We start from the raw sequence: 237,500 nt of genomic DNA, 5'->3' as shown, positions 1-237,500 counted from the left end.
GACAAAACAAACTCACACATCAACGTACCAAAACAGCAACAACACAAAAAACAACAATTGACCCAATGTGTTCCCTACCTCCTACCTATCCTTCATTTTTCCCTTCCTTCTGTCCTCCCATCTTTCCCTTTGTCCTTCCTTCTGTCCTTCTTTCCCTTCGGCCTTCTTGCCTTCCTTCCTTTCTTTCGTCCTTTCTTCCTTGACCCAGAAGGACAACAGGAGGGTTAAAGCAGGAGACACTCATCGGTTCAGGGTTCAATCAGGAGTTCATAGCAAGTTAATATACATTTTTAACGTCTAGCTTTACTGTGCGTTCACACCAAAAGCTTCCAAAGCGTCAAAACGCCGGAAGTCCATTCATTTTCAATGAGCGCCCGGCGACACTGAGCGTCCAAAGCGTCAACAGGCGTCACCGCGCTTCCAAAGCGTCACCAGACGAGAAGTTGAGCCCTGGTTAACTTTAGGGTAATTAGCTATGACGCGGTTCAGATGTCCGTCGGCTGCCTTTTTTTTGTATTTCAGCTCCCCGATGACCAGTGCGATCGAACTTTGACGTCAGTCACGTGACGAGTGACCAAAGTGGCTGAAAATATTTTGCCGTTTTGGGAGCTGTCTTGTCTGATGCGCACCCTCGAGCGTTTTTGACGCTTTGGAAGCTTTTGGTGTGAACGCACAGTAAGACGTTTCATATTAAAGGTTTGGTTTTGTTCTCTGGAGATGAAACAACTCTGAGTTTGAAGATGTGAGAGACGCAGCTTTTATTCTGAAGGGCCAGGTGAGCAGCATCACCTGACGAGCCTGAACCTGAACCTGGACTTTGACCAGCTCTCCTCCCTCCTCAGCCAATCAGGAGTCATTTCTTTAGCTTTGTGTTGAAGGAGCTCAGTCTGAATGAGCTCATTACTTCCTGCTGCTGTCGACCAATCACAGACCTCCTGCTGTCGACCAATCACAGACCTCCTGCTGCCTCTTCTCAGACTCATCATCACTTCTTCTTCCTCTCTTTTTTTTATTTCTTTCCCTCAGTGATAAAATGTTCCCGGCGTTCGGCTTCGGCGCACAGATCCCTCCAGACTACAAGGTAACGGAGCAGCTCTGCTCCCAGCATGCTCTCTGTCTGGGGGGGGAGGATGGATGGATGGATGGATGGATGGATGGATGGATGGGTGGATGGATAGATGGAGGATGGATCATGGATGGATGGATAAATGGATGGATGGATGATGGATGATGTAGGGATGGATAGATGATAGATGGATGATACATGATGGATGGATGGATGGATGGATGGATGGATGGATGGATAATGGATGGATGGATGGAATGGTGGATGAATGGATGGATGGATGGATGGATGGATGGATAATGGATGGATGGATGGATGGATGGATGGATGGATGGATGGATGGATGGATGGATGGATGGATGGATGGATGGATGGATGGATGGATAATGGATGGATGGATGGAATGGTGGATGAATGGATGGATGGATGGATGGATGGATGGATAATGGATGGATGGATGGATGGATGGATACATGATGGATGGATGGAGGGATGGAGGGATGGATGGATGGATGGATGGATGTATGGATGGATGGATAGAAGAAGAAGAAGTTCAGCTTGTGTTAAATATCTACTGCTGCTCTCTGGGGGGCGGGGCTTTGGGGGGGCTGCTTCGTTGTGACATCACAAAGTGACAGGAAGTCCGACCGCCTGGTAGAAGGTTTAGAGTAGAGCACTGTAAAAGAGTGAGTAAGGACACCTCCATTGACTCCCGTGGTAAGGGTTTAAGGGTTTAAGGGTTTAAGGGTTTAAGGGTTTAAGGGTTTAAGGGTTTTGCGCCCCTAGTGGCAGGATATGGGTGTTGCAAAAGTGCCCAGAAAACCCATTCACTCCAATGTATGTGTGTTGCCCACTTGCTTGTAAATTGATGAAAACGGCCGTGTTTTTGTTTTTAGGTGTCTTGGTCATATCAGATTATACTTAGAATTAGTTTATTACAAAATGTAGATTGAAACATTTATGTAGACAACTATTTTTTTTGTTTTGCTTTTTACTGGCCTATGTGTTAATGTTTATCTGTAAAGGATCCTCAATGATGCTATTAACGTGGGTGATCTTTAAATGTCCTTAAATTATTGAAAATACCACACTGCTCATTCACCAACAATGCAGAGATGTCAGTTCTTGGGCGCTTTTGCAAAACCCATATTCCTCCACCAGGAGGCGCTTCCATTGGACCAATGCTGTCCTTACTCTCTTTTCCAGTGCTCTAGTTTAGAGTTCCTCACTGCAGACTGAACAGATTCAACAACTTGTTTGTTTCTGTTATAAGGTCTGATAAAACCAGAGCTCAGGTGACTTGCGTTTGCTCGTTCTGTATAGGTCAGTACTTTTCCTACTACAATTTTAGCACTTTTTGTTTTACCTTTATTAGGTGTTATCTACTAATTTTTTAATGCACCATGTTTCCTGCACTCTCCGGCACTTTGTATGATGTGGATGCGCATATCTATTGTATGTTTGTGGCTGTATTTTCTGTGTTGCGGCTGCAGCTATAAGGGCGAATGGCCCGGAACAAATTCCTTTACTTTGTGGGACAATGAAGTTAATCTTGATCTTGACTCTTGAACGGCCTCTGTGAGTTCAGTCGTTTAATAAAGGCACAGGTGGAAGGAGGGGGATGGGGAGGGGGGTGGGGGAGGGAGGGAGGGAGGGGGGTCAGCTGCTCAGATTAGATGTCAGGAAGAGGAAAGTGAAACAGAAGATGAAGAGGGATGAAGGTGAGCAGAGCTAGTACTAATCTCTTTGTTGAACCTCTTTTTGTAGTTTTCTTTTTTTAATGTAGATCAAACAGAATTCCTCTGTCTCCCCCTTCCCTCCCCCCTCTCCCCTCCACCTCCTCCCCCTCTAGGTCTCCCACGACTTTGCAGTGAATTTTAACGAGGACAACCCAGAGTGTGCAGGTACGTCTGAGCAGGGCTGGACTGGGACAAAAATTCAGCCCGGGCATTTTCTGCCCAGACCGGCCCATTAGGCTACTGATCAGCGGACACAGCGTAGAAGTCCAAAAATCTTGCGGCGTCTTCTCTAACGTATACTACAAAGGAGTTCAGTTTTATTCATATCCCGAGGGAAATTGGATTTGCAGCAAGCATTACAGACACAAGACAAAGGAGAGTCATATTCCTTGATAGCAGTTAACAAATAAAACATATGAACTCAAGGACTAAAATTGATCAATCAATAAATCTTTATTCATAAGTGTCAAATCACAACAGAAATTATGTCATGACTAGAGGTGGGCGCTACCTCAATTGGGTGAAGGGGAGGGGGGGGGGGGGGGGGGGGGGGGGGGGGCAAAGAGAGACGGGGAGATAAGGACAAACAGGGACAATAATAACAAAATATCCTGACAAATAATCTAAATAGAAACATATTACAGACAGTAGCAGCATTAGAGCTGGAACTCATTTGTATTAAAGGTGACTCAGTCATTATGAAACCATAGAGAATTGAAAACAAAGTCTAAGAATTACAGGTCTGAATATATGCATTCTCTTATGTGTATGTGCACAAGTATGTATTGCCCTACTTCCTCGTCCGCAGCCAGCCAGCTCCACTCCTCACCAAATTTGTGACCTGCAAGAAACAGCAAACAGAACTTCAGCATTTGTGTACTGACAAGTATATGTAGCCAAGTATACTTTTTGTGCAAACTGCAAAACCTTTTAACCTGCAAAAGCATGTCACATGCTCAAAACCAAGTATTCGTATCAATGAAAGTGTGTGTATCATAAACAAAAAGTCCTGTCACCATCATTTATGAACAAGATGGTCAAATGGCTTTGTCGTGTTTTCATTAGGACACTTTAGTGCTTTCCAATGCAAAAAAGTCAGATCTTTGTAACCTGAACATGCTCAAGACAGCACAGCCATTAGAGAAGTAGCCTACAGTAAAAGTAACACATTTACACACAAATTATACCTATTACTCAGTAAACTATAAATGAATTGAAAGATTACGATAAACTTAATGGTAAATATTGTTAAACTATTATTTCCTATAGGTTTACTTGTATTTTGTGCTAAAATTAGTTATCCCAGCTTTCACGTGAATGTTTACTGTTGCTACGGCAACAAGAGACTGCTGACGTTAGCAGCTGTTAGCTAGCTTAGCTAAATCATCTGAACAATAATAACCCATAATATCACAATTCGGCATATTTAAACAAAACCAACCACAACTACCAACAGTCACAGCCCTTCCACTCTGGGCTAATATGTTATCACATGTTAATTTATCAAAGTTAGAAAAATAACGGCTTTAATCCCTGAGGAGCTACGTTAGCTGCAGCTGCAGCTGCAGCTGCATTCACCAGCAGCCTATGCAGTTATCACATTCAATGTAAAAACGTTTTTTACTTTGTTTTGGACATGTCTCAGAAGTGTAGCCAGCCCCAGGCTAATGTTACTTACCATGTCTGCCTCCACTCGCTCATCATCGTCGGGTCCTCCTCGCTCGTCTCCCGGCGCAGCAGCACCTGTGGCTGCTGGGGGGTGGGGGGGGGGGGTGGCGGTGGTGATCCCCAGCACTAAAGATCCGTCAATTTAGCAGCCTCCACCTCCAGAGACTCCGGCTTTTTAATCGCTGTTTCTCAGCGCCACCCGGGCGTTTCTTACACTAAATACATAGTTAGGGAACAGCTTTGAAGACGTTCACTACACTGGCTCAGCAGCAGCAGCAGCAGCCCGTCCACCGGCCCATTGAGGTCCCGCCCCACCCTGGTTCGTGTAGTGATTGACAGCACTGTCAGGGCTCTCTGAGCCTGTCAGCCCATGATTGATTGACAATGACAAACAATAGACCAATAATATGTGTCGATGCTGGCACACACGGCTAGCCCTCTGTAGCCTGGCCCAATTGGAAAGAATTTAGAAAAAAAAAAAAAAAAAACACAGCGGACCGGCCAGGCCGGCCCACATTGGGTCAACGGCCCACCGGGCATTGCCCGGTATGCCCGATGGCCAGTCCAGCCCTGCGTCTGAGGGAAAAGAGACAAGTTTGATTCAAAGACCTGATCCGAGTCCACCTGGAGGACTCAGGATTTTAAAAACAAACCACCTTTGTTTCTTTCATCAAAGTGCTGATTGATCTCTAGTTGATCAGAGCAGCGCTGCTCCGTTTGTTTCTGCTGCGCAACGTTTAAGATCTGAACTGAAAGTGAGAGAAATAAAAACAAGACCACAACATAGGACCAAGGACTCACAGAGACACAAACGAGCTACAAAACCAGTACAAAAAGCAACAGACCAGGCTAAAGGCTAATGCTAAGCTATGATCAATGTGATCAATACCACGTGAATCATGTGATATTGACTTTCTAATAAACCAAACAAACTCAGCTTATTGTCAAATCCACTAACAGGAAGCGGTCTGCCCAACTTCTAGAGTCAATAAGAAGAACAACTTAAGGCCCCAGACCGGTCCTTCACTTTATTGTGACCGGTCCCTCGCTTTATTGTGGCCGGTCCCTCGTTATATTGTCCCCTACTTTATTGTGACTGGTCCCTCGCTTTATTATGTCCCCTAGAAACGCTGCTGTTGTGTTGGGAGATGAAGTTGTTTTCTGAGTTTGCAGCTCCTCTGTGTCTTGTGTGTGTTTTGTGAAGCTGCAGCGCGTTGCGTTGAGCCCTCGGGGCCACCATACATCACAGAACGCCTCAGATCTTTATCTCAAGCTTTGATATTTTTACTCTCATGAATAAAAATGAAGCAAAACAAACTTCAGTTTCACTCCGGCTCTTCTGATGGGACGAAGAGCAACAGTTAGACAGTTCGATCCTCAGCAGCCTCATGGTCAATCGATTCTGATCAATAACCGATCAGGTCACAGAGGGAGAGAGGAACTGAACTTTAATCTTTTTACATTAAAGAGATAGTTCACCCAAAATTGAAATTGCACTCATTATCTCCTCCCCCTCATGTGGACTAAGGGCTGGGAGAAGTTTCAGAGTCCTCCGTGGCTTCTCTGAGTTACAGGGGGTCTCGGCGTAGCAGTGCATGTCCATATAACGGTTGCAAATGGATACCAACTGTCTTTGTAACAAAAAGACACACAAATTTCAATTTTGGGTGAACTATCCCTTTAAGAGTTTAGGTGACATAGGGAACCGATCGCTGCCTCTGTATTGATCGGTATTGATCTATTCTGAGCTCTGATCAGCTGATGGCTCCTCAGTGCAGACAGAGAGAGTAAGAGAGAGGCTCTGTTTAGCTGAAGGTCTCTCGTCCTCTCGCTGCTAAAAGTCCTTCAGAGACTCAGGGACACTTCAGCACGACACCTTTAATTAAGACTGTGTGTGTGTGTGTGTGTGTGTGTGTCAGGTATCCAGCTGCCTCAGGGCATCCACACACACACACACACACACACACACACACACACACACACACACACACACACACACACACACACACACACACACACACACACACACACACACACACACAGATTTAACTTGTCTCTATGTATCAGCACTAGGGATGTCACATTTAGGGGAGACTGGGGACAGTTGCAACACTTTTTACATTTTTCTCAGTTAGTCGGAGACTATTTGGACTAGGCTCACCAAACTTTTATAGATTAAACATACATTTGTCAGCTAATTAGTCATACCATTTAAAGATGGTTACATATGACACATCAATCACAATATTCATTTGAATGGAAGAATCCAGACGTTGCAACTGGCCCCAAACGTGGGGACAGTTGCAACACGGATCAGGGACGGTTGCAACATATTAAACATACATTAAATTTCACTAATTAACTTTTGATTTTTGTCTCAATAAGCAAAGTATTCCCAAAATATGCATTGTCTTACAATAATACTGTAGTATTATTTAGTTATTTAGTAATATTTATCAGAGAACAGTTGGAGCTTTGTTTTGCGTAGAACATAGGCCTTGAGTCAATGTGCAGAGGTTAACAGTGGTAATAAAACTCAAAAGCTCAGTGTGAGACAAGAAGAATGGAACTATTTGCAATACAATAAACTTTTATAAACATGTACTCTACTTTTGGATGATTTATTTACTGTATGACATCAAATAAATGTACATTTCTCTAATTTTCAAAGGAAAATATATGTGGCTACGTCTGTCCCATAGAATAAGATACAACTACAAATTGCATGTTTCATTATAGGAAGTTATCTGGAGAATTATTTTGAAATCTTAGTCTCTCATGGTTTAATATAATTGGCTGTTCTGTTCATCATGAGGGAATAAAATAGATATATTGTGCCTATTTTAAGCTAAAATGTTTCATTTTGTACATTTGCATTTGCATAGTGCTTCCATATTCAAATGGCAGTTGTTGCAACCGTCCCCACCCTGTCAGCCATGACAAAACATCATGTACTAGCTAGACACAATGACACTGACACATGCTAACCATGTCATTTGATAGTCAACAAAACAGTGATTCAAACTAGGTAGGTTTGGATTAATTCATACAAAAGGTCTGGACAGTATGACAAAAATACAGCTCATGAAAAAAGCTACTTTCATACCCTTAAAACAACTTTGTCTCAGTACAAGCAGGAGCATATGCTGAATATGTCTTCTCTATTATTGGTGGGTAGAGGGTCTAACTGTGAATGTGCAGTGTGAGTGTCATCACTCTAGCATGTTTCTGATTGGAGAAATAAGGCTTGTTGCAACCGTCCCTTGTTGCAACTGTCCCCAGTCTCCCCTACTTGTTTTCACAGTTAATTGTGGTATTAAACGCCACAAAGGTTCCTAAATATTGTTACTTTCAAAAAAAAGATTATGTTGGAACCATATCGGCAGATGTGGCGCCAAAATAAAAGTAAATGCTCAGATACCGGTCCATTCAATATACGTAACATTGAATTGGTAGGAATTTACATGTTAGTGTGTATTTTGTAATTCAAACAAAACAAAAAAACGATTAAAATAAACATAAACATTTGTATAGATAACAATTTATGACCTGAATATTTCAAACACTTCCCCTGGGGGATTAAAAATTGGTCCTATATTAATAGATACTTGAGATATTTTGTGTAAACAATGAGTAATTTGATTATATTTTGACTATATTTGATTTTACACATTCATAGTTGCATAATAATTGTGATAATCGTAATACCGTGATTATTTCTCTGACAATAATTGTACCAAGAAAGTTTATAATCGTGACATCCCTAATCAGGACTTTAAAGAAACTGAATATGTTGCCATGGAGACCTCCACTGAGGGACGGTTGACAGGGTTCAAGACTCTCGGTTCTTGGCGTCTCACTTTGTTCGTCTCCCAGATGGAGCTCAGACTGGAGACCATCTGTCCTGCGATGCGTTCACTGACCCAGTGTGTGTGTGTGTGTGTGTGTGTCAGGTATCCAGGGGGTGGTGGAGGCCTACCAGGCCTGCCTCCCCAAGCTGCAGCTCTACGGCCCCACCAACATCGCCCCCATCATCCAGAAGGTGGCCAGCTCCGCCTCGCAGGAGGTCCACACCAAAGAGGCCATGGTGAGAGCAGATGGAGTCAGGCTGGCTGGCTGCATGGGGGGAATCAAACCTGCCACGCCACCACCACGGGGCTGTACATGACCCTCTTGAAAGTTGGTGCAGCTGAAGATCAGGGAACCAGAGAGAGAAAAGAGAAAGAACCAACAGTTTTTACCCAGCATGCACCAGTAAGGTCAGACAGACGGACGCTACCGAGGCTAAAAGTGGAGACGGAAATCGGTTTGATATCAAGATTCAAAGTTGGCTAAATGAGACGCGAGGAGACGTTAGTAGATGTTATCAAATGTTGGCAACCACGCTCACAAATTAGCCGATTTTAGCCAACATTGTTTTGTCATACCATTAGCAAACGGAATCAGATGATGGATAGATGGATGGTTTGATTATCATTATTATTATATTGATGGTATGATTATCAGAAATTAGCATCTATGTTCGTAGAGTTTTTACAAGACACTTAGCAGATGTTAGCAGACATTTCTGAATATGGCTAATGTCTGATAAACATGTGCGTCGCCATCTTTCTTAACGTCAGGAAACTTGCTCCACTGTCAGATTTTTCTACTTATTTTAAGTGGAAAATTTGCTTGAAAAAAGTAAAAAGTGTCTAAAAACAAGCTACTTTTTAAATGTGATGAGTCTTATTTTAAGTAAAATTAGATTTGTTTTGACTAGAAATGACATTTCAACTAGAAATAAGACAAATATTCTTGGTAAGATTTAGAATTTTTGCAGTGTGTCCTTTGGCTCCCTTTTTTTTTCTTCCTTTTTTTTGTATTTCGGCTCCCCAATGACCAGCGCGATCGAACTTTGACGTCAGTCACGTGACGAGCGACCAAAGCAGCTGAAAATATTTGGGAGCTATCTTGTCTGAAACGCACCCTCGAGCGTTTTTGATGCTTTGGAAGCTTTTGGTGTGAATGCACAGTAAGATGTTAGCAAAATTCGTAGAGTAATGCTGCGTTCAATTGTACTCGAAATTCCAATTTTCAATATGCGTTTCATTGCGCCAGCTCGGAAACATGCCCGCCCACAGTAAGTTGGTGTTTATTTGACTGCTTTCCGAGCATCAAAACTACTGGGGAAGTATATCAACTACTTGAGGGCCAGGAAGAGAAATAAAACGTCAAGTATGACACAAAGTAAATACCATTACAAAAATTGACATCAAGATTCAACATTGGCTGAATGAGATGCTAGCAGCCGTTAACAGATGTTTATCAGACATTAGTAGACGCTCAGTAGATGTTATCAAATGTTAGCACATATTAGCAGACATTCACAGTTCTGAGTTCTGAGATTTAGCAGATTAGCCAACATTTTTCTTGTCCTGCCATTAGCGGACATTAGCAGGCGGTATGTTTATCAGACATTAGCCGATATTAGCAGATGTTAGCAGCACATTCATAGAGTTTAATGGGTCTGACTCAGCAGTGAGGAGATAAGAGATGTTTGAAAATGAGTGATTACGATAGCGAAAAATTTAAACTGCAAACACAGAGTTGTTTTAGTGATACAGGCATTGTGTTTATGTCCATACGCAATGCAACTAGCCAGAGCTGCCGAAGGTTGATATCGTGAAGAGGAATAATACGGAAAAAGCTGTCATGGGACCGTAATACATTTCTGTGCATGCATCCTGGAAAACAACACACGGACCGTCTTCTAAATATTTAGAAAAGTTGAACGACCCTGTGTGGAGGAATACTGAGTGAGTTGGTTAGTTCCAGATAAACAAACTTTGTTCCAACCAGCTGATGCATTGTATTTTTTTCTTTCTACACTGCAAAAATTCAAAATCTTACCAAGAATATTTGTCTTATTTCTAGTCAAAACAAATCTAATTTTACTTAAAATAAGACTCATCACATTTAAAAAGTAGCTTGTTTTTAGACACTTTTTACTTTTTTCAAGCAAATTTTCCACTTAAAATAAGTAGAAAAATCTGACAGTGGAGCAAGTTTTTCATTCTTATTACAAGCACAAAAAACTTGCTTTCACTGGCAGATTTTTCTACTTATATTAAAGCAGAAGTGAGTGATATATTTGTGTTAATATAAGTCTTAAATAGTTATATCTTCCGACAGCAATCACTTACATAGAGTGTTTGGACTGAAACACGGGTCTCTCAGTCCCTCTGCTCTGCTCTGAGCCGAAGAGAAAACATTTATCGTATCCTACAGTTTTTATCCAATGAGGAGAGAGAACGGCATGCAGGGCTGTGTGTGCAGCCAAGGAACGCCGTGAATGTGGTGACGTAGGGACGAGGACTGTTATGGTGCGTTCAAGGAAACTCGTATTTCTCCGACCGTGAAGTGGTACCAGTTCGATCTGGTACGAGTTCACCGGTCAGAAGTTACGAGTGGCCGTTATAGTGACTTTCACCGGTAAAACAGGTCGGAAAAACACGAGTGCGTTGCCTGGAACGCTACAAAGTCGTAAGTTGTGACTTGAAGCTGTAATTTACGATTTCAAAAGCCTGCCTGGAACGCAGCATTAGCGAAAACGACCGGATCACTCACTTTAAGTGGAAAATTTGCTTGAAAAAAGTGAAAATGATCCAAAAACAAGTACATTTTTAGGTGTGGAGTCTTATTTTAAGTGGAAAGAGATTAGTTTTGACTAGAAATGAGACATTTTGACAAGAAATAAGACAAATATTCTTGGAACGATTTTGAGTTTTTGCAGTGTATCGTACTCTTGAACTGGTGTATTATTTTGAGACGGGACTTCTTGTAGGCAGTGAAAATACGTAATTTCTTACCTCATACAACTCCACTTCACAAAAAAGGCTGAACTATCCCTTTATTAGGTCTTGAGCAGAGGTGGGGACAGGTGTGTTGAGAGAGAGAGAGAACTTTATTGATCCCAATGGGCAATTCAGTTTGCAGTTGCACCTAGCCATGGTGAATAAATACATAAATAAACAAAGGACAATACAATACCACAACCAGCATGACGTGAAAAGAGTCTCAGCAACACATTCAAATTGACATTCAACATTTAAAAGCCAGGGGAAATAAGCCAAAGATATGGTGTGCCCCTACACGCACACACACATACACTTAAGCAAGTAAAAATAGAAAGGAGAAAAGAACCAAACTAACCTCAGGACAATCTTATTCAGAAGCCTGATAGAGGATGGGATAAAAGAGTCAGAGTAGCGATTAGTTTTGGTCCTGGCTGCACAATAGCGCTGCCCTGAGGGCATCAGCATGAATTCACTCCTCAGGGCGTGGCCAGGCTGACTGATAATGCATTTGGCTTTTTGCACTACCTGCCTCTTCCATAGTGAGCTCAGGTCATCGAGTTGCACTACGATGACCTTGGAGCAGACCTTTATGATGTTGGCAAGACTGTTTTTGTCTTTCACTGATAGCCCATTAAACCAGCACACAAATGAAAAGGTTAAAAGACTTTCTATGAAACAATGATAAAAGTTACTTAAAATAACTTTAGAAACACAGAAAGAGTTCAGCGTCCTTAGCAGATAAATTCTTTGTTGTCCTCTCTTGACAATAGACTCTGTGTTTGCATGAAATTTTAGTTGATTGTCAAACACTGTATCATGGTATTTATAAGTATCCACAATTTGGACTTCCTCCCCATGAATTATGGTAGCTTTAGGGTCTTCGCTGTTTATTCTGAAGTCTATTATTAATTCCTTGGTTTTGATTACATTTAGGTTGTAGTGTATTATACTCCTTAACTTTTTTACTTTAATATCTTAAAGTATTGTATGTTCTTCTTTGTATGTATGTAGGCCTTTTTTGGACAGATGCTCTACTTCATGGGTTCCATAATTAGCTTAGAAGTCATCCGACCTAATGGGATATGCATGGTTCAATATGACTGAATGATCCTGTTGTCTTCTCTAATGGGTAAGACACATGGGATACAGGATATGAGTTTTTTGCTAGCCTAAAAGTTAAAATGTCAAGTCAAAGGTCATTGGCCATCTGGGCAGGAGGTTTCTCTCTGTCTGGAGAAGGTGGAGTGTTGGAGATAAGCCAACATATAAAAAGGAAGGTTTTAGAGTTGAGAGAGGGAGATCTCATTTTAGACCAGAGATGCTCCAGGATTCGGCATTTTTGTACACTGACCTTCTTCTTGTTAAAGCAGAAGTAAGCGATCCGGTCGTTTTGGCTAATGCTGCGTTCCAGGCAGGCTTTTGAAACCGTAAATTACAGCTTCATGTCACAACTTACGATTTTGTAGCGTTCCAGGCAACCCACTTGTGTTTTTCCGACCTGTTTTACCTGTAAGTCACTATAACGGCCACTCGTAACTTCTGACCCGTGAACTCGTACCAGATCGAACTGGTACCACTTCACAGGTCGGAAAAACTTGAGTTACGAGTTGCCTTGAACGCACCATAACAGTCCTCGTCCCTACGTCGCCACATTCAGGCGCATCCCTTGGCTGCACACACAGATAGGACTGCCCCTTTATGCCGTTCTCTCTCCTCATTGGATAAAGGTTGTAGGATACGAGAAAAGTTTTCTCCTGGGCTCAGAGCAGAGCAGAGTGACTGACAGACCCGTGTTTCAGACCAAACACTCTATAGAAGTGATTGTTGTCGGAAGATACAACTATTTAAGACTTATATTAACACAAATATATCACTTACTTCTGCTTTAATAAACTTCTTTTTTGAATACAAGCGAAGACGTGTCAGCGGTCATCCCTTCTTTTCATCAACACATCAATATACCACAAGGTCCAAGTGATTATCCTCGCACCATTCAGTAAAAGATGTGAGAGCACTGCCATGGTCAGACTGTGGACCTTGGAGTAAAGACAGCAAAGCAGTGTTGTCTGAAAATTCATCCCTGTCTCTGTCTCTGCAGCAATACTTCATCCTGCTGATCCTGACAGACGGCGTCATCACGGACATGGCGGACACGCGGGAAGCCATCGTCCAGGCCTCGCACCTCCCCATGTCCGTCATCATCGTCGGAGTCGGGAACGCCGACTTCAGCGACATGCAGATGCTGGACGGAGACGACGGCATCCTGCGCTCGCCCAAAGGAGAGCCCGTCCTGAGGGACATCGTCCAGTTCGTCCCCTTCCGCAACTTCAAACACGTGAGCCACGCTCTTGTTGCCATAGTAACAGTCAGTTTGTAGATTTTCCTGGTACGAGTATTGTCAGAGAAATAAACTGAACTTACTTATAATTAAATCACTAATACACAAAATATTATAAGTAATTATAAATATAGGACCAATTATTAATGCCCCAGAGGAAGTATTTGAAATATTCAAGTTATTAATTGTTTAACCCTCCAGTCGTCCTTCTGGGTCAAATTGACCCAATCTGTTCCCTTCCTCCATCCTTCCTTCCTTCCTTCGTTCCTTCATTCCTTCGTTCCTTCCTTCCTTCCTTCCTTCCTTCCTCTTTTGATCCAATTGACCTGATCGGCCCCCTCCCTCCATCTTTCTTTCCTTCCAATAACCCTTCCTTCTTTCCTCCCTTCTTTCCCTTCTTCCTTCCTTCTTCTTCCTTCCTTGAACAAATCTGTTCCCTTTCTTCCTTCCTTCCTTCCTTTTTGACCCAATTGACCCAATCTGTTCCCTCCCTCCTCCAATCTTTCCTTCCTTTTTCCCTTCTTTCTTTCCTACCATCTTGCCCTTTATCCTTCCTTCCTTCTTTCTTTCTTTCCTTCCTTCCTTCCTTCGTCCTTACTTCTTCCTTCCTTTTTGACCCAATTGACCCAATCTGTTCCCTCCCTCCTTCTATCATTGCTTCGTTTTTCCCTTCCTTCCTTCCTTCCTTCCTTTCTTCTTTGCCTTCATCCTTCCTTCCTTCCTTTCTTGACCCAGGAGGACAACAGGAGGGTTAAGTAACATTTAAATTGTTACTAATATAATGTTACGTTACATAAATCGACTAGTTTCTTGAACGCACACACTAAAAAATGTTGGGTTGTCTCTGTAACCCAATTTCTGAGTTATTGGTGTTGGGTTAAGTTTTTGGGTTATTTTTCCAGAGTGTAACCCATTTTCAGGGTTATAGGCTATGAATTGAACCCAATTCCTGGGTTGTTTAAGTAATTTGATTTTTTTTTTTTTTTTTTTTTTTTTTTTTTACAAGAGTTTACTTTTACTAGGTTTATATTAAAACATAAGATAATCAATCAAGAATGTTTTCTTTCTCTTTTGAAGAGGTATTAATGATAAGTAATTGTACTTGAAGGACCACTTAACCACTTTTCAATCTAGGTCTGCAGGGAGCGCTCCAAACTTGTTAACCAGTGACACCACTGCCATTCATTTCTGTGACAGTGGTGTCACTTGGTAGAAAAGTTTGGAGCACTCTCTGTAGTTTTTAAGAATCAAACTGTTGGGTAAAAAAAAAAAAAAAAAAAAAACTAAAATTGGGTTGTTTTTCCAAACTGCTGGTTTGAAGAAGGACAAACCCCTTTTTTGGGTCATTTTAACCCAATGGGTTAAGAGAAAAAGAGAAAAAAAAGAATAACCCAACCCGTTGGATTAAAATTAACCCAAAAAAGGGGTTTGTCCTTATTTGAACCAGCAGTTGGGTTATTTTTTAACCCAACTGTTTTTAGTGTGCAGATCTGCCGATATGATTCCGACATAATCTGTTCTGGAAAGTGACGGTATTTAGGAACTTTTAAGATTAATAAATTGTGGCGATTAATTGTAAAGAACAAAGTAATGGTGACATCTCTAGTCAGTCAGTCAGTTTGTTTCTACCAACCGTTTGATGTAGTTAAAGATCAGACGTCTCGGTTGTAAAACGATGGAGCGAAACATTTCATCAGCTTTTGATCACAACTTTGATGTTTGTGTGTGTGTGCGAGTGTGTGTGTGTTTGTGTGTGTGTTGTAAATCAGTGTGATATTAATATCAACACGTTTGTTTATCTGACGCCCAAACAAACACTGGGAGCAAAGCAAAGTGAAAACAAAGCAAAGTAACTCTGCAGCAGCAGATGGTGCGTTCAAGTGCAAACAGTGAGTGTAAATATAAAGTCTAAAGTGACCCCGTGTAACTGTGAATGACTGGAGGAGGAGGAAGAGGAGGGAGGAGGAGGAGGAGGAGGAGGAGGGGGAGGGAGAGAGAGTGGGGAGGAAGAGGAGGAAGAGGAGGAAGAGGATAAGGGGAGGAGTGGGGGTTGAACTGACTGAGGAAACTCTCAGACACGATGATGATGATGATGATATTATTATCTGATAAGAAAAGATGTGCACAAACTGATGCCACTCTCCCTCTCTCCTCCTCCTCCTCCTTTCCTCCTTCTCTCTCTTCCTCCTCCTCCTCTCTCTCTCCTCCTCTTTCCCCATCATCCCCCTCTCTCCTCCACTTCCTTTCTCTGTCTCCTTCTCTCTCTCTTCCTCTCTCCTCCTCCCCCTCTCTCCCCCTCCTCTCCTCTCTCTCTCCTCCCCCTCCCTCCTCCCCCTCTCTACTCCTCTCTCCCCCCCTCCTCTCTCTCTCCTCCTCCTCCTCCCCCCCTTCTCCTCCTCTCTCTCTCCTCCTCTCCCCCCCTCCTCTCTCTCTCTCCTCCTCTCTCTCCCCTCCTCTCCCTCCCCCTCTCTCCTCTTCCTTTCTCTTTCTCCTGCTCTCTCCTCCTCATCCTCCCTCCCTCTCTTCTCCTTTCTCTCTCCTCTGCCTCCTCTCTCCTCCTCCTCCTCTTCTCTTCTCCTCCTCATCTCTCTTTTGTCCTACTCTTTCTCTTCCTTCCTCCACCTCTCTCCTCTCTCTCTCCTCCTCCTCCTCCTCCTCCCCCTCTCTCCTCTTCCTTTCTCTCTCCTCCTCTTCCTCCTCTCTCTCTCCTCCTCTTTCCCCCTCATCCCCCCCTCTCCCCCTCTCTCCTCCTCTCTCCCCCCCCTCTAGGCATCTCCTGCTGCCCTGGCTAAGAGTGTCCTAGCTGAAGTGCCCAACCAGGTGGTGGACTACTACAACAGTCGGGGCATTAAGCCCAAAGTGCCCAGCGGTTTCCAGTCTTCCAGGCCGTTCGGCCCCTGAGGGGGGGTTGTTGCCACGGCTACAGCCCTGCTCCCCCCTCCCCCCGTCCCCCCCCCCCCCCCCCCCCCCTCCTCCAACAGCACAACCTCTCTTGGACTGAAACATGTTTACTGTTATTTGTTCTTCGTTAACGTGGAGGTTAAAGGTGCTACACAGCAGGTGGGGGCGGAGCCTTGATCAGATCAGAGTATTATTATTATTATTATTATTATGATCAGTGTTTCCCCTACAGGCCTGGCTGGTCGCCATGCCAACCAGAGCCCCTGTCAGGCCAAAAGAAAAAAAAAGTAATAGAAGAGAAACACTCATTTCAGAATCGCTGACTTGTATCATCAGAACAGACATGGTGGCGTGATATGAGGCAAGGCAATTTTATTTTCTATGGCCCATTTTTACAAACAGTTTGTCTCAAGGGGCTTTACATGGCAGCATCATAACAACATCCTCTGACCTTAGACCCTCACATCTACTGAGGAAAAACTCCAGGGAAAACCCTTCGTACAGGGAAAAATTGGAGAAACCTCAGGGTGAGGTAATATAAAAGTAATATTTTCAGCTGTCATTCACACTGTGACATGTCTGTTTATACAACTCAGTACGCCGTGTAAAGCTCAAGCATGTGGGAGTCTCCTTTTATATTGAACACACCAAAACTTCAAATGCAAATATAAATTGCTGTGCCACCTGACCGAATCCGACTGCGCCAGTATGCCGTCCCACTCGCCTCGTCTGCTTAGGTTTTTTGTGATGGTCTGAAACAAATTCTAGGGGAAACACTGCATTAGCTATTATTAGCCTTAAAGAGTCATAGCGTTTGAAAGTTTGACAGCTACGACCTCTTCAACAAACTGTGGTACGAACCTTTCTGTCCAACAGCAAACTAAACGAGCTCGTTTTCTTGCTAAGCCAGTAGAGTAGTTAGCTAACTGGTAGCAGGTCCGCTACTGTGGTGATGCATGTTTGTTGTTAGCAGCAGCTTAGCGAGCGCTCTAATTAATTAGCCTCCAGTTCTCACATGGATAAATTAAACTCAATGAACCCACAGCCGCCATCTTGAAATGTTGTAAACATGGGGATGTAGGAAGCAGAGAGGTTCATGGGAAATAAAGAGCAGCAGTAAACAGTAAATGCACTAGCCTTGTGGTTGCCCAATTTCCGCCATCTTGGACAGCTACGTACGGCAACGCCATTTGGACAAACCTCATTAGAGATGCATTCTGTCACGCTCCGATTTCCATTGCACATGAAATGCCGCTGTCATTGAGTTTATGCAACCGGAGCAACTAACAGTACACAGTGAAAGAAAAAGAAAATATATAGATATATAGATGAGTATATATAATGTTACAGTATATTTTACAAAGATGCATTATTCATATTATCATATATATTCATTTTAACATCATATATTCAAAGCACAGAAAACAATATAAACAATTGAAATCTGTCTGAGGGATGTAAACTAACACATATTATGCAAATTATTTATTATAAAGTAGTTTCCTGATTATGTGAGAGGTTTTAATAGCTTTGGTGTGATTCTTTTAAAGACATTTAATGATTTTTTATTGAAATATGATGTCATAAATTATTGGGCAGTGCCCCTAACTCAACTCTAATGAAGTTTGTCCAAGTGGAGTTGCCATACGTAGACGGAAATTGGACAACAGCTAGGCTACGTCTCATGTTGTAAAGATGCTAGCTGTAGCACCTTTAACCTCCGCGGTGCATGCAGGGCCGACAGCGGCTGAGTAGATCGTAACGTTCAGGGTGTTTTCAGTCGACACAAAAAGCACACGAACAAACAAACACAACACTGACCAATCCAAACGCTGCTTCCCTGCCGACAGCATGAGGCGGGAAAAACCAGTGGATGAAGGAATGTACGACTCCCCCTCCCCTCCCGCCGTTTGTTTTTATAAGAGTTTATCGAGGTTTTGCTAAATTTCGTAAAGTTCGTACTACGTTGTAAAGCATTTTGGATCTCTGCGAGGTGAAGGAGAAAGCCGCCTTCAGACGTCTGCATCCTCTCCTGTGTTTTCTAAAGGCGACGCAGATGCATGAACTGTTGTTTTGCATGCAAATCTCCATGCAGGACTCCTCCCTCGGTCCTCGCGTGTTTCCTGGTAGTGAATAATACGTATGAGTAATAATAATGACGTTTACAATGTGCCCGACCACCGGGCCGTTCTACTCTGAAGCATGTTCACGTGTAAACCGAAAATGTGTGAGTAGATTTAAAAAGCACAATCTTAGTGTCTTTGGAGAGATTTTTCTAGAACATGGTGGTAGATGATGCTGGTCGTTTTGTTGCCACAACACCTGCCCGTTCCGTCCGACTCTGGACCGGGTCGCCACCGCCCTTCGGTTGGTTTCACCCTCAGTTTGTCCACTTGATCCATCTCCAGAGAACTACAAGCTATGGTGATATTTTAAATGAGATTAAAATGTAAACACTTTGTCTTTCTGAGGTTGATTTTCTCTTTGGCTACCTACTCTCTGGTATTTTTTTTACATTCAGTTTCTGTTCTTGTAGAGCGGATGTGTTGTATCATAAAATATTGCTGGTTTTCTACTTCCATGATTAATATTTTTTAATCCATGACGTCCTGTTTAGCTTCTGGTTCCTCTGATTGATTGTTGCTTGTTCCGGCAGGTGAAACAAATGTTCACAAAGTGATGATTCACAATTGGAAAGTTTTTCTGTTGTGTTTTATTTTTAAATTTAACCGAATGCTAAAATCTTACCAAGAATATTTGTCTCATTTCCAGTCAAAAATGTCATTTCTAGTCAAAACAAGTCTCATTATACTTAAAATAAGACTCATCACATTAAAAAGTAGCTTGTTTTCAGACACTTTTTACTTATTTCAAGCATATTTTCACTTGAAATAAGTTGAAAAATCTAATAGAGGGGCAAGTTTTTCTTTCTTATTAGAGGCACAAAAACTTGCTTTCACTGGCAGATTTTTTAACTTATTTCAAGTGAAAATTTGTTTGAAACAAGTGAAAATGATCTAAAAACAAGTTAATTTTTAGGTGATTGGTCTTATTTTAAGCGAAAAGAGATTTGTTTTGACTAGAAATTAGACATTTTGACAAGAAATAAGACAAATATTCTTGGAATTTTTTTTTGTTTGCAGTGCATCTACTGATCTAATCCAAGGTGTTCCCAGACTTTTCCATGGCTAGTTCCCCCGAATAGCATTAGCTTCTGGCTGGGGAGTTTTGAAACAGTTAGCAGTTAATGGTCACGAGGTCATGAATGATAATTTTTCTGGCAGGCAATAAGAAAGATGCACATGGCAAATAAGGTTTCAATATGTTATCATATCATAAATTAGATTTTATAATAATGTCCACAATACAATTATTTTATTTTATTTTGTTATTTGCATTTGTTCTCATCTTCCCGCCAATTTGCTGATGGCGGCCCCCAGCTTTGAAAACCATTGATCTAATCCACGTTGACTGATCCATCATTGCCTGTGTCTGCCTTACGCCGGAACTGTGACGGACCAGAAACGTATCGGAGACGCACGCCGTTCAAATGCTCTGATTGACTTGAATGGTTGCGAATTGCTGCTGTATTCTGAGATGGAGTCGGTGGAAATTGGGGGTTGTTTCAATGATTTACTTCACAAAGTTTCTAAAACGTTTCGCTCAAACCCAGGATCAGGCTTCAGAGCCTCTCCAGTCTCCACCTATTGGTCCATTTTCCAGCACCTGTTTAGGTCCAGTCAGGTGAGCTGAGGCCGTCCAGAAATCTTGAAGGTCCTCAGTGATCCAGATGAATCTCTAAAGTCTGTTAGAAGAACCTGAAGGTCTGGTGTTGGTGCTGGAAAACAGAGAAATTCATTGATTATTGGTTCAGCTGTTTTGTTTTTTTGTGTGTTGAGCAGAGACAAAGGAAAAAGGTGGAGGACAGGTGTTGAGTCACATGACTTCTCGTTGTGTTCACATGCAGTATTGTGTGCAAAACAATGACAATGACTCATGATAATAAAGGTTTTATCAGTAAACTCAGCCTCAGTGTGTTAGTGTGACCAGAAACAAACAAACAAACAAACAAACAATAACTGTGCATCTTTACACACACACACACACACACACACAATCTGAAGATGGGAAGACAAATTAATCCAAATATGGTCAAAGAGGAGGAGCCTGTATGTTACAAATTCACCTACACTTTATTGCCAGAAGTATTCACTCCTCTGCCTTCACACACACACGAACTTGAGTGACATCCCATTCTTAATCCATAGGGTTTAATATGATGTCAGCTCACGCTTTGCAGCTATAACAGTTATAACTCCTCTGGGAAGGCTGTCCACAAGGTTTAGGAGTGTGTTTATGGGAATATTTGACCATTCTTCCAGAATTGCATTTAGGAGGTTTAGTTGGACGAGAAGGCCTGACTCGCAGTCTCCGCTCTAATTCATCCCGAAGGTGTCCTATCAGGTTGAGGTCAGGACTCTGTGCAGGCCAGTCAGGTTCTTCCACACCAGACTGGCTCATCCGTGTCTTGATGGACGTTGCTTTGTTCACTGGTGCAGAATCATGTTGAGAACAGGAAGGACCATCCTCAAACTGTTCCTACAAAGTTGGAAGCATGAAATTGTCCAGAATCTCTTGGTCTACTGAAGCATTAACGGTTCCTTTCACTGGAACTAACTCCTGAAAGAACAACCTCACACCACAACCCCCCCCCCCCCTCCACCTTTACACTGCACACTTGGCACAGTGCAGTCAGACAAGTACCGTTCTGCTGGCAACCAACCAAGACAGACAAACGTGATTCGTCACTACTAGAGGCTGACATTTTATCGGGATTCCCGCGGGACACGGGATTCCCGCAGGATTCCCGTGATTCAGGAGTCAATTTATTTTGAATCACGTGATCGGGACGTGACGGGAAAAAATGTAAACGGGAGTGAACGGGACCGGGAGTCAAAGCGCGACATTCAAAGAAGCACAAGCCAGGCAGTGCTACGGATGGTGCGCTCAAAACGGTCCAAAAGTTTTAAGTGTGTGGACTGATGCACACTGCACTGTCCTGGCTCCGTAGCGGTGTGTAACATGTGTAAATCAACATACCGATAGGCAATTAAACGTTTTCCGCCAGTCAGACTGACTCAGAGGAGTCAGCTGATGCGGCGGCGGCGTAATCTCCACCTCGCATTAAACAGGTGATGCAGACAAGCAAAAAAGAAAGAAAGAAAAAGAGAGAGAGGGAGAGAGAAAGGACGAGGAGGGCGTTCATTATCACTAATTGAAATAACAAAACAAGACGGTAGATGTGGCGTCAATCTACCGTCTTGTTGTCTGTCAGCCTGCAGTGTGCTGAGAGAGAGGGGGGGGGGGGTCTGTGTCTGTCAACACAATCGTTTACATGATGACTGTGTTCATAGAAAAAATCGGGAACAGGACGGGTTCGGGAGTGATTTATTCGGGATTTGAACGGGACAGGATTTTTTTTTGACTTTGTCACGGGACCGGGACGGGACAGGATTTTTTTTGCGGGAGCGGGACGGGACGGGATTGAAAAAACACTCCCGTGTCAGCCTCTAGTCACTACAGAGAACACGTCTCCACTGCTCTGGAGTCTAGTGGCGGCTGCCAGGGAACGGGAGACACAGTTTTATTTCATGATCCCATTGAATTGTGCCATGAGAAAAGAAATCTGACCTCTCCCTGTTTAAAACACCATGTTTCATTAATTGCTCTTGTTTTGCGGTAGGCCTAGTTGTGTCTTGTCCCCGCATCGCCACGGCAGCGATGAATGGGAGCGGATTGAAGTTCTGCTGCTTAGGCTGTTTCCATCCCTCAAAGCCACAGACAGCGTCAGATGGAGACTCAAACATGAAGCCAGAAGTTTATTTACTTCAAGCAAGTCGACATGTTTGTAAAACTAGATCTAATTCAAAGTGTGGCGGAGTCGAGACCCAAGTTGACGCTCGTGTGTTCAGGTGCAGTGGGAAGCTCCCGTTTGTGTCATAAACACAGGAATATCAACTCTTGACTTGCTTGAAGTAAATAAACTTCTGGCTGCATGTTTGAGTCTCCATCTGACGCTGTCTGTGGCTTTGAGGGATGGAAACAGCCTAAGCAGCAGAACTTCAATCCGCTCCCATTCATCGCTGCCGTGGCGACGCGGGGACAGACACAACTACCGCAAAACAGGAGCAATTAAACAGAAAATCTTCAGATTCCTTCTCTTAGACCTAAAATGTTAGGAAAATACAGCCCCAAGTTGAATTTGCCCGGAATTGTCCTTTAAGGTCAGATATTTTCCTCATGACACAATTCAATTGGATCTCGAAATAAAATTGTGTCTCCTATTCCCTAACATGGAGATTTTTTCCAAATTGAGCTTCACTTCCACTCCCGCTTCGCTTCTCTATACTATGGGCAATATAGTGCATCTGTCAGTCAAAGATGCCCCGCCCCCCCGAGGCCTCCACACCTTCAGTGGTTATAAGGTGTTTAACAGGTGAGTTGTACAAACAGGAAGTGATTAGAGCTGCAGCCTCTCACACATTCAACACACAAGCCGTTGTCATGACAACAGTAAGGCTGTAGCTCCTCACGGTTTATGGTCTGTTACAGTGTGTTTGAGTTTTCTAACACTCCACATCCTCATCATCATCGTCGTCCGTTAGCAGATGGAGCCGCTCTGCTGCGTTGCCATGGAATCGTGTCAAATCTCCAGTTTTTTTTTTTTTTTCCCCCACGACAGAAACATTTGAAGCGGATTTTCATCTGAACCGTTTCCAAAACAGTGTGTGTGTGAGTATGTGTGAGTGTGAGTGTGTGAGTGTGAGTGAGTGTAAAAGAGAAGATGAAGGAGAATCTCCCATCATCCCCCTGTGATTCCAGCAGCAGCAGCAGTAATTACAGCAGAGGAGGAGGAGGAGGAGGAGGAGGAGGAGCGGGATGAAAGGAGGTCGTTAACCCGTCAACCGGACAAAGAGCCGGGGAGGAGTCGGCACCTCCACACACACACACATACACAACTACAACACACAAGCTATATATCCAATGTGTATAATGTGATTGTGTCTTGTGTACTTTTTTTTTTTCTTTCTGCTGGTGTTGCTGCTTAATGTTGCTTCAGTTTTGTTTGTAGCGGCTGTTTGAGTTGAGTTTTATGTCAGTTTGTGTGTGTATGCATGGACCTTCGCTGAGCTCTCTGTCTTTTGTTCACTATTCAGCTTTTTAATCATTGAATGTATTATTTGTATGTTGATAATCCAACATTTTCAATTTTTCTTTTAGGGTGACTTAAACATCAGTCCAGGGACAACAGATGTAAAATAGCCTTCTGGCTAATTCTGGCATGTTTACATTTGTTTAAATGTTTTTATTAATGTGCAATGTCCCTGATCCTTAAACCTTTAAATAAATAAATAAATAAGTGGGGAGGGGGGGAGAAGAGGAGGAGGAGGAGGGAGGAGAGGAGAGGAGGAGGAGGGAGGAGTTAAACCCCTGATGAAGCCGTGAGGTTTGAAAGTGACAGTTAATAAAACTGTGAGTGTTTCAGCCAATTAACTCTGAGCAGAGTCGACGTCCTGTCAGCTGATCAGACACTGATAAGGCTCCATCAGCTCTTCTCCCCCCACCTCCTCCTCTTTCTCCTCCTCCTCCTCCTTCCTCCTTCAGTCTGAAACAGATTCAGACTGAACAACAAGTCCACAAGCTCCTCTGTCACTACGTTTACATGCAGAGCTTAATCGAGCTATGCTCAAAATTCGATTTTGGTGTCAAGTCAGACTTCTGTCCTTGTCTCAATATACATGCAACTTAAAAAATCTTTATCTATACTTTTCCGGGTTCGGGCGGCTTTTCCGCTCCACTTTGTGCTGTCTCTACGGTTGTGGAGCATGCGCACACATGCATTGTCCAGTTATACTCCGACTAAGGCGAATACATGACGGAGAAAATCGAATTCCAATCGCATTATCTGGGTGTCTTAATCGTTGTTCTCCAACTCCGATTTCAGTCGGACTAAGGTGTTTACATGCACTTCAGTTGTCCAGTTATAGTCGGATTAAGGCAATAATTTGTTTTTTTCAAGTGTCATGTAAACGTAGTGTGTGTCTCTAACCCTCCTCTCCTCCATGTGCATTTGTTTCCAACAACGAAGCCGGTGAGAAACCAATCCATGGAGCGGTGGATAAGGTTGCATACGGGTATGCATATGGATATGGACGAAAGGCTCCGTCCGTATCCATATGCATATTAAACGTTGAGCATAAATGGGCCTTAAGAGGTAAATACATGCAAAACCACTGATGCGTGCTGCCTTCAGGGACAGTTTTTCATCAAGCAGTCTCTGTATTTCCCTCTAAAACAACTCTGTCTGGTAACGTTGTGTTATTATCTCATAGTGTGGTGAATGTGCAGCTCACAACTTGTCCACCAGAGCGTTGTGGAGTTGTTGGATTGTGTATTTGATGAGTTTGATGAGGGAAACCAAGAAATCCCATAATGAGCCTCCGTAGTGTAGCTCTGAGCAGCTCACGGCTCTGCTCCGTCGTTCTAAAAATAGCTTGCACCGACAATTACGGCCGACGATCGTAAATGTTAAAAATGTGTTCAATATTTATGATCGTCGGTCCCAATCGTTTAAATCAAAAATCCTCTTGTGTGTTTCCACTGAGTGAAACTTTCCTGCTGTGCTTTGTACTTTTCTTTGTTGGTGCTGAGGCAACGCTTCGCTCTGATTGGCTCTGAGTCCCAATCAGCTGAGATAACTGTGTGAAACTTCACACGTCTGACCCGTGGGGGGGGGTCGTCTTTAAAAGCTCTTTAATTAGCGCAGGTTCAGCAGGTCTTTAATTACCTCGGCTGACGAGAGCAGGAGCCTCTTCAGCTAACGAGGAGGTTAATGAGGAGCAGCCAATCAGAGGCTGCGACGGACTCAGAGGGAGGTCACTTCATCAGCTCCGCTCAGAGTTAAGGAGTTCCTTAAATGCCTCGTCTCCTTCTGTTCCTAAAGGTCCTGTTCGTCCTGTTTGTAAACCTCAATGTCTCTGTCGAAGTTTGTTTTCATCACTTGTGCAATGAATCTTGGGAAATGTCCATCCTCCATCTCCATCTTCCATCTTCATCCTCATCTACATCCTCCATCTTCCATCTTCCATCTCCATCTTCATCCTCATCTTCATCCTCATCTACATCCTCCATCTCCATCTTCATCTACATCCTCCATCTTCCATCTCCATCTTCATCCTCCATCTTCCATCTCCATCTTCATCTTCATCCTCATCTTCCATCTTCCATCTCCATCTTCCATCTTCATCCTCATCTTCCATCTCCATCTTCATCTTTATCCTCATCTACATCCTCCATCTCCATCTTCATCCTCATCTACATCCTCCATCTCCATCTTCATCCTCATCTACATCCTCCATCTCCATCTTCATCTACATCCTCCATCTTCCATCTCCATCTTCATCCTCCATCTTCCATCTCCATCTTCATCTTCATCCTCATCTTCCATCTTCCATCTCCATCTTCCATCTTCATCCTCATCTTCCATCTCCATCTTCATCTTTATCCTCATCTACATCCTCCATCTCCATCTTCATCCTCATCTACATCCTCCATCTCCATCTTCATCCTCATCTACATCCTCCATCTCCATCTTCATCCTCATCTACATCCTCCATCTCCATCTTCCATCTCCATCTTCATCCTCATCTACATCCTCCATCTCCATCTTCCATCTCCATCCTCATACATCCTCCATCTTCATTGCATCTTCCATTTCCATCTTCATCTTCCATCTCCATCCTCCATCTCATCTCCATCTTCCTTGCACCTTCCGTCTCCCTCCTCATCTTCATCTCCCTCTACCATTGCATCTTCCATCTCCATCTTCCATCTACATCCTCCATCTTCATTGCATCTACCATCTCCATCTTCCATCTCCATCTTCATCTTCCATCTTCATCGCATCTTCCATCTCCATCTTCCATCTCCATCTTCCATCTCAATCTTCCATCCTCCATCATTCATCTTCATCTTCATCGTCCATCTTCCATCTCAGTCTTCCATCTCCATCTTCCATCTTCCATCTCCATCTTCCATCTCCATCCTCATCTCAGTCTTCCATCTCCATCTTCCATCTCCATCCTCATCTCCATCTTCCATCTCCATCTTCCTTGCATCTTCCATCTCCATCCTCATCTCCATCTTCCATATCCATCCTCATCTCCATCCCCCCACTCCATATTCATTGCATCTTCCATCTCCATCTTCCATTGCCATCTCCATTTCCATCTCAAACTTCATCTTCCATCTTCCATCTTCCACTTCCACTTCCATCTCCCATCTTCCACTTCCACTTCCACTTCCACCTCCATCTCCATCCCCATCTCCATCTTCCACTTCCACTTCCACTTCCATCTCCATCTCCATCTTCCACTTCCACTTCCATCTCCATCTTCCATCTCCATCACTACATTTAAAGAGACTTTCAGGAAGTTTAAGAGTGAAACTGTGTAATGAGCATTTTGCTCTCAGGAGACAGAGACGAGTGTTTTCATTCCTTATGAGAGGATCTGTGTGTGTGTGTGTGTGTGTGTGTGTGTGTGTGTGTGTGTGTGTGTGTGTGTGTGTGTGTGTGTGTGTGTGTGTGTGTGTGTGTGTGTGTGTGTGTGTGTGCTGGCAGCTGCTGATACTGGAACAGGATGAGAGCGGAGCTGAGTGACAGCTCCCTGCTCCACAGAGGAAACTCATTATCATATTCAACTAAAGGCTGCTGCCAAAACACACACATACACACTCACCACACACATGCACACACACACGCACGCACACTCTGTGTTCGCTATAGATTCCTCCTTCCAGATGTGGCTTCATTATCATTAATTCACAGAAATATGTGAATAATTAAGCCTGTTGTAATGCTGCAGCCACAGAGAACGAATGAGACAGTTTTAATGTTGTTTTATTAGACAGAGGAAACTGAATATCTTATAATGTTATGTAATAACGTGACAGCAGCTAATAATAATAACGAGAAGCTCAGAGAGATCGTTTTATTTAAATTCATAGAAGTCGACCCAGAAACAGCTGAGGAAACTCTTTTCTCTTCTCACATGATCAGAAAAACGATGTCTGCAAAATTTATTCGAAAGAAAAACACTTTGTTTGTCTGTTTGTTTGTTGTCACAGACTAAGGAAAATGATCCTGGCAGAAAAAGCTTCAGTAGATCAGGAGACAGTGAGTTCATCCTCCAGATGTTTGCTCCTGGTCCCAGACACTCCACATCTGTTTCATGAGTCTGCAGGACGCTCCAGTTGGACCAGTTTGGTCTGTTTGGTCTTCTGATGGATGAGATCAAGACTCCTCACCTGCAGCTTCACATCATCATCCACAAACACTGGTTATCAGACGTTATGTTAGTAGGTTTGTAGGCCACTATCCATGTTTGACTGTTACGCCAGGAATACACTCGGAACGGCCGCGACACGATACGTAAGCGTGGCGGAGCGGAGTTTTTTACCTGCTACACCAGGCACGGACGCGACGCGACACGGCTTCACTGTGTTTGTTGTTGCAGCTGTCAGCTTCACCTTGTCAAGCTGCAGTAAATGACTTTATGTATCTCAACACATTTTTACATCCTTCCTGTTAAAATGGATTGACAATAGCCTACCTTTTTCACAGGTAATTTGCTGACTATGTAGGGTTTGCAAGTGCAGACAATATTAAATGGTATCAATTAACTGTTTAACTATACGATCATGGATCCACAATGTAAAAAAAACAAACCCCATAATGTTGCACTGCTACTGGCTTTGCCGCTGGTACATGAGACATTTATTTTAATCACTTTTAAATGTAATGTATTCGTTTTATACACAGTTCTCGGTAGTTTTCTACCTGTTGGAGGGCGAACGCCGCCTCATGTCGGAGCTCCCACTCGGGGAAAGTCAGAGAGAAAAGAGAGAGAAAAGAGAATCAGTTGTCTGACGTTACACAACAATCTGCACCAATGCAGAACCAGAATACAATTTTTATTTTTAGTTATTTGTTTATTTGAATGGGACAGTGCACATTAATGGACATGGTTCCAGTGTGCCATTCAGAAGGGACGCCATTCCAAACATTTACTTTCATGTTAATTTCTTAATTATTTTTGAAAAAGGGGCGCCATTCCAAACCTGAAAAAAGGTCTACAATTTCGAAAGGTCGGTACTTGCTGGGTATTGCAAATAAAGTGCTTGTTGCGGTAGTACAGTGGGTAGAGCAGTTTCCTTAATCATGGACAGGCTTGGGGAGTAACGGACTACATGTAACGGCTTTACGTAATCAGGATACAAAAAAAGGGTAACTGTAGTCCGTTACAAGTACAGAAAAAAAACCTGTAATCAGATTACCGGTACATTTGATAAAAACGGAGATTACTTAGCTGATTACTTCACATTTTAAAAATCAACCACAGGCTATAGAGCGGCCGTAGAAGCCACTCGCCGTCTCGTTGTAGTTTCAGAGGTGAGGCACACAGACAGAGCACCTCTGCCTCTTCTGCCCGTACGGTGTGTGTGTGGCAGAGGCTACGCTGCCTCTTAACGTAACTCTACTAGTGTGTGAGCGGCACGTACGTTCACGTTGCCTTCGTGAATTGCAAACACAGACGCCCCCTCGCTTTTAGCGTCCAGCAGTTGAGTGGCTAATTCAACAGCAGTGATGGATAACTGTACCGGAGAGGCTCAACAACTTTATGAGCTTCATTTGAGGAATAAACGGCAGCTTTTACCTGACGGAGACCGACGCCTGAGCTACGGTAGCTAACAGCTAGCAGGTTACAGACTTTCTCTCTCTCTCTCCCTGTCTTTCTTACACACACACACACACACACACACACACACACACACACACACACACACACACACACACACACACACACACACACACAGCCCAGGTTGTCTGTCATATCTGTTGTAAACCTTGTAATACTAGCTTGTTGAGTACAGTTAACATTGTTGCTTCGGTTTGAGTGTGGATTAACTCGTGGTTTGTGCCGGCGGCTGTCACTAATGTTGATAAAGTGATGATTTACAATCGAGAGTTTATCCATTGTGTTTTATTTTGAAATTTAGCGGATGCTCGGTGCATTTCATTTCCTGTTTCCTCTGCGTGGATGATGCGTGATGGCTGCGTGACTGAATTTGCATGTTTGGTATTAAAGTCATCCAAAAGTAACTAAATGTAATCCGTTACATTACTTTAATTTTGTAGTACTTAGAGTAAGTTACTAATTACATTTTCTAACAGGTAACTTGTAATTGTACTGGAATACATTTTTAAAGTAACCCTCCCAACCCTGATCATGGATGACCAAGGATCGAAGCGCTTCTTCGGAATGGGGATCGCCCCCCAATGGACATAAGAACTTGTAGCTAAATATGCCGGCTTATAGCAGGATGCTTGTTTCCATCCGTAAAAATCCATTTTAATGCCAAAATACATTAAAACATTGTAAAATATACAATATTTACTTATGCTTAACAGATTGCCTTCTGATGTTGTGGAACACAGTAAATTCATGTTGTTGTTACTTCAATTTAAATAACCTGTTTCATTATTTTAAAATGCTTCTTTTTTTAATTGTTTTTGTGCCCTTTGTAATGTTTTGTCTTAGTTACATGAAGCACTTAGATGCAAAGTTTGTCCCGTTGCACGTTGTCTCAAGCGCAGCATTAGTCTCTTAGCCTGTTAGCTTGGTGGTGTGTTACTCTGTTAGTTTGTTAGTTTGATAGATGGTCGCCTGCTGGTAGACGCTTAGTTAGTTGATCTGTTAGTTTGTTAGCAGGTTAGCCTGTTAGTGTTACTCTAGTTAATACAATATGATATATATATTTTCAAAACTTTACCCTCATTAAAAGTGTTTTCATTCTCAACTCCAGAAATGATCTCATAATAACAAAAGCTCAGCTCTTTACAGTCGTTATAATCAGGAAATGAGCTGAAGAAAAAGCCGCAGAGACACAACCATCTGTCTCAGCTTTAACTAAACAGCTGATTAATAAAGTCTGTGTGCAGCTATCCGTGTTAATATTAATGCATGCTCGTGAAAAAATCCAGCAAACAAAATCCCTCTTTCAGATTCATGGTAAATCAGTTATCTGGATTAGATAAATGTTCCTTAATTGATGTTGAATTAACACAATAATTAGTTCTGATTAATTCAGCCTCGTCTGTTCGGTTTAATGATGATCCAGTGGCTACAGCTTTAAAACTCATCAGCAGTTTGTCGCCGTTCGCAGCTGATTCCTCCTCCGAGGCCTCCATGTTCCTAGAAAACACCGGAACATTTTCATTATCACAGACCGCCGCGCTCACGGCTCCTGTTACCACGGTAATCAGGGTCAGGACCTGATTTAGCAAAAAGCTGTAACAGGTGAATAGTTCCTGAAAGTCCATGTTTCTGTGCCTCACACAAACTTCTGAACTTCCCAGAGTTAAATCAACTTCAGGAAACTGTCCAGACGTTCACCGTGTCTCCTGCCATAATCCCTATAGTCATAGCAGTCGGTTCGTCACCTTTAATTGTCGGCGCAAGCTATTTTTAGAACGGTGGAGCAGAGCCGTGAGCTGCTCAGAGCTACGCTACGGAGGCTCATTATGGGATTTCTTGGTTTCCCTCATCAAACTCATTAAATACACAATCCAACAACTCCACAACGCTCTGGTGGACAAGTTGTGAGCTGCACATTCACCACGCTATGAGATAATAACACAACGTTACCAGACAGAGTTGTTTTAGAGGGAAATTCAATGCAAAACCGCTGATGCACGTTGCCTTCAGGGACAGTTTTTCATCAACAGTCTCTGTATTTCCCTCTAAAACAACACTGTGTGGTAACGTTGTGTTATTATCTCATAGCGTGGTGAATGTGCAGCTCACAACTTGTCCACCAGAGCGTTGTGGAGTTGTCTGATTGTGTATTTGATGAGTTTGATGAGGGAAACCAAGAAATCCCATGAGCCTGAGCAGCTCGCCGCTCTGCTCCGCCGTTCTAAAAATAGCTTGCACCGACAATTAAAGGTAACGAACCTACTGCTATGACTATAGGGATTATGACAATGGGCCAATTTGCCAGAATGTTGAACTATCCCTTTAAGGCAGCGATATAGGCCTACTTTCTCGGAATAATGAGAACGCAAGTGCATCATGGCTGCCACGCGGTACCTGCGTTCGTTTGACACGTGGGCCGCAGTCAGCTGCACATCTCAACTGTGACGCGTGTGGTTGATCTCTATGGGGGGGGGGGTCTTACTTTCATAGGTTAAACTTACACCGGAATATCCCTTTACTGTAAGTTAGCTTGCTCGTTCTTTACTGATAAACACACTTTGGTTAAGGAGATATTCAGTGTGTCTTATTTTATTATTTCAGTGATAAACCTAAAGGGGTCTACTACAGAAACGCCTCAGTGGGATGAGATTCTGACACAAGCGCTGGTTGCTAGGTAACAGATGTTATAAAGTTGATAACTGATGGAGGATTTCCTAACATTAAGACAGGAAACCCGTGGTGGTCAGTGTGGTCCTGGTCCTGGTTGTCTCAGGACGTCGACTCGTCATACAGGAAGTGTCTGTAACCGGACCTCAGGAACTGCAGCATGAATAAAAGATTATAATGAAATCAATACACTGTGTTAGTGAAACCTTCAGGGACGTGGAGATGGAGAATTACTCCGAACCATGAACTGGATCCAAGTTCATCTCCGCATTAAAAACCACAACAACATCTGCAACTCCTTAAAAACACATTCATCTGAGCAGAGAAACAACTCATCATCACCGAGCAGCTGATGGTTTAACTTCACCTCATGAAGAGTCGTCATGTTTCTATCAGTGTTATTATATAAAATCATAATTAACTTCCAAACCATCAGTGTGAGGAAGCCGGAGAAGTTTAAACTCAATAAGAAGTTAAAGTCGCTCTCTAACTTTCTCCTCTTCCTGCGAAAATAGACGAGTTAGAGACGTATTACTGCTGACTGCACTCTGATAGCCTCACACACACACACACACACACACACTGATGCACAGTGATAAGAGCACACTGAATCATCCAGTTGTCCAGTAATCCATTTAGCTGCACATACTCAGAGATTATCACACACACACACACACACACACACACACACACACACTGGCTGATCGATGTCAGCTACAGTGGTTAAACCTCCTCCTACTGGACGCAGCTCAGTGTTCAGAGTCACACAGTAATACCGCCTTAAACTCCCCTTAATACCACCTTAAATTCACCACAATAAAACCTTAATTCAAAACAACAGTGTCACTTTAATATCATCAAAGCACCGAGGCCTGTTGGTCTGTTGGCGTTGTAGTGTTAGCAGACTGATAACCATGACAACAAGGAGCCATAAACATAGGCTGTATTCGAAACCGCATACTATACTGCTAGTACGTACAGATTTGTATCTTTGCCGTGTACCGTAACCATATTATATAGTTTAATAAAATAAAACTTAATGCAGACTGATCGGTTCATTGTTAAACATTAATTATTAATGTAAATGTGGTGGTTTGTGTCCGTAGGCTCCAGAGCCCCGAGGCAGCGCTGGTCTTCTGTCCAATACACACAGGAAGCTTCACTTTACATTCAGACTAACTAATGCGACTGCCACAACTGTTAGATTTCATCAATGAGACCAACATTTATCTCCTAAAAATAATTTAACCAGCCGGTGGTAAACCTCTAAAAACCTGCGGGTAAGTTAATTAGCGATGGTTTTCTCCCCCGGGATGACGACGGAGGTTGGCCGGCCGAGCAGCTCTGCAGACCGGCTACTGCTGCTGTGATGTTGCGGTCGTTGCGGAGCTTCACTTCTCCGAAAAACATCGGAGCAAACGTCTAAACAGTCAATATAAAATAAAATTTGTTTGGTTTCCGTAGCCTTATAATTCTTCTTTTATATCTACATATAACAAGGGTCTTTGCTTTAGAGAGCGTCGCCATCTTGCGCCGCCATGTTTGTACGGCAGCCTGAAGGGAAAATCCAGCCAATCAGAGAGCACGTTTCAAGAGTTTCAGGTTCATAAATAAACCAACGACGAAGAAGAAGGAGGAGGAGGAAACAGCAGACATGTGGTAAAATGATTCAGATCTACACCTCATCGCTCCATGCTGCTGAAATACTCCCAGTCGTCACAGTCCTGGTAAACTAGTTGTTTTGTCCTCGGCGGCCACCGTACCTTTGCCAATGGGAGGGGAAAGTGCTGCAAACTAGAATCTGAACGCTGGACGGTTTTACCAACATTTTACAGACTGGACCTTTAATTAGTTTATCTGTTAGCCTGTTAGTTAGTTATCCGTCCGTTTGACAGTAAGTCAGTTAGTTCATTATTTTATTAGTTCTCTAGTTCGTTATTAGTTAGTAGGCCTAAGTTTGTTACCCTGTTTGTTAGTCTGTTAGCTTCTGGTCTTTCCCTCTTCCTGCTGCTTCACAGTAAAAGCCTTTCAGAAGCTTTAATTGATCAGATTATTGATCCTCTCATTAATCCTCCTGCTGTTGGAGCAAATAAAACAGGTGTGAACATGAGTCATGAACCTCCACACAGAGCTGAAGTCTGACTCTTCCTCCTCCTCCTCCTCCTCAGGCTGGTCTCACTGGAGTCGGTGCTGGGAGTATTATGGTCTGTCCTGTAATCTCCCCTGTGTCGGCGCTCTGCAGAGGTGGACTGTAATCTCCATTTTATTATTGACTGGGCATCTCTGAGGGCAGATTACAGCCGCTGTGTCTGCACCAGGCTTTGTTCAGGGTGGAGGAAGCAGCTGCTGCTCCCTGATAAAGACAGAGGACCGTTCTCCATCCCTCCATCCCTCTATCCCTCCGTCCCTCCATCCCTCTATCCCTCCGTCCCTCCATCCCTCTATCCCTCCGTCCTCAGCTGCAGCAGAGATTTCCTCACACACCTGAGCAGATCCTTCACTCTGTCTCTGTTTTTTATTTGTGCATTATATATTTGTATCTGTGTTTTTGTACAGACGTGGTGATAAATAAGAATTTCCCTACTGTTAAATATTCAATAACTATCTAACTACTAACTAACTATAAGTATAAGTAGTGCAAGGAGCAGGGAACTGTCGAGGTGTGTATGCAAATTTTCCACTATACTTTCTTTCTTTCTTAGAGCAGCTTTGTACAGTGTACAGTTTTGTTTTGAGTTAAGCAGAAGACTCAAGATTTGCATTTGTGATTGATAGAGCTGTCTTTGGAAGTATTCTGCTGTGGGCCATGTTTGTCCTAATGGCACCTTAGTAACACACCTTCTTTTGTACTTACAGTAAATGAGAGGTTAATAATAGAAATATTTACTCTTTTCCATCACTGGTGGAAATTCACAGGCACAGTAACAAACAGAAAAGACATCACCTGATCATGCACCCTGAGTGAGTCAGGACAGAGAGATGTGGTGGGTGAGGTTAACACATGTAGAACCAGTGGAGCCGGTGAATCCTTCTCTGGCTGCTGTAGTAATCAGAGCTGTTCCCTTGTCATGGGATGTAACTCTGACATATTCCCCTCTCGTTGTTCATCAAGAAGAAGATTCTCTCAAAGGATATGTGTTGATTCCTAAGTTCAGGGAGCAGCTTGATTTGTTATTAAGAGTAATTGTGATATTAGGGGAGACCGGGGATTTCTCCAATCAGGAACAAGTTATGAATAATCTGATTGACTCTGTTTATGCTCATCTTAGTTCCTACATATGAAGAAGTAGCAGCCAGTGGCAGACACAGAGGGAGGGAAAAAACTAATTATGAGGCATGAACGTATTTTTTCCTCTCCATTTATTGTTGTGATTCTCCTGCTTCGTAGTTAAACTCATCAACTTACATCACGGTTGTTGTGTGTCTGTGTAGATATCTTTGACACAAGTTGAAAGTGGTAATGTTTTAGTTGTTAGCCATAAGGTGAGTTAGGTCATGGCTACAAGAGTCTGGTTAGTTGTACAGAGATTTAGTATGTTAAAGGACAATTCCGGGCAAATTCAACTGGGGGCTGTATGTTCCTAACATTTTAGGTCTAACAGAAGGAATCTGAAGGTTTGCAGTTTAATGTCTCCTGTTTTGCGGTAGTTGTTTCTGTTCCCGCATCGCCAAGGCAACGATGAATGGGAGCGGATTGAAGTTCTGCTGCTTAGGCTGTTTCCATCCCTCAAAGCCACAGATGGCGACTCAAACATGCACCCAGAAGTTTATTTACTCCCCAGTCTCCTCTATTCACTATATCTATCCCAGATGATGTTTCAGTTCTCTAATCCACCTGCCCATAGAGAACAACTACAACAGAACAAGACATATGAACTGTCAGGTGTAGTGGGCCCGGCCACAGACAACAGGTGTCTACACTGACTCTTCGTATGTGGGCTCACTGGGGTCTGGAAAGCTGAATAAAGAATGAACAAAAACATGACAAATATACAGTATATTGCACAAGGACAAGGCGCAAGGTATCGATTTAAGGAGACATTAATTAAAAAATATATATAATTATTTCATTTTTTCTTGATACAGCAAGAGAACCAGTTCAACAGGAAACTACCTGGTCATTCACCCTGTGTGACTCAGGACAGTGAGGTGTGGTGGGTGAGGTTAAAGAGCTTAAAGAGAAGACAGAGAAATGTTCTGGTAAACACCTGTAGAACCAGTGGAGCCTGTAAATGCAGCATAAGGGTAACTAAGAGACATGGACAGTGAAGAGTAAACATACAGACAGATAACACATTAAAATACATGGATACCTAAAGATAAGAGAATTGATTTCAGACTGGGGATTGAAACATAAATCTAAATGCCAGTATAAAGAGAGCAAAGAATAAAATAAAAAGAGTTTGGGGATAAATAAATAAATAAATATTATATACACATGATGATGATGGGGGCGGAGTGTCATCATATGGTCGGTGAGATCAGAGACCAGTTCTTACACAAAAAAAAGTAACATCTCATAAGCAACGCAGTTTACATGAGCGAAAAGGAGTAGGAAGAAGTATAAACTTATCTAATCCTACCCCCATAATTTTAACTACATGTTCTAATTAAACATTTTACACATTACACATTTTAATCCAAATAGTAAGTAAGCAAACACCTTGTGTGAATTATTCAACGTACCTCTGGAGAATCATTTCTTTATGTCTCTTTTTAAACATGATTACACTCGAAATGATTTTTAATTTCAGTACTCATATTAAGAATCAGCTGGTGGATGAGGACACATAGGCAGTAGCTGTACCTGCATGAATACTACAGTAGGTGACATCATGTGGTGGGTGGGGTTTATATTTACCTTCTATAAATCTGCTGTTGTCAGAGATGACAAACCAGTTCTTGCAAAAGCAGAGAACAGTGAAGACAATACTTTTATTCATAGACTTCTCTTTGTAAGATAGATTTTTTAATCTTCTTTTGACCATCTGATCATGGCGGGGCAACCAAGGAACATTACAGAAACTTTTTGTAGCAGCGAGAAACACTTGAAGCTGGGCGCTTTAATAGCTGGAGCTACAGCTGAAAGAATTTCTAGCCAATACCTCCACAACACAAACATCCCAGACTTCCCTCAACCAGAGTTCCATGTGTCTCATCTGCAACATGACACTGATGAGGATGGGTTAAGAGGGATAGAGGCAGACGGAGGCTTCAAGGACCCGGGCTACGAGCAGGAGGACAAAGACCTGCTGTGGTGGAGTCTGGCTGTGAAGCCTGAGGACCTAGAATCAGCTGAGAGGAGGCCCATGAAGATTATCTCCCTAAAACGCGCTAAGGCCCAGGTCCAGGCCCAGATCCAGGTCCTGACCCAGGCCCAGGACCAGGTCCAGGTCCTGGCCGAGGCCCTGGACCTGGCCGAGGCCCTGGACCTGTTCCAGGTCCTGGTCCAGGGCCTAGGGCAGGTTAAGATGCAGGACCAGGACCAGATCCAGGTCCTGGTCCTAGAGCAGGTCCAGCTCCTGGCCCAGGCCCTAGACCACGACCAGGCCCCAGAGCAGCAGCAGCAGCAGCCTGGCTTCCTGAGGAACTTTGCCAGCTCCCCAGTCTTCACAAAGACCTCCGTGTTTGGTTCGTACCGCTTCACCTTCCCTGTGGAGGAGGTTCTGGAGGCCTACAGCCAGCAGGTAGGCTACCACCTCAGTCCAACTGTTGACAGGTCTGGATTTAATCTTTATGTAAAAGGTGTGATCAAAACATGTTTTCATGGGGTGGTGTTCAGCTCAGTTGGTAGAGCACCCGCCCCATGTGTTGAGGCTATAGTCCTCACTGCAGGCGGCCCCGGTTCGAGTCCCGCGTCGGACGGCCCTATCCTGCATGTCACCCCCCCCCTCTCTGCCTCCCATTTCCTGTCACACTCTGAACTAATAAAGGCATGAAAAGCCAAAAAATATACTTAACAAACAATCATGTTTTCATCCAATAACACAGTTTAGAGTCCTTTTCAGCCTATCCGGATATTTATTTCACAGTCTAACTGGTTTAATTTTTGGCTAAAAATGGTAAATGGTAAATGGTCTGTATTTATATAGGCTTTACTATACCTAAAGTGCTTTACATCATACATTGCATTCACACACACATTCACACACTGATGGTGGTAGCTGCCATGCACGGCGCTACCACGACCCATCAGGAGCAAGGTGGGTAAGGTGTCTTGCCCAAGGACACTACGGCAGCAACCAGGACATAGTGGGATTCAAACTGCCAACCCTCTGATCATGAATGATCGGCAACCACGAATCCTGATTCGAATTGAATCGTTAAAATAATTCGCTACAACCCTATATAATTGTATTTTTTATTTTTGTAAAATTCCTTTCTGATGAAGGACTTAAGTTTGAACAAAAAAAAAAAACTCTGTGCATGCAGTTGAATTCAAATAAATATTCACATAGGTGACCATCACCATAGTGCATGCGTGCAGTGGTGGTGGTGGTGGTGGTGGGGAGGGGGGGGCTCTCTGGTTGGGGGCCTGTGCACCCGTAAACCTGCAACGCCCCTGGGATGAGCACCCAGTAAAAGCAACTAGAACATTTTTTTGCTGAAATTTTGAGAGGTCCAGGGGGGCATCTCTGTCAAAGAAAGCCTTAGAGAAATTTCACATCACTATCGATAGTAAAGACATTGAAGAGGTAAATGAGTTTAAATATTTAGGTGTAACTCTAGATCCTCTACTTAAGTTTGAAGCACATTTAAAGAAGCTGTCTAAAACTGTAAAAACTAGTCTCAATTGTTTCAGACTCATCAGGTCCTGTCTCTCTTTCAGGGCAGCTCATTTATGCTATGGTCCTTTCACATTTGTCCTACTGCATCACTGCCTGGGGCCAGGCCACTGACACAGCAACTAGACCTTTATTCTCACCCCACAAACAAGCTTTAAAACATTTAGATCAGAAGCCACAAAAGTGGCACCATTGTAAAATCATTGAGAAGTATAATTTGTTATCTTTTTCTAATTTTATAAAATTCTCTTTTCTGAAAGTTGTTTTTAAGTGTGTCAGTGGACTAGCCCCACAAGCGATGTCACAGATTTTTACTAAGTCAGACAACTGTGGGACAACGACAAGGAGCATGAGCAAGCAAAACTGTAAAATTTGAAGATGCAGAACAACATTCGGTCAATCATCCCTCTCAGTGCTGTGTAGATACACACCTATGGAGTTCTTCACCACCAGAAATCAAATCCCAAACAGAATTAAAGATGTTTAGTGCTAAAGCTAAACATTGGCTTAAGCAGCAGCAGAAATGTGAACATTAACTTCTCTCAAGTCACCGTCAATACATCATTTTACTAATGTTTAATGTATTTAATTTGTGCAACTTCTTAATCTAAATTTTGTAGCTGTGTTTATTTATTCATAATATCTATTCACTGTATATGTATTATTGCACTTATTGTAACGGTATTCACTATCTTTTATCCTTCTTTAGCCTGACCAGGGACAAAGACTGCAAATTGGCTGAAGCTAGACGTCTTGTATGCATCACATTTTTCATTCTTTGTGGCAATGTTGTATAAACATGGGAATCAAACCCACGATCTTAAGGTCAAGACAGAGCTGATCAGACACATGATCATCTTTCTATAAGCACTGATATGGAGGAGCTGTAACCACATTAGGTTAACTGTGTGTGTGTGTGTGTGTGTGTGTGTGTGTGTGTGTGTGTGTGTGTGTGTGTGTGTGTGTGTGTGTGTGTGTGTGTGTGTGTGTGTGTGTGTGTGTGTGTGTGTGTGTGTGTGTGTGTGTGCTTGTGTTTGACAGAGACTTGATATAAATTAAATTAGAGATAGGGGTCAGAAGTAGATTAACTGCAGGTTGTTGCCACGACGATAGAGACATCCCAGGCTGAGGCAGACAGAAACGTTGAGAGAGTGATTTTCAGCCTCGGCGCTGGTCTCACATTTGAACTGATTCTGATAAAACAGTAGCTCCTATCAGAAGAAGAACCAGACCGTGGTCGTTGAAAGGACTTCCTGAACTAAAACTCTGTTGTTGTCTCCAGTTCTGCTCCGGAGCTCCACCTGTCATGAGGGTGTACAAGACCGTCCTGTACAAACAAAAAGTGATGTATGTGGTGCTGGTCCACAGTCCAGATGTTGAGGAATACGACGACTATCCTGAGCTGAATAGACACAACCGAAAGGCCGTCTGCTGTTACAAAGATGGACAATTCATCTGGAGGTCTCAGGCCATGTGTGAGACACACAGGTAAGACACAGTGACGCTCTCTCTCTCATGTGTTGATGTTGAACCTTGAACAGAAACATCTTTGTCTGCTCTCTGTCAGGTATGAGTTGGTCAAGAACCCGGAGATAAACCTGATGGAGGCTGTGCCAGTGTCTGGGCATATGCAGTTTTACGTCTGGGATTGTGTCGCCATCGCCCTCCACATTAAGGGAGGAAAGGTAATTACTCCGCTTATTTTAACTGTTGGTCCAGCCCCAGAAATCCTTCTGGTGTCCTGGTAACCATCTTCTTCTTGTCACAATATGATCCTTACACTTCCCCTTGGTTGTTTTTCCATTTTATTGCTTTTATGAATAAAATCATGATCAATAAAATTTGGCTTTTTTGACAAAAAAAAAGTCCCCCCAAAACGTGTCAAAGTGAAAATTGATTTTTACAAAGTAATGTTGATTAATTAAAACTAGCTATATGATATAAATTTAAAGGGACAACGAGGAGTTTCTATTCGGTTATAAAAAAGTCTCACGTTAATGTGGATGAATCTCCGCTACCCACACTTGTTAATGGGCCCATTTTCGATAAATATATCGCTCTGTCTCTATCGTTATTTTGTTATTATTAGTGGTGGCGGAAATGCTGGTCGAGCCGACCAGCGTTTCCTTCGTTGCGAATCATGAGAATAACGCCGCCGCATCGCCGTTTATGGTCGGAACTACGGTGGTATGTGAACCTCTTTGAACCTCTGACTTTAATTATTGATGAATGAAAACATGAGTCCGTCTTGCGCCCGGTCAAAGAAATGTACGGTGCGCGCGGAGGCTCATAAATGTAGGGTGAAAACGCTTCGCTTTTCCAAAACTCCTCGTTGTCCCTTTAATGATTACATAAATATTCACCCCCTTTAAGTTAGCATTTAAAGACCGGGAGAAACCAAATTTAGAAATTGTCTAATTAACATATTAAATGGTTCTTAAATGTGTCCCTCAAAACATGTAAAAAGTATTTTTGCCATATAATGTCCTTGTGGAGTTAGGCCTCAGAGACTAGCATAAGCATAAACCCGCCCCCTGCTCCGCTCTTAGTGTAAATACATTCAGCGAACAAGCATCTGTGGTCTTCCGGCTCACTTGCTTTTTCTTTTGCTCATGGCATTCTTGAGCGCATTGCCACTCTCATCTTGTGTGTCACTGGTCAGGGATATTTTGATGAGGGCTTTTATAATGTCTCCATACCTGTACCTTAACGCAAAAAGCGCATCATGTTGAGATGACCAGCGAGTGGGACATAGGCATTTTAATGTGACAGTTCTGCTCTCTGGCGTCATTAACTCATTTAGGAGCGCCCATTGTTTGATAACAAGACACAGGTGTTACACAGCAGACACAACAGTGAACACACAAGGCACTTGTCCAGTTATAAGTGGTACTTCTGCTCTGGTTTTATGTTCAGGTGCTGACATTTGATCGTGACAGACTGAGACAAACCCTCACGTTCTGCAAGAAAGGAGCTCGTGATATCAGTCGAAGGGCTCCTCTGGGCTTTCAGACTTTTAAGAGAGCCACAGAGATTGTCCAGGAACTGTGGCCACTGAAGAAGGAGCGCTCCCTGCAGGAGACTCCAGAAGGTATTAAACTATAACATATTAACGAGATATTAAAAGATATTTAAACCTGAGCTCACTAACTTCTCACTCAGCTGTTGTTGAACCATGTTCATGGTTCTCCATCCACATGTGCGACAGAGGAGCTGACTGGACCTTTACATGCTCCTTCATATAAAGACCTGTGATGTTGTCTCTTTGTTGCAGCTCCAGCTGATACTCCGACTCCGACTGAACCCAACCCCAGTGACTGACTGGTGACTCAGCATCTTCATCACCATGTGACTCAACAGAAGCTCAATACTTGATTTGAGTTATTTTCACGCACACACATCATCTGGAGAAATCCTTCAAACATATTACATGTGTGACCCCAAGGAAACTAAAGCTCATTGTAGGGGGGGCACAGACACACTAACACAACAGACATTAAGTACAATAATACATTATAAGACAAACACACAACAGACATTAAATACAACAAGACACTAGGACAAACATATAACAGACGTTTCCAGCTTTCAGATGCAACTTCTGGAAACACTTTACTTAACGGTCTAGTGCATAACTCATTCATAAAGCCATTTATAAGGTGTTCGTAATACATCCATAACAACTTCATAAGACACTCAGACATCGGGTTACATTGATATGTCATTTGGGTTTGTAGGGTTAGGGGTAGGGTAAACTGAATGACACTGAATAACAACGTTATGACATTGACATAATTTTTATGACACATTCATAACTGTAACATGTCACTCTTATGACAGTGTCATGTCACTCTTATGATGAGACCTTTAAGTCAAGTGTTACCCAACTTTGTGTATGAAGGAGAAAAAAAAGAAACAAAAAACGAAAAGTACAAAAAAAGGAAGAGGACACAACAGTTTTTTTATGATCAATTTTTTACTGTTCTTTTCCAACAGTTAAAGGTGTACAGAAAATTGTATTTGGGTCTTAACATTAGTGAAATAACTCATCTATCAGACGATGTAGCCCAAACTTTGTGCAAAATTCTATTTTTGATTAAATTCGGGGTGAAAGTGTTTTTTTTTTCTCATTGGATAATGCAGGTGCACAAATTATGCGTCAGCCTGCTCACGATTCATCAGCCACTGATATTGGATCCATCAAACGTAGACGAGACACACACACACACACCAAGCTTGGTCTCGCCCCAAACATTGAATATCCTGCCCCCTTGATAACAACCAATCAAATTTGTTTTCCTTACTCGGGTAAACTCGTGCGGCAACTTGTGACAACTCGGCGTGACAAACAGGACAAACTGCCATTTCTGTACAGTTTTAAGGGGCAGGATAACACGATTAAGTTGTTTTTTTTAAGGTTTTTCTCTAAGATTGAAATACAGCCTGACATTTTTAGAGTGTCGTCAAGCTCATTCCAAATCTGTGGTCCCCTGCACACGACACTGAGACTGGTGCATTTTAGCTTTTGCCTTTTTCCTGTGATGAGGTTTTTGTTTCTAGTGTTGTAGGTGTGCAGAGGTCGACAGACTGGAACGAGGTCACATAGCTTATGATTAAGTTTGTGCACAACAAGATGACAAAGCTTCAGCTCTGCTTGTAGTTTATTTAATCTGAATAAGGTTCATTCTCTTCTATTCTATTCTATTCTATTCTATTCTATTCTAGGTGGAGGCAGAAATGAAATAAAAAAAATAATGTGGTGGTATTGACTGGGTCAGACAGATGTTGGTAACGTTTCCAGAGGACAGAGGGATGTTAACGGGTGTAGGTTGGTAATATATAGTAGTTTGATGTGTTTGTAAAAGTATAGATCTAATGCCCTCTACACACTGTGATTTTAGCAGTCTTATAAGACTGTTGCATGACACACTGTGCAACATGCATTTAATAATCTTTGGTACGACGTCAAGTTTGACGTGTGCAGACTGTACGATGATCGTTCTACTGAATCGCAGGTCGCCCGCTTCCCCTCCTCCCTCCCTCTCTCTCTCCCTCCCTCTCTCCCTCCCTCCTTCCCTCCCTCTCTCCCTCCCTCCCTCCTTCCCTCCCTCCCTCCCTCTCTCCCTTCCTCCCTCTCTCCCTCCCTCCTTCCCTCCCTCCCTCCCTCCCTCTCTCCCTCCCTCCTTCCCTCTCTCCCTCTCTCCCTCTTCACACACAGACACAAGTCACCGGCACCAGTGGAGCAGTACCGCCAGTTGTCCGTTATTTAAAAATGAAATCACGGCCTGTATTGGTACCAGAGAACATCACAGCAGTACCGTCACGTAATGAGAGCACATCTCTAATCTAAACGAGGACTACCTCTCCCGGCGTAAACACGTCAATATTCTCCGGTAGGCGACCGCTTCTCATCATAGTCCGCACATGGGTTTTTTGTTTTTTTTGGACAGAGTTTCACACACAACTTTTCTGATGGCTGTATGAGTCTGTCCATGTTCCTCCTCTTTCTGCGACAGTAAAAAGGAATATACACCTCTCCAGACATGACAAGATAAACTATTCGTTTTTTAATTTAATGACTATTTACTGGAAAATCAGTGCTCGTCCCTGTCACCTGCGCCACTGAAGACGTCCATCAGCTGATTAGTAGACGTAGGTCGTAGCAGTTTTCTGACACTGTCAGAATTTAATCGCAGGTCGTCTTTGGTCGCAAGACGCTGACAACGGCCGTCGTAGAGCCTGTCTCACTGTGCGACGTAAGACGGCCGATTTAGAGCCACGACCAAAGATTTCGCCACGATTCTCCTACGATGATCGTCTTTCGTCTGCGACGGCCAAAATCGCACAGTGTGTACAGGGCATAACAAAGGAGGACGAATGAGTTCTTACTGATGATTTAAGATGAAAGGTTAATATGAGCGTAAACATAAACTGTGTTTGGCAGAGGAATCAACTTTTGTGATTGGTTGGTTTGTGGGTATATTATATATATATATGTGTGTTTTTATTGCAGTAGTACCACAACATGATCTTCGGATAATGTTCCATATTTGGCATGAAAACTTGTGTGCAAATGCAAGATTAAAGAAACTAGTAATAAAAAAATTGTGTGGTGGTTCCAACATGACTGGTCCTGTGTTTACTCACTGCACTTTGAACACAAGCTGTTTATTATAATTGTTTTATTGCACATTGATAACTTTTTATTACATTGTAAAACTGATATCATTAGCAGCAGAACGTCTCTGCTCTGGGTTGGACAACAGTCGACACATCACTGTGACACTAAACACTTGTGAGCCGTGCTAACAAACTAAACCTGCATTCAACCATCAACAGCTTAATGTAGACCTGCTGCATTTAAACCTCTTTATACTCATGTGTCCCTCCACAGTTTGGGTTCTAATCATCATTTAGGTGTTGGGAATATTAAACTGAAGATGAACTTTATGGAGAAGGTTGAAGGTGTGAACCAATTCAGCCAAAGAATATCTGTTGCAAATAGAAGAAACTTCATTGTGACCTCCTCTTATTGTGGTGAAGGTTGGATTAAACACTGGCTCACGTTATTGGAGGATCAGTGAGTGCTCTCCAATCTTTCTCTACACTGAGTACCTTAGATGTTATTAACCATCTTGTTTTCATGGGATCAACAGGACTAATAGACTGTAGGAACATATGTAAGATTGTGTTTATTTGTTTAAGATCCCCATTAACCATTACTTCAGGAGCAATGGTTATTCTTCAGCACATACAATTACAAATACAGCAATAAAACCAGACAGAGTAAAAACAACAAGAAAAAACCAAACTAAAACCACACCACAGTTATCCAGATAATGAAATAAATATTGAACAGTTTAAATATTGAAAAATACACAACAGAATACTTGAGCTGATTGAAAAACAAAGCAAATCAACAAAAAACTAACAAACAACAAAACAAAAGATCCATCCATCCATCTTCATTCTATTTTCTGAGGTTGGGTCATAGGCAGCAGATCCACCAATGAGCCCCAGACTTCCCTTTCCCCAGCTACATTGTCCAGCTCTGACTGGGGGATCCGGAGGCATTCCCAGGCCAGGTTGGAGATGTTATCTCTCCACTTAGTCCTTAGTCTGCCTTGTGGCCATGTCAGGAACACCTCCCTATGGAGTCATCTTTACCAGACTCCTGAACCACCTCAACTGGCTCCTTTCCACACAAAGGACCAGTGGGTCTACTCTGAGCCTCTCATGGATGAACTTCTCCCCTTATCTCTAAGGGAACAAATACCGACTGGTAGATCGAGAGCTTTGCCTTTTAGCTATAAGCTCTCTTTTTGTGCAGTATAGCGATTGCAATACCGCTCCAATTCTCTGGCCAATCTCACACTCCAGTGTCTGATATAGTTAAGTTGAACTCCTTCACTTGGGGCAAAGACTCGTTCCTTACCCGGAGTAGGCAGTCCACTGGCTTCCTGCTGAGAACCACGGGAGATCCTCATCCCAGCCGCTTCACATTCAGCTGCCAACTGGTCCAGCGAGTGCTGTAAAGCCTGAACCATGAAATAATTGCCAGAAAATTCTAATTCTTTGAAAATGGAGTCTTTATTGGACCTTCTGACAAAAAAAAAAAAAATCAATTTTCATATATGATTTTTAATTTGTATCATATTTGATACACCAGGTCTTAATGGTCCGTTTTTTCTTTTTTGAACAAATAAAAACATATACAACTAATTTGTTGTAATTCATTAAACTTCAAAACATTAAACATAGAAAATAACTTTTTCTTCAGGCAGCAATAAAAAATCCACCAGTGAAACCTTGGAAGCGTTAAGTAAATGTACAAAATTAATTTTCATCACGCTTTTACTTATTTATTTATTTATAACATTAACCCAATATTCAATCATGATACAGCAGACTGAAAATACAATATAGGTTAGTTTTTTTTAATTACAGTTTTTATATATTGTACTTATTTATTTTTATTTATCTTAGTGGGCTGACACGGGACCAGGGCATCGCAATTTCGTTCATCCCATGTTTTTAACATGTGTTGTATGACAATAAAGAGACTTTTGACCTTTGAGGTTATACATTTCTACTCTAAATATACCTAATCATGTCATTTAAACCTTAAATTAGTTTAAAGTTACCATCCAAGGCTGCATTTATTCATTGATTGACTGATTTTCCTGAATTGGACACCTGATAAACACCCACCCCTCTGTCCAAGACCGTTGCTAAATAATTTTATAATAATAATAATAGCTTGGGACTAATTGTGATGTAAGATAAGTGACTTGTAACTTGTTACAGGGAGAGTGGAGGCTGTCTGCCTTGCACACTGCTGCTGAAAACCAAGCCTGCATGATCAGAGTCCCGGACCCACTGGCTCTGAGGCTCTGATCATGCAGGTTTGGTTTTCAGCAGTAGTGTGCAAGGCAAGTTACAATTAGTCCCAAGCTGTTTAATGAAGGTAAAAATGAAACATAAGGTAAATATCATGCATAGCTGTGTGCTACTCTTATCAGAGCGGCTAGCAACGGTTTGTTTTACTTAGCAATGGTCTTGGACAGAGGGGGGTGGGTGTTTAGTTGTGCAATTTGATGAAAAAATCTTAAATAGGCTATAGCCACCTGGGACAGTAACTTTAAATAATAAGAAGACTGTATGTTGCTTTATGGAATGCATAATGTATGAAATGCAATAAAATGACTATTGACAGATTTGCAAAAAAAATTACCTTTTATTAAATATTAAATGATTTTACATTACATCAATGCAGTAACTGTTCATATTCAAGTTTCAGTGAAAAAAAAAAAGTTTTTCTTTCCATAATGTTTTCAAAATAGCCCAAAATATCCACGATAAAACACATGTGGGTCACTGATTGACGGTAGCCATTTTGGATGTCCCAAGTGAAGACCCCCTGGTGTATTAATTACTTCACCCTGGTGGATTATCTGACCATTACATGTATCTGATTGTATACATTAGGTTTTTCAAGGGAAAAAATATCACAGTGAGGATATAGAGGTCTCAAAAACCCATGTATCAAATTTGATACAAAAGGTCATACAGGGCTAACAGGTAACTTGTAATTGTACTGGAATACATTTTTAAAGTAACCCTCCCAACCCTGGTTGTAGGATACAAGGAAGTATACAAGAAGTTTTCTCCTCGGCTTACAGCAGAGCAGAGTGACTGACAGACCCATGTTTCAGACCAAACACTAGAAGTGATTGCTGTCGGAAGATATAACTATTTAAGACTTATATTAACACAAACTTTCCACTTACTTCTGCTTTAATATACCCACCCATATAATAATAATAATAATAATACATTATATTTGTAACGCACTTTATATTTACCAAAAATCTCAAAGTGCTACAACAGCAACCAAAAAAGAAAAATAGGTTAAAAACAAGAGTTAAAAACAGTTATCTTGAGCGAGCAATTACAGATTAAAATATTTTTTTAAAAGGTACGTTTTGAGAGGTGAAACGTCTTCCCAGACAAATACAAGTCCAGTTGCCTATGATTCAATTTGCCCAGAAAAGAACAATGACCTGGATGAATGAGAACATCCATAGACATTTTCCACTATTCTTTCTTTCTTTCTTTCTTTCTTTCTTTCTTTCTTTCTTTCTTTCTTTCTTTCTTTCTTTCTTTCTTTCTTTCTTTCTTTCTTTCTTTCTTTCTTTCTTTCTTTCTTTCTGTCAGTTGGCTTTGTGTAGAATTAAACAGAAGGCTCTAGATTTGTAATTGACATACAGTAGGCCTAGTTGTATCTTTGGAAGTTTCCTGCTCTGGGCCATGTTTGTCCCAAAAAGACTGAAACCTCAGTTCCTGGTCTGCTATTCAAATCTTTAGCTCTGTGCCATAGGCACATAATCTGAAAATGCATGTTGCATTCAAGCTGCATGTTGAAGTAAACATTCAAATTTACCTGTGGCCAAAAGGTTTATTTATACCCCTCAGTTTCAAGGAAAAAATATAGCCGCCCCTGTTTATTCTGATTGAGGTGTTTATTCAGTTTGAACATCTAAACGGATTCTAATTGGGTTATTTGGCTCCATGTAAACCCAGCTAGTGGTTGATCAAACTATAGTAACTGTCGAAAACATGGAATAATACAGCAACACGTTTAAATGTCTCTGGGTGAAAGTATGCTGGAGCAGTTATGTAGTATAGTATAGTATAGTATAGTATAGTATAGTATAGTATAGTATACGTAGTCTAGTCCAGCCAATAAAATACATCTCTGATCAAACTGACATTCTGTTCCTATCCATTTTCCCATAGAGGTGTAACTGTCTGGCTCAAGGCAGACAACAAGAAAGGGAGGAAACACACTATAGTGTTCAACATAAATATGTATTTAACTGAAATGGACCTTAATGCGTACAATACTGTAGGACAATCAGTAGTGTCTACAAAGTATGGATGTGTGGACGTGTGTGTGGTGGATGTCGGATGATCAGCATCAAACCAAACAAAAGGAAGTAGCTGTGGTGGCAAATGCACGCCAGCCTTGTGTGCCTGCTGGAGGCCACACCCTGTTGGCCAGGTAACGCTCCCAGCTCCACCCTCCATCTCTCCCAGAGACTGTAACCAAGAGCAGAGTGAGGCACAGGAGGAGGGAGGGGGGGTCACAGAGGACACTTCTGTATCAAACACAGAGTCCTGTTTTGACTGTAAACAGATGAGACAGCTGTTTACTGAGAATCAGCTGGTGGATGAGGACACATAGGCGGTGGCTGTACCTGCAGGATTATTACAGTAATGACATCATGTGGTGGGTGTGGTTTATATTTACCTTCTATAAATCTGCAGTTGTCAGAGATGAGAGACCATAGAACAGTTAGAACTTAATACTACTCTTTTTAATATTTATTTTTTTATATTCATAATCTGACCTGACCTGATCTGAACATGGAGCGTCAAAACAAGACAAGACTCATTCGTGAGATTTTTTGGAGTGGTAAACACTTGAAGCTGGACGCTTTAAAAGATAGTGCTAGAGCTGGAGAGATTTCTAACAAATACCTCTCCAAACTAAAGATCCCAGACTTCCCTCAACCAGAGTTTCATGTGTCTCATCTGCAACATGACACTGATGCTGTTGGGTTAAGAGGAATAAAGAAAGATGGAGGCTTCCATGACCAGGGCAGACACCAGGACGAAGACTACCTACAGTGGTGGGGGCTGGCAGTGAAGCCTGAAGATGTAACATCAGCTGAGAGGAGGCTCCTGGAGAAGACCTACCCAGACCGGACCCAGGACCAGGACCAGGATATGGACTGGGATCAGGCCCCGGAGCAGGCTCAGACCCAGCAGCAGCAGCAGGGCATCCTGGGGAATTTTGCCAGCTCCCCGGCCTTCCTGAAGACCTCCATATATGGCTCATACCGCTTCACCTTCCCTGTGGAGGAGGTGCTGAAGGCCTACAGCCAGCAGGTAGGCTACCACCTCGGTCCAACTGTTGACAGGTCTGGACTTAAACTTCATGCCTGTTTAAAAGGTATGATCAAATCGTTTTTTCTTTTTTTTGAGTATATTTTTTGCCTTTAATAAGGGGACCTATTATGCTCCTTTTTGCACCAACTAAAATAGTTCCTGGGTGTCTTAAAGACATGTCTGTGACGTGCTTCGGTCAAAATACCCCAAAGATCAAACATCACAGCATTCTCAAAAACAGGGCTCTGCAAAACGGTCTGTTTCAGTGGCCCCTCCCTTTAAATGCAAATGAACCACTCCCTCAGCATTGCGTTACCATGACGATGTCTACTACTAGTACCTATACTGATTTGGCCAAAATGTAGTATGCAAACAAAAGCTAAATCTGCAGTAGGCAAATTGCCAGATCTCCAGTCTGCATCTGACCAGTCTACATTGTGTAATGAAATGCGCCCGTGACCGTCTCACCCTAACCAAAGATGGTATAGAGTAGTCTTTGCCATGTAGGCTACTGTAACCATGTAACATGTAATATAAAAATGCAAAAATAAACATATAAAATAAATTAAAAATATATGCAGACTGGTCAGTTCATAATAAAACAGTTATTTATTGATGTAAATGTGGTGATTTGTGCACATAGACTACAGCAGCACTGCTCCTCTCCTCCTCCTTCTCACAGCTTCACTTTTCATTCAAACTAATTCAACTGCCACAAGATTTCATCAATGAGACCAACATTCTGCTAAATAGACTAACCACACGGCGGTAAACGTCTAAAAAACCCGCGGGTATGTTTATTAGCGCTGGTTTTCTCTACCGCGATGAGCACGGACGCCCGCCCGGCCAAGGAGGCCTGCAGACGGGCTCTGCCTGTGTGAGGAGCCGCTGCAGCTCCGGAGCTCCGGTGCTCCGTCGGTCCAGCGTTACGTCGGTCCGGCGAACAACGTCGCCCCGGCGGTACGTCGCTCCTCACACAGGTACAGCTTCACTTACATGAAACGTCGGCGTAAACTTCTAAATAAAACTTAGTAAAGTGACGCTACAGCGCTACAACATGCAGGGAAGAAGCAGGAAGTAGTCCGCTCCGCTCTCCGCTGTGACACCAGGCACAACACAGCAGCATGGGAGGAGGCGGGGCCGGCTGGAGCAGAGACCTCGGCATGACCATGTAGGGGAGTCCGTCACGCCATGACGTAGACGCGAGCTCATGTCAAAAAAAACTCAGCGCAACCGAGTGTAACAGGTGTGCAGAGAAATCCCAATCATCTAGCAGGGTTTACCTCCAAATGCATTAACCTCAGGATATGACACTTCCACGGCCTCTAGAACCATTATCCAACATTTTAAACATATATAAAAGTCTGAAAAGCTGGAAAAGCATAATAGGTCCCCTTTAATAAATAGTTAAAGGGTCTTAATAGACAAGACAGTTGAGAGAGACAGGAAATGGGAGGCAGAGAGGAAGGGAATGACAGCAGGATAGGGCTGGTCGATGCGGGATTTGAACCGGGGCCACCTGCAGTGAGGACTTCAGCCTCAACACATGGGGCGGCTGCTCTACCAACTGAGCTAAACACCACCCGTCAAATCATGTTTTCATACAATAACAAAGTTAGTTTGAAGTTTTATTATTTATTTGTAGGCTGTTGACAATATTTAAAGCAGGCAGGGTGTGGCCGAATCAAGGCAAGGATGATGCATTGTTGCAAACGTCCTCACAATTACATCCTGGAGCATTGTTGGCGATCTAGACTGTATATCAGCAGACTTTAACGCAGTGCGCATATGAGCAGCTGGTAAGACTGCAGCCAGGTATTGACACAAGCATTTAGCATAAGACGCTGCAATCAGACAGTCATATCACAGAAGACGACAGGCAGTAATGAGCCTAACACAACTATTGTTCTTTTGCCATACAAGCACAACCAGTGAGGTCAGTTCACAATAATAAGTTCACAATCACAAACATGTCAAAATCATGAAGTTGTCTCAGAGTCCTTGCATCTCCTTAAGTGAATGACTTAAATGATGGGTATAAAACGCTGCGCTTCCTGTGATTGGTACTGGATGGGGTTCACACCAGAAATAAACTGCTCTAGAGTTCACCTGATAGCGGACCGAGACCAGAGAGCGGTTGTTTGGTCCACACCAGAGCATGATGCCAGCAGATGAACTGCACCAAGGGGGAAAACACTGCAGGGTTCAGTTCAACCGAACTAAACAGGGCTGGTATGAACGCAACTTAAAACTCTGTTGTTGTCTCCAGTTCTGCTCCGGAGCTCCACCTGTCATGAGGGTGTATGAGACCGTCCTGTTCAAACAGAAAGTGATGTATGTGGTGGTGGTCCACAGTCCAGATGTTCAGAAGTACGGCAACTATCCTAAGCTGAGTGAAGACGACCCAGAGGCCGTCTGCTGTTACAAAGATGGACAATTCATCTGGAGGTCTCAGGCCATGTGTGAGACACACAGGTAAGACACAGTGACACTCTCTATCTCTCTCTGTTATGTGTTGATGTTGAACCTTGAACAAATATATCCTTGTCCGTTCTCTATCAGCTATAGGTTGGTCCAGAGACCTGAGATCAACCAGATGGAGGCTGTGAAGCTGATTGAGAAAGAAACAGAGTTTTACGTTTGGGATTGTGTCGCCATCGCCCTGCAGATGAAGAGAGGACAGGTAATTAGCCTACTGCTTATTTTAAATGTTGGCCCAGTCCCAGAAATCCTTCAGTTGTCCTGGTAACCATCTTCTTCTGTATATGACAACATTTAGGCTTTTGACAATAAACAAAGAAAATGTGATGGTTTTACAAGTTTCCTGGACCTGAGATGAGCCAGAAGGCCACACCCACATCAATACAGAGATATTACAAGGGAGGAAAAAAACACAGAAAGACTGAACTGTGACACAACAACCAATGCAAAAACTCAGAGGACACAGCACAAAGACAAAACAAAGGCCAAGATTTAAATAGACACATGAGAGGGGGAACACAGGTGTTACACAGCAGACACAACAGTGAACACATAAGGCACTTATAAACCTGGGACCCCTAAAAAAATATAAATAATATAAAATAATATAAAAAAGAGGAAATACAAGTCCAAACAGTTATGAGGGGTACTTCTGCTCTGGTTTTATTTTTAGGTTCTGACATTTGATCGTGACAGACTGAGACAAACCCTCACGTTCTCCAAGGGAGGAGCTTTTTCACTCAGTCGAAATGGTTTTCAGTATTTTGATCAAGCTACAGCGATCGTCAAGGAATTGTGGCCTGCCTATCCTGCACCACTGGAAGAGGAGCGCGCACTGCCCAAGGCTCCATGAGGTATTAAACTAAAACATACTATAAGATACTAAAACCTGAGCTCACTAACTTGTTGTTGAACAATGCTCTTGGTTCTGTCCACATGTCTCATTGTTGCAGCTCCAGTTAAGACTGAACCCAACCCCAGTGACTGACTGGTGTTTCATCATCCTCATCAAACCATGTGACTCACCAGAAGCTCAAGATTCATCTTCATCTATCATGTGTGTGTGTGTGTGTTTTTTAAAATCGGAATACGGTTCATTCTATTCTATTCTATTCCATTCTATTCTATTATCTAAACAGTCTTGTGTGTGAACAGAATCTGAAATAAATTGGTCAGCGGATCATGTTGGTGGAGGCAGAAATAAATGAATATGGTGGTGGTTCAGACTGGGTCAGACAGATGTTGGTGTAGGTGAGTAATATAGCTATTGTTTGATGTGTTTGTAAGACTATAGATCTAACAAAAGACGAGGGATGAGTTCTTTATGATTTATTTTAACTTTACAAGACTAATATTAGCTTAAACATAAACTGTGTTTGGCAGAGGAATCAACTTTTGTGATTGGTTGGTTTCTGGGTTTGTTGGTTTGTTTGTGTGTTTTTAATTGTAGTAGTACCACAACATGATCTTCGGATAATGTTCCATATTCAACATGAAAACATGTCTGTGTGCAAATGTATGATTATGGAAACTAGCAATAAAAAAATTGTGTGGTGGTTCCAACATGACTGGTCCTGTGTTTAATCACTGCACTTTGAACACTGTTTGAAAGCTGTTTATTAAAATAGTTTTATTGCACATTGATAACTTTTTATTACATTGTAAAACTGATATCATTAGCAGCAGAACCTCTCTGCTCTGGGTTGGACAACAGTCGAAACATCACTGTGACACTAAACACTTGTGAACGGCGCTAACAACCTAAACTTGCATTTACAACAAATTTTTACCAATCAACAGCTTAATGTAGATCTGCTGCATTTAAACCTCTTTATACTCATGTGTCCCTTCACAGTTTGGGTTCTAATCATGATTTAGGTGTTGGGAATATTAAACTGAAGATGAACTTCATGGAGAAGGTTGAAGGTGTGAACCAGAGGGTCGTCAGCCAAAGAATATCTGCTGCAAGTAGAAGAAACTTCATTGTGACCTCCTCTTATTGTGGTGAAGGTTGGATTAAACACTGGCTCACGTTATTGGAGGATCAGTTAGTGCTCTCCAATCCTTCTCTACACTGAGTACCTTAGATGTCACTAACCATTTTGTTTTCATGGGCTCAACAGGACTAATAGACTGTAAAGGAACATATGTAAGATTTTGTTTATTTGTTTAAGATCCCCTTTAACCATTACTTCAGGAGCAATGTTTATTCTTCCTGGGGTCCAGCACATACAATTATAAATATAGCAATAAAACCAGACAGAGTAGAAACAACAAGAAAAACCAAACTAAAACCACACTACAGTTATCCAGATAATGAAATAAATAGTTGAACAGTTTAAATATTGAAAAATACACAACAGAATACTTGAGCTGATTGAAAAACAAAGCAAATCAACAAAAAACTAACAAACAACAAAACAAAAGATCCATCGAGGTTGGGTCACAGGCAGCAGATCCACCAATGAGCCCCAGACTTCCCTTTCCCCAGCTACATTGTCCAGCTCTGACTGGGGGATCCGTAGGCATTCCCAGGCCAGGTTGGAGATGTTATCTCTCCACCTAGTCCTTAGTCTGCCTTGTGGCCATGTCAGGAACACCTCCCTAAGGAGTCATCTTTACCAGACTCCTGAACCACCTCAACTGGCTCCTTTCCACACAAAGGAGCAGTGGGTCTACTCTGAGCCTCTCATGGATGACTGAACCTCTCACCTTACTTCTAAGGGAGACCCCAGCCTATCCTCCTGAGAAAACCCATTTCAATACACAACCTCGTTCTTTTGGTCATGACCACAGGTGAGGGTAGGAACGAGTCAGAGTCAGAGTCAGAGTCTGAGTCATTTATTTGCCATTTGCAGAAAATCTGCATTGGAAAGCACTTGCGAGAGAACAGGACTATAAAAACAGACATAGGTGATAAAACAGTAAGTTACATAAAACATAAAATAAGGTAAGTTAAGATAGAAGGACACTGCCCCCAGATATAGGCACCACAGACATCTCAGTAGAAATACAATGTGGGAAACATTCATCCTAACAACAATAAAAGAGCTTCTTAAAAGTGCAAAGTGGAGTTATCCACGTTGCAGCACCTCTTTCAATAGAATAATAATAATAATCATAGTCAATAACTTCTGTTTGATCCTGAGTTTTCATACATAAAATTAAGTGCACCACTGAGGCTAGAGGTTGTTCAGGCACAGCACAGGGAAGAAACTATCTGTGAACCGGGAGGTAGAGCATTTAATCGAGCGGTACCGTCTATCGGAAGGGAGAAGAACAAAAAGGCTAGAGGCAGGGTGACTGGTTTCACTCATTATTTTTGAAGCCCGAGCCAGGAGCCTTGAGTTGTAAAGTGCATCAAGTTTAGGCAGGTCAGTACCAATAATAATAAGACCGACTGGTAGATCGAGAGCTTTGCCTTTTAGCTATAAGCTCTCTTTTTGTCCAGTATAGCGATTGCAATATCAATCCAATTCTCTGGCCAATCTCACACTCCAGTGTCTGATATAGTTCAATTGAACTCCTTCACTTGGGGCAAAGACTCGTTCCTTACGTAGGCAGTCCACTGGCTTTCTGCTGAGAACCACAGCCTTAGATTTGGAGTTGCTGATCCTCATCCCAGCTGCATCACATTCAGCTGCCAACTGGTCCAGGGAGTGCTTAAGGGCACAGGTCAATGGTGCCATCAGGACCACATCATCCGCAAACAAATGCAACTTCCCCACCCAGTGACTAGGCCTCGATATCCTGTCCATGAAGATCACAAACAGGATTGGTGATAAGGAGCAGCACTGGTGGACACAAACACCCGCCTCTTCATCAGAAGGTGGATTTGATGGACTATTTGGGTTGAGGAGTTCCTCAAAGCTCCTTCCACCTTGGTGCCATCCAAAAGTCCTTCTCCCCCTGGCCTCTCCAAACTTCTCCCACACTCACTACTTTGCCTTCCGCAACGCTGAGGCTGCCGACCTTCTGGCCCCGTAGGTGCCTTGCAACTGCCTCCGAAGTCTCCCAAGAACACATCTCCCTGAAAGTCTCCTTCTTCAGTCAGATGGCTTCCCTGACCACCATCATGATGTTCGAGGGTTGCCCATTGAGGAACCCATGACCCTAATACCACAGCTCAGTGCCGCGGCTTCGAAAATAAGAAATCTTGAGTTCTCTCTGGAGTGAGCGCTCCTTTTGCAGTGATGCACCAGGCCAGAAATATTCCACAACACTCCTAGCTTCCTCAAAACCTTCAAACTTAATGTTTGGGAATGAAGCCATGTCTTTATGGCAGTATGTCAAGTTATTTTCCAATTTGTCATCATCAAACATGAGAACCTGAAAAATAAAACAGAACAGAAGCAGATGGAGATCAGAACATCTTAGCAGACAGGCTAACCAGCAGCGTACATCACTAAAACTCATCTCTATACTGGAATGTGTATGTGTGTGTGTGATTACCTGTCCTTCCTCCACATGCAGGGCAATGGCAACTTTATCCCAAACATAAGACTTCCATTTACCATACAAGTTCCAAAACCCCATCTGGTTTTCATCTGGTTTCTGAACCAACTCATAGCTGAGAGAAACCAAACAGAGACAACAAACATCTGAAGAAAAGGTTGTTAACATAGTCACAACAGGATGTTTTAGGATGTATACTATTTTCTGCATTTTAGCATTTTAACATGTTAGCGTGGTGGAGGAGGGTTAAAGAAAAGCTGCATCATCCAACAACTGGTCAGTGTCCTCAAAATGTTTGTCTCGTAGTCTAGTTACTGTCAATGAGGCTAAATCAACGTCAAGAGGCTTTGATGGTGGGTCTAAGAAACGTTCAGTGTAGGGTTGTATATCTCCACCACTGAGGCCGATTCGATACGCATCTCGATACGCTGCCACCGATACGATACATTAACGATACACTCAAGCTCCTGTCGATACGATGCGATACGATTCACTCCTGTTCACGATGCGATGCGATTCAAATGCGATTTGATAACGATATGACTTAATTACAAAGAGATTCGGTTCGATATGATGTTTGATACAGTTGTGATATGAGAGTTTCTTCCCACATCAAGTTTATTACCTCAATACCATTCTGCTTTACTCTCTGTATCAATTTAAGGCATGTAGCCTATATTTGGTTAATTTTTACAGGGAAAACCTGTCAAATCATATTTGAAAGGTACAGTCTAGAGGAAATAAATGGTGGAAATGAAATCCAGCTTAATCATATGGGCTAGTCTTGTGTGGTGGCACCTCTGCAGTTTGGTCTTATATTATAATAATAATAACTTTATTTATATAGCACCTTTAAAAACACAAGTTTACAAAGTGCTTCACAAAACAACTTAAAAGAGACAAGTCACAGATGTTTTGTTGTGCACAGGACATTTCTGGGTGGAGAGTCTGTGTTTTCTCTCCAGCCAGTGACAAATCTCAGGTGTAGCTCCATGCAGCAGAGTAGGAGAGCTACTGTACTAGCCCTGCTAGCTGTCCCAGATGCTAACCGCTACCGCTAACTAGCGGTTAACATCCGCGGCTACCACCACTCCCAGCTCACTACAACCAGAGCCACAACCACCTACCACCTGGCCCTCCTAGTTACAGCCGGTGACGGCCGAGTATGACCCACCGCCTCACTCGGACTGTTTACTTCTCTTGGCGGCTCTTACTACAGCTGCTGCTACTGCTGCTGCCTGTCAGGGGCAGGAGGCTGCGCACGGCTAACGCGGTGGTGCATTCAGGTTGCCTCGGAAAATGAAATGATCGATTTAACCATGGAATTTACCGATGTAGAAGGCTAGAAGAGATGCATCGCAAATTCAACCATAAATTATGTCCGATGTAGCCTGAATCTACCGGTGCAGTCGCATCGCATACGTTTATATCGGACCACCGATATGAATCGGTGAATCTCCACATCCCTAGTTCAGTGAGGTGTGGATGGAAGCTGCTATGTTGGAGATGTTCTGGTTGTAAATCTGTGTGGTTCTTGGTGGAGAACCACTGGCTGACAAAGTCCAGGGGCCTCATTTATCAAAGAGGGTGTAAAACTGCTACTAAATATTTGCGTACGGCGAAAAGACGAAAATGGCGTACACCCTAAATATTTACACCTTTTTCAGATCAATCAAACTGTGCGTACGCACAACTCTCCGCAATAAATCACACAGGACTCAAGAATGGTGCACACGTGAACACACCTCTTACTCCGCCCCCGGAACGCCTATATTCAACTATATATGGTCAGCACGTGCATATTTAATTAGCCATGTGCTCTCTGTGGTGCAGCAACTTTTGTGACAACAAAGTGACAACGGAGACAACGGGCGGAGGACGGGGGAAAGAACCGGAACTTCTCCGCTTCTCCGAAAGCAGATACACGGGCAATAAATCAGTCAGAAAAATGATCTTGCATTTTAATAAGCTACAATAAAAACAAAAACCTCCCAAATCTCAACAAAAGGGAGCAGAAAGAAGAAGAATCTTATGTAATCTGCCCGTTTATCCCAGAAAATCTTTTTTTTTTTTTTTTACCTAGATGTTAAAACAATGTAGGAAGCAGGACGATAGTTACCATTACTTTGCACGCCTTCCCACTACACAGTTACAGCTCTACTGGACTCGGTTTAGGTCATTTTCCATTACAGCTGAGTCCTTCACAGTTCCTCCTCAGAGCCGCGTTGTCTCACTCTTTATTCTCTCCTCTCATCAGCTCCAAACACACGTGCACCTCGTTAACCCAGGTGACAGAATAATAACAGTCTCAGTAGCTGCAGATCAGTGTGCGCTGCTGCCGGTGTGTTTTTAAACTTGGATGGTTTGATCCAGTGACGGCTGGTATCAATGGGCTAGTGGGGCTAAGCCCTCCCTGCATTACACAACAAAAGATGAGGAAAAAATATTATATATAGCCTATATTATATTCTCTAAATAACATACAAAAGATTATTCTAAGTCTTAGTAAAATCGGAACTGGCAACAATATTAAATAGTTTCGAGAAAAACACAGGATATCTCTAAATGGGCTAATTTTAATCAGCCCCAGCTCACCGAGTCTGCTCTCATTCATTTTCCGACTGTGGATGATTGACAGGTGCCATGTCCCGCCCTCGCCATTGACCGACTGTTGGGGCTAATTTCATTCAGCCCACAGGCCGATCGGTTCTGACCAATCAGCAGCGGGCTGACGCAGGGTCAATGATTGACAGGCGTCATGTCCCGCCCCCTTGGTTTACTTGTCATTGGGGCTAATTTCATTTAGCCCAACACCGCTGTTTTCAGACCAATGACAGGAACCGGAGGAAAAGTTGTGTTGTTGTGGGAGGGAGAAGACAGAAACAGCGGCGCTAGGCGCTAGCATCACAGGTAGCAGCATACTTTACTGCTCTAAACTGTCTTTGCTAACACGAACGAAGTGGATAATCTAGTTGGAGCACCATGACATGGCGATAATAGACCAGAAAGGCCGTCGATATGAGCTGCATATATCGTCTTTTTAATTGAGCAATATCGTCGGGTGTGTGTGCGTGCGTACGTGTGTGGGTGTGTGTGTGTGTGTAGGTGTTTGTGTGTGTGTGCGTGCGTGCGTGCGTGCGTACGTGTGTGTGTGTGTGTGTGTGTGTGCGTGTAGGTGTTTGTGTGTGTGTGCGTGTATGTGTTTGTGTGTGTGTGTGCGTGCGTGCGTGCGTGAGAGAGAGATAGAGAGAGAGAGAGACTGTGTGTGTACTGTGAGATAACCAGGTGAAGCTTTTTTTTTTTTTTTTTTGGGCTAGACCCTTCTACTTAATGCAGTGTGTAGGCCTAGTTAGTTGCTATACTTTTGTGAGATGGGATAACCCTAACTTGTAGCTGTGTTAACCATTTAATGGGTATAATTTATTTATTAGCCCACCCAACTAATTTGACCACCAGCCGCCACTGGTTTGATCCTTGTCGGACGTCACACATAGCCTAATCAAAAAAGCAAAATCCACAATCCGCTCTGTTTATCAATTAACATAGAGCCTAGTGTTATTATAGAGCGGGTTGGATTGCCAGCATCAACGGTCCACCACTACCACAATTACTTCAAAAAATCCTACTGTGCTCTTCTAAATGTACTCCGCTCCTCTCTCCCTCTCACACTGCAGTTCTCTGACTCAGCAACGGTGTCGCCAATTCCTCCTGTTCCTCAAAAAAGGCGTACGCCAGGGTCAAAATGGGTGTAAATGTCCGCACTTTTCCCCGTCAGGTTTTGGCTTGATAGATCCCAAATTTGGCGGAGAAAAGTGCGTACGCACAAAACGAGGGGAAAATGGCGTAAAAAAAGGTGTATCCACAATGATAAATGAGGCCCCAGGTTGTTCTCAACAGAACAGAACAGAACAGTTCACTGTGTCTTACCTGTGTTTTCCACACATGGCCTGAGACCTCCAGATGAAGTGTCCACCTCTGTAACAGCAGACAGCCTCTGGGTCATCTTCACTCAGCAGAGGATAGCTGTCAAACGTCTGAACTTCTGGACTGTGGACCAGCACCACATACATCACTTCCTGTTTGTACAGGACGGTCTTGTAAACCCTCATGACAGGTGGAGCTCTGGAGCAGAACTGGAGACAACAACAGAGTTTTAGTGGACGACTCACAGCTCAGTCCATCAACAAGTTAGACTTGAAGCAGGAGCTTCAGTGCCTCAGTTCCTGTTTCAGATCATGGTCAAATAAATGATGAGCTGATGGAATCAGCTTTCCTCAATTCCCACATCCTCAATGAGGGAATCTAATGTGGAAGTCCCTGAAATCAGTTTTTGAAGTAATATAAGGTCATAACACACTGATGGAGATCGGTGAGTCTTAATAGGTTCCAGGAAGCGCAAGCTGGAAATTCAACTTCCCATACATGAAAAATCACCAAACTTTGCACAATGCTCTAGCCTGACAAGCCAGACTATATCATTAAAGCCTCTGGAAACCCAAATCCACCAAAGCCTCCTAACCATGTATTTTAGGGTCTTATGTACATATTATTAAACATGTAAAAATAATTAGAAAAAAGTTTCCATCCAAATTGTCTTTTAAGGTTTTGTACAGTGGGTTTGAATTGGACGGAGTTATCTCTGGGATTTATCACGCAATAAATCCTACCACTCATAAATCGCCACGTCAGTTCTCTCACCCAGCCCCCCAGTGGCAGCGAACAAAACCGTTCTGCTAACGGTTGTAACAGTTCGTGAGTGAGAGTCGGTCGTGTGAGCAGGAAAAACAGTAATGTCCACAAAAATAGTTCACTTGGGACTTCACTCTTGCCCTTTTATTGAGCCGAACACTTCATACTATCATACATGACAAAGAAGCGGTCTCACTTTACTCACTGTTAGCTGAGTTAAGAAGAGGAAAAAGGAGAAACCATAGGGAGAAACCAGCTCAGTAAGCTAATGGCGTCCACTCATCGGGTAGCCTTCTTCTCAACTGAAAACAAAACAACGCGGCGCGACGCTCGATGACGTCCCGGCGCCTTCACGCTTACGTTCTTAAAGGAACATTTACAACTGTTACACGGTCGCTCTACCACTCCTCTCAAGTCACAACCAGAGCCATGTCAACAGGGGTTGTGTGTGTGGCGATTAGCTTTTAGCATTTATTAGCTTTCCAGCGCGACCTGCCCTGTCTGTGCCCACAACTCCTCTCTACATGCAGCCGATACAGCCGTTTTTTGTGTGTGTGTGTGTGGGGGGGGGGGAGTGGGGGGAGGGTGTGTGTAAATTGGCGATTAGCTTTTAGCATTTATTAGCTTTCCAGTGCGACCTGCCTTGTCTCTGTGTGTGTGTCTGTCAGCCCCTCCTGGCGCTCACACTGACATGAGTGACGGTTAAAAGCTTATTTTTTTCTATGAGACTACGTCCAAAGACGGTTATGACGCTCCAAAACGAAGCTGGTAGTCTAGTTAGCTGCTAAATAGCATCAATCAATCGATGCACGTCCTCCGGTGAGGACTTTTTTTTTTTTTTTTTAACGGTCACCATTGACGTGTTGCTATGACAATGGAGCTGTCAATCATAGCGTTATCTGCCACGCCCACACTGTCCTGACCAGTGGCCTCAATAGTGCCTCAATAGCAAAATGAGCTGTTTTTAAACAAGGTTTTCTAATAGTTATGAATAGTTATTGTCACTCAGACTTTTGTGGATGCTTAATGAGGCACTTGACTTTGATATAATATAAGCATTTTTACTATATATAGTCAGGTTTCCAAAGGCTTTAACATGTCTAGTCTGGCAATGACCGGTAGACCTCGGCTCAATCCAGGGGGCGGGATGAAGGCTGTCTTTCAAACTGCCTCTGCACCAATAGGGTAGCGCTACGACCAATCAGAGCAAAGAGCAGGATGACGTTAGCGTTAGCCTGACAAGCCAATTAAAATGTATGTCGTCATGGCGTTAAGCCCGCCCAGCGACTCTCTAAACAGATAGAGCGCTGTGATTGGTGAACACAAACGGTGTTCGAGACTCAAAAAGTTCCTATGGCTCATTTCTAGACCCACCTACGGAGCAAATATATTTGCTGCCGCTAGGGTGCAGCTAGATTTCTAGGCTAACAATGCTCCAGTCCCATGCCAGATTTACTCAGTGAGTTAGACGATGGTTCTTGGTATCAGAGGTTGTGAGTTCAAGCCTCAGCTTAGGCAGAATGCACACTGTAATGCTGTTGTTCTAGTTGTTTTCCTATTTGGTTGCTTGTTATACAGAATTGCCTAAATTTGTCCCGAATTGCCCGGCCCCAACCACTGTTGCGAAGCAGCTTTAATTTAAAAAAAAAAGTGTTGCTTAGAAACCTCTGACTTCCCTGAAAATAAAAACCAGAACTTTAATAAGTTTCTGTCCAGATCTGTTAACAGTTGGACTGAGGTGTTACCTGTTGGCTGTAGGCCTTCAGCACCTCCTCCACAGGGAAGGTGAAGCGGTATGAGCCCAGTCTGGAGATATTCTGGAAGGCAGGGGAGCTGGCGAAACTCCCCAGGAAGCTGCGTTGGTTCTGGGCCTGGGCCTGGGTCCGGTCTGGGTAGGTCTTCTCCAGGAGCCTCCGCTCAGCTGATGTTACGTCCTCAGGCTTCACAGCCAGACTCCACCACTGTAGGAAGGGTGTAGAAGGGTCTGTACCCTTGTGGTGGCCTGGGTCCCTGAAGCCTCCATCTTTCTTTATTCCTGTTAACCCAACTGCATTAGTGTTGTGTTGCAGATGAGAAACATGAAACTCTGGTCGAGGATACTCTGGGATGTCCTCGAGGAAGATGTAGTCTTTCATATCCAAAGTTGAATCTCTCTCTCTTAAATCTTTAGCTGCTGCCTTCAGATCCTCCAGTCTCAGGTGTTTGTTCTTTACAAAATATGCATCAGCTTTTCTCCAGTTCTTTCTGCGCTCCATGTTCTGATGATGTTGATTAAACACTTGAGTGTGTCTTCACTGTTCTCTGGTCCTGGGTTAACTGGTGTTGAACAGCTGAGTTATGATAAACCACACCCATCACTGGGGCAACACTGCTGCGTCACAAACACTGAACAAACTCTGGACAACATAACTGCACTCTACACTTTGTCACCACCACACACTCAACCTTTGGACTCTACATGTGAGATAAAGTGTGGCTCAGTGTTTACAGCACAGACATCCAGAGTGTTTTCCTGTAAATGCAGCCTCGAGCAGCTCAGCACCGCACGTCTTAAATTAACATACCCAAACGTTTGGACATGCGCACTTTGCATTACCGTATACGCAATGGTTTGCCCAATCGGAAAAGTTCTAATGGTTTCTGAAAGCTGAGAGGTTGCGCTTTACAGACAACATGTTGTTATTACGGTAATATCATTCGCGCTGTTGCAGGAAGGAAACAGCGGTCCTTTTGTTCCCCCACCCCCACCCCCGTCTGAGTGTTGAGTTCAGTTCACAGAGAACAGGAAGAAGAAGCAGGCTGTGGTCGTAATAAGAATCACTGAGAGTTTTAGATCACTTTGGTTTTATTCATACTCTACCTCCTCGATCCTCTACCGTTTCTTCTGTGATCCATGTTCAGATGATGTTGATTAAATACTTGAGTGTGTCTGCACTGCTCTCTGGTCCTGGGTTAACAGGTGTTGAACAACTGCTGCATCACCAACACTGAACAAACTCTGTACAACATACAGTAACTGCACTCTACACACACTGTGTTACTCTACACATACACTCAATTAACCTTTGGACTCTACATGTGAGATAAACTGTGGCTGAGTGTTTTCCTGTAAGTGCAGCCTCGTGCAGCTGATCACCACGCGTGTTTAACCCTTCTACACCGAAAACGTGTCATTGTCCTCGTCGACACTTTGCACTACCATTAATACGTGACCACCCCCCCGGCACACACACACACACACACACACACACACAGAGTAGTGAACAGAGCAGAGGAAGTGAAACTCTTGAGTTGTCAGTTCCAGTATAGCCAATCTGAGTTCAGTCCACAGAAAACAGGAAGTAATAACTAGAAACAGCATTTCCTAACGGAAAATGCGTGTGAATGCTGAAAGCCATTGCGGAACCATGCTGAATTAGTAGAATAAATTGACAAAGACATGCGGAATGACATGCAAGAAACATGTCTAATTTTTTGAACCCACAACGTCATGAGTGGTAACCTGACACACTAACCATATGGCCACAGAGGACCTGAGTTACAATGAGCTTTATACTGTGAGGAATCAAAGACTGTCCAATGACAGCTGAATAGTTGGAATCAAAAGTCAAGCGGTGATGTGACATGATTGAGGCAGGAATCGAACCCATGACCCCATGATCACTAAACCTCTATTCTGCCGCTAGGCCACAGAGAGGACACCACTCTCAAGGCTGTTGTCATTCATTGTAATGTGATGATGTGCTGCAAACTGTGGTACGGGTAATCAATGAGATAACAAACACCCGTAACCAATTGAAGGCGGGGAAGGGGAGGTTAATTTTGCCTGTCACATCCATCAGTGGGCAGCGCAGGACAAGAAATGATGAATACAAATCATTCAAGAGCTTTGCTTTTCTCTGCTGCGTTCTTGGTTTTCAAAGTTCCAGTGCAAATCAATCTTAGTGCAGTGGTATAAACAAGAAACATGTTAACACAAACCAAGATTGAAAGAGGTAAAGAGAATAGGTGGGGGGGCATATGCTTTATCAAGTTTGCTCATGCAACTAGACTATGTGGTATTGGTTAATGTTCAAAGTGGCTGACACACTAACAAGACTGCGCAGCTGGGACTCGAACCACTGACCTTAGGGTTGGCATTGCAGCCACATTAACCACTGGACTACAGAAAAAATTGAGCACTTTTTTGTGAGATGTGACTATTTTTTGGTAAATTCAAACAAAGTATAATGCCCATTCCAGTGAATTACAAACAAACCAAAGTTTGTTTCCACTGCGAACTGATCAGTATCTCCTCGTTCATGGTGTCAACGGGGTGAAATGGTGTCTGAAATCCTCTGACCTGTTGACTTCAGGCCGGCCTCGGCCCATTACAACGTTTTCAAGGTGTAATGAAATATGATCTGTCGTAAACACGGTGTATTTTATTTTGAAAATTAACTGGGTGTTTTGTTTTGTATTGTATTGTGTACACATTTCCCTGTCCTGCACAATCTGCTATATGCTGCGGAGGTCTGCTGGATGCCAGAGCCATGACTGGCTCAGAGCTGGGGGAAGCACACACATTGACTAGAATTTAAAGCCTCTGGAAACATGACTTTAAATAGTAAAAATGCTTATATTATATCAAAGTCAAGTGTCTCATTAATCATCCACAGAAGTCTGAGTGAAAATAACTATTCATAACTATTCGAAAACCTGGTTTAAAAACAGCAACATTTTGATGTTTAGGCCACTTATCAGAACAGAGTGGGCGTGGCAGAACGCTCTGATTGACAGCTCCCTGGCTCCGCCCAGAGGTGTTGAAAAAGTAACCTCAACAGGGAAAAATATACAAGGAGAAAAGGTTCAACAAGTGAAAAGAAACTTTAATTTGCTGCACAATTGAATACAAGCCCATAAATACAAACCTCTCTCTAATACTAACCCCATTTAAACAACCGCTTCAGGAATATTGTAAGACACATAATGGCTGTGTGAACTGGGAATGCTGTGGCTCTGAATAACTACTCTCAACTCTTCCTCAAAGACAATCCCTTACATGTTTACTTTAAGCCATGATTGCTTGTTTAGAGACAGTCGTCTCATGGCTGGAGCAAGGCTCAGGAGAAAATAATAAATATCAAAGTTAACTTCATCCACTTCTGTCTGACTGGGCTGATATTTATTGGACATTATTGTTCATTGTTGGAGAGTGGGATGAAACACCAGCTGAGTTACTGACGTTAGATTCAGCACCTGCTAACGGCTCCAGTGAGCGCTGCTTCTGCAGTGGAGCATCAGGCCACAACTCCTCAACAACTGCCTGAGCTTCCTCGAAATTATCAAAGGTGCCACGGTATTGAACTGCTTCTTGATGGCAGTACGTCAGGTTCTTTCTCAGTTTGTCATCATCAAACTTCAGCACCTGAAAAATACAACAGACCAGAACAAGATGAAGAGAAGATGTTAACCAGCAGTATACATTACTCAAACTCAGTTCTATACGGTAATTCAGTGTCATTACCTGTTCTACCTCCATATGCAGGGCAATGGCAACGTTATCCCAAACGTAATACTGAGGAAACCAATACCAGTTCTGATACTCCATCTGGTTTTTATCTGGTCTCTGGACCAACTCATATCTAAGTGAAACCAAACAGAGAAGAAAAGGTTATTAAACAGGTGTGTTGAGGTTCGAACACACTCTCAACTGGATGTTTCAGGAAGTGTTTTCAGCATTTTAACATGTTGTGGGAGCGTTAAAGTAAAGCTGTGGCAGCTGTTATCCGAGTGGTCAGACTGATTTATTTCTATAAATTAATATATTGATCTCCTGACATCCAATGCCGCTTCAGAGTCCCTGATTGTCATTGTGTTGTCAATGAAGCTAAAACAACATAAACAGGCTTTGACGGTGGGTCTAAGAAATGTTCAGTGAGGTGTGGATAGAAGCTGCTACGTTGGAGATGTTTTGTCTGGTTGTAAATCTGTGTGGTTCTTGGTGAAAAACCACTGGCTGACAAAGTCTCAGGTTGTTCTCAACAGAAACAGAAGTTGAGTTCACTGTGTCTTACCTGTGTGTCCCACACATGGCCTGAGACCTCCAGATGAAGTGTCCATCTTTGTAACAGCAGACGGCCTCTGGGTCGTCTTCACTCAGCAGAGGATAGTCGTCGTACTTCTGAACATCTGGACTGTGGACCAGCACCACATACATCACTTCTTGTCTGTACAGGACGGTCTCGTACACCCTCATGACAGGTGGAGCTCCGGAGCAGAACTGGAGACAACAACAGAGTTTTAGTGGACGACTCACAGCTCAGTCCATCAACAAGTTATAGGCAATTTCCACTGGATGCGGAATGGTGGTGGCCTCAGTCCAGCACGGCGGCGGAGCCATTATGTTTCAGGAAATTGTGTATAAGAAAAGGTCGAACAACGTTTCGGCCCGAGAAACACAGAGAAAACCTGGTATGGGCAGAGGCCGGCCTGAAATGTCAGAGCTTTTCAGACACCATTTCACCCCGTTGACACCATGAACGAGGAGATACTGATTGTAAAATCACAAAACAGGCAGATCAACAAATCAGCACTGAGAGTTGTTTTCCTACTACTCCTCTGGATTAAATAAACCGCTGTCCGGCGAAGCTGCAACAGTGCGCATCACAGACAGGGTGTTGACGAACATGGGACCCTTTTTCAAAAAAGGGTCCCATGCTCCCTGCTTTTCCCCAAAAAGGGAACATGCAATTTGTCCGTCTGCAGCTGTGCTGCTGGCAAACCAAACACAGATACAGTATGTCAGAATGCTCTCCCTCTCACAGCACCATGATAGAAGGTCACCAGCAAGTCCATAGAAAGTTGTTGTTTCTTGAGGAGTCTGAGGAAATACAGTCTCTGCTGGGCCTTCTTCACAAGCGCTGTGGTGTTAGCAGTCCAGGTGAGGTCCTCCTTGATGGTGACGCCCAGGAACTTGAAGTCAGCCACCCTCTCCACACTATCCCTGCCGATGAACAGGGGCTGGATTCTGTTTTGTTCCTTCTGTAGTCCAATACAACCTCTTTGGTCTTTGCTGTATTGACAGGGTTGGGAGGGTTACTTTAAAAATGTATTGCAGTACAATTACAAGTTACCTGTTAGAAAATGTAATTAGTAACTTACTCTAAGTACCACAAAATTAAAGTAATGTAACAGATTACATTTAGTTACTTTTGGATTACTTTAATACCAAACATGCAAATTCAGTCACGCAGCCATCACGCATCAATCCACGCAGAGGAAACAGGAAATGAAACGCAAATGTTTATCAAATGTACTGGTAATCTGATTACAGGTTTTTTTTCTGTACTTGTAACGGACTACAGTTACCCTTTTTTTGTATCCTGATTACGTGTAGTCCGTTACTCCCCAAGCCTGTGTATTGAGGACCAGTTTGTTATCCCTGCACCACCAGCCAACAGCCTCTCCACCTCGTCCCGGTAGGCAGACTCATCTCCCCCGGAGATAAGCCCAATTATGGTGGTATCGTCTGGCATCGTGGTATCGTCTGTCTAAAAGGCTATTGGGGAAAACCCTCCATTACGAAACCCCACGACGGAGGCTGCGCATTGATCCTTTTTTCCTTTTTGGGGTCAAAAAGATTATATGCATAATTAACCGCAAAACAAGCAAATAACTAATACTAATACTTAATATTAAAGCTTCAATTTGTAACAATTATTCAGTCATATTTGCTGGAACTGGCTCAGCTCCTTCTTCACCACGACGGACCGATACAACGGCCGCATTACTGCAGCTGCTGCCGCCTGTCAATCTCACGCTCCATCCTTCTCTCACTCATGAACAAGACCCCAAGATACTTAAACTCCTCCACCTAAGGCAGGAACTCTCCACCGACCTGGAGGATGCAAACCACCATTTTTCCGGTCGAGAACCTTGGCCTCGGACTTAGAGGTGCTGATCCTCATCCCAGCTGATTCAAACTCAGCTGCAAACCGCCCCAGTACATGCTGAAGGTCCTGGCTCGAGTCAATAAAAATAATGAACAGAACTGCTGACAAACACAGTCGAAAGCCTTCTCCAAGTCCACAAAACACATGTGGGACTGGTTCGGCAAACTCCCATGAGCCCTCGAGCACCCTGTGGAGGGTGTAGAGCTGGTCCAGTGTTCCATGGCCAGGACGAAAACCGCATTGTTCCTCCTGAATCCGAGGTTCGACTATCAGCCGAATTCTCCTCTCCAGTACCCTGGAATAGACTTTCTCCGGGAGGCTGAGGAGTGTGATCCCCCGATAGTTGGAACTCACCCTCCGGTCCCCCTTTTTGAAGAGAGGGACCACCACCCCGGTCTGCCAGTCCAGAGACACTGTCCCCGACTGCCACACGATGCTGCAGAGGCGTGTCAGCCACGACAGCCTCACAACATCCAGAGACTTGAGGTACTCAGGGCGGATCTCATCCACCCCCGCTGCCTTACCACTTTCGGACTACCTCAGTGACCTCAGCTTGGGTGATGAATGAATCGACCTCTGGCCTCTGCTTCCTCGACGGAAGGCATGTCAGTGGGATTGAGGAGGTCCTCGAAGTATTCCTTCCACCGCACGACTATCCTCGACTATCCCCAGTCGAGGTCAACAGCTCCTCTCCTCCACTGTAAACAGTGCTGGCGGAGCACTGCTTCCCCCTCCTGAGGCGTCGGATGTTTTGTCAAAATTTCCTCGAGGCCGATCGGTAGTCCTCCTCCATGGCCTCCCCAAACTTCTCCCAGACCTTACGGCTTGCCGGAGACCTTACGGCCACAGCTCCGGACGGCCGTGTGAACAATGGAAGTGGAGAACATGGTCCATTCGGACTCAATGTCTCCAGCCTCCCTCGGAATCCGGTCAAAGCTCTCCCGGAGGTGGGAGTTGAAGACCTCCCTGACCGGGGATTCTGCCAGATATTCCCAGCAGACCCTCACGATACGCTTGGCAAGGCAAGGCAAGGCAATTTTATTTGTATAGCCCGTTTTTACAAACAGTTTGTCTCAAAGGGCTTTACATGGCATCATAACAACATCCTCTGTCCTTAGACCCTCACAGCGACTGAGGAAAAACTCCATGGAAAACCCTTTTAACAGGGAAAAATCAGAGAAACCTCAGGTTGGGTCTTCCAGGTCTGACCAGCTTCCTCCCCTGCCTGCGGATCCAACTCACCACCAGGTGGTGATCAGTTGACAGCTCAGCCCCTCTCTTCACCCGAGTGTCCAAGACGTATGGCCGGAGATCAGATGACACGACTACAAAGTCGATCATTGACCTCCGGCCTAGGGTGTCCTGGTGCCACGTGCACTGATGGACACCCTTATGCCTGAACATGGTGTTCGTTATGGACAGACTGTGGCTAGCACAGAAGTCCAATAACAAAACACCGCTCGGGTTCAGATCTGGGAGTCCGTTCCTCCCAATCACACCTCTTCAGGTGACACTGTCGCTGCCCACCTGAGCGTTGAAGTCCCCCAGCAGAACGATGGAGTCCCCGGTTGGAGCACTTTCCAGCACCCCTCCCAGGGCCTCCAGGAAGGCCGGGTACTCTGCACTGCCGTTCGGCCCATAGGCCGAGACAACAGTGAGAGAAGTATCCCCGACCCGAAGGCGCAGGGAAACGACCCTCTCGTTAAGTGGGGAGAACTCCAACACATGGCGGCTGAGCTGGGGAGCTCTGAGCAAGCCCACACCAGCTCGCCGCCTCTCACCGTGAGCAACTCCAGAGTGGAAGAGAGTCCAGCCTCTCTCAAGGAGTTGGTTCCAGAGCCCAGGCTGTGCGTGGAGGTGAGCCCGACTATCTCTAGCCGGTACCTCTCAGCCTCCCGCACGAGCTCAGGCTCTTTCCCCCCCAGCGAGGTGACATTCCATGTCCCTAAAGCCAGAGTCGTTGTCCGGGCATTGGGTCGCCGGAGCCCCCACCCACGGCTGCCACCCAAAATGCAACGGGTGGTGGGCCTACTGGAAGGCCGGCCCACGTCGCTCCTTCGGGCTGAGCCCAGCCGGGTCTCATGGGCAGAAACCCGGCCACCAGACGCTCGCCTGCGAGCCCCATCCCCAGGCCTGGCTCCAGGGTGGGGCCCCGCTGACGCCGATCCGGGCGCCATGAACTTCCTTGGTATTGATTTCTTCATAGGGGTTTTGGAACCGCTTTTAGTCTGACCCGTCACCTATGACCTGTTTGCCTTGGGAGACCCTACCAGGGGCATTAAGCCCCTGACAACATAGCTCCTAGGATCATTCGGGTGCTCAAACCCCTCCACCACGATGAGGTGGTGGTTCAAGGAGTAATGAATGTAATGAAACAATAGCAACACATGAGACTCTGAAATTGCACAACTCAGAGTTAGCTTTTTATTTAATTAAAAAACAACAATAAGTCCTTTTGATTATAATAAAAAATAAAATAATGGAAAAAAACAAGCTGGGAGGCATTGCTGCTGTATTGAATATTTTCCTGGGTATTGGTACAGTATCTAGTTTGAAATTTTAGTATTTTCTGACAATCCTACAACTCACACGACAAACACCAACACAGCCAGAAACAACAAAAATGCAGGAGAATATGTATTTTTGTTTAATTGAAAATGATTTCACATCCATGTCAGTGACCTTTTTATTTTCCACATGTTAGATAACAGTAAAAGCTCTGAACCATTTTATAGCTACGCTGCTATAGGCTTAGACTGCTGGGGACACATCTGGTTACACAGAGCCCTCTCCTCCTCTTCTCTTCTCTTCTCTCCTCTCCTCTCCTCTCCTCTCCTCTCCTCTCCTCAGTATATTTTTGAACTGTCATTTTCTGCTGTACTTTGTAGTTTGGCCTTGGTGTCTCGCAGATCCACCGGAGCTCCATCTCTCTGCACCAGCCGCCGCCTGCATCGCCCCCCTCCCACCCCTTCCCCTGCTGTTAGACCGGCCTCCCCTTCCTTCCCATGGTCCAGTCTACCACCCAGTCCTCCCATCGAGCTGACCGGCTCTCCCTGCCCCCCCCCCCCCCCCTCCCCTCACCAGAGACTGCCTTCATCAACTCCTGCTAACATTTCCATATTTCGCACATTCTGTGACAAACTGTAAACTGTTTTCTTGTCTGTAACAACATCTATTGCACGTCTGTCCGTCCTGGGTGAGGGATCCCTCCTCTGTTGCTCACCCTGAGGTTTCTCCGACTTTTCCCTGTTAAAAGGGTTTTCCATGGAGTTTTTCCTCAGTCGATGTGAGGGTCTAAGGACAGAGGATGTTGTTACGATGCCATGTAAAGCCCTTTGAGACAAACTGTTTGTAAAAACGGGCTATACAAATAAAATTGCCTTGCCTTGCCTTGCCTAAATAGATCATGGATCTGATTTGAAAGTTCCTGAATATCAATATCTGATGTGATATCAGGTCACAACACACTGATGGAGATCATTGAGACTTATTCAGAAAAAGTGGTGCTTAGAAACCTCTGACCTCCCTGAAAATAAAAACCAGAACTTTAATACATTTCTGTCCAGACCTGTCAACAGCTGGACTGAGGTGTTACCTGCTGGCTGTAGGCCTTCAGCACCTCCTCCACAGGGAAGGTGAAGCGGTATGAGCCCAGTCTGGAGGTCTCCATGAAGGCTGGAGAGCTGGCAAACTCCCCCAGGAAGCTGCACTGGTCCTGGGCCTCAGCCTCGGTCCGGTCTGGGTAGGTCTTCTCCAGGAGCCTCCTCTCAGCTGATGTAACGTCCTCAGGCTTCACAGCCAGACTCCACCACTGTAGGAAGTCTGTAAACCAGTATCTGCCCAGGCCCCCGAAGCCTCCATCTGTCTTTATTCCTCTTAACCCAGCTGCATCAGTGTTGTGTTGCAGATGAGACACATGAAACTCTGGTCGGGGATACTCTGGGATGTCCTCAAGGAAGATGTAGTCTTTTATATCCAAAGTTGGAACTCTCTTTCTTAAATCTTCAGCTGCTGCCTTCAGATCCTCCATCTTCAGGTGTCCGTTCTTTACAAAATGTTCTTTAGATCCTCTACCGTTTCTTCTGAAGTCCATGTTCTGATGATGTTGATTGAAGACTCGAGTGTGTCTTCACTGTTCTCTGATTCTGGGCGAACTGTCGAACAGTTGAGTTATGATAAACCACACCCATCACTGAGGCAACACTGCTGAGTCACAAACTCTATACAACACAACTGCACTCTACACACACTGTGTTACTCTACACACACACACTCAACCTTTGGACTCTACATGATCAATAAAGTGTGGCTCAGTGTTTACAGCACAGACATCCAGAGTGTTTCCCTGTAAATGCAGCCTCGTGCAGCTCAGCACCGCACATTTTAAAATGCCCAAACGTTTGGCCACGGGCACTTTGCATTAAAAATTAAATACACAACGGTTTGCCCAATCGGAAAAGTTCTAATGGTTTCTGAAAGCTGAGAGGTTGCACTTTACAGACAACATGTTGTTATTACGGTAATATCATTTGCGCTGTTGCAGGAAGGAAACAGCGGTCCTTTTGTTCCCCCACCCCCACCCCCATCTGAGTGTTGAGTTCAGTTCACAGAGAACAGGAAGAAGAAGCAGGCTGCGGTCGTAATAAGAATCACTGACAGTTTTAGATGCCGTCATCTTTTCATTTTTAATTGAACATCACTTTCTTTTCATATTAGCCTTTGATAAAGTGGTTGAATGTTGTGGTTTTTTTGTTTTTTTAATGCAGTCAGCTGAAAATGAAATACAAAAACAGTCCTGTGCAGGGCCGGCTCTAGGCATAGGCGATATAGGCAGTCGCCTAGAGCGCCAACTGCTGGAGGGGCGCCGCCAGTCAAGGGAAAAAAAAAGAAAAAGATAATAATAATGATTTATGTCCGCTGGTGCCCCCTCACTTAGTGTTTTCTGTGTAGAAAAAAAACCCCAAAACAAATAAATAAACAATGACAAACATGTTCCTAAATTGTGTATAGTCAATCACACAGCAGATACCTGTCTGCAGCTGCTCTCAAGCCGTTTTCCTGTTAGAAACGCCACATTTTTTATTAGATGTGTGGCACAAATGCCGGCGCGTTTGCGCGACCGTCTCAATATGTTTTTTTTTTTTTTGTCATATTTCGGTCATTTACGCAGTAGAAATGCGGTTCAACTACTGTGATTGGGAGGCTCTCCTCTTTCAAATACGCATGGCCGCACGCCCTTGACGACCTGTCAATCAAAACAACAACTGTGAAGCGCTTCGAAACATCAGAGTCGTTCAGAGGGATAGAGAGAGAGAGAGAGTGAGAGAGAGAGAGAGGCAGTGAGGATGATGAGGTTTAAAGTTCTGACTAATTTGATGAGGAAGATCATGAAAAAAGAAGAGAGAGTTGAGATTTCAGCCTGCTCAGACAGCAGGGCCAGTGGGCCTCAGCTCCAGATCAGCTCCAGCTCTGTATTCACACCTGCTGAGCTATCAAACTAGTTTTGTTTTGTTTTTTTACCTCTCAAACAGTACCACAGTGACATATATAGGGTACATTATATAGGCTAAATATTGTAAATTTTGTGTATTTTTTTGTCTATTTAGTTGATATTTGGAGACAATTTCTCATTTAGGGCTACACACATGTCATGAAGTTTGAAATGTAATGTGAAGTCAATATTTAGCTTCTGTTATCCCACATTTGAGACATTTGGTGAGAATGACAGTTAGGCCTAACATTTATGCTCAAAAAGCAATTTCACAATTTTTTTTCTACACTTATGGCCTTATATCATACAGTATATTATTCCACTGCTTTTGTGAAGCCCAGACTTTCGTATACCCATTTCAAGCACCACAACAGTTTGTTCTCATGATTGTGAAGAAACTAATTTTTTCATGTCTTCACCCAGGATTTACTCAATGCAATTTTACTGATTGTTGTGCAAGTTGTGTATCTCAGGGTCAGAGGGGACATAGAGATACACTGCTATGTTATCGTTATGATCATTATGATCATTGTTGGGGGGGCGTCTGAGAGTAATCTCGCCTAGGGCACCAAAATGGCTAGAGCCGGCCCTGGTCCTATGGTTGCCACTCACTCTGGTTTGATTCATACACCACATACTAAACAAAATAAAAGTTTATTCAGTGGATATTTCATCTTGCTAATCTTGTGTGGTCAAACGTGACTTCAGTGTAAACAAACATAGAAACAAAAAATAGCTTGCACCAACAATTAAAGGTAACGAACCTACTGCTATGACTATAGGGATTATGGCAATGGGCCAATTTGGCAAAAAATGTTGAAGTATCCCTTTAAATGTTAAATGTCACTCAGTAAAATTATATTTTATCGTTTTAAGTACCCCTTGTAATCACACCAAGTACCACTAGGGGTCTGAGTGACATAAGGTCTGTTTCGATTTCCCCTGGAAATGCACAAAACCTAAATATTGCAATAAAAACCTGGTAACGTAAACGTCTACATTTCGAAAAACCTCTCAAATATCGCTAAAACATTTTCACGCTCTCATGAGGTGGTTTTTCAGACGTAAGTGTGATGGAAACACTTATTTCAGTTGGAGAACGTCACACAGCTGATTGAACGTATCCCGGCTCATCCTGACGTTTTGTTTCCATAGTTTGTTTGTCCTAGAAATCCTTCATTTGTGGCCGCTGCCATTAGTAAGTAAGTAAGGACTACAGATGGAAATTAGCGGCTCCGCTAAATCTGGTGCAGCCATCTTTTTATTGTCTCAATAACTAATGTCACTGCACACTGTCCTTTTTTAAATAAATAAATAAAATAAATAAGTAAGTAAAACTTTATTTAGCTATATAGCACCCTTCATAGTACGTATACACAGAGTGCTTCACATTAAAAAAGACATTCAATCACAGAAACAGTATAAAACACAAATGGAGTGTAAAGAATATAGATATGTACAATGCACAGTGGTAAATCGGTAGTGGCTCAACACTTAGAGGCTTGTCTGTATAGGTGTGTGTTTTAGCCTACCACACATAGTAACATATGATATATAATATATATACATAGGAGCTTTTCCTTTGAGCAATCGAGCGCTGGCTTTGTCTTCTGTTAAGAACTATCATTTTTGCTTATTTCTTTCTTATTCATACATGATGGAGTGTGTATGTCACTCCATGCTAACTAAGTGGGAACTTGTGTCATTATGCACCAACTAACAGTGGACCCCTGTCATTCCATATAAACCAAGTGTGCACCTTTTTCTGCAATGTAAATAAACTAATAATTCCTATAAATACAGATTGAGAACACATGTATATTGTAAAATTGAAACCCTGTGTTTAAAAGATGCTTACGTCCAATCTTTTTTCAAAGTGAAGTCTCAAAAACACCTTTCAGTTGGAAACACCTGCAAACACAGACTGTATTATTTTCGAAATTTCAGAAATATGGCTTTTATTTTGCGAAACACTTGTGATGGAAACGCAGCTGTAGAGGCCATGATCCTGGTCCTGGTTCTGAAACAAATCCAGATCCAGGTGTTTGAGGGAAGTCGCCCTCTGCAGCTCTGTGTGTGTCCTTGTGTTAAAGAGAAGGTGAGAGACGGCCAACAGGAGGCAGGGGGGAGTGGGGGGGTATTAGGGCGACACCCCATTACTTCCTGCCCCTGACGGACAGCTCCTTGGGGGCGTGGCCTAATTTTAAACAAAGGAAGAAAAATATGATTTTTCCTTTTCTCCGATTCGTCCTCGAGCTCCGGGTGCAGGTTCGGGGAGCGGGAGGGTGTATAAAAATAACCTCCACCTGGCAGCTCCTGTCTCATATTAAACACACACACACACACACACACCTGCTGTGTTTATTGTTTAATCAATTCGTTCAGTTCATTGTCAATGTGTCACTCTTAAAGGGATACTTCAACATTTTAGCAAATTGGCCCATTGCCATAATCCCTATAGTCATAGCAGTAGGTTCGTTACCTTTAATTGTCGGTGCAAGCTATTTTTAGAACGGCGGAGCAGAGCCGTGAGCTGCTCAGAGCTACGCTACGGAGGCTCATTATACCATACCATACCAACTTTATTTATAAAGCACTTTAAAAACCCAGTGGACCAAAGTGAATTGGCATAAGACACAAAAAGTACATAAAACACAACAGAAAATAATAAAGAATAAAATAAAGTGCATTTAAAATAACACTATACAAAAACAAATAAACAATTAAAACATAGCGCATAGGTAAGTCAAACAATAAATAACCGACAGCAGAATAAAAGACATCAGTTAAAAACGGGGTCAAAGGCTATGGAGAACAGGTGAGTTTTGAGGCGCTTTTTAAAAACATGCAGCGATGGAGCTTGTCTGGTATCAAGAGGCAGGTCGTTCCATAACTTTGGTGCCACAACTGAAAAAGCGCGGTCCCCTTTAAGTTTGGTGGTCATTTTCGGGACTTCCAGGAGCAGCTGGTCAGCTGACCTGAGGGGGCGTGTAGGGGCGTAAGGTTCTAACAGCTCAGAAAGGTATGGTGGGGAAAGGCCATTAAGAGACTTAAAAACAAATAAAAGAATTTTAAAATGAATCCTAAAACGAATGGGCAGCCAGTGTAGTGCAGTTAAAATGGGGGTAATATGCTCACGTTTATTTATGCCGCTTAAAAGGCGTGCAGCAGCATTTTGTACCATCTGAAGACGGGTGATGGCGGATGCGCTAACCCCTACATATAAGGCATTACAATAGTCAAGCCGACTAGTTATAAAAGCGTGGATCGTCATCTCTAGGTGCTGCCTTGAGAGAATATGTTTTATTTTAGCCAACTGCCTCAGTTGGAAGAAACTTGACTTCACAACTGCCGTGATCTGACTGTCGAGGTTTAGCCCAGGATCCATTTTTATCCCAAGGTTTTTGATAGTAGGTTTTGAGTATTGGGCCAGTGAACCTAGATCAATGGATGGAGTCCCAGCAGTGCCATTAAAAACCATCACCTCAGTTTTATTTTCGTTAAAATTTAAAAAGTTGAGTGCCATCCAGGCCTTTAGGTCATTAAGACATTTAAAAAGTGGTTTCAGAGAAGATGCATTATTCTTTTTGAGGGGCAGGTAAATCTGGCAATCATCTGCATAGCAGTGGAAGGATATGCCATGTTTGCGTAGGATGGACCCCAGTGGGAGCAGGTATAGTGAAAACAGAAGAGGGCCTAGGACCGAACCTTGTGGTACCCCACATGGGAGGGGCGCACAGGAAGACATAAAATCACCAATGTTGACACAGAAAATTCGGTCTGCTAAGTATGATCGGAACCACTCTAATGCTGAGCCCCTAATACCCACCCAGTGTTCTAAACGAGAAATTAAAATTTTGTGGTCCACTGTATCAAATGCTGCCGTTAAATCTAAAAGTAAAAGAATCACACTGTCCCCAGAGTCGGTAGCTAAAAATATATCGTTAAAAACTCTCAGTAGGGCTGATTCTGTACTGTGGAGATTTTTAAAACCAGATTGGAATGTTTCGAGAATATTGTGTTCTTCCAGAAAGGCCATTAATTGACTATACACTATCTTCTCAAGGATTTTTGAAAGAAATGGCAGCTTAGAAATAGGCCTGAAGTTTGCAGGGATTGTGGGGTCCAAGGCTGGTTTCTTAATCAGAGGCTGGACCACTGCATGTTTAAACTGTTTCGGGAAAACTGCAGAGTACAGGCTACTGTTTATAAGCGTGAGGACAGATGGACCTACAGAGGGAAAGACCTCTTTAAAGAGTCTAGGAGGTACCGCATCATTTGGAGACCCGGAGGGTTTCAGGTGGCCAACAATCTCCTGTGGGAGGGACATAGTAACAGGTTCGAACTCATTAAAAATAGCAGAGCAGGGGACCAAGATGGAGGGATCATGGGCAGGAGGAGTAATTGACGCTCTGGATGAGGAGACTTTTCCAGTGAAGAAGTCTAAAAAGGTTTCACAAGTGGCAGGAGATGGTTCCATACCTGCGGTCTGCGGGGGGTTAAGGACTGAGTCAATGATTTTAAATAATACTTGGGGCTTGTTATAATTTGAAAGAATGATATTTGAGAAATGATTTCTTTTGGCATCTCTCACTATTTTCTGGTAATGTCGCCAGCGGTCTTTTAGAATTTGAAGGGACACTTGCATTTTATCTCTTTTCCATTTTCGTTCCGCTTTTCGACACTCGCGTCTGGCGGCACGAGTGACTTCATTTAACCAAGGCTCACGTTTGGCCTTAGGCTGCTTGGTTTTTAACGGTGCTACGGAATCTAGAATTGATTGGCAAGTTGAGTGAAACCAAGCATTGAGGCCATCAGTAGAATTACACATAGACTCTGGAAAAACACAGTTATTGAAAGCAGTGGAGAAATTAGCAGCAGTGGAAGGGTTTAAGATACGACAGCGCTGAGCTGCAGCATGGGGTTTCATTGAATTGTTAGGGAGAGTGATGTCAAACAGAACAGGCATATGGTCTGAGAACGTTGTATCACAGATCTCTAAATTCTGAACAGGCAGGCCATATGAAAGGACAAGGTCGAGTGTGTGGGATTTCTTGGTTTCCCTCATCAAACTCATCAAATACACAATCCAACAACTCCACAACACTCTGGTGGACAAGTTGTTACCTGCACATTCACCACACTATGAGATAATAACACAATGTAAGTTAGTTAGTTAGTTATAGTTTATTTCGGACATATTAAAATAAATAAAACATAATACAGTATTGGACAGACATAACAAATAAAAAACTTTGCAAAAACAACACATGAACAAAACAATAAAATAAAATAATTGAAAATAAAGATAATTTGATTTGAACATTACCAGACATCACCAGTCCCAGCCTGGTCAGATGCTACATGAACTGATGAAGCCTCTTGGATGAGAGGGGAAATGTCTTCCTAGACAAATAACTAAGTCCAGTTGCATTCGGTCTAACCTCCTCTGAGATAGACAGAAAGAGTTGTTTTATTTGCTCGAAAAATACGTCCCCGGTGTAAAAGGACCTGTATGCTGCACCTTCAGAATAAAAGCATTTAGACAGAATCATCAGTGACGTCATCACCACAGAATAAAAATACGGATCAGTCGGACTTTTTCTGTAGTGAAATGAGGCTGGAGCTTCCCAGCATGCATCAGGCAGGCAGCAGAGGTCAGAGGTCAGCTGAGGCCTCAGGGAGGAGGAGCTGGAGTGGAGGTGACCCCCCCCCCCCTCCCCCCAACACCTGCTGCAGCGCCTCATTAATCACGGCTGCTCCTCAGAGAAGCTTCATAAATCACAGCTCTCCTCTTTAACGAAGCTGACGAGCGGCGGCGGCGGCTTTGGCAGCGTGGTTTGTCGGCTCCGGGAATCGAACCAGAGGACACGGCCGTACGGTGCCGTATCGCTCTGCTCTGCTCTGCCAGACTGATTAACACAGACACACTGCGCCATCCGTCTCACTTTACAGCGGCGAGGTGAGCGGGGTGAGGACGGAGAACGGGCTCAGTAACGAGCAGGTGGAGTTTGAACCTGTTTATCTGGGTCTGTAGGGAAACGGCAGGGACTCAGTTAGTAACACACTATACACACACGTATACACATATATACACACATACACACACACACACATAAAAAGAAAATGTTAAAAACATTTGAATATAATTTGAATATGTAACATTTAACAACAAAAGAAGCATTAGAAATATGAATCTGATTTGGGGGGAAGATTGACAGCCCTACATTCATATAAATATACACAACACACAATATACATCTTGTTATGTGATGTCATAGTAGGTGATGTTGACATGTTGAAATTTTCTTTTTCATGTGTGCTTATGGGTTATGTTGTATATTGTTTGGGCCCAAATATAATGATTTTAATTATCTGATTTGATTTGATTTTTTTTTTAAAGTCCCTAAAGGGTTAATTGGTTTGAAGTTCAGACACAGTAAAATCTTACATAGCAGATACAAATAATTTGTTTCCATAAAATTAACTAACTCAGTGGTTCTCAAACTTCTTTACATCAAGCACCCCGAAATTGATACAAATTATACCACGGCCCCCCAGTGGACAAAATGTTGAAGCAAACACCAGAAATACAGAAAATATTTGAGACTTAAAGCAGAAGTGAGTGGTCCGGTCGTTTTCGCTAATGCTGCGTTCCAGGCAGGCTTTTGAAATCGTAAATTACAGCTTCAAGTCACAACTTACGACTTTGTAGCGTTCCAGGCAACCCACTCGTGTTTTTCCGACCTGTTTTACCGGTGAAAGTCACTATAACGGCCACTCGTAACTTCTGACCCGTGAACTCGTACCAGATCGAACTGGTACCACTTCACGGTCGGAAAAATACGAGTTTCCTTGAACGCACCATAACAGTCCTCGTCCCTACGTCACCACATTCACGGCGTTCCTTGGCTGCACACACAGCCCTGCATGCCGTTCTCTCTCCTCATTGGATAAAAACTGTAGGATACGATAAATGTTTTCTCTTCGGCTCAGAGCAGAGCAGAGGGACTGACAGACCCGTGTTTCAGTCCAAACACTCTATGTAAGTGATTGCTGTCGGAAGATATAACTATTTACGACTTATATTAACACAAATATATCACTCACTTCTGCTTTAATAACATCACTTTTTAGGGGTTAAAAAATCTAAAAAAAAAAAAAAAAAAAAGTTAAGAAGAGAAAGATATGGTAAGATTTCTAAAAAAAAAAATTTAAGTAAAAAACAAAAATCAAATTGGTAAAATTTCTAAAAACTGGTGACACTTCTCGATTTCAAATTCTTTTTAAATTCTACCACTGTCTAGAAAAAAAAATCTAGAAAAAGTGGTAACATTTCTAAAAAAAAAGAGGTAAAATAATAATGGAAAAAGTGGTAAAAATGTATCTTAAAATTTAAAAAAAAGAAAAAGATGTGGTAAGAGAAAAAAAATAAGTGAAAAAAAATCCCAAAGAAAGTGGTAACATTTTCTCAAAACTGGTGAAATTAAAAAAAACAAAAAACAATCAATTCTAAAACTGGTGAAATGTCGACTTTTTATTTTCCTTTTTAAATTCTAGAACTAATTTCTAAAAAAAAATCTAGAAAAAGTGGTAACATTTCTAAAAAAAAAAAAAAAAAAAAAAAAAGAGGTAAACATTTCTCAAAAACACACTTTGAGAACCACTGAACTAACTAACTAACTGACTAACAGAGGTCGATGGGTCGACGCCTCATCAGTCCCGTACCTGTACACGCTGCTGAGAGAGGTGCATTATGGGTAAACAGCTCAGACACAACACAGCACAATGATTATTATAAAGAGCTAAAGAGGCTGTTAGAGCGAAGAGGAACAGCTCTGATCCAATCCTCTCTGCTCATTAGTGTGCTGAGGAGAGGAGGAGGAGGTGGAAGAGGAGGAGAGAGGAAGAGGAGGAGGAGGAGGAGGAGGGAGGAAGAGGAAGAGGAGTAGGAGGAGGAGGAAGAGGAGCGGGTCGTCTCAGCTGGAGATGATCAGCTCGTTAGAGTCGTCTGATAAACCGTCGTCTCTCATTAAACACCGTTAACACACTCAGACTCTGCTGCTACTGCTGCAGGCGGCGTTCACCAGCTGCAGCTCCAGCACCGTTACAGGCTGCTCAACACTCAGCAACCAACCACTACATCCCATAATATAACTAGATAATACTAGATATACATAACATATATACTGTATGTCTCTTTCGAGATATGAACATAAATGTGTGTGTGTGTGTGTGTGTGTGTGTGTGTGTGTGTGTGTGTGTGTGTGTGTGTGTGTGTGTGTGTGTGTGTGTGTGTGTGTGTGTGTGTGTCAGATCAGTATTAAATATTAAATCCAGTTTATTCTGCTCTGTTAATATTGATGTGAACCAGAGAATTCAATTAACACGACAACAGGCTTTTATTGTGAAGGTCCTTCTCCTTCATCATCATCATCATCAACTGTTCAGGGATCCAATTAAAAACTCGTTAATATTAATGATGGAGGACAGACATCACCAGCTCCTCTTCTCCTTCTCTTTCTCCTCCTTCTCTCCTTCTTCTTGTTATCCTTTATCTTGTTCTCCTCCTCCTTCTCTTTCTCCTACCTATTCTTTCCTCCTTCTCCTTCTTTGTCTCCTTCTTCTCTCCTCCTCCTTCTTCTTTCCTCCTTCTCCTTCTCCTCCTTCTTTCCTCCTCCTTCTTCTTCCCTCCTTCTCCTTCATTGTCTCCTCCTTCTTCTTTCCTCCTTCTTCTCTCCTTCTTCTTTGTCTCCTCCTCCTCCTCCTCCTCCTTCTTTCCTCCTTCTCCTTCACATTCTTTGTCTCCTCCTCTTCCTTCTTCTCCTCCTTCTCCTCCACCTCCTCCTCCTCCTCCTTCTCTTTCTCCTCTTCCTCCTTCTTCTTCTTTCCTCCTTCTCCTCCTCCTTCTTCTTCTTTCCTCCTCCTCCTCCTTCTCCTCCTTCTTCTTTCCTCCTTCTCCTCCTCCTTCTCCTTCTTCTCCTTCTTCTTTCCTCCTTCTCCTCCTTCATCTTTCCTCCTTCTCCTCCTCCTTCTTCTTTCCTCCTTCTCCTCCTCCTCCTTCTTCTTCCCTCCTTCTCCTTCTTTGTCTCCTCCTTCTTCTTTCCTCCTTCTTCTCTCCTTCTTCTTCTCCTCCTTCTTCCTTCCTCCTTCTCCTTCTTTCCTCCTTCTCCTTCTTTCCTCCTCCTCCTCCTTCTTCTTTCCTCCTTCTCCTCCTCCTCCTTCTTCTTTCCTCCTTCTTTCCTCCTTCTCCTTTTTTGTCTCCTTCTCCTCCTCCTTCTTCTTTCCTCCTCCTCCTCCTTCTCTCCTCCTCCTCCTCCACCTTCTTCTTCTTTCCTCCTTCTTTCCTACTTCTCCTCCTTCTTCTTCCCTCCTTCTCCTTCTTTGTCTCCTCCTTCTTCTTTCCTCCTTCTTCTCTCCTTCTTCTTCTCCTCCTTCTTCCTTCCTCCTTCTTTGTCTCCTTCTCCTCCTCCTCCTCCTTCTTCTTTCCTCCTTCTCCTCCTCCTCCTCCTCCTTCTTTCCTCCTTCTCCTTCTTTCCTCCTTCTCCTTCTTTGTCTCCTTCTCCTCCTCCTTCTTCTTTCCTCCTCCTCCTTCTTCTCTCCTCCTCCTCCTTCTCCTTCTTTCCTCCTCCTCCTCCTCCTCCACCTTCTTCTTCTTTCCTCCTTCTTTCCTACTTCTCCTCCTTCTCCTCCTCCTTCTTCTTTCCTCCTTCTCCTTCTTCTTTCTCCTCCATCTACTTTCCTCCTTCTCCTCCTCCACCTTCTTCTTCTTTCCTCCTTCTCCTCCTTCTTCTCCTCCTCCTTCTTCTTTCCTCCTTCTCCTTCTTCTTTCTCCTCCATCTACTTTCCTCCTTCTTCTCCCTTCTTCGTCGTCCTGTGACCAGTGAACTCATGATCTCACATCGTTCTTCACTTTTTCTTTTATTCCTCACATATATTAAAATATAAAGACACAGTTTTATGTTTTGTTTTTTGTTTTTCTATCTATAATATTCTGGTCTTTTATTTTGAAAGTTTCAATCAAAACAGATAAAACTGAAGCCTTTTATTTTGAAGACTTTATCAATAACCTGTCAAACTAACAAACTAAAAGCTATCAAACATATTGATCAGTAGATTGGCAACTGATTGATCATCGCTGTCATTCATCATCCAAGGGGGCGGAGCTTAGACAGGTTACAGACTGTGTGTGTGTGTGTGTGTGTTGAATGACGAGCTGTTAGTGTGTGTGTTTGTCACAGTTTGTGTCGCTGCTGTTTGACCTTTCAGAGACATTTCACACACAGAATAAACTCTGCTGACCTTTAACGCTCACACACACACACAAAAAAGTTGTCTCTCCGTCCATCCTGAATGTCAGAGCGATATTAATAATCTGCACCATGAAACCAGCTCCTCCAGGAGAAGAAAAAAAAGACTTCACTTCACTATTATTATTATTATCATTATTATTATTGATCACAGATGTGTTTCTCTGCCCGGCGACACCGCGTCTCATCGACTCCTCTGTCCAATCAGATCCACCCGCTGACATTGATTGAGAGGTGGTAATTGTTCTGACATGATCTATCAATTGGATCAATTACAGGAGGGGAGTAACGGGTCGGAGCTGCTGATTAACTTCATGCCTCCCAGCTACAGTGTGTGTGTGAGTGAGTGAATGAGAGTGAATTTACTGTTCAAACATAATAAAGAACTTTATTGCTGCTCAATAGAAGCGACCCGAGGTGACCTCTGTCAACCAGAGGAGACGTGTTGTTCAATACAGACGCAGCCAGTTTGGACAGACAGTCTCCTCAACTAGAGCCACTCACTAACACAAATGTTTATTTAATTTATATATGTACGTTTATTCAAATAAAGATTATTTGTCTGTTTATAAATTATATCTCATTAATAAGACCCACTGTTGCAGAATCTCCAAAAGAAAAAAAACAACTAATGTTTTGTTGTTAATTGACAATTTATTGGACAGAATCTATCAGCCTTAAATATTATTATTTTCGTCCTCATTACAGTGTCTCGAACATGTATGTAATTATTGTGGAAGACAGTCCCTACATTTCTTATAGAGCTTGTTTTATAATTGTTGCAATATTAGATTATTTGAGAGGAACTTCAATCGAAATGTTCCCAATAACTTTAAACTACACATGTTCTACACATTCTAGCCCTTAGTCTTATTTTGAGTTACAAATATTATAAATATTATACAACATATATTGTATTATATTATTTATATGGCAATTAAATACATTGCCATAGCCTGTTCAGGCAATATGTTCAAATACAGGAGATTAGGTAACCCTTTCATTTACAGGCCGTTAATTAAGAAATAACAATTAGTTGCATCATAATGCCTTTATGAAAAACATGACAATACTATGAAATTGACCTTAATTTCTAAGCAATTACTTGTTTTTTCTTGGCTTTATCATGTAATTAACAACCTGTAAATTAAAGGTATACCGGAGATTCTGCTCCCCCTTCAGCCCAACGTTACAATTACAACATGTCCCTAAAATCTGACAAAAAAACATAACATTCTTTCACAGCACTTCATTTTTAGCCCCAAAGGCCTCCTACACCAACATCTGAGTGGTTTTCAATTGGTTTTTATTATGTCTGGGTTTTACAGGGTTAATTCAAACACAGACTCTTTCTACTGTGAACGACTGAGGCCTCATAACCCTGTAAACACACATGATGTATATACAGTAGATAAGATAAGTGATAATATATGAAATGTCTCCAGTCTCTAAAGGTGTGTGGTGGGGGGAGTGGATTCTTGGGGAGAAGGAGAAGTGGATCAGGTCTGGCAGAGCTGGGGGCTAAATGATAAATGAGGTTTTTGTGTTGCAGCAAATTAAAAATCATTAATGAGGACGTTTGTTACTTTAATTAGAGCTGTCGTCACATCGATCATCGTACAAACATCTGAGGAGACGAGGACGAGTTCAGCTTCACCTCAGGTCAGGGGTCGTGTGCTACACAACCATTGGCTCGCACGCGGCTCTGTCTCAGCCAATCAGATCGATTCAGACACTACTGTCGCCCACAGTGAGGAGGCGTTCAATTCCCTTGTAGTTTCTACGATAAGACAGTGTGTTGTTGCTGTTAATTGTACCACAACAGCATCCACTGTCTGATGTTTAAATCTAAACCTGACCAAGTCACAGCTCCTGTTACTGTAACCATGGTAACATAGGAAGGTACAACACACAGCACTGCTGTGACGGTTTAGAAACCAAGACACTTCACTCTGAATCAGTTTCCTGTCTCTGTGTTCTGTGGGTTTCTCCTTGACTCCGCCCCCTTTAGGAGAACAACAGACCGTGACTCCGCCCCCTTTAGGAGAACAACAGACCGTGACTCCGCCCCCTTTAGGAGACCAGCAGACCGTGACTCCGCCCCCTTTAGGAGACCAGCAGACCATGACTCCGCCCCCTTTAGGAGACCAGCAGACCCTGACTCCGCCCCCTTTAGGAGAACAACAGACCGCGACTCCGCCCCCTTTAGGAGACCAGTAGATCTTGACTCCGCCCCCTTTAGGAGACCAGCAGACCGTGACTCCGCCCCCTTTAGGAGACCAGCAGATCTTGACCCCGCCCCCTTTAGGAGACCAGCAGACCGTGACTCCGCCCCCTTTAGGAGAACAACAGACCATGACTCTGCCCCCTTTAGGAGAACAGCAGACCGTGACTCCGCCCCCTTTAGGAGACCAGCAGACCGTGACTCCGCCCCCTTTAGGAGACCAGCGGACCATGACTCCGCCCCCTTTAGGAGACTAGCAGGCCGTGACTCCGCCCCCTTTAGGATACCAGCGGACCATGACTCCGCCCCCTTTAGGAGACCAGCAGACCGTGACTCCGCCCCCTTTAGGAGACCAGCAGACCGTGACTCCGCCCCCTTTAGGAGACCGGCAGACCGTGACTCCGCCCCCTTTAGGAGACCAGCAGACCGTGACTCCGCCCCCTTTAGGAGACCAGCAGCAGCAGCAGGTCTTGAGTCTATTGACTCCAACGGGAGAAGTGAACGTGAGCTCAGATTATGGTCGATTCTTTCGCTCCAAAGTCACTGAAGTAAATATTGGACATATTTTTCACCAGACACATCTCTTCTGATAATTTTGACATGAAAACGTCAAATCAGGAGAAAATGAACTTCACGGTTTGTAAAGTCTATAAAACCAATAGCTGAACAAACATTACTATTTCTGTGTGCATGTTTTTGTTAGTCATGCCGATCGTAGATCAGCTGGGCTAACGGTTAGCTGTCAAAATTAGCTACACAGTAGTGATAGTAGCTTCGCCAAGCAGCCTCTAGCCAGCAACATAACAACTGGTGTGTTGATGTTGACATCTGCCTTAATAAAACTAAATGTTGGAAATGGCGATTGTTGAGCAGTTTTTCATTCACCAAGAAAAAGTATTGAACCAGGATAACACAGACAGAGAGGGGGGATATAAGAATAAGCTTGAGTAAAGAAGAGGTAGGAGTAAGAAGAGGAGAAGAGGAAGGGATAAATAAGAACAAAATGTTTCCCACTAATTCTGTCCTGAGGTTTCGGTTCCCACAGTTTGGCAAGCCCTCCGACAGTTAAACCTCCTTCTCTTCGGTGTAGACGTTTTTCTCTGCCATCCCACAGCCCTCGTTGAGCACCTTTGTTCTTTTTCGGTGGAAATCTAAGAAAAAATGGTTCTTCCATATACAAATGACGTGCGTTTTCTACCGGGAAGTAATTGTAAACAACAAGACAATTCCCTCTACTGTATAGTCTGATGCTGTGTTCAGAACAACTCGGAGGTCGGAATTCCCAACTCGGAAATTTACGACTTCCGACATCATTGCGTTCACGCTGCAGGAACTCTGAAGAGAAAAAACATGGATACCTGAAGGAAGTTTGGCGTATTGTGGCTCATCACTGAATAGGAAAAATCAATGTAGCAGTAAATGATTTGGTTTTTTGATTTGGTTTTTTTTTGTTTTGGAGGAGAAGAGACGCTGCAGATGAGTGCACATATAATGTTACAGCCTTGATAACAGTTAAACCTTATTCCCGTCACATACGAGGAAACACAATTTCACACCAATACAACAATACAACAATCACAGCTTAATATAAACATATTTCATATAGGCTACTGCAATAATACACAAAAATATGCATTAAAACCTCAACAAATAGAATTCTAACCGTTTAAGACGAGGGCTGCCATGTTTTGATGTTGTTGTGACGTCAAGTCGGAAAAACGGAGCTCTGAAATGATACCCCAGTTTCCGACCTGTAATTTCCGAGTTCGACACCGTTCAATTCATTTTAGACAAGTCGGAGCTTGTTTTTTTCCGACTTCCAAGTTGTCTTGAACGCAGTATTAGATGAGCCTTTCTGACCCGGTCTCCCGTGTGAGGACCTGGACCAGCAGGAGTTCTGTGAGGTGTGAACATGTCGAGCTGCTTCCTCAGATCAGTTTGTGTCTCGTCTCTTAAAGTGATGAGTCGCTGTGATTCAAACAGAGCGGAGGCAGCAGGTGTTGACAGGTGTTGACAGGTGTTGACAGGTGAGGCAGAGTAACAACAGCAGAGTAATGATGGGAGCTGCAGCCGCTCCACCTGGACACAGCAGGCGTCCGTCCGCTCAGACAGGAAGCTGTTTGATGTTGTCGTCTCACATGGAGCAGATTTGTAGAAACGCAGCTCTCTCTCTGTCTCTGTCTCTCTGCCCGGTTTCATGAGAGCAGGTTGTTTCAGACGGACTGAGGCAACGCTGACGCAACGGCAGAGCAACGAGAGCCGAGCAACGGAGAGACGGAAGGTTTCTATCAGGTTAACGAGGAGGACGGAGCCGCGGGGTTCACACACTGATGTTCACACTCAGAGGAAACACACTGAGCTGCTGCTGCTGCTGTCAGGACACACACACACACACACACACACACGGAGGTGAAGGCTGCTGTCCCACTCTGCTGAGGTAAAGTGACATCACACATTGCTGACACAGCTAATTAACAGACAGGCTCATCAAGAGTAAGATACACACACACAACATATAATTAAATGTAAATATTTAGAAGCCCCCTTTGGTCAGACAGAGGAAGTGATATTCTGGTTTCTGGTTTAAATCTTACATTGACACTAGAACTGCAAGCTGTCCAATCCCCCTGAGGTGCATCCCAATAAATCTGAATATCATGGAAAAGTCCATTTCCAGTATTTCAAGTGATCCACAGGTGTTGTTGCTTGTTGGATTGATGTCTATTGTTGTCCTGTGTCGTTGTGTCACCCATGTTGCTGGTATCTATTGTCACTCTTTTAAATTATTATATTGTGTATTGTTGTTTTTGCTGCTGGCTGCAACGTAAATTGCCCTCTGGGGACAATAAAGATATCATGAACTTGAACTTGGAGCCTGGACCCGATGCAGCCGGACTCACCAGCATTAAACCTTGGCCAGACAGCAGCAAACAAAAATTAACTAAAAAAGCCTGTGGTCCGACCCAACCTGGGGCCTCATTTATCATCGTGAATACACCTTTTTTTACGCCATTTTCCCCTCGTTTTGTGCGTACGCACTTTTCTCCGCCAAATTTGGGATCTATCAAGCCAAAACCTGACGGGGAAAAGTGCGGACATTTACACCCATTTTGACCCTGGCGTACGCCTTTTTTGAGGAACAGGAGGAATTGGCGACACCGTTGCTGAGTCAGAGAACTGCAGTGTGAGAGGGAGAGAGGAGCGGAGTACATTTAGAAGAGCACAGAGGATTTTTTAAAGTAATTGTGGTAGTGGTGGACCGTTGATGCTGGCAATCCAACCCGCTCTATAATAACACTAGGCTTTATGTTAATTGATAAACAGAGCGGATTGTGGATTTTGCTTTTTTGATTAGGCTATGTGTGACGTCCGACAAGGATCAAACCCGCCAAGTTTAAAAACACACCGGCAGCAGCACACTGATCTGCAGCTACTGAGACTGTTATTATTCTGTCACCTGAGTTAACGAGGTGCACGTGTGTTTGGAGCTGACGAGAGAATAAAGAGTGAGACAACGCGGCTCTGAGGAGGAACTGTGAAGGACTCTGCTGTAGCCTAATGGAAAATGACCTAAACCGAGTCCAGTAGAGCTGTAACTGTGTAGTGGGAAGGCCTGCAAAGTAATGGTAACTATCGTCCTGCTTCCTACATTGTTTTAACATAGGTAAAAAGAAAAAAAAAAAGATTTTTGGGATGAACGGGCAGATTACATAAGATTCTTCTTCTTTCTGCTCCCTTTTGTTGAGATTTGGGAGGTTTTTGTTTTTATTGTAGCTTATTAAAATGCAAGATAATTTTTCTGACTGATTTATTGCCCGTGTATCTGCTTTCGGAGAAGCGGAGAAGTTCCGCTTCTTTCCCCCGTCCTCCGCCGGTTGTCTCCGTTGTCACTTTGTTGTCACAAAAGTTGCTGCGCCACAGAGAGCACATGGCTAATTAAATATGCACGTGCTGACCATATATAGTTGTATATAGGCGTTCCGGGGGCGGAGTAAGAGGTGTGTTCACGTGTGCACCATTCTTGAGTCCTGTGTGATTTATTGCGGAGAGTTGTGCGTACGCACAGTTTGATTGATCTGAAAAAGGTGTAAATATTTAGGGTGTACGCCATTTCCGTCTTTTCGCCGTACGCAAATATTTAGTAGCAGTTTTACACCCTCTTTGATAAATGAGGCCCCTGGGATATTAAATGTTTTCCAGCATCCATGCGCATTCATAGGACGCGTGCTGGCAGTGCTGTGGAAACCCAGACTTTACCCGGAAACAAGACATAGGCTACTATTTTCCGATTGGCTGATAAGTCTCAGATATCCTCAGTGTGGGAAATGTGATTGAAATGCGTGTGTGAGACTTGAGAGCCTTGACTTTTCTATCAATATGCTATAGGTTAATACTGTTTTCAGAATGACAGTGTTAAGGTGGGAAAATACAAAGTCTAATCTAATTACTGTAATCAGATATGCATTACAAAGAGCGTGACATTTTATTAAAGCCTAGCTAACATTTGATTCAAAATCAACGTTTTGTTTTAGACAACAAGACAATTAAAGACTACATAGTTAAATACGGTGACTTACACAAGCAGCTCAGTAATCAAAAGACAAGTAGCCTACCTATGACAAAGGAATTCACTTATGGTGACTGAAAACACTCTTCATCGTTTAACTTTGTTGAATTGTGTCCAACACTGATGAATGTTAGAAGCATTTATAACCTCTTGAAATGTCTGTGTCAGGCCTACAACTAACCACATGTTAGGGCAAACCCGTTCTTCTCTACGTTAAAACAGTTTAGCTAGCATAAGTCAGTTTCTTATAACATAGCTAAATGATGTTAGCTACTTCTAGCAGTTTAACTGTTGTTAGTTTCCTAAGCATATTAGTTAGCTGATGATAGCTAGGCTGTAGTTTGTCAAGCTAACTGTTTTTAGCTAACTGTTAGCTAACGGACGTGTGCAGCCTTGTGGGACGGACGTGTGTCAATCTTCTGTGGACAGCAGCAGTTTAATGAGCTCAGGTCAAACTGACTCTTCATTCAAACTCTGAGAACTGTGGAAGTTTCACTCATTAACGCACAAACAGCAACAACATAAAACGTTAACGAGGCGGAGAGGCAGAGAGAGGAGAGAGGAGGACTGAGACCACTCATCAGGTTCAACACAACAACACAACACCAGCAGTGAACACACTGAGGCACAGCTACATGATTTAAATACAAACTGCAGAGAAATTAATCTTTAAAAAGTGAAAAATTAAAGTTTAAATAGAAGAATCAGGAGAAAAACATTAATTTAAAGAGAAAACACAACGTCACTTCAGTTTGTTTTCATTCTGTCACTGCAACAATACAGGCGATCAACACACACACACACAGCAGAGTTTCTTTTCTCACTGTGTTTTGAGTGAGAGGCTTTTATTTTGACAGTCTGTAGCCTACACAGTCAATTACACATCTTCATTCCAGAGGCTGCGGCAAAAACCTGCTGTTTGTTTACAGAGAGAAACACACACACATATGGACACACACACATGCACATGCACACAAATACACACACGCACACATGCTGACCGGTGTTAATTACACTCATTATAACCCACCAGAGGACGAGCTGGAACTGCTCTGATATGAGCTGGAGTTTAATTATAGATTGTGTGTGTGTGTGTGTGTGTGTGTTCCTTTATTTTCATCTCGACGCTGCCGTGAATCAAACAATAAAAACTACAAAGTGAAACGCAGCTAATGGGAAACATGAGCAGCGGCGCCACAAAGCATGATGGGAAACATCCTGCCGTGTACAGAGTGACGTCCTGGTCCTGGTGAAATCACGTCCGTCCATCTTCTTCATTAGGTTACATGTGTGGAAACAGGAAGTGTGTGATGTAAACTTCCTGTTTCTACGGTGACCCTGAGGTGCAAAACACAACAACAAATCAGAAAACACAACGGCACAAGAGAAAACACAATGACAAAAGAGAAAACACAACACAAAAATGTAGCCCGGGAATTAGAAGCACACAGGACACACTTACTGGGGTTCTTGTAGCCTTCTTATTTATTTCACATCAGTTGCAAAAAGGCTTATTTGACTGAATTTCTAAACTCACAGTCATACTACGTTCTCATCTGAGACTTAGAGAGAACCGAAACCAAAAGCATAAAAAGAAACAAAATAGCATAGGGGACAAAATACGGCAGTGGGCTATGAAGGTCTACAGAAACAACAAAATACACACATCATTAAAATCATGACACAGTCACATTAAGGCAAGGCAAGGCTTCTTTATTTATAGCCTATAGCGCATTTCATACCAAGGAAACTCAATGTGCTTTACATAAAGACAAAACTCGAAAATGTGCATTTAAAATATTACCACAGTCACTAACATGCCACGCTTCCTGAAGCTAGTCGTTAGCCCCGGTCAACGGCTGGCATGCTAACCTCTGAAATAAACCACCAATATCTCTAAATGAGACTATATTGTCACATTCTGTTACGGCGTCTCTTACAATGTGTGCATATTTTACCTACCAATTGAACAGAACAACAGTCTCCTCTGTTCGCCGAGACATTTCAGGCACTTGTGGCTCACATTCAGCAGAAAAGACAAACAATAACCCACAATGCACCTGGCGGCTAAACCAAAATGCGCCCAACTGAACCCAAAACCGCTCAATGCTGCCACCTTGTGATCACTTATTTAACTCATTTACATTTGGTTTAGATTCACATTTGAAATATGCCATTTAAAAGAAAGAACAAAAGAAAACAAAAACACATTATAGTACATTGGAATACATTCACCCTTAAGTGGAAAATTACACTTATGATTAATTTACCACCCGGCTACAAAAAGAGAAAACACAACAATTTGGTGTGTTTTCTCTTTTGCTGTTGTGTTTTCTCTTTTGTTGTTCTCAGACAGAGGAATCTGAGCTTCATTCGCCCTCAGCAAACAGTCAAACAGTAAAATGTAAAAAAAAAAAAAAAAAAAAAACCCTCACAGATGTCGATGATGACCACGTTGCCATGGCAACACCGGTCTTCGACCCGCGGTGTTGTGGTTATTTTTTTCTGTGTGAGCAAAACAACAGTCGGACTCGGACTCGGAGCAGTGAGTCTGACTGAGGCCGTTGGCTCCGCCCCCTTCCGGTGACCTCATCAGTGACATCACAGATATGAGCAGCAGGTTTATTGATCCCAGAGAAACATGTTAACACACAGTCGTCGCTGAGCTGAGCCAGCGGCCGAACAATGGAACAATAAGGACACACACTGTCACACACACACACATACACACACACACTCAGCTGGCAGCATCAGCTATGCGTGTGTGTGTTTGTTCTTGTACTTACTACGTTGTGGGGACCGGAAAGCGTTTTTTCACCAACAGAGTGAGGACGTGTTTAGCAGGTGAGGACATTTTGGTCCTCACTCCTCCCCACACCTCTCCGGTCCTCACTTTTTCCAAGTTGCTGTTTGAGGGTTCAACTTCAACTTCAACTTCAACTTCAACTTCAACTTCAATGTCAACTTCAGCTTTATTGTCTCCTAGGGGAAATTAATGTTGCAGAAAGGTAAAAAAAAACAAAAAAAAACACAGAACATATAGAGCACATCCACACAACATTGAAATGACAAGTATCCCAGAGGGCAAACTGGGGGCTGCTCCATACAATCGAAAATAAATAAGTAAGTAAATAAATAAATAGATAAATAAGCGGGGTGTATCATGACTGTTTAGAATTTGAATTAAGTTGGGTAATGGCTTGTGTTATGAATGAGTTTTTCAGTCTGTTTGATTTGGCTTTTGGCAATCTGAATCTCCTGCCAGAGGGAAGGAGCTCAACTTTAGGTTATAATTAGGTTTAAATTAGGTTAAGGGTGATGGTTAAGGTTAGGCATTTGTTTTGGATGGTTAAGGCTAGGGTGCGGGGCTAGGGAATACATTATGTCAATGAGTGTCCTTACAAAGATAGCATTACGTGGATGAGTGTGTGTGTGAGCCTCGTCTCTGTGTGTTTATATTTCCCTCTCTGTTTCAGTCTCTACGGTTCAGGCTAAACGAGCATGAAGGAAAAGGATAATGAGTTGTTATTAAAACCGTGATCTGATCCACAGTCTGCAGGCTAACCGCTGCTAGCATGCTAACACACACACAGCAGAGTTAATCAGTTTAAACCAGCGAAGCTAAAGCCGCTAAACTCTGGTTGGGAGCCGTTTCTGTGCTGCCTTCACTGAACCGGCTCCCCGTGGGACTGAAACCCTCCCACCTCTCCCACCTCTCCCCCCTGTACCCGCTGAGCTGCACAGAGCCATGACAGAGCACTACCTCCCCTCTCCCCCTCCTCTACCACCACCAGCATCAACCCCCCCAGACTGAGAGAGAAAGTTTGACTCTGCTTAATCCCCGCTGGGCTCCGACACAGGAACTTAGACACTTTAATTGTTTCTGAGATGAAACAGAAAAACTCAGCAGAGCAACAGAGAAACTGCTCTGTCTCTGGGCTTAGCAATGTGATAGCTTTAGTTAGCATATGATATACTGTATATTTTTACAAGCAGATGCACACTTTTTTCCTTTCCATCTGCAGTCACAGCCCTCAACAGTAGAAGAACTCCAACCTAAACAACCCAAAATGACTTGCTGCTATTATGCTTTTTATTTTTGTAAATGTTTTTATTGCCTTACTGTGTTTTTATTGAGTGTATGTAAAGTGATGAGCCCTGTCAAAGACAAATTTCTGCTACCCTTGGGGCAGACAATAAATTATCTATCTATCCATCTATCTATCTACTACTATTTTTGACAAAGAAAGACCTGATCTTGGAGAGACTATCATGTTTACATTTTTTTTCATGCAAATGTGCACGTTTTCCTTCCACTTTTTCAGCAAATTGATTTCATAGAGGCTGTTTGTTTTTCAAATGCACATCTTTAATGATTTAAACCAGTATTTGTAAATCCACTGTAGGCTATGGCATGTTTTAAAATGTTATATAAATATATCAAACTTCTCAACATTCTGTCTTGTGATTTTATATTTATACATACTATAGTATATTTCAAGTATAGTCTGCTACAAGTAGGATATGCTAAGCAAACCTACAAGTATACTTACAGTATAACAAAAAGTAAGTACAGGTGAGCTGACGTCAGATCAGATTACCTGTCAGTCAGCACTCTCTGTTCTACAGAAGCGTATTGCATTTACTTGAATGTATAACAACAAGTTAACTAGTGTTAAACTTAAAATGACCTTATAAAGTATACTTAAATAAACTTAAAATGTTCAAATTTAGTCAGAAGAAGTATTAACTTAGTACTTTCTACTACAAGTACATGGTCCGAGGTATATTTACTCTACTTATACATAAGAGTACTTAATAAAATGAATGTGAAGATACTATTATACTTCTTGCTAATGGTTAGCACACACGCTAAGGTTATTTTATCAGATAAACCACCGTGTTTCTGCTAAACTTGAAATGAAGTAGAAGCGATTAGACGATTGAGTTGTCTGGTGTTCTTCAAGAACAACAGACCAGATGGGTTGGACACACACATTTACCACTCACAATGATTGAAAATGAGGACTTTGTGCTAATGATGGAGATAGTAGATGGGTGACTTCCAAAAAAAGACTAAATTAAGTAATTTGATTGAAACTCAGTTTGAACATGAATTTCATTCATCATTTGAACAACCTCCCCCAACAGCCCTGTAGGACCCAGTTCTCCTGAGTGTGTCACAAGTGTTTGGTTGTCTGCTGTGTGTGTATGTTGCTTAGTGTCTGGTGGCATTTTTGGTTTTACATGTTGCTCAGTGTTGGTGATGTTCCTGTTTTTGGTTATGTATTCATGTGGCTTAGTGTTGTATGTTGATCAGTGACAGAGTGTGAAGATGAATTTCCCTATGGGACAATAAAAGCATTCTATCTATCTATCTATCTATCTATCTATCTATCTATCTATCTATCTATCTATCTATCTATCTATCTATCTATGAAAGATACAAGAACATGAATAAAACAAAATGCATGTACTACCACATTAGCCTACAACTGACTAAATCCACCAGCTGACTGAGGCCCCGTTTATACGTACCCGGGTATTTTTAAAAACGGAGATTTCCCCCTCTCCGTTTATAAAAAACACTGCGTGTGTAACGGATGTGCACTCACTCCACCCATAAAAGACGTGCTAACCAACTTGCCAAGCGGTTGTCAACCTCTTGGCGAAGAGGTTAGCATCGTCGCCTCCGGTGCGGGAAATGTTGGTCTTATTGATGAAATCTAACAATTGTGGCAGTAGCAGTTTGTTTGAATGAAAAGTGAAGCTTCATGTGTGTTAACTATTACTGGACAGAAGAGCAGCTCAGCCTCGGGACTCTGTACAGAAATCACCCCATTTAACGTTACATCAATAAATACATGTTTTACAATGAACACATCAGTCTGCATTCAATGTTATCATTATTATTATTTATTTATTATATTAAGTTATGTAATATGGTTACGGTTAGACGTCAGGGTCTGACGTCGGCTACCCAAATCTCCGTTTTTCTCAGTTTTTCTCCGTTTACATGCAAACGTGAAAACAGAGTTTTCCAAAATCTCCACCCTGGCCGGAGTTTTTAAAAAGCATCGTTTTCAGTGGCGTTTTCTCCGTTTGCGTGTAAACGATGGTTAATGTCTCCGTTTTTAAAAATACCCGGGTACGTATAAACGGGGCCTAAAACTCTTACAATATTTAGTCAACTAAAACTAGCGCTGCATCATCAGGTTCATCAGGGTCAGACTTGACTCCGCCTCCTTCCTTCTTCATTCCCTCCTTTATTCTTCCCTCGTTGATCCTTTTACATGTAAACGACCTCGTTACAACTCTGACGTCCAATTAGTCTTAACGGTTGTTTACGGCTGAATATTCACAGGAACATGAATGAATGAATAAATGATGCTGTGGCTGCTCTCTCACACACACACGAGGAGGGAGTGAACATGTTTGTGTGTCAGCGATGATGAGCGTTGAGATGATTGACAGCTGAATCAGCCGCGATGCGTTCACATCCTGCGGGAATAAAGATCGCTCGTGTTTCAGTTTGTCGTCTTTCATCTCCAACACCTGAACACATCACAGCCGCTGTTTGACACGTCGCATCACATCACACAGATGTCACACACACACACACACACACACACACACACACACACACACACACACACACACACAAACACACACACACACACACACACACACTGCCTAACGGTTAGATCTTATCACCATGACGACAGCAGAACACCAAAATCACTTTAAATCCATTGAACTCTTTTATTTCAGGCTCAGACAAACAGGTGAGCTGACTTCAGATCAGATTACCTGTCAGTCAGCGCTCTCTGTTCTACGGAAGCGCGTTGCATTCACTTGAAGAAAAAAAAACAAACCTTTTTCAGTAATTTACTTTCCTGTTTTTAATATTTTCTGAATATATATATAGCCTATATATAAAATAAAAATATAGCTATATATAGGTCCTATATTCTGTTTTTTTCAGTTTGTTTTTAGGAGTAATCTTTTTTTTTAAAGATTTCAAAATCCCGTGAGAAGCTCCCCAGTAAGAGCAGTTAAAGCATGTAAGGTCTGATTTCAAAATAAAGGTGACGTCCCAAAACAGATTAATTTGCATAATTGGCAATTTGAAGGAAAAGCCTGCTAACGTTTCTTATTTTCACTTTGTTCCCTGTAAATTCAGATTGAGTGACCTGTTATTACAGAACACCTCAGAAAATATCAGAGCAGTCTGATGTAGCGCCTTTATTTTGAAATCAGCCCCTACGTTACTTGCAGGTGGGAGCTTCTTGCAGGATTTTGAAATCTCGTTAAGTCAGAAAGAAATTACTCTGAAAAACAGAAAAATAAATAACTGTGAAAAACAGGGGAAAAAATGTATTACAAACAGAAAAACAGAGCTTTTCTTTTTTTTCCAAGTGAATGTAATATGTTCTCTGATCAGCTGTTTAAATAAAGTTTTGTTGAACGTTCAGACCGGCGGTTTATCATCGTCCTGCGGTGGTTTCTTCAGTTTCTTCAGCTCGTCCTCGTAGAACAGCAGCTGATCCACCTGCAGACAGAGGTCATCTTCATCTCCCAGACGCCTCAGAGCCTCCTCTTCCTCCTCTTCCTTCTCCTCCTTCTCTCCGTCCTGACGCCGTCGCTGTAGCCCGTCCTCCTTCAGGTTCTCATACAGCTGCTGGAAAGCGTCGGAGCCGAGGCGCCGCCTGAGAGACCTGCAGGGACCAGACTCAGGTTTAAAGAGGAACTAAGCAGGATTTCTCCTGTGTCTCTGCTACATTTTTACCTTAAAGGGGAATTACCGTTTTTTACAACCTGGACCTTATTTCTATCATAAACTCCGATCATTTCCTCCCCCAGATAACTTTGGTGTCATTCCAAGTGGTTGTGATGAAATGAGCTCCAGCCGAGAGGCGCGTATATCCGTATAATGGAGTCTACAGGGCAGCAGAATGCAGCCTCTAAATAACACATTATCTGCAGAGAAACTCGTTCATTTCACCAAGATTTAGTTCTGATAGGCTAGTGCTATTCCCCTCTGAGTCCGGGGTTAGCTGTTATCAACATCCGGGGTCTGTAGGTTGACCTACTGACCTCTGACCTGGATGATGTCATCTCTGTAGGTTGACCTACTGACCTCTAGCTGCGCTAAAAATGGACCCGAATGCCGAAGCAGAATGATTATTATCAGAATGAGCCGCGCGGCGCTCAGAGATGACATCATCCAGGTCAGAGGTCAGTAGGTCAACCTACAGACCCCGGATGTTGATAACAGCTAACCCCGGACTCAGAGGGGAATAGCACTAGCCTATCACAACTAAATATTGGTGAAATGAAGGAGTTTCTCTGCAGATAATGTGTTATTTAGAGGCTGCATTCTGCTGCCCTGTAGACTCCATTATACGGATATACGCGCCTCTCGGCTGGAGCTATACTTCATCAGAATGACTTGTAATGACACCAAAGTTATCTGGGGGAGGAAATGATCGGATTTTATGCTAGAAATAAGGTCCAGATTGTAAAAAACGGAAATGATCCTTTAATTAAAAAGCTCCGGAGTAATTGTGATAGTTAACTACATGACTTGTGACTTGTTACTAGTGACAACAGAGGCTCTCTGTCTTAACCTGGCAACATCAGTGTAGTTACTCGGCCGCCGCCCCGGTGTCCCAGCTCTCCTCTCTGCACCGCCACACAAACGTAACGCGCTCCGTAATCTCTTGTTCATGACGGTTCAGACGACACAAACACAAGCACCGTAACATCGTATATGTTATGTAACGTTATCCACTGCTCCATTTATTGATTTCTCGTCGGCTTCGTTGTAAACAAATGCACATGGAGGAGAGGAGCGTAACCAAAAGAGCGGAAAAGCGAGCGGACTTGCATAGTTCCCCTTTTAACTGTCATTGATCCACAGAGACTCTGTCACTTTAAATCAACCATTCATTATCTCTGTTTATTATCTGCATCTGTCCTGAAGAGAGGAAGACACAAACAGACAGAGAGAGACATGTAAATGTTTAGACCGACGTCTCTCTGTGTCTCTGTGTCTTCAGCTTCTAAATGAACTCCCATCGACTCTCAGCAGCAGCTCGACTGTTTGATCATGTGACCTGCTGAGATTCACAGGGGACGTGAGTGACAGCTCAGCAGGAAGGACGACAGTGTGTGTGTGTGTGTGTGTGTGTGTGTGTGTGTGTGTGTGTGTGTGTGTGTTGCATACATGTTCACAGCTCAGTGACATGACAAAGCCCAGTCTGAAACAGACCTTTAACACTCGGAGCAGCAGCGTCCCAGCGTCCCCTGAAGGCACCGTGATGTCGACTGTCACATGGACTCACAGTGTTACAGGTTCACAGGCAGGTAATTAGTGATGTCACCATTATAGATTTTCAATTATTTTACAACACTATGAATGTGTAAAACCAAATATAGTCCAAATATAATTGCATTACTAATTATATGAACAAAATATCAAAGGGACAACCAGGAGTTTCTCCGTCGGCAGAACGAAAAATTCCGCGACAATAAAAAAGTCTGATATTAATGTGGATGAATCTACGTTACCACTTGTTAATGGTCCATTTTAGATAAATCTATGGTTTTGTCTCTATGGTTATTTTGTTATTATTAGTGGTGGTGGAAATGCTGGGCGAGCCGACCAGCGTTTCTTTACTTTAGGTTTCGTGGCGAGTCATGAGAATAACGCAGCTGAATCTCCGTTTATGGTGGGAACTACGACGGTATGTGATCGTCTTCCAACCTCTGACTTTAATTCTTGATGAATGAAAACATGAGTCAGTCTTGCACCGGTCAAAGAATTTCACGGTGCGGAGGCTCATAAATGTAGTGTGGAAACACTTCACTTTTCCAAAACTCCTCGTTGTCCCTTTAATATAGGACCGATTATTAATCCTTGATAGGAAATGTTTGACATATTCAAATTTTTTTGTTTTTTTCTGGGTTTTTTTTTCGTTTTTTTTATCTTACAAATGAAGTGCTAACTTCTAAATTCCTACCATTCAATGTTATATTACACAGGTGTAATAAACGTGCCTACATCCACTTGGTAGAATTGGTCAGAATAGACGCAGAACAGACTAACGCTATACTCGCGTCCCTAAATGTAGCATGTCCAGTCCACTGCTCAAACACTGTGACCTCACATCGATAGGAAAACATGAGTCTGTGTGTGTGTGTGTGTGTGTGTGTGTGTGTGTGTGTGTGTGTGTGTGTGTGTGTGTGTGTGTGTGTGTGTGTGTGTGTGTGTGTGGAGGTAAACATGACAGTTTGAGATATTCAGCAGCAGCTTTGAGCTTTGACCTGCTGAATTTCTGAAGATGTTTTTTTCACTGTTTGACTCCATGTCACCTCCCCCCTCCTCCTCCTCCTCCCCCCCCCTCCTTCTCCTCCTCCTCCTCCCTCCCCCCCCCCCCCCCCCCCCCCCCCCCCCCCCCCCACCTCAGGGAGGCTGTGATTGACAGGTCGGAGCTCAGAGCTCAGGTCGCTCCACTTCCTGTCTGCTGCTCCGTCACAGCAGGTGAACACTCGACTCTGTTTTCTCTCCTCTCGTTCCGTCTGATTCACTTTGTTTATGTTTCAGTGAAGGTGATTGATTGATTGATTGATTGATTGATTGATTGATTGATTGATTGATTGATTGATTGATTGATTGATTGATTGATAATAATAATACATTTTATTTGTAACGCACTTTATATTTACCAGTTGTCTTGAGCGAGCAGTTATAGATTGGTTGGTTGACAGGAAGTGGCTCAAGTCTTCATCACCTCTCTGAACTCTTCCTCCCTCGTCATCATCATCATCATTTCGGCCCTAATCTCCTCAGAGGGAAACACTTGTTTGTTTCTTCCTCCTCTTCTTCCTCTTTCTTTCTCCTCCTTTCTCTTCCTCCTCTTCTCTCTTCCTCCTCCTCCTTTTCTTCCTACTACTCTCTCCTCTTTCTCCTCCTCCTCTCCCTCTTATTCCTCCTCCTCTTTCCTCTTCTTCTTCCTCCTCCTCCTTTTCTTCCTACTACTCTCTCCTCTTTCTCCTCCTCCTCCCTCCTCCTTCTCTCTCTTCCTCCTCCTCCTCCTCTTTCTCCTCCACCACCTCTTCTTCTTCTTCCTCCTCCTCTTCTCCTCTTTCTCCTCCTCCTCTTCTCCTCCTCCTCCTGTTTTTCCTCTTCTTCCTCCTCCTTCTCCTCCTCCACCTCGTCTTCTTTTTCCTCCTCCTCCTCTTCCTCCTCCTCTTCTACCTCCCCCTCTTCCTCCTTCTCCATCCTCTCTCTTCTTCCTCCTCTTTCTCCTCCTCCTCCTCCTCCTGTTTTTCTTCTTCTTCCTCCTCTTCCTCCTCTTCTTCTCTTTTCCTCCCTCTTCCTTCTCTCTCTTCCTCCTCCTCCTCTCTCCTCTTCCTCCTTTTATTCTTCTTCTTCCTCCTCCTCTCTCTTCCTCCACCTTTTATTCTTCCTCCTCCTCTCTCTTCCTCCTCTCGCCTCCTCTTCCTCCTCTACTTTGATAGCTGACAGACTTTAGTTCTCACACAGAGAAACTTTAGGTGTGTGTCGGTGTGTGATGCTGTTGCCGCGGTGACGAGCTGACCCCAATCAGAGGGGTGATCCCCCCCCCCCCCCCCCCCCCCCGCCATCTGTCCAATCAGACGAGCCCCACCCGGCCCGTCGCCCGTCGTCCAATCAGCAGCCGCTCTGAGGCGTCGCGCGGCGTTCCCCACAGATCGGCTGTCGGACCTCTGTGATTCAAACATCCAGCTGCTGAATTATTCATGAGGACGCCGTCGTTATGCCGACGACGACACATCGTTGTGTCTTCACAGGAAAACTTCACACACACACACACACACACACACACGGAGTTCATTCACTATTCAGAGTCGGTGCTGAAGTCAGTGATTCAGCGGAGACGAACCTCTGCTGCCACGGCGACATCAAATCAGCCGCAGCTCATTTGCATATCTGCAAACTGTGAATGTGAAATGTTTCTGAGACTCAGCTGCTGTTTCTGAACGCAGCTTCCTCCTTTAGAAACATCTGGGGTCTCATTTATAACCGTTGCGTACGCACAAAACGGGCCTGAAAGTGGCGTACGTGACTTTTTACGCCAAGGTTGTGATCTATAAAAAACAAACTTGACGGGAGAATGTGCGCAGCTCTAAGCAAACTCTGAGCCAGGCGTACGCTGGTTTGGAGGAAAAGGGGAATTGGCGACACACACGGTGTGGTGGTGAACTGAAGTCAGACTCAGGAAATGATGATTGAGAAGAACGATTATGTTTTTATTATCGGCCGTCACACATTTAATTTCAACCCGTATGCGTTAGATCCATGTTGCCAAGGTGATTTAATTCAACAGCGCCCTTATTTTGCATCGGACTGATGTTTCAGAAACATCTTCTTAGAATCTAACTTAAAATTCAAAATCAAAATTCCTTCTCTATATTTAATCACCACCGTCTCTCCGTCATATTGTCCACTCCCAGAGCGCAGGAGGAGGAGAGGACGGCGCGGCTGCATGGGATAAATACATGGTGTAAATAACTACATGTTCCTATGATACTGTGAACATATGATCGAGAGTCAATTAAATCTCAAACCCTGGAGAAAAAAATCCAGTAATCGTTCCCATAATTGTTACATTCTGTTTTCTTGTTATCAAGAGAAGTGTCATGTTTGATCATTCCTCAGAATGTAACTGATTCTGCTAATTATTCAAAGTTTTATCGATCAGTCTAATCACTGTAAATATATAAATACAGCGGTGCGCCCCGTGCGTAATTCTGCACCACGGCACCGCGGGAGGAGAAAGGAGGGAGAGGGAGACGAATGGTTAATAACTCGTTTCAGATTAGAACTGTTGTCATTGTTGTAAACGTGCCGAACCGGGTCCAGCATGTGAGAGGGCAGCGCACTGAAACAACACAGCGTGCGCTCTGAGCCGCTGACGCCGTTAACAGCTGCAGCAACACGTCACGTCGCCACTTTCACACCTGCAGCTAATTCACAACAGCGACAGAACAACAGCACGTCAGGCTCATTGACATGCAGATCACATTCATGTGGTGGTTTGCATTGACCATCTACGGTTAAAACAGGGCGTGTACAGGGCGGAACGTGAAGCGGATTCAGCTGCGCACACTTGTAGGAACTCTGTGATTTATAAAGGGAAGTTTGCTTGCAAGTGTGCGTACGCAGGGTTTTATAAGTCTGAATATTTACTGGCGCACGCAAAACTTGGCTTTTTGGCGTACGTACACTTTTAGTAACGATCCCATGCACAGTTTTATAAATGAGACCCCTGGACTGTTGGAATGTAACTGTAAAACGAAGGTGGACGAGTGAGCTGTTACACCACAAACAGCCATGTTGGCAGCGTTTGACTCCGCCCCCTTTGTCCCAGATAATACAGTAATGGGAAAAAGAGGTGGAGCCTGTGAAGAAAGGTAAATGTATGAGTCAGAGCTCCGTCGTCCTATTGGTCGACATGTAACCGACAAGTCAGAGCTCCATCGTCCTATAGGACGAATCTCCTTGTTGTTTACAACTACTTCCGGGTAGAAAACCAGCATTCGAACAATAGTGATGGACGAGAGTTTCGCTATATATATCTACTTTTTCACGTCACTATATCACCGTTTAGACTAATCTGATGTTTGTAAAGTTTATAAAACCAATGATTGGACAAACATTACTATTTACGTGTGCATATTTTTGTAATTAGTCATGGTTATCAGAGATTAGCCGGGCTAACAGTTAGCTACCTCTTTAACTTTAATAACTCAGTGACTCAATAAACGGTCCATGAAAAAATATTTTCTTCAGCGAATATCTTAGTTACAACATGACTGAGCTAACTGGAGTAGTTTCATGTCGTGTCCGACAACGGGAGGGTTTTAACAGCTGACGTCCTGGTGTTAGCTTAGCTACCGCCGTTAGCTTAGCTACCGTTAGCTTAGCTACCGCCGTTAGCTGTCCCTGTCAGCTGAGCCACTGATGCTTTCTAGACACTGCGATTCCCCCCAACTGAATAAATCCAACACATAGCAACACAAAACACACACACAGAAATAGTAATGTTTCTTCAATCATTTCAGATTTGTCTAAACGGTGATAGGGCGTGAAAAACATGATATATAGCTAAACTCTCGTTCGTTACTATTGATCTCATTCAAATTACAGCTGGTTTTCTACCCGGAAGTAGAATGTAAACAACAAGGCGATTCGGTCTATTGGTCGACAATAACGAGTCAGAGCTCTGTCGTCCTATTGGTCGACATGGAAAAACCACAAACGGCCATGTTGGCAGCGTTTGACTCCGCCCCCTTTCTCCCAGATAATACAGTAATAGGAAAAAGAGGCGGAGCCTGTGAAGAAAGGAAAATGTGAGGAAACAATGAGTCAGAGCTCTGTCGTCCTATTGGTCGACGTCATGGTTCACGTCGTAGGAGATTCAGACTCGGAGAAGAAATTAAAAACGATCATCCTATAGACACAAAATCTCTGTTCATCAGTTTCGTTACGCTACACGTCCGTTCGTCGTTCCCGACGTTCACGATCCGGCCCGACGCTGGAAATGTGTCGACCACGACAACATCGTGTAAAAATCGAGCTGAAATCGCGTGGTATGATAGGCCTTTAGTGTAGTTTCCTGAGCTCCAGCAGCACCTGAACGCCTCATATCAGCTCTACAGACTCAGACTCACTCTCTCAGGTTGTGGACTCTGGTCTCCAGGTTGGGGGTCGGGGGGGTCTGGGGGGTGGGGGGCCCCTGGAGGCCCTGAGGGGCCCCGGTTTCCTCCGGCCCTGCTGGGGGAAACACACAAACACATGATGACATTAGGCGGCTACACACGATGCGTTCAGGGACACGTAACAGTTACTGGTCTGAGAATCTTAATGAGACATAATCATAATCATCCTCCTCTTCCACCTACTCCTCCTCATCCCCCCTTCAGCTCTTCTTCTTTCTTCTTCCTCCTTCTCCTACTCCTCCTCCTCTTCTCCCCACCCCTTTCTCCTCCTCTTCTTCCTTTTCCTCCTCCTCATCATCACTCCTCCTCTTCCTCTTCCTCCACCCATTCTAATCTTCTTCCTCCTTCTCCCCATCCTCCTCCTCCTCCTCTTCCTCCTCCTCCTCCTCTTTTCCCTTTCCCTCCTCCTCCTCCGCCTCCTCCTCCTCCTCCTCCCACCAGGTCAAACAACTGAAGCTGAGTAATAAACACTGTGTTGAGTTCAAGGACCTCAGATTAACGGTGTAACTTAGTGAGGTCGCCGTCGGCGGCGGCTTCTAAATCCTGTGTAAAGTTCAGATGGTAATGAGTCGGTTTCCAGATGAGTTCAGTTCGACATAAATACAGTATGTGTGTGTACAGGTGTGAATATGTGTGTGTGTGTACATGTGTGTGTGTGTGTGTGTACAGGTGTGTGAAGCTCCTGTTGTGTTTAAAACAAGTGGGGAAATCTGGGTTTAATTGGATTCGTTTTCATTCACACTCGAGTCGCTCGTTCATCTGACGTCCACTTCACTCTAATGAGCTCATGTCACAACAACCTGTAAGTGTGTGTGTGTGTGTGTGTGTGTGTGTGTGTGTGTATGCTGAGTGGAGGCGACAGTGAACACACCGCACCACCACCATCACCATCACAGCCTGGGCCGAACGAAGCCTCGCTGTTAAAAAAAAAGAAGAAAAAAAAAAAACGGTCCAGGCCGTAACCATGACAACCAGCAATAAGTGTGAACATACATGTAAAAATATGAGCATACATAGAACATGAGCGCATTCATGAATAAATACACTCTCACACACACACACACGCTGGTCCCTAACCGGGGATTTAACCGACAGGAAGCAGCTTCAGAGTTTCTATGAATTTAAATGTCGTCGTCTCCTCGGCAGTGGCAGCTTTCACTCTCAGGTGCATTTACATCCAGATGACACACGGATTAATCACCTGCACAGAGTCGACAGTCAGGTGTTTATCCCTCCTCCACCATGTCGCCTCTGTTGTCTTCGTCTGTTAGTATAATGCTGCGTTCGATTGCACTTGGAACTCTAAAAGATCAGGTTCAGAAGTTCCGACTTCCGAAATAAATGTGTTTCATTGCGCAACCTCGGAAAACATGGCTGGGGAAGTACATCAGCTACATAAAGGAGAGAGAGAAAGCGTGTTTTTTCGTCCCTACTACAAACCCACACAGACCTTTTAAAATCTCAAATTAGCAGAGTGGGAATGGAAACACCACTGCAGAGTAATTCTACACTTTTAGAAAAATAAATGCTAAATTAGACGACACGTACCAGTAAGAGTTGAGGAGAAAGTGCAACGCCATGTTGCTTTGATGTAATTCCAACCAACTGCATCCTAAATAAAGGTAAATACAGAGACTGCTTGATGAAAAACTGTCCCTGAAGGCAACATGCATCAGTGGTTTTGCATGAATTTCCCTCTAAAACAACTCTGTGTGGTAACGTTGTGTTATTATCTCATAGCGTGGTGAATGTGCAGCTCACAACTTGTCCACCAGAGCGTTGTGGAGTTGTTGGATTGTGTATTTGATGAGTTTGATGAGGGAAACCAAGAAATCCCATAATGAGCCTCCGTAGCGTAGCTCTGAGCAGCTCACGGCTCTGCTCCGCCGTTCTAAAAACAGCTTGCACCGACAATTAAAGGTAACGAACCTACTGCTATGACTGTAGGGATTATGGCAATGGGCCAATTTGACAAAATGCTGAACTATCCCTTTATGTCACCTCTGTTGTCTTCATCTATTAATATAATGCTGCGTTCAATTGCACTCAGAACTCGGAAAGATCCAGGTCGGAAATTCCGACTTCCGAGGTAAATGCGTTTCGTTGCGAAACCTCGGAAAACATGGCCGAGCACAGTAAGGTGATGTGTGTTTGGATGTCTCTCGAGCATCAAAAAGTACTTAAAGCTACATAAGGGAGAGAGAGAAACGTGCACAGACCTTTGGAAACCACATAATAAAGGGATAGTTCAACCAAAATTAAATTTTCACAGTCTCAAATTTCTCATGTCTTGAACTTGAACTTGAACTATCACTTATCACCACTAACAGAGTGGGAATGGAAATGCCACTGCAGAGTAATGCTACACTTTTTGTAACACAAATGCTGAATTAGACAACACATAACAGTAAAAGTTGAGGAGAAAGTGTGACGCCATTTTGCTTTGATGGAATTCAGACCGACTGCTTGGATCCGACCTGAATTCCTGAGTCAGAGTCCCGAGTTCAACGGCCGGTCTATTGCAATTTTTCTGATCCTGCAAGGTCGGCTCTTTCCAAGTTCCCAGTGCAGTTAAACGCAGCATTTGTACCTCCAACCAGGACACCAACCAGAGGTGGGGACTTGGACTCGGGACTTGAGACTTGAGACTCTACTTGGACTTGAGACCAAAGACTTGAGACTCTACTTGGACTTGAGACCAAAGACTTGAGACTCTACTTGGACTTGAGACCAAAGACTTGAGACTCTACTGGGACTTGATGCCAAAGACTTGAGACTCTACTTGGACTTGAGACCAAAGACTTGAGACTCTACTTGGACTTGAGACCAAAGACTTGAGACTCTACTTGGACTTGAGACCAAAGACTTGAGGCTCAACTTGGACTTTACCCTCTTGACTTGAATTCAAGTCGACTTGAATTCAAGTCAAGTCACAAGCAGCAAGCACAAATATTAAAATATTTTAAAAAGTGTCACATCGATGTTATACTGTAGCAGCCAGCCAGAGGCATTCCTATAGAACCCACTCCTGTTATCAGTCTTGGCTGTATAATTAATGCCAACACACTAATGCCTACCACACATAAAGGTAATCTGGCTGATTTTGCCCCGATTTTCCCCCTTCTGACCAAAGACAAAAATCACCCGATTATCTTAGGCTCTTGAGATTATGTTTTAAGATGTTTTGTTTTTTAAGATTTAAATTCTCCCGACAATCGGCTCGTAAAACGATTGGCGCCGACAATCGTAAATATTAAAATAAACAGATGAATAAGTGGCAGAACATTAACAATAAAATATAAACAACTCAACAATTGAGGCGTGGTCATGATTTTTATGTATCATTAATTATAATCCATTTGTTTGGGGCTCGAAACAAAAATCTTAGGACTTGGACTTGACTTGGGACTTGAGAGCAAAGAGACTTGAGACTCTACTTGGACTTGCAACACAGGGACTTTCTCCCACCTCTGAGACCAACCCATAATATCTTGTTTACGACAGATAAGAGGAGTAGTGAGAGTGTTGGCAGGATGATGACATATTTTTTTTTATCTCATCCTTTTATTTATCTGCTGTAAAAATGAATCAGATTCCAAACCCGGACGCTGATCTGATCTGATCTGTAATAAATCCTGTGTGGCTGTGGATGATGATGAGAATATAAACATGAATAAATCAATATGAACCGTTGTTCTGTGGTTCAGACGTCTCGTGTCTTCACAGTGAAGGCGTCTGAGTGGAGCTGCTTCACAAGTCTGAGTTTTTCTGAGGTCAGTGAAGTGAAACGAACACGTTTCACTGTGACTGAACCAGGCCGAGGGAGACGAGGAGGAAGAGGAGGAAGAGGAGGAGGAGGAGGGGGGAGGAGGGGAGGAGGAAGAGGAGGGGGAGGAAGAGGGGGGGGGGGAGAGGGGGAGGAAGAGGGAGAGGAGTAAAACTGAAGAAGAGGCAGAGGAAGGACTGCAGGGATAAACGGTCTGTAACATTTGTTTGGGTGTTTTGCAAGGACAGAGTCATTAACACTAAAGCATTGTGGGAATTTTTATGTTGTAGAGTCTGGATTTTTATTCTACGGCGGCCCTGAGGGCTCAACTTGTACTGCAGCTTCACAAAACACACAAAGATAAAAAAAAAATAAAAACATGCTACAAACTCAGAAAACAACTTGTGATTCTGGGGACACGATAAAGCGAGGGACCAGTCTGGGGACACATTAAGGGGATAGTTTCAGTCCAAATTTCACTCATTATCTCCTCCCCCTCATGTGGACTAAGGGCTGGGAGAAGTTTCAGAGTCCTCCGTGGCTTCTCTGAGTTACAGGGGGTCTCGGCGTAGCAGTGCATGTCCATATAACAGTTGCAAATGGATACCAACTGTCTTCGTAACAAAAAGACACACCAAAAAACATCCAAATACCTCCATGCTGCTCGTTTTGTAGCAGAAGCTCCTTGAAGCTCCTATGGTTCGTCAAGAGGAGCTTTGAGGAGCTTCCGCTACAAAACAAGCTTGAATTATAGACTTATTTAATTTTTTCTGGACAATTTCACATTTCGGGGCTTCAATACAAGAGGGACATTACATACGAGCAGCATGGAGGTATTTGGATGTTTTTTTGGTGTGTCTTTTTTTGGGGGGAAACCTCCCCACTCCGAACGGACAGACGGACGTAATCAGAAAGGAACCGGAGGCTGTGCAGTGTGCAGTGCGCATTGATCCTTTTTTCCTTTTGGGGGTCAAACGGATCATGTGCATAATTAACTGCAAAACAAGCAAATACTTCATATTAATGACATATAACGTTCATTATGCTTCTGGCCTGTCTAGCCTCTACCTGGTCTTTTTACTAAACTTAACCAACTCCTTTCTTCATTGCCTAAGCCCAACCAAAGCATCTCCCTCAGTCAGCTGTCAGCACGAGCGGCGGCTGCAGCAGCCTCGCGCCCGTGTGGGCTCAAGCCGGGTTCAGCCGCGCTCGAGTGGAGCGGGGGGAGAGAAAAAAAGTGTATTTATTTTACTGTGTGGAGATCTCCAACAACGGAGTCGGGGAGAAAGCAAGTGGGACAGATCTACCCAGTCTCTGAGCAGCGCACGTTTCACAGACCAGCCACAAAGCAGAGTGTAAACAACGTCACACGGTTCAGCACCACGGACATTGGACAGCTGCGGGGGGGGGGGGGGGGGGGGGGGGGGGGGGGGGGGGGGGCGTCCCCGAAAGTAGTGTACATCGCTTGTTCACTCAATTTTGCGGTGCATTGTGGGTGTTTTCTCGTCCACCACATAGTGGATGAAATTAATTGCGGAGAATTCGAACAACAGTACAAAGTGGCGAACACACTATATAGGCTAGTTAGTGCACTACATCCGTGATGGGGGGAGATTTACAACACTCTGTTGTTCTTCTTGACTCTAGAAGTTGTGCAGACAGCTTCCTGTTAGTGGGTTTGACAATAAGCTGAGTTTGTTTGGTTTGTTAGAACGTCAATATCACAGGTTATTGATCACATGGGCTGTTAGCTTAGCATTAGCCTGTTAGCTTAGCATTAGCCTCTAGCCTTTAGCCCGTCACTTTATTGTGTCCTCCAGAAACACTTCCTGTTGTGTTTCTGGAGTCTCTAACGCTGCAGCTTCTCCACAGAGGGAAGTGGAAGTCACGATGTCGACAAAGGAGTAAACTCAACCAGCTGGGTTCACCGTGTGAGTGTGAGAGAGATCGATGTTACAGCCTGAGTTTTAGTTTCATTTATTGACTGAGTGTAAACACATTGAACTCACTGCTGCCAACCTGCTGGGTGTGTGTGTGTGTGTGTGTGTGTGTGTGTGTGTGTGTGTGTGTGTGTGTGTGTGTGTGTGTGTTCAGACTTACCACTCAGTTCCTCTTCCAGAACTTTCTGCATGTGCTTCATCATGGCCTCCAGCTCACTGACCTGAGGACGACAGGACAGGGGGGTGACATGCAGCAAACGGCCGTGAGTCGGACTCATGGATGCTACAACCACAGGAGGTCGGTTAGTGGAATGTGTGGAATCCTACAAACACCTCGGGACTATCAATGGGCCTCATTCACGAACCGTTCTTAGGAACAAATTTGTTCTTAAGTCCTACTTACGAAGTTTTTACGAAGATTGTGGCATTCATGAATGTTTTCTTATCCAGAATTTGTTCTTAACTAAGAACAAAATCTAAGAACAGTCAGGAGTATACTTACGCACTTTTAGGTGCTGAGACTTCTGCAAAAATAACCGATTATAGCGTTTTCTTTTGTTCTGCAGTTGTATGATATTATATGATTTGAATAAGAATTATTTTCTTATCTTTTATGATGTTTTTAATAATCATATAATAATAATTGACAAATCATTGCAGTCTCTTAAAAAACATTATAGACACTTAATTCATATCAGTTGTTTTTTTTCTCTTTTTTTGGGGGGGGGGGGCATACAGCTGCCGATATGATTTTTTTTTCCCTAATTGTGGGCTGCAACAGTGCACACTACACACAACTGTTTTTTTTTCATAGGTGATAATATGATGATATTTATGATGGCACACATGAGAGTGTGGTCTCTCTGATAACAACCCGAAGAGCTGCATCTACTGCTGACGCTACTAAATATAGCCTAAATATAAATACAAAAATATAAACTAAATTTAAGCCTTTTGTTTGTTTCTTTGTTTCATTCCTGCCGCAGTAGCGCCACTTCACTACTTAAGTTCTTTTTACGTTTGGAGTCTGGTGCTCCCTCCCAGATTTTCATTTGAGCATTTCAACTTTCCTTCTCACTCCACCTTCTCTGCTCAGTGCCTGTGGGTTCTGTGTGCACACGGCCCTGCAGTCTCATGCCCTTTTACGGGCATTGATGGGGCCGTTACCTATGCTAATCCTATGTTAATTAGACTCACCTGGCACACGCCCTCAACTTACGAGGAGATGGCATAAGAACACAGCTACGAACAATTCTGAGGCTTACGAACGCGTTGATGAATCTGATGTAGGGTTTTCTTAAGGAACTTCTTAAGAACAACTTAAGAAAGAATCTAAGAAGGTTCTTAAGAAGATATTGGTGAATGAGGCCCATTGATTTTAAACTGAACTTTCAAGAAAACTGTGAAACTGTGTGTAAAAAAGGACAACAGCGTTTTCACTGTCTGAGAAAACCAGAACCATGATGATTCTATTTTATCGTGCTTTTATCGAGTCCATTTTATCCTTTTCCTTGGTGTCATGGTTTGGAAGCCTTTCTACCAGGGCCGGCCCTAGGATTTTGGTGGCCCCCTAAACAAGATTTTTGTTTGTGGCCCTGCACTCTAAGCGCAAACACCAAATCACTGGTTAAAACTGAATACAGACGTGTTTATCCCTCTGAGGTTTGAGGCCATTTTCTCCACTTTTACATATTTTCTTAAATTTATCTTTTTAAGATACTTGCAGATGTAACAATACTCAAGTGTTTTATCTCTAAATATTAGAACCTCCGCTGTAAGCACACTGAGACCAGTTTGTCCTAGAACACTGTAGAAAGAAATCATTTAGATAGAATGCCTTTATTGTCCCATAGGGAAATTCATCTTCACACTCTGTCTTAGGCCAAATGCTGGAAATTTGAGGTCTGCTTTTTGAAGAAAATTCAAATCCCTCGTGAAAAACTCCTTCAGTCATGAGAATGAACTGTTTTGGTGCTTGAAATAGGATAAATACAGTAAGTGTAGGAAACAAGTCTAAAATGAAATTTTGTAAGATTGTTTTTTGAGCACAAATGTTGTCATTCTGCCGTTCTATTTTCACCAAATGTCTCAAATGTGAGATAAAAGAAGCTGAATATTGACTTCACATTACATATAAAGCTCATAGCTGCACGTGCAGACCTCAGGATGTTTAAATGACTTGATGAACCCCGGTACCTTTCTGATCATGTGGCCCCCCACCTAACGGCTGTGGCCCTAAACAACCGCATAGAGTGTTTATGCCAGCGGCCGTCCCTGCTTTCTACTAAAAACAAGAACGCATTGAATCAAATAGTGAAATGGTGAAGTAAGCTGATAGGTGAGCCACAGCTGAACCCTTCTTCCCTGTACACCAGACAGTTACAGCGGATAGCCACGGCCATTTTAAATGATAGTTTTCACCCTTTGCACAGTGAATTCCAGTTTCTTCCCTCTGGACGGAGGTTGTCAGTCCCAAACTGCAGAACACAACGTTATAAAAACAGCTTTGTTCCAGCTGCAGTAACACTGGTAAACAAGCTGCAGTTTGCACAAAAGCTGCACAAGTCACTTTTCGGAGCACGATGGATCCCTTTTTTATCTCATTGCTTTTATTTATTTACATATTTACTCTTAACTTGCTGGAAATTTTGCTCTTGGTGTTTTTAATTCTTATTTTTTTAAACTATTTTAATTATGTGTTTTTAGTTTCATGTTTTTTTTTACTGTTTATATTTATTTCATGAACTGCAGCACTTTCTGTCGAGCCCAAGCTGTCTCGTTTTCTTTTTAAATGTCGTTTTCTGTTGCTTGTTTAACTCTCGACTGCAAAACTAGTTTACCCTTGGGTATCAATAAAGTAACCTGAACCTGAGCCAATCATAAGAGAGGAGGAAGATCTGAGCCTCTCTTCTGATTGGCTGACTGTTTTCTAAAGTGATCCAATACAAAACAGAGCAGATTTCAGAATAAAACAACTCAGAGAAACCAAATGCTGCAAAGTTCTTGTTGTTGGATGGTGTTGTCCAGGTGGTAAGGTGGTAAGGTACCCCAGGTGGTAAGGTACCCTCGAGCCTTAATAATTACAGGCCTATCTCAAATTTGTCACCCTTAGCCAAGATTTTAGAAAACCTGGTAAGTGATCAGTTGAAGGATTTTTTGTGTAGTAATGAAATTGTATCATGCTATCAATCTGGTTTTAGAAAATCACATAGTACAGTCACTGCTGCTACGAAAGTAGTTAATGATATTTTCATGGCCCTGGATAGCAAACAACATTGTGCTTCCCTTTTTATTGATTTCTCTAAGGCCTTTGATACTGTGGACCATAATGTTTTGCTGCATAGATTAGCTAAAAAGGACTCTCTGATTCTGCTGTTAGTTGGTTTTCTAACTATCTATCAGACAGGGCTCAATGTGTTAAAGTTGATGGCTACTCCTCTGATAACCTGGCTGTCCATAAGGGGGTGCCACAAGGCTCTGTGCTCGGTCCCCTGCTTTTGACAATCTATATAAATGATTTGGGGAAAAATGTTGACAATGCAAATTTCCATTTTTATGCCGATGATACTGTGATTTATTGTTTTGGAAGCACTGTGTTGATGGCTGTAGATTACTTGCAAGCTGCTTTTAAGGAAATAGAAGCCCAACTCCGGTTCTTGAAATTGGTGCTTAATGCAGATAAAACTAAAATGATGATTTTTACTAAATCTAGAGACAAAACTAATTATCGTCAAGGTATCCTTATTGAGACTGTTTCTACTTTTAAATACCTAGGCATCATCCTTGATGACAATCTGTCTTTTAAACCTCATATTGAAAACCTGGTAAAGAAGCTAAAAGTGAGATTGGTCTTTTATTTCAGAAATAAATCTTGTTTTTCTTTTGTTTCTAAAAAAAGGCTTGTTGCAGCTACTTTTATTCCTTTGTTGGATTATGGTGACGTACTGTACATGAATGCCTGCTCTACTTCTTTGCATATGCTGGATGCCATTTATCATTGTGCTTTAAGATACATTACCGGCTGTAAGTCACTCACTCATCATTGTACTCTGTATGCTAAAGTAGGCTGGCTGTCTTTGTCTGCACGTAGGCTTCTGCACTGGTACATCTTCATCTATAAAGCAATTATTGGACTACTTCCCTCATACCTCTGCACCTACCTCACTCTCACATCAAACTCATCATACAGACTGCGCTCTCTGGACTTTCTATCTGCCTCTGTCCCCAGAACTCGTACTGAGTTTGGGAAGAGGGCATTCATGTACTCTGCTCCCTCTGGCTGGAACAATCTCCAAAAAACACTAAAACTACAGGCATTCATCAGCCTTTCCGATTTTAAAACCAGACTTAACTGTTTTTTAATGGCAAATCATGGAGTGTGTAAATGTTTTACTGTTTAGTATTTTAGCATCACTGGATTACCGTTCTTTTAGTGTGTATTGTTGTGCATTGTTCTGTTCTGCCCTGGTTGATTTAACATAATCTCTCTTCCTTCAGGATCCCCTGGTACAGCCTCCCCTCGTACCACACAGCCCTCCCGTCCTCCTTCTCTTCCCCCCATATCCCTGCCGGACTGTAGAACTCTGGACGTCGTTCATCTTTTCTTTCTCTTTCTCTTTCTCTCTCCCTCTCTCTCTCTCTCTCTCTCTCTCTCTCTCTTTTCTCTCTCTCTCTCTCTCATATTCGTCCTCACTTCTTTGTGTGTATATTATCTTGTTGCTGCTTTCTTGGCCAGGCCATGCTCGTAAAAGAGATTTTTGTATCTCAAGCAATTTGCCTGGTAAAATAAAGGTTAAAAAAAAGGGGGGGCGGGGCTTAGTTGTGACATCACAGAGTGACAGGAAGTCCTGACGGCTGGTTTTAAGGCCCAGTTTCTGAATACAGGCTGTGTGCATTTCTCTGTGGACTGAGGCTTTGATACTTTCACAGTATTAATATAGAACCTAGAGCTGCTTTATAATCACACTACACATGGACATCTACCTTTATACTGTATGGAGCTTTAACAAACATCTACCTTTATACTGTATGGAGCTTTAATACAAACATCTACCTTTATACTGTATGGAGCTTTAATACAAACATCTACCTTTATACTGTATGGAGCTTTAACACAAACATCTACCTTTATTTTGAAGGAGCTTTAACACAAACATCTACCTTTATACTGTATGGAGCTTTAACACAAACATCTACCTTTATACTGTATGGAGCTTTAATACAAACATCTACCTTTATTTTGAAGGAGCTTTAACACAAACATCTACCTTTATACTGTATGGAGCTTTAACACAAACATCTACCTTTATACTGTATGGAGCTTTAACACAAACATCTACCTTTATACTGTATGGAGCTTTAACACAAACATCTACCTTTATACTGTATGGAGCTTTAACACAAACATCTACCTTTATACTGTATGGAGCTTTAATACAAACATCTACCTTTATACTGTATGGAGCTTTAACACAAACATCTACCTTTATACTGTATGGAGCTTTAATACAAACATCTACCTTTATACTGTATGGAGCTTTAATACAATCAGCTACCTTTATTTTGAAGGAGCTTTAACACAAACATCTACCTTTATACTGTATGGAGCTTTAACACAAACATCTACCTTTATACTGTATGGAGCTTTAACAGTTGTTTATTCACTCTCAGCAGATGCACAGATTTTCATTTATTGGTGTCATTTCTCCTGCGTCATATAAAGCGACAGTTGCGGCTGCAGACATGAGAGGAACCATATATTTCCATCGTAATGTGAGCGACTGAGAGAAACTGATTCATTGCTTTCAATCAAACTCCCGTCGTTTTCCCACATGTGTGTGAGGCAGCGAACGCCTCGTCGGCCTCAGACTCTCAGACTCTCAGCGGAGGAGTTGATGGAGTCCTGAGGGGGAGGGGGAGGAGGAGGAGGAGGAGGTGCTGCTCCTCACCTGATTACAGACAGGGAGATGGAGCTGCTCCCGCTGAGACTCGACTCGACCGACTCGACCGACTCTCTACATCACTCTGCTCCGCTCCACCAACAGGAAGTAGCTATTAGTTTTCATTGTGAGAGGGAATCAGCAGCAGCCGCCTGCTCGTCCTCATCCACCGTAATAACTGAGACTGATGAAGTCTGCTCTTCATCCCTCACACACTCTTACAGCCTTCACACACACACACACACACACACACACACACACACACACACACACACACACACACACACACACACACAGTTTACCGCCTCAGGCTGCGTTCACAACGACCATCAGTCTCTCTCTAAAGACGCTCACCAGTAACGTACACTGACAAACTGTTATATTATATTATATTATATTATATTATATTATATTATGATGAATAGATAGACATAAGACTTTTATTGGTCCCACGTGTGGGAAATTCACTTGGAACAGTAGCAAAGAGTACAGGAAGCATAAAGAATTAAGGAATAAAATATAAAGAATTTACTATGTGCAAACCATAGACTGTAAAAAGAATGGCCGTAGCACCGTGACGTCACCCATTGGTTTTGGGGAGTCATTTTTGTGACTCCAACATGGCGGCCTGAACAGCGCCATGTTGGATTGGCCGGCCGAGAACCCGCCCACTGGCCTCGAAGCAGCTGTCCACGGAGCTGCTCGGACCTGTCACTCAACGTTTCTGCGCCCTAATTGGCCAGAGTTTTAACCTAATAACAGTAAAACAGTAGAGTTAAAAAAAAATTCACCCTCATTGTGTGCGGGGGTAGAAACTATGCAGGGGTAGAAACTATCGGTTGAGACAAAAAAACGTTCTGACACCAGGCTTTTAACATGTTTACTGAGGATGTAAAGTGGGTGATTTTAACATGGGGGTCTATGGAGAATGCTGCTTTCTGACACCAGCCCCCAGAGGAAGAAGAGGGGATTGCAGTTTGTTGAACGCGGAAGTGACTTCACTTCTCAGACCCACAACTGCCCCCTTGGTGCAAACATATAAATATATAAAAAAAACAAATACAGTATGTAATGTAATGTACAAAATATTATCTAAATAGAAACTGAGTGGTCATGAAAGAACAAGTAAAAGTACGGCTTGTATGAATGAAAAAGGTAAAAATACACAAGAATAAGAAAATAAATCTTTATAAATGAATGTGAATGTGAAGTATATTATACTATATCATATTATATTATATTATATTATAAGACTTTTATTGATCCCACATGTGGGAAAATCACTTGGAACAGTAGCAAAGAGTAAGATGCATAAAGAAGGAAGGAATAAAATACAAAGAATTTACTATATAAATATATAAAAATAACAAATATGTAATATGTAATGTAATGTACAAAATATTATCTAAATAGAAACTGGGTGAGCGAGGTAAAAGTATTATATCATATCACATCATATCATATTATATTATACTATATTATATTATATTATAAGACTTTTATTGATCCCACGTGTGGGAAATTCACTTGGAACAGTAGCAAATAGTACAGGATGCATAAAGAAGTAAGGAATAAAATATAAAGAATTTACTATGTGCAAAAATATAAATATATAAAAAACTAATATATGTAATGTTATGTACAAAATATGATTTAAATAGAAACTGGGTGGTCATGAAAGAACAAGTAAAAGTACGGCTTGTATGAATGAACAAGGTACAAATTCACAAGAATAAATTATGCAGAAAAGAAATCTTTATAAATACAACTGGGTGAAGTGGGGTATATTATATTATAATATATCATATCATACTATATTATATTATATCATATTATATTATAGTAGCCTATATTATATGATATGATCTAGTTTGATTGGTGGCTGCTGAGCGACATCACAGTTACAGATGAGTGTGTTTGTGTGTGTTTGTGATTTCAGATGACGTCTATATATAAATGATATCAATATTTCCTGGCTGCTGCTCCGTGTGTGTGACTCTGGTGTTTCATGAATCAGCTGTTTGTGAGACTTCCTGTTCTGATCCCATCAGCTGTGGACGTCTGAGGACAGATGGTCAGGAGGAGGTGAAGGAGGAGTGTGTGTCAATGTGTGTGTGTGTGTGTGTGTCAATGTGTTTCTGAGTCTCTCTCTCCATCCCCAGTTTCCTTCTGTTTCTTCTCCTTCTCGTCTCTTTCTGTCGATACGATCGGCTGAGACGATGAAGTCCATGAGTGGAGTTAAAGCTCTGGAACAATCTGCGTCTTTAACTCTATTCTACTCTGTTCCCTGTCGTCTGGTTGGATCTCCAGGCTGCTAGGCAACAGCAGCCTGATGCCTCGTGATGTCACAGCGATGGAGGGAAAACCTGATGACGCAAAGTTTAAAAAGTCCGGACTGATGATCAATCAGCTGATCGATCAGCTGATCAATAAGAGCTGAGAGGAGCTGAAGTCAGAGAGAGAAAGTGCTGCTCTTTGTTCTACAGTCACTCCTCCTCCTCCTCCTCCTCTTCCTCCTCTTCCTTATTCTCACTCCTCCTCCTCTTCAGAGAGAAAGATTAACAAAGCCGAACCCCTTTCGGTCGTAACATCTCCATGGCTGCGTTCCGATCCACAGTTTACTTGGACAGCGCCCCCTACTCCCTACTCCCTACTCCCTGCTCCCTACTCCCTACTCCCTGCTCCCTACTCCCTGCTCCCTACTCCCTGCTCCCTACTCCCTGCTCCCTACTCCCTACTCCCTACTCCCTACTCCCTGCTCCCTGCTCCCTACTCCCTACTCCCTACTCCCTACTCCCTACTCCCTACTCCCTACTCCCTACTCCCTGCTCCCTGCACAGGGAATCTGCCGTAGGAAACTTCACTTAACCGATATAACACCAATCAGAACACCCTGCAACGTCACAGCTGTTTCCGGTCGAGTTTAAAAATAAAGTTTTTAAGTTTCAAAATGTTTCACGCCACTATCACCGTTTAGACAGAACTGAAATGATTGAAGAAACATTACTATTTCTGTGTGCACAAGCAAAGCAGTTTTGTGTTGCAATGCGTGGTATTTATTCAGTTTCGGGGCATCAGGGTGTGTAGAAAGCATCAATGGGTCAGCTGACAGGAAAGCTAACGGCTGTCGTTAAGCTAACGGCGGTAGCTAAGCTAACAGCAGGACGTCAGCTGTTAAAACCCTCCCGTTATGGGACACGACATGAAACTACTCCAGTTAGCTCAGTCATGTTGGAACTCAGATATCCGCTGGAGAAAATATTTTTTCATGGAGCGTTTATTGAGTCACTGAGTTATTAAAGTTAAACAGGTAGCTAACCGTTAGCCCTGCCAATTTACGTAACGCACATAAACGGAGAGCAATGACTGATGGGTAATATCGGTTGTCAACATCTGGTGAACTGGGCGAAGTGAGGAACCGTTGTTCACTCCCTCCCTGCACAGTTCACAGTTCCCTTCAAACTGCTCCACGTTCCCTCCAAATTCCCTCCATGTTCCCTCCATGTGCCCTTCCTGTTCCCTACAAGTTTCCTCCATGTTTCCTCCATGTTTCCTTGTTTCCTAGTGTGTGTTTGTTGCATCTTTCCAAGTCTGTTTGTAAAAACACTGAATAAACTAAATTATTATTAACAGGGAGAGAAAACGCACAAATGCACTTTTCAAATGATTTCCTCTCACAGTTAATAAGCTGCTGATAATGTGCATCTTAGTTAACAACAGTCAGGACGCCCTGTCCTTGTGTGTGTGTGTGTGTGTGTGTGTGTGTGTGTGTGTGTGTGTGTGTGTGTGTGTGTGTGTGTGTGTTATCTCTAATTAGCGGTTTCACTGGGCTCCGCTCAGTGTGAGAATCATATTATGATAATTTGAGCCCAAAAACAAACGAAGCTTCGTCACATTAAAACACAGGAATCAAAGCTCCACCTACTAAATCCCCACTAATCCTGACACACACACGCACACACACACAACCACACACATTCACACACAGACACACAACCACACACACCTACACACACACAGACACACACAACCACACACACACCTTATGTTGAGCTGCCCTAATTAGGAAACTAAACATTTTCATATTTAGCCTTTTCTATCACACGATGATAATGAAGATGAGCTGAATGTAAACAACTGTGTGTGTCTATGTGTGTGTCTATGTGTGTGTGTGTGCGTGCGTCAGAGCTGAGACAGTTTGTTGATGATTGACAGATTTAAAGTTTTAAATTCACAGTTGAACTTTTTCTTTCAGTTTGAGTCTTGAACAGACTCAAATGTACAAAACAAAGTTTCTGTTTTTTTACCTCATTGATTTTATTGTGTATTTATTATTGTGTTGTAAATGTGTGTATGAGTGGACGAGGTTGTTACCTAGGCAACGACCTACAGAGACAGACACAGAGACTCACCTGAGGCTCCGACAGGTAAAGTGTCTCCGTGTCCTCGTCCTCTGAACACGAGTCAAACGCGTCCTGGTCGTAGTAAACCTCTGCAGCCTGAGGGTCCTCGGGGATCTCACCTGCACACGGGTTACCATGGTGATAACACCTGCTTTTAACCTGAGTGATGATGTCACAACTAAGCAGTCAACCATGGGTTCACATGGAGCCAAATATTCAGATAAGAATCAGTTCAAAGTGAATGAAAAAGCTCTGTATAAACAGCTCAAACAGAATAAACACGTGGAATGAACCTTTTCTTAAACTGAAAGAAATGAAAACTGTGAAACTAAATGTCGTCAGGTTTCGTTCTTTCTGCTCCGTGTTGACGAAAAATGTGTAGAGACGTTTCTTCACTTGAAAAAGTTTGAATGAAAGAGTCAAAACTACGAACGACCACAGATCTGGGATCAGTCGCCGGATGTTTGGATTCTGAATTCTCAACGGGCCTGAACTAGTGCTGCTTTCGTCAACGAAATTTATGACGAAATATTGTCATCAACGGACCTTTATTACATGACGAAAATGTTACAAGATGCAACGTAAATGGTCATGTGACGATAACTATAATGAAATATATAATGCAATATCGTTGACGAATAAAAACGAGACAAAATGTGGTTTACAAAATAAAAACTCTGCTAAAATGTCAAGACGAAATAACGTTGTGATGTTTAGTCGCGTTAGAGAGAGAGACAGAGTGTAAAGTGGGTTTCTCCAAAATATCTGCTAAATCTAGTGTGAGGGGACTGAAAATAAATATGTTGAGCAGCATCTTCCAGTCTGGAATGGATGTTTTCTTGAAGCTAACAATAATATAATAATATAATAATAAGATAACCATGTTTGAATTGTGAAATTTGTCTATACTCTAATAGGTAATTATAGTATACTGACTGGGTTAAATAGAATTACGTTACTAGAAAGAAATTAAAATCATTGACTAAAACTCATCGATTAAAACTAGAGGAAAATAGTCATGGATTATTCTGACTAAGATAAAACCAAAATGCTCAGACTTTAGTCGACTGAAACTTTACTAGACAAAAAAAGAGTATGAACATGACTGAAACTAATAAAAACTAAAATGACAGTTTGAAACAAAGACTAAAGACGCCCAAATCAACACTATAGCCTGAAGATTAAAATCCAACCGGACCCGCGGGTGTTGAAGCCTGGACTCGACGCGTCTCACGAGCATTCATGTTGAAATCTGCTCTGTTGTTATTGGATCAGTCAGAAAACAGTCAGCCAATCAGAAGATAATCAATAATGACATGATGAGCCGTGTTGCTTGTCTCAGCAAACAGATAAAACTGAATACACTGCAAAAACTCAAAATCTTTCCAAGAATATTTGTCTTATTTCTTGTCAAAATGTCTCATTTCTAGTCAAAACTAATCTCTTTCCACTTAGAATAAGACTCATCACCTAAAAATTAACTTATTTTTTTAGATATTTTCACTTATTTCAAACAATTTTTTTGTTAAAATAAGTAGAAAAATCTGCCAGTGAAAACAAGTTTTTGGTGCTTGTAATAAGAAAGAAAAACTACCAGACACTATCAGAAGTGAAAATCTGCTTGAAAGAAGTTAAAAAGTGTCTAAAAACAAGCTGCTTTTTAATGTGATGAGTCTTATTTTAAGTAGAATGAGATTTGTTTTGACTAGAAATAAGACAAATATTCTTGGTGAGATTTAGAGTTTTTGCAGTGTAAAGAGGAGGACGATCCCGACTCACCGCCCAGCTCCGGCTCCTCCTGCCTCCTGATTGGCTGCGACCCTCCTGCTGACTGGTGCTCACGGTGGCTGCTGATTGGCTCCTGACTCTGACAGGTGGCTCCGCCCTCTCCGGCCTCCTATTGGTTGGAAGCAGAGAGCAGGTTGAGTCCAGGTGTGTGATAGACAGACAGGTGAGAGCAGCTTCATCTTCATCATCATCATCCTCACCTTCGGGACTCTGCTCCTCCGACTCTGCAGCTCCTCGTACTTCAGCTCCGCCCACTTCCTGTACAGACAACCAGAGTGTGTCAGTGTGTGTGTGTGTGTGTGTGTGTTAGGGTTGTACATCCATGGTGCACTATTTGTATTCAGTTTTGGATTCAGGAATTTAAAAAAAACTTTGGATTCAGATTCGTATTCGGGAAGAAACCGGAAGTGGGTGCACTGACTAGGCCGAGCTAGTGCTACGCCAAGCTAGCCGGCTAACTTCCGCTTTAGCTCTGGGCTATAACTAGAACGGGAATAAAATAATTTAATCGTGCGGCTCTTCTAGACTTTCCAAACGTAATCGGACTGAATGGATCAGATTCTGGTAGAGAAACAAGTCGTTTCATGGGGGTTGTGACACGTTTTATAGCCGCTAGCTTCTTTTCCCATTATTGTCTATGAGGAAAATGTTGAAGTTGTTGAACGGTGACCCTGGAAGTATTGGTGAGCACTTCCTGTCTACTGTAGGATGCAATGCATGCAGGGAGTTGCTGTTTCTTAGCAACCTTAATGTGAACGAGACACAAAGGAAACAGGGTGACTCCCGTCGCGCCAACGTTAGCGAAGGTGCATTAGCGCCACCTACTGTGTTGGAGTGTGAACCAGAATCACCTTCTTTAGAAAAAAAGCTCCTGAATAATGAGGATAAACTTCTGACAGCAAAACTATTCGGGATCAAAGCATTATTCGTGTACTTCCAAATACATCACAGTAGACAGGAAGTGCTCAGCGATACTTCCAGGGTCACCGTTCAACAACTTAGCATTTTCCTCATAGACAATAATGGGAAAAGAAGCTAGCGGCTATAAAACGGTGGATAATTTTTTTAGAGTGTCACAACCCGCGCAAAACGACTCGTTTCTCTACCAGAATTTGATCCATTCAGTCTGATTACGTTTGGAAAGTCTAGAAGAGCCACACAATTCAATTTTTTTATTCCCGTTCTAGTTAGCCCAGAGCTAAAGCAGAAGTTAGCCGGCTAGCTCGGTGTAGCACTAGCTCGGCTGAAGTCAGTGCGCCCACTTCTGGTTTCTTCCCGAATATAAATACGAATACGAAGTTTTTTATAAAAGCCTGAATCCGAATAGCGAACTGGCTGTAACTACACCCCCAACAAGAATGTTGCGGGGGTTGTGAAAGAAAAGAAAAGAAAATAAAAGAAAAGAAAAGAAATGATCCACCGTTTTATAGCCGCTAGCTTCTTTTCCCATTATTGTCTATGAGAATAAGGCTAAGTTGTTTAACGGTGACCCTGGAAGTATCGCTGAGCACTTCCTGTCTACTGTAGGATGCAATGCATGCTGGGAGTTGCTGTTTCTTAGCAACCCTAACGTGGACTAGACATGTTAAGGTGCATTAGCGCCACCTACGGTGTTGGAGTGTGAACCAGAACCACCTGGTTATGTTGCTGTTGCTGATCCAAACGTTTCTTTTTCTTTAGAAAAAGCTCCCGAATAACGAGGAGAAATTTCGAACAGCAAAAATTTGATCCATTCAGTCCGATTACGTTTGGAAAGTCTAGAAGAGCCGCACGATTAAATTATTTTATTCTCATTCTAGTTAGCCCAGAGCTAAAGCGGAAGTTAGCCGGCTAGCTCGGCGTAGCACTAGCTCGGCTGAAGTCAGAGCACCCACTTCCGGTTTCTTTCCAGATACGAATCCAAAGTTTTTTTTTTAAAAGCCTGAATCTGAATCCGAATCCAAATCGTGTGTGTGTGTGTGTGTGTGTGTGTGTGTGTGTGTGTGTAGGTGTGTGTGTGTGTGTGTGTGTGTGTGTCTGTGTTGTGTGACCTGAGCCTCCGGTTGGTCTCGTCAGCCGCCGGCCGCTTGCGGAGCCTCATCCTCTCTCTGGACGACATCTTCTCCACCTCGGACCGCTCCCTCAGAGTCTGGAGGTGAACCTTGGTCTGCCTGCACACACACACACACACACACACACACACACACACACACACACACACACACACACACACACACACACACACACACACACACACACACACCTGTCAACAATCAATGAGAGGGTTCGAACTCTTCACTTCTTCTTTTTCCTCAATTCTGACTCCTGGGTGACGTCGTTAACAGTGTGTGTGTGTGTGTGTGTGTGTGTGTGTGTGTGTGTGTGTGTGTGTGTGTGTGTGTGTGTGTGTGTGTGTGCAGTAGTAGTGAGGATGGATCATCTGACAGTGAAGGGTGTGACCACTCAACACACAGAGAGAGAGAGAGACAACAGAGCGGCTCTAATTATAGCAGCTGCTGTAGAGAGAGGAAGAGGAGGAAGAGGAGGAGGAGGAGGAAGAGGAAGAAAATAAAAGGAGGAAACGAAGGAGGAGGAGGAGGAGGAAGAAAAGAAAAGGAGGAAGATAAGGAGGAAGAGGAGGAGGAAGAAAAGAAAAGGAGGAAGAGAAGGAGAAAGAGGAGGAAGACATTGAAGACGAGGAGGAAGAGTGAAGAAGTGGAGAATGAGGAACAGGAAGAGAAGAAAGAAGAGGAGGAGGAAGAGAAAAGGAGGAGGAGGAAGAAGAAGGGGGAGGAAGAGGAGGAGGAGGAAGAAAAGAAAAGGATGAAGAGAAAAGGAGGTGGAAGAAGAGTAAAGAAGAACCATAAGAGAAGGAGGAGGAAGAGAAAAGGAGGAAGAAAAGGAGTAGGAGGAAGAAGAGTAGCCTAAGAGGAGGATGAGAAAAGGAGGAGGAGAAAGAGGAACAGAAAGAGAAGGAAGAAGAGGAGGAGGAGGGAGAAGAAGAAGAGAAAGGAGAGGAAGAGGAAGGAGAAGAGGAGGAGGAGTGAAAGTGGGCGGAGTCTCACAGTCTCTTGGCGATGACCTCAGCGTCTCTCTCTCCTCCTGACGACACAAACTCCAACTGGCTCTTCATCTTCTGTAGGAGGAGGAGGAGAGAGGAGGAGGAGGAGGAGGAGGAGGAAGAAGACAAGGAGGAGGAAGAGGAGGAAGAGGAGGAGGAAGAGAGAAGAGGAAGAGGAGGAGGAGAGAGGAGGAGGAGGAGGAGGAGGAGGAGAGAGGAGGAGGAGGAGGAGGAAGAGGAGGAAGAGGAAGAGGAGGAGGAGGAGGAGGAGGAGGAGAGAGGAGGAGGAGGAAGAGGAGGAGGAAGAGGAAGAGGAGGAGGAGGAGGAGAGAGGAGGAGGAGGAAGGAGGAGAGAGGAGGAGGAGGAAGAGGAGGAGGAAGAGGAAGAGGAGGAGGAGGAGGAGAGAGGAGGAGGAGGAAGGAGGAGAGAGGAGGAGGAGGAAGAGGAGGAGGAAGAGGAAGAGGAGGAAGAGGAGGAGGAGGAGGAGAGAGGAGGAGGAGGAAGGAGGAGGAGGAGGAGAGAGGAAGAAGAGAAAGAGGAGAGTTTGACCTTTGACCTGATGACATCACACCTCTCAAAACAAACCACCAGTCTTTTATTTTGAAAATCCCCAGCCCCCCCCGCCCGTCTCCCTCGGCGACATCCCATGTTGCCGTGGCGCCGTATAGAAAAAACACATCAGCATAATGATATCTCAGCTGTAACCATGGCAACCGGCTCCATAAAAACCCCATAATGTGTTTCTCTCTCCAGGTGACAATAATATCCTGTGTGTGCGTGTATGTGTGTGTGTGTGTGTGTGTGTGTGTGTGTGTGTGTGTGTGTGTGTGTGTGTGTGTGTGTGTGTTTCTGCTTGATGCTTACAAAATAAATAATAAAATAAAATATTAAATGATCTGTGCAATTTCACTTCGCAAAAATATTTATTATATTTATGAGTGAAATTAACTTTTTTTATGTTATGTCTTTTATTGTGGCGGGGTGTTGGTACTTCCTCCTGTGAGTCCTGAGGCAACATGGCCACACACTGGGTTTTATTGTAGCTTCTCTTTTGTTTTAGATGTTATTATTTATTTAACATCTCTGCTTCTCCTCCTTCTTTTTCTTCTTTTTCTATCTCCTTTTTCTTCTTCTGTCTTATGCTTCTTTTTTAATGTTTTGTCTTTATGTAAAGCACATTGAGTGTGTGTGTGTGTGTGTGTGTGTGTGTGTGTGTGTGTGTGTGTGTGTGTGTGTGTGTGTGTGTGTGTGTGTGTGTGTGTGTGTGTGTGTGTGTGTGTGTGTGACCTGCATGTGTTCCTCTAGGAAGTGTGTCTTCAGCAGCTCGCCGGCCGACGCTCTGCACGCCGGTTGTTTCTGCAGCAGCCTGAGGGACGCACACACACACACACACACACACACACACACACACACACACACACACACACACACACACACACACACACACACACACACCTAACAAATTGTACATTTTAAAATGTTTAAATGAACTTGAGTTCTATGTCTATTATCAATTATAATCTCCTTGTTGTTTACATTCTACTTCCTGGTAGAAAACCAGCTGTAATTTGAATGAGATCAATAGTAACGAACGAGAGTTTAGCTATATATCATATTTTTCACGCCCTATCACCGTTTAGACAAATCTGAAATGATTGAAGAAACATTACTATTTCTGTGTGTGTGTTTTGTGTTGCTATGTGTTGTATTTATTCAGTTTGGGGGAATCACAGTGTCTAGAAAGCATCAGTGGCTGCAGCTGACGGGGACAGCTAACGGTAGCTAAGCTAACAGCAGTAGCTAAGCTAACGGCGGTAGCTAAGCTAACAGCAGCAGCTAAGCTAACAGCAGTAGCTAAGCTAACATCAGTAGCTAAGCTAACAGTAGCTAAGCTAACAGCAGCAGCTAAGCTAACAGCAGGACGTCAGCTGTTAAAACCCTCCCGTTGTGGGACACGACATGAAACTACTCCAGTTAGCTCAGTCATGTTGGAACTCAGATATCCGCTGGAGAAAATATTTTTTCATGGAGCGTTTATTGAGTCACTGAGTTATTAAAGTTAAACAGGTAGCTAACCGTTAGCCCGGCTAATCTATGATAACCATGACTAATTACAAAAATGTGCACACAGAAATAGTAATGTTTGTCCAATCATTGGTTTTATAAACTTTACAAACATCAGATTAGTCTAAACGGTGATATAGTGACATGAAAAATGAGATAAATATAGTGAAACTCTCGTCCGTCACTATTGTTCTCATGCTGGTTTTCTACCAGGAAGTAGTTGTAAACAACAAGGAGATTATATTGTTTACTCTGATCGATGTTTTTTTTCTCTCTGGTTTGTTACTTTTCTTTTAATGACATGTATTGACCGAAACAAACGAAAAACAAAAGGAAGCAGCTGAGTGTGTCTGACCTGTGCATGGTGGCGTTGAGGCGGGGGGAGTAGGGGGGGGGCAGCGAGGGCGTGGGCCCCTCCACCACCTTCAGCACCACGGACAGGAAGCTCCGCCCCCAGAAGGCCTGAGACAGACAGCACATCTGGTAGAGGAGGCAGCCCAGAGCCCTGGGGGGGGGGGCACAACAGCTGGTTAGACACACACATCTGGACACATCTGGACTCACACACCTGGGTTGTGAATTCAATATAGTGACTATACAGTGACTCACTGGTCAAATGAAAAAACCCTTTCAGACACTGCTCCGCCGCACAGTTAATGACGTATTACGTTGCGTAATTAAAACGTTCCGACCGTGATCGTAACGGCCGGTGTAGTTACCATGGATACAACCATGGTAGATACCAACATAAAAAGAGGAGTAAAGCAATATTAAGCGGTAATATATATATTTAAGCATCAAAATTTGTTCAATCAAACCCACATAGTTCAAAACACACACAAAGCTGGGGGCTGGTCCCCCACAGGCTGATAAGGCCTGGCAGGGCCCCGGGGCATCCCTGAAACTAGAAGTACAGTAAATAAATAAATAAATTTCATATAAGATTTGCTTTTTAGATCCTCCCTCCTCCATCCTCTCTCCATATTGTTATCATCATTACTCTTCATTACTCTTCATCAGTATCATTAATATAGTATTGTTGTTGTTATTAATATTACTATTGTTACGTCACTTTTTTTATTTATTTATTTATTTGTTTTTTTTCTGTTTTTTTTTTATCCCCCCCCCCCACTCCCTCATGTCTATTATTAATTACTTATCTATTTTATTTCCTTTTTACCTAATTGAAGTATTACTATTATTATTTACCAACCTGTATAGATATCACATGTGCGCACACACACACACTCACACCCACACCCACACATACTAACACAAATATTGTTGTTTGTTTCACAATTTCTTCTTGTTATCTTTGTCACATTTTGTTTTTGTCCACTGTACTGTATAATTTCACAAAAAAAAAAAAAAAAAAAAAAAAAAACACACACAAAGCCACTCACAACTAAGCATACAGTCCGCTAGCTTAATGCTAACGTATAATGTAAAATCTCATAGACGGGCTAACAGAAATTAGCCTCGCTATCCAGAGTCTGTGGTCAGTTTATAACGCTTGTTAGGAAGTTTGCTCCGAGGAGGGAGGGGGGGGGGGGGGGGGGGTATTAGGACACAGCCATAGACACATCTGGACTCGTCATCACACAGAGAGCAGAGAGGTCAAAGGTCACAGCACTCAACCACCGTTAACGTTTGTTTCAAACACACACAGAGCAGCCGGAGGTGAGATGGTTTAATTAGTGAAGAACAGGTTAGAGAGGAGGAGGAGGAGGAGGAAGAGGAGGTGAGAAGAGGAGAGGAAGGAAAGGAAGAGGAGGAAGAAAGAATAGGAAGAGGAGGAGGAAGGAGGAGGAGGTGGAAGAAAGAGGAGGAGGAGGAAGGACAACAAAGAAGGAGAAGTAGAAGAAGAGGAGGAGGAAGAGGAGGAAGAAGAGGAGAAGGAGGAGGAGGTAATTAACAGCAGGTGATGAAGTTTTCTTCCTCTAATGAAGCTGTTGTTTTTTCATTATAATCTTAGTTAATGATCCTCTAAATAAAAGACAAAGGGGGGGTTAATTAATTCATGTGTGTGTGTGTGTGTGTGTGTGTGTGTGTGTGTGTGTGTGTGTGTGTGTGTGTGTGTGTGTGTGTGTGTGTGTGTGTGTGTGTGTGTGTGTGCTTCACCTTGTTTGTTTCAACACATAAACACGTTGTTGTTCTAACGATCATCAGTCAACAGGAAGTGGGTTAACTCTGACCTCGTTAAGAAGCAGTGACCTCATTCTATCCCATAATTCACAGCAGCAGCAGCAGCAGCAGCAGCAGCAGCAGCGCTAGGTAACGGTGATGAGCCTGCAGGGGGCGCCGCGTTGCCGGGGCGACTAATTAGATGGGTGATTAGTTAACGAGCTGAACGGCGCTCCTGAACGCATCACAGACGTGTTGGTTAATTAGTCGCCACGGAGACGGGGAAACGGAGCCTGTTGCCGCGGCAACAGATGTTGTTCTGTGGGCGGGCGGATCGTCAGGTAACAAACAAACAAACAGACGGAGGTAATTAAGACGACAGGAAGTGGAGCAGGTCGTTAATTAACCAAACACACACACACACACACACACACACACACACACACACACACACACACACACACACACACACACACACACAAGCTGCTCAAACCTGTAGACACACACACGGTGACATCATCATCAGCCCTGTTTGCAGCTTCCTTCCCTTTTCAAAATAAGAGCACGGCGCCTTTAGGCCACTGGTTCTCAAAGTCTGGTCCGGGACCCTCAGGGCTCCTTCAGTGGGTTCACGGGGGTCCCCAACTCTTACTGGAAATGTTACCTCTTTTTTTCCTTGGATCTTTTACACTTTTTTTCTAGAAATATTTAAACTTTTTTCTTTTTTTGAGAAAATTTACCACTTTTTTCTAGATTTTTTTCAATTTTTTTATTTCAGAAATTTTTACCACTTTTTTCTAGAAATTTTTTTAATTATTTTTTTGAGAAATGTTACCACTTTTTTGAGAAAATGAAGGCTACCACTTTTTTCTAGAATTTTTAAAAACTTTTTCTAGAAATTAAAAAAAAAAAAAAGATTTGAGAAATTTTACTACTTTTCTTCTAGATTTTTAAAAAAACTTTTTCTTGAGAAACCTTACCATTTTTTTCTAGAAATGTTCAAGTTTTTTGAGAACATTTACCACATTTTTTTCAAGATTTAAAAAAAAAAATTTTTTTGGAAATTTTCTGACTTTTTTTCTTTTTAATTTCACCAGTTTTTCCTAGAATTTTTGTAAACTTAAAAAGGAAAAAGAAACGAAAAGAAAGAAAAAAATCCAAGCCATTGGCCCTTGAGCGTACATTGACTAAGAAAGTAATATTATTCAGTCTCAAAACAAATATTGGAGTATTCCTAGTGTTTGTTTCAAAATGTTGTCCAATGGGCGTCCGTGGTCGAATTTGTTTCGATTTAAGGGTCCTTGATGTAAAAAAAGTTTCAGAACCACTGCTTTAGGCAAATTTAAGATGAGACAGATCAAAGTCAGGATAATTTTATCCTAATAAGAACTCGTTAATCTGGACTGGACTCTTTGACATCTAAGTTTCTTTTAGTTAGTTTGTTTTTTATTTGCAGCACCTGAACCCACCTGATGGCTTCAGGGACACGTCAGCTGACAGCTCAGAGTCTTGTTATTGACCGTGTTGTGTTCACTGACTGAGCTTCACTCCTGTATCAGGTCTCAGCTGAGTTCACTGACCCTGTGTTTGATTTATTGTCCTGTCTGTTTCCTTCAGGGACACTCCGGAGTAAACCGCCTCCACCTGCTGAAGGCCTGAGGGCATTGAACTCATTGCATTGAACCGGCTGGTTGAATATTCGTATTATTTATTCATTCTTCAGCGTTTGAACTGTTTTTTTTATCTTAAATCTGATTATTTTCCTTTGTATCTTTTATTATTTATGCTTATTACTTGTTTTTTGTTCTTTTATCTTTATCATTTGATTGATTGATTGATTGATCGATCACTGACGAGTTGTTGCCTCTCGTCTCATTTTTCCTCCTGCAGCTAGAACTAAACCAAATGAATTCCTGTTCTTCCCTCCATGTCCCACGATGCACCTGTACAGCCTCCAGCTCTGAACCAATCAAAACGGCTCTGCAGAAATATTCCAGCGCGTGCCTGTGTGTGTGTGTGTGTGTGTGTGTGTGTGTTGTAAACAGTGGTGAAGCTGGGGGAGTAGTGTTAACACACTGAGTTTGTTCTGCACTGTTTTTATGAACCATTAAATTCCACACACACACTCACAGATGCAGATTCATCCACTGCTGAAAATAGTCCCAACAGATTCAGATTTACTGTTTCTAGAGAAGCTCTGTCAGAAGTCAACACACACATACACACGCACACACATAAGTATATACTGTACATATATAGTTTGTTTTGGCCAAAGTTTGTTCTTCTACATATGTGTACAGTAGCCTACATAATACACATTTTTTTTCTGGGAAGAAGGAAAAATAAGAAAAAAAACAGTATTTACTTTGGGGACTCTCCTAAAGGGGGCGGAGTCACGGTCTGCTGGTCTCCTAAAGGGGGCGGAGTCACGGTCTGCTGGTCTCCTAAAGGGGGCGGAGTCACTGTCTGCTGGTCTCCTAAAGGGGGCGGAGTCACAGTCCACTGTTCTCCTAAAGGAGGCGGAGTCACGGTTCGCTGGTCTCCTATAGGGGGCAGAGTCACGGTCCGCTAGTCTCCTAAAGGGGGCGGAGTCACGGTCTGCTGGTCTCCTAAAGGGGGCGGAGTCACAGTCTGCTAGTCTCCTAAAGGGGGCGGAGTCACGGTCCACTGGTCTCCTAAAGGGGGCGGAGTCACAGTCTGCTAGTCTCCTAAAGGGGGCGGAGTCACGGTCCGCTAGTCTCCTAAAGGGGGCGGAGTCATGGTCCGCTAGTCTCCTAAAGGGGGCGGGGTCATGGAGAAACCACAGTTTGAGGGATTCAGTGTTTTGCCGTGTTCGGTAGGAACCAATGAACTGAGGAGGAGGAAACAGGAAGTGATGTTGTGTCTTTACGAGGACTCACCACATGTCGGACTTGGAGTCGTAGCCCTGCTGGTTCAGAACCTCTGGACTCATGTAGAACGGCGTCCCGGTGAAGGTGGAGGCCAGGTCACATGACCCCATCAGCAGACAGGACACGCCGAAGTCACCTAGCAACAACAACACAGCAACATTTAAACCTGGGCTCAGCGTGACATCACACACTCTGCAGCCAATAGGAACGCCCAAGGGAAAACTGAAAGCATGGTTACAAACAAACCAGACATGTAACCGCCTGTAACTTCCAAGTTCCAACTTCTTCCAAGTAAGTAACTGCTAAACCACTCAACTGGTTTAGCAGTTACTTACTTGGAAGACAACAATATGTATGTATACACAACTACAAATCATCTCTCAAACCCATTAAGCACGGGGTCCCCCAGGGCTCCATTTTGGGACCACTTCTTTTTATTTTGTACATAAATGACCTAGTTCACTCTTCACATGCACTCCACAAAGTTTTGTTTGCCGATGACACTAATATGTTTTTATCCCATAACAATCTTGTTGAGCTCGAACAAATCATAAACAGTGAACTCACCAAAGTAGACACCTGGTTCAAATGCAATAAACTTTCTCTCAATATTAGCAAAACAAATTACATCATATTCCGTCCAAATAAAAAACAATTCAACACTAACCACATATATCCTAACATAAATGGAAAGAACATTACTCGAGTCAGCTCAACAAGATTCTTAGGGATTGTGATCGACGAATGCCTCAATTTTAAACAACATATCGATGACTTACTAAAAAAACTGTCTAAATATGTTGGTCTATTCTTTAAGTTGAGGCACTTCATTCCACTTTCTGCACTCCTCACCTTATATAAAACCTTATTTGAACCACATTTAAACTACTGTAATGTCATATGGTGCAATACATTTCCCACTTACACAAAAAAACTTGAGATTTTACAAAAAAAAAAAAACACGGGCTCTATCATGGTCTAGCTACAATTCTCCTACAGGACCACTTTTCCTTCGCTTCAATCTCCTGAAGCTCTCCGACTATAACTATTTTCAAAATGCTGTAACAATGTACCAAGTTGTGTATAAATTAAATAAGAAGTTATGTGACCTCATTCCAATCTCTCGACCTCTGCACACCTATAGCACTAGAAATAAACATCTAATTATAGGAAAAAGGAGGAAATTAAAATGTACCAGCCACAGTGTTGTTTGCAGAGGACCAGAGATCTGGAATGGGCTTGATGACACTCTTAAAATGTCACGCTCTATCTCAATTTTAAAAAAAAAACCTTAAAAAGCAATTACTGTTAAGGTATGTTTGATTAATTATAATGTATTGTATTATCGATGTAGCCCTGACTTGTCGAAGGAATATTGCCTTTACTCGCCATTCTACCCCACACCCAAACCGTTATGTCCACCTGCTTATCTTTATTTTATTTTATTCCTTTTTTTCTTTCCACTCACACACACAGTTGCATTTGGAAGATGTAAATGTTGCTGTATGTCTGTCCTAGTGTCTGCTTGTGCTTGATGTTTGTTTGTGTGTCTGTTTTGGCATGTACTCAATGTATGTTATGGTATGTCTGAGGGCCCCCTACTATGAGCCTTGAGTGGCTTCCTTGGGGTGACCCGTTTTCGCACACTGCAGCTAAACGTAATATGTATCTAAGATGCTCTGCAGATGCTGTTGTACGTGTGTGAAATAAATTGAATTGAATTGAACTTATATAGAACAACTGTCGGGGCACCACTTGGGTCTTTATTTTTCAGTCAATTGTACACAATGTTTTTTCTGTGTACGTATTTTTTGGTTCTAGTAGTACTTACATAATTACTATTATGTATCACATCTTTTGCAATATCTACACGCTCCTGCTTGTGCAACTGTGTGTACGGGCATAGTGCAATACAATCTGGCACTTTAATCTGATGTGCACTTTAGGGCACCGTGCAATACAACTTGGTACCCATGATGCACTCCTGCACTCTAGTACTTGTCACTTTGGCCCAGCACTTTTGCACCTTTGCACTTTATCTCTCAGAAACTCTTTAGGCAAGGCAAGGCAATTTTATTTGTATAGCCCGTTTTTACAAACAGTTTGTCTCAAAGGGCTTTACATGGCATCATAAAAACATCTTCTGTCCTTAGACCCTCACATCCACTGAGGAAAAACTCCATGGAAAACCTTTTTAACAGGGAAAAATCAGAGAAACCTCAGGGTGAGCAACAGGTCCCACTACCCATGGAAGTGTTGTAAAAATGTCAATGTTTTATCTTGTTATAGTTGTTTTGTTATGTCCTTGTTATCTGCATTGTTATGTCATTTATAATACTATGTTTTTCTGTCACTGTACTGTTTTTATATTTTTGGGATGGAAATGCAGCACTGCTGCTGTAATCCGGCACATTGTCCCACCCAAATAAACCAATAAAGTAAAGTAAAGCCCGGTGAGGTCAGTAGGTGACTGGACGTCAAAGACGGAGGACGATCGATCATTAACAGAAACAGAAAGGATGAGTTTAAGTGCGTGTGTGTGTGTGTGTGTGTGTGTGTGTGTGTGTGTGTGTGTGTGTGTGTGTGTGTGTGTGTGTGTGTGTGTGTGTGTGTGTGTGTGTGTGTGTGTGTGTGTGTGTGACAATCTGCTGAGTCCAGGCTCCAGATAAAACCTGGCCCGGAGCCGATCCACTGGAACACGGCTCACGATTCACTGCTTCTATTTCTGTTCACGCTTCGTGTTGTTGTGTTGATGGAGGGAACTGACCGATCTTCAGGAGGTTTCGTTTCAGGAAGACGTTCTTGGCCTTCAGGTCTCTGTGGAGGATTCTCCTGCAGGAAACAGATCATTGATCAGTTTTACACCTATTTATAACCCGATCGATCCCAACTGAACACGTCTGTAACGTCTGTTCATTAGGTCTAATGAGGGGCGACCTCTGACCTCTGAGAGCCTGAGGGAAGGAGGCAGGAGGAGAACACATGAACTTGAGGGGAGGAGGGAGGAGTTGCCATGGTGACCATACCCTCCCTTCACACACACACACACACACACACACACACACACACACACACACACACACACACACACACACACACACACCTTTACAGCAGCTAATGGGGATCTAATAAACACACACACCTGTCATGCATGTAGTGCAGACCGAGCAGCAACTGGATAAGCCAATCAATGACCTGGTCTTCGGGGAGGCTCCGCCCACTTCGCCTCAGCTCCTCCAGCTTAGAGTCCAAGTCCAGGTCCTGGGGGGGGGGGGGGGGCAGAGAGACCAGGTCTGAGTCCAGAATCCCCCCCTACTCACTATATCAGTTGTTGTAGTGGTGTCCGAATGTTTAGTGATTATTAATGTTCACTATATAGTGACTGAATCTATCCCACAATGCACTGCGAAATGTAGTGAACATCCGATGGTCACTTACCGGAGCAAGATATCCCATCATGCATTGCGGTCACGGATCGACGCCGTTACCACAGCGGCCCAGAGCGACCGGTGTAGCTACCAAATAAATGCATGTAGTGACCGGTGTAGCTACCAAATAAATGCAGTAGTGACCGGTGTAGCTACCAAATAAATGCATGTAGTGACCGGTGTAGCTACCAAATAAATGCAGTAGTGAACGGTGTAGCTACCAAATAAATGCAGTAGTGACCGGTGTAGCTACCAAATAAATGAAGTAGTGACCGGTGTAGCTACCAAATAAATGCAAGTAGTGACCGGTGTAGCTACCAAATAAATGAAGTAGTGACCGGTGTAGCTACCAAATAAATGCAGTAGTGACCGGTGTAGCTGCCAAATAAATGCAAGTAGTGACCGGTGTAGCTACCAAATAAATGCAGTAGTGACCGGCGTAGCTACCAAATAAATGCAAGTAGTGACCGGTGTAGCTGCCAAATAAATGCAAGTAGTGACCGGTGTAGCTACCAAATAAATGCAGTAGTGACCGGTGTAGCTGCCAAATAAATGCAAGTAGTGACCGGTGTAGCTGCCAAATAAATGCAGTAGTGACCGGTGTAGCTACCAAATAAATGAAGTAGTGACCGGTGTAGCTACCAAATAAATGAAGTAGTGACCGGTGTAGCTACCAAATAAATGCAGTAGTGACCGGTGCAGCTGCCAAATAAATGAAGTAGTGACCGGTGCAGCTGCCAAATAAATGCAAGTAGCTTAATATATTGCTTTACTCCTCTTTTTATGTTGGTACCTACCATGGTTGTATCCATGGTACCTACACCGGCCGTTACGATCGCAGTCGGAACGTTTTAATTACGCAACGTAATACGTCATTAACTGTGCGGCGGAGTAGTGTCCGAAAGTGTTTTTTCATTTGACCAGTGAGTCACTATATAGTCACTATATTGAATTCAGAGGAGGGAATGAGGGAGGGATTTCGGACACAACCCAGGTCTGAGTCCAGAATCAATCATCCTGATCAATTGAATTGATTTATTTCAAGGTTCATGAAGCTTCACTGATCAAACCAAACAATGATCAAATATTAATCAACAATATTCATCTGTAACGACCTGATGGAAAACAGGAGCTCTAGTAACAACAGGTCGATGTCAGCCAATCAGCACACAGGAGTAAACTCTGAGCCTCTCTTCTGATTGGCTGACTGTTTTCTAAAGCGATCCAATAAAAAACAGATCAGACTTCAGAATAAAACAACTCAGAGAAACCAAATCCTACAAAGTTGTTGGATGGTGGGTCCAGGTGGTGAAGGGGCGGGGCTTAGTTGTGACATCACAAAGTGACCGGAAGTCCTGACGGCTGGTTTTAAGGCTCAGTTTCTGAATACAGGCTGTGTGCATTTCTCTGTGGACTGAGGCTTTGATACTTTCACAGTATTAATATAGAACCTAGAGCTGCTTTATAATCACACTACACATGGACATCTACCTTTATACTGTATGGAGCTTTAACACAAACATCTACCTTTATACTGTATGGAGCTTTAATACAAACATCTACCTTTATACTGTATGGAGCTTTAATACAAACATCTACCTTTATACTGTATGGAGCTTTAACACAAACATCTACCTTTATACTGTATGGAGCTTTAACACAAACATCTACCTTTATACTGTATGAAGCTTTAACACAAACATCTACCTTTATACTGTATGGAGCTTTAACACAAACATCTACCTTTATACTGTATGGAGCTTTAACACAAACATCTACCTTTATACTGTATGGAGCTTTAACACAAACATCTACCTTTATACTGTATGGAGCTTTAACACAAACATCTACCTTTATTTTGAAGGAGCTTTAATACAAACATCTACCTTTATACTGTATGGAGCTTTAACACAAACATCTACCTTTATTTTGAAGGAGCTTTACTGTAATAGAAGCCTCAGTTTCTGTCTCTGTGCAGAGAGTAAAAACCATTTTAAACTGCAGCTCTTGGTTCTTCTTGCTCCTCTTTTTTTCTCAGTAATAAGAGATCTGACTCTGACTTCTGTTCAGTTTAATGCGCCGCAGTGAAACCCTGGAGTCCTCCACCGCTCCGCAGGGGATTGTGGGTAATGGTCTGACTAGAAACAATAGCTCAGAGGGTCTGAGAGGCGAGAGGAGAGACTCAGACTTCTCATCTCACTGAGGAGGGAGTGGACGCCACTGGTTTCACATCTGAACACTCTTCATACTAGAGTGTGTGTGTGTGTGTGCTCATACTGGTTTATACTGGTGTGTGTATGAAGCCTTGTGAACAGCAGATCTGCAGAAGGAGGAGGAGGAATTAAAGAGATAGTTCACCCAAAATTGAAATTTCCAACCCATTATCTCCTCCCCCTCATGTGGACTAAGGGCTGGGAGAAGTTTCAGAGTCCTCTGTGGCTTCTCTGAGTTACAGCGGGGCTCCGTGCAGCACTGCATGTCCATATAACGGTTGCAAATGGATACCAACTGTCTTCGTAACAAAAAGACACACCAAAAAACATCTCGAAGCTTCCACTACAAAACAAGCTTGAAATATAGACTTATTCAATTTTCTTTCGGGACAATTTCTCATGTCGGGGCTTCAATACAAGAGGGACATTACATACGAGCAGCATGGAGGTATTTGGATGTTTTTTGCTGTGTCTTTTTGTTACGAAGACAGTTGGTATCCATTTGCAACCGTTATATGGACATGCACTGCTACGCCGAGACCCCCTGTAACTCAGAGAAGCCACGGAGGACTCTGAAACTTCTCCCAGCCCTTAGTCCACATGAGGGGGAGGAGATAATGAGGGAAATTTCAATTTTGGGTGAACTATCCCTTTAAAGCTTCAAGCTCTCACTGAGAAAAAGGGGTTGGAGGGGGGGGGGGGGCTGCAGGGGGGAGGACAGCCGGATAACGAAGATGGGGGGGTGAGGGAGGGAGTGGGGGTCTCCACCAGATGACGAGTTGGAGGAGAATGAGAAGAAAACACCATGAGTGGGAGGAACATGAAGCAGCGAGAGGTTCATTAGAGAGGAGGAGGAAGACAGGAGGAGGAGGAGAAGGAGGAGGAGAAGAGGGGGGGAGGAGGAGAAGAGGGGTATAATGAAAATACAGAGGAGGAGGAGGAGGAGGAGGAGGAGGAGGGGGGAGATCCAGTTTCATATTGTTGCTTCATTTTCTCTTTTTGTTCAGACACTGAGAAGAAAATGAAGAAGACGAAGGAGAAGGAGGAGGAGAAAAAGATGGAGAAGGAGAAAAAGAAGGAGGAGGAGAAAAAGAAGGAGAAAAGGAAGAAGAAAGTGAAGAAGAAGGAGAAAAGAAGAAAAGGAAGGAGGAGAAGGAGAAAAAGAAAAAGGGGAAGAAGGAGAAAAAGAAGGAGGAGAAAAGAAGAAGAAGGAAGAGGAGGAGAAGAAAAACAAAAAGACGAAGGAGAAAAAGAAGGAGCAGGAGGTAGAGGAGGAGAAAAAGACGAAGAAGGAGAAAAGAAGAAAAGGAGGAAGGGGAAGGAGAAAAAGATGAAGAAGGAGGTAGAGGAGAGGAGAAAAAGAAAAAGACGAAGATGGAATAAAAGAAGAAGGAGGAGTAGAAAAGGAAGAGGAAGGAGAAAAAGAAGAGGGAAGTGAAGAAGGAGGAGAAGGAGAAAAGAAGAAAAGGAAGGAGGAGAAAGAGAAAAAGAAGAAGGAGGAGGAGGAGGAAAAGATGAAGAAAGAGAAAAAGAAGACGGAGGAGAAAAGAAGAAAAAGGAGGAGGAGAAAAAAAAAAAAAGAAGAACTGAGACATGTCAGTCTCAGCACCGTGGACAGCTCCTCTCTGAGCTCTGTCCACGGTGCTGAACCAGCTCCACAGTTTCACTGGTTCAGACTTTGATTGATGACTCACTCAGTACGTTTACATGACACTTGAAAAAACCGAATTATTGCCTTAATCCGACTATAACTGGACAACTGAAGTGCATGTAAACACCTTAGTCCGACTGAAATCGGAGTTGGAGAACTCCGATTAAGACACCCAGATAATGCGATTGGAATTCGATTTTCTCCGTCATGTATACACCTTAGTTGGACTGAAGCTGGACAATGCATGTGCGCACCAAATGGAGCAGAGAAGCCGCCAAAATCAAATTTTGAGCATAGCTCGATTAAGCTCTGCATGTAAACGTACTGAGTAGGGATGTTCGATTAATCGATTTAAAATCGTAATCGCGATTATTTGCCTAGGACGATGTTACAAACGTGAAATCCTAAAAATCGATTTTTTACTCTAACTAGGGTAATTACGGTAAACCCCCGTTCATGAATCTGCGCTGCGCTGAATTACCGTAATGACTGCTGCCTCCTTCCTCCCATCACGCTCTCCCACTGCTCTCCCCACACACTGGAAACAAGCATGTCGGCATTCTGCTATGACCAGCCAGGATTTCATAGCCGAAAAGACCAACGGCCCTTTTCCACTACACAGTTACAGGTCTGCTCGGTTCGGCTCAGCTCGACTCGGCCGCCATATCACAGCGGTACTGTGATAAGACAAGGATTAGGTCTTCTAAGTTACAGCTGAGTTTTTCAGCGGGGGCGGGGTCGTCATATAACAGCGTCTACGGCCGTGTCGTCTCGATTACGGACCGCGTGGTTTTCCACACAGCAGACATTTAACTCAGGTGACAGAATAACAAAAAGACACAAACAGCACACAAAATAGTTTGTCATTTAACAAAAAAATCGTAATCGTAATCGATTTTTGAGAGAAGAAAATCGAGATTTTACTTTTGGGCAAAATCGAACAGCCCTAGTACTGAGTGATCTTCAGATCAGATCCTGGATCAGTTTTGGATCAGTGGATTGATGGATCAGTAACTGCAGCTGTGAGCAGAGTGGAAGTGAACAGTCTGTGTGTTTTTTACTGTTTCATGTAAATTAACACAGAAATAAACCTCATGAATAAAACATCATGTGACCTTTTATCATGTCTCATGGAGAAGAACCAATCAGACGGCTGCATGGCCATGCGGGCGTTGCCGGGGGTTACTTACCTGGCAGTACTCGGTGACGATGCAAAAGGCGTCTCGGTGCAGGAAGCTGCCGTGGAAGGTGAGGATGGTCGGGTGGTGCAGCTGAGACAAGAGCTGAGCTTCATGAGCCGCTCGAACCGTCTCATCGGGACGGAGGTCTCCCACCGGGATCTGCTTCAACACCTTCCTGATGGGGGGGGCGGGGGGGGGGGGGGGGGGGTAAAGGTGAGATACAGGTGAGATACAGGTGAGATAAAGGTGAGATAAAGGCGAGATACAGGTGAAATAAAGGTGAGATACAGGTGAGATAAAGGTGAGATACAGGTGAGATACAGGTGAGATAAAGGTGAGATAAAGGTGAGATACAGGTGAGATAAAGGTGAGATACAGGTGAGATACAGGTGAGATAAAGGTGAGATACAGGTGAGATAAAGGTGAGATAAAGGCGAGATAAAGGTGAGATACAGGTGAGATAAAGGTGAGATACAGGTGAGATAAAGGTGAGATAAAGGTGAGATACAGGTGAGATAAAGGTGAGATACAGGTGAGATAAAGGTGAGATAAAGATGAGATACAGGTGAGATACAGGTGAGATAAAGGCGAGATACAGGTGAGATAAAGGTGAGATACAGGCGAGATACAGGCGAGATAAAGGTGAGATAAAGGCGAGATACAGGCGAGATACAGGTGAGATACAGGTGAGATACAGGTGAGATAAAGGTGAGATACAGGTGAGATACAGGTGAGATAAAGGTGAGATACAGGTGAGATACAGGTGAGATAAAGGTGAGATACAGGTGAGATACAGGTGAGATACAGGTGAGATAAAGGCGAGATACAGGCGAGATAAAGGCGAGATACAGGCGAGATACAGGCGAGATAAAGGCGAGATACAGGCGAGATACAGGTGAGATACAGGTGAGATACAGGTGAGATACAGGTGAGATACAGGTGAGATACAGGTGAGATAAAGGTGAGATACAGGTGAGATACAGGTGAGATAAAGGTGAGATAAAGGTGAGATACAGGTGAGATACAGGTGAGATAAAGGTGAGATACAGGTGAGATAAAGGTGAGATACAGGTGAGATAAAGGTGAGATAAAGGTGAGATACAGGTGAGATACAGGTGAGATAAAGGTGAGATACAGGTGAAATAAAGGTGAGATACAGGTGAGATAAAGGTGCACTCCTGCACTTTAGCACTTGTCACTTTGGCCCAGCACTTTTGCACTTTATCTCTCAGAAACTCTTCTGGTTACCCCTACCATTGGAAGTGTTGTCAAAATGTCAATGTTTTATTTCATTAAAGTTGTGTCTTGTTGTCTGCATTACGTTTGTTATGATACTATGTTGTTGTTGTTGTTCTGACACTGTACTGTTTTTATGTTTTGGGACTCTGGATGGAAACTAGCACCAGCTGCTACAACCCGGCACATTTACATGTTTTTATATGTCCATTAATGTGCATTGTCCCACCCAAATAAACCAATAAAAAAATAAAAAAATAAAATAAAAAAGACAGATACTCGGCTCTGATTGGACAGGTGAGCAGTTTAAAGTTGCAGCTTCTCTCTGACTTTGTTTCTGTCAGAGCTGCAGGAAGTGGAAACCCTTTCACAGTAAAACTCTTTAAATGATGCAGCTCAAACACACAGACACCTTTCAGCTCTTCAGCTTTGTCTCTTTCTCTCTGAGTTTTACTTGAATCTGCAGCTACAAATTTGTTTCTCTGTTCCTCTGTGATCTGCCCCCCCTCCTCTACCCCTCTACTACCCCTCTCTGCCCCCCCTCCTCTGCCCCTCTACCCTCCCCGAGCCGGGAGCGCCGTCTCTCTGTTGCTATGCAACAACAGTGAAAGTCTTTGTGAGGTGTGACGCCCTGATTAAAGCCGAGGTGTCTGAACGGACCGAGAGGAGAAGACCAGGACCAGAGACCAAGACCAAGACCAGGACCAGAGACCAAGACCAAGACCAGGACCAGGACCAAGACCAGAAATGTCCAAAACGAGGACGATCCGAGAGTGGACAGGCAGTAAAACAAGCAAAAATCTGTTTTATTTCCCGCTCTAGCGCTGTTATTATGTCACTTTATTAAGTTTTAATATTTTTCATGTGAGAAAGTAACTGTTTAGATCATTTTATCCAAACGACGGCTGTTTAGAAGTTTGCTCCGATGTTTTTCAGAGAAGTGAAGCTCCGTAGCGACCGCGACATCACAGAGGCAGCAGCCGGTCTGCAGAGCTGCTCGGCCGGCCAACCTCCGTCCTCATCCCGGGGGAGAAAACCATCGCTAATTAACTTACCCGCAGGTTTTTAGAGGTTTACCACCGGCTGGTTAAATTATTTTTAGGAGATAAATGTTGGTCTCATTGATGAAATCTAACAATTGTGGCAGTAGCATTAGTTTCTTTGAATGAAAAGTAAAGCTTCCTGTGTGTATTGGACAGAAGAGCAGCGCTGCCTCGGGGCTCTGGAGCCTACGGACACAAACCACCACATTTACATCAAGAAATACATGTTTTACAATGAACACATCAGTCTGCATTACATTTAATTTAATTTAATTAAGTTATATAACATGGTTACGGTACACGGTAGAGGTCAGGGGCGCATTGCATTGTGGGATACAGTACGCAATGTAGACTGGTCAGATGGATAATGGAGATATTTTACGAATCAGTGCAACATCACACTGCAGATTTAGCTTTAGCCACCACACGGCCTCAGGTTAAAGGTCGTATCCCTCCGCCACAAAGACTAGTCCCACATCACTTCCTGTTTGTCAGAGAAAACCTGAAACAGCTGGATGAAGTTCCTCCCACACTTTGATCCTGATCTATTAAAGGTTTGCGTGCGTAAAAACATGTGCAGACTTGATTGCGCGCGCAAAAACGCGTTATCACGGTGATGCATTTAACCTGTTGCCTTAATGAATATGTAAATATGGGCGTTTGGTTTCTTCCAGAAGGTGAAAAACACTGGGAGGAGTTGATGCAAACGGATTTATTTAGCAAATGCAACGTGATTTACCAAACCTGACACAGTTGCAGTGGCAGTTTTTTACGTCTTTATTCAGCACGGTTGAAAGGAAAGTCTTTGGCCGGTTACTCTTGGTAGATCACCTGTACTGTACTGTTTTGCATGCAATGTAGCACCTCTTATCTGGACCACAGAGGGTTAATGATGAAGATGATGATGATAATGTCAGTGTGCTGCTGTTCCTAATAAACTGATCACTGAGCGTGTAGTGAAACAATAAAACTGTTTCATCTCATGTTTATTAAATAAATAAACACACACACACACACACACACACACACACACACACACACACACACACACACAGAGGAATCCTCTCCTCCTCCTCCTTCATCACGTCTCTGATTCTCCTCACTGAGCTCAGACAGAGGCAGACAGCTGCAACACCTGTGTGTGTGTGTGTGTGTGTGTGTGTGTGTGTGTGTGTGTGTGTGTGTGTGTGTGTGTGTGTGTGTGTGTGTGTGTGTGTGTGTGTGTGTGTGTGTGTGTGTCTGTCACATTAACACTGGAACACACACACACACACACACACACACAATCAGAGCTGAGGATATTGTATCTCAGTCTCTGTTTGTGATTTCAGACTAATTCAGTTTCACTGAGCTCAGAGAGGCGTGATCATGTGTGTGTGTGTGTGTGTGTGTGTGTGTGTGTGTGTTTGTGTGTGTGTGTGTGAGAGCGAGAGAGAAAAGAGGGAGAGAGAGAGAAAGAGTGTGTGTGTGTGTGTTTATAGCTCGATGCTGCCATCTAGTGTTTCTCCCTGTGAATCACCGACACTCGTTCCTTACTTTATTTTTTTCATTTTCTCCTTTTAGAGAATAGAATGAAGCTTTTTGAATATGTAGCTATGATGATGATGCTTTTTGTACTTTTTCTTGTTGTTTTTGGTTCTTCAACTTGTTTGTTATTTATACATATGAAAGAACAAACTGAAATTGTTATTATTAACTTATTTTGTTTTACATGTTCGAGATTAATATTTAATAATAAGATGTTGTAGGTGCAGCTCTATGCCTTTATACCTGCAGACTGTGATGAACCCACTGATTCAACAACCTTATTAAACTTCACATCAACAGGCACCAACTGAGTAGATATGAATATGAAACGTCAGATAAAAAGGGAAAGTGGGCGGGGCCGGAGAGGAAGAGATGAACTGTCGACCACATGACATCATCAGTTCCCAGGAAACATTCAGAGATGTTTAGTCAGAGGGAAGGAAAATATCATTTAAGAGGATTGTTTTACTTAGTTTGTGTGTGTCTGTATGTGGAACAGAAGAGTGAATTAAAGCAATGTCCAAACATGGAGCATTTCAAAATAAAGTACAACAACATAACTCTGGAGGAGCACAGGGAAGAAAAACTGAAGTACAAGTACTTACTTAAAAAACAAAAAATCTTTATTTACCTTATCTATTTTCGTTTTCTCTTTTTTCTAACAATAGAATGGAGTGGGACAAACTTTTGTTTTGTGACACATAAGTTATTATATATTTGTACTTAAATGCTCCGACGTGTTTCCACTGCTCAAGTCAAACTCAGGGGAGCCAAAACTTTTACGGCTTGCGAGCTACTTTTAAAAGTGACCAGGTCAAAATGATCACGCACTGCAAAAACTCAAAATCTTTCCAAGAATATTTGTCTTATTTCTTGTCAAAATGTCTCATTTCTAGTCAAAACTAATCTCTTTCCACTCAAAATAAGACTCATCACCTAAAAATGAACTTGTTTTTAGATCATTTTCATTTGTTTCAAACTAATTCTCACTTGAAATAAGTAGAAAAATCTGCCAGTGAAAGCAAGTTTTTTGTGCTTGTAATAAGGAAGAAAAACTTGCTCCACTCTCAGATTTTTCTACTTATTTCAAGTGAAAATCTGCTTGAAAGAAGTAAAAAGTGTCTAAAAACAAGCTGCTTTTAATGTGATGAGTCTTATTTTTGGTATGATGAGATTAGTTTTGATTAGAAATGACATTTTGACTAGAAATAAGACAGATTTTGAGTTTTTGCAGTGTGGCTGTTATCTGTATTAGATATAACACAGAAAACTAATATTGCCGATTGATCGTCCTTTCAATCACCGATCGACAATCGGAACAAGATTATTGGGGAAGACGGATAAAAGACAGTCTAAAGGGAAAAAACAACAACAACAACAAGACCGGTGTTTGTTTGTGTTCATTTGAACTTCTTCACTTTCTTGTCGTTCGTCCTTTAAAGAGACGAAACCTCCGGCAGCAGCAGCTCATGAATATTCAGAAGGCTGATGACGTCTCATTAATATTCATGAGCCGCCACCAGGTGAGTCCAGGTGACTCTACGACTACTCACAGCTTCTCTCTGTCTGCAGCTCTGGTGTCTTCCACCAGATACACCGAGCCGAAGCTCCCTCGGCCCAGACTCCTCAGCATCCGGTATCGCCTAGCAACCAGGCCTCCTCCTCCTCCTCCTCCTCCTCCTCCTCCTCCAGAGGACGGAGCCTCGCCCGACTCCTCCTGGAACCGGGGCATCCTGTCGGTCAGTTCACCTGAGGACCGAGCACAGGGCATGTTATTGTTAAAAAAGTAATTGGTTATAGTTACTTTAGTTACTTTCCCCCAAAGGTAACTGGGTTAATAATTGAATTACAACATTATAAAAGTAACTAACTACCAGGAAAATAAACTATTTGTGGTACTTTTTTTTTATAAAAAGCTGAAATATGTCAAATTACTTGGTCCTCCACATAACCCTAAAACGTGTAGACTAGGCTATATAACTAAACGTACACATTAAAGGGACAAGGAGGAGTTTTGGAAAAGCGAAGTGTTTTCACACTACATTTATGAGCCTCCGCACCGTGAAATTCTTTGACCGGGTCAAGACAGACTCATGTTTTCATTCATCAAGAATTAAAGTCAGAGGTTGGAAGACGATCACATACCGTCGTAGTTCCCACCATAAACGGAGATTCGGCGGCGTTATTCTCATGACTCGCCACGAAACCGAAAGTAAAGAAACGCTGGTCGGCTCGACCAGCATTTCCACCACCACTAATAATAACAAAATAACCATAGAGACAAAACCATAGATTTATCTAAAATGGACCATTAACAAGTGGTAACGGAGATTCATCCACATTAACATGAGACTTTTTTATTGTTGCAGAAACTCCTCGTTGTCCCTTTAAAGTTTCCATCCCAGGTGGCTGGACTTACGATTTTCTTTTTTTGAATTGCACAACTGATAAGCCCCCACCGCCTCCGTCCAATCAGGAATCACCAAAACTGTTAAATAGACCGTTACTAAGTAAAACAGACCGTTGCTGCAGGATATTTACCTCATGTTTCATTGTTACCAACATTAAACAGCTTGGGACTAAATAGATAAATGACTTGTAGCTTGTTACAGGGAGAGTGGAGGCTCTCTGCCTTACAGCTCTCGTCTCTGTGGCACCGCGTGTCCAGTAAACATAGATGGCGGTTGCATGATTTGACAGTTTGACTGACAGACGGCCGTCCAACCAAACTTGTCTGAGACTAATTTGATTGGTGGGACAGATTCTGGCCTCTGCTCCTCACACAGACGACCACATTTCGTCATTGATATGTCAAATCAATTATATAAATGATTATATTATTGATTATTGTCTAATACTTACTAGATATACTCTGATTTTTTATAATTTTGCCAAAAGTGAGCCTCCTGGGATGGTAACTTTAAATTATTTTGTGATGGAACTTCTTGAGTTCAGTATGGAGCATTTTATTGTCAGTAACGGTAACGACGTTATAACGGGGAAAGAGTATACTTTTTTGATTACTGTTACTGAAAAAAGTAGCGCCGTTAGTTATGCTGTTATTGCTTTAAAGACCTGCTGCAAAAAGTTCTAACTGATAAAAGTTAATTTGCGAGCTATGGGTTTAAATCAAACTAATATAATTTCATTATAATTAACTAATTCCTCATTAATCATGATAGCTAATTTCTACCTTTCTATATCTGTCCATATTTTAAAAAGAACAAAAAAAGGAACCTTTAATAATCAAAAGGCTTTTATTTTGGACTCTGTTTGTCAAACTGTGAGCGCGTGAAGGTGACGACAACAAACCGTGGACGTGAGTGAATGATGTCATCCGTTCATCAGCTGCTGAGATGAATCATAGACAATACATGATATCTACCTACCTACATGTCTATGGGTTGAATCTACCCGGGTGAAAACAGCGGCGTGGCGGCGTCTTCTCGCGATATTACCACCGTTAATAATAAATGAGACAGTTCAGGTGAAATAAAAACAGGTGTAAATGAAACAGGAGAGGTTTGTTGTTTACCTGCAGCACCGAGCGGACCACTTCCGTGTTTGACTCGGTGTCCATGGATACGCACACACACCATGGATCTGACACACACACAGAGAGAGACACACCCACACACACACTCTCACTCATAACAAGAATTTTCGGTTTCTGTTTCCTCATCAAAACAAGTCACTTTCTGATTTAAGTTAAAAGTTTAAAATAAAAACCTCCATGTTTCCTCAGAGAAGTGATATAACATTAATTACATAATACATAAAGACAACGGCCTTCATCAAACTGTAACACTGAAACACAACATAGGAAATAAAAAGTGAATAAACATAATTTAGATAGATAGATAGATAGATAGATAGATAGATAGATAGATAGATAGATAGATAGATAGATAGATAGATAGATAGATAGATAGATAGATAGATAGATAGATAATTTTATGGTCACGTGCAAAGCTAAAACCAAGGTTAAAAAACAGTGCAGTGCAGTAAAATACTTCAACTTTTATTTTGTTGAACTGAAACTTTTTCATTTCCTGTTTGTTTAAAAAAATAAAATCATGATGTTTTCATTTCTTTATTGTTGTGAAACTATGAAAATGAGACTATGAGTCAGACTGATAAATGTTCATCCTGCTCTTTTATTTTGAAGGGTTGATCCATGAGAGGCTCTAAAGCCATCTCAGTGTGTGTGTGTGTGTGTGTGTGTGTGTGTTTACTTCTTATCATCACTATAATAAACTCTGTTGATGTTGCTGAGTCCAAGAAACGCAGCTCTGTCCTCTAGAGACGGAGCCATGACTCATACTCTCCATCACACACACACACACACACACAGTGTTTTCCTGCTGAGAATTCAGTAGCTGTGAACAAACACTGTGAACTTTCTTTAGCAAAACATTCAAACACACACACACACTTTTTTAATATGATGTGTCAAATGTCTCTGAAACGACAGAGTATTAGGGCCACCCTGAGAAACAAACACAGACTTAGAGAATAAAGTCGTAACATGGGAGTCAATGGCACGGAATGTTCAGAGCTAGAGTGGGTGAGTCGTAAATTTATGAGAATAAAGTTGTACATTTCCTACGAGAAAAAGTCATAACATTGCGAGAATAAAGTCGTAAATTTACGAGAATAAAGTTGTACATTTCCTACGAGAAAAAGTCATAACATTACGAGAATAAAGTAATAATTTACGAGAATAAAGTTGTACATTTCCTACGAGAAAAAAAGTCATAACATTACGAGAAAGAAGTCGTAAATTTACGAGAATAATGTCGTAAATTTACAAGAATAAAGTCGCACATTTCCCACAAGAAAAAGTCATAATATTACGAGAATAAAGTCGTACATTTCCTACGAGAAAAAAGTCATAACATTACAAGAATAAAGTCATAAATTTCTCAAAGTTTGTGATATTTTTATTTGTCAATGTGGCCCTAATACTCTGTCGTACTTTGAACATCATTGAAGCTGCATAAAAATAAAATGGTTTATTTATTCCTGCTCCTCCTCCTCTTCTTCCTCCTCTTGGTCGGTACTTTCAGAATAAGAGCGTGACACTGAACTGGTGCGATGAGCCTTTAATTCAGAACATGCAACAAATCACAGCTTGTTTAAAAAAAAATGTAAAAAAAACCCAACACAAGTCATGTGATGTGACATTAACACTGTGAACACCTTCATCCTCCTCCTCCTCCTCCTCCACCTCCTCTGGGAGCCGTGGCCCCGTGGACCAATCAGCTTTCAGCTCTCAGCAGGTCACATGACCCGTCTGCACTTCAACACAACATTAAGGCACTTTGGAGAAAAATGGAGACAAGTGAAAAACGATCAGTGTGAGTGAGCGGCTCGGGGAGTCGCTTCCTGTCTGAGCGCCGGTGCTGATCTGATCTGATCTGAGGTCAGTCTGAGCTGCAGCAAAAAACAAGAAACAAAAAAAAAAAACGTTCAAGTCCATTTGAACTTCAAAGAAAAGAGAAAATGTGAAAAGATCGAAGGTTTAAAGGGGAAAAGCACCGTTTATCTAGATAAAGATTCATTTGGTTTGAATGTTTGTTGAGCAGCTAATGTTGCTAAAGCTAATGCTGAGTTTAGATACTTGACACTTTACTGTGAAACATCTTGTAACTTTATTTTGAAAAGCGCTCTATATAATAGACCGAATCTCCTTGTTGTTTACATTCTACTTCCGGGTAGAAAACCAGCACGTAATTTGAATGAGATCAATAGTAACGAACGAGAGTTTAGCTATATATCATATTTTTCACGCCCTATCACCGTTTAGACAAATCTGAAATTATTGAAGAAACATTACTATTTCTGTGTGTGTGTTGTTGTATTTATTCAGTTTGGGGGAATCACGGTGTCTAGAAAGCATCAGTGGCTCAGCTGACAGGGACAGCTAACGGTAGCTAAGCTAACGGTAGCTAAGCTAACAGTAGCTAAGCTAACATCAGGACGTCAGCTGTTAAAACCCTCCCGTTGTGGGACACGACATGAAACTACTCCAGTTAGCTCAGTCATGTTGGAACTCAGATATCCGCTGGAGAAAATATTTTTTCATGGAGCGTTTATTGAGTCACTGAGTTATTAAAGTTAAACAGGTAGCTAACCGTTAGCCCGGCTAATCTATGATAACCATGACTAATTACAAAAATGTGCACACAGAAATAGTAATATTTGTCCAATCATTGGTTTTATAAACTTTACAAACATCAGATTAGTCTAAACGGTGATATAGTGACATGAAAAAATATATATAGTGAAACTCTCGTCTGTCACTATTGTTCTCATGCTGGTTTTCTACCCGGAAGTAGTTGTAAACAACAAGGAGATTCGTCCTATAGAATAAATAAGACTTGACTTGTTTTTAATAGGAGAGTAAATCTCTCTGACCTGACCCCGGATCAGCACCGGCCTCCGACCCTCTGGACTCTCCGGTCGCCTCAGTATAAGATACAAACATGGCAAAAATAAATAATGTAAACAGTCTGGTTGGTTGGTTGGTTGGTTGGTTCTGATCCGGACCGAACCAGACCAGACCGGACCAGACCAGATCCACTCGGGTCCAAAACCAAAGATGGAAAAACATCCAAAACTGTAAACTGGGCCAGAAACCGATGGAAAAAACCCGTTTATCAAAAAGTTTCCAACAATAGAAAATCTGAGCGAGGTCATGTCATGCAAACTGAGCAGGAAGTGACCGAGTGTGTGACATTCAGTGACGTCAGCGGCGGCGGTGTTGGCGTGGAGACGGTGGCGTTGATCAGTTTGATCAGTTAAAGGTGAGCAGAGCGAAGCAACAGCAGAGGAACTAAAACAAAGAAGCAGCAGTTTGACAGACGGTGCCCCCCCCCCTACACGCCCAGTGGACCGATCCACATCCACCTCCTTTGAGTTTAAAGGGATAGTAGCATTTTTTTAAAGTGGGGTTGTATGATCTCCAAATAGCCCCTAAGTACTTTAATTGCAGTAGAAGACTCTCTGCACTCCTCCCGTTAGCAACGCCAGCCCATAATAGCCCTGCCCAGAGATTTACAACATACAGTGTTGTGAACAGACCCAAAGAAACGGCCTATTTTCGTGGCCTAAAAGTCGTTTTATCTGAAAAAAAATACACAGTTCCATTGTTCGCTAAAATAAAAACTTTTTTCCTGCACTTTGAAGGGCTGGAAAAAATTATATTATAGTGAACAATGGAACTGTGTATTTTCTTTCAGGTAAAACCTCTTTTAGGCCGTGAAAATAGGCCGTTTCTTTGGGTCCGTTCACAACACTGTATGTTGTAAATCTCTGGGCAGGGCTATTATGGGCTGGCGTTGCTAACGGGAGGAGTGTAGAGAGTCTTCTACTGCAATTAAAGTACTTAGGGGCTATTTGTAGATCATACAACCCCACTTTAAAAATAAATGCTATACTATCCCTTTAAAGCTTCAGGACTGATTCAATGACACTCTGTAAAAATCAGCGTTGTGATCGATTTGGCTCGTTTGATCTGTTTTCACATCTCGATTGTCTTTTATTTTGAAAATGAACCCCTCCTGATGGGTTTCCTGTAGGTTTCTACTCAGATCTGAAGCTTCGACCAGAGATTATTTTTTTTATTATTGATGAATCTATAAATCTACTGATCAGTTTAAGGAGAAATGCTGAGTCGTCTGCCAATAATGCTTCTTTAGATCTGATCAATAACTTCATTGATGACTCTGTCTGTCCCACAGTGTGCAGCAGCTTCACCAGAAGACAAAAGACAATAGTTAGAATTAGTTCAGAGAATCTAAACGTCCTCACGATCGTCGTCCAGGAGAGACACTCACTTTTGGTAGTAAGGCAGTGAGGAAACAGGAAACGGCAGGAGAGATTTTCACAATAAGAGCACAGACCGCTGCCAGCTCCAGCAGCCGAAAAGACAAAACTGTTTTTTTTTTAATTCTATAAACATTTCTCTGAGATGGAAACGCTGCAGTGGCAGAAACGATCTGATTGGTCAGTTTGAACCCTCAGTCTGCTTTCTGATTGGTCGGCTAACTGGTGACTGTAGCTATAAAAGATTTAAATGGCACTGATTCCAGTGTGTTGACACGTACGCACATTATTGTTTAATTATTCCTCACAACACTTTACACTAATTTACAGTTAAATTACTACATAAAGCCAGTGTGGCTAAAGCTAGCAAACTAACTATCCTCGCTAAGACGTAAGATCATCTTGATATTATCAACGATAAGACCACGTTTTTAGCTTATTAGCTAATTATTGTTGATATTATCAATAATAAGGCAAAGTTAGGCTTAAATGATCTCATAAAGTGGCTAATTGGTTTAATTATTCCTCTTTCTGTCACAGCTAACGACACTGATGCTGTTGTTTTATCGTAACTACTTAACTACGACATGCAGCCAGTCAGGCTAAAGCTAGCTAGCTAGCTAACTATCCTTGCTAACAGGTAAGTTCACCTTCACATGATCAATAACAAGGCCATGTTAGGTTTGAATTAGCTCATTGGTTGAAATATTTATGACATAGGCCTACTATTTAAGTGGCTAGCTGGATTAGCTTCTGGCTATCTAACAAATGGCATGGCTCGCTAGCTGGATTAGCTTCTCCAGCTAACCTAACGTGGCTAATAGTTTATTTGGCTGTTTTCAGTTTAATGTTGATCAGAAATGTTTATAGAACTGAAAAAAAAACTAGTTTGTTTTGTTTTGTTTTGTCCAGAGACACTGATTGGTCAGAAACTACGGAGCGGTGGGTCACATGATGTGGAAATTCACGTGCACATCGTCATTAAAATACCTCTAGGATAAACAGATTTTTAGGCTATTTGTCTGATCACAGATCAATGACGGGCGTCAGACGAACAGTGAAAGCAACACAACATGCAGAGACAGATTCAGGACGAGAGACGTTGCCTCAGATTTAAATGTTGTGCTTCAACAGTCAGAGAGAAAAAAGTAGAAAAGCGAACGAACATGCGGTGATTGTTTGATTGAAGTGCAACACGTCAGATATTTACAGATTTCACTGTTTGTCAGAGCCAGACATCGATCTGTGTCTTTGTTTAGTCCACCTTTTTTTTTACAAGTTATTTTTATTATTTAATTTAAAAGTCAGATGCTCTATGAACAATGTATGTATGTAAACTGATCCACACATCTCTAAGAGTTATTGATCCACAGAGACGTTAACTCTTTACATGTTCATTATTAAAGTTTGTTGTTTTATCTTTTCATGAAGACGTCTGATTCATCTAGAGGTAGATTTTATTCATCTGTACAAGTTTTATTCATTAGTTTGCTTGTTTTGTTTGTCCACTTTAAATCTGTATTGATTATTGACCATATTTATTGAGTAGAAATGTTAATTATCAGTAAAAACCTTTAATTCTCTGTTTGTGCTTTACTAATACCTAATGATTTATCATTAATTTATATAATTTGTGTTATTAATTTGATTGTTTCTGTTTATCTGTACAGGTTCTTCAGATTCTTTATTTTACATATATTCATTATTAATCTTATTTAAATGTTGAACTTGTGCACATGTTTCCACCTCAGTGACGGTCTGTGTGGTTTGAGCCCTGTGAGCCACCGTAGAGACGCTGCTCAGTGTGGAGCTGATTCTGTTTGTGCTTCAGTCGTCACTGAACTTGAATTTAAATATTGAAAAAGCACCAAGAAGAGTTGTGGTTGTTGTTGTGTCTTTGTGTAACACTGGTGGACGTGTGGTGAACGCAGCTCAGAGTCTGATACTAAAGAACTAAAAGGCTGAAGCAGCTAATCGATCGATTGAAATGAGTTTAAGTGATGCATCATGGGAGTTCCTGCCCCACCCACCACACAGAGTAATAATTTACCCATGAATACCTCAGATCAATGGCACATTCATCATGTTCAGCACAGCAGTGAAACCACTGTTTAAAGGCCTCGACATCATCATCATCTTCATCATCTTCAACATCAACTGTCTGGCTTCCTCTGTGTCTGTGGCTGCAGCTACGAGCTAACTGGCTAAAAGCATTTTCATAAAACAGCAGAAACACAAACACAATTAAAGCTCTTAATGTGAAACAGCAGCTGGCACAGAGGGAGATAGTGCATTAGTGCATTAGTCTGGGACTATTTTCAGTGGCGGATTCATCCACAGTGTTCGGGGCACACTTCACTTGTCTGTGGATCGGTTTTCGACAATAAGAAAAATACAGATCAGCAGTTTTTCTTCTTTTTCTTCTTGGTTTGTGTTGTTAGCATGCTAATGTTTTTTTTTTTTTTGTTCCACTGGTTCAATTTACATTAACGAACGATTAGCATGCTATTGTTGTTGTTGTCGTTTTTTGTTCTGTTTTTTTAGCACACGTTAGCATTAGCCCCTGAGTAAGGTTTTAGCATGCTAACAGAGTCATTAGCATGCAAGCTAGTTCCTGTATTAAAATATTAGCTTGTTGATGTTTGTTAGCACACGAGAGTGACGACGACGACAGAGTCACAGTTCACATACTTCCTCCAGTACTCACATGTAGTACACTGTAGACTCATGTAGTACACAGTATACTAATGAGGTACACTGTACACCAATGTATTACAATGTGTACTCATGCAGTAGCCTACACAGTGTACTAACACAGTGTTATGTCGTCATGACGACCACCACAACATGTGACCGTGATTGTCGCTCGCCAAAATGTCCGCCGCCTCCGCCTTTTGCTCACGTGTTCAATGTGACATCGACGTCGTCTTGACGCCATTTATAAAACTTTGAGTGTATTCTGGCCCCTCCCCCTTTTTTTTGCCACGCAGCCAAGATGGCCGCCGTGGAGGGAGAGGGGTTTGTAACTTCCTGTCCCCATCCAGGAAGTGAGTGAAACGAGACTTTGTGAATATTTTTAGTGTGCTAGCAACATTAGCGTAGCGAGCAAACAGGGCTAAATACTGTTTACAAAGTGTTTTCCAGGCTGCGTTCGATAATAATAAAACTGAGCAGAATTAATTAAAACCGTGTGGGCGTGGCCAAACGGAAAACATCTGACTGGTTTATGGCACTCGACAGGAAATTAGTAATTGTTCCTTTAAAAACGCAGATTAAAACTTTTCTAAGTAGCAGCGGGAAAGTGTGGGGGGGGGGGGGGCAGCAGGAATCATGGGAAATGTAGTTGTAACTGAAGGTTTTAAAATGTGACACTGAGCACCTTTAACTGTGGATTCAGAGGTTTGTTTGATAAAGACTCAATTAGGGAACTGTTCTGAGTAATGACGTCACTACTGTCCTGTCAGGGCGTTACCATGACGATCAGGTGATGATGTTTGTTGTTGAAAAAAAAAAGAAAAAAAGAAAAAAAGAAACGACGACTGGTCCTGGATCAGCGCTGTGTTCTGTTATACCTCCTCCGCTGCACTGTACGAGTTATCATCCAATCAGGTTTTTTTAATCGTTCGGTCGGTCCCGGTGGTTGTTGCCGGGCAGGAAACGGGACCAGAGGACACAGCAGACTGCCCACACACACACACAGCCACACGGTGCGTTCAAGAGCGCGCACTGTTTACACTGCAGCACCTGGAGAGAAGAGAGAAAAAAAAACAGTGTAAAATCTGTGTCATGTGTCTCTTGCTCACATGACTGAGCGTCTCGTATCAGACACACACACACACACACACACACACACACACACACACACACACACACACACACACAGACTCACACACACACACACACACAGAGCTGGTTCAGGATGAGTCCGTTCCCTTTAATGGGCGATTAGCAACGTTAGCTTCTTAGCATTCCTCCCATTCACTGACACTGGACAACAGGCTCTGCATTCAACTACAGAACTGGTACGAGAACTGAGCATGAAGACTGAAAATGACTGTCATGTGATTATTGACACGACTGATTGGTTGATTGATTGATTGATTGATTAAAGGGATATTCAGGCTTAAATGTAACCCATGGTCTAACACACCATCAGACCCTGTAGACCCCCCTCGCCCCCCCCTCTCCAGAGATCAAGTTACCGACCACAAACTTCTCTAGTTGTAGCGACTTCAGCACAGACAGCCAGATAGAAACACATTGCTGTCTATGGAGCCACCAGCCAACCTCCATCAAAAAGCCGCTAATAGACATAATGTTCAGAACAGAACCAAACTACATCAGCAGTACAAACAGGGTCCCATCCCATAATACCAGGCAGCAAACGCCTGATAGCTTTGACTGGTTTCAATTGAAAAGAGACCAAAACACAACTCACCCACTCTCCTCCAGCTGCTTCCTACTGATGCAGAAGTCCTGACGAGTCGATCACCGAGTGCAGTAGAAAAGTAAAGAGTCCAGTGGCGTTTAGTTCCTAAACTGCAGCAGCTTTTCTGACTGTGATAGTTTGATCAACTCAACTCTGTTCATTTCTCTGTTTAACACTCACTGGTTGTTGTTAGAAACAGAGAGGAACTCTGATGCACTCGGTCATCGACTCGTCAGGGCTTCTGCATCAGTAGGAAGCAGCTGGAGTAGGAGAGTGGGTGAGTTGTTTTCGTCTCTTTTCAATTGAAACCAGTCAAAGCTAGCAGGTGCTTGATGCTTCGTATTATGGGATGGGACCCTGTTTGTACTGTTGCTGAAGTTTGGTTCTGTTCTGAACATTATCTGTGGCTGTGAGCAGTTTTTTGATGGAAGTTGGCTGGTGGCTCCATAGACAGCAGTGTGTTTCTATCTGGCTGTCTGTGATGAGGTCGCTACAACTAGAGAAGATTGTGGTCGCTGAACTTGATCTCTGGAGGGTTAGGGGGGGTCTACTGGGTCTGACGGAGCGTTAGACCATGGGTTAAACTTACAGAGGACTATCCCTTTAACGGCGCGTTCCCACCTAACACGATGTCGCGTTGTCGCGCGTCGAGATTATATGTAAAGTCAATGCAAAGACACGATTTGTAGCGTCATCGCACCGGGCGATGCGATGGAAAATCGCTAAAAATCGCTTCCATCACGTCGCCCCATCGCTTCATCGCTCGAGTTGAAATAATTGAACTTTTGCGAAAAATTCGCGTGAAATGCGGCACGACCTATCAGCGTTGAGATTGTCACTGACGTGCTGACGTACGGTCGTACTGGTGTTCCCTTGGCAGTGTTGCCAACTCGACTTTCCAAACCCTCTTGGTGACTAGCCACAAATCTAGCGACTTTTTCCGGTGCTGTGACAAACGTTTCTGGTTTGAAGACTCGAACCCCTCTACAGGGACAGGAACAGTGCAGCGACGGTGGTTATCTCAGCCATGGTCGACGAGAAAATGAAATGACGGAAGAAATGTTGTTGTTTGGGCGGGCTCGTCGCACGATGCGATGCCACGACGAGGCCTTTTTTTGCATATTGGACCAGCGTCAAAACTGGAGCGTGTAGCGTGCCGCCATTTCATTTGACGCGCAATTACATCGCATTCATCACGTTTGGTGGGAACACGGTGTAAGTGTGTGTGTGTAAGGGGGAGGTCGTACCGGTCTGGTGGGGGCCACAGGTCATGCTGTAGGACGTCCACAAACTAACGGCCATCAGGAAGGTGGCGATGAAGCCAAACACCTGGAAACACACACACAGGAGTTAATGTGGAGACACACACACACTGATACACAACACAACGCTCTGCATTTTAAAGTTTACTTTAGTTTTATTGACTATTTATTGTCACTCTCATTTACTACTTATTACCTGTTAGTTGAATTCTTTATTGCTAATCAACCTTTGACTATGTTTCTATGCAGTATCTTTATTGATTGATTCTGGGAGAAACGGAACTTCCTTCTGGATAAATAAAGTATCTATCTATCTATCTATCTATCTATCTGTTACACTAATAAATAGCACACACTGATGCACACACACAGCTCATGATCAACTCTCGTATTTCCTGTAAAATAATCAGAGCAGTGAAACCACCAAACACATGTTCAACCTGCAGAACCCAGGTCAGCGGAACAGTGTGTGTGTGTGTGTGTGTGTGTGTGTGTGTGTGTGTGTGTGTGTGTGCACACCGTAGCGGCGACCAGCGCAGACACTCCTGAAGCGTTCACCGCGGCGATGATGGAGGCGATGAGGATGAGGACGGTGCCGACGGAGTAATGGAAGAACTCCTGCAACAGAAACACACATCAAGAAGACGGACCAATCACAACTAAGCAAGGGACCAGTCACAATAAAGTAAAGGACCAGTCACAATAAAGCGAGGGACCGGTCATGATAAAGCGAGGGACCGGTCACAATAAAGTGAAGGACCAGTCACAATTAAGCGAAGGACCGGTCACAATTAAGCGAGGGACCAGTCACGATAAAGGAAGGGACCGGTCACAATAAAGCGAGGGACCAGTCACAATTAAGCGAAGGACCAGTCAATAAAGCGAAGGACCGGTCACAATAAAGCGAGGGACCAGTCACAATTAAGCGAAGGACCAGTCAATAAAGCGAAGGACCGGTCACAATAAAGCGAAGGACCAGTCACAATAAAGGGAGGGACCGGTCACAATAAAGTAAAGGACCAGTCACAATAAAGCGAGGGACCAGTCACAATAAAGCGAGGGACCGGTCACAATAAAGAGAGGGACCAGTCACAATTAAGTGAGGGACCAGTCACAATAAAACGAAGGACCAGTCACAATAAAACGAAGGACCAGTCACAATAAAACGAAGGACCAGTCACAATAAAGCGAGGGACCGGTCACAATAAAGCGAAGGACCAGTCACAATAAAGTGAGGGACCAGTCACAATTAAGTGAGGGACCAGTCACAATAAAACGAAGGACCAGTCACAATAAAACGAAGGACCAGTCACAATAAAGCGAGGGACCGGTCACAATAAAGCGAGGGACCGGTCACAATAAAGCGAGGGACCAGTCACAATAAAGCGAGGGACCAGTCACAATAAAGCGAGGGACAAGTCACAAAAAAACGAAGGACCAGTCACAATAAAACGAAGGACCAGTCACAATAAAACGAAGGACCAGTCACAATAAAGCGAGGGACCGGTCACAATAAAGCGAAGGACCAGTCACAATAATGTGAAGGACCAGTCACAATAAAGCGAGGGACAAGTCACAAAAAAACGAGGGACCAGTCACAATAAAGCGAGGGACCAGTGTCACACACATTTTGTGGCCTCTAGATGTCCTATTTTGTTGTGTAAGTGTTTTTCTATTGGTCAGTTAAGGTCATGTGACCGTCAGTTACAGGAAGTGCAGTCATTCTTTCTCCATGCGGTCAGGCAGACAGTTCCTCTCCTCTTTTCTGCTACGTGACGTGACTGCCTTGGAGAGCCGTCGCTTGTAAGTTTTGTTAGTGTTTCTGTGTTTCTGTTCAACATAACATATAAATAATTTAAAAAATCTTAAGTTGGATTTAAAAACACAATAACTGTGATAATATAGTTTGCTAAGCTGAATGTAGCTTATTGTTGTGGATTGTGCATTGAGACTGTAGTCAATGTAAATTCATTCTGGGTTGTATTTTTGTGAGTTACTAAAGTACTGTAACTTTATATGTATTTCAGTTTTACAAAAAAAGGATTGAAAGAAGAGTAAAGAGGATTCAGTAAACATACTCCCGTGTCCGACTTTCTCTAAATCCTGCTGTTAGCGATCTGTCAGTTTGTGCGTATATATGATACACGCCTCAGGGACAGAATAACCAGTCCTGGCCGCTTTAGTTCAACGTTTCTTGACTAGCTTAGCTTAGCTTAAGTCTTTAGCCACGTCCGTCACTTTATTGCGTCCCCCAGAAACACGTCTGTTGTTCCTTGTCCATCTCTTTTCTCTGAAGCTTTAGTTTGAATATTTTCATTTGTCTTTACTGATTATTACAACAATTTTAACCTGATAAACATTCACTCACACACACAGTTATGGAGAAAAATCAGAGGAGTGACAGAGATCTTCTATGTGAGAAGACGCGTTCCTCTTTCTTTAACACATAGAGATCAAGTTCCTGTTGTAAATTGAGAGTGTGAACGAACACACACACACACGCGCGCGCGCGCACTCACCGTCAGCGGCCAGTTGATGCAGGGCATCCCCGCCTGCAGCCGGAACAGATGCATGAGGAAGAAGATGAGGAAGGCGATGAGGAACCAGAGCGCCACCACCTCGAAGAACTGGAAGGCCGCCCAGCTGGGCCAACCGCGCGAGCAGTGGACGCACAGGAAGACGATGAGCAGGGCCAGCTGCACACACACACACACACACACACACACACACACACACACACACACACAGATACAGTTATAATGTGTGTGTGACCCTGTTGCACCTGAAGGAGGTGTGAAGAGAAACTGTTCCACGCTTCCTGCTCCTCTCTCTGCTCATGGGTTAAAACTGAACATGTGAAACCGAATCATTCAAACTGTTACATCACATCAGCAAACAGCACATTACACATTATATACATATAAATATATTATTATTATATAGGCTACATATAAATATAATGTGTAACGTATAGTATAAACACATACAGGTGCATCTTAATAAATGAGAATATCATGGGAAAGTTTATTTATGTCAGTAATTCAATTCAAAAAGTGAAACTAAGACTTTATATAGATCCATTACACATAGAATGAAACATTTCATGTCTTTGTGTATTTAATTTATTTTAATTGCAATGATTATGACTTAGCTTACCGTACATTTAATGGAGACCTCAAATTCAATACTGTATCACAAAATAACCTTCTTTTTTTTCTTTTCTTTTTTTAATAAGGAAATGTTGGCCTTCTGAGAAGTTTGGTTGAGTTTGTTTGAGTTGAACGAGACTTTTCCATGATATTCTAACGTATAGAGATGCAGCTGTATAGAAGATATAGAAGATGTAGCCTACTCCTATATGAGTATTGATCTGAGGCTATAACGATAGATCAACAGTGAGATACTACAAACATGAGAATAAAAACATAATCAATAAACATTGAACAAGTTCATTTTGATTTTTTTTTTATGTATGAACTGATTGCTGACTAGATGACGTCAATCAACTATAAATAAATAAGCAGCATCACATGAGGAAACATCAAGGGAGTGTTTGATTATTGATTCATCATCAACATTAACAACAGCAGCAGCAGCAGCAGCAATAGTTAGGCTACTGATCAATAACCGATCAGCTCTATAGTTTTAGTTATAAACACAACTAACATCAGTCACAATTACACTAAATTACACCAAATTATTAATATTTTAGGCTACATATGAGATTATTAATGAAGAAAAAACATGCAGATCGATCAATCAATAAAATCAATCACCAGGATCAACGTGGTGGTTGATCATCATTATTATTCTTAGCCTATAACTACTCATAATAATAATAATAATAATAACAACATGCAGAGAAACAGCGCCAGCCACACCCCCGGTCCATGAATGATCAATAAATAATTCAACACTTTGACAACAAACTCCTCAGCTCGGTTCTTTCCCCCGGTGCCTCGCTGAGAACCTCCCCGGCTCTAAGCCCTCTCATCCCGGCTACACCCCGTCCCTCTCCCCGCTGAACCCCTCCGGAGCTCCGGAGCTTCTCACCATCTGTCCGAGCTTCAGCAGCCCCGGGATGGAGCCGCTGTAGCCCGGGTTGAGGCTGCAGCCGTCGCCGGGGCTCCGGGTGGTGGTGGTCGTGGTGATGACGGTGTGCGACATGTTGTTGGTTGTTTTGGTTTTTCAACGGTTAAATAAATAAATGAATCAATAAATAAATGAATAGATTATTATGGATTAGTTTTAAAGTTGTAGTTGATAGAGCAGCAGCAGACTGTCCTTCTGTCCGTCAGTCACCGACACAGACGGAGAGTCGGTCCTCCAGAGCTGGGCCGCCGTCAAACTACACACCGGATACACACCGACACTTCCGGGACCGGACTTCAAAATAAAAGCTCTGGTCAGGCGCTGGAGGGAAACTGAATGAAATGAAATGAAAAAACTTATGAAGAAGTTCAGTCAGAAAATAGATTTATTTTGAAATTCTGCAGTTTTTATTGAATTTTGGAAAAAAAAAAAAAACTCTGTTAAAGGGATATTCTGCTCATTTCTGCTTCTTGACATGGTACATTGATGTCTAAAAGTAGCTAATGTTAGTAACATGCTTTGGTCAGAAAAACCAACAGATTGAGCACAGCTGGTTCTCTACACATCAGTTTCACAGCCCTGCTCTAGACCATAGATATAGAAACTGGTAGCTGAGGTAACCATGGTAACCATGGGAGCGAGGGCTTGGATATTCAAATCATCCGGCTTGTGATGTAATAAACCGGGTGAAATTAAAACGGCTTGTTAAGAGACACATTTTCTGACTATGGCAGTTTACAAAATGTTGACGTAGTTGTCAAAACTTACGTTTAAGGGGTGAGGAGGCGCTCTGGATACGCAAATACACATACTGAAGCTATGAAAAAGTGAGTTTTGCATAATATGTCCCCTTTAAAGGGACAACAAGGAGTTTTGTTAAAGTGAAGTGTTTTCCCCACTACATTTATGAGCCTCCGCACCGTGAAATTCTTTGACCGGCGCAAGACAGACTCATGTTTTCATTCATCAAGAATTAAAGTCAGAGGTTGGAAGACGATCACATACCGTCGTAGTTCCCACCATAAACGGAGATTCGGCGGCGTTATTCTCATGACTCGCCACGAAACCGAAAGTAAAGAAACGCTGGTCGGCTCGCCCAGCATTTCCACCACCACTAATAATAACAAAATAACCATAGAGACAAAACCATAGATTTATCTAAAATGGACCATTAACAAGTGGTAACGTAGATTCATCCACATTAATATGAGACTTTTTTATTGTCGCGGAATTTTTCGTTCTGCCGCTGGAGAAACTCCTCGATGTCCCTTTAAATATTTTACTGTGAAATAGGCCTAGTAATTAATTCATTTTTAAAGGATGAAACAGTTTTCTGTACTGAGTGAATGTAATGATGAACATGTATCTGACACGGATCAATGATATTGATCTGAAAGAGTGAGTCCAGAGGCTCAGATGGAGGAGGAGGAGGGGATGAATAAAAGGAGGAAGAAAAAGAAGACTAGGAAAAGGAGGAGGAGGAAGAAGAAGAAGGTGAATGAGGGGGAGAGAAGATAAAGAAAAGGAGGAAGAAGAAGTAGTAGAAAAAGATGAAGAAAAGGAGGAGGAGGAGGAGGTAATCTAATTACGTGTTTGTAACACATTATCAACACATTGGGTCCATAATAGAATAAAACCTTATTATAAAACCTAATTATAATCAGTGTGTGTAAATGTGTCTTTAGAAACAGAGCGTTGGTGCTTTTATTTTGAAGTGGACATCCTGGATGTGCTGTGTGTTAGTGTGTGTGAGTGTGTGTGTGTTGACTGGTCTGTGTGTGTGTGTGTGGAGGTGTGGTCTGTGTCAGGAAACACTGCAGCAGCAGCAGCCGAGTGTGAAAGCTTCCAGAGAAACACACACAGACACACACACACACACACACACACAGACTATTCAGTAATAACAGAGCGCGCTTCACCTCACAATAACGCACACATAGGACACACACACACACACAGGACAGACTGTTCCAGCTCGGACACTGAGGGTGTGTGTGTGTGTGTGTTCTCTGGTTCATTCTGGCTCCGACTCCATGGGAGTAAAAACACTGAGCTGTGATGTTACCGTCCTCTGTGTGTGTGTGAGAGAGAGTGTGTGAGAGAGTGTGTGTCTGTGTGTGTGACTCCGCTGAAAACAGGAAGTGTTTGTAAAAAAAGAAAAGAAAAAGTCACATTTCCAGAAATAAAACCTGGAAAATGTCTCCTTTCTAGTCAAAACTAATCTCTTTCCACTTAAAATAAGACTCATCGCCTAAAAATGAACTTGTTTTTAGATCATTTTCACTTGTTTCAAACTAATTTTCACTTGAAATAAGTAGAAAAATCTGCCAGTGAAAGGAAGTTTTTTGTGCTCGTATAATAAGAAAGAAAAACTTGCTCCACTATCAGATTTTTCTACTTATTTCAAGTGAAAATCTGCTTGAAAGAAGTAAAAAGTGTCTAAAAACAAGCTATTTTTATGTGATGAGTCTTATTTTAAGTAGAATGAGATTTGTTTTGACTAGAAATAAGACAAATATTCTTGGTAAGATTTGAGTTTTTGCAGTGTAAATGTACAAAATAAGCTACAACTGTTGGAAAAGACTTCTGATGTGTTGGCGTGACGATGCTGAAGTTTGATAAACATCTGTTATCTTCACAGGCTGGAGGCCGGCAGCAGGAAGTGTTACCATGGAGACGTGGCAACACATTCCTCACACCTCCGACCACATCCTGTGGCCACAAGGTGGTTAAACACACACCAACACACACGGTGACACAGTGACACAGTGAGGAAGCTGCACTTACAAACTCTGACCAAGAATATTTGTCCTATTTCTAATCAAAATGTCATTTCTAATCTAAACTAATCTCATTCTACTTAAGATAAGACTCATCACATTAAAAGTAACTTGTTTTTAGACACTTTTTACTTCTTTCAAAGATATTTTCACTTGAAATAAGTAGAAAAATTTGACAGTGGAGCAAGTTTTTCTTTCTTATTACAAGCACAAAAACCTACTTTCACTGGCAGATTTTTCTACTTATTTCAAGTGAAAATTAGTTTGAAACAAGTGAAAATTATCTAAAAACAAGTTCATTTTTAGGTTTTAGTCTTATTTTAAGTGGAAGAGATCAGATTTGACTAGAAATTAGACATTTTGACAAGAAATAAGACAAATATTCTTGGAAAGTTTTAGAGTTTTTGCTGTGCAGCAGCTGCAGACTGAACTTGTGGCTCAAACTGACCTGAAGTCAGCCATGTTGTTCATGTTGTTGCTGTATATGTTTATGTTTGTGTTGTGTTGTTGTGACATTGTGTTGAAAGTGTATAGCGGCCGCAGCAGAAACCTCCGGCGAACCGCAGCCGTTCACCAAACCACAGCTCGGTTTGGGTTGAAAGGTTCAGGCGGAGCTGCTGATTGGCTGCAGGCAGCGTGACCTCACTCTGATCTGAAACCATCTGTGGCAGCGGTTACATGCTCAGTGTGTGTGTGTGTGTGTGTGTGTGTGTGTGTGTGTGTGTGTGTGTGTGTGTGTGGTGCAGTAACAGTGATGCAACAGGGCTCAGCCAATCACAGTCGACCACGGGAACCAGGTATTGGAGGGAGGAAGTTATTTAATCACAAAACACAAAACAGTTGAATTGAAATTGTTGTTGACAATGAACTGTAGCGAGACCGGGGGGGAAGATTGTAACGTCTTTGACTCGTCTGTCTGTATCTTAAAGGGATAGTTCAACATTTTGTTTTAGAGGGAAATACAGAGACTGTTGATGAAAAACTGTCCCTGAAGGCAACGTGCATCAGTGGTTTTTCATGAATTTCCCTCTAAAACAACTCTGTGTGGTAACGTTGTGTTATTATCTCATAGCGTGGTGAATGTGCAGGTCACAACTTGTCCACCAGAGCGTTGTGGAGTTGTTGGATTGTGTATTTGATGAATTTGATGAGGGAAACAAAGAAATCCCATAATGAGCCTCCGTAGCGTAGCTCTGAGCAGCTCACGGCTCTGCTCCGCCGTTCTAAAAATAGCTTGCACCGACAATTAAAGGTAACGAACCTACTGCTATGACTATAGGGATTATGGCAATGGGCCAATTTGATAAAATGTTGAACTATCCATTTAACTACAAAGCAGGCGATGTTGTCACAAAAATAAAAGGAGGGGGAAATACTTTCATGCCTCATAATGAGTTTTTTCCTTCTGAATGTGTCTGTGTTGCAACAGGCTGCTACTTCTTCACATATGGAAGATAAAGGACTAAACTGAGTGAACCATCCCTGCTCTCCACTACTTACTACACATACACCGACACAACTGCTGCCAAAGGGATAAGAACACAATGAAGCCATCGGCTTGTTTCCATTGTGGTCCCTATTGTGTGTGTGTGTGCAATGACCATGAAGGGAAAGTGTGGGTGTGCCTCACACACTGCAATGGTTGGGAACAATTTCAAATTACAATTAGCCTACAGTTCAGAATCAAGAAAACTGTTTCAAAATGTGAACAATTAAATATAACCATATAACAAAGCACAGTCTTATTGAAAGAAACCTTAATATCAAAACCACTTGACTCTGATTCCCCTTAACCATCCCTTTACTTTTAAGTAAAATAATAAATCAGTTCAACCAAAATAACCGTTTAACTGTTAAAAAACCAAACCAAGAAGAAGAAAGTTTGTTGATGGTAGCCGGTTGTGGCTAGATGGCGTAGCTACATGAGCTGCAGGAAGTGACGTAGAATCTCACCAAATCTCGTCGAGAACTCCCGACTGGTGAAGTTTAGTCAAACTGACGTGTCCAGGTGTAAAATAGGAAACAAAAAGCAAAAAGCAAGTGAAGCCATTGTTTGGGTTTAGGCACAGCTAAAAAGCTAAGTAAAGATTGCATGTTTGCTAGGGCGTTAGCTTCCTGCATCTAGCCACAACCATGGTAGCCATGAAGACGGCAGCCATATTGGTCCGTGTTCTTCAGTCAGCTCGGTTCCTTATTGGCTACCTACATTCAACACTGTTTCCAGAAAAGTTTCAAAGTTTTTGGAGAAATTGTACCACTTTTTTTCTAGAAATGTATAATATTTCCAATAATTCACACCATTGGCCCTAATTTGAACGTTGTACATTGACTAAAAAAGTTACGTTCTTCAGTCTCAGAACAAATATTTGTATATTTCTGTCACGCAGTCAGTGACTCTGAATTGTCGGCTTCCCCCACACATAAGACGACTTTGGTTTCCATTAAAGGCAAAAAAGCCCCAAAAATATATACTTTAATTTGTTCAAATAAGACTTTCTCCCTCACCTTGGACACTGAATGTAATACCAGACAGTCCAATTTGACAGTCCAATCTGCTCCCTTTGTTAATGAAAAGGGATTTCTGTCAACATCATGCCCATGTGCTGAGGAGGAGGAGGAGGAGGAAGCTCTACTGCACTGTGGGAACCAGCTCCAGCTCTACAGCGCCACCATCAGGACAGTCAGAGTGTCGCTTCCCTTCACAGAGACAAAGAGACAGAGAGAACAGTTTGACTATACAGACATTGATCCACAACAACCGATCGATCAGAAAATCAAGTCCAAAAGCCAACGTATTGACGTTTGTTCTCTTTAATCTATAACCATTAGAATCCAATATAAACTCAGTCTGACATATTAAAGGGAAATCCCCCCCATCAACAAACTGAAGTGTTCTGGTAAGCTTTGAATTTGCCGTTCATATCATTCATACAAACATGGAGCGGGTACGCTTGTGCTGGCTGCCATGTGATGGCAGCGTGACCATAGGTAACCATGGAAACTCACCGGAGGTATGGTGTGAGGAAGGATGGAGGGTCACCCTGACGCTGCATTCACGTGGAGGCAGACGGCAGACGACCGTCGGAAACAAACCGGATGCCATTTCCACATTTCGACGAGAGAAAGCCGGTAAAATTCAGGTAAACACTACGACATCGCCATGACAGCATACTGTCACGTGTGTTGTTTTGCCTTGTGCTGACTGTAGTAACCCGAGTGGTGAACTTGTTAATGCACCTATCCTATTCCTGCACAATGTCCCTTCAAGTTTTTGCATTCAAGTGTGAACCTGGTGTCACTGACTTGTGTGATGAGTGTTGTGTTTCCAGCTCACCTCTGTGACTCAGGAAGGCGATGATCACTCCTGCAGAGACCAGCAGCACCACCACCACCACGCCACGAACCACCAGTACGACCACCAGACTGTTCCTGGGGGGGAACGTCCTCTCAGCTCCGCCCACCGCGTTCTCCGCTCTGCAGGTGAGCTCCTCCCCCTCCTGCAGGTACGGCACAGAGCTGCTGACCCGGTACGGTCCTGACTGATCCAACACCACCTGGTTCTCCATCTTCTTCCCAGAGGGGAGCAGCCAGACGACCTTAGGCAGAGGGTGACCCTCCACCTCACACTGCAGCCTGCGGGGGGCGCCGTCTGGACCGGAGGGTGAGTCCACTACAGACAGACTGAGGATCTGAGGCTCGGCTGTGAACAGACCAATCAGAACATCAGGATGATGGTGTTTCCTTCAGCTCCCACATAAAACACGTGACTAAGACCGCCTTCTTCCATCTGCGCAGTATCACTAAGATTAGGAATATCCTCTCCCAGAGTGATGCTGAGAAACTAGTGCATGCATTTATCACTTCTAGGCTAGACTACTGCAACTCTCTCCTGTCAGGATGTCCGAAAAACTCTCTAAGGAGTCTCCAGCTGGTCCAGAATGCCACAGCGAGAGTTTTGACAGGAGTTAGGAAGAGAGAGCACATCTCTCCCACCTTAGCTTCTCTCCACTGGCTTCCTGTAGGATTTAGAATAGACTTCAAAATCCTTCTGCTGACTTATAAGGCTCTTAATGATAAAGCTCCAACCTATCTGAAAGAACTAATCATTCCTTACTGTCCTACCAGAGCACTCCGCTCCCAGAACGCAGGTCTGTTAGTGACTCCCAGTATCTCTAAAAACAGACTGGGAGGTAGAGCCTTCAGTTACCGGGCTCCTTTACTGTGGAACCAGCTCTCTCCATGGGTCAAAGAGGCAGACACTCTAACTACATTTAAGTCTAGACTTAAGACCCTCCTTTATGACAGGGCTTTTAGTTAGGGCTGGTTCAGGTAGCTCTGAACCATTTTATAGCTACGCTGCTATAGGCTTAGACTGCTGGGGACACATCTGGATACACAGATCCCTCTCCTCTCCTCTCCTCTCCTCTCCTCTCCTCTCCTCTCCTCAGTATATTTTTGAACTGTCATTTTCTGTTGTACTTTGTAGTTTGGCCTTGGTGTCTCGCACTCTCTCTGTGTTTCCGCAGATCCACCGGAGCTCCATCTCTCTGCACCAGCCGCCGCCTACATCGCCCCCCTCCCACCCTTTCCCCTGCTGTTAGACCGGCCTCCCCTCCCTTCCCATGGACCAGTCTGCCACCCAGTCCTCCCATCGAGCTGCCCGGCCCTCCCCCCCCCCCCCCCCCCCCCTCCCCTCACCAGAGACTGCCCTCATCAACCCCTGCTAACATTTCCATATTCCGCACATTCTGTGACAAACTGTAAACTGTTTTCTTGTCTGTAACAACATCTATTGCACGTCTGTCCGTCCTGGGTGAGGGATCCCTCCTCTGTTGCTCACCCTGAGGTTTCTCCTGGTTTTCCCTGTTAAAAGGGTTTTCCATGGAGTTTTTCCTCAGTCGATGTGAGGGTCTAAGGACAGAGGATGTTGTTACGATGCCATGTGAAGCCCTTTGAGACAAACTGTTTGTAAAAACGGGCTATACAAATAAAATTGCCTTGCCTTGCCTTGCCTTGGTGTGGATGGGGGGAACCACCATTCCAACATCCCACCAGTCCCACATAGGCCTCTTATTGTCTAAATGGCAACACCTAATCTTCTATCAAACGGCTGTCATCCCCACAATTTCTGCCTCCAATGGTCGGAATGACTTTTGGCACCAAAATCTTGAGAAAAAGCAGTTTTTGTGTTGGCCGTCATTTTCAGGTACCAGTACAATTGTTGCTTTAGTGACACCTCAACATCTGTAAATGGTAAATGGTCTGTATTTATATAGCGCTTTACTATACCTGAAACAATACCCAAAGTGCTTTACAGTACATCATGCATCACATTCACCCATTCACACACACATTCACACACTGATGGCGGAAGCTGCCATGCAAGGCGCGAACCACGACCCATCAGGAGCAAGGTGGGTAAGGTGTCTTGCCCAAGGACACTACAGCAGCAACCGGGAACCCTCTGATCATTGGACGACCCGCTCTACCACCTGCGCCACTGCCGCCCCTGTACAGTGTCTGTACAGTTGTTCTCTTGTAAACAACAACAAAATCAACACTGACAAATGACTTTTGATGATAAAAGATGACAAAACATTTTAATGACTGACACACACAACTCTAGCCTCGTAAACCAGCCGCTCCCGGAAATGCAATTCATTTCATTTCTGAGGGAGAGTATGGCCTCATTCCCGCTGTAAGCGTTTGGCCTGAAACCCTCAGAAGGCCGAGCCAATCAGCGTCACCGCTGTGATTGACACAGCACGTTGGCCAATCAGGGACCGACTGGTGCAAAGCCCCGTCACTACACCAACTTGCTGATTGGCTGAATGGGGTTGTCTCTCAACGCTACTACTCCCGCCCAGCTCCCGCCCACCCCGAACGCTTACAGGGGGAATGAGGCCAGACTCTCCCTCAGAAATGAAATGAAATGCATTTCCGCGAGAGGCTGGTTTACGAGGCTAACACTCCAGCCTTTTTTAAAATTTTAGAGTTACAACTTTTTTTGTGTGTGTGTCTGATCGCCAGATCCTGAGTCTGGGCTTCTGGGCTCTTCGGCTTCTGGCCTTCGGTACAAACAAAAAGCCGTTATCCGTAGTCCTAGTCCCTAACACACTGTAAACTGTAATTGCTAAAATTGCTGCTGTCTCTGATCTTGCACCGGACGAGTCTGGAGTCAGCCTCGCCCCCCGGACGCAATTAATGTGAAATGTGAAGTAAATGAGGGTGCGATAAATTCATTATACTTTTATATCTCTCAATCCAAATGTGTTTTTCTGCACTTTATTTTGATGATACAAGTCTGATCTTCACAGAGGAGTAGGACAAGACATGCAGCATGACGTTGCAATTAAAAAAAGCCTAAGACAAGATACAGTATGTCGTCCTTAGCAATCTACGTTTGGCTTTTCATCAAGATAACTCGTCTTTGGCAGTAAAAGAGTTAATAAACTGCTATTTTCTAACTTGAGCTTTACAGTTTAAATAACTGAATAAAAGTAGTTTAACTTTAGCCTCAAGATTAAGATGAGCTAATTAAACCACTGACTAAATTTAACTTTACAACTAACTAATGTTAACAAGTTTTGTTTTAAGTTACAATTTAATTAAATAATCGTATTAATTTCTAATCCCAGTTTTACAGTTTAGCTAAACAACAAACAAACAGTTGACCTCACTGACTGGTCACTGACCATGTGAAGTTGTTTGTTTGGTTACATGGTAATGTAGTGTAGAGAGGATGTGGACGTCCAGCTCACTCTGAATCTCAGAGGAGGAAGTGTTTTTGGGTTTGATGCCAAATCATCACAGGAAATACTGATGTGTGATAAATTTATCAGACACAATCAGACAAACAGTGATGACAGGAAACCCTGCTCTGGGTTTGTAACTGGTCTCTGCAGATTAGGGTGGACCATCTGGGTGTGCTAGACCCAGACAATAACCACACCCACAATAGGCAAGGCAAGGCAATTTTATTTGTATAGCCCGTTTTTACAAACAGTTTGTCTCAAAGGGCTTTACATGGCATCACAACAACATCCTCTGTCCTTAGACCCTCACATCGACTGAGGAAAAACTCCATGGAAACCCCTTTTAACAGGGAAAAACCAGCTTTGAGAAACCTCAGGGTGAGCAAAAGAGGAGGGATCCCTCACCCAGGATGGACAGACGTGCAATAGATGTTTTTACAGACAAGACAACAGCTTATAGTTTAACATTCATCAGTCAGTGACATCAGCAGTTTAAAATGGTAAATGGTAAATGGTCTGTATTTATATAGCGCTTTACTATACCTGAACGATACCCAAAGCGCTTTACAGTACATCACATTCACCCATTCACACACACATTCACACACTGATGGCGGAAGCTGCCATGCAAGGCGCTAACCACGACCCATCAGGAGCAAGGTGGGTAAGGTGTCTTGCCCAAGGACACTACGGCAGCAACCGGGACAGAGCTGGATTCGAACCGCCAACCCTCTGATCATTGGACGAGCCGCTCTACCACCTGAGCCACTGCCACCCTGTGTGACCTCAGCATGTTCACACAGTGTCACCACCCAACACAGACTGAAACACTGAGCAGGTCACTGGCTGAGAGATGATCTGGATCAGTAACTGAATCTCACCTGTTACATGCAGTTTTGTGTTCTTTTTATAGCCGTCCCATGACCTGTCCAGCTCCACCCTACAGACATATCGACCGTTGTCCATCAGCTGGACCTCCCTGATGAGGAGGGACAGTTCCCCCCGTCGAGGGTCTCCAGCCAGAGAATGTCTCAGTCCTGAACTTGAGCAGTCGCTGTGATCACCTGTTGAGTCGTTTCTAAGTGAACAGGTGAAGACAGACTGAGTGTCGGATTCTCCAGCCTGAACCCGCCACTTCACAGTGATCGGTCCTGAATAACTCTGCTGTCTGGGATGAGTGAAGTTGCAGTTGAGAACGACGTCTTGTCCTTTGGAGACAGTGACCTCTGGAGAGACCACCATGCTCCAGTCCACTGTCAGAGGCCCTGCATCTGTCAAACACAACACAAGTGTCTTAATTAATGTTATTACAGCTCCTCAGTATCAGTGCTCAGTGAGAGATGATCATCTGTGTCTCAACTTGAGCTTGTGGGTTTGATTCCCATGTTGACAGAGATGGTACCACCAGCCGTAGCCCCCGTGGCCCTATCTAAATTTGCCAGAGGAAATTTTCTAGTTTTTGATCAATCACTGTTCAATGACCATGACCATATTTGGAGAAGTGTTGAGATTATAACGGGTGTGTATTGCATGGAATGTTCAGGCTAGAGTGGGTGACATTATCAGCTAGAGTGGGAGAAGTTGTCTGAAGTTATCTAAAACGTTTCTCTTTCCACGCTGCTCACAGCCACAGTTTACACTCTACACACATGATTTTTTCCACAGTTGTAGACAAACTTGTCCTTTCTCTAAGAATGTACTCAACAAAGCAGACAGATTTACAGAATTTAAACTGTGAGCCTCTAAGTGCAGCCACGTCTGTCTCTGCTCCTCATTAACTCTAATACAAAGATTTACTCAGAGAAGCAGAAGGGACCCCTATTTATAACTCGCAAGTGTTACCAAAATATTTACTGTAGAAACACCAAAGTCACATCAAATCGTTCAGGAAGTCCTTACGATGACCACAGTCTGCTTCTTCTTCTGATAGGAGCTACTGTTTAGTCAGAATAAGCCCAAATGTAAGACCAGTGCAGAGGCAGAAAATCACCCTTTTCTCAGCGTTTCTGTCTGCCTCAGCCAATAGCGACTTTCCTTACTGAGGAGTTGGCAACACTGCAGTTACTGGCCGTGTCCACCAAACACGCTTTTAGCGCTCTGAGTGTCTACTTTCCATTCAGATCCTATGGAGTTTGGCGCTCACTTGGCGGAAAAAACGCCACCCACCACAGACTGAAACACTGAGCAGGTCACTGGCTGAGAGATGATCTGGATCAGTAACTGAATCTCACCTGTTACATGCAGCTTTGTGAAGTTTTCATAGCCGTCCCATGACCTGTCCAGCTCCACCCTACAGACGTATCGACCGTTGTGCATCAGCTGGACCTCCCTGATGAGGAGGGACAGTTCCCCCCGTCGTGGGTCTCCAGCCAGAGAATGTCTCAGTCCTGAACCTGAGCAGCCGCTGTGATCGCCTGTTGAGTCGTTTCTAAGTGAACAGGTGAAGACAGACTGAGTGTCGGATTCTCCAGCCTGAACCCGCCACTTCACAGTGATCCATCCTGAATAATCCTGCTGCTCTGGATGAGTGAAGTTGCAGCTGAGGACGGCGTCTTGTCCTCTGGAGACATTGACCTCTGGAGAGACCTCCATGCTCCAGTCCACTGACAGAGACCCTGCAGAGGAAGATCACATCAGGACCACTTAATGTCATGTTTCAGCCTCAGGGCTGCCGTGGTTTCTTGATTCATAGAGTAAACAGGGCTTGAAGCAAAGAAGACCTTTACATTACATTACTACACAATGGCCGATGGCCATAATAACATAAGCCAATGCTGATGCTTGCAGCTATTAAATGAAATAGTGAACATTCATTCATTTGTTGATCCATAATTTAGCAGCCGACAAGTTAAAACATGGATACAAGTTGGACCTCTGACATGATGTAAATGTTCCCATCACCCTGAACACAGATGAACGGCTCTTACCTGTGACAATCACAGACAGAACAGACAGCAGACACAGAGTTTGCTTCCACATCTTCAGACGACTCGAAGAAACACAACTTCAGGGTTGAAATGTTGTATTTTCAGGAAGTGAAACACTTACTAACTGTTTAATGACAGGAAGTCTTTGAATGAGGTCAAATTTATAACAGAAACCTTGAGGGTGTTAATGTAGCTGTGCAGCTCTGCAGAAACTCATTGTTTTATGTTCTGAATTTAAATCCTCTCAGACTTGTGTGAGTTTTGTTCTGTGCAGATAATTTCCTTGCAGGTTGTTTCCTCACCTGTTTACACCTTGTAAAGGTATGGAGGATGGAGGGCGGCTCATTGACTGACAGGTGGGTAACCAAAGTCTCAGCTCCACACAGGCCCTATACTCTTTGACCATATACGGGTTGGTTGGAAGTGACGGCTGTATTGGCAGTTTCAATCCTGTTGTGTTTCAACCACTTGCGATGTCCCCACCCCCTGCCTTTTCCACCAAGATATCAGGCCTTGTTGTGTATTAACCATTTGTGAGTTGTAATATGTTTCACCCTCTTTATGTTTGAGTTACCCTGTTACCCTAAACTGTGATGATTTCTTTACAAAAATAAACTGTCAGAGATATTATGGACATCACCACTGCACTGCTCCACCGTTTATTTTAGTAAAGAAATCATCACAACAAGGACAAAGTGTTTGTTTCTGTGGTGGGGAGAGCAGGCGCTCTGTGATGGGATAGTAATGTCTTTCTGGGATGTTTCAGAGTTGGGCTATCTGAGGTGAGTGGCTACATGCAAAAACACAAAGTTTATACTGTTTATACTCTACAATATACAGTTTTTTTTATTGAACAACGCCGCCACAGAAGAATACTTATATCAGTTGTTACATTTTTATTTTTTTTAAATATACATATATATACAGTATATATATACAAACATTCTGCTAGATCATAAAACAAAGACAGCAATGTTTTTTTTGCCCTGGTGCACAGGTTGATGGACTTTAACCGTATTCCACCCTCACCTAACCCCATCCCTCCCCCACCATTTCCAGCCATGGTGCCCATCGGTCCGCAAATTGTGTGTTTTGGAATTTGATTGTTTTTTGAGTGTTTATTGTGGTTGAAAGAATTGCCCCCATAGGTTCCCCAATGCTCCCCCCAACACTGCGTGACCATCAGGACAATGATTTAGGGGTCAAAAATGGCCGGAATTCTCATTTAACACCTCACAGCACAGGATCATCTGGTAGTACAATGTTTAGAGCCATCAGATAATTGGACGTTTGAGGAGGGAAACCGGGCCAAAATCCGCCAGATTATCTTTATGTGTGGACCAGGTTTAAGGGATTTCTCTGTCTTCTCTTTGTCCTGATGCTGCATCATCGGCAAAAAGGAAAAGATCACAGTTACAGGCTCATTTCATGTCATTAACATAAATTAAAAAAAAATGAGTGGTCCTACAATGCTTCCTTGGGGGACACCGCAAGAATAGATGGTGGGTTTGGGTTAGTGCCATGGGGCTAACGCTCGCAGCACTGACCTCTACAGTTATGAAATAGCTGCATTTAGAGGCTTACACAAACATAATTTACATGATTTTTCCCACAGATGTAGACAAACTTGTCCTCTAACAATGTGCCCAACAATGCAGACTTACAGAATTTAAACTGTTCACCAAAATATTTACTATCAAACACCAAAATTAACTGTAAAAGTACCAAAGTCATATCAAAGCATTCAGGAAGTCCTAACGACGACCACGGTCTGCTTCTTTTTCTGATAGGAGCTACCGTTTTCTCAGAATCAGCCCAAATGTGAAACCAGTGCAGAGGCAGAAAATCAAGCTCCTTATTGGCTGGAGACAGTGTGACATCATTCTAGTCTGAAACCATCTGTGGCAGTGGTTAAATGTTGAGTGTGTGTGGTGCAATAACAGTGATGTAACAGGGCTCAGCCAATCACAGTCGACCACTGGAACCAGTTATTGGAGAAAGTTATTTAATCACAAAACACAAAACAAACCATCAGCGTCTGGTTTCTGTCAACATCATGTTCATGTGCTGAGGAGGATGAGGAGGAGGAGGAGGAAGATCTACTGCACCGTGGGAACCAGCTCCAGCTCTACAGCGCCACCATCAGGACAGTCAGAGCGTCGCTTCACTTCACAGAAACAGAGAGAAACACCTGGGACTCAGTCTGACTTGTTTTCATACTGACATTGATCCAAAATCCATCATATTTAGATTTGCTCTCTTTAATCTATAACCAATATAATCCAACACTAACTCAGTCTGTCACCTTTACTTCACGTTATCCTCCTTTTTCTGAATGAGAATTTCTGGTTTAAACTGAGAGCTGAGGGCTGAACTACAGAGCAAACTACATACACAACATCTGCATCTGAGCCGAGCGTCAGATACAGTATAACATATATAATATATAATGACCTCCATAGACTGTATATAAAAGTATAATTTATACTTTTATATACTATTATTATTTTACCACCTATAGCGATGATATTCTTTCTTCCCTGAATGACTGGCATGCCCATTTGTATTACTAATTAATTGTATGCAGACGACACAATTCTGTATTGCATTGCTGACTCTGTACAGTTGGCCACCGAGAAACTGCAGCTCTCTTTTGATTTTCTCCAGGAGGCTCTCCAATGTATGTGTGTTGCCCGCTTGCTTGTAAATTGATGAAAACGGCCGTCTTTTTGTTTTTAGGTGTCTTGGTCATATCAAATTATACTTAGGCTATATTTTGTTTATTACAAAATGTAGATTGAAACATTAATGTAGACAACTGTTTTTTTTGTTTTCATTTTTTTTACTATCCTATATTTTAATAATTATCTGTAAGGGGTCCACGATGATGCTATTAACGTGGGTGATCTAGAAATTTCCTTAAATTATTGAAAATACCACACTTGCTCATTCACCAACAATGAATGCAGAGATGTCAGTTCTTGGGCACTTTTTCAATACCTAAACATAATCCACCATCAGGAGGCGCTTCCATTGGACCAATGCGTGTCATTGCTCTCTTATTCCAGCACTCTAGTACAGGGCAGTGTTGCCCAAACGTAAATCTTGAATAGGTCTACACTAATTTTACAGTTAAAAATGTCTTTGTTGTCATTGTACAGAGACAATATGAGATTTGCTTGTACAGTACAGCACCTAAAAACCCCAATGTATATGCAATCAGTATAAAACACCATATGCAAATGACAGTTGCTGTTGCTCTAGTTTGTTTTGTTTAAATGGATAAAGGTTTTGTTGAGTCTCCGTCGTAGTTCAGGTCTCGAGAGGGGTCTGGCTGCAGACCTGCACTGTGAGGGCCCTTCGTTGCAGACCTGCACTGTGGGGACGGAAGTTGATTCAACGCTCGTATTTTTTTAGCCTTAATTTCTTGGGGCTTTATTTTATATATAGTATAATGTAGGTAAAAGCGAGTATACCAGAAGTAACCTATATATTTTCTAGTTTCCCTCATCAGTGTTGTGTTTCCAGCTCACCTCTGTGACTCAGACAGGCGATGATCACTCCTGCAGAGACCAGCAGCACCACCACCACCATGCCACGAACCACCAGTATGACCACCAGACTGTTCCTGGGGGGGTACGTCCTCTCAGCTCCGCCCACCACGTTCTCCGCTCTGCAGGTGAGCTCCTCCCCCTCCTGCAGGTACGGCACAGAGCTGCTGACCCGGTACGGTCGTGACTGATCCAACACCACCTGGTTCTCCATCTTCTTCCCGGAGGGGAGCAGCCAGACGACCTTAGGCAGAGGGTGACCCTCCACCTCACACTGCAGCCTGCGGGGGGCGCCGTCTGGACCGGAGGGTGAGTCCACTACAGACAGATTCAGGATCTGAGGCTCGGCTGTGAACAGACCAATCAGAACATCAGGATGATGATGTAGATTTACTTTGAGTTATGGTCATCAAAAAGCTTTTTCACAGGGACTGAAACACCTTTGCGCCCTACATGCCCGTAACTGTAAATATTGCAACATATTTACAATCTTTATCCCTGAATAAACTTGTACTTGTAAAATGGACCGGACCATTTCTTTGGTGTTATCATCTCATCTGCCTCACTCTGACTCATGTCTTCAGGTTCCTGCTCTTGTGTCTGTATTTACTGACTCTCAGAGGAGGAAGTGGTTTTTGGTTTGATGCTGAACCAACATGTGAAACACTGATATGACAAGAATACACAATCAAAAAGAACAAAAAGCCAGCAACACTAAGTGTTTTTCTGATGTCTTTATTGCCTCACTGGTACAGTGGACATCAGAAAGACACACATGCTTCTTTTTCTTTTTGAGTGTGCGCGCTCTTCCTTTTTTCATTTTTTCAAAGAATACACAGTCAGACAGAGCAAACATGAGTCAGGCAGAAATCCAGCTCAGGGTTAGGATTAGGCAGTTTTAATATGACAGTAAGAGACATCATTTATGAATGAAAGATAGGTTGAATAGTTTCACAATTTTTGTATTTTTAGTCTACTCTATGTTTAAAATGCTCCTTTAATTTGAGTATTTATTTATTTGTGATGAGAAAGGCAGCACAGAGTTTTATTGCAGAATGTTGTGATGGATGTAATTGAATTTTTTTTAGTAAACTTTTATTTTGAAATTTTTTTCATTCTCATAACGTGACAGTTGAGGGTCCTGTCACTATACCTCCAATTGATCATGCGCCCTGGCTACTTGGCCAAGGGGATGTCCCTTTGGCATAGTGGTTAGCGTGCATGACTGTTACCCAGGAGTCTGGGGTTCGAGGCCTGCCCGGGCCCTCTTCACTTGCCACAATACACTTACCTTTCTTGCATTTCATTGGGCTTTGACCTATGACCCACTATTTACACAGCGTCACCACCCAACACAGACTGAAACACTGAGCAGGTCACTGGCTGAGATGATCTGGATCAGTAACTGAATCTCACCTGTTACATACAGCTTTGTGTAGTTTCGGTAAGCATTCCACTGGCCCTCCAGCTCCACCCTACAGATGTATAAACCGTTGTCCATCAGCTGGACCTCCCTGATGAGGAGGGACAGTTCCCCCCGTCGAGGGTCTCCAGCCAGAGAATATCTCAGTCCTGAACCTGAGCAGTCGCTGTGATCGCCTGTTGAGTCGTTTCTAAGTGAACAGATGTAGACAGACTGAGCGATTTGATTTCCAGAATAAACCAGCCACTTCACAGTGATCCATCCTGAATAATCCTGCTGTCTGGGATGAGTGAAGTTGCTGCTGAGGACGACGTCTTGTCCTCTGGTGACATTGACCTCTGGAGAGACCTCCATGCTCCAGTCCACTGACAGAGACCCTGCAGAGGAAGATCACATCAGGACCACTTAATGTCATGTTTCAGTTATTTATAAAATGTGTTTAATCAAGCAGGAAATTGTGATTTAAAAATGATGTCATGAAACAGCACAACAGGAAGCAGGAGAGACAACAGCTGGGAAACAACAAACCAGGTGAGGTGGTCCCTGCTGTGTAAATTTATTATTAAATGTTCCCATCACACTGAACACAGATCAACGGCTCTTACCTGTGACGATCACGGACAGACACAGAGTTTGCTGCCACATCTTCAGACGACTCGAAGATGAAACACAAGGGTTGAAATGTTGTATTTTCAGGAAGTCCAATATTTAAAACTTTATGTTCAGGACACCTAAAGAGGAAGTCTTTGAATGAGGTCGCATCACATTTATAACTTATAGCTTTGAGGGTGTTAACGCTCCTGTGCAGCTCTGCAGAAACTCACTGTTGTAAATCCTCTCACACTTGTTATTTCCTCACCTGTTTACACTTTGTTTTCTTGTCTGTATACAACATCTATTGCACGTCTGCCCGTTGCTCACCCTGAGGTTTCTCCAATTTTTCCCTGTTAAGGGTTTTCTATGGAGTTATGGGGGATGTTGTTATGATGCCATGTAAAGCTCTTTGAGACAAACTGTTTGTAAAAACGAGCTATACAAATAAAATCGCCTTGTTTTGCCCAAAGGTATGGAGGACAGAGGGCGGGGCCTCTTTGACTGACAAGTGGGTGAGTGTATGCACCAAAGTCTCAGCTCCACACAGGCCCCTCCTCTTTGACCATATATGGTCCATCCATCCATCCATCCATCCATCCATCCATCCATCCATCCATCCATCCATCCATTACCCTGAACACAGATCATCATCATCATCATCATCATCATCATCATCATCATCATCATCATCATCATCATCATCATCATCATCACCATCATCATCATCATCATCTTACCTGTGACGATCACGGACAGAAGACACAGAGTTTGCTGCCACATCTTCAGATGACTCGAAGATTAGAAACACAATTTAGGGGCTGAAATGTTGTATTTTCAGGAAGTCCAATATTTACCACTTCTTGTTCAGAGTACCTGAAGAGGAAGTCTTTGAATGAGGTCACATCACATTTATAACAGAAGCTTTGAGGGTGTTAACGCCCTGTGCAGCTCTGCAGAAACTCACTGTTGTAAATCCTCTCACACTTGTGTGTGTTATAGTCTGTGCAGAATATATCCTGTTATTTCCTCACCTGTTTGCACTTTGTTTTCTTGTCTGTATACAACATCTATTGCACGTCTGCCCATTGCTAACCCTGAGGTTTCTCCTAGTTTTCCCTGTCAAAAGGGTTTGTAACGCCGCATTATGTAATAATGCCGCATTATGTAATAATGTAATAAATCTTCACGTCATTGTGTAATAACGCCGCATTTTGTAATAATCTGCCACATTTTGTAATAAAAATCTTGAACGCAATATGTAATAAACTTTGCCGCATTTTGTAATAAGTTGTTACATTTTGCATCACTTATTACATATTGCGGGTGTTGCACATTTTTATGAAGAAAATGTAATAATTTGGTGCATTATGTAATAAACCACCAAAATGGATGTCTTAATTAGAAAAAAAAAACATTAGGACCATCAGAACAACACTGACTTTAAGCATACCAGCATGCATGAATCATAAATATGAATTAATTTCTAAAACCAGTAGGACGGTCAAATCTAAATCAAATATAAGTGTATTCATTATAATAGGCTACCGCTTTCAGGGCAGGGCATCAAACATATTACATAGGCGCCGATTCAGTGGGTGCTCCAGTGCTCGAGCACCCACTGACCAGGTTGAGCACCCTGGGGGGCACGCCACCAGATGCGCATTTCTCCGTGCCGCTCGACAAGCGCCTCGGCCCCCTCAGATGTGTGTGTGTGTGGGTATGTGTATCATGTGTAGCCCGTATGTGTGTGTAGCCTGTGTGAATGTGTGTGTTAATCTCGCTCGCGCTCTGTTAAGATGAATAAACAAATCGCTGCAGAGCACGAGCCTGGCACAGAGGTGCGCGCTCTGGCGCATCTGGCACAATCTGTTAAAGGAAACTGCCTCCGCTCCGCGGCTATTTCGCGTCCGACGTCTATGTTAAGCACATGTTTTTATTGATATTGTAGCGTCCGACCCAACGTAACTATACAACAACATAACAAACTTTATCAGACAGCTCTCACTTCTTCCTCTGTGTGACAGTTGACGGTTCCTGTCACTATGCCTCCAATTGATCATGTGCCCTGGCTACTTGGCCAAGGGGATGTCCCTTTGGGTGACTGGCAAGCGCGCATGACTCTGACCCGGGAGGTGTGGGTTCAATCCCCGCCTGGGCCCTCTTCAACTTGCCACATCTGCACCACCTCACTCACTCACTCACCTACACACACACACAGGACCCTCACACTCACCTTTCAGTTGTGCATTATTATTAATAATGAGCGATGAGTCCCATTGCCCCCCCCCCTCCGCACACCTGGAGCCCTGGTAGAATGTACGCTCTTCCTCACGTATTTTACCCGGGCAGCGATGCACCAATCTTGGGGAGCGCTCTGGGAGGGTCCCCTCTCTGGTTCTCCGGGCCTGGAGCTTCTGGGACTGGTTCTCGTTTTACAGCTGCTGCTTGCAGATGATGATAATATTTCAGTCATTTAAATGGATCAGCTGGACAAATTTTGATAAAATGTTAAATCTGGTGAAAATCAGAGGCAAAATCACTTCCAGCATCATCAGCCCGATGAAATCCCACAGCTCGATCCCCCCAGCTTGCCCCTGCCGCTGCTGGAGCAGAGCTGGACCCGGCCTGGAGCTCCAGTCGGACCGTGGTCCATGTCATCCCTCCACAGACGAACATGACCCGGGCGTATTATTGTCGGTGGGCAAGGGGGGGGGGGGGGGGGACGCGGAGCGGTTACCATCCCGCTGTCGGAGGAGACCGCTCTGCTCAGCGGGGCGGAGGAGCAGCGTGACCCGGGAGACTCTGGTGACAAGAGCCTTCGCCGAATTATTATTGTTAATGTTTTTTCTAATTAAGACATCCATTTTGGTGGTTTATTACATAATGCACCAAATTATTACATTTTCTTCATAAAAATGTGCAACACCCGCAATATGTAATAAGTGATGCAAAATGTAACAACTTATTACAAAATGCGGCAAAGTTTATTACATATTGCGTTCAAGATTTTTATTACAAAATGTGGCAGATTATTACAAAATGCAGCGTTATTACATAATGACGTGAAGATTTATTACATTATTACATAATGCGGCGTTACAGGGTTTTCTATGGAGTTATGGAGGATGTTGATATGATGCCATGTAAAGCTCTTTGAGACAAACTGTTAAAAACGAGCTATACAAATAAAATTGCCTTGCCTTGCCCAAAGGTATGGAGGACAGAGGGGTGAGTGGGTAAGTGTATGCACCAAAGTCTCAGCTCCACACAGGCCCCTCCTCTTTGACCATATATGGATTAGCTGGAAGTGATAGTCAGTTCAGTGTGAGCTTCAGGAACCTGTGGGGGGAGCTATGTATTCATTTACTGTCTGTTATAACAAGGTTATTTCATGTAGCTACAATTTACGGACGTTCCCTAAACGCCTCAGCTGCTGCAGGCTGCAACAGAGAGGCATCAAGTCAAGACAATTGTGTTCAACAGTGAGGATGATGATGGGGTGGGGAAATTAAGGTTTCATCATTTATTTTAGGAGCTGACTCTGCAGTTATTTCAAGTTGCCGTCTTATGTCTCACAGTCTGATCTGACATCAAGGTTTTCAGACAGGAAACTAAACTTAGACTCAAAGGCACAGATGATAACGACTCATGAATTCTGTGAGGATTATTTTTAGAAATCCGCACACCAGCAAAAGCTCCAGAGCAAAAATTCATTATCACCCAAGGGGAGTAACGTTTCGGGCTCAAGGACTTAGTATGAGGAAGGGTCCTCCATTGATCTGATTGGAGTTTTGTCTCCACCTGATCAGCTTCAGGTCTGATGATGTTTTTGTCGCCACAGCGCCGCCTGCTGAACAAGGGGAGTAACGTTACTCCCCTTGGGTGATAATACATTTATTGGTGTGCGGATTTTTCCTTTTTCATTATTGACTTTTTGTGTCCAGCATCCAGCGCTAAGATTTTGGGATGTCCGTGCTTTTTCTATGTTTTCAAGATTATTTTTAGAACCCCGCTCCTGTCTGGTTGGACAGAGACATCCTCCTGTCTTGTATATATCTAATCATACTGAGTCTGACAATGCTCTCATGTCCCACAGCATCCGAACGCCACTTCTTCCAAACACCAGGAAACATCACAACAACAAGAGGTGAGTTACAGAAACAAGCCTTTATTTAAAAAAAAAATAAGCATCAGTGACAAATAAGAGAAGAACAAATGGAGCTAAATATTTACAGACAACATCACATCCTCTACTTCAGGGTGACAGGTGTGTGTGGTGGGTTGTCCCTGGGAGATGACATCACTCACGTCTCACTCTGATGGCCGAGTACAGGACACCTGAAACAAGATGTCAGTTACCTGTCTGACTGATGTCATCAGCTCAGAGTCTCTGTGTGTCACACTCACCTGGCTCCTCCTCCTCCTCCTTCAAGGAGCTGCTCCAGTCAGCAGGCGGCGCTGTGGAGACAAAGAAAAACAACATCATCAGACCTGAAGCTGATCAGGTGGAGACAGAGCTCCAATCAGATCAATGGAGCTGAGAGAGAGGTGGACTCACAGGAAGTGTTCCTGATCAGAGTGATGTCAGAGTAAACCAGCTGAGCCTCAGCGTCGCCCTCAGCACCTCCTCCTCCTCCTCCTCCTGAAACAGAAACACAGACGTTAACTTTCAGCATGCATGGGGCGGTTTGCAGCCGAGTGTGAAGCAGCTGGGATGAGAATCAGCACCTCTAAGTCCGAGGCCATGGTTCTCGACCGGAAAAAGGTGGCTTGCACCCTCCAGGTCGGGGGAGAGTTCCTGCCTCAGGTGGAGGAGTTTAAGTATCTTGGGGTCTTGTTCACGAGTGAGGGGAGAATGGAGCACGAGACCGACAGGTGGATCGGTGCGACGACCGCAGTAATGCAGTCGTTGTATCGGTCCGTCGTGGTTCCCACCCTCACCTATGGTCATGAACTCTGGGTCATGACCGAAAGATCCCAGATACAAGCGGCCGAAATGAACTTCCTCCGCAGGGTGACGGGCGCTCCCTTAGAGATAGGGTGAGGAGCTCTGTCACCCGGGAGGAGCTCGGAGTAGAGCCGCTGCTCCTCCACATCGAGAGGAGCCAGCTGAGGTGGCTCGGGCACCTGTATCGGATGCCCCCTGGACGCCTCCCTCAGGAGGAGGCCCAGAGGAAGACCCAGGACACGCTGGAGTGACTATGTCACTCGGCTGGCCTGGGAACGCCTTGGGGTCCCCCCGGAAGAGCTGGAGGAAGTGTCCGGGGAGAGGGAAGTCTGGGGATCCCTGCTCCGACTGCTGCCCCCGCGACACGACTCCGGATAAAGCGGTAGACAATGGATGGATGGATGGATGGATGGATGGATGGATGGATGGATGGATGGATGGATGGATGGATGGATGGATGGATGGATGGACCATTCTGACATACCGCTATTCCGACATGTGAATGTCCCACCGTTCTGACAAGGGTTTCTAGAAGGAAATGTGCGTTACTCAACATGTGAGTCCCTTCTTTGCTGATAGAGGAATACCCACATCCATACATCATCCATCCATCCATCCATCCATCCATCCATCCATCCATCCATCCATCCATCCATCCATCCACTAATCCATCCATCCATCCATCCATCCATCCATCCATCCATCCATCCATCCATCCATCCATCTACATACAGTTACATGCTGTCATTCCGACATCCCACCACTTCAACATCCCACCATTTAGACATAGACTCCCTTCTTTAAGACATGCTGATAGAGGAATACCCACATCCATCCATCATCCATCATCCATCCATCCATCCATCCATCCATCCATCCATCCATCCATCCATCCATCCATCCATCCATCATCCACCCATCCATCCATCCACTAATCCATCCATCCATCCATCCACCCACCCCTCCATCCATCCTGCTGGTTTGGGTTACCGTCAGTAATATTTGACGATCTTCGTTGTCATGGTGACAATAATACAGCATACAGACTGAACTGCCTGCCTCTGTATTTATATTTGTCCTGTATTCATTTGTGTATTTCGTTTCCGTTTGTTAAATTGATTTTAATCTTTTTCTGTTGAACTTGTCGTGGTCGTTTTACTTCAGAACTTGAAATATGTGATTAAATAAAGAACACCCAAACCTGAACTTGAACACCTGAACTCACTGACACTGTTTCCTGCTGACGTCACCGTGCACACAGGCAGAAATAAAACTTTTTGCAGATGTGAAACTGGACGGGAAGTGAAAAAAGATTAATGAGGGTTTGATAACATACCGTCGTCTGTGTTTCCATTAATAGAGGTTTGAAGTCGAGCTGAGGAGAAAAAATTAGGAAGTGGTTAAAACCTAACTAAGGTCATTAGGTCCCTCCCTCCAAACCTGCAACCTGTTAACTTAGCTGTTTTATTTTCCGTTAGTTCACTTGCTTTGGTGTGGGCCGATTCACATTGCATTTTTTTTTTTTTTACAAGTGGACCAACTTTTTTGGTTTTGTTTATTGTGCAATACCAGTGACAAACATTAAGCAAACATAAATATAGGACACAGCACAAGACAGGAAAGACATGACACAGCAACACAGCAAAAAAGTAAATGGGTTGAGATTAATTGTGATAAGGAGCAAAACAAGAAAAGAAGAGAAAAAATAAGTAAATAAATTAGAAAATAAAAAATAAACATCAGTTGCCAATCAGTCAATAAACAACCAATAAAAACCATCCAATAAACACACAACCAGAAACACAGGCTGTATTGGTGGTACGTACTGGCCTAAAGGCAGTATGTAGTATGCAAACAAAGGCAAAATCTGCAGTATATGAAAAATTCCCGGATCTTGTATTGATTCAGGAAAATTCTCCAGTATGCATATGACCAGTCTACATCTTGTACTGTATCCCACAATGCAATGCAATGCAATTCACCCCTGACCTCCAACCAGAACCAAAGACGGTTTAGAGTAATGAAGTATCTTGGCCCTGTACCATAACCATGTTATATTTAAGCAATATATCACGACAGGCCGTGGTATATGCTCATTATACCACGGCTAAGGGGCGTTGTTCGGCCCGACGTGAATAATGACAATATGAGAGAGGAATACGCAATCAATTTCATGTAGTTTTATTCAACCAGAAATACATATTATCCAATAAAATAGCCTCACTGTGAAAAAAATAGTCCCACCTCTCCAGACGTTAGCTCCAAGTAGCTCTGCATCTCGTCTTTTCCTCCGCTTTTTTTCAGGTGAAAGTCAATGCTCAGTCCCCTCTACCATTGTTAACCCTCTGGAGGTGAAAGTTCACTTTAAACATGTGAATTCAACTACTTTAGTCCGTTTTTTAACATCGTAAAAACATCAACTGTCTTTTGCTACGGACTCCGTTGTCATGGATACATGACAACAACTTCCATTCATACCAGTCATACGTGCCTGAGGCGGAGTGATAGCCTACGCCGTGATAAGGCTTTAGAATAGTAGCCGTGGTATATGCTCATTATACCACGGTTAACAACCAATCAGATCGCCGGATTTCACCTTTCCGTTTTATAAAATGTAATAAACTAATGTTTTACACCACAGTTGTTAGACTTCATCAATGAGACCAACATTTATATGTTTATAATAATAATAATAACTGATGAACCATGACTGACCCTCACCTCTGTATCTGCGGTAGGCGATGATCCCTCCTGCAGAGACCAGCAGCACCGTGACCAGTCCACACACCACCAGTATGACCACCAGACTGTTCCTGGGGGGGTACGTCCTCTCAGCTCCGCCCACCGCGTTCTCCGCTCTGCAGGTGAGCTCCTCCCCCTCCTGCAGGTACGGCACAGAGCTGCTGACCCGGTACGGTCCTGACGGATCCAACACCACCTGGTTCTCCATCATCTTCCTGGAGGGGAGCAGCCAGACGACCTTAGGCAGAGGGTGACCCTCCACCTCACACTGCAGCCAGCGGGGGGCGCTGTCTGGGCCGGAGGGTGAGTCCACTACAGACAGATTCAGGATCTGAGGCTCGGCTGTGAACAGACCAATCAGAACATCAGGATGATGGTGAGACTCAGTTACATCTATTTCCTGCAGTTTATCGCCAACACTTCAAGTGTTTTTACTTCATTAAAGTCACATGTGCGTGATGTCAAACCTACGACTGTAAGCAGGTCACAAAAATAGAAACATGCACTTCCCCTGTGAACTGATCTTCAGCAGCAGCAGCTAATTTTTGTTCCTTTCTTTGTCAATCAGTCAACACCATCCACTGTGAGCTGCTCATGAAACTTAACTGTCTCCACTGATTACACGGAGGAGTTAACAAAATAAAAGTCTGTGTGTTATTGTTGATCTTCAGCCTCGTGTCTGAAAGGAAACTACAAACACTTAATCTAAGAATAATAATAATGAATTTACTTTCAGAGGTTCTGTATAAAGTCTTGTTGTGCATCTAAAGTCCAACAGACTCTGATGTCTGCAGGACAAACACCATCAGGTCTGAGGTGAATCTCACCTGTTACATGCAGCTTTGTGTCTTTTTGGTAGGCGTTCTCCTTGATGTCCAGCTCCACCCTGCAGACGTATCGACCGTTGTCCATCAGCTGGACATTCTTGATGAGGAAGGAAAGTTCCCCACGTCGAGGGTCTCCAGCCAGAGAATGTCTCAGCACAGAACCTGAGCAGTTGCCTCGATCACCTGTTGAGTCGTTTTTAAGTGAACAGGCGTAGACAAGCTGAGCTTTTTGATTTCCAGTCTGAGTTGCCAGCCACTTCACAGTGATCTGTCCTGAATAATCCTTCTGATCGGGATGAGTGAAGGAGCAGCTGAGGACGACGTCTTGTCCTCTGGAGACATTGACCTCTGGAGAGACCACCATGCTCCAGTCCACTGACAGAGACCCTGCAGAGGAAGATCACAGTTAATGTTGGTTCAGGCTGGACTGACGGTCTGAGGACACATGGCTGCAAAGTTCCCAACAACATGTCAGTAGATGGACGGGTTTCAGACTGCAGGAGCCTCTGGTTGATGCTTCATCATGAAGCTGCTCTGGGTTTGGACCATGGTACCAAGACCGGGTCTCCTCCTCTGGTCCAGACTCGTCTCTTTCTCTTTGTATAAACGTGTTCCTTCTTTCTGAGAGTCAGCAGTAGTTGGACATTGAGGACAGAGGAGACACCAGAGGTCCCATCCTGCCTGAACAGAAGGTAAAGAGTGTGAACTCACCTGAGACAACAGCAGACAGGAGGAGACAGAAGAGCTGAGTCTGTGGCTGCATCCTCCCACTGACCAGAGACTCTCACTCTACAGCTGCATTATAGAGGAAGTCTGGCTCCACGAGGCAAATATATTTCCTGTTTGAGGGAGGAGCATTTAAAGAAGACACACACACACACACACACACACACACACACACCTACACACACACACACACACACACACACACACACACACACACACACACACACACACACACACACACACACACACACACACACACACACACACACACATTCTCAGCTGTGTTGCAAACAATCTACAGGTCTGTCCTGAGAGTGGCGAATGGAAAAGGTCATAGGGTCACCATCAGGACCTGATACTTAGAGCAGTGTAAAAGAGAGTAAGGACAGCATTGGTCCAATGGAAGCGCCTCCTGGTGGAGGAATATGGGTTTTGCAAAAGCGCCCAAGAACTGACATCTCTGCATTGTTGGTGAATGAGCAAGTGTGGTGTTTTCAATAATTTAAGGACATTTATAGATCACCCACATTAATAACATCATTGAGGAGCCTTTACAGATAAACATTAACACATAGGCTAGTAAAAAAAATTATAAAAAAACTGTTGTCTACATTAATGTTTCAATCTACATTTTGTAATAAACAAATTATAAGTATAATTTGATATGACCAAGACACCTAAAAACAAAAACACGGCCGTTTTCATCAATTTACAAGCAAGTGGGCAGCACACATACATTGGAGTGAATGGGTTTTCTGGGCGCTTTTGCAATATCCATATCCTGCCACTAGGGGGCGCAAAACCCTTAAACCCTTAAACCCTTAAACCCTTACCACGGGAGTCAATGGTGGTGTCGTTACTCTCTTTTACAGTGCTCTAGTGATACTGAGCCACAGACTCAACTCTGAGGATTTAAAGAGGAACTATTTAGGATTGTGTCTCCAGAGTCCTAGTTCTGGTTAAACCAGTGACTAGTAACTAGTTCCAGGGAGAGTGGAGCGTCTCTTGGCTGAAAACCAACCTTGTAAGATCAGAGCCTCCGACCCGGTGTCCCAGCTCTCGTCTCCATGGCGACACCGCCACACAAACGTAACGCGCTAACCCGTAACCCGTGATCTCTTTTTGATGACAGATAAGACTACACAGATATACACATGGTAACATGGTAGATGATGAATAACATTATCCATCGCTCCATGGATTGATTTCTCACCGGCTTCATAGTTGAAAACAAATGCACATGAAGGAGAGGAGGGTTAGAGACACGGAGGAGGAGACACTAGACCCGGAGAGGTCATAAGAAATATATGCCCAAGCAGAATACATAGTAACTGTTGAAGGCATTAACATTTCTAATTTTCATTTCTAATATTTGTCTCTGCATCTTCAGGACACCAATTCAAAGCAGCCAAACTGTCTGCAGCAATTGGTTTGGACCTGAGAATGAGAATTTACACAGACATACAGGTGTGTGTTTGAGTAAAATGAGCACTTTTGTTTTATTCTACTGACAACATTATCTCCCAAATTTGAAATAAAAGTATTGTCATTTAGAGCATTTATTAGCTGAAAATGACAACTGGTCAAAATAACAAAGTGTTTTCGGGCCTCGATTATTAATAATAATAATGCAAAAGAAAACAAGTTCATATTCATTTTTAACTTAGAGTTCAGGAATCAACACTGGTGGAATAACCCCAATTTTAATCATAGCAGTGTTTTTTATAATCTTCATTAAATATGATGACATGATGAGTGCCTCATTAAGAAGAGTGAGATGAGCTTCTGTTGGAGTCCAATAGACACTGGAGTCAAACAGCTGCCAAACATGTAGAGAAGCTGAGTTATTAAGAATGTTTTTGGAGTGGTCTCTCCATTTTGTCCAGAGCTGTCCATCCACTTTATGTTCTTTCCGACAGAGAAGCACTGGAGCTCATCAGCACAGCGTCTCATCATCAGTCAGTACTGTATGTTGATAAAGGTCCATGATGGTGTCCGTTTGGTTTCTGTGGTTAAAGGAACGTCTTCATCACTTGTTTCATAATCTGTGTCCCAGTTCAGCAGCTGCTCAGGCGGCATCTGAAGGCCGATGTCACATCATTGCGACCAGGCCTGTCCCTGTCGGAGGCTCCTCTACTAAATCCATCCCTTCCTTTGCCGGTTCTAGGAGGACAGTTGTCCCTGAGAGATGACATCACTCACGTCTCACTCTGATGGCCGAGTACAGAACACCTGAGAAACAAGATGGTGACCTGAGATCAGTTACCTGTCTGACTGATGTGAGCAGCTCAGTGTCTGCAGATGGAAATTAGCTCTTGAGCTAAATCTGGTATATTTAGAACTAATTATTTAGTATGTTCATGAATATGCAGAGTCACATTACAGATAAACGGATAAATGAAATGAAAGGAGTGTCACACTCACCTGGCTCCTCCTCCTCCTCCTCCTCCTTCAAGGAGCTGCTCCGGTCAGCAGGCGGCGCTGTGGAGATAAAAACAACATCATCAGACCTGAAGCTGATCAGGTGGAGACAGAGCTCCAATCAGATCAATGGAGCTGAAAGAGAGGAGGACTCACAGGAAGTGTTCCTGATCAGAGTGATGTCAGAGTAAACCAGCTGAGCCTCAGCATCGCCCTCAACTGCTCCTCCTCCTCCTCCTCCTCCTCCTCCTCCTCCTCCTCCTCCTCCTCCTCCGTCCATCACTGCATCCAACAAGAAACAGAAACACAGACGTTAACTTTCATTTTCACAGCTAAGTCGTCATCATCATCTATTCATCATCCATCCATCTGTCCATCCACCATCAATCCACCATCCATCCATTCATCATCCATCAATCCACCATCCATCCATCCATCCATCCATCCATCCATCCATCCATCCATCCATCCATCCATCCATCCATCCATCCATCCATCCATCATCCATTAATCCACCGTCTGTCCATCCATCCATCCATCCATCCATCCATCCATCAATCCACCATCCATCCATCCATCCATCCATCAATCCACCATCCATCCATCCATCCATCCATCCATCCATCCACCATCCATCCATCCATCCATCTATCCACCATCCATCCATCCCTCATGTATCCATCCATCAATCTACCATCCATTCATCCATCCAGCCATTCATCCATCCATCCATCCATCCTCCATCAATCCACCATTCATCCATCCATCCATCCATCCATCCATCCATCCATCCATCCATCCATCCATCCATCCATCCATCCATCCATCCATCCATCCATCCATCCATCCTTTATCAATCCATCCATCCATCCATCCATCATCCATCCATCCATCCATCCATCATCTATCATCCAACTCTCTGTCTGGAATAGGAAATTGACCTTGGTTGCCGTGGTTACAGTGATACTGGTTTGGGGTACAGTCAGTAAAGGTAAAGGTAAAGGTAAAGGTACTTTATTTGTCACATATACAGCTAGTACAGTGAAATTCTTAGTATATTTGAAGATCTCCGTTGTCATGGTGACAGTAATAACAGCATACAGACTCAACTGCCTGCCTGTTTCCTTTTTTTTGTTAAAGCAGAAGTAAGCAGAATATTTGTGTTAATATAAGTCTTAAATAGTTCTATCTTCCGACAGCAATCACTTACATAGAGTGTTTGGTCTGAAACACGGGTCTGTCAGTCACTCTGCTCTGCTGTAAGCCGAGGAGAAAACTTTCCTTGTATCCTACAACCTTTATCCAATGAGGAGAGAGAACGGCATAAAGGGGCGGTCCTCTCTGTGTGTGCAGCCAAGGGATGCGCGTGAATGTGGTGACGTAGGGACGAGGGCGGGGGCTGCTAACTCCATCGGCTGACAATAGGTTAGCCAAAACCACCGGATCGCTTACTTCTGCTTTAAATGGATTTTCATCTTTTTCTGTTGAATTTGTCGCGGTCGTTTTACTTCAGAACTTGAAATATGTGACACTGTTTCCTGCTGACATCACCGTGCACACATACAGAAATAAAACCTTTTGCAGATGCGAAACTGGACGGGAAGAGAAAAGAGATTAATGGGTCTCATACTGTTGTCTGTGTTTACATTAATAGAGGTTTGAAGTCGAACTCAGGAGAAAAAATGAGGAAGTGGTTAAAACCAAATGAAGCTCATTCAGATCCCTCCCTCCAAAGCCACAAATACAAGACATATTGCTTTAAATGTTCTGTCTTGATGCTTTGAGATCTTCCTTGGTCTACCAGTATGCTTCCCTTTTACAACTTTCCCATTGTGTTTGCTCTTGGTCCAGATTTTAGACACTGCTGACCAGTTGGGACTGTTGCCATGAGAACACAAACAACCCAAAAGAAAAATGCAACAATTTTACCGGTTTAGCCGCTGAATATCAGTTATCAACAGCTCAGGACTGATCGACAGAGGGTTAGATAAGAACCTAAAATAATAATAACTGATTAAAGCCTCCCACACACATAAAGATAATCTGGCTGATTTTTCCCCGATTTTCCCCCTTCCGACCACGGACAGAAATCGCCCTATTATCTTAAGCTTTTAAGATTATTTTATGAGATTCTCTTGTAGTGTGTGGTGTCCCGACAACCGGCTCGGAAAACGTTCTGCGCCAATAATCGATTAAACATGTTCAATATTTACGATTGTTGGGGCCGACAATGCTCGCGAGAGGCCACTTCTCCGCACAACACCGGCAATCCCACAGAGAGCCACGGTGCAGCCCTGGCATTACATGAGGTTCACACAGACATTCACACATACACCGGGCGGCTGTGGTTCAGGAGGTAGAGCGGGTTGTCCACTAACCGGAAGGTCAGTGGTTCGATTCCAGGCTCCTCCTGGCAACATGTCGAAGTGTCCTTGGGCAAGACACTGAACCCACACTTGGTGTACGTATGTGTGTGTGAATGGTTAGATTTCTGCGCTGTCAAGCGCTGTATGAATGTGTGTGAAAGGGTGAATGTGACCAACAGTGTAAAGCGCTTTGAGTGGTCCAAAAGACTAGAAAAGCGCTATATAAGTGCAAGTCCATTTACCATTTACCATACACAGGAGATTTCCTGATAGCCGATAGCAAAGACGGTAGTGCTCATAGCCGGCAACAGCCGGCAATAGAGCAGCAATGTTTAAACCGTCATGTGACCGCCGCTCACAGCCCGTCACGTGACAGTGCACCCGGGTCCCTATTGGACAGCCGCTTGACTGCTCGGCGTCCAGAGCCACAGACACACACAGATGGGATCGTTGTAAAGGCTGAAGTGTCCCGCTTTCATTAAAAAAAAATTACGTTGCTCTCATTGTCCATTCCGGAAATAGACCCGAAAGAGTAGCTACAACAATACGGATCTCTTTCTGAGTTTTCTGACCGTGGGGTCAAGATTCTGAAAAATCTCAATGTGTGTGGTGTGCTGTGTTTGGAATATTGCAGCACACCACACACAATACGATCAAAACTGTTCATGTGTGGGGTCTCTCACAGATAAAAAATCGTTTGAGATTTGTGTGTACTAGGCATAACCATGACTGACTCTCACCTCTGTATCTGCGGTAGGCGATGATCCCTCCTGCAGAGACCAGCAGCACCGTGACCAGACCACACACCACCAGTATGACCACCAGACTGTTCCTGGGGGGGTACGTCCTCTCAGCTCCGCCCACCATGTTCTCCGCTCTGCAGGTGAGCTCCTCCCCCTCCTGCAGGTATGGCACAGAGCTGCTGACCCGGTACGGTCCTGACGGATCCAACACCACCTGGTTCTCCATCATCTTCCTGGAGGGGAGCAGCCAGACGACCTTAGGCAGAGGGTGACCCTCCACCTCACACTGCAGCCAGCGGGGGGCGCCGTCTGGACCGGAGGGTGAGTCCACTACAGACAGACTGAGGATCTGAGGCTCGGCTGTGAACAGACCAATCAGAACATCAGGATGATGATGATGGATGGATCTACAGCACCTTGCAAAAGCATTCATAGCCCTTGAACCTTTCCACATTTTGTCACGTTACAACCACAAACTTAAATGTATTTCATTAAGATTTTACGCAACAGACCAACACAAAGTAAAGCATAATTGTGAAGTGGAAGGAAATTGATACATGGTGTTGAAGATTTTTTACAAATAAAAATCTGAAAAGTGTGGTGTGCATATGTATTCAGCCCTCTGAGTCAATACTCTGCAGTTAACACTGCAAGTCTTTGGGGTTTGTCTGCAATTTTGGCCCATTTTTGCCCATTCTTGTTTGCAGAGCAGCGCTAGTTGACTCAGATTGGATGGAGAGTGTGTGTGTGAACAGCAGTTTTCAAGTCTTGCCACAGATTCTCAACAGGATTTAGGTCTGGCAGCACAATCATGTCCGTAAGTGAACTTGCAGCTGCTCTGGAGACCCGGCAAAGACAAAGATCAATGCCTTGCTTCCTCCATCATTCAATCCTGCATCTGCTTGAGTGCTCGTCCAAGAAGGTGCAAAGCCAGCCATAGTCTCTACAACATCAGACATCGGCCAGCTCGGAGGGGCACAAGACTGGAAGTTGGGGGCAGTTCTGAATGAAATGCTCTGCCTCCCATCTGGGATCGCCACAACGAACCTCAGACCAGATCTCGTGCTCTGGCCCTCTGCTCTGTGTACATCATAGAGAGGCCTTCAGATGCAAGAGCCTTCAGTATGCAGAGCTGGTGGCGTCTGATGCTAAACGGTGCGGTTGGAAAGCCAAGATTTGTCCAGTGGAAGTCGGCTGCAGAGGCTTCGTGGTCAAGTCATCCATCCGGCTACTTAAGGACCTTGGGATTCCAGGCCAAGGCCAACGCCACGCCATCAAAGTCCTTTTAGCAGCAGCAGAGCAAGCAAGTCAATGGCTGTGGGTGAAGAGGTGAGACGACTCCTGGGCCCCAAAGTAACACCAGCCATTATCCAACTTAATTCAAATACTAAACAGTTATGGTACACTCTTATTTATAAAATTTTTTACCTTGATTGTATGGAGCAGCTCCCAGTTTGCCCTCTGGGGTACTGCCATTCAATGTTGTTCAATGTTGTGTAGAGTTTGTGTGGATGTGCTCTATATGTTCTGTGTTTTTTGCCCTTCTGCAACATGAATTTCCCTTTGGGGACAATAAAGTTTGAAAGTTGAAAAAAGTGTTCAGGTTCATGTGCAGTGTTAGGTTTCCTCCACACATTGCAGCGTTTTGCATGTAGGACAAAAAGTTCAACTTTGGTCTTTGATTCGTTAAAAACATGAACATGAAACATAAATCCATCTCCTTCCACTTCACAATGATGCGCTATTTTGTGTTGGTCTGTCACATAGAATCCCAATAGAATACATTTAAGTTTGTGGTTGTAACGTGACAAAATGTGGAAAGTTAAAGGGGTATGAATGAATACTTTTGCAAGGCTCTGTACGTGACTGTACGACTGTAATTAGGTCATAAAAATAGAAACATGCACTTCCTCTCTGACTGACCTCCAGTGACCTCAGCAGCAGCTGAGCTGTCTGGTCAGGATCATTTGGTTTGGAACATTTTGCGCTAGAAAATGAGTCATCTACTGATAAAGTTTGATTACTGTTCAATAACTGGTCATATTTAGGTTTTTCAGAGTACAGAAGCCCTGAGGGACAAGTAGAGAGATGTTTGTTTTGGTTTTTGTTTGTTTGTTAGTAATAAGTATGTCCAACCCACTGTGAGCTGTCAATCAAACTTTGTCTCCAATGACTGCACGGAGAAGTTAACAAAATAAAAGTCTCTGTGCTGTTGTTGAACTTTAGCCTCTTGTGTCTGAAAGGGAACTACTAATGTCCTTGCTTTCAGAGTTTCAGTATAAAGATGTGGTGATTCTGTTTGTGCATCTAAAGTCAAACAGACACTGAATATTTTTCTGCTACACACAAACATGTCAGCTCAAGCTTTACTTCAATCGTCAACACAGATGCTGCAAGAAAACAAACGTCTGATGTTTTCTCTTCGAACAATAAAAACTCTTCAGTCGTCTGCAGGACAAACACCATCAGGTCTGAGGTGACCACAGGTGAGTCTTACCTGTTACAAGCAGCTTTGTGTCTTTTTCATAGCTGTTACCCGAGCCGTCCAGCTCCACCCTGCAGAAAAACAGACCGTTGTCCCTCAGCTGGACCTTCCTGATGAGGAGGGACAGTTCCCCACGTCGAGGGTCTCCAGCCAGAGAATATCTCAGCACAGAACCTGAGCAGTCTTTCTGATCACTCGAGTCGTTTTTAAGTGAACAGGTGAAGAAAGGCAGACTGTCTGGTCCTCCAGCCTGAGCCAGCCACTTCACAGTGATCTGTCCTGAATAACGCTGCTGTCTGGGATGAGTGAAGGAGCAGCTGAGGACGACGTCTTGTCCTCTGGAGACATTGACCTCTGGAGAGACCACCATGTCCCAGACCACTGACACAGACCCTGCAGAGGAAGATCACAGTTAATGTTGGTTCAGGACACATGGCTGAACACACATTCCCAACAACATGTCAGTAGATGGACGGGTTTGAGCCTCTGGTTGATGATTCGTCTCTAGAGGAGCTTCATCATAAAGCTGATCTGGGTTTGGACCATGGCACTAGGACCTGGTCTCCTCCTCTGGTCCAGACTCGTCTCTTTCTCTTTGTATAAACTTGTTCCTTCTTTTTAAGTTCAGACTTCAGAAACTCCTTTAATTCTCAGTGAGTCAGCAGTAGTTGGACATTGAGGACAGAGGAGACACCAGAGGTCCCATCCTGCCTGAACAGAAGGTAAAGGGTGTGAACTCACCTGAGACGAGGGCAGACAGGAGGAGACAGAAGAGCTGAGTCTGTGGCTGCATCCTCCCACTGACCAGAGACTCTCACTCTACAGCTGCATTATAGAGGAAGTCTGGCTCCACGAGGCAAATATATTTCCTGTTTGAGGGAGGAGCCTTTAAAGAAGACACACACACACACACACACACACACACACACACACACACACACACACACACACACACACACACACACACACACACACACACACACACACACACACACACACACACACACACACACACACACACACGCACACATTCTCAGCTGTGTTGCAAACAATGTACAGGTTTTTGTCCTGAGAGTGGCGCCAAAGGAAAAGGTCACAGGGTCATCTTCCCGGGTCTTTCACAGGATTTAATTCTCATCCCTATATTATACTGTAGTTCATATGTGTATTTGTCATATGAATACATTCAAAACAATGCTATTATGTGAATGTCTATGGCTAAGGATGATACTCTTTATTGCACATCTTTGTTTACTGCCCACATGTGGTGTTGTTAGAAGCACCCGAGGATCACGGTGGCTGATGACAACAGTATGAAGCTGCTGCAGCTCCAGTGAAGGCCATGTGTTTGTTAGTACTACTAGTACTACTTGGATACTAGGTATCAACCTGCTCTGCTGTTTTAAAGAGGACATTTTATGACAAAATGACTTTCTGAAGGCTCTTTAACAGATATCTGGGCTCCAAAATGTGAGAATTTACAAAAAATCTGTCATTTTCAGCCTCCTTAGGTGAAATCCACGTGGTTTTGTTTCTCCAGCTGTTCCTTCAGGTGTCTGACAAATGATGCCATTAGTTTTGCGAAATTGCCTCGGAACTGTTTTAATTTGTGGAAAAGGGGCAGAATACGTCTCCTCAAAGAAACTTGATTCATCAATTTATGTAGACGCCTCCAAGACAGATTGGCAGAACACAAACACACCATCCTGGAAATGTCAATTACCCCATGGCCAAACACTATCTTGAGTTCCATAGCAATAATCCCTCTACGTTGCAGGCCTTAGATCACATTCCATCCTCCATACGCAAAGGTGACAGACAAAGAAAACTAAATCAAAGGGAAGTTTTTTTGGATCTATAAACTGCAGGCTACAAAACATCCAGGCTTGAATGAAGATTTAGACTTCTCTGTTTTTTTGTGAGTTCTGCTTTTTCCCTTGGATTTGCCCTGGTATGTTTTTAGTCCATGATTGTATTCATTGTGTATTTTGTTGCATTTGTTGTTGTACCATTTTTTGTTGTATTGAATGTTGTATCCCAGGATCTATTGTTGTATTTTTATTATCTGCACCCTTTATGCATTTGAAATGCATCAATACTGACCATTGGTTTTTCTTTATTTGGCCTTGTTACCTGTGGTGATAGCCAAGCCCCTTAGATTTAGATTTTTAGATTTAATTTATTTGCACAATTTAACAAGAAAGAAAAACAGCATAAAAACAGCAAACCAGATGTGCAGGTGAGATTAAAGAAACCCAGAGGCGTTTATAAGAGAAATCTCACCTCATAAAAACAAGAGATAAAAGACCACAAAAATAAGAATAATCCTTCTGCAGGAGTTGGCTGCTGACAACACCCACTCTGGGTCACAGCAATCGAGTGGCGACTTGTCATTGGCTATGGCTAAACACCAAGACAAAAGACCTTGGTATATCTGAATTATCTGTTTGACTCCCTGATGAAGGCTTGATGCTGAAACGCATCGCAGTCATTTTAAACATGTCATTGTGACAATGCCAGATTAATTAAAGGCATTTTTATTAACTCCAGGGTGCCTTGAGCCCAATTCCAATCCGACCCCTCACGGACTCACTGACTTAGAGGCGCGTTCACGGGAAGTCCGTGAGTGTGTGAGGGCTGTTCCGTTGTCAGATCATCAAGTCAGTGAGTCAGTGAATGAGCCCTTACTGTCCCCTTACCGTAAGTCAGCACCGATGCTGACTTTGGGTAGGGGAATTACCCACAGTTTATAGCGTTGTGAAGTCAAACACATGAGATGCCGTCGGAACGCAAGTGTTAAAAAAAAAAAAGTAAATTACCACACGTAGTCAGAGAGAGCTCCGCCGGTCTCTTTATTGTTAATGGACAAGAGCAACAACCAAAAAAAAGAAAGAAAGAAAAAAAAGAATAAGTTTACTGTCAGTATTAACGTGCAGTTTGTGATTATTGATGATGATTTTATCAGATCTGATCCGGGAACATTTTGTTTTGAGTCCGTCCACCTCACACACCTTGTGCGCGTTGAAAGTACGGTAAATTATCGGCCCAAGACCGGAGTCAACAACATTTTGTTGTCAAGGTAACGTGTCGTGAGAGTGTGTAAGTGCTGTTCCATTCATGTTTACAGCATCTGGACCCTCACAGACTCTCACACTCTGTCACTTAGAGCTGACGTCACTTTAGTCAGTGAGGGTTCAGGGCCTGAGTCTTTAGGGGGCAGATTGGAATTGGGGGTTGGAGTTTTTCTTTGTTTTTCCACATCCCTTGGATCCCTCTCCAAAGACCACCTCTAGTTTTGAGAAAGAAGTCCACGTAGCGCTCCTCGTTTTTGAACATTTGACATCATCGCTGCCTTAACAAACCCAGGACGCAGCTCTGTCTGATTCTCATCCAGACTATGGATCCATTGGCGAACACGTCTGTATGGGACACACTGAACACATTGTGAAAGGCTTTGGATATTTTTTTGCTTGTTTGTTTTTTTCTTTTTTCTTTTAAATTTCATTAATCAATAATTATTTTTACCGCTGTTTTTATACTGTGGTCTGGATCTCCCTCAGTCTGAAATAAAGAAATCTATCCATCCACTCATCCCATCTTTTCATTCATTCAGGTCGTTGGTGGAGAAACATTGAACACCACAGTGCTGTTCCTGACTCTGACCAGCAGAGGACGCCACCGAGCTGATTGAAAAACCTTCACTGACAAACAGGAGACTGGACTGAGGTCAGTACGAAGCTCAGGAGACGATCAAACTGATCAAACTGATGAAACTAATTTACCAGCTGACGATGAGGATGACGACTCTTCTTCACTGGAAACAAACAGATCATCTCCAGACTAAGAATAGAAGGAGAACAACAGCAAAAAGAAGAAGAAGAGGAACGGGGGAAACACACAGAGCTGAGTCTGGAGGCTCTGAGTCACACACACACACACACACACACACACAGATTTACATTAAACCTTGTCGTCTTCAGTCTCATCATGGTCGTCTGGTCGTTCTGTCGCTCTGTGATTCTGCTCTTATCGGCTTCAGGAGGTGAGCACACACACACACACACACACACACGGTGACTCCTGTGTAGTTTGACCTTTGACCTCTGTGGTTCTGTTGCTCACAGACAGACGGTCCAGTCTGTAGACTGAAGGTGAATTGATTGTTTTGATTCTCCTGTTCTGAACTGAGCTTCTCTTGTGATATTTGTTCAGATGTGTTTTCAAACATTTAGATCAATAATATGTTGATTGATTCATTGATTGATTGAGTCTCCTCCTCCTCCTCCTCCTCCTCCTCCTGTTGGACCAGTCTCAAACATTTTACAAACTTTTCAACATCTGGATAATGAGTGTTAAATGTGACTGTGAATCACACTGAAGAGGAAACAACAGGCAGCATGGACACACTCACTGGGGATTTATTTGAAAATGTGGTGTTTGTGTTGTTTTCTGTGCTGTTTTTTGTTTCTTCAATGTCTTTTGAACAGCCAGACCTTATTAGGAACTACAGTTTTGAAACTTCATTAAAATGTTGCTCCAATACTACTGAAACTTATGTCCAAATGAACTCATTACAAATTATGAAGTCCATCACACTCAATTTTGAGAACATGTTGAATTCTGCTCTCATAGGACTGCAGTCAATGTAAGAGTGGCATTTTTAAACATCACATTTTCTCTTATGAAGAAAAACACTTATCTTTACGAACAAATCACCAACATTTCCATGCTGTCCAGATGCAATTTATGTATTATCAGATTTTTGTTTAGATAACAGAATTCAAGACATTTTGACAATCACCAAAAAACATCAAAATACCTCCATGATTTGGACGGACCAGTAAGAGGAGCTTCCGCTACAAACAAGCTTGAAATATAGACTTATTTAATTTTTTTCGGAACAATTTCGCATTTCGGGACTTCAATACAAGACGGACATTACATACGAGCAGCATGGAGGTATTTGGATGTTTTTTGGTGTGTCTTTTTGTTAAGAAGACAGTTGGTATCCATTTGCAACCGTTATATGGACATGCACTGCTACACCGAGACCCCCTGTAACTCAGAGAAGCCACGGAGGACTCTGAAACTTCTCCCAGCCCTTAGTCCACATGAGGGGGAGGAGATAATGAGTTTCAAATTTGTTTCAATTTTGAGTGAACTATCCCTTTAACTCTCTCTCCCTGTCTGTCCCCCCCTCCAGCCCTGGGCTCCGGGGACGACGGCTGGTCCATGAAGGTGCAGCCGGAGGTCCGGGCCATGGAGGGCTACCCCGTGGTGCTGCCCTGCACCTTCAGCCACCCGCAGCATTCCCAGCATTCCTCGCTGCAGGTGCTGTGGCGTCTGGGCCACGGGCAGGGCGCCGTCGTCCTCTACCGCTGCAGCAGCCGGTCCGCGGCCTCCGCCTGCGAGCCGGGCCCCCAGCAGGACCAGCGCTACCGGCTGGAGGGAAACCCCCGAGAGCACGACCTGTCGCTGCGCATCAACAGCGCCACGCTGCAGGACAGCGGCCGCTACTACTGCAGGGTGGAGGTCCAGGGACGGGAACACGTCAGCTTCGAGGACAAGATGGGGACCAGGCTCCGAGTGGAAGGTACCGGTCTGGGGCCTTCGTAACGCTACGTCGTCCTTAAAGGGATAGTTCACCAAAAAATGAAATTCAGTCATTAGTGACTCCCCCTCATGCTGATGAATACTCTGGAGTAGTTTTTTATTCCTCAAAGTGCATCTGGAGACCCGGGAGGCCGGTTCCTAGTCCAACCAAAACTTTATATGAGAGTAATAGTGCCCGACACAAAAACGTCTATAAAACTACACAACAACCGTTTAATATTCCTCCACACTGCTCGTCCACTGCAATCCAAGTGTCCTGAAGGGAGATAGTCCAGAGTTTACTGGAAACAACGTCACTGAGGGCATTTTTACAGCCTACACAGTCCTTGATTAAATTTGCCTGGGGCGCACTCTCGCAGTCATGCCATGCACGCGTGCATTGTTCCCGACACAAAAACGTCCATAAAACTACATAAAAACTTTGAAAGATTCCTCCACACTGCTCGTCCACTGCAATCCAAGTGTCCTGAAGGGAGATAGTCCTGAGTTTACTGGAAACTACCTTATTTAGGCAAGTCCGGTCACGTTTGCGTGCACCAGGAAAATTCAATTCAGGAATGTTCAGGCTGTAAAAATGTCCTAAATGACGTTGTTTCGAGTAAACTCTGGACTATCTCCCTGGAGCGTAAAAATGTTTTAGCAATATTTGAGATGGCGTTTCCATTAGCAGCTTTTTATATCTATTGATATTTAGGTTCTGTGCATCTCCAGTAAGCCTGTAACGATACATGTGTCGAAAACGAAACTGCGACACTCGAAGATATGAACCTGTGTCGCCAATGAAATGGCAGAACCGCGACACATCCATTCCAACGCTCCGTGCCTGTTTTTTTGCTTTGCCCCCTGGGTATATAGCACATGAATCGAATCGTGTATCGAACCGTGGGTCAGAAATTGAGATACGAAATGTTGGTGTTTCCATTAGCAGCTTTTTATATTTATTGATATTTAGGTTCTGTGCATTCAAATCAAATCAAATCTTTATTGTCATATGGGGGTCATTCCTATGTTCCCACATTTCTAACTTTTGTTGTCACTGAAAATTAGGCCGTATGTTCCCACAGCCCTTTGGTCCCACCATTGGTTGGGTTTAAGCAATGAAGAAAAGAGTTGGTTAAGTTTAGTAAAAAGACCCGGTAGACAGTCCAGATAGATAGAGTCCAGATAGGTAGAGAGAGTCCAGTGGGAATATAGGGCCTAATTTTGAGATAGAGTTAGAGCTGTGGGAACATAGGCATGGACCCATCATATGCACCGAAGACAGCGTCACACAGTACAATGAAATTCTTACTCTGTGATACCTCCGGCAACATTAAAAAGCAAGTAATAATAAAAACAACACTAGTTAAATAGACAATAATGAAATAAATAGTTCAAGAGCAGTAATAAATGATGCAAAACAATAAAAAAAAATTTCCAGGAGTCATGGAATCAGCATCACCACCACTCACCTGTTTTCCTGTGTCCAGCTCCTCCAAAGATCCTGGCTCTGGAGGTGGAGGGTGGGGAGCAGTCCGGCTACCGGGCTCTGTGCCGGGTCCAGGGCTCGCCGCTGCCGGACGTCCAGTGGCTCGGCCCCGACGAGCTGCTGGAGGGTTCGCTGGTCGGCTTGCTGGCCCAGGGCACGCCGACCCACTTCCACACGGTGAGCCAGCTGAGGGATGTGGAACCGGGCCGGCACTACACCTGCAGCGCCTCCAACCCGCTGGGCAAAGACCAGGCCGCGCTCTACGTCCTAGCGCCGCAGCCGCCCCGCTCCGTGGCCGCCGGGGCCTCGCCCCCGCTGCTGCTGCTGCTGTCCCTGTCTGTGGGGGCAAAGGTCATCCTGCTGGTGGGGATGGGGGTGTGGATGGTGCAGGGGGGGGCTCTGCAGGGAGTCGGCTGCTGGTGGAAGTGACCTGCACCGACATCATGTGATAAATACTCTCTACTCTCGGTAACACTTTACTTGAATAGGTATTCATCAGATTGACATAACACTGTCATAACTACCCTTGAATGTTCGACAGGCTTCCTCGCTTCCTGTTTTTAAATCTCTTTTAAAAACGCATTTTTACTCCCTTGCTTTTAACTCACCTTCATTTTTATTTTTTTTATCTGTCACTCCCTATAAAAGCACTTGCAGTGAGCTGGTCTGTTCCTTTACTCTGTCCATGTCTCGTTTCCTTGCCTTTTCTTGTTTGTTTTTAAACTTTGTGTTTATCTGTTTATGTCTTTTACCTTAATCTTTTTATGTCCCAATGTAAAGCACTTTGGCTTCCCCTGTGGTTTTTTAAATGTGCTATATAAATAAAGTTGATTGATTGATTGATTGATTGATTGATTGATTGATTGATTGATTGATTGATTGATTGATTGATTGATTGATTGATTGATTGATTGATAACCATGACATAACAGCTGTCATAAACATCAATGAATACTTATGACAGCTGTCGTTAAAGCAGAAGTGAGTGATCCGGTCGTTTTCGCTAATGCTGCGTTCCAGGCAGGCTTTTGAAATCGTAAATTACAGCTTCAAGTCACAACTTACGACTTTGTAGCGTTCCAGGCAACCCACTCGTGTTTTTCCGACCTGTTTTACCGGTGAAAGTCACTATAACGGCCACTCGTAACTTCCGACCGGTGAACTCGTACCAGATCGAACTGGTACCACTTCACGGTCGGAAAAATACGAGTTTCCTTGAACGCACCATAACAGTCCTCGTCGCTACGTCACCACATTCACGGCGTTCCTTGGCTGCACACACAGCCCTGCATGCCGTTCTCTCTCCTCATTGGATAAAAACTGTAGGATACGATAAATGTTTTCTCTTCGGCTCAGAGCAGAGCAGAGGGACTGACAGACCCGTGTTTCAGTCCAAACACTCTATGTAAGTGATTGCTGTCGGAAGATATAACTATTTAAGACTTATATTAACACAAATATATCACTCACTTCTGCTTTAAGTGTCATTCGGTAAGTTATGTCACTTTTGATGCAAAGTTGACATTGTTTGAGATGTTCTTGTTCTGACAACTTGACATAAAGACATTTTAAACTGTCATAGCAGACCTAATGGACAAACTTTTAAAAAATTATGTCAAGTTCTCATAACAAAAACATCTCAAATAATGTCAACTTTGCATCAAAAGTGACATAACTTACTGAATGACACTTAACGACAGCTGTCATAAGTATTCATTGATGTTTATGACAGTGTTATGTCAATCTTATGAATACCTATTCAAGTAAAGTGTTTCCATACTCTATGTAACCCCCCCCCCCCCCCCCCCATTGATCCTCACAGTAATATGTAATATGTAATAACAGCTGTATAACAGAGCTGGGGTGTTTTAATCATGTGTTAAAAAAATGTCCAATAAAGTTTCAACACACGGGTCCTCAAGTGAAATCACTCCTTTTCAAAACCTGTGCAGAAAATTCATTGGTCACCCTTTAATTATGTGAAAATGTCAAGAAATAGCCACGAAATAACAATTAATTGCATCATAATGTCTAGAAACAGCCTAGAAATAACAACTGATTGTGTAGAAATAGCCCAGAAATAACAGTCAATTGCAAAACACTTGGTGGAAAAAAATTCTGGCCTGTTGTTTACGTGTTAATCTGACTTTATACTCAGCTGTTATCACATTAGCTGGTTAGTTGTGCTCAGTGATCTTGTGACCTCGGGTCTCCAGCTGCTCTGGGCTGCAGAGACGGAGCAGTGGCCGATGGTTTGATCTGAGAGTTGGAGCTAAACCGCAACGGGCCGTGGTGTAGCTCAGCTGGTAGAGCAGCGTCTCATGAACAACAACAACTCCACCCCTGGCAGCTCTTTGCTCTGTCACTGCCCATTTCCTGTCTCTCTCAAACAGCCACAAAAAGCCCCCTAAATTATCGCTAATTAGACGGACCACGTCTAACTTCCTGTCAGCCGATGGAGTTAGCAGTCCCCGCCCTCGTCCCTACGTCACCACATTCACGCGCATCCCTTGGCTGCACACACAGAGAGGACCGCCCCTTTATGCCGTTCTCTCTCCTCATTGGATAAAGGTTGTAGGATACAAGGAAAGTTTTCTCCTCGGCTTACAGCAGAGCAGAGTGACTGACAGACCCGTGTTTCAGACCAAACACTCAATGTAAGTGATTGCTGTCGGAAGATACAACTATTTAAGACTTATATTAACACAAACATTCCACTTACTTCTGCTTTAACATTAACGTTGTGCCACATACCTATGTAAACATCGCTAGCTAACACTGCTATGAGTAAAATTCAAGGGGAACGTACCTATGTTCCCCGCTGTTGCTGGTCGAAGGACTCTCTCTACTTATCTGGATTCTCTATCTATCTGGCCTGTCTATCCTCTGGTCTTTTTACTAAACTTAGCCAACTCCTTTCTTCATTGCCTAAACCCAACCAATGGGACAATTCCACTTCTCACTCAAAGTCACAACTCAACTTCTCACTCAAAAATAGGCAAAAATCTGCAGTCACAACTCCACTTCCAGGTATGGGTACAAAAATTGCATGTTCCCCGGGTCCTTTTGGGGAAAAGCAGGGTCTTATGTTCCCCGGCGGTCACATACACAGCGGGGAACACCAGCACTCATGGAATGTCTCTTGTCCAGTCAAATTACAAACAGGATGCAGTTAACATCATTTGGCAGCCGTCACATGGTTTACAGGAATTCAGGCTGTGTTTGACAAGGCAAGGCAATTTTATGTGTATAGCTCGTTGTTATAAACAAAGTCTGTCTCAAAGGGACAGATAATGATAATGACATGGGGGATGAGAAGAGGGGAGGGGATGAGGGGGGGGGGGGGGGGTGACTCTACCTCCCAGTCTGTTGTTGGGAGGTAGAGTCACCCCCGCTGGGGGATCAGACAGAGCATAAACCAGTCGCCCCGCTCTCAGTGTCCGTCCGCCGAGGCAGACTCTCTGGCTGGCTGACCTGGAGCACCAGGACCGCGGAGGACAGAGAGTCTGCTGCGGCCGGATGACGGACCCCCGCGGCACAACACGTCAGTTAAACAGACTGTCGCTTCTTTTCTTTTCTTTTTTTCTATCGTTTTTGGTCAGTGTTCTCTGATGTTTTGATCCCAGTCTCGGATGAGAGCAGAGCGGAGCAGAGCTTTGTTTTGGTGATATGAGACGCGACCGGCGCGATGACGTAGCGTCACGTAACGTTCAGTGTCATCACGTAAATTAGCGGGTTGAACCGGGTCTGGCGTTCCCACTGCAAGACGATCGGAGCCGAGCCGATTAAAGGCGATTTTAACCCACGTCGCTTGCCGAGTCGTTTGACCCGCGTCGACACGGGTCGACGCGGGTCATTGCGCCTTTCCCACTGCCACCAAAAGCCGATTGTTAGCGGGTTTAAACGGGTTTTTTGGCCAGTGGGAAAGGGGTATAACAGACCTGCTTTCTGGGAGCGGAGTGCTCTGGTAGGACAGTAAGGCATAATGAGTTCTTTCAGATAGGATGGAGCTTCATCATTAAAATGGTGAGGGTGTTGCTCACTGTTTTCCCTGTGAAAAGGGTTTTCCATGGAGTTTTTCCTCAGTCGATGTGAGGGTCTAAGGACAGAGGATGTTGTTATGATGCCATGTTGAGACAAACTGTTTGTAAAAACAGGCTATACAAATAAAATTGCCTTGCCTTGCCTTTATGAGTCAGCAGAAGGATTTTGAAGTCTATTCTAAAAAAAAAAAGGATCCAATATTTGTCTTTTTATTTGCATTCAAATAAAATTCAAAATAGATGTAAAATCCAGTTTTTTGAGTTACACTTCCAATTTTGGATAAGTAAGTGTAAAAATAAGTATTATTTAAATAGCCATTATAATAATTATGGATGTAATGCAATATTGGTTGATGTTTTTCATAAAACGAACGAACCTTGAACCTTGAACCTTGTTTCACACAGAAATTCTAGTGTCAAAACGCTCCAAAAATAATTTGCATATTAAAATCACTAAAATTTTCTCCCGGGCCTCTCCAGACCCCCCTACGTTGGTTTGGTTTCGGACCTTGTCGCCTTTTTTACTCTCCGGAGTTTGCAGGTCTGCTTAAATGTGTAACGGAAGGTCCGCGGTGCACTCCCTCACCCATAAAAAGTAGAAGAAGAAGTGCAAACCAAAACATCTTGGGGAGGGGTGTGGTGGGGCGATTATAAAGCAGAGACAGTGAACTGAATGTATTCACTGCACAGCAGCAGCAGCAGAGACTCAACACATCGTCCACCTGGAAAAGACAAACATGGCTCATCGTCAGCTTGGTAAGGTTTTTTTGGGTTTTTTTTTTACAACTCAGAGTTATTGACAGGATTATAATTTGTTTATTTATTTTAAAATGTTTCTATTCTAAAGTTGGACCACTCATTGACGTCATGATTAGTGTTGGGCACTTTGGGGTTGGTAGATGTTAGATGTGAGGTTAAAATGTGCAGCTCATGACTGAGTGGTCAGACAGCAACGTCCCACACAGGCTGTGATCCTCAGGCAGGAGATCGTGGGTTTGATTCCAGACATAGAACATGAGTTACTGTGTTCTGTCTGTTAACTATTGTCTCCTGCTGTTTCCTGTAATTCCTCAACTGTCCTATCTAATGAAGACCAGAGAGACCCTACATAATAGTGTATAGAAATGTATTAGAGATCAATGTAACAGGTCCCAGGCAGAGTGATATGGTTCCTGTAAAACAGGGCAAAGAATGAGACAGGCGACCGTTTGCTTCTGTTCAGTGCAGCTTCGCTAAGTAGAATTTACTTTTCAATTTGCAAATATCTTTTTCCATATGCAAATGTCAATTAGCAGTACAACATCCATAATATCAGAAACAAAACCAAAATACTATACATATAAGCTAGTTACAGCACAGATCTCCTATTGTTGAAAGCCATTGCTGAACCATGCTGAATAAATTGACAAAGACATGCGGAATGACAAACAAACATGTCAAAGGCAGGAAGTGAACCCACAACTTCAGGACTGGTAACCTGACACACTAACCCTATGGCCACAGAGAACCTGAGTTACAATGAGTTTATACTATGAGGAATCAAGGACTGTCCAATGACAGCTGAGTAGTTGGAATCAAAAGTCAAGCAGTGATGTGACATGACTGAGACAGGAATTGAACCCATGACCTCATGATCACTAAACCTTTACTCTGCCGCTAGGCCATAGAGAGCACACACAGGAAAATGTTGTCATTGATTGTAATGTGATGATGTGCTGTAAACTGTGGCGCTAGCAATTAATGGGTCTCTTAATGAACACCTGTAACCAATTGAAGGTGGGGGAGGAGAGCAGAATTCAACATAACATAACAAGATTGCTCAGCTTGGATTCGAACCAGTGACCTTGTGGTTGGAAAGCAGGAACCCTAACCACCGGACTATTCAAACACTTCTGGTGAAGTAGAGGTTCAGACTTTGATGAATGTGAGATTTTTCAATGATGCTTAAAAAAAAAGAATAGAGTAGAAAGCCACCACAAGTAAGTAGAGGACTTTTTTGTGACTTGTGACTATTTTTTGATGAAATCAAACAAAGTATAATGCCCATTCCAGTGAATTACAAAGTTGTGCTCCTTCTACTCTGCTGTGAAAAAAATTGCATTGGGGTGAATGGCAGAGAGAGAGCACCCAGGCTGCATTTAAAAAATATTTTAAATGATTCTCTAAATCTCTTTGCATTTTTGACCAGATTGTTAGCCAGAAGACAAGTGTGGCTACAAACTGTGGCTAATTCTTGTGTGTAGAGTGTCATTTGTAGCTTTGCTGGCAGTTTCAGAAGAAAAGTTCCAGTCGCTTTTTTGGATCTCCTGCACTCTGATGACGATGTCACTCACTCTAGCCAACGCAATACACACTAATTGAAAAGTGTGAAATTTGTCAGAAATCCTTATGTGCTTTTAAAGGATTTATCTCAAAAACGGTACAAGATATGAAAAAGTTGTACACAGGTTGAATACATTAGAAGTTTGTCTACAGATCAGAATTTGAATGAAGTCTCTAGCAGAAAGTATGCTGAAGCTTTAGAGGCTGAAAGAAGTAAGAAGATTTCAAGAGTTTGAAGACTGTTCCAATGCGTTCTCTATCGGCCCAAAAAAATCTGAAATAGTTGAATATTGCAAAAAGTATGAATATTTGAAAAGAGAATAGTCATTCCGATAATGTCCAGAAAAAGCTGCACAATTTGATGTATGAATTGTTGAAATAGCACCAAGTATGAAGGACTAGAAGAAGACTGTAAAAAGGCGGAAAGTGGTAAGAATATAAAAAGAGAATAAAGAAAATGGCGGAGAGGAAAAACAATAGTGTGAATGCTTTTGGATGGGTCGGGCATATGTTACACCGGCTTTTAGACGACCATCACATCATATTGAAGGGATCAGTGAGACATTCACAGACCATCGATCCTTACCGCTCAAAGATCAAAGCAAATTTACTTTTGATCATCATTCCCTCGTGTTGAAATCCCTTCAAAATGTCATGTTTTATTGTTTTCCACTAAATGCAGACATTTTTCTTTTTACATCTAAAGAGGCAATATTTCACTTTTTTTTACACCCATATATTCATATATTATCACACTGCAATAAAAATATGAAGCTAAAATGATTTAGGTGTGTTTTATGAATACCATAGAGTGGTGTGAATGTAAACTTTGCTTTCTGTGTACTGAAAATCATTTTTTGTGTGCTTTTTCTCTTGAAAACATAGGTATCACGACATATTTACATACTCATACTAGTTTATTGTGCCCCAATAAGCGTTTACATTTTAAAACTTTGAAAATTTCTACCAAAACAAAGGTACATGCTACAGTTTTGAAACTTCACCAAAATGTTGCCCCAATACTGCTGAAACTTTTGTCCACTTAAACTCATTACAAATTATGAAGTCCATCACTCTGTTATTTTCAAAAATCTGTAAAATTTATAAAACCTATCTCCTCCTCCCACAAATTGTCACCAAACTTGCTAGAGAGCATCTTCAGACTGTCCTCCAAAAACGATCCACACAGATTTTTGATTTATCAAAAATTGAGCCTACAGTGCATGAAAACGTTTGACTGTAAACAGTAGGCTACTGTAAACATATACCATCCAATTCTTGATAAATACGTTTTCAATCTCATGGGAACAACTGCAGTCAATGTAAGAGTGGCATTTATAAACATCAGATTTTCTCTTATGAAAAAAAACACTTATCGCTAAAAACAAATCACCAACATTTCCATGCTGTCAAGATGTAATTAATGTTTTATCAGATTTTTGTTTAGATATTACAATTTGTGACATTTTCACAATTTTCGAAATCTGCTACGACAACTGCTACAACAGATGCTGCCCGGTCGGTGACTCCCTGAGGGGACATTTTTGGGCCCAAGGAGTAAAGGTGTTACTTAAAAAAAAAACAGCTTTACTCAATTTTTGACACTTCCAGCCTCAGACAATACCCCCCCCCCCCAAAAAAAAAAAAAAAAAAAATTCAAATTTGCATTTTTGGGATGGGATAAAATCAACTTTTTGCAGGGGCCTTGATCACTAAAACTGGTAACTACGGGGTTAACATTTTGGAAAATTCATGATTTTTTTTATGGATGGTGAGGAGGGAAGTCAATAATGATATTCATAATTTAAAAAATGTATACGTAATATTTATGTTTCAATCTTTAAAAGGGGTCAATTTTGGGCCCAAGGAGTAAGGGTGTTAAACAAATTGAAGGAGTGCACATTACATCGATTCCAAACAATTGTTGTTTCCCTCTGGTCACACATTGCTGTAATTTTAGATTACACTCTGCTAACAACAGTGGTCGATAATGAGTTTTAATATTCTCCCACAGATCTCAGGATAGTACTTGTTGGGAAAACTGGAGTTGGAAAGAGCGCCTGTGGAAACACCATCTTAGGAAGACGAGTCTTTGAATCCACAGTGTCTCCATCCTCAGTGACGGCAAAGTGTAAGAAGGAAACAGGAGATGTTGATGGTCAAAAAGTGGCTGTTGTTGATACTCCAGGTCTGTTTGACACCAGAAAAGAAATGGATGAGGTGAAGAGAGAGGTGGTTAAAGCCATCTGCCTTGCTTCTCCTGGTCCTCATGTGTTCCTCATCGTGATGCAAACAAACAGATTCACTAAAGAAGAACAAGACACAGTGAAGATCCTTCAGAAGATGTTTGGAAAAGCAGCAAGAAAGTACAGCATGGTCCTGTTCACCCATGGAGACGATCTAGAGGCGGATGGTGTTACCATAGAAACACTGATCAGTGGGAATCAATCTCTCAGTGGCTTCGTCAGCCAGTGTGATGGAGGACACCACGTGTTCAACAACAGAGACATGAAGAATCGTGTCCAAGTCACTGAGCTGCTGAAGAAGATCAACACAATGGTCAAGAGAAATGGAGGAAGCTGCTTCACCAATGAGATGTTCCAAGAAGTTGAGAGAGTCATCAGAGAAGAAAAGAAGCATCTACTGAGAGAAAATCCAGATATGGATCCTGAAGCAGCAAGAATAAAGGCCGAGAAAAACAATGCAGTTATTAGTGCTGTTGTTGGTGGAGCTGCTTTTGGATCTGCAGTAGGGCTTGTAGGTGGTCCAGCGGGAGCTGCCATAGGAGGTGTAGTAGGAGGTGCAGTAGGAGCTGTAGTGTCAGCAGCAGCAGTAGCTGGAGGCAAGTGTTCCATTCAGTGATATTTAATGTCAAATAACCCTTATATTCTGTTCACAACTGGACAGTTTCATGTCAATAGATTAATCACGTGTTCTTGTTTTCATTCATTATGAACATTGTCATTAATCAGCATTGATGATTATTATGTTGTTAATATAACTGATTCAGAGCTGTAACAGACTGACTGCAGCAGTCTGGTGGAATCAAACATGTAATGTATCTGTGTTCACTATATTAATAAACACAAATGTTTAAAAGCAGCTGTGTCCCCAGAACTTGTTTGTTCAACACATGGAAACATCAGACAGGAGCATGTTCTAATGTCTCTCTGATGTGTTGGCAGCTCTGAGTCCTGGAGCTCAGGGCCCTTATTCACGAATACCCCTTTCCAGAGTCAGATGTCTCCAGATGTTTAGCATCTCTCTCTCAGAGCTTCATGACTGAGCCAGACTGGACCAGTCACAAGCTCAACATCTAAAGGGGATCTAAATGAACAAACAAACTCAAGCTGCTATTTTAAGAAGTGCAGGTACTTCAGTGTTGGCTTAATTTCACCTTCTGACCAGTAGCCCCCCATGTTTTCAGGTGCTTCAGGAGTTTGGGGTCGGAGGCCTGTACGGTCTCTGTATGATCGGAGCAGGAGCTTGGTTTGCATTCCCTCCTGGGCAGGAAGTCAGACCTGTTCCCAGTGCATGCTGGACTTTGGCAGAGCTGCCAAAAAGCTGATTATAAAGCAGAGGGGAAAGTGAAGTGAATGTATTTGACTGCACTGCAGCAGAGCAGCAGAGACTCAACACATCCTCCACCTGGAAACGTGGCTCATCGTCAGCTTGGTAAGGTCATTTACTACCTACTCAAAGTTATTTATAGGATTAGGATGTGACTTAATTTAGAGAAACATTGTTTCTATTCTAAAGTTGAGTCAGTCATGAAGCTCATGATTACTGTGTGAGTGTCACCGAGTGGAGTGACTGAGACAGGGTGCAAGACCACAATGTTTTCTGAGGGGAGCGACCACCACAACCAACAGAGACCAGAGGGGAGTTTCTTCTAAAAATATATATTTTATTACAACAATCAATTAAATAAAAAGATACTTTTAAGAGTCCATATAAAAGAGTCTAGTGTGTTTTACTCCTGGGTGAGGGACGAGTTGAGCTCTTGGGCAGCAGGCCTCAATACCACTGGCAGTCAGTCACTTTAGGAAGAGAAAGGAGAACACAAGGTAACCGTCAGGATGTTTAGTCCATCAGTCTTCAGCTGATTTGGCTTACAGGGCATCAAACAGTTTTGGTGGGGAGGGAATAATTAATACTTCAACCAAATAAACAAAAGCCAACACAGGGCGGGTCAAAACAAATAAAGTAATCAAAAGTTAAAGAAATCAATTTCACTGCAACTCAAAATAATCCCCATCCAAACGCTGGAGGAAGGGTGGAACGCGTCCCCACCCTTCCACTGTCTCCCACGGCTTCCCTCTCTCGCACTGTGCGTCCTCTTGGTCGGCCTGGCGTGCCGATGGCGTCCTCCCTCTGTGCAGTGGCGATTCCTGTCGCTCCACAGCCGTGTTAAGTGCTCTCAGGTAGACCCACTCGTCTCCAGCCGTGACGACCGTCAGGTTGCACTCGATCCTTCCTGGCTTTCCTGCCCGTGTCCCTCGTCCGTGTCAGCTGAGCTGCTCCATGCTGGCCTGCTCACTGCTTGCTGCTTCTGAATGAAAAAGAGTGAAGCACCCAAAGCCCTCCCCCCAGCGCTGCTCAATTACACACGTGCAAAGCATCAGGTAACTAGATAAAGTAGCATTTCCTGATGGAAATGCGTGTGAATGCTGAAAGCAGCTGAACGCTGTTGCAGAATTAGCAAATAGTGCAAGCAGTGATCACCATACAAATGTTTGACCGAGGTAGGAATCGAACCCACAACTTCATGGTCAGTAGACTTTCACTCTAGGCCTCTAGGCCACAGTGTACACACATTCACAGAGACTGTTGTCTATTGATGAACTGCACTCTGTCTCATTCTGAAGTTAACGAGCCCAAAGCTGCACCTGTTGGAAACACACTGTGTCAACACCAAGGAAGCTTGAGAGTCAAGCTTGAATGACTTACAATGAAAATGTCTGTGAATTTCAGGCTGAGAGCAGCAGTTTCAACATGAAGCAAGTTATCAGAAGTCAACAGAGGACGACTGGGAAAATAATTCACTATAATTGTTGTTGAGGCAAGATTTGAACCAGCAACCTTCAGGTCTTGAGCCCAGTGATCTAATCACTTCACCATAGTTACATTCAATGAGAGAAGGGTAAAAGAAATCCCTGTATATCCCTGAATTAGCAGAATAAATTGACAGAGACATGCGGAATGACATGCAAGAAACATGTCCAAGGAAGGAATTGAACCCACAACTTTATGAGTGGTAACCTAACACACTAACCACATGGCCACCAAGAACCTGAGTTACAGTCAGCTTTATACTGTGAGGAATCAAAGACTGTCCAGTGACAGCTGAATAGTTGGAATCAGTCAAGTAAAGTCAAGCAATGACATGACTGAGGCAGGAATCGGACCCATGATGTCATGATCACTAAACCTTTACTCTGCCGCTTCGCCACAGAGAGCACACTGTTTCCAAGACTGTTGTCATTCATTGTAATGTGATGATGTGGTACAAATAATCCATGAGATAACGAACACCTGTAACCAATTGAAGGCGAGGGGAGGGAAGGTGAATTCTGCCAGTGAAGTCCCATAGTGGGCAGCGAAGCGCAATGATGCTTTAAAAAAAAAGAAAAGAGTAGAAATGAGCCACAACAAGTAAGTAGAGGACTTTTTTGTGAAAATAGTGCAAGCAGTGATCACCATACAAATGGTTGACCAAGGTAGGAATTGAACCCACAATCTCATAGTCAGTAGACTTTGACTTTGCCTCTAGGCCACAGTGTACACACTGTTGATGAGCTGCACTCTGTCTCACTCTGAAGTTAACAGGCCCAAAGCTGCACCTGTTGGAAACATACTGTGTCAACACCAAGAAAGCTTGAGAGTCAAGCTTGAATGACTTACAATGAAAATTTCTGTGAATTTCAGGCTGAGAGCAGCAGTTTCAACATGAAGTAAGTTATCAGAAGGACTGGGAAAATAATTCACTATAATTGTTGTTGAGGCAAGATTTGAACCAGCAACCTTCAGGTCTTCAGCCCAGCGAGCTAACTACTAGGCTAGAGACAGAGACAGTATGTGAGAGGCAAAGAAAACATTTAATAAGAGGATCACTGGCTTCTGCTTAAAGAAATAAGTAAGGAAAGTGCAGAAATTAGCCACACCAAGTAAGAAGAGGACTTTTTGTGACCTGTGACTATTTTTTGGTGAATTAAAACGAATTAAAAAGCACTTAACAGCAAGTTACAAAGTTGAGCTCCTTCTCCTGCTGCTGTGAAAAAAATGCATTGGGCTGAATGAGAGCAGAGAGCTCCCTGGCTGCATTAAAAAAATATTTTAAATTATTATCTAAGTCTCTTTGCATTTTTGACCAGAATTTTACCCAGAAGACAAGTGTGGCTACAAAACTGGAGAAAATAATGTGTCTAGAGTTTAATTTGTGGCCGTGCTGACAGTTTAGCCAGAAAAACTCTAGAATGTTTTTTTGCCTCTCTCCACTCTGGCTGACAATGTCACCACTCTAGCTCTGCTCGTTAGACGCAACACACACCCATTATAAAGCTGGATTTTGTCAAAAAACTTAATGATTTTAAAACTGCCAAATATCAGAAACTGTTGAAGATATCAATAAGCTGAGTCATAGAGGAACACTTAAAAAGTTTGTCTACAGCTTAGAATTTGAATGAAGTCTCTAGCAGAAAGTATGGTGAAGCTTTAGTGGCTGAAAGAAGTAAGAAGATTTGAAGAGTTTGAAGACTGTTCCAATGCATTCTCTATGGGGAAAAAAAAATCAGAAAAAGTTAAATATTTGAAAAAGTATGAAAAATTTGAATACATCCGATAAAGTCCAGAAAAAGCTGCACGTTTTGATATATGAACTGTTGAAAAAGCACAAGGAATGAAGGACTATAAGAAGACCATAAAAAGGCGGAAGAAAATGGCCGAACAGAAGAACAATAGTGTGCTTTCAGCATTCACACTAATTAGTGCTGCAGGTACGCAGGCAGACACAGCCACACACTCTCAACCTGTCACCCTGTGACATGAGCATTTTAGGTTTGGTACTATGTTAGATGTGATATTAATATGTTCAGCACATGGCTGAGTGGTCAGACAGCAACGTCCCACACAGGCTGTGATCCACCGGCAGGAGATCGCGGGTTTGATTCCAGACAGAGACCCTCATTTACTGTGTGTTGTCTGTTAACCTATTGTCTCCTACTGTTTTCTGTCATACCAGACAAGAGTGTACAGAAATGTGTTAGAGATCAACATTGCTGAGTCATTAGTAGGAAAAAAAAATTCCAGATACTAAAAAGAAATGAACGTTACAACGATCATGGTCGTGGTGTTTTGGTTTGAGCTGGTTGTTATAGCTTTGTCATCACAGAAAGTAGGGAAGGATTCAATATTCAAGACAGATTTATTAATCCCTTAAAGGCCAATTCCATTTGGCAGCTTGCGCACCACTTAACAAAACAGAGAAAGAAAGAAAGAAAGAAAAGGTTGGCAGCTGTGTGCAAAGTCTGCTAGCTCTAATAATAGTTTACATATACGATTTTGAATAAATATCTTAATTAAAAGTACAATCTTTTTATCTCTAAATGATAAAATACATAAAAAGTACACACTCTTACGGATTCAGATTAAATTCACATAGTTTTGTTTAGCAGTTGGACAGCAGAGTGGATAAGACGTGGACAAACAGTTGCTCTTAGGCTGGGCATAACGACGGCCTGGAGGCAACAATGAGATTTCATTTGCTAAAATGACAAAGGCCGATTACATCACAGCGAGGCCTGTCCCAATTCGAAGGCTCCTCCAAATGCAGCCTTCCTTTGCCGGTTCTAGGAGGAGACAGCGCACCTATCCTTTGCGCGTCATTGTTGTGTTATGGGATCATCCCTATGTTCCCCAATTTGTATGGGACCGGGGAACATAGGACCCAGGGTTAAAAATCTTCAAAAATCGCCTCTGGCCCGATTTCAACCAAACTTCTGCGTTGGACTCCCCTTGGCCCCCTAGATGACATATCCGAATTTGGAGAAATTTGAAGAAATTTGTTCTTGGTCAAAAAAACTTTTCGGACACCCGCAGGGGTTATAAATCAGGGGAAAGTTGCACCCGGGGAACATAGGTATGCTCCCGTCATTATTAGCAACCTAGCATGCTAGCTATCAAACCTAGCATGCTAGATTTCAACCAAACTTCTGCGTTGGACTCCCCTCGGCCCCCCAGATGACATATCCAAATTTGGAGAAATTTGGTCAAAAAAAACTTTTCCGACACCCGCGGGGGTTAAAAATCAGGGGAACATAGGTACGCTCCCATTGTTATTAGCAACCTAGCATGCTAGCTGTCAAACCAAGCTATCAAACCTAATGTCACTGTTACTGTAGCGTTAGGGTGGACTATTAATTAGCTTAGCTCTATCGTTATTGCTTAACAAACCTAAGATTCCACATCTGAAAAGGGACAAAACTGTGGCAGGACGAAGGAGGGCCAGGAGGAGAGCTTTGGTTACTTTGTGACTACAATATATGCACGCCTATTTACAAACCAATCAATGTGCAGTGTAGGAAGACACAGCAAATGTAGGTGATGAGGACAGGATGTCAACATGTCAAGCAATAAACCAGAACCAACTGGATCAGATGTAGAGACAATGGAGCAGAAACACCTTGAACCTTGTTTAGGCCTTCAGATGTGAAAATGCCCTTAAACTCAAACTGCTTCCTGTTCCTTGTTCCACATTAGCAGCACCTGTTAGCATCACAGCAACCTTCAAGGCCTGTGGTAAAAATGAGTTCATGTGACTGTGATGAATTGAGTTTCTTTTCTGGACTCAGTATTTAATGTCTGGTTAGATCTTAAGTTAAAAAGACTTCCAGCCAGTTGTTGTTTCCCTCTGGTTACACGCTGCTGTAATTATAGATTACAGCCAGTCTGTTAATAAAAATGGTCAATGATGAGTTTTAATATTCTCCCACAGATCTCAGGATTGCACTTGTTGGGAAAACTGGAGCTGGAAAGAGCGCCTGTGGAAACACCATCTTAGGAAGACGAGCCTTTAAATCTACATTGTCTCCATCCTCAGTGACGGCAGAGTGTAAGAAAGAAACAGGAGATGTTGATGGTCAAAAAGTGGCTGTTGTTGATACTCCAGGTCTGTTTGACACCAGAAAAGAAATGGATGAGGTGAAGAGAAAGGTGGATAAAGCCGTCTCATTTGCTTCTCCTGGTCCTCATGTGTTCCTCATCGTGATCCAACCAAACAGATTCACTAAAGAAGAACTTGACACAGTGGAGATCCTTCAGAGGATGTTTGGAGAAGAAGCAAGAAAGTACAGCATGGTCCTGTTCACCCATGGAGACGATCTAGAGGCGGATGGTGTTACCATAGTTAAACTGATCTGTAGGAATCAACATCTCTGTGGCTTCGTCAGCCAGTGTGATGGAGGACACCACGTGTTCAACAACAGAGACATGAAGAATCGTGTCCAAGTCACTGAGCTGCTGAAGAAGATCAACAGGCTGGTTCAGAGAAATGGAGGAAGCTGCTTCACCAATGAGATGTTCCAACAAGTTGAGAGAGTCATCAGGAAAAAAACGAAATGTCTACTGACAGAAAATCCAAAAATGGATCCTGAAGAAGCAAGAATAGAGGCCGAGAAAAGCAATTCAGTTGTTCCTTCTGTTGTAGGGGCAGCTGTTGGTTTTGGTTATTTTGGAGCTGCAGTAGGACTTGTAGGCGGTCCAGTGGGAGCTGCCATAGGAGGTCTAATAGGATCTGGAGTGGGAGCTGCAGTGGGAGCAGCAGCAGCTTCAGATTCCTGTTCCATTCAGTGATATTTAATGTCAAATAACCATTATATTCCGTTCACAACTGGACAGTTTCATGCCAATAGATTAATCACGTGTTCTTGTTTTCATTCATTATGAACATTGTCATTAATCAGCATTGATGATTATTATGTTGTTAATATAACTGATTCAGAGCTGTAACAGACTGACTGCAGCAGTCTGGTGGAATCAAACATGTAATGTATCTGTGTTCACTATATTAATAAACATAAATGTTTAAAAGCAGCTGTGTCCCCAGAACTTGTTTGTTCAACACATGGAAACATGAGACAGGAACACGTTCTAATGTCTCTCTGATGTGTTGACAGCTCTGAGTCCTGGAGCTCAGGGCCCTTATTCACGAATACCCCTTTCCAGAGTCAGATGTCTCCAGATGTTTAGCATCTCTCTCTCAGAGCTTCATGACTGAGCCAGACTGGACCAGTCACAAGCTCAGCATCTAAAGGGGATCTAAATGAACCATCAAAATCAAGTTGCCATTTTAAGAAGTGCAGGTACTTCAGTGTTGGCTTCATTTCACCTTCTGACCAGTAGCCCCCCATGTTTTCAGGTGCTTCAGGAGTTTGGGGTCTCTGTATGATCGGAACAGGGGCTTGGTTTGCATTCCTTCCTGGCAGGAAGTCAGACCTGTTCCCAGTGCATGCTGGACTTTGGCAGAGCTGCCAAAAAGCTGATTATAAAGCAGAGGGGAAAGTGAAGTGAATGTATTTGACTGCACTGCAGCAGAGCAGCAGAGACTCAACACATCCTCCACCTGGAAACAACAGACATGGCTCATCGTCAGCTTGGTAAGGTCATTTACTACCTACTCAAAGTTATTTACAGGATTAGGACTTGTTTTATTAACTAGTGACTTAATTTAGAGAAACATTGTTTCTATTCTAACGTTGAGCCACTCATTAAGCTCATGATTACTGTGTGAGCATTTTATGGTTGGTACTATGTGTTGTCTGTTAACCTATTGTCTCCTACTGTTTCCTGTCACACCTCGACAGTCAGGCACGTGCACACATAGGGCCCAAGGAGTGCTTGAGCCCCTGCCCTTTTTGCCTCGTATTAAAAAGTGCCCTTTTCATGTTTTGTTTTTTTCCCCCAATAAATACATTCTTGTTGTGCATGGGGATGTAAACAACGGCGCTGTAAAAATGCCACGGTTATCTACCATACGCAGGGCTGCCCCGTGGTGCGCGCTCCCTCACATGGACGTCCAGAGAGAGAGAGATACTAGCTGCTGCCTCATCGATAACTCCGTGTGTTGCACATAGATAAGAACCTTGTGAGTTATTGTGAGTTATTGCCACCAACACCACAAACACCACTTACTTGTCAGTTCTGACAAGTCGCCTTCCACTTATTCAACCAGCTTATGAGTCACATTTCAGAAAAGTGCCCATTTGTGTTTGTTTAGCTAACTGCTTGTTAAGAGTTAAGCCCCGCCCCTCTCCTTTCTAACATCACCTGAATGTAGTGAACAACAGCAACAGGAGGAATCACTCACTCAGCTTGATTTCACTGACTATTTGAATTTGTTTCCAGATGTTGAGTTACCGGTAATTGTGACTTTGCTGCTGTTCTGAAACATGCACAGTAGCAGTCACAGTAGTCATTTCTTGGTTTTGTCACATATATAGATGTGTAGCCTGTAGGCTTCGCCTACTTCTATTTTGCACTTGCACTCACATGATTTTTTTCTGCAAGCCATGTTACCCCCAACAATATTGGCCTTACCAGTTCAGTAGTCATGACTCTGTTTCAGGAAGTTGGGAAATTGGTCCAGCAGGTTGATTGCAGTCGGAAGGCGTGCAGGCTTTCTCTACCGACTAAATAGTAACTGTAATTTAATAAAATGTATTTATTTTGATATTAAGGCCTGAAAAAAATTGTACATACTGCCCTTTTCTGATGTTGAGCCCCTGCCCCTCTATAGTCATGTGCACGTCCCTGTCGACAGTCCTGTCTAATAAAGACCAGAATGATCCAGATAACAGTGTATAGAAATGTGTTAGAGATCAACATTGCTGAGTCATTAGTAGGTAAAAAAAATTCCAGATGCTAAAAAGAAATGAACGTTACAACGATCATGGTCGTGGTGTTTTGGTTTGAGCTGGTTGTTTTAGCTTTGTCATCACAGAAAGTAGGGAAGGATTCAATATTCAAGACAGATTTATTAATCCCTTAAAGGCCAATTCCATTTGGCAGCTTGCGCACCACTTAACAAAACAGAGAAAGAAAGGAAGAAAGAAAGAAAGAAAGAAAGAAAGAAAAGAAAAGGTTGGCAGCTGTGTGCAAAGTCTGCTAGCTCTAATAATAGTTTACATGTACGTTTCTGAAAAAATATCTTAATTAAAAGTACATCTCTTTATCGCTAAATGATAAAATACATAAAAAGTACACACTACTCTTACAGATTCAGATTAAATTCACATAGTGTTGTTTAGCAGTTGGACAGCAGAGTGGATAAGACTTGGACAAATGGTTGCTCTTACAAGCAGGCTGGGCATAACGATGCCCTGGAGGCAACAATGAGATTTAATTTGCTAAAATGACAAAGGCCAATTACATCACAGCGAGGCCTGTCCCAATTCGAAGGCTCCTCCAAATGCAGCCTTTCTTTGCCGGTTCTAGGAGGAGACAGCGCACCTATCCTTTGCGCGTCATTGTTGTGTTATGGGATCATCCCTATGTTCCCCACTTTGTATGGGACCGGGGAACATAGGACCCGGGGTTAGAAATCTTAGAAAATCGCCCCTGGCCCGATTTCAAACAAACTTCTGCGTTGGACTCCCCTCTGCCCCCCAGATGACATATCCAAATTTGGAGAAATTTGATTTTTGGTCAAAAAAAACTTTTCCGACACCCGCGGGGGTTAGAAATCTTCAAAAATCGCCTCGGTCATTTTCTCCAAAACCATCGGCCCGATTTCAACCAAACCTTCTGCGTTGGACTCCCCTCGGCCCCCCAGATGACATATCCGAATTTGGAGAAATTTGATTTTTGGTCCAAAAAAAACTTAGTTAAAAGTCAGCTCCCATCGTTATAAGCAACCTAGCATGCTAGCTATCAACCCTAGCTATCAAACCTAATGTCACTGTTACTGTGGCGTTAGGGTGGACTATTAATTAGCTTAGCTCTATCGTTATTGCTTAACAAACCTAAATGTTGGTGATTCCACATCTGAAAAGGGACGTAACTGTGGCAAGACGAAGGAGGGCCAGGAGGAGAGCTTTAGTGACTTTGTGACTACAATATGCACGCCTATTTACAAACCAATCAATGTCCAGTGTAGGAAGACGCAGCATATGTAGGTGATGAGGACAGGATGTCAACTTGTCAAGCAATTCTTTGGTGTGAAACCAGAGGCTTGGGGAAAAATGAGTTCAAGTGACTGTGATGAAGTGAGTTTGTTTTCTGGACCCAGTATGGCTGGTGACACACTGCTGTAATTTTAGATTACAGCCAGTCTGTTAATAAAAAATGGTCAATAATAAGTTTTAATATTCTCCCACAGATCTCAGGATTGCACTTGTTGGGAAAACTGGAGCTGGAAAGAGCGCCTGTGGAAACACAATCTTAGGAAGACGAGCCTTTGAATCTACATTGTCTCCATCTTCAGTGACGGCAGAGTGTAAGAAGGAAACAGGAGATGTTGATGGTCAAAAAGTGGCTGTTGTTGATACTCCAGGTCTGTTTGACACCAGGATGGAAATGGATAAGGTGAAGAGAGAGGTGGCTAAAGCCGTCTGTTTTGCTTCTCCTGGTCCTCATGTGTTCCTCATCGTGATCCAACCAAACAGATTCACTAAAGAAGAACAAGAAACAGTGGAGATCCTTCAGAGGATGTTTGGAGAAGAAGCAAGAAAGTACAGCATGGTCCTGTTCACCCATGGAGACGACCTAGAGGCGGATGGTGTTACCATAGAAACACTGATCTGTAGGAATCAACATCTCTGTGGCTTTGTCAGCCAGTGTGATGGAGGATACCACGTGTTCAACAACAGAGACATGAAGAATTGTGTCCAAGTTACTGAGCTGCTGAAGAAGATCAACACAATGGTTCAGAGAAATGGAGGAAGCTGCTTCACCAATGAGATGTTCCAACAAGTTGAGAGAGTCATCAGAAAAGAAACGAAACGTCTACTGACAGAAAATCCAAATATGGATCCTAAAGAAGCAAGAATAGAGGCAGAGAAAAGCAATTCAGTTGTTCCTACTGTTGTAGGGGCAGCTGTTGGTTTTGGTTATTTTGGAGCTGCAGTAGGACTTGTAGGCGGTCCAGTGGGAGCTGCCATAGGAGGTCTAATAGGATCTGGAGTGGGAGCTGCAGTTGCAGTTGCAGCTTCAGGCTCCTGTTCCATTCAGTGATATTCAATGTCAAATAACTATTATATTCTGTTCACAACCGGACAGTTTCATGTTAATAGATTAATCACGTGTTCTTGTTTTCATTCATTATGAACATTGTCATTAATCAGCATTCAGTGTTTCCCCCATAAAATGTGTTAGTTAAGGTGGTGTCTGTCCTGTTGTGCGCGAGCGGATCACTTGATCGTCCGGGGGGGGGGGGGGGGGGGGTGGGGGTTCGTATTAAGTTTCGCTTTCACCACGCGCGCTGCTGTTATGCATGCGCGCTTCTCTGTGGTGTGTATGTGTGTGAGAGGATGCGGAGATGAATGAAGGCGCTCGTCCGACGAGTAGCGAATATCGCTACATTTTTATTTTTTTAAGACGTTAGTTTAGGCGGCAGCTCTTTGTTGTTAACAGGAAAGCGCTGCGGGAAACCCTGGCATTGATGATTATTATGTTGTTAATATCCTCTCTAACTGATTCAGAGCTGTAACAGTCTGATGGACCAAACATCATGAATCCAACATGTGTTGTATCTGTGTTCAGCGTGTTAATAAACACAAATGTTTAAAAGCAGCTGTGTCTCCAGAACTTGATTCTTCAACACATGGAAACATGAGACAGGAACATGTTGTAGTGTCTCTCTGATGTGTTGACAGCTCTGAGTCCTGGAGCTCAGGTGTTTCCTCACTGTCTCAAGCCTAATCACCATCCAGCTGGGAAGATTCACTGAACTGGAGCAGAAAGGTCTGGAAGCTCTGGAGAACATGCTGAGTCCTGATGTCCTTAAACACACCTTGGTGCTGTTCACCTACGGAGACAGACTGGAAAAGGACAACATCGACCTAGACCAGTTCATCAGAGAAGACAAGAACCTGCAGAAGCTTCTGAAGAAGTGTAGTGGTTCAACAAGTCCAGACAGGGAGTCTGGAGATGGTGGGGGGGTAGTAAACCTTAGTGGAGTCAGTTCACTAACTTCTTCCAGGAAAACCTGGATATGAAGCTCTGCAGGAGGTCTGTGCTGACTATGTAACTATGGAAACACTTGACACAGTGAACCATGGTACTGTTTTGTGGATTCAAGTCCAACAGCGACACCTTGTGACCAGTTTGACATTAATTAATGCATATGGAGAATATCAAGGTACCATCAATGTACTTTTATTGTGTTTTTAAATGGCATTTGCTTTGTAGCCTATAATACAGTAATAATGTATATCATAATAATAATAATAATAATAATGAAGGGAAACAACAGCCATGTACTTTCACACATTATGATGACTTTAATTTTTTTTTTTAAAGGCGACATCAAATCAAACAGAGTCCATTCTGGCCTGAGAAAGCTGAATTTGAATTGAATATATAAAGTGTTGGACAGTGTGTCCACCAAAGACTCAATTAATCCCTAATAATTATTATAACTTTAATGTCTTTACCCTACGGGAGGACACTGAGTCTCTGTTTGTGGACTGATTGTTCTCTTCAATTACAGAAAAACATGTAAATCACATTAAAAATCCTGCCTGACGGTAGAACATATGGAAGGGACAGTGCAGGCTCCTGAATGCAACACATCACCAGATCACATGTTACTTCTCTGGGTTCACGTTATTGATTTGATTTGAATCCAGTTTGGGTTTAATCTAAATCAAACACCTACAGTAATAACAACAGGCAACTACAGTAAGACTATGAGGACACAGGAAAGACCAACTTCATCCAGTACAAAGATCGAGGTCAGAGAAAGAAATTAAAAATATTAGGAAGTTGTGTTGAAGTCTGTTCCCCGTTGATATGTTTTCCCCAGGTTTCAATGTGTAATCATATCATAACCATGACCAACTCAGGACAGTGTTGACAAGGTTCTCTATAGTTGCTTTAAAGGTCAAAATCTGAGGTTTAAAGAGTCACAAATTTACAAGAACACTCTGATCTGACCTGAAATCAAACCTGCTATCATGTCAGACGTACTGGACATGGTTACTAGGGTGACCGAACGTCCCTTCTTTTGCCCAGACCTGTCCACTTTTTGCGTCCTGTACGGTTTTCATTGTTTTCCATGGGACCATTAAGCATGCTAAAGGTAGGGTTGGAGATCCTGCTATTCTGGAGCATTTTTTTTTACAAAATAGTTTGAAATCCTCTTCACACACTGATTGCAACCAATTAATTGAATGCTTTTTCACAAAAATGAAAAAAGTCAGTCTCCTGTGGGATGGACGATCTTGTAAAAACAGTATCCAATCATCTTGAACATAACGTTTAAGTCAATTGGATGGTGATGTGTCAATCAAACTGCCATCTCTCTGTTCCTTGCCTCCCATCTCTGCTCGTACCGCTCTACCAGTCTTCAACTAGTAACAACCGAGGAAAAGCCAACGCCAGGGATCCAATGTACCATACTGCAGTCTGGTAGGTGGTGATGTAGCTCTGAGCTGGATACTGATTGGTTTATTATATCAGGTGTTTTCTTTCATGTGAATGAGCCACGAGAAAAAGCTGGAGGGAAGTTAGCGACACACGACAGTATCGCGGAAATCGGCATCACTCACATTGGGTGACGCTCTGGAGGCGAGGCTTCAGAGAGACGTCTGAGGCAAGGGGCTTGGACTTTTGACTTGTGTATTTTCAAACTGTGGCCTACTCAAACTGTTTTTCCAGGATCTCCAGCCCTACCTTTAAATTGACTGGCGCTTTGCACAGAATACTACGGTAGGCTACTTTGTTGTGTTTGACGTAATTCCAGAGAGGCTGCCCTCTGTATGTGTGATGAGTCAACTTCTAGTATCATTTAGTATCTCGAGGCCAGGCCAAGTGTGCTCTTTTTTGGAAACCAAAGCATTGGTGACCCTACTATAATATGGTCATGGCTTGGTTTGGGTTTTTGAGAAAAGATGGTGATTTGGGTTTTGGGTTAGGGTAGACTAGAGCACTGTAAAAGAGAGTAAGGACACCACCATTGACTCCCGTGGTAAGGGTTTAAGGGTTTAAGGGTTTAAGGGTTTAAGGGTTTAAGGGTTTAAGGGTTTTGCGCCCCTAGTGGCAGGATATGGGTATTGCAAAAGCGCCCAGAAAACCCATTCACTCCAATGTATGTGTGTTGCTCACTTGCTTGTAAATTGATGAAAACGGCCGTGTTTTTGTTTTTAGGTGTCTTGGTCATATCAAATTACACTTAGAATTTGTTTATTACAAAATGTAGATTGAAACAATAATGTAGACAACTGTTTTTTTTGTTTGTTTTTTTTTACTCGCCTATGTGTTAAAGCAGTACTAAAGAACTTTCAGTTTTGGTTGAGTTTGGCGGCGCCTGTGGACCAAAGCGGTAGTGTTTTGCCTGAAGGAAGACTCCATTTCCCATGAACACTAGCATGAAGCCCTGTAAATATCCTGCATTAAAATTAACAGAAGACATCAAAACTAAGTTTCTGTTTCCAGTGGATCATTTCAAAGTGAAAACACAAACATAATCCATTGCTAAAGTTGCCTGCTCCCTCCTTGTTGTGACTCGCAAAAGTGAAAGTGAAAGTAAAGTGAGAGCAGGGTTCCTACCATGCTCCTCAAAGCTGCTTAGTGCCAGAGAAAGAGATACAGACCATAATGATACAGACCCCCTCAGACCATGACAGAGGTGTCATTCAACTTGTTGTAAGTCGATGTATCATCACAGAAGTTATGAAAATATTTTATGAAGGTTGAAAAGTTACTTAGTGTTGGTTTAATGTTTATCTGTAAAGGGTCCTCAATGCTATTAACGTGGGTGATCTATAAATGTCCTTAAATTATTTATAATTGCTCATTCACCACCAATGCAGAGATGTCAGTTCTTGGGCGCTTTTGCAATACCCATATTCCTCCATCAGGAGGCGCTTCCACTGGACCAATGCTGTCCTTACTCTCTTTTCCAGTGCTCTAGGGTAGACAATCTTTGTTTTCATGGACAATGGAATCACCACCGTTTTCCCTTTGACACCCTGTGGGTTTGTATCACTACCTGACGGGGGAACAGACTTGAACTTGTTTTCTTGCCACGTTCGCCGCTGCCTCTAAAAGGGCAGGAGGACGGGCTCCCTGTAGCAGAGAGGAAAGGCTTTCTTACAGCAGTCTTCATCGCTCCACTGAAAGTTCTTATGCACGCTCATTAAGGCACACTGGCCGTCGTGGACCATGCCGGGCTCCCCCTTCCTCCAGTTGGTGTCGGTCACTCGATCGTTGTTGAGCCAGTACCACTGGCCGGTCACGGAGCTGCGGCGCATACCGATCCACAGGTGCCGGACACGGTTGGTGTTGGCCAAGGTGATCTTTCCATGGATCTGATCCCAGACTTCCCTGTCGGAGAGGCTGACCAGCTGCAGGTCCTTGTCTTTGCAGTACTCCAGAGACTCGCGCCAGCCCATCGCCTCGTGTCCGATCTCTATGACCTCTGGAGTCGTGGGGCAACCCCGTACATCTGGAACACAAGGTTGGATTAGAGCCCATCCCTGTGGCTGTCGGCGTCTCTTTGTTGTTGTTGTTATTGTGTGTTTTTGTGGTTGTTGTTTTGTCTTGTTGTTTGTTTTGTGACTCTTTGCGATTGTGTCTCAACAGCCAATTCAGATTCTGGTCCAATGGTGCCTGTGCTGCCTTGAAAAGTTAAAAAGTTAAAATGTTGAGTGAAATAAGTTAGGGGAGTTAAGGGACAACAAGGAGTTTTGGAAGAGCGAAGTGTTTCCCACTACATTTATGAGCCTCCGCACCGTGAAATTTTTGACCGGCGCAAGACAGACTCATGTTTTCATCAAGAATTAAAGTCAGAGGTTGGAAGACGATCACATACCGTCGTAGTTCCCACCATAAACGGCGATTCAGCTACGTTATTCTCATGACTCGCCACGAAACCGAAAGTAAAGAAACGCTGGTCGGCTCGCCCAGCATTTCCACCACCACTAATAATAACAAAATAACCATAGAGACAAAACCATAGATTTATCGAAAATGGGCCCATTAACAAGTGGTAACGTAGATTCATCCACATTAACGTGAGACTGTTTTATAACCAAATAGAAACTCCTCGTTGTCCCTTTAATAAGCTAGTAAGTGAGCAGGTTAAAAGTCATAAAAAGTTTATGTTCTTTGGTTGTGAGAAACCACATCGGTGTGAGTGCTCTGCTCTTTACGTTCCAGCTATGTTGGTTTTGGAACTGAACTGAGCACAGACAAGCTAGGCAAACTTCTGGATTCATATCCCTGAAGTTGTTTCAATGCTTTTTGCCTTGGAGAATATTTATCTGTGAGCATTATATGTGGACAGTCATTAAACGATTTTTGTAAGGAACGTTGTGATAGAGATTTCATATATTATGTTTGTGGAAAATTTACCCTAAAGCAGATGCTAACTCTCTCCATTTTTTTGATTGGTTGATACTAATTGAAATGTGCTATTGCTAATGCTATTTGTTTAAGCAGTGTTTATCCAATCCTGAGTTGTGTTTCTGTCTCTGTAATAGTTTTAAGTTTCAATTTCATACTCTTCATATTTTTTTCATCTCTTCAAGATTGCTTCTTCAGTTTCTTCACTTAATTCAGCATTGTTTCAACAATTTATTCAGCTCATTCAGCTTCCAGCTTTCAGCATTCACCCGTATTTCCTTCAGGAAATGCATTCTCTAGTTGAAATGTGCTATTGCTAATGCTGTTTGTTTAAGCAGTGTTTATCCAATCCTGAGTTGTGTTTCTGTCTCTGTAATAGTTTTCAGTTTTACAAAAAGGATAAAACAAAAGAAAGAAGACTTCATTAAAGGACAAGAAAAGTCAAGCCTTGTGGTTTGTTGGAGGACTTGTCTTGTAATCGTTAGCATTCAGATGTGTCTCAGACCTCATGACCCTTATGACCTCGGCAGAGACCCTGATGATCCTTACCTGGGTCCATGGTGATGATGGCCGCTGGGTTCCCAAACTGAGAATTGTCCTTCTTTCCCACAAAGTAGACGGCCATGTTGGAGGACTTGTGCCAGATGATGTTCTTGGAGGCCGTCAGGAGCAAAGAAGCCGAGACGTAATCCGTCCCTTTCAGGTCTTGCCAGTCTGGTGGACTCGCTGGTGGATTTTCTCCAATCTGAACCTCATCGACTTTGTCCTTGCGGACCACAATCACAGCAAAGCTCTGTGTGTCGGGGACCTTGTTGACCAGGAAGCATGGCGCGAATTCAGTCTCTGGGATCAGAGGGAGGAGCAGCCCGGGCCGGTACAGGGTGGCCGTGCCAGAAACCTCCACCTTCGGAGAGTTGGGGTCAAAGGGGACTGTTCTGGGTTTCTTCTTCTCCGACAGCAGCAGGAACGTTTCATCATTGTCGGTGTTCAACGGCAGAGCAGGAGGAACTAGAAACTTCATTTTCTTGCCGGTGGAAGGCTGCAGCGCGGCGTAGAGCAGCCCGCAGGTGCAGTTGTTCCTGTAGGCGCAGGCGTGAGCGAAGAGCACGGCCACCGGCTGGTCGGCCTTCACCGCCTGCAGCCCGTCCTCTTCGCGCACCCACACCGTTCCGATCTGATTGGACTGCAGCTGAACCTCCTGGGGGTTTTTACCTTCGACGGTCACCGCGGTCTCCTGCCCCGCGGCCACAATGATGAGCTTGAACGGGTTTCTCTCCGTGACTTCTACCGTGACCTGCTCGGTGGTGGTCCCGGGGATCGTGGGTCTCGGCGGGACGAGGTACTCGGTGCCCAGCTTGGCCGTGGGTATGACGAGCGCGGTCTGCAGGCTGTTGTGCTTGCTGCTGACGGCCTGGACGACGATGGGCTTGTTGCTGGAGATGATGACGGACTTGTCGGAGGTTTGGTGCCTCGTCAGCTCCCTCTCCTTATTCTGAGGGAACTCCTGGGACTGTCCGGCGTTCATGTCCGCTGGTTGTCCGTACGGTTCAAAGCTCACCCTCGTGCCGTGGTGCAGGGCGGTGATCTGGACCTTGTTATTAGCAACATATGGAACATAGTAGGCGATGTTCTCCGGAAAAATGACCACAAAGTTCAGACCGGTGTTGTTCTCTGGATCGGCAGCAGATTCTGGAGAAGAAAAGTTGGTTACCCGTCAAGAAATAGCCAAGAAATAACAAGTAATTGTGTCATAATGTCTAGAAATAGAAATAGCCAAGAAATAACTGTCAATTTCACAGTAATGTTGAGAAATATAGCCAAGAAATAACGATTAATTGCGTAGAAATCGGCCAGAAATGACAGTCAATTGCAAGGACTTGGTGGAGAAACAGTCTGGCCTTTTATTTCTCAAACAATGTGTAATCTTTTGCCTTTATAAAAGAACATGATATTACTATGAAACTGGCTGTTATTTCTTGGCTATTTCTTGACATGATTAGCGGACTGTAAATTAAAGGAGTAGCCTACCTAAAAGTTCATTCAGAATTTTTATTGAAACATGCAGAGACTAAATGTGGCCTACAACGATGGCATGAGGATGCTTTTAAAGCTTCTTCCATGGTGCAGTGCCAGCAAGATGTTTGTTAATGTTGGGGTGCCAAACTGCTCTGCTGTAATACGCAACCTCATGTATAAATCTGGTTGATAATGATGGCTATGTTTGTGATCGATGTTTGTTTTACATTGAACTGTTGAATTGTTGTTTTTTTATTGTCTGTCTTTTATGTACTTTGAGTTCCTATGGACCTCTGGATTGTGTCCTTAATAAAGTCTTATTATTTTTATTGCATGTCTGACACATTTGGTGTAGTTTCATGAGGAGCCACAAGGTGGAGCCAGAAGGCAACAACACACTGGTGAACTACTGTAGCACCAAGACCGCTGGGATGAGGTAGGAAGTATGTTTTAATAATTGCACAGTACAATACTTCGAATATTTGGACTGGTCTCCTCTGTTTTCAGAATTTGGGCTATGTTGATTGTGAGTCATTGTATCTTTGTTTTTATTCTTGAACACTGCTGCGACTGAAATAAGTCACAAATGTATGTAGAGGGATCACTAAACCTGCTGTAGCTGCAGAAGTGGGATCGCAGTCTGTATTTAAAATGATTCCAGAAAAAGTGAAGGTAGCTACCCAGAAGAACCATTGCATACTGTAGCACACTGCAAGTCAAACTAAATCAAAGCAGTGGGGAGAACTGCATTTAAACATGGAAGAACATTCAGCATTAAGAACAAGTTGTGTACCAGTGTGTAACTTTCATTCATTCATTTTCAATTCTTTTTGTAACTGAACTCATTGTTAACGTGTGTGTGTGTGTGTGTATTAAGGTAAAGGACTGACCTGAGCTCAGAACCAGCAGCAGCAGCAGGAGCCGACTGGGAACCATGGCAACACCTGGATCAGTGGGGGTGGAGCCTGGAAACACCTGTGGGGCGACACACGTCATCGTCACAGTGAAGAGAGCCACATCTGTTGGACCAGATCAGACTGAACCAGGAGACCTCAGGTTCTCTCTGCACTTACAACAAGTTCAGAGAAAATTCACAAAAGCTTAAAAGTACGTAGCCATAAAATAATTGATATGGTAATAGAGAAAAAAAATGAACATGAGCTATAAATTCTTTTAGAAGCAGAAAAACTTCGAGCCACAGAGAAAAACAAACTTAGATCCTTAAGACAGAAGAATAAAACTTTAATATTAGATGTTGTAATATTACAAATACATAATGAAGTTTATAAAGACATTCATTTTCCCCAATGTGTTCCTGACACATGAAGAAGTTTCCACTCTGTTTGTCTTTGCCACCACCACCACCACCACAAAGGAACTTCCCACAACCTCAGAGAAGAAATACATAAAACACGGTTCAGCTAAATTCTAAATAAATAAATAAATGAATGAATCAACCATAAAGAATTATCAAAAACAAATCAGATTATAATTAGTTGTCCTTGTTTGAACAGAATGATGATGTGAGTGTGATCCTGACCTGGAGATGAAGATGGAGGTGAAGATGAAGATGAAGATGGCCGACGCCTCTTTGTCCGATCAGAATTAAATCTGTTGCAGTTCAATTTAGTTCTTAAAATTAAAAACCACCTGTGAGGTAAAACTCTGTCTCACCTGCTCGTCGGGCGTCGGCTCTCTTCAGTTACTTCTTCCTCCTCCTCCTCCTCCTCATATGGAAACTCACATTTGTCAGTCAAACTGCAGCAGATTTGCATGAGACTTCAGTTTCTGCTGTCTGAGCCTCTGCAGCCTCAGGTTTTAACCCTCAGACCTCTTGTTGTCCTTGTTCAGTCTGTTCTCAATGTGTTGAAAACAGAAATAAATTGGATTTCTGAACGTGGATTTCTGAACGTTTTGGATTTTGGATCTGGATTTTAACAGGTTAAGTTAGTAAGAACAAAACCAACTTTTCTAACCCCCTCCCCCCTGTTTCTTTCTTTTTTCTTTGACTCTCCGTCAAATCAAAGATCAAAAATTCATTAGAAATAAATAAATACATAAAAATAAAACCAAGAAACTCAAACTCTTACCAAGAACATTTGGCTTATTTCTAGTCAAAACAAATCTTAAAATAAGACTCATCACAT

At 43.1% G+C, this 237,500-nt stretch overlaps 9 protein-coding genes across 9 annotated transcripts in view; 3 read left to right on the top strand and 6 right to left on the bottom strand.

Annotated features, from left to right (window-relative positions):
• Positions 1 to 16,551, top strand: part of cpne4a (copine IVa) — a gene marked incomplete at both ends in the record, with an annotated part of 35,159 nt that extends 18,608 nt beyond the window's left edge. The window contains 5 exons of the mRNA XM_083989327.1: positions 1,027 to 1,081; positions 2,919 to 2,970; positions 8,427 to 8,560; positions 13,411 to 13,647; positions 16,420 to 16,551. Coding sequence (XP_083845453.1) covers positions 1,027 to 1,081; positions 2,919 to 2,970; positions 8,427 to 8,560; positions 13,411 to 13,647; positions 16,420 to 16,551 — 610 coding nt within the window. The remainder of the gene's footprint in view (positions 1 to 1,026; positions 1,082 to 2,918; positions 2,971 to 8,426; positions 8,561 to 13,410; positions 13,648 to 16,419) is intronic.
• Positions 16,552 to 55,040: 38,489 nt separating this feature from the next.
• On the bottom strand, positions 55,041 to 61,337 carry LOC310998826 (uncharacterized protein). The gene is made up of 3 exons (XM_083989033.1): positions 61,139 to 61,337; positions 57,209 to 57,326; positions 55,041 to 57,085 (listed from the first exon to the last, which is right to left on the bottom strand). The coding sequence occupies exons 1-3, from the start codon at positions 61,318 to 61,320 to the stop codon at positions 56,870 to 56,872; spliced, it is 516 nt and encodes a 171-aa protein (XP_083845159.1). The 5' UTR covers positions 61,321 to 61,337; the 3' UTR covers positions 55,041 to 56,869.
• Positions 61,338 to 66,747: 5,410 nt separating this feature from the next.
• On the bottom strand, positions 66,748 to 73,996 carry LOC310999917 (uncharacterized protein). Its single transcript, XM_083990526.1, has 4 exons — positions 73,430 to 73,996; positions 67,957 to 68,162; positions 67,407 to 67,524; positions 66,748 to 67,307 (listed from the first exon to the last, which is right to left on the bottom strand). The coding sequence occupies exons 1-4, from the start codon at positions 73,925 to 73,927 to the stop codon at positions 67,065 to 67,067; spliced, it is 1,065 nt and encodes a 354-aa protein (XP_083846652.1). The 5' UTR covers positions 73,928 to 73,996; the 3' UTR covers positions 66,748 to 67,064.
• Positions 73,997 to 99,897: 25,901 nt separating this feature from the next.
• nek11 (NIMA-related kinase 11) lies at positions 99,898 to 153,920 on the bottom strand (the record flags this gene model as incomplete). Its single annotated transcript, XM_083989474.1, has 16 exons — positions 99,898 to 100,144; positions 107,148 to 107,247; positions 113,062 to 113,122; positions 123,253 to 123,362; positions 125,023 to 125,140; positions 125,232 to 125,289; positions 127,062 to 127,181; positions 128,076 to 128,146; positions 129,360 to 129,438; positions 130,492 to 130,641; positions 135,161 to 135,287; positions 137,919 to 137,983; positions 138,294 to 138,412; positions 143,634 to 143,799; positions 148,984 to 149,179; positions 153,851 to 153,920. The coding sequence occupies 16 exons, from the start codon at positions 153,918 to 153,920 to the stop codon at positions 99,898 to 99,900; spliced, it is 1,857 nt and encodes a 618-aa protein (XP_083845600.1).
• Positions 153,921 to 158,970: 5,050 nt separating this feature from the next.
• cmtm7 (CKLF-like MARVEL transmembrane domain containing 7) lies at positions 158,971 to 165,118 on the bottom strand (the record flags this gene model as incomplete). The annotated part of the gene is made up of 5 exons (XM_083989278.1): positions 158,971 to 159,004; positions 160,937 to 161,018; positions 161,471 to 161,569; positions 163,471 to 163,647; positions 165,005 to 165,118. The coding sequence occupies 5 exons, from the start codon at positions 165,116 to 165,118 to the stop codon at positions 158,991 to 158,993; spliced, it is 486 nt and encodes a 161-aa protein (XP_083845404.1). The 3' UTR covers positions 158,971 to 158,990.
• A 5,334-nt stretch (positions 165,119 to 170,452) lies between these two features.
• LOC310999826 (sialic acid-binding Ig-like lectin 15) lies at positions 170,453 to 176,844 on the bottom strand (the record flags this gene model as incomplete). The annotated part of the gene is made up of 4 exons (XM_083990392.1): positions 176,810 to 176,844; positions 175,460 to 175,849; positions 171,158 to 171,523; positions 170,453 to 170,520 (listed from the first exon to the last, which is right to left on the bottom strand). Exons 2-4 carry the CDS (start codon positions 175,818 to 175,820, stop codon positions 170,453 to 170,455), a joined length of 795 nt encoding a protein of 264 aa, XP_083846518.1. The 5' UTR covers positions 175,821 to 175,849; positions 176,810 to 176,844.
• Positions 176,845 to 194,510: 17,666 nt separating this feature from the next.
• Positions 194,511 to 201,144, bottom strand: LOC310999825 (sialic acid-binding Ig-like lectin 15; the record flags this gene model as incomplete). Its single annotated transcript, XM_083990391.1, has 5 exons — positions 201,073 to 201,144; positions 200,344 to 200,724; positions 197,844 to 198,206; positions 194,741 to 194,797; positions 194,511 to 194,548 (listed from the first exon to the last, which is right to left on the bottom strand). Exons 1-5 carry the CDS (start codon positions 201,122 to 201,124, stop codon positions 194,511 to 194,513), a joined length of 891 nt encoding a protein of 296 aa, XP_083846517.1. The 5' UTR covers positions 201,125 to 201,144.
• Positions 201,145 to 204,318: 3,174 nt separating this feature from the next.
• On the top strand, positions 204,319 to 207,841 carry LOC310999824 (sialic acid-binding Ig-like lectin 15; the record flags this gene model as incomplete). The annotated part of the gene is made up of 3 exons (XM_083990390.1): positions 204,319 to 204,373; positions 205,535 to 205,924; positions 207,414 to 207,841. The coding sequence occupies 3 exons, from the start codon at positions 204,319 to 204,321 to the stop codon at positions 207,839 to 207,841; spliced, it is 873 nt and encodes a 290-aa protein (XP_083846516.1).
• A 4,319-nt stretch (positions 207,842 to 212,160) lies between these two features.
• On the top strand, positions 212,161 to 229,809 carry LOC310999823 (GTPase IMAP family member 8-like; the record flags this gene model as incomplete). The annotated part of the gene is made up of 6 exons (XM_083990389.1): positions 212,161 to 212,211; positions 215,792 to 216,619; positions 222,770 to 223,453; positions 227,150 to 227,742; positions 228,702 to 228,921; positions 229,796 to 229,809. The coding sequence occupies exons 1-6, from the start codon at positions 212,193 to 212,195 to the stop codon at positions 229,807 to 229,809; spliced, it is 2,358 nt and encodes a 785-aa protein (XP_083846515.1). The 5' UTR covers positions 212,161 to 212,192.
• Between the last annotated feature and the right edge of the window lie 7,691 nt (positions 229,810 to 237,500).

Source organism: Trachurus trachurus, assembly GCF_905171665.1.
Source record: "Trachurus trachurus genome assembly, chromosome: 16".
NCBI classification, from domain to species: domain Eukaryota; kingdom Metazoa; phylum Chordata; class Actinopteri; order Carangiformes; family Carangidae; genus Trachurus; species Trachurus trachurus.
This window is presented reverse-complemented; position numbering and strand designations above follow the sequence as displayed.

Excerpts from the sequence above, each read along its gene's own strand:
- LOC310999917 (XM_083990526.1), bottom strand. The coding sequence starts at position 73,927 with ATGGACTTCAGAAGAAACGGTAGAGGATCTAAAGAACATTTTGTAAAG. Across the intron at positions 68,163-73,429 it reads TGAAGGCCTACAGCCAGCAG|TTCTGCTCCGGAGCTCCACC; the intron begins GTAACACCTCAG and ends TGTTGTCTCCAG. Across the intron at positions 67,525-67,956 it reads GCCATGTGTGGGACACACAG|ATATGAGTTGGTCCAGAGAC; the intron begins GTAAGACACAGT and ends GGTTTCACTTAG.
- LOC310998826 (XM_083989033.1), bottom strand. The coding sequence starts at position 61,320 with ATGAGGGTTTACAAGACCGTCCTGTACAAACAGGAAGTGATGTATGTG. Across the intron at positions 57,327-61,138 it reads GCCATGTGTGGAAAACACAG|CTATGAGTTGGTTCAGAAAC; the intron begins GTAAGACACAGT and ends GGTTTCTCTCAG. Across the intron at positions 57,086-57,208 it reads TGCATGTGGAGGAAGGACAG|GTTCTCATGTTTGATGATGA; the intron begins GTAATCACACAC and ends TTTATTTTTCAG.